The 288,358-nt window shown below is 29.2% G+C and overlaps 5 protein-coding genes across 7 annotated transcripts; 4 read left to right on the top strand and 1 right to left on the bottom strand.

Annotated features, from left to right (window-relative positions):
• Positions 1–44,542: 44,542 nt before the first annotated feature.
• Positions 44,543–45,385, top strand: LOC127282272 (uncharacterized). Its single transcript, XM_051306447.1, has one exon. The coding sequence runs from the start codon at positions 44,543–44,545 to the stop codon at positions 45,383–45,385; it is 843 nt and encodes a 280-aa protein (XP_051162404.1).
• A 58,577-nt stretch (positions 45,386–103,962) lies between these two features.
• On the top strand, positions 103,963–107,464 carry LOC127282271 (uncharacterized protein K02A2.6-like). Its single transcript, XM_051306446.1, has 3 exons — positions 103,963–103,978; positions 105,397–105,926; positions 106,778–107,464. Exons 1-3 carry the CDS (start codon positions 103,963–103,965, stop codon positions 107,462–107,464), a joined length of 1,233 nt encoding a protein of 410 aa, XP_051162403.1.
• A 21,571-nt stretch (positions 107,465–129,035) lies between these two features.
• LOC127282259 (probable ATP-dependent RNA helicase DHX34) lies at positions 129,036–272,180 on the bottom strand. Of its 3 annotated transcripts, none has more exons than XM_051306433.1 (17): positions 272,020–272,180; positions 261,669–261,769; positions 210,918–211,554; positions 210,657–210,823; positions 210,256–210,462; positions 209,404–209,536; positions 193,172–193,320; positions 177,867–178,099; positions 176,241–176,427; positions 174,927–175,121; positions 174,611–174,814; positions 174,160–174,528; positions 173,026–173,201; positions 172,834–172,944; positions 171,594–171,715; positions 170,850–171,108; positions 129,036–129,353 (listed from the first exon to the last, which is right to left on the bottom strand). In XM_051306433.1, exons 3-17 carry the CDS (start codon positions 211,552–211,554, stop codon positions 129,080–129,082), a joined length of 3,423 nt encoding a protein of 1,140 aa, XP_051162390.1. In that variant the 5' UTR covers positions 261,669–261,769; positions 272,020–272,180; the 3' UTR covers positions 129,036–129,079. The 3 variants fall into 3 exon arrangements, with proteins under 3 accessions (XP_051162390.1, XP_051162391.1, XP_051162389.1); XM_051306434.1 differs by lacking the exon at positions 261,669–261,769 and adding an exon at positions 219,551–219,771; XM_051306432.1 differs by lacking the exon at positions 261,669–261,769.
• LOC127282270 (uncharacterized) lies at positions 266,500–268,371 on the top strand. Its single transcript, XM_051306445.1, has one exon. The coding sequence runs from the start codon at positions 266,500–266,502 to the stop codon at positions 268,369–268,371; it is 1,872 nt and encodes a 623-aa protein (XP_051162402.1).
• Positions 272,181–275,634: 3,454 nt separating the features above from the next.
• LOC127282260 (protein HID1) lies at positions 275,635–288,033 on the top strand. Its single transcript, XM_051306435.1, has 12 exons — positions 275,635–275,863; positions 279,450–279,809; positions 280,090–280,143; positions 280,253–280,476; positions 280,955–281,196; positions 281,709–281,939; positions 282,016–282,141; positions 282,286–282,542; positions 282,999–283,242; positions 284,886–285,031; positions 285,747–285,907; positions 287,449–288,033. The coding sequence occupies exons 1-12, from the start codon at positions 275,798–275,800 to the stop codon at positions 287,669–287,671; spliced, it is 2,334 nt and encodes a 777-aa protein (XP_051162392.1). The 5' UTR covers positions 275,635–275,797; the 3' UTR covers positions 287,672–288,033.
• The last annotated feature ends 325 nt before the right edge of the window (positions 288,034–288,358 follow it).

Raw genomic sequence — 288,358 nt, 5'->3', positions numbered from 1 at the left:
CCAAAAACTCAAAATTTGTAGTGGGGACAAACCTTTAAAAACGTATGTTTCCCTAAAATCTTCAGTCACAAAAACATTTACATTTGCTACAATTTAACTCATAAGAGTTCTTTCAAAATTTTACATTCAAAAATCTTTCAAAAATTTACATTCAAAAAATTATTTCAAAAGTTATTCGTACTCAAATCAAATTTTAAAAAGTTATTTTATTCTTAAAAAGTTCAGTGCATTTTCTACATTTATTACTGACTATCAAGGAAGGACAACATTCTAATATTTTTGCATCTTTAGGGAAAATCATTTTTAATAAATAAAAAAAAGTAAGTTTTAAAATTATATTTTTCTTATTTTTTATCTTATCTCTTTTTTTGAAAAACTTCTTTCAATCTTTAAAACTTTTCACAATTTCCCAATTCCAAAGAATACTGCCGTAGTAAAGCTGGCGGTTATTCTTTAAAATTGTATTATTTTTGACCTATGTGTTTCCTTATTATTTTCAACCTTTGATTCCTAAATTTGTTAATGTCACTTTATGTAGTTGTGACTAACAAATTTTAATCCTTATTTTATGTATTCCTTTTTATATTTTTCAATTTCTAAAAGAAAAATTCAATAGATAACCAAAATTAATTCCCCCCTGGCGGATTCGATTTACCTAAAATCGACCCAGCTGGGTCGAATCTAAGTCGAATCTAAGTCGAATTTAGGTAATTATCAAAAAAAAGCTTTAAATTGATGAAAATTTATAAAAATTAGTATTGTGAGGTTAAATGAACATTCATAGAGTTAATTTTTGTAAGAATTTTAATTATTAACGTGATAAATAATAAATAATTACTTGATATGTGCAAGTGGTAACTGTAGATTTTAACTCGTTGTCAGTTTTCATAATATTTTCAGAAATTAGTGTAAAATGTGTGAAAAAATAATTTATATTTAATAGAAATTGCAAATTTTATTAAATTATTTTATTATTTAACAATCACATTTCATAATAATTGCAATTTAATTAAAAAATAACAGTTTTCTTAAAAGTGACAAGAACTCTATTATACCGACCACACACGGAACAGCGGAACGCGCGCCAAGATTTGAAAAGAGTTACAAATTTTAAACATTCATTAAATAGAAAATATGCAATTTTTTTCTTTATTTATAAAAAAAACTTTAGAATTTTGTTAAAATAATAAAAATTAAGCTGATATATTTTTCTTAAATTTTTACTTATAACTTTTTAAAAAATTCTTAAATAAAAGATCAAAAAATTTAGTTAAATTTGTATTTTGCCATCATAATTTTTTAACAAAAATATAATTTTTTAGACATAAAAATAAGAAAAATTTACATTAAAACTTATTTAACAATTACATTTTTTTAACAAAATTCTTTTTTTTTTTTTAAAAAAAAGTTGCAGATTTTTTATTTCATATTCACAATTCTTTAATGAAATTGTTTTTTAATACAAGTTATAAAAAAATTATTCATTTATTTATACTAATGCTAATAATCACTAATTTTAAGTAATAGGATAGCTGGAAATTTGTGCTCCCTGCATGCTGCTGCCATCTAACGGCGTCTGCAACTAATATAGGGCGATAGTTAAAAGTAAAGAAATAGTGATTATTAGTATTAATATAAGTAAATTGGTATAAATAAATGATTAATTCGGCATTTCTGAGAAAATTTTTATAAAATGATTATCTTTTATGGTTAATCAAATATATTTAATTAATGAAATTAAGATAATAATGAAATAGTTGTAATTAACAATTTGAATTTTCCCGCCAGAAGATCATGTGCATTCATATTCGCGCACTTTTACCGTGTGTGGTCGGTATAATAGAGTTCTTGTCACTTTTAAGAAAACTGTTATTTTTTAATTAAATTGCAATTATTATGAAATGTGATTGTTAAATAATAAAATAATTTAATAAAATTTGCAATTTCTATTAAATATAAATTATTTTTTCACACATTTTACACTAATTTCTGAAAATATTATGAAAACTGACAACGAGTTAAAATCTACAGTTACCACTTGCACATATCAAGTAATTATTTATTATTTATCACGTTAATAATTAAAATTCTTACAAAAATTAACTCTATGAATGTTCATTTAACCTCACAATACTAATTTTTATAAATTTTCATCAATTTAAAGCTTTTTTTGATAATTACCTAAATTCGACTTAGATTCGACTTAGATTCAACCCAGCTGGGTCGATTTTAGGTAAATCGAATCCGCCAGGGCCAAGCTATTGGATGAGAATCCAGGCTTAAAATTGTAATTAAATTTTTATAACTATAATTTTAATTTGAAATATAAAATTTTTAATTATTATTATTTGTTATAAAAATTTATAAAATATTATTTATGTTACATTACGTAACATAGATTAAATTTTTGGAGGCCCCGGAGGGATAATTTTGGTTAACTTCTATTGAATTTTCCTTTCTCTCTCTGTAGAATTTTCAAAATTTTTCTGATATTGACTTTTATTTATCATGAATTACGTACCTGTCCAAGTTAATTTAGTCACATGTCCCTATGATAGATCTCATAGAATTTCTAAAGCTAAAGTTATTTCTCATTTTTTAAAGTGTCGTAAAAATTGTAAAGAGGCAAACGAATTAGTTGAATGTCCTTATGATAAAATTCATTCTGTTTATAAAATGGAATTAAATTATCATATGGAATATTGTGGTAAAAATTATTTACATTGATTTGCATATACATTTTCCGCCATTTTGTTCTTTTTCATAGATCAGTACTATTTTTCATTTTAAAATTTTGGTGCGGTATCTCTTAAACGCGAAGTCCCTCGCGATTTTTAATATCATTTTTGAACTTTCCAAAACCCTTTTAGGAAAACCCCTTTAATCTCCCCTTTTCAAAACTTGAATGGAAGTCGTACGATCAAAATTAAAATAAATTCACGCTCGCGTATATTTCAATAGATCGTACGCTAGTGTGACGTCACTGGCTCTCGCTGAACGCGTTGAGCGTAGTAGGAAAGTGGCTCTACAGTAGTATAGCCTTGCGTCTGACGTAAATAGTCAGACATCAACTTAAACTACTGTTGGACAGCAATAGTTGGCGTGTAGCCTTTTACTCCCCACTTTTCCCGCGCAGTGATTAGACCCCGTTCAATTCCTCGCGATTCTCGAGCGTTATCTCGCGAACGCGAAGTCCCTCAGAAAATCTGATATCATTTTTGAACTTTGCAAAACCCTTTTAGGAAAACCCGTTTTATTTACCCTTTTCAAAATTTGAATGGTAATTCTAAGACCATTTTTAAGAATTTTATAATTTTTCTTGAAAAATTGTTTATTTTTCAGAATTTTTTTTTATTATTATAATAAATAATAATAATATTATAAACATTTAATAATAATATTATTTAATTATTCAATTTATCAAATTTTTTTTTTACTTTATTTGAATTTAAAAATTTCGATTTATCAAAGTTCGATATATCCAACTATCGATTGTATATATCGATATATGTTGAATTCGATATATCGAGATTCACCTTAAGGATTGTCTATTTTTCAAATTTGAATACAACCCTAAGGTACCCCTTTTTATCTTTTGCGTGTTATTTTGTGGATATAAAAGTCCTTTACAGATTCAAATATTATTTTTACTTAAACTTTTTTCATTTAATTTATAATTATAAAAATTAAAATAAAATAATTATTTTTTTTTTTATTATTATTATAATAAATAACTATTTCTAAATTAAATAAATATATATCTTTACCTTTTTATTATTAAATAAATGAATGATAGGTTTACCCTTATACCATTCATTTCTACCACCAGTAGTCGGCCATTTTGAATTTTTTTTTTGTGTTTGTTACCCTGAATTCTTATTCTTTTTAAATTCTATTATGGTGTCATTATGAATGTTCAATGCTAGTATCAGATGAAATTCTAAATTTTAAAAATCTCTTTTTGATATATCGAAAATAACGTTAAGGATAATACACAATGAATTATTTTATTTTTTTTTTAAAGGTTTTTCCATAATGGAATCAGAAAGGGAAATTAAAGAAAATCAAAAGGGTTTAACCGGAATTGAATTAGATATTCACTTACTAAAAGATGACAACGAAGATTTGTGGGTGCTTGAATTAGAAAATAGCAAACAAATTGAAATATTAAAAAAGAATTTTACAGAATTATCAGCAATTAGTGATTTAAATTCAGGAAAAATTTATACTGTTGCATTGGAAATTGTAAAATTAATTAATGAAAATAAGCGTATGAACCAAATCATTAGGAGATTAGTCAGTTATTCTACCATGCCTGGTAAACGCGACGTAATAGATGAATTGGATTACGCTTTTTCCCGAATGAAAATATAAAATTCAATTCAATTTTGTAATAAAAATAAAAATTTATTTTCATTTGTATATTCTCTTTTATTCCTTACTACCTTTTTCCCATCTGAAAATATTTAAGAGTAATGGAAATTTTTATTAAGTAATTTTAATTATTTAATACAAATTTTATTGTTCATATGCGCAAATATGTTATAGTTGCTAAAAAGCCTATGTATATTTTGCAGCCTTGAACATCTTTAATTTTTCATTTTAATTGAAAATTCATTTTTGTTATAATTTTATTATAATAAAAATCTATTTTTTGTAAAATTCTTTCTCTCGAATAGAACAAATCTTTTTCTATTTTAGAAGAGTTTGAATAAATTAATTTCTTTTCTTAAATACCTTATTCATGATAAAAGAGATCATACAAAATTTCTTATTATTTAATCCTAAAAACAGGATAAATATTTTTAACAAAAATCTTATGCAACGAAATTTTTAAAATTTTCAAGTTATAAACATATTTTTATTTTATATTCTCAAAGAGGATTTATTGAATTTTATGTATCCCTAATGAGGATATTTTTATTACAATTTCTATTTCTAAAGGATACCATTATTCAAATTTTTATTATATTGAAGCGAAATTTTTATTAAGAATTTTTCATTTTCTTTAAACGAAATTTATTCCCAGAGAGGATTTTAGAATGTTTCATTGAATCAATGATATACAAATTTTTTTTTTAAAATGAAGAATAAAATTATTGTTACTAGTTTTGACAATTTAAATGACACAAACTATTTCTCCTTTTTCTAATTGAAGAGTTATTCCAATAGTCAATGGATTATATTCATTTAAATGCAAGTAAAGAAAAAAATAGAGTATCATTTAATTTCAAAAATATAATGTTATATTTTGGTACAGGTATATATATATACACATGGCTAAAGAAAAATATAAGAAAGAGAAATACTGTTTTCATGAGTACACTTGCACTCAGGAGAATGAGTATATATATATATATGTGTGTGTATATGATTGTCTAAACTATACACTAATATAGAAATCCTAGAAATATAAAAATGCATAGATAAAATAAATTTAATGTTTAAATATTATATCAAATAATTAATAATAAATAAACAAATCACCCTTTTACATTATCTTAAATATTAATAAATAAAATAATAGAAATTATTTTATTTTGCAAAATTATTATAAAAAATTAATTAATTGTTTTAAAAGAAAAAAGTTATAAATTATTAATAAAAATCAAAGAAAAGAAATATTAAGAAATAAATTTAAATCTAGAGAAATAGAATTTCAGAAATAATAGAAAGAGACAGAAGACATTCATAGATAACACCATATAAGAATACATAAGGAAAAATAATAGTAAGAGATGAAAGATATAATTTCGAAAATAGAGAAATTATTAATTTAATTTTAATTTAAATATTTTTTATTAACAATATTAAAAATAAATATAAACTATTATTAAATTAATTAACCATATTTTTCATTTTTTTTACATAAAATAATATAAATTATTTTATTTAATTGCTTAAAATAATAATATTAAAATAAAAATTATATGTTAAATAAAAGTAAAAATTATTTAAAAATTAATGGTAAAGGTAAAATTTTTGTCAAATTATTATTTTTTAAGATATTAAAGATTTAAAGAAATTACAGTAATAATTGAGAAATGATTGACAGCTGAACAATGGCATTGTTCTCTGTATACGTTACAACGGAATTAGAAAGAGAGAAATCGCTCTGTCCTTACCAAAATAATTTAAATATTATTGGCTAAGAAAAAAGGACGCCGCGAAAAATGCGATTAGAGGGAAAATTTGGCGGTAAGAAATATACAGCAAAAGTATACGAAGAAAAGTAGGAAGGGAAAACCGCGGATTGTCAAGCAATCAGCTGTCAGAGTCTCTCTAACACATTTACTAAATTTAAATATACAAGGGATTTAGAGAAATTTGGGGGATGAAGCGTCTTCTCGAGTCAATAAATAGAGAAGGAGACCCAAATTTGGACATTCATTCTCTGAATTTCAATCGGTCTACATATATATCGTTATTATTAGTTTTGACAGATAGTTTTGTGAAATTAATCGGGAATTGGATTTAACAATATAAAGTAAGTTTTGAGAACAAAGAACAAGTGATACATATAGAATCTTTTTATTGTTTAAAATATTAAAATTTTATCGTTCATATTTTTTTCATTATTTATATTTTTTTTTTCTTAAATCTTATATGATATCTGAGAGGCTGGTGTAACAACCGTTCCAACTCAGAATTATATAAGAAGTAAAACATTTTAACAAATAATAATTTTAAACTCAACATTAGGAAAGTAGAAGAAACGAAAAAGTGTATAATCACTTTAATTCAAAACGCATAATCTACAAAGTCACGCCATGGTGAAAGACTTGAGGGGTTTCTGATAACTCGGAGTACCACCTCATTATCTGGATCCTTAAGTGGTATCAAAAGCAAATCGTAAGTCTCTTGAAGATACATATATCTCAAATTCATTGCAATAGGCGATCAATTTGTTAATGTGTAAGATTCAATTGATTATGAATCCCTGTCCTCCCACAAATAGTTAATTTAGGAAATAAATAATTTATTTAAATTACTTATTTAGCAATTTTTCAGAGAAATAAATAAATTTTTCATTTATTTTCTGTCCAACTTAAATCATTTTAATATGTTGTTAAATTAACAACATGTTAAATAAATTTGTGTTTGAGGAAAATATCTGCAAGATTAATTTATTTATAATAGATTATTTAATTTAGGGAATAGGGAATTTGACCTTGATAGCTGTTAGGAATTGTCAAGTTTCTTTTATTTTATTTAAATTTTATTTTATATTTTTTTTATAGATAAGCCTACGAGATTATTTACAATCTCAATAGAGGAAAGATAAGTTTGTTAGAAAGGAGTTTAAATAAAAGGTGAAAAATTTAAGTTAATTAATAAAAAGATTTCATTTAGTTTCATTCAGAACGAACTCACAATAAATTATTTAAACCAAAATAATTAACAAATAATTATATTGAATGATTGATTTTATATTTAATTTTTCTATTAATAATCAATATTTATTTTTTTTGTAAGGTAAAAATATTCAGCTTTGAAACGATAAATGACATTAATTCATTTATAAAAGTAAAAGTGAATAAGAAAATAAACAGCTGATCTACCGAACAATTACAGGAAAGATTCCTCTAATTTGGTAAACAAGCAACAAGTTTTCTAAAAATAAAATAAATATTTTCCTTTTAACATATTTGTAGAAACAATAAATTTAAGGATTAGTCTAATTTAAATTACTCTATTATATCATTACAATCATATCTGTTGATATAGTTGGCACGTGTCTATTGTATCAAATAATTAAATTATAAAATATAATGTCCCTTTAAATTTAGACAATAGCCATTCTTTCTTTTGTATAAAGTTACGTAACGTGGGCGATTGATATATAAACATTTATGTTTATGGTCATTCAACCACATTTTTGAACTTATTAATTTCTCAGAACCGAATCAAATCAGGGCTAAGATAGATAAGAAGGTAAACACAAACACGTATAATAGTATATATCCCCGGTGTGAGAGTTAATAATGCTACAACTGGTACCCCTGGTGTTTTCGTTTTCTGAATGAATTTAAATTGAATGAAATTTTTTTTCTTTCTTTCTTTCTCTTTTTCTTTAAGAATATATAATAAACAAAATAATAGGGAAAAGTAGAATTAAAAGAGTGCACTCAAAGTCATTCACAATTATAAAAATATTGAATAAATAAATATAAAATCGAAATTTTTTTTTTGTTTTTGTTTTAAACATTTAAAATGGATCCCGAACAAAATAAAAACAATGAAGCATCAAAACCTTTTTCAGATCAAGAAAATAAAGATAAAGTAAAGAAAACAGGTACAATAACTAAAAAACAAAGTAAAAATAAAGGATTTTTAGAGATTTTCGATGAAGAAATCACTCAGATTTCTCTTTGTGATAGTGATGAAGAATATGATCTTAATGATGAGGAACAGGAAATATTAAATAAAACTGAAAAAGATTTTGATGATTTCATGAAAGACTTGGGAATAACGGTTACAAAAGTAAAAAAGGGATTAGGTAAATTAAATACTAAACAAAAAGAAAATATGGATTTATGCATAAGGGAAAGATCTAAAATACGTAAAAGAATAGAACAAAATGAGAAAGAAATCGAACAATTAAAAGCTAAATTATATGATAGAGTAGACACCGGTATTGAAATTAACAAAAAAATATGCGAAAATTTAAAATTAAATGTAGAAGAATCACTGGACGAAGTAAATAACAAAATTCATGACATGAATGGCAAAATTAATAACTTACATTTGAGTACTGAGGAAAACACAATTTTAAGTTTAGATAATGAAAATAAAATAAAAACAATTCAAGAAAATCAAGAATATTTTGAACAAAAAATAAGTAGAATAAGAAATAATGATAATTCTAATAAAAATTCATGGATAAGAGAATATACTCCTCCTAAATTTTCTGGGACTACTCAGGAAAGGCCCATGATTTTTTTGAAAGAATTAGAAGATTATATTCAAGTAAATGGTATTTTAAATTCAGAATTCAAATACTTTATTCAAACATGTTTAGAAGGATTTTCTAAAGAATGGTGGAATTTAGTTAAGTCGGAAGATGATAATTTTTTGAGTTTTAGAGAAAAATTAATTAATCGATTTTGGAATGAAAACATTCGTTATAAAATAAGCACAAACTTAGAATTTGGTCAATATAATCCAAGCGGGAAATTATCAAGGTCAGCTTATGCAATTAAAATAATAAACAAAGCCAAAGACTTAATTCCATCACCTTTAGAGAACGAAATAGTTATTAAAATTGCCAGACATTTTAATGAAGACATACATACAGCTGTATTAATGAGAGGAATTAATACAATAAATAATTTATTAGATCTATTAGAAAAATTTGATAGGACTGGTCCAGTAAATTCTCAAAGAAATTTTCAAAATAAAACTAATAATTTTCAAAACAAAAGTAATAATTTTCAAAATAATCCAAAGAATAATTTTGATAATTATAGTCGACAACAATATGATAGTAAAAATCAAAGTAGAACAAATAATTTTAATCGTAACCCTAATTATAGTAATACAAATCAAAATTTTAATCAAGGTAATAATTATCAAAACAAAAGTAGTGAAAATAATAGACAACAAAATTTTCAAAACAATCCAAATTTTAAATTTAATCCAAATTTTCCAAATAAAAATTACCGAGATCAAAATTATGATAGAAACAAATACTCGGGTAATAATTTTAACAATTACAATAATAGACAAAATAATTATCAAAATTATCCTAATCAGCGTCAAAATTATAACAATGGTTATGTAGAAAATGCAAGATATACACCTTATAATGTTAAGCAAGAGGACAAATTTTCACAAAATGTAAATAACCAAAATAATGAAGGTTGTCAACAAGCATGTGTAAATATAACAAAAAAATGCAAAAATCCAAAAAGTGATATAAATGATTGTGGAGAACCTTCATCGACTTCGGAAAACTTATAAACCTCGGGTTTGTAAACACGTGTACGAGGTATACAAATCCGAGGTCAATGACGCTTTTAAATATAAATAACGAAAAAAATACACAAAAACAAAATAAAAAATCAGAAGAAATAATTCCATTAGATTTACGTAGAGAATTATTAAAAAATATAAATTATCGTTTATTAAATCAACTAGGTAGATGTCCTATTGTAGAAATAATTATGTTTAATAAAAAAGTAAAAACACTTATAGATACCGGAAGTCAAGTAACATGTATTTCGGAAGATTTTTATGAGAATAATATAAAAGAAATGGAAAAATGTCTTTCATTACCGGTAGTTGGAATGAGTATTGTAGGTGCAACTGGAGAACGCCCTGTAAAATTAAAACTTCAGCTATTGATACAATTCGAAATGTGTGGTTATAATGCACAATATACATTTATAGTAGTTCCTAAATTAAATTGTGATTGCTTAGTGGGTGCTGATTTCTTAAAAACATTTCAAACTAAAGTAGATTTTGAAAAAGATATTGTTATTGTTATTAGAGAAGAAGAAGCATTAACTATGGAAATGCTTAAAGAAAATATAAATCAAATAAAGATTATTCGTGAAAATGAAAATATTGAAATTAAAGAAATAGAAAATGAATTAGAAAAAGAAATCTTAAAAGAAATTAAAGAAAATAAAATTAATAAAAATCAAAATAATAATAATGATATCAGTAAAATTATTGTTAATCAATTAACGGGAATGGAAATGTTAGAAGATGCCCCAAATGTAATTAAAGATTTAGAAATAAACAAAGACTATGATGACACACAGTTCGAATTTGAAATAACTGAAGATGAAATTAAAAATAAAATTGCGGAATGTACAGTCTTAAACAAAAACGATAAAGAAAGATTCTACAAACTCATTTCACGTTATAAAAATGTTTTTTCTAAAAAACCGGGTAGAATTTCAATTTACGAACACGAAATAAAAGTAGATGATAGCAAACCATTTTTTAAAAAATCATATCCTATTCCGATGAAATTGCGTGATAAAGTCAATAATGAAATAAAAAAATTAATTAAATTAAAAATTCTAAAAAAAATGAACACGCAATATATCAGTCCAATATGTATATCATTAAAAAAGGATGGTACTATTAGATTTTGTTTAGATGCGCGAAAATTAAATTTAATTGTAGTCGATGAATATGAACGTGCGGAAACAACCGAAGTTTTATTTCAAAGATGTACGGGTGTAAAAGTGATGTCTTCTTTAGATCTGGTCAGTAGTTTTTGGCAAATTCCTTTATCGGAAGAATCTAAAAAATATACGGGCTTTATAATAGAAGGAAAATGTTATGTATTTAACGTAGTACCTTTCGGTTTAAAAACAAGTACTAGTGCGTTGGTACGAGCGTTAGATCAGGTACTATGTGGTATAGGCGATTTTGTAATCACTTTTATCGACGACATGCTGTGCACATCACAAAATATTGACGAACATCTCTATCACTTAGAAAAAATTTTTCATCGTTTAGAAAAACATAACATGACAATAAACTTTGAAAAATCTCATTTTTTTCGTCCGGAATTGAAATTTTTAGGACATATCTTAACACCACTCGGAATTAAACCGGATCCTGATAAAATAAAGGCAATACATAATTTTCCGCGACCTAGAAATTTAAAAGAATTAAGAGGTTTTTTAGGACTTATTAACTTTTATACAAAATTTTCTAAAAATCATGCCCAAGAAATAGTCCCTTTACTTGAATTATTAAAAAATAAAAATAAATGGGAATGGAATTCAAAAAAGGATATAGCATTTAAACGGGTTAAAAATCTTTTTTGTGAATTTACAATTCTTAGTTATCCAGACTTATCAAAACCGTTTTATTTACAAACAGACGCGAGCGACGTAGCGATAGGAGCCGTATTGTATCAAATAGACAAGGACGGAGAACACGTACCTATAGCTTTCGCGAGTCGAACGTTGAAAGGAGCCGAGTTGACGTATTTCACGACAGAGAAAGAGCTACTTGCGATAGTATGGAGCTTATTGAAATTTCGATCGTATATACTAGGAACTCATGTAATTATAAAAACGGATCATAAGGCATTAACGTTCATAAAAACGTGTAAATTAATAAGCGGTAGGATAACGAGGTGGATTTTAGCAATTCAGGATTTTAACTTTGACATTGAACATGTTGAAGGTAAAAACAACATAGTTGCAGACGTACTAAGTAGGGCACCATCATATGAAGAATATAAAATTGGTATTAATTCACATGAGGGCAAATTATTTTTGTATAAATTAGTTAAAACACCATCTTCAATGTTGCGAAATAAATTAAAAAATATTTCACAAGAACAAAACCTAGATTCTATTTCGAAACAAAGAATCGCAGAAGTTAAAAGCGGTAAAACAAAGCGTTATTTAATAGAAAAAAATATATTATATTTTAATAGCGGGGATAATAAAAAAAAATTATGTATAACAAAAAGCATTATAAACAATTTAATCGATGAAACTCATGAAATGTATGGACATGTAGGACCACAAAGAGTTTTTCGCATGTTAAATGAATATTTTTACTATCCGCATTTTTCCAAGGTTATTAGGCATAGGATTGCTAGTTGTGACTCATGTCAGAAAAACAAAATTTCCAATCAAACTAATTACGCGGAAATGAGAAATTATGCACCGAAAAAACCGGGAGAAATTTTATCAATCGATTTTTACGGTCCTTTACCAGCAACAAAAGGCGGATTTAAATATATTTTATCAACAATCGATGCGTTTAGTAAATACGTTAAATTATACCCCATAAGAAAAATAACAACAATAGCGCTAATAAACAAAATTTTCAAACACCATATAAAGGAATATGGAAAACCAGAAAAAATTATTTCGGACCACGGAACACAATTTACTTCTGAAGTATGGACTAATAAACTCAAAGAAGAGGGGATACAACCTGTCTTTTCGTCAATACGTCATCCTCAAGGAAATATTGTCGAGAGAATTCATAGGGAGTTATCAAGATTTTTTAGAACTCTTACCAATGGTAGACATAATTCCTGGTGGAATTGGATATCAATTATTGAAGATTGTATCAACGAAACGCACCATGAAACTACCGAGTTTACACCTATAGAACTTCAGCTCAACAAAAAGCCAAGAAGAATGTGGGAAAAATGGTTCGATTTTCCAGATATTCCAAATAATATGGATTATGAAAGAAAATTAGAACTCGCGTATAATAACATCTGTAAAAAAGGTAAAAGAAGATCGGAAAAATTCAATATCACACATAAATTAACTGAATTTAAAGTAGGTGATAAAGTCTTAATTAAATTACTAAATAGGTCTGATAAGGAAAATAAAATAATAGCTAAATTTCTACAAGTCTATGAAGGACCATATGAAATAAAAAAAGTTATAAAAAAAGGTACATATATCATATGGGATAGTAACTTAGGACTGGAAAAAGGAATGTATCATAATCAGGATTTAAAAATATATATTTCAAGAGATAAAGACTCTAATTAAAACAAAGTGATAACATATATAAATAAAAAATAAAAATAATGTTAATAACAAAAATAATAAAAAGTGTAGTGAAGTGTTTTAAATAAACAATATCTATTTATTAATATTTAAATTATTTGAACATTCAATAATAAATAATTAAGAACAATCATATTAATAAATAATAAAAATTTAAAACATAAACAATTTCTACATATAAAAAAAATATTTAAAAAAATATATATAAATAAATAAATAAAAATTTCGTTAAGTGTTTAGTGATTAGTAAGTAATATTTACTTTAAGAAGAAAGAAGAGGATAGATAAAAGTGATATAGACATTAAGTATCTATTCTCCATATAAAAAAAAAAAAAAAAAAAAAAAAATACATACATACATATATACAAATAAAAATATAATAAATACGAAAAAACGAATAAAAAAAAAATGTATAAAAAAAAAATATATAAAAGTTATAATAATAATATTGTTAAGTATAAATAGTAAATAAGTAATATAGAAATAGTCAATATAGAAAAGCCTGCAATGGTTGGATTTCTTTTCATTTTTTTTGGAAACATTTCTCTAAATTTATATTCAATATTATTGGATAAAGTCAAAATTACACAATATTTTCCTTTTACTCTAGAATTTATATTTGAGAATATTGAATTTTAAATGTCATAATTTTAAAATTTTGGTCAGTTCTTATTTGTCAGTGACAAGTGAAGTGTAGTGTCAGTGAAGTGGATCCTGAAAATTGGATTAATCTTTTTAAAAAAGGTATTTATATAAAAATTAGTTAAAAATAAAAATAGTTAAAAAATAAAAATATTGATAAATAAAATAAATAAATAAAAGGGGAATAATAGTAAAAGAGGAATTTCTTTATTTTTTTTTAAAGATGGAAATTACAACGTGTGATCAGGGTAATATGACACGGAAATATAGAGATTGCGATAAATTTAATCTAAAACGGGGATCCACAATCTCCGACACTATCACAGGCATAATAAGAACGAAAAAGATTAATGTAAAAACTAAAAATAAATCAACTCAAACCAGGAAAAATTCGCAATCCAATAAAAAAAATAAAAAAAGCTCTAAGGAAAGGAGGAAAATTAGCAGAAATATCAATAAGATTAATAAAATAAAAATAAAAAAAACTGAAATTGTAAAAATAAATCTGAAAAAACTTTTCGGTCCGAATTATCCGGATTATAAAATCCAGATGCTATTTTCCAAAATAAAAAAAAGTGTAAAAAATTAATAAATTGATTCATTCAAGAACTGAAAATGTACTTTCTTCATATTTTTTTTTTTTCTTTCTTCATTTTTATTTTCTCTTGGTGTTGTGACTGATTTTAAGTGTCACTAAATAGTATATAGCATTTTGTTGTGATTCTCTCTCTGTTCTCTTCTATCTCTTACATTCATTTTTTCTATATTACTATCTCCATAGTGTTTGGTAATAATAAAAAAATAATTAAGTAGCAGAATTTTGTTTTTTTTTTTTAAAGATGGAGGCTAATAACCATGATTTCGATATTGTTCTTTCAATGGAACAATATCCCTCTCACCTACTTCAGGTGAATAAAAAATACTGCGTAAAAGTAGTCAACTCTATTGGACCATCTTTTATAAAAATAAAAGTTGAACAATTTGAACAGCAATTTGAAACACAAATGGCGGAACTAAATGAATTTTATTCATCATATGATGAATCGTATAAATTCATTTTTGAAGGGGAGCTAACAAACTATGCAGGATGGCCTATAGTGGCCAAGACAAGTAACAACGTCTATATAAGAGGAAACCTTATGTTATTTAATACCGGAATTCAAGACACGTTTCTCGTATATGATGTGGATAATGACGTCCACATACATATACCCAGACATAACATCTTCTATCTCATATACAGATTTCTTAATATAAAAAAAAACTTAACAAAAATAGCGCTCACAGATATTCTACCTAACAACAATACGTATTGGGATAAAGATGCAATCGATACATTCGATAATCTAATGCAAAATAGAACATTTCAATTTCACTATAAAGCACGGATTAATGATGTAAATATGGGTTGGGGAATACTCAATAGACTGTGGTCAGTTGATGACAAACTCATAGATTTAAATTTAGCTAAGTTAGCACCCGGTACAATCGAAATATTCCCTAATTACGATGAAGTGATAGAGGATGACGTAGAGGAGGAAGAGAATATCCGTATAAGAGCTGTTGGAGGTTAAATAAAGATATTTTTTTTAAAAAGAACATAAATTTTGATTTTTTTTTTTAAACAAATTAATTTATTACAGGATTTAATAAATTTATTCGTTTAGGGGGGCATTAAGAGGGTAATCAAAAATTTATTTTTTTTTCTTCTCTTTAGATTGCCTATTGAGAATATTTTTCTATTTTATAAACAAATCAATTCTTTTATGCCAAAAGAATATGATTAGTTTAGGGGGGCATTGAAGAGTTATTCCAATAGTCAATGGATTATATTCATTTAAATGCAAGTAAAGAAAAAAATAGAGTATCATTTAATTTCAAAAATATAATGTTATATTTTGGTACAGGTATATATATATACACATGGCTAAAGAAAAATATAAGAAAGAGAAATACTGTTTTCATGAGTACACTTGCACTCAGGAGAATGAGTATATATATATATATGTGTGTATATGATTGTCTAAACTATACACTAATATAGAAATCCTAGAAATATAAAAATGCATAGATAAAATAAATTTAATGTTTAAATATTATATTAAATAATTAATAATAAATAAACAAATCACCCTTTTACATTATCTTAAATATTAATAAATAAAATAATAGAAATTATTTTATTTTGCAAAATTATTATAAAAAATTAATTAATTATTTTAAAAGAAAAAAGTTATAAATTATTAATAAAAATCAAAGAAAAGAAATATTAAGAAATAAATTTAAATCTAGAGAAATAGAATTTCAGAAATAATAGAAAGAGACAGAAGACATTCATAGATAACACCATATAAGAATACATAAGGAAAAATAATAGTAAGAGATGAAAGATATAATTTCGAAAATAGAGAAATTATTAATTTAATTTTAATTTAAATATTTTTTATTAACAATATTAAAAATAAATATAAACTATTATTAAATCAAGTAACCATATTTTTCATTTTTTTTACATAAAATAATATAAATTATTTTATTTAATTGCTTAAAATAATAATATTAAAATAAAAATTATATGTTAAATAAAAGTAAAAATTATTTAAAAATTAATGGTAAAGGTAAAATTTTTGTCAAATTATTATTTTTAAGATATTAAAGATTTAAAGAAATTACAGTAATAATTGAGAAATGATTGACAGCTGAACAATGGCATTGTTCCCTGTATACGTTACAACGGAATTAGAAAGAGAGAAATCGCTCTGTCCTTACCAAAACAATTTAAATATTATTGGCTAAGAAAAAAGGACGCCGCGAAAAATGCGATTAGAGGGAAAATTTGGCGGTAAGAAATATACAGCAAAAGTATACGAAGAAAGGTAGGAAGGGAAAACCGCGGATTGTCAAGCAATCAGCTGTCAGAGTCGCTCTAACACATTTACTAAATTTAAATATACAAGGGATTTAGAGAAATTTGGGGGATGAAGCGTCTTCTCGAGTCAATAAATAGAGAAGGAGACCCAAATTTGGACATTCATTCTCTGAATTTCAATCGGTCTACATATATATCGTGATTATTAGTTTTGACAGATAGTTTTGTGAAATTAATCGGGAATTGGATTTAACAATATAAAGTAAGTTTTGAGAACAAAGAACAAGTGACACATATAGAATCTTTTTATTATTTAAAATATTAAAATTTTATCGTTTATATTTTTTTCATTATTTATATTTTTTTTTCTTAAATCTTATATGATATCTGAGAGGCTGGTGTAACAACCGTTCCAACTCAGAATTATATAAGAAGTAAAACATTTTGACAAATAATAAATTTAAACTCAACATTAGGAAAGTAGAAGAAACGAAAAAGTGTATAATCACTTTAATTCAAAACGCATAATCTACAAAGTCACGCCATGGTGAAAGACTTGAGGGGTTTCTGATAACTCGGAGTACCACCTCATTATCTGGATCCTTAAGTGGTATCAAAAGCAAATCGTAAGTCTCTTGAAGATACATATATCTCAAATTCATTGCAATAGGCGATCAATTTGTTAATGTGTAAGATTCAATTGATTATGAATCCCTGTCCTCCCACAAATAGTTAATTTAGGAAATAAATAATTTATTTAAATTATTTATTTAGCAATTTTTCAGAGAAATAAATAAATTTTTCATTTATTTTCTGTCCAACTTAAATCATTTTAATATGTTGTTAAATTAATAACATGTTAAATAAATTTGTGTTTGAGGAAAATATCTGCAAGATTAATTTATTTATAATAGATTATTTAATTTAGGGAATAGGGAATTTGACCTTGATAGCTGTTAGGAATTGTCAAGTTTCTTTTATTTTATTTAAATTTTATTTTATATTTTTTTTATAGATAAGCCTACGAGATTATTTACAATCTCAATAGAGGAAAGATAAGTTTGTTAGAAAGGAGTTTAAATAAAAGGTGAAAAATTTAAGTTAATTAATAAAAAGATTTCATTTAGTTTCATTCAGAACGAACTCACAATAAATTATTTAAACCAAAATAATTAACAAATAATTATATTGAATGATTGATTTTATATTTAATTTTTCTATTAATAATTAATATTTATTTTTTTTGTAAGGTAAAAATATTCAGCTTTGAAACGATAAATGACATTAATTCATTTATAAAAGTAAAAGTGAATAAGAAAATAAACAGCTGATCTACCGAACAATTACAGGAAAGGTTCCTCTAATTTGGTAAACAAGCAACAAGTTTTCTAAAAATAAAATAAATATTTTCCTTTTAACATATTTGTAGAAACAATAAATTTAAGGATTAGCCTAATTTAAATTACTCTATTATATCATTACAATCATATCTGTTGATAAAGTTGGCACGTGTCTATTGTATCAAATAATTAAATTATAAAATATAATGTCCCTTTAAATTTAGACAATAGCCATTCTTTCTTTTGTATAAAGTTACGTAACGTGGGCGATTGATATATAAACATTTATGTTTATGGTCATTCAACCACATTTTTGAACTTATTAATTTCTCAGAACCGAATCAAATCAGGGCTAAGATAGATAAGAAGGTTAACACAAACACGTATAATAGTATATATCCCCGGTGTGAGAGTTAATAATGCTACATAATGTAGTCACAATCCTTAAAAAAGAAAAAATAACCTTTAAAAAATTAGGGTTTTTCATTTCCTTTTCCCAAATTAATTCTCAAATCAAATCAAAATAAACAGGAAAAGAGGAATTTATTTTTGGTTTATTATTATTTTTTTTTCTCTTGTTTTATTAAGAGAAAATTTATTAAATTTTTCTTTTGTTTTACATAATTTTCGTAAAATTTGAATTACCCAATGTCTAAAATTCCTTCCCATAAAACTTCCTCAAATCGTAGGAAAAGAGGGAATAAGAAATTTATAACAATTCCTATTAGTTCTATTCTTTATAATAATTTAGTAAAGAAACAAATTAAAAGTGTACCAGTAGCGGTAGTAAAACCTATTATTAGACAAACCACAGTAGAGCAGACAAATCCACTAGTAATTAATACAATAGATTTAACTGTAGAAGAAGTAAATGTATTACCTCCTGCAGTAGAAAATTTTTTCAGAAATTTAAACATTGAATTAATAGAAATTGATTAATTTAATTTTTCTTTTTCTTTTAATTTTTTTTTTAGTGTCCGGATATTCAACTATACCTAGAAATTTTTCTCGTAAACAGAGGAAAAGTTTCAACAAAAAATTAAGGGAACAAAAAGCCCTTAATGGGGAAAAGTGGCTTTCTTTAGAGGAATTGCGGGGATTGAGAAAAAACCTTAAAGAAAAAGCAGCCCTGGAAGCAGTAAAATTAAAAAATATTGAAAAATTAAAAAGGAGCAATGATGAAAAAATAATAGATAGTGGTGTTTTTAAAAGCCTAAGTTTAGAAACCAAAATTGCCATTATTCGTAAAAATTTGTGTAAACATATGTTAGTACCAGAACATTGTATTAATTGTATAGAAAAACTCAAAAGAACATTTAAAATACCCAAGTTGAATAAACAATAAATTTTTTTTTGTATATTTATTCTATTTCTTTTTCCTAGAAACTTGTATGAGTAATCAAAGAATAACTAGGGATCAAGCACATAAAGATCCTAAATTGCTTAATGAAGTAGAAGCTTTTAATCCCTTTTGCACCAACCAACAAATTCCAAGAACTCCTCCCAAAAATCCTACACCTGAAAATTCATCAAATAATTCAAATTTTAATAGTTTATCTGAAAGTAGTACAGATTTCGACGATACAATATTACAACCAAATCAACAAACTTCCCTTTCTCCTATATCAGATATTAATAATCAAATTGCACATTCTACTCCTCATAGAAATTTATTGTTGGATTTCACTTTATTAGAAGAATCTACCATTCAATTAGAACATTTTGAAAACGAAATAACTTTACCTAACAAAAACATCATGGCTGTTCCCGCTAATCAGATGGTTGGTTTAGCAGACGCGTTAAAAATAGTACCTGAATTTGATGGGTCAAACATTTCTGTTTATGAATTTTTGCGTGGTTGTTTAGAGGCAAAGTCCATTATTGGGGAAACGGCCGAAGGTAATCTCGTAAAATTAATAAGAACAAAAATTTACGGTGAAGCTAGAGAAACAATATTAGGACAAGAATTTACTACTATAGAAAGTCTGGGAAATTTTCTTAAAGATATTTATTCTTCGACAAAGTCAGTTAAACAATTGTATGGGGAGTTAGGAAATGAATTCCAAAAAGAAAATGAAAATGTTTTAACGTTTGCAAATAGAATTAGAGATATTGGTAGTAGAATTCTTGAAGCACAAAGAGCTTCTGGGGGGGAAGTTAATAATGCCTTTAAAGAAGAAACACAAAATGATATTATAGAGTGTTTTAAAGATGGCCTTTTGCCAGAAATTGAACAAAAATTAACCGTTCAGGACAATATTAATAATTTAATTAGACAAGCTATAAGAATAGAAAAAAAATTAGTGTTACAAAAAAATCGAAGACAATCAAATGACTCCAGAAATTTCAAACGTCGCGACGTGTACACCACTTTGCCATTGGGAAATGATGAGTCTACCCAAAATTTTAATAAACAAAGGTTCTGCATCCATTGCAAAAATGATAATCACAACACCTCTGAATGTCGTCAATCGGGACAAAATAAAACTATCATTTCATGCCAAATTTGCGACCGCCCAGGTCATTCTGCTTTAAATTGTTATAAAATAGCAAAATGCCAAAAATGTCAAAGGACTGGTCATGATGCTAAGTTTTGCAAGGAACCTACGATAAACAAAGTTTTTTGTCAAATGTGCAATAAACCTGGACATGTCGCTAAGACATATTTCCAAAATCCATTGATCAAAAATAATCAAACTCCTATGGAGTCTAGAGCACGCCTAGTATGTCAAATTTGTAATCAAATTGGGCATACTGCGGCCACTTGTAAAACAATGTCAAATCAAACCCCAATTAAAAACACAGTTTGTAATTATTGCAGACGACCTGGTCATTCTATTAATGAATGCAAAAAATTAGCCTATATCAATTCACAAAACAATTCGGGAAATGGTCAGAGTCCCCGTCAACAGGGCGCGAATTCAGGGACTTTACCACCTCAGAGGCGCTCAATCAACGTGATGGAGTCCGAAGACCTGACGTCCGAGTTACTACCGTAAACAAAACTAATGAAGCTTATAGTCCATACATTACTTTGAAAATAGGAAATTCTATCCAAAATATCTCACTTTTATTAGACACGGGCGCGGAAGCTAACTTAATAAAATTAAAAGCCGTACCGGAAAAACACAAAATTAATGACTCAATCATTTACAATCTTAATGGTATAGGTGGTGAATCTTCAGAAACTCTAGGATCCATTAAACTTAAAATATTAACCTATTATGTCGAATTCATTGTAGTCCCAGACTACACTCCAATCCCATATGATGGTCTTTTGGGTACCGAATTCTTTTTCGATACAAAATGTAGAATAAATTTAAAGACACAAAAATTAGAAATTGATAATCACAGAATTCAATTAAAAAGATTGCTTAAAATAAATTCAAATTCTTCCTCTAACATCCATTCTTTAAAAGTCAAAATTAAAGGTAGATTACCTGTTTTAACAATACAGCATGCTTTAAGCAGAAATAAAGAAGACTTTTTAATTGATACAGGAGCAGAATATAGTATAATAAAAAATTGGATGTTAGAAGAAGATGATGAGATTAATTCAAATAAAAAAATAATACTTAGAGGAATAGGGCCTAATATTGCCATCACATTGGGAAACCTTGATTTAGATATTTTTGGAATAGAGTCAGAATTTCAAGTAGTAGAGAATAACCTTAATCTACCTTGTGAAGCCATTCTAGGTTCAGATTATCTTCAAAAAGCTCATGCCATAATTAATTTCAAAGAATTTAATGTTGAAATTCAGGGTCAACGGCACCCGTTTCATTATAAATTTAAAACATATTTAGAAACAGAAATCGATGTCAAAAAGGCCTTAGATGAATTAAAGGATATAGAAAGTCACGCAGAAAAGCATATCTTTTGTGTTTCTGATGTTGAAATGACTGAAGATCTCAACATTGATACATGCGAGAATGATTTTTCACGTGAATCAGAAACTTTTATTTCGGAAGAGGAACCAAAAATAGAAATTAAAAATCCTAAATTAGAAGATTTTTTAAGGTTAAATCATTTAAATGAAAACGAAAAACAACATGTACTAGAAATCGCATTAAAACACAGGGAACATTTCTTTCTACCTGGAGATGAATTGCCAGGTACTAATAGGGTAATGCATAGAATTCCTACTACTGATGACATTCCAGTTTTTTCAAAACAGTACAGATTTCCTCATGCCATGAAACAAGAAATTATGAAACAAGTTCAAGAATTATTAGCTGCAGGTATAATTAAACCTTCAAATTCTCAATATAGTACACCTCTTTGGATAGTTCAGAAAAAACCAGATTCAGAAGGTAAAATTAAATGGAGAGTAGTTCTAGATTTTAGAGCTCTTAATGAAAAAACTATAGGAGACGCTTATCCTTTACCTAATATAACAGAAATTTTTGATCAGGTAGGGGGCGCTAAATACTATTCAGTTTTAGATTTAGCTAAAGGATTTTTACAAATCAAAATGGATCCTAGAGACGCGCATAAAACAGCTTTCAGTACTCCTTTTGGACATTATGAATTTACTAGAATGCCATTTGGACTCAAAACTGCCCCTGCGACATTTCAACGACTAATGGACAATGTACTTAAAGGTTTACAAGGCGAAATATTATTCGTGTATTTAGACGATATAGTAATATATGCGAATTCTATTGAAGAACATGATTATAAATTGAATCTTTTGATGCAAAGATTAGCAGAAGCAGGATTAAAATTACAAGTAGATAAATGTGAATTTTTAAAACAAGAAGTAAATTATTTAGGTCATGTTTTAAATCAAAAAGGTTTAGGTGTAGATAAAAAGAAAATCGAAGCTGTACAAAAATTTCCCATTCCAGAAAAAGTTAAAAACATTCGTGAATTTTTAGGATTGGCTGGTTATTATAGACGATTTATAAAAGATTTTGCTAAAATTGCTAAGCCATTAACTAAATTATTACAAAAAGATGTTCTGTTTGAATGGAATGATAAAGCTAATCAATCTTTTGAAATTTTAAAGAACATGTTATGTAATGCCCCTCTTTTGCAATTTCCTGATCTTAATAAACCCTATAACATAACTACAGATGCTTCAGGTTATGCAATTGGTGGTATTCTATCACAGGGTGAAATTGGAAAAGATAAACCTATAGCTTATTTTTCAAGAGTTCTTAGAGGTCCTGAATTAAATTATGAGGTTTACGAAAAAGAAGCCAAGGCTGTAGTAGATTCTGTTGAAACTTTTCGTTCCTATGTTTACGGAAGAAAAATTACTATTTTTACAGATCATCAACCATTAATATGGTTTAAAACAGCAAGTTTAAATACTAGAATTCAGAAATGGCGATTTAAACTATCTGAATATGATTATGACATAATCTATAAACCCGGTAAAATGAATACTAATGCTGATGCTCTATCTAGGAACCCTTTCGAATCAACAGAAGTAAATGTGGTGACTAGAGCTCAGAAAAAATTATTAAATTCAAATAAAGAATTAGAACCAATCCCTTCTATATCAACTTCTAAATCGAACAATGAACAAGAAATTGAAGAAAACATTAATTCTTCACCAAAAGAAACTTTGAAAATTCAAAATGAATCTTCAAAAACAAATTCCTTACCTGTAGAATCATCAAACCCAAATGATTCTTTAGAAAATCAGAATTCTAAACAAAATGAAACGACAACTCAAAAAGAGATTGTTAAAGTCCCAGATTCCTTTAAAAAAAATATCCTAAATGTAATTTGGAAAAACCAAAACCCGTTTATGTTGAAAGTGACGAAGAAATTATTCAAGAATTAGTTGCGAAAACTAAACCCCTCCCCACCCCCAGAAATGACGCGAGAAAAAGAAGAGATTCACGTGAATACTCGGATCGCGAAAATGAACAATTAAGAATTCGTAAAGACCCCTTTCCAAATCCCGAAAAAACGGCGAAAAAGAGAAAATACTTCCAACAAAATTCAGATGATGAATCAATAAGCAGTAGTGCTTCAGATTTATCAGAAGAATCCTTTAAAATTGAATCGAAAACAAACATTATTAAAACACAAATACCAATTCAGTATAGGCAAGCCAATATTGCGTATTTTGTTTCAACTAATGGGTCACCATGTGATGTAGGTGCCAAAAGGTTAATAGAACATAATAAAATTACTTCCATTCAATCTTTATTATTAGGTGAAGTCCAAGAAACTAAAAGAAAAAATAATAGATATTTAATTTCCTTATGTTTGAAGGACGAAGAACCCCAATCTTTGTTAATAATAAAAGAAAGAATAAAGAAACTTTTAGAGAAACTTAAAAAGAAATTAGAAAGTTTAAATCAAAAAGAAATTTCTATCGCTAAAAGTGAAACTATAGAAAATCTTAGTTGGGAAGAGATTTTAGATTTGATCAAATTAACCTTTTATAACTCAAACATTAATGCTCTAATTTGTTATGGTACTGTTACTTATGTGCCTTTAGAGAAACGCGAAGAAATTTTTTACGAATTCCATAAATGTCCTATAGGGGGACATAAAGGTGTCAGCAAGACATATAATAGAATTCGACAGAAATATTACTGGGAAAGACTAAAAGACGACGTCACAAGACGGATACAACAATGTTTAGACTGTCAATTAAAAAAATTAGTTAGACTCAAAACAAAACAACCTATGGTTATAACTGATACCCCAGGAATAGCTTTAGAAAAAATTGCTATGGACATTGTAGGTCCTTTAAAGAAAACTCAGAAAGGAAATGAATACATTTTAACTATTCAAGATTTATTTTCAAAATTTTGTTTAGCAGTCCCTTTGTCTAATACTCTTTCTAGTACTATTGCTGATGCCTTTATAAAAAAATTCATTTGCGTTTTCGGAAGTCCTAAAATAGTATTAACTGATCAAGGAAGAAATTTTTTAAGCGAACTAATGGTTCGAATTTCTAAACGATTTAGAATAAAGAAAATTAGAACTACCGCATTTCATCCTCAATCCAATGGATCCTTAGAAAGATCACATCATTCATTATCTGAATTTCTTAAACAATACACTGATATTGATAATGAATGGGATGAATGGATTGATATCGCGATGTTGAGTTATAACACTAGCATACATGAAAGTACCAAACATACACCTTATGAAATAATATTTGGTAAATTGGCTCGACTTCCCTCGAACGTTCCTTTAAGAGAGGACGATTTAGTCCCCACTTTTAAAGGTTACGTTTCTGAATTGGTTACTAGACTTAATGGCATCCAGAAAATTGTGTATGACAATCAAAACGTATCTAAAGAAAAATCAAAAGGATATTATGATAAAAATATTAATCCTAAAAATTTTAAATTAGGTGATTATGTATTTTTATTATCTGGACCTTTGCCAGGTAAATTTGGCAATCATTACTCTGGTCCTTTTAAAATTATAGAAGTTTTAAATAAAAATAATATTAAATTACAAATGGGAAAAAATCATAAAATAGTGCATGCAAATAGATTAAGAATTTCCCACATTAATTTAGAAAAATAAGGGTCAATATGATGAAAATGTTTAATGTTTCTTTTTCTTCTTTCTTAAATTTATTATTTTATAAATAAATGACTAATTAGTTGAAAAAGTTTTTGTTACAGAAATGTTGCAGGTTATTTTAACATGTATTTTTCTTATTTCTTCTTCCCAAGCCTTAATTGGTTATGACTGTGGATCTGGTAATTTAAACATTACTACATTATCCTTAAGAGAGGTGGGGGAATGCAATATTCCTGTCACTAATGTAAGTGTACAGGAAAAATATATACAGTTATTACAAATCGATAATTTTAATGAGGTCCTAGTCAAACAGTGTAAAATAGAAATACATAGGTCTATCTATGACTGTGGTATGTTTTCCCATATATCGTTAGTTCAAAACTCTGAAAATGAATATATTACTGAGGTGAGTGAGAGTGCGTGTAGAGAGGTTCATAGCACAGGAATTATTAAAGTAAATGATAATCACTTTGTTAGGGATTTAAAAATTAACACAACATCCAGTCACTCTATAACTTTTGCCGGAACTGTTACTGATAGTAGAAAATGTGAAGGAGGGAAATATTCTGATCCTTATGGCGATTGGGATGACGTATTAGTCCAAGGTTTGATTAGAATTACTTTAACCGAACAAATAGCTATTGTAAACTTAGACGAAAACATTGTAAAATTGAATTCAGGAACAGTATGTCATTTAAATGCAGGAAAATGTATAGATTCAGTAGGCGGTAATTCATATTGGAATACCATCCCAATAGACAGATGTGAATTCGACAGATATAGCATTTTATACGAAGGCCTAGCCAATAAAATTTTTGACAATGAAACCGAATTTGATCAAACGGTGTATTCTTTAAATTCTGACGAATCCACATTTGCCTTCGCTAGTAAAGGACAATATTTGTTGTGCGGGTATAATATAATAAAAACAGAACACCCTAAGTTAGTAATTTTTGAAACACACTATGGTCAAACTTTTGCAACACATTCTAAACTTTCATTAACATATTAGAACACAAATTAAACGATTGTATCATGATATTTTAATTCAAAAATGTAAAATCGAACGCAAAACTTTACAAAACTCGTTGTCAATTGCTGTACGGTCTCCGGATGAATTTGCCTATGATATAATGCACGAAGCTGGATATATGGCCGTAGCCGCAGGAGAGGTTGTTCATATTGTAAAATGTGTACCAGTGGAAGTGCGACTCGAACATGGATCTTTGTGTTATGCAGAATTACAAGTTTCAAGACAAAATAAAACGTATTTCTTACAACCGAGGACTAGAATTCTTAAGGAAACTGGAACCGAAATTATGTGCAACCGTATGCTGCCATCTATGTACCAAATTGATGGAGAATGGATAAAGATTTTACCTCTACCCACACAAACCAATAGTCCAAACATCAGTCAACCGTATACAACTCACAATTTCCATTATCAAAACCCCGGACGTCTGGCCGAAAATGGAATATATTCTTTCAAGGAAATACAAGACTTGAAAGAAAGAATCATGTTTCCAATGGAAAAACCATCCGTTCTCAACAGCATGGCAAGAGAAGTCCAAGGTTATCACATCTCAAGTAACAAAGGTAGTTTGGTCAAACTACTTAGTGGGGAAGCAGTCGACAAATTTCTTGAAACAACCTGGTCAAAGATTTGGAAAAAGTTTATTACTTTCGGAACAATCAGCGCTGGATGTATGACATTTATAATAATTTGTCATTTCATCAAGATTGTTACAGACGTTTTATTACAAGGCTACGCTTTACACTCAGTATATGGTTGGTCCATTCATCTTTTGGGAGCATTGTGGAGTTCAGTGGCACATTTTCTACTTCATATTGCACCAGATTTTACATCAGAGCCAACTACCAAAGAAGAAAGTATTACTCAAAATCAATCTAATTCAGTACCTGTCACAATTCCTGAAGAATCTACAGCTCCTCCAGAAGAGAAAGAAATATTACACTCTGCTATAGCACAAAAGCATTTCTTTAACCTTGCGGTATAAGTTGGATAATTTGAGCATAATCTTCTGTGTCTAAAGACCATGTAACAGTTCGTAAAATCATGCGATTCACATTTTTATAATTTTTATGTATTCAAAATATGGTCATTTTCGTCTTGCATCCTCAACTAACCATTTTACGGTGGGGGTGTTACATCTGGTCATTTTTCAATCTTATTTTTTCTCTATATTTAATTTTTTTTTCTCTCCCACGTTTCTTATCTTCTTAAAGAAAAACAACATCTGTTTATTTAAAAAATCATGTTCTTTTTTGTACTCATCGACTCATAATGTATCTGTTTTTTCTCTTGTTTCCTTTTTAAGTAGATAATGAAACGTGAAACCTTAGTGGTCAACATTTACCAGAATACACTTTTTCCAAAAATCAAAGAAACTGAAACATCCGTAAGCAATAAAATTATAAAATACAACCATAAAAATCTTTTCGAACTCTACAAGTGCATCCTGCAGATGTCGACCGCTGGGGTCCTTTTCCTTTCATTTTCGGTTTTCTCACGACAGGTTTTGTAGTCCCTATCGCCAAAGAACCTTCTGGTTGCAATAAAATTCGTTTTGGTTCCCAATTTATGTATGTACAAGTGCATCAGAAATGCACATGTTCGATATATATATATATATAGTATGAATGAAATATTTTAGACATTATGTATATTTTTAATAACAATTAACTGCAATAATTAATTTCATTATTATTATTATTAACAAATAATTTAAATATTATTTTTCAATCATTATATTAAATTTTATAAAAAAACTAATAATTGTCGAAATTTATAATTAATTATTGTTTTAAATTATTAATATAAATAAAATTAATAATAATAATTATAAAAATATTAAAATGAATAAATAAACAATTAAAATTTAATACAATTTAATAATAATTAAAATAAATTGATATTTTGCAATAAATAATTATAAATAATTAAAATTTTAACTAATTACAACTATAATTCGAATGTTAGGTTAGATTATTATACAAAATTGTTAAAATTAACAATAATTATAAAAAATTATAAATAAATTAAATCTAAGAAATGAATTATTCTTAAAAATCGTCGTAGAACCAAAATTCAAAAAAGGTTATGTAAATTAAATCAAATAATAATTGTTAATAACAAATTATAATAAAAATTATTATTGTTTATAACAAAAATTTAATCTAATTGTAAAAAGATGCAAAATATAAAAGATGTCCCCTTCTTTGAGATTTTATCCCTACTTTTAAAAATCTGTGTCCTTAAAGGAACACCCACAAGTTCCGACCCCCCTAAGGGTTGGGTCAGTGGGGCCCAATAGGGAGAAAATGTAAATGAGTTTTCTCCATTTTTTCTTTCGAGTTTTTACCATTTTCTTTGAGAAACTCCAATAGTAAGTTTTCTCAACTCCCTTTTTCTCTCCGCCTACAAGAAATTTCCCTTTCTACAAAAAATCTCTCCCTTCTTCAAAATCTACCCCAAAAACTCAAAATTTGTAGTGGGGACAAACCTTTAAAAACGTATGTTTCCCTAAAATCTTCAGTCACAAAAACATTTACATTTGCTACAATTTAACTCATAAGAGTTCTTTCAAAATTTTACATTCAAAAATCTTTCAAAAATTTACATTCAAAAAATTATTTCAAAAGTTATTCGTACTCAAATCAAATTTTAAAAAGTTATTTTATTCTTAAAAAGTTCAGTGCATTTTCTACATTTATTACTGACTATCAAGGAAGGACAACATTCTAATATTTTTGCATCTTTAGGGAAAATCATTTTTAATAAATAAAAAAAAGTAAGTTTTAAAATTATATTTTTCTTATTTTTTATCTTATCTCTTTTTTTGAAAAACTTCTTTCAATCTTTAAAACTTTTCACAATTTCCCAATTCCAAAGAATACTGCCGTAGTAAAGCTGGCGGTTATTCTTTAAAATTGTATTATTTTTGACCTATGTGTTTCCTTATTATTTTCAACCTTTGATTCCTAAATTTGTTAATGTCACTTTATGTAGTTGTGACTAACAAATTTTAATCCTTATTTTATGTATTCCTTTTTATATTTTTCAATTTCTAAAAGAAAAATTCAATAGATAACCAAAATTAATTCCCAAGCTATTGGATGAGAATCCAGGCTTAAAATTGTAATTAAATTTTTATAACTATAATTTTAATTTGAAATATAAAATTTTTAATTATTATTATTTGTTATAAAAATTTATAAAATATTATTTATGTTACATTACGTAACACTACCAAGTATCAAATTCTTCAGTAAATCGAGCAATAAATTCTGCTGTGTCAAATCCAAACGCTGCTGAAAGACGAGGAAAAGCTTCTTCTGCAAATCGAACGATTGACATTGCGAGAGAAATCGTAAGAACTTTCATCAAACGCTTCCCAGCATATGAATCGCATTATGGTCGTTCATTTTCGCAAAAAAAATATCTCGCTGTGGATTTAAGTCAAGCCGAAATGTACAGGTTGTACAAACGTCAATGCGAAAAAGAAAACATCACTCCGGTTTCTGAAGCGATATTTCGCGAAATTTTTAACAACGATTTTAATTTGAGTTTCAAGAAACCTCATACAGATTCGTGTAAAACTTGTGACAGCTACAAGGCCCAGATATCCGATAAATCTTTGTCTGCAGAAGGAAAGGAGAGATTAGAAAATCTGAAAAAAGAGCATGATGCTTTGAAGAAAAAGATTGCCGATGAATTCAAGAGCGATGTTACAAATGCATCTGAAAATACCGTCGTTCTAACATTTGATCTGCAAAAAGTATTGCCAACACCTTCACTGACAACAAGCGTGGCATTTTATAAACGACAACTGTCCACTTATAATTTGTGCGTCTACGATGAAATTGAAAGAAAAGGTAACACTTAATATTTTATTTTTTATCTATTATTTATATTTTTAAAGTTACTGATTCGTACTTTTCACTAAAAAAAATCTTTTAAAATCTTATTATTTTAAACGTTTAAAATCATTTTATTTAATTAAAATCAATAAAAATTATTACGATACAACTCTTCTCATGACAGGCTTGAACGTGCCGTGTCGACTCACTGCAAAAAGTGAATTAGTTAAAAAAACTGTTCAAAGTTATCAAAAATTGTGTTAAATTCTACAATAGATTTTCTTTTTTCTTTGCTTTTCTCTTTCTTTCTTTTCTTTCTCTTCTCTCTCTCACTCTCACTCTCTCTCTATTTGCTTCTCTCTTTCTTCTTTCTTTGCTTTTCTCAAAATTGGCACGTTCAACCCCCAATTCTCTTATCCACAGGTGACAAAAAATAAAATTATAAAAATCTCCCATTTTCATAAATCGTTTTTATATTGTTTCAGCGTACATGTACATCTGGTCAGAAAATGTTGCTTCAAGAGGTGGACAAGAGATTGCCTCTTGCTTGCTAAAACATTTGGGAAACAACATTCCGGCATCTACTGACCAAGTGATTTTGTATTCTGATTCCTGCGGTGGACAAAATCGGAACATTAAGATGGCACTAATGTTAAAACATTTCTTAGCCTCTAGTGAGATTGATTTGATCGAGCAAAAATTCTTTTTGCCAGGTCACAGCTATAATAGTTGTGATCGGAATTTTGGTTACATCGAGAAGGAAAGACGAAAGTTTGAGACTGTAAACGACCCCGATCATTCCCAGTCGAAAATCCTACGCTATGTTGAGCTGAACAAAAAGTTGTTTTGAAGTATTGAGATAACCATTAGAGAATTGTGAGACAGTAGATAACTAGCTATAGAAAACTTTCAGGAAGCCTGTTATGGCCGATTTTTCGCTTCCACGGAAAGCTTGAAAATAACAAATTTTGTACATTTTAAACAAAGCATTCAAGTAGCTTTGAGAGAGTTATCAAAGAGTTGCAGGATTTTGCATATATAAAAAGAAAGCGTTCAGGTGGCGAAAATTAAATGAAGCGTCATGGATGTTTCAGGAAACAGCGGAAAAATGACAATGATCAAAAATTAAATTTAACCTTTCTTTCCATCTTTATTTATCTCGTAAAAATATTATGTATTAGATTATTATATTTAAATATTGAAGAATTAAAGAAAAATTATTTACGTCAGACTCGGTATTTTAACTTTTAGTACATTGTTGTCAACCAAAATTTGTAAATAAAAATACGCTGTTAAATTCATTTTCATAAATTATGAAATTCTAAAAGAATAAAGAATATATTATTTATAAAAAATATTCATAAATATCAAGTATAAAAATAATAATCTTTTTTTTTAAATATTAAATATTTTGTCTTTTTTTTAAGAAATTGTATTAATTATTCAATATAAAAAGTTTTCACCGTGTTCGTATTCCTAACCCCAAATTTTGCTCAAGTTATATATAATTTTTTTCGTATATAATTTAAGTGTTTAAAAATAAACGTTTTCTTTGAAAAGTAATTTTTATATAATATATAAAGAATAATTATTAATTGTATAAAACGGATTTACAAATTACTATAGAATTTTTATAATTTTTCGATTTAGTTTAATTTAATGAAATTATTCTAGTTTTCAGGAAGTGTAAAAAAGGTAATTAAATTACATATTAATTTGCAACTTGTGAAAAGCAAATAGAATTGCTTTCTTACATATTAAACCAGGCATTAGGAAAGCATTCACCAAGCAAACTGGTAGACCTTTTACTAGAAGCTGTCCACAGATATTCAACAAGCTGTAGAAAAAGCTTCCCGTTAAGAAGTCAGAAAGCAAATATCACAGAATTTTAGGTCTAATGTATAAATAGTTGCCATGAAGCTTTTGAAACCTTCATAACAGTTACCTGAAGGCCATGTGAACCCTTCAGGGAAACTTACGATTTTCGACTGGGTTGGATTGAAATTATTGAAAATACGAGGAAGCGAGAGCCTAAGTTCATAGTCACAAAAATGGAAGCTGCTGATTTTTTCACATCGCAGGACTTACAAGAACTCATTGTCAACAGGAAACAAGACGTAAATCGAACGAAAATAAATTGGCTTCTCACGAGATCGATAAAACATGACAAAGAGCAACTTTTCGATCTTTATTTGAAATATGACGATGAGAAATTGTATCGGGTTCACATCGGCAAGAAAAATATTACTGAAGGACAATTTCGAGATGCAGAATTATGTCTTTTGTATCCGAGTGGTAAAAGTATCACGAAACAAAAATACAATGATCTCATGTCGCTCATGGAATAGATTCCCAGCAACAAGCGAGAATTTTATCGAACACTGCAAACGAATAATTCCAATAAAGATTACGATTATGCCAGTGGCGATAGCGATGATGAGTCATAAAATTATAAAATACCTGTTACAATTGTATTAAATATTCGACTTGTAGTATGATTGCAGGTATTATTTTGTTACAGCCTTCAATATGTTTACAATTTAATAAATTCTTTAAATTAAATCCGTTTACTTGAATTTATATGACAAAAGTACTTTAAATCTCAAATTTCAGCTTTAATAATTTGTTTAAAATTATTTAAAATTATTTTCTGTCAAATTGAAAATTTGTTTAAATTACTTTTTTTATTTATTTATAGATTAGGGGAGGATGGGGCAAGGATAGTTAAGGGGTAAGGATAGTTAGTTGCTGTTATGTTTAGACGGCTTGCTCAAAATTCGCGTCATTCATGGTATATTTGCGTCTTAACACCAATAGATGATAGTAAAAATTGGAAGTCAATCTGCCACCATTTGCGAAGTCAGGAGTTTATTTTTGTAAAAAGTCTGTTTTGCTAAAATGTCAACGTAGTGTTTATCATACTGTTTTCTATATTAGTGCTTCCGAATATATATTTTCGTAAGTGTTTTCCGGAGTGAAATTTCCTGCTGAACACGAATATCGTATTTATTTTCAAATTAATTAACGTCGTTCCTTAAAATTTAGAAAAAACTGAAATATGGGCTCATGGGGCAAGGATAGTTAGGACTATTACGGCTCGATAAAATCCTGCTAATGCGACTGCAAATTATAAAAAAATGTTTAATTGTTCTTTTTATGTTGATATACATAATGGTACGTAATTATATACGAAAAAAGAAGCTTATTGACCAAGAAATTGGTGATCATCTGAAGAAAATTGGTTAAACCTCAGATTTTAGTTCAGACGAATTTTAATGCAATAATTGATATTCAGAAAATGTTCAAAACATGTTGTTAATACTTGATATATCAATATTAAATAGTCTAAATCCAATAAAATAAAGAAACCGAAAATTTACTGATTTTCTATGACAATTTTAGCATTTGGATTCTTTTCACTATCCTTGCCCCGGTACTGGGGCAAGGATAGTTGAAATTTTTTTTTTACTTTTTCATTCGTATCTCGTAGGGATTGCACTCTACAGCAAAATAATGTATAGCAAAATTATAGCCAAATAACCAGGTTTTCTGAAGATACTATTCGATTGCTGATATATATTTAGGTTTGGCCGCTAGATTTGAAAAGGTCTTACCTAACTATCCTTGCCCCATCCTCCCCTAATAATTAAAAAATTAAAAATTTCTATTGTCTGTATTAAAACTGAAAATATTATTTTTTATAAAATATCGAAAAAAAAAATAAAATTTGAATTATGTTAAAAAATATTTATTATCCGAATATAAAATAAAAACACTATAATTTTGTTTATATAAATAATTTTTTTTATTTAAATATAAGTATAATTTTAATTAAATGAATATAAATATGACATAAACATGTTTTATTTATTTTTTTATAAAATAGAGGTTATTATCTAATTAATAATTTTAAATAATTCGATTTTTCTTTATCTAACCTTTCCGTATAAGAATTAAAAAAAATTATTATCATAAAGAAAGAAATTTATAATTAAAGCAGCATCAAAAATGAATTAAATATTTAATGCGAGCAAAAATGGGACAAATTTCTATCTCATTTTTGCGCCCAATGAAATCTTATTCCGTTTTTGCCCTGACAAATTTTTATTTCATTTTTACTCGTTGCGTCTCATTTGTTTCTTTTTTCCAGATAAAGTTTACTTTAATTTCTTTTTGCTAACAAGATTTTTTTAACGCATTTTTACTATCAGCCCCTCAATTAAACTGGAATATGAAAAACAAAAATGTTAATGTTTCTTGTGCAAAAATATAGGAATAAAATATAGAGTCTAATTGTGTTTATAATTATTTTTTCTTTATTTTATAAAATTCTTTAGCGAATATTAATAACTTAAAAGTAAATACCTTCATCGTAATCGCATAAAAAGTATAAATTATTCCTATATATTTTTCTAAATATAAAAATTTAATATTTTATAAAATATCGGAAAAGTACTCTTTTTTCAAAGCAATTTTATTTCAGTCGGTAACATTATTGATGTCTGTATATTTACTTTCTCCTGCGTTTAAAATACCAGAAAGTGTAACTGTACAGTTCGTGGCAATTTTCCCATCTCGTCTGGAAAATTACATAACCTAAAAATTTTATTCCCATCGACAGTAAAAGTGCCGTTCTGATAGTGGGTAATAATCTTTCCCACTTTCAAAGTGGTAAAATTCCATTAAGACTTTTTACAGTGTTGTTATTATTAACCAAATTGATAAAAATCAAAAATTCAAGTGAATTTATGTTATAGGAGTCATAAGGAATAAGAAAAAATTGTTGTATCTGAGGTTAAAATATTGACATTGAACTTAATTTTAAAACTGTAAGTTAAGCTCCAACACCTCTTTTCCCCATTTATCCCAACTGACCTTATATCATTATTGTCATTATTTTATTTTATAAAATATATAATCTATTATTATTATTATTATCATCAATGTAATATTAATTAATTAATTAATATTATATTGACGATAATAATAATAGATTATATATTTTGTAAAAAAATAATGACAATAATGATATAAATATAATAAAATTATTATTATTTATGTTTATATACTTAAGTACCTTAAGGAAATTAATATTTTTTATTAGAAAACAATATAATTAACAAAAAAATAATAAATTCAATAGTAAAAATGTTTTTTTTACTTTCTAAACATTTTGTTATTATTAAAGCATTTTATATAAACGCGCTTTTTACGACCTATAAGAGAGTTGTAGCGCAAGCGCAGTTGCGTTTAGGTAGGGTTATTGGCAACTCTGGTTTGACAGCTAATTTATTTTGTTATTGTTAATATCGCTATATCGATGTAAAGTACAGGGTTCAAGCTTTAATTTGACTTCTCTGACAAATCTCTAGCAAGCTGGATTTATCCCATAGAAATTTTCAAAAATTGCCAAAAGCGTTATTTTTAAGACTTTTACCCCCACTTTTCTTAAAATCCTGACGTGATGGGAGGTTTTCGTTGCCCAGATTTGAATACAGCGCACCAAAAACTACGGAAAAGGACTTGCCGATCTCTGACAACGGAAATTTTATTTTTTTTGCAGGCTTGTGAAATAATTAGATTTTTCAAAGTATAGAAATTGATAAAACTTTTATCAAACCTTTGATAGAAAATTAGTAGATTTTTCGGATAATAGAATTGGATAGAATTTTTATCAAAACCTTTGAAGCCCTTTCTCCAATAGGTTCCTAAATGTTTGCGTTGCATGACTGACGCGTTAGTTTGCAAGCGCAGTGACGTCATCAAAGCATTGATACCAATCGCGAACAAAAAGTTTAGTTTATGTTCTACTTACCCAAAGTTAATGTTATTCCTGATCGACAGTATGGCTTCCGGAGGGGACAATCCTCGATTGATTGTGTTGCGAATTTAGCAACAGATATACACTTAGGATTTTCCAATAAAAAACATACTATTGCTTTTGTTATCGACATTAAAAGTGCATTTAGTAACGTCTCCCCTCTTGCGATTTGTAACCGACTTCTTGAGATCGGGGCACCATCGAGAATAGTCAATTTTATCTCTTTCTTAAACCATACAAAGAGACTGTCCTTTTCTTCTGATTCAGTCGATTTTAAGCTATCAGGCATTGGGGTGCCACAAGGAGGTGCCCTGTCCCCACTTTTGTTTAACCTTGCTCTTGGTAACATTGGTTCACAAATTCAACAGGATGTTAAATGGCTTATGTTTGCGGATGATTTAATCCTGTATACACAAACAATTAGTACTGAATGGGGCTTAAGGAAACTTCAAGAAACTGCTAATGCACTAATCCCATTGTTGGCTGATTTGGATCTATCTGTATCCTTTAATAAATCTCAATTGATGGCTTTTTCGAGAACAAATCAAAATTTAAGTAATCTAAAGATCGAATTGGGCGAATATAAAATAGGCGTTAGCAACACCTTGAAATATTTGGGGATAGTCATGGACCGTAGGTTGACTTAGTTGTCTCATCTGAAGGAAATAGCCAGCAAAGCGACTAGATCTATTAACATACCCTGTGGGCAAAAAACCTTCATGTCAAAGAACGTTTCATGTCCACCAAATAATGTTCTGGAACATTATTTGAACATCCATTTTCTTAAAATGTTCCAGAACATTATTTGGCGGACATGAAACGTTCTAAGAACGTCCTTAAAACGTTTTTAGAACAAACATGGCTTTTTGCCCACAGGCTAACTCCGGTCTGGAAATAAAAAACAGTCTTAACCCAGATTCGAATTTCGAAGATTTAATAAAAACTAAGTATTCCAACCATCTTTGCATTTACACTGACGGTTCGCATGACTCAACTCGGGGTCTTTCTAGTTCTAGTTATCACATCCCTTCAAAAGAAATTAACTTTGCCGTTAAGTTAAGTGGTATTATGTCTCCTGAATCATGTGAATTACATGCAATTTTGTCTGCCCTGGGGTTCTTAAAGACAGTTGAACCACTTAGTGTGGTAATCATTTCTGATTCTAGACATTCTTTGGTAAACTTAGAAAGTAGATTGAATAACATAAAACCACACCCAATTGTTTTGAAAATAGTTAGGGCTACCATTGAATTGGTTGGTGCAGGACATTGTATTGAATTTTTATGGGTTCTATCACACATGGGAATTAAGGGTAATGAATGTGCAGTTAAATTGGCCAAAGAAGCCCATAGTTACCTTTTGGGCAACTTTAGAGGTGGACCAATGAGTGACTTGCTACCTGTTTTGAGAACAGATTTACAGTTCTTGCGTACTAAGTTGTGGCCTTTCCTGAACTATCCTCCTTCCAACAACACAGCCCGACAAAAAAAAAGTGTCGTGCACGGCAGACCAGACTAGTCATTTCCTATGTATTTTGACGCGCTGAACACGAATCCGAAGTCCGTTTTGCTCCATCACGTCAGGATTTTTTTCTAACCTCCAAAAACCTGTCGGATTTTGAGAGGTAGGCTATTTTTTTAAAAATTGATGGATTTACTTCAAACTTCGTATATAGGGGTTTTTTGGGTCGCTGATGACGAATCTGAAGTTAGATTTTCAAAACTAGAAATGAAAATTCTTATATACATAAGTAAGGTATTCACGTCTTTTTATGGTAGCGCACTCTTTTGTCCTCAAAGGATCTGTGTAATGGTTTTCTTTTCAAATTGGTGCCTCCAGGTACAATATCCCTTTTCAGCATCCAACAGTAGTCGGCCATCATATTTACATCCCATCTTCCTTGATAACGACGCTCAAATTATTTAAGATCTTGATGGAATCGTTCTCCTTGTTCTTCACTGTAATCTCCCAAATTTTCAGGGAATTGATCCCGATGCGAGTCTAAGTAATGCAACTTTATGCTCATTAAGCATCCTAACTTACCAAAGTTTTTAATCATATCACTAACTATTTGCTCCCAATTTTCACTCTTGTGATTACCCAGAAAATTTCCGACAACTGCTTTGAAACTAAGCAATTTTTACAAAATTCGACCGCCATATTGGAGCCGCCATTTTGAATTTTGACAATCTAACTTCAAATTCGTCATCAGCGACCCAAAAAACCCCTAGATACAAAGTTTGAAGTAAATCCATCAGTTTTTTAAAAAAAATAGCTTACCTCTCAAAATCCGACAGGTTTTTGGAGGTTAGAAAAAAATTCTGACGTGATAGAGCAAAACGTATGAATATTATCTAGATTAGAATTCACGTGACGAGAAAGATTTTGAATTCGAAAAGAAAATACTCCAATCTTATGAATCCCTGTTTTAGAACCTAATCGCACCTATCTTTAACGAAGAAAAAGTTGGTCCCCGATGCCGAAAAAAAACTCTTATATTTTTTTAATCTCTGGACACTAAATAAACAAAATTTTTTTATACTTATTAAATGTAAAAATAATAATAATACATAACTATAATTTTTGGGAATAAAAGTTGGATGATCAATATTGTAATCTTAAATCCGCACTGTCAACAAAAATAATAAGACAGTATTTTCCCTAGAACACCGCAGATGCAAACATTAGATTATCCAAATTTTCTATAACTTCTTATTCTTATTAATATACGCAACATTAGTTACTGCTATTGGAATTTATATTTGCATCGTGTAAGAAAATAAATGGTAACAAGTTGGCTAAAATTAGTTAAAAGTTTTGTAGATGTAGTTTATTTATTTTTAATCACGCGTTTTGTCATGATTAAAATAGAAAGTTTGTACCTTACGTGGTAAAAAAATTGTTTGCAAAGACGGTAATTTAAAAACTTTTTTCTTCACAGAAAGTCATAAAAATATCTTCCAAACTTTCATGAATAAAAGTTTTTCTTTAAGTAATTTAAAATTTCCAACGATAGAATTGCCGTTGATAAGTTCAGATAATATTGTTTGACAATTTACACACATGCTCGATACAAAATTTTGAATTATTTAAAGAAAAATTTCTATTCTCATAAGTTTTGATCAGCTTTTCTTGGTTTACTGTGATGAAAAATTTTCTAAATTACCGTCTTTGCACACAATTTTTCTACCACATAAGGCACAAATTTTTTTATATTTTAATCATGACAACAGGCGTGATTTAACTTGTAGTAATGTCATTTTTAAATAGATTAATAATAAATCAACTACATGTACAAAACTTTGAACCAATTTTAGCCAACTTGTTATCATTTATTTTCTTACACGATACAAATACAAATTCTAATAGCAGTAACTAATGTTGCGTATAATAATAAGAATAAGAAGTGATAGAAAATTTGGATAATCTAATGTTTGCATCTGCGGTTTTCTAGGGAAAATACTCTCTTATTATTTTTGTTGACAGTGCGGATTTAAAATTACAATATTGATCATCCAACTTTTATTCCCAAAAATTATAGTTATTTATTATTATTATTATGATTATTATTATTATTACATTTAATAAGTATAAAAAAATTGCACTAGTAATTTCAACTGATCTGAATATCGTAATGAAGCAATTTTTCATTATAATGCATAAAAAAACAATAAATACATAAAAAGTCATGCAGGAGGATTGGTTACGATTTTGAATCTTTGGAATTTTGTTCATTTAGTGTCCAGAGATTCAAAATATATGAGTTTTTTTTCAGCATCGGGGACCAACTTTTTCTTCATTTAAGACAGGTGTGTAATGGATTGACAATTTCTACATCGTTATAGCAGAGTTTAATTCGAACTTCTTGGTTTGACATGATTAAAGTTAAAACTTTAATAATGGAAACGAACTGTAAAGTCTCATAAACATTCTTAGGCACTAAGGTTGTAGATTCATTATCTAGTACATAGTCGATTCGTTGTCCTAATGGTATTTCTTGGGCTTCGATATAATTATAATTACTTTTGAGAGCATTTATTTGTTGACCTAAGCAACGTAGATCGTCAAATGGACTTTTAAAATCAAATTGATTCAACAACTCTTGAGAATCTTCATCATTAAGTATGTTTTTGGCGCTTAAAAATTGTTTTACCTTGGAATGTAAAGATTTTACTGTGTCCATTAAAAGTTCTTCACTTTCATCCATAACGTCTGTTATTATATTTCCCGTCACAGCCGGATTTGCTTGCATTCTAGAGATCATTCTAGTAACTGTGAAGCGATCATGATATCTTTTTGCCATACGCTAATGTAGGTCCGGTTACCTGGGTGATGATTTTTGGTTAACGCGCGAATTTTGATGTGACGTAATATGCATTAGCCTGTCGGTGTCTAAGGGCCATCGAGAAATGTGAAAAGTAGGGAGAAAGACCGGAAAAAATGCTTCTGATTCTGGGAACGATGGCTTGGTATCCTCACTTCGTCATCGTGACTACTATCTGACAGCAGTACCCGTGCCAGCCGCGGACACTGATAGGTGGGCAACATATTTATTTAATTAATTATTCTCGTGTAAATTAATGATTCTTAAAATATTTTGTAATTTCTAAAAATTTTTTATATTTTCTTTTGTATAATATTACTAATAGTGTGGCGAAATTAAATGGTGGACGGATTAAAGGAACCAGCAGTTTTTGTTCATATATATCATATATCTCGATAAAAGTTAACCAAGGATCGTCACTCCTACACAATAAAAAAGGAAAAGTGAATGATTTGGGTCGCTGAAAGTATATGTATATAATTGATGAGAGGTTGGGATCATCCCTGAATCACTGTGTTCCACATCAATATACGACTGCTGTCGGATAAGTATATATTCTATTGTTGACGAAGACATATTTTTATATATCTTTTTTTATTTCATTAGTAATATCTCTTTTTACTATTTTTGGATTCGCGTATGTGTATGTTTAGTAGCATGAATGCGCATACCAATATATGTATGTATAGTCATTGAATTATATTTTGATCAAATTGTTTTTTTTATATTGAAAACTTTATATTTGTATTGCCAAAGAATTATAATTAAGGGACTGCAGCCCGATAACGCGTTATAATATAACAAGATTTAACCAATATTAAAATTTTGAATATTCACTCCATAACAGATTTTTTATTTTATATGTTTAGTTTCACATCATTTTTTTTATTTCTATTATAAATTGTAACATCTTTATTTAAATTGTAAATAGTAATCGAATAATTTTATTGTTCGGTTACAACTGAAAGTCGAAGGTCAAATTCATGATTTACATTATTTTCATTTCTATTTAAATTATCATCGATATCATTGTGAAGACCATCGTCATTAGATTATTCGGATCATGTGCAATGTTGTTTTCTTCATTATTCAAGTTGACCGGAACATTTTCGCAAAAATTCTCGTTCTCTTCGGCTTGAATATTCTGATTTTCTTTTAACTGGACATTAATAAATTTTAAAACGTAATACCAACGTAACCGTATGTTAGTAATAATTGGATTAAATTATTGAGGTGTTAAAAGTCTGGTGAAAGTGCGTCAAATATTAATTTTTTATCAAAATAAGGGAAAGCACTGAAAAGTAAGCATATAGAAGTTGAGTCATCATGAAAAGAATTAAAGAATTTTAAGAGGCGCATGCGTGAATACGCTTTAAAGCAAATTTGTTAGAATCTTGATTTGATAGAATTTTACTCTGTAGAATATTACTGTTTCAGAATATTTAATTATTAGAATGTTACTTTTACAGAATTTCCATTAAATCAATTCTTACAATTTTTATCACGACAAAAATTAATTTGCTATAAATTCAATTTGATCGAATTTAAGTTTGTGTGAAACGTTGTTTCGTAGAATATTAATTTAGCAGAATAGTAATTTTAAAAAATCTTAATTTTGCGGAAAAGAAATTTGTTAGAAATCTATTATAGAAGAATATTTGTTTGTTTGGATTATTTACAATTAATATTTATAGATCTAGTTTTTATATCAGAACTAATATTAAAACATACCTTTGATTTTAATCAGAGTGGTATCGTTTAACACTCCTAACAATTTTTCTATTAATTCTTCCTCGTTCAAATTTTTTAATGAATGCATTTTTTCAAACAATCTAAAATTCATTTAACGAGGTATTAACAACAAAATAAATATTATTAAATAATTTTAATTTAGTGTACTAAAATTGCCAAATTGTTTGAAATTAAAGTATAATTGTTTACTGGTGTCATGTGAAGTATTGTTAAACATAACCTCAAATTTTATTTATATAAAACGTCCTTCATATTTATTACTTTTAAAGTAGAAAACGCAGTGACTTAATTATTTAAATTATTTATTTAAACATAAAGTTAATTTGGTTTTTAAAATAAAATGATATATGTAAAAAATTTTGGCGCGTTATATAGCAATGTCAATCGTCGGCGCCAATACATTAAAAGAAAATTTTGGCATTGTTTTCAAATTCACTCTACACATTTAATTTATTAATAAAATCTTCATATATAATAAAGGTAATACTATTTTCCACTTTTAAAATGAAAATACTGAGCTTTTTCGAACGAAAATTAAATTTGAGGTTAAGTTTGAATGTACTAAGCTCGACATCAGCGATTCAATAGTTGATTATGAAAATTATTGATTGGTACTTACCTAAATCGAATATTAGATATTAATGATTTCCTAAAATTCCCCTCCCTGCTAAAAATAAAATTAGAAATCAGTCTCAAAACGTCAGAAATCCTGACGTTTTGAGACTAATTTGATGTTTTGTGATGCTGCTGACTAATTCTGACATATGAAAATAAGATATTTGGAAGATTCAAGTTTTCAAGATTCTAGACATACAAAAAATTCTATAAATAGTTAAAAATTAAAAAATTGAATAGTTAATTTCTATGAAAATTTTAAATATGTATTTGAAATCTGAGTTGAAATCCTCAGGACAATTTTTTTTATTCCATTCAAACCTCTTATTTACTTTTACCCACTACAATTTACCTTTTGTATATATTCCCTTCTTCCAATAGAAGGGTCCTTTCGAGGGTCCTTCAGGTTTTATGACTTTTTAACGCAAAATAAAAAATTATTTAAATTTGAAAAAATATTTTTTTAAATGTTATATTTGTAATTATTAGATTTTAACGATTCCAATTCCAAATTCCTTGGAAGGAATAAAATAACATAAAAATTGTATGTTATTAATATTGTTTATTGTCACAAAACAAGAAACGACGTTGCGATGACTTGGTTCGTCATCATCTTCAGGTTAAATCTAATGAAAATATTTATAATTTTATTTATAACAACACATTATCTTTTTTTTTAAAATGATAAAGAATAAACAAGTTGTGGCCACTATTTTAAACACCTACCCACACTTACACAAATATTTTCTAATACTCGTATTGCAAATAAAAAATTGTTAAATAAAAAATAACAAATATATTAGATAGCACACAAACATTTATACAACACACACACACATTTAATAATGTTTACTCTTTAGGCTTATTATGTTAAATAAACAAAATTCAGAGTATTCAGAGTTCAGGTAAATGCTGTAGACCCTTTTCACATCTGCCGTTTTTATTACTTTGTTTTTCCCAATTTATGCAAGTCTAGACTTGCAAACCTATTAGGCGTACCTACAGTACATGACTCATTTTTACACCTAAATGTATCCCTTCCTAATTACAATTTAGTCAGTACCTTCTGAGCTTTCGTCCTGAACACAACCTCTTCTCTCAACACATATACATATTGAATAAAAATAAAATTCATCCAGTATTTGGATTTCAATTATTTGTTTTTGCAACCGATCACCAAAGTGGTGACCCCGACGTGATCTATTGCTTATTACGTTAAGTAACGTGTGATTTGTGCATATTTTTTAATTTTTTAATCGTGTTGGAGCAAGATGGTGAACGAAAATGATAATGGTGATGTTTTCCATCCCGCTGTACAAAACGCAAATTTAAACGAGATGCTCCCGGCTTTTCTGTTCGCTGATCCTGAATTGTGGTTCTCATTGGTGGAACAGCGTTTTAGAGGATTGCAATTGACAAATGAAAGTGACAGATATACATGTGTCGCGAACGCGTTGGACCCAAAGGTTGCATTAGAAGTGCGTGATGTAATTGTTTCTACTCCTCCCAATAATCCATATACTATATTAAAAGCGCAAATACTCATGCGGTTAAGTGCATCTCAAGAAGAAAAAACTAGGCGGTTATTAGAATTGGAAGAAATGGGCGACAGAAAACCTTCGCAGTTTTTACGTCATCTCCAAACTCTCGCGGGTACTACTGTACCGGACGCGATGTTACGAACGCTGTGGATGCATCGCCTTCCGAATAGCGCGCAAGCAATTTTGGCCGCCCAACAAGAGCTTCCCTTGGAAAAGATCGCGGAATTAGCAGATTCAATTATTGAAGTCAATGCTCGAAGTCGTCCAGCTGTTGCAGAAGCATCCATAAACACTGCTTCAGTTGATATAATTTTACAAAAATTTGATCAAGTAGTAGCCACGATGACAGCAAATATGGGGGCGATGAAACTTCAGATTGCAGAGTTACAAATGAAAGTTGACAATAACCGATCGGGACATCCAGGTAGATCACATTCTCGGGGACGTTCACAATCTCGCGGAAGAAGTGCATCAAATGGTGTGTGCTGGTATCATAGTCGTTTTCGTGAAAAGGCGACAAAGTGTTTGAGACCGTGTACGTTTAGCGCGGGAAACGAGATGGGCAGTCGTTAATGGCGACAGACGACCTTGGCCCTACAACATCGCGCCGTATTTTTATCAGTGATTCAGAGTCAAATATACAGTTTTTAGTGGATACTGGTGCAGATTTGTGCGTATTTCCTCGCGCGTTACTCCGTCAACCACGAGAAAAGTCATCTTACGAACTTTCCGCGGCAAACGGGTCAACAATCGCGACGGACGGCACCACTAATATTACGCTAAATTTGGTGCTTCGACGAGACTTTCCGTGGAGATTCGTGGTCGCGGACGTAACTAAAGCCAATCATTGGTGTCGATTGCTTAGCATACTACGACTTGTTGGTAGATGTTAAAAATCGAAAATTGATAGACTCTTTGACGAAAATCGCGGCGATAGGAACGGCGGTAAATGGAGAAGTGTGTAAAAGTGATCTCAGGATCTACCGTGTATCATGAATTATTGTCGGAATTTCCGGAGATAACGAGACCAGACGGTAGAGCTACCGTGAAGCACGATACCGTCCATCATATTAAAACGCGAGATGGACCTCCCGTGGTGAACAAACCGCGTCGTTTAGCTCCAGACCGTCAGCGGGCCGCGAAAAAGGAATTTGACATGTACGTAAAGCTCGGTTACGCGAGGGCATCGAAAGCAAAATGGTCATCGCCACTACACATGGTCCCAAAGCCCGGGGAAGAGTGGAGACCATGTGGAGACTACCGTGGCCTGAATGCAATAACAGAACCCGACCGTTATCCAGTGCGACATATACAAGATTTTTCTAACAATCTTGCTGGAAAAACAATATTTTCAGTAATTGACCTTATAAAGGCATTTCACCAAATTCCGGTTGCCGAGGAGGACATTTGTAAAACAGCCATTATAACGCCGTTTGGATTGTTTGAATTCCCTCTTATGACGTTTGGGTTACGGAACGCGGCTCAAACGTTTCAGCGATTCATAGATGAGGTTTTCCGCGCTTTGGATTTTTGTTTCGCATATATTGACGACATTTTAATTGCGTCAGATTCGAAAAAGGAGCATAAAGAACATTTAAAAATACTCTTCGCGCGTTTACGGGAATATGGTGTAATTATCAATCCGTCGAAGTGTATTTTTGGACAAAGTGAAGTGAAGTTCTTAGGATACCTGGTCAGTGGTAGTGGTACTCAACCTTTACCGGAAAAGGTTGAAGCAATTAAAGCATATCCTCGACCAGAGACTGTGAAACAATTGCGTCAGTATTTAGGTATGTTGAATTTCTATAGGCGATTCATACCTAATGCGGCAAAAACGCAAGCACCATTGAACGAACTTTTACAAGGAAATGTCAAGGGGAAAGTTCCTGTAAAATGGACACCGTCAGCTGAGAAAGCATTTGAGGAGAGCAAAAATACTCTAGCTCATGCTACACTGCTCGCGCATCCCAGAGAAAACGCTCCGCTCGCTATATTTTGTGACGCGTCAGATTTTGCAATTGGTGCAGCACTGAATCAACGGATCGGAAATGAATGGGTACCTTTGGCATTTTTCTCCAGAAAATCGAGCACCGCTGAAAGGAATTATTCAGCATATGATCGAGAATTGCTAGCAATTTACGAAGCTGTAAAATACTTTCGTCATATGCTGGAAGGAAGGATATTTACCATCCTTACAGATCACAAGCCAATCTGTTACGTTCCGAACTAGGCGTGGTTTTTAAATAAAATGAATTTTATTTACTTGAATGTAATAAGGCTGATTAATCAGGTTGGTAAAGCCTGATATTTATTTTTATGTAGGATCGTGGTCACTTGTCAAAACTACGGGTTTTGCGTTACAATAACAAGTCAAATATTCCCTTTTATAACATTTATTGATTAAATAATAATTATATAGTAATGATTATACAATAATGATACAAGTTTACAATTCTTTTACTTACTTTTAGCAATGAAGTCGGATAAATCGATGATTATAGCTTAGTCGTTATAAATTGGTTTTGATTTGATTTGAAATAGTTCGTTTTGGTCGCACTTGTGTAACTTTAACGACTTAGATTGTTTTATAACTATTTAAAGAATTACAATATTCTTTATTGTTATTTCTCGTCACTCGCACCTTTGACAGGAATGAATTTTATAGCAGGTGTAAGAGAAGCAACATATACTAAATTGACAAATTTAGAAAAAGAGATAATGCAAGATTTCTTTAGTATTTATAGTTATAAATACGACAGTTATTTCTATTAAATTATTGATTCTAAGTGTTAATTTGCTTCTCTTGAACCTATTGGCTATCAGGAAAGAACTATGTTCTAAGTGAAAAGTCAAATTAACTTGCACCTATTGGCTATCAGGAAAGAATACAATAATTAGGGCGAAAGTAAACTGAAGGGTCGCTCTACGATGTAAGAGATTGCACCTGAACTTCTGACAAGCTTTATGGAAAAAGCTCTTGTTTATATACTAGTCGATTATGCTAATTAGTGGGAGAAATGTCATATTATTGAGGAAGGGGTGATCTATAAATAGAATCACTTTCCTTATATGGTAATGATCTACATCGCATGTATGACATTGAATCTTCTTCTTTCTGAATTCTCTCTTTTATATGCTGACAATGGGCTTTTGAAGATCATATTACACTTGGATCTTCACAACCTTCACATTCTTCACGCGTATAAACAAACAAGCTCGAACTTGCTTCACATTTTGCTTACATATATCCTATTTTTAGCTTTTCAACTTTCTGAACTTTTATGGTGAAAACGAATGTCATATCTCTTTTGAGATCGATTTCGTTTCCACACTCTATCCTATCAATATATACATAAATAAATACATTAAAATAAGACATATAGTTTAAGTATTGTAAAATTATCATAGAATTATATAAAATGTCTTATTTTAATGATAATTTTAAGGAAAATTAGGGAAAATTGTTACCGGGATGTAACAGTCTCCCCCCCTTAGATTTTTCATCGTCCCGATGAAATTAATTCCAGTTGTCGCAGATACATGATTATAAGACTGGAATTTTTGAAATTGAGACTATCTTTTAATAGTCCTTACGCTTACTGACCTACATTCATTGTGACATTGATATCTCTTGAGCTTATCTGTAGTAGTTAATATGAAGACAAAAATGGTGAAGTGACATCAAAATGAATCTACAATGTTGTGATGCGTGTTTGTGTATTCAAAGTGTTATGGCTATCTTCTTGAGGTAGGTATGAATTTCTTCTTTCGTGGTATAGTTAATGACCTTACGATTGTTGTGTGCGTGCATTAGAATTGTTTAAGTCAGCATTTTTCATCCCTTATGATGTAGGAGGTCTGAAGATCTCGTCAGTTTGCTTGCACTTACAATGGAGAGTCAATCGTTGTCTGACAATAGTAAGTAGTTTTCGGAAAAGTGACTTGTGATGTATATTTAAAATAATTAATTGTGAATTATGTTCCCATATTTGCATTTTTGCAGTGTCTAAAAAAAATGCGGATCAAATCTGATCAATTTCTTTTTGACAGTGCAAGGCCTTGCAGCATCCATATTTTACTCTGCCGAAGAGATCGAATTTTTAGAGGAAATGACCCGGACAGGACGTCCTCGTAAGGGAGCAGTAAGGGATACTACTGTGGAAAAAAGGGTCAGGCAGAGGCAGTTAAAAGGGCTAAAGCAGGAGTTAAAGAATAACTCCGAAACTATGACGTCTATGTTTAACTTGCTGTTGTGAGTATACTTATGTAATTTTCTTCGTTTTCATTTCTCTTTTGTTCATTTATTTTATCCTTAACTCATATGCTTAATTCTATTTGGTTTTTCTATTGTTTCAGTCGTGCTGGTCGACCCGTTGGCTGTTTCTGCGGTGAGTGTCAGGAACCTCTTCCTCCTGCCAAAAGGGCGAGAGTATCTTTGGAAACTGGTAAGCCTTTTCCGATTATTATTATTATTATTATTATTACATACAAACACACATATATATATTCTTTCTTTTTTTTTAGCTCAAGAAGAGGGACCTGACACCGTAGAATCAAGGCCAAGAGTTTGGCCCAAGGCGATGGTTTGGCTAAAGGAAGGGGCTGAGGAGGCTATTTCCGCTTGTCCAGGTTCTTCTCGGGAGCCTCAGCCTGGTCCATCCTGGGAATCACAGCCCGGTCTTGTTTCTGAGCCGCAGCCTGGGCCCTCTCGGGAGTCAGATCCATTGGAAATTTTGGTGTCTAATCCTAAACCCCTTTGGAGTCCGTTCGATGACGCTGCTGAAGAAATACAATCTAATTCTTCTAAAGGACTGCAGTCTGGGTCTTCCTGGTATGTAAAACCAGAGCCCGAAGAGGATCCTTTAAAATTAGCCTTGTGTGTGTGTGAAACGTGTTTTTTATAGTGTGTGTGTATTCTTAAACAATTATATTTAAGATTTAAATTTAATTAATTGAATTTACACAATATTTTAGATTTTGAGTGCGTTATAAATTTTTTTTTATGTGTGTGTTGTAGAGCAATTGAGTGAGTGTTTCTTTTGAATAAATATGTTTAATTTTGAAAATTTTATATTGCCGATTTTTTTTGTCTTCCTTTTATGTCACTTTATATATTTTAATCTTTTGATATATTGTTTAATAAAATTTTAATAATTAATAAAATTTTTTATTTTATTATTTTTTTTTTGATTTTTAAATCTATCTATTCCAATAAATAAAAATTTAATCAGAATTATTATTGATATATATATAAATATTTTAGTAATTAATTTAATAATAATGATAATAATTTGATTAATAATATAGTTTATAAATTTTTAATCGTAGATAGTTGTATGCGTAGAAATACATGCATACTCACATACAGAAAGATATATACATACATACAGAATTGCTGTATTAATAATTTCACTATTTATAATTTTCAATATATAGTTTTAGGCATATAGAATTTTGAATAATATTAATAGGTGTTGGATCCATCGATCTATCGATTAAATCGATGAATCCAACGCGAAACATTCGTTTTTAGTGTTAGGGAACTAGAATGCGCACGGAGGTAGGTTCCGCGAGTACGCTATGGCAGCCATACACGGTGCGACAAGATAGCGAGTCTAGCTACTCGGCCGTCCCTTGGCATGAGAAGGAAGGCGTGGGACCCAGCGCGCGGGAGGCTAGCGGGAGGCGTGGGCCTCGCCACTCCTCCGCGCAACTTATACCCTCCTTCGTTCTCATGCTTGCCTGATACTCAAGGCTCAACTCGAAGCCTTTATTTTTGCTTTATTTATAATTGTTTATTAGTTTAAAAATTTTATGTTAATATATTTCAATATGCTAGACTTAGTTTTATTATAATTGAAGCGTTTTAATTATTTTAAAATAAATTTGTTAGCTAATGTTATATATATGATAACTAAAATTAGTTTATTTATTATTATTAATTTATTTGGTTATATTTTCATGCAAACAAGCATATATATACACATATAATAAACAATATAAATGTGCATACATAATTGCATTGTTTTATTGTTTATTTATTAATTAATGGCAATTGTTAATATAATAAAGCACGATATATGTATAACTTATTAATGATTTAGTTTTTATTATTTTATTATAGGTAAAATGTATATATGATTTGTTCTTCATCATTTAATAGCAGTGTGAATTTTAAATTTAAATTTTTTTGCCGCTATTCAATGATGAGTATTATAGGCATACGTGAATAGAAGCTGGAGGTATTGGCAGTGGTGTTAATGGTTTGCATGCATCCAGCAGGCGGCCATCGCTGTGCAACATGCACCTATAAAGGATGCTTCACATTGTTCTTGTTATATTATTGTCTTAAAATTTTCAAAATTTTTCTGATTTTGATAACTGTCTTCCCTCCTTAGATTTCACATTGTCCTCAATGTGTGTTGAGGCCAAAATTGTTTGATATTTTTTGGTCTTTTATATGTTTGGTTGATTTTCTCTCCTTCTTCTTCTCATTGCTATAATTTTATAGCAAAAGTATAGGTTTTTCAGCACTATTATTAATATAATGAATATTAATAGCTTGAATGCTATTGATATTATGTTGTGGCGTCATTTATTATTCCTAGGAATGGAATCTCCATTTGTGAAATAATTTTTTATTTTAGTTATTTTCTTTTATAATTAAATTTTAAAATAAAGAGGAAGGAAAAAGGCGACCGACAAATCCCCTTCCTTCTTTTTCCTTCGTCTTTCTTTTAATTATTAATTTTTTTTTTATATTTTATTTTATGTACAATTAATTATTTATTTTAAAAATATTTTGTTAATTATATGATTATAATTATTATTTATACTAAATATAGGTTTATAATTTATTTTATATAAATAATGAATAAATTTTTTATGTAATTGAATATATATTAATGTTAATGTGATTATATAGTTATTTAATGATATAATTATTAAAATAGTAATCAATAATTAACAAAATATTATGATAGCATACATGTTTAATAATGATAGTGTAATTAGACATAAGATTATTATATAATAGGGATAATTAAATAATATGACTATTATGGAATGATTACATATAAAATAATCAAAGTGATTATTGTTTAATTGTCATATTATTAAATATTATTTAATGCTTTTTTGTAGGGGATGGCAATTCCCAAAAATCATCAATTTCATCATAGTTGTTTTCGTCTGGTTTTTGTATATTATTTAGAAAACGTTTGTTTCGTATTACGCCGTGACATTGCTCTTTTAAATGTCCCCTTGAATAACAAAGTTCGCAGCAATTTTCCCACTTATATAATTTTAATATTATTATTGTTGGTTCTTGTCTTGACATTACATATGTCGAATTGGTGATCATTTTTGGTTTTTCTTTTTCACTAAAGTAGTAATTCTTATTTAAATGTTCTAGAATCTTTCGAGCTGCTGAATGCTCAGAGTCTCTATCTTTGCAACATCCGTCCGCTAATACAATGAAGGTATTATTATTTTTAGAGTCTGTCACAGTACACCTAACTTGCCAGGGTTTTTTATATGAAGGGCCTGTGCCCGATTCTATAATATAAATGGGTTTATTAAGATTATATTCGGCAGTTAGTTCCTCAAGAATTCCTTTAGGGTAAGCAATTGATGAAATATCCCCTTTTGGGAAAATGAAAGCTCCAATTAATTCTCCTTGTAGAGGTGCAGTGAATAGAAATGATTCAGTCATCTAAAACAGGAAAATTATGTTATTAACCTATTCATAAGCAATTTTTAACTTATCTACATGTTTTTGAAACCTTTGTCCATCGTCATTTATTAATATTACATTATTTTTATCCAATATAGCCACAATTCGGTATGGACCATGATAACAAGGATCGAATTTTCTTTTCATTCCTTCTTTTATTACATAAGCTTTATCTCCTACTTTTCCTAAAAATGGTTTCATTAATTTATCATAATTTTCTTTTGATTTTAATTTAGAATTTATTAAATTATTTGCTGCTAAGATTCGAATTTCATTTAATCTGATTATTAATTCTGATAAGTATGAGCCATATGTTTCTAGTTTTTCTTGTTCAGGAAATGAGCTAGGAGTACGGGCTATTTTACCGAAAACTAACTCATATGGAGTGAAATTAGTAGCTTCATGTACTGAAGTATTATATGCAAACATAGCAAAAGGAAGTAATCTATCCCAATCATCATAATCTTTAGCATATTGTTTTATATAATCTGCTAAAACAGCGTGACTTCGTTCTAAAGATCCATTTGTTTGAGGCCTATAACCTGATGTTGTGACTTGTTGTACTTCAAATAATTTTGATAATTTAGACATTAACTTTCCTATAAATGAGGTACCTTTATCAGTTAATATTACTTTTGGTGCTCCATATACTGAAAATAATTCTTTTGCAACAGTATGAGCGATTGTGGTTGCATAAATATCAGGTATTGCAACAGCTATGTAGTATTTAGATAAATGATCTTGCATAGTTAGGATATGACAATTTCCATCTGGGGTTGTTGGTAATTTACCTACAGTGTCAAGAGAAACTTTATCAAAAACGTCTAAAGGAGTATCAGTAATAAGCATTGGTTCTCGGGTTTTAATACGTACAAGTTTTTGAGATTGGCATGTTATACATTTTCTTACAAATTCCGTTATTTCATCTTTCATTCGAGGCCAATAAAATCTTTCTCTTATTCGTCTATATGTTTTTGTAATGCCTTTATGTCCTGCTATTTTGCTTTTGTGGTATTCGCTGATAGTATCGTTTCTAATTTCTTCTTTAGGTACTACAACTTGTCCATGACAAATAGTAATTTTAATGTTACTGTTTTCAAAAATAGAATTGATTATTTGTATTAACTCTCCTCTAGGTAATTCATCGGTAAAGTCTCCATGCCTAGATATTCTTATTTCTTCTTTTTTTCGTGGTAAAGAAGACTTTTTAAATTACGTATTCCTGCAATGATATCTTCTTTTATTAAAGGATCAAAATGATTTTCTTTTAGTATTAAGGTGTAAATTTTGTATTTTCCTCGTGGCGTTACAAATATTTGTCCTTTAATAGGATTTTTAGATTTCATTTCTTTAAGATCTATTACTCCTATATCTATTAAAAGTCTACTTATAGGTGAAATGAATTCGCAATCTGCTGACAAGAAATGAACATAATTACTTCGATTATATGTTAGGTTTTCTCTGCTGCTCGTTATATTAGAATTTCTTTCTTTTATTTTGGAATAATTTATAGGTATTTCTGGAGGAATACTTGATAATGATGTTTTAATTTTCGATTTATTACATGTTTTCTTTGTATCTTCCTTTTCTTCTACTTCTATAATTTCCTCTTCAGAGTCTGTTTCTTTATTTGAATTATAATAAGGTGTAGATACTGCCGTAGGGTTGTTGAATTGCATGGGTGTGTTTATTTCCTGTAAATATGGTTTGAAAATTACTTTCCTTTTTTTAAACTTTCTTTTTCTTCGTTTCAGTGGCGTTTGAAAGTACATCTCTTCTATTATGTCTTCATTATTAATTGAATCTTCATATTCTAAGTCATAAATTTCTAATTCTTCTTGATTCATGTCGTCCTTTTCTGAGTCAGAATTTTGGAATACTTCTCGTTTGTTGTCCTGCCATATGGATTCACCTTTAGCATAATCCCAATAGAAATCTAATTTTTCTGATATCGATTGTTCTAAATTTTCTGCAATTTTGGTTTTAGTTAATTGTAATGCATTTCTTTCTTCTACTTCAGAACTTTCTTGAGTTACACTACCGTCCGAAATTGTGCGAACTCTGCTTTTTCAACAACTATAAAACTGTTCAAATCTTCAAAAATATTAAAACTAAAATTTTTTCCTCTTTATTTTATTAAAGTTAATAAAATTCTGAAAGAAATGACACCTTGAGAAAGAGAATATGTTAATTTTTCAATTAGATATCTAAGAAAAACCCAATTTTCAATGTTTTTACTATTTTTTTTATTTCTCTGGCAAAAATTAATATTTTTCAACGTTCTTATGCTCATTGAAATCGTATTTTGTTATGCAATTCAAATTATATAAAACAATTCATGTACACATTCTTCCCTAGCGTATGCAAACCGTGAAAGTTGGCTCATAAAATGTCAAAAAATTGTGATTAATGTTTACATGACAAAAAATGATCAGTAAAATGTATAAATTTCAAATTTACTTACATAAATCAGAGAAGTTTAGAATGATATATTTACTTGATTTTTAAACATTATATTTTATTGTAGAATTAAATTTAATTTTTTTGACATTTTATGAGCCAACTTTCACGGTTTGCATACGCTAGGGAAGAATGTGTACATTAATTGTTTTATATAATTTGAATTGCATAACAAAATACGATTTCAATGAGCCTAAGAACGTTTAAAAATATTAATTTTTGACAGAGAAATAAAAAAAATAGTAAAAACATTGAAAATTGGCAATTGTGCTTAGGTCTAAAGTTTTTGGAGGTTTTAATATCGATTTTGGCTTAAATGTTTTTAATTCCTTTTCACTTTTACTTCCTGTAGCAACAGATGTTGGAGGTGGTTTTATTTTTGAATTTTGTCCAGTTTTGCTTCTTGTGACAATAGATGTTGGAGATGGTTTTATTTTTGGTTTTGGATTTATTGTTTGTTTGTTCATTAATATTTTGAATTGTGTATGTTCGGTTTCAAGTGGTTTTTCTTCTTTTGTGTAGACATTTCTAGATAAGGCATCTGCGTTAGTGTTTAATTTACCTGATTTATGTTTAAATTCGTATAAATAGTCTCGCAATTTTAATCTCCACCTTATTAATCTTTGTCCTGGGTCTTTAATGGTGTCTATCCATCTTAAAGGTTCATGATCGCTGACCAAAGTGAATTTTTTTCCATATATATACGGTCTAAAATAATGCACAGCATATAGAACTGCTAGACATTCCTTTTCTCTTGTTGAGTAATTTATTTCAGGCGCAGTTAATACTCGAGAAAGATAGGCAATAGGTAGATCAAATCCATCTTTTTCTTGACTTAATACAGCTCCTATAGCGAAATCTGAAGCGTCTGTTGTCAATGTGAAAGGCTTATCGTAATCAGGATATTGTAAAATGGGTGCCTTACACAATGCTGCTCTTAATTCTTTAAAGCTGTTATCTTGTTCTTTGTTCCATTCGAATTTTACATCCTTTTTTAATAAATTAAAAAGAGGTTTTGCCTTTCCTGAAAAGTCTTTTATGAATCTCCTGTAGTATCCTGCTAATCCTAAAAATTGTTTTACATTTCTTGGTGTTTTTGGTATTGGAAAATTTGCTACAGCTTCAATTGTTTTTGGATTAGGTTTTACTTCTTCATTACTAATTATGTGTCCTAAATAAGCAACTTCTTTGAATAAAAACTCACATTTTTCTGGTTGTAAAGATAAATTTGCATCCTTTAATCTTTGCAATAATCTTCGAATCTTTTTACCATGTTCTTCCAAGTCTTTAGCAAAAATCACAATATCATCTAAGTCCCATGGGCATTCTGATATATTCGTAATGTCCATGCGTTGTGGAAAATGCCGTTTTCGACCTATCTTTTGGATCTAACTCAATTTGATGAAATCCACTAGCTAAATCAAAAACTGAAAAGTATTGGGCATTGCCCAAATTTTCGACTATTGAAATAATGCTGGGTAGTGGATAAAAGTCGCCCACAGTCTTCTCATTTAGAGCTCTGAAGTCTATTACTATCCGCCATTTTTTCTTTCCAGTTCCATCTATTTTCTTCGGTGCTATTAACAATGGTGAGTTATATGGAGAGTTTGAAGGTCCTATAGCACCTTCTGTTATCATTCTATTGATTACTTTATCAATTTCTTCTTTCTGCGATGGTGAAAATCTATATTGTTTAGTGTGTATTGGTATTTCATCATTAGTGTGTATTTTGTGTTGTACTAAATGTGTAGGTGTTAACTGTTCACCAGGAAGATGAAAACTTTCTGGAAACTCATTTATGATTTCTATTACGTGTTGTTTTTCTTCGTCATTTAGGTGTTCTAGCCTTAAATTTTCAATTACAGCTGAATTCCCTATTAAAAATTCCGTCATAGTATACTGTGTAGTTTCCGATATATCAAAATACGTCTTTTTTGATATCGTAAACATCGTTAAAATCGGCAAAGAAAACTATATCGGAAACTATGTCTTCAACATAATTGGAAATTGGAATAGTAAAGTATATCGTAAACGTTATAATTTACTACATCGGTTCCGACATCGTTTGCGACTTTACAAAAAAATATTATTTTTTTTATTGTTTTTAAACTATATCGTAAACGTTATAACTTACTATATCGGTTCCGACATCATTTCCGACTTTGCAAAAAAATAAAATACAATACATGTATTTTTTGTACAATCGTAAACTATATCGTAAAAGTTATGGTTTAATACTGCCCTACAACGGAAGAACCCGATTTCTTTACAAGTATAATAGTTATACTCTAGAAGTATAAAGTATTTCTTTACAATATTAATTTAATTTTCATTTCAATTTAATTATCATTATTTATCAGTGAACTATGTAATAATTGTGGTTTTTATAGTTTAAGATCAATTGTGAATAAATTTTTATAATTTGTTAACAATTAACGTAAAATATATTAATTTTAAATAAAAGAAAATAAAATTGCTCTTAAAAGAAACACACTCTTTCTACTATTTTTCACGCTGAAAAATTCTAAAGATCATATTTCCTCTATATAAATTTTAAAGTACTTAAATATGTTTTTTAACTGTCATTCAACGAAGAGTTAAATAGACTAAAAAAGTGGCCGTAACTAATTCTCGATGGTCTTTTGTGTGCCGCTGGAACATACACAACACATAGAAACGACAACCCCTATACAAACAACCATCAAGAAAAATCCGTAATATTTCTTTTAGCATTGTAAAATCTAAAACATTATAGTTTCAAAAAATAACATGTATTAATTGTATAAAATGTTGACTTTATTTTGTGAACTAATAGTAGAATTGTTTAATACAATTTTTAGTGGTATTTTAGGGTCATTGATAAGAACAAAATATAAGGGCATAAATTTTTTAATTAATTTTTTAAAGAAATTAAATGAAATTAAAATAATTTAAAAAATTGTTTATTAACTATAGCTATATAATTATGAATAAAATTATTTACATAAAACTTTCACCGAGAGAATAAAAGTTTAATTACTTGTCTTCGACCGAATGTTATTTTATTTTTATAATTTACTGTGTTTACAGTTTTAAACATAAAAGTTTCATTGTGTATATGAAAATTGTAAAAATATTTCGCAAATGTGTAAAATTTGCGTATGCACGTAATGTGACAACATAAATAAAGGATCCAACTGAGAGTTAAAAGGTAAATTAATTTGTGAATAATTTGTAAATTCTATTAATTAAATTTAAAGTTAAAAAATTATAAGTAAATTTAAGTAAACAAATTTCAATTTAGAAAAAAAATGAGAATGAAAAGTTTCATTCTGGTTCGAATTGGAATTTCCTTCTAGTAAATTCAATTAATTAAATTTAAAGTGAAAAAAATTATAAGTAAATTTAAGTAAACAAATTTCAACTTTAAAAAATGGAAATGAAAAGTTTCATTCCGGTTCGAATTAAAGTTTCCTCCTAACGTCATACAATTTTTCTCTTATGTAACCTGGAACCTTTTTCATGCGCGCATCTCTTTGTCTTCCGGTAACTCTTGATTCGGTAATTTTATTGTAGAGACAGTCTGCAAAAAAACATTAATGTAATTTATAAGTTTTAAAAATTTAATGTTTTAAATAAGAAAAAAAATTTGAATCAATTATATGTATTTAAATTAACAAATGTTATTTAAACTAAAAAGTAAAAAAATGCTCTTTTAATGTTATTTCAATTGTGGAATTTAGTTTATAAATTCTTCAGAAGAGTTAGAGTTATTTCCCTGAAAAAAATATAGTGTTATCAATATTATACAAAATTATCTTACTTCTCAAAATTTGATATTTTTCTGGCGTTAAAGGTATTCTAGGTGCCTCTCCCTCCAAAAGATTTCTATTTGCTCTTATAGGATCTAAACAACGTCGTTGTAGACCTTGAGTTCCCCATATAATAGTCGCCAAATCTTTAGTAAATCGTGAATCTTTCCAAGTCTTCATCGTTTCCCACGTGTCAATATGGACTCTTATATTTTCGGCAAGATGAATCTGAAAGTATTCCCTTTTTGGTAATATCGTCATATAAATTTTAAGAAAAATAAAAAAAAACTCCAAAAAGTAATCAAAAAGCTATTATAAATTAAGCTAACTAAGAATAGCTAGATAAATTAAGCTCTAATTCCTACAACAAATTTACAATCAAAACGATTTACTCACCCAATCCTCCGGTCTCTCTATGCGTCGTGCCGCATCATAAATAACGAGTTCAATTCGAGCAGCTGGATCACGATTATCACGTTCCTGATGAGCAGGAGGTTCAAGATTAACAGGCGGTTCACGATCAGCAGGATTTTCGTGATGAGCAGGCGGTTCACGCTGTACAAGAAGTTGACGATTTACAGGTGGTTCATGCTGAAAAGGCGGTTGATGATGTGCAGGGGGTTCTTGACGAGCAGGAGGTTCGCGATTAACAGGGGGTTCACGTTGTGTAGGCGGTTCACGCTGAATAAGCGGTTCCTGATGAGCAGGAGGTTCACGATTTACAGGTTGTTCAGGATTAACTGACGGTTCACGCTGAACAGGCGGTAGACGATGTGCAGGAGGTTCTTGATGAGCAGGAGATTCGCGAGTAACAGAGGGTTCACTCTGAATAGGCGGTTCACAATCAGCAGGAGGTTCATGATGATTAAGATTTTGACAACGAACAGGAGGTTGATGACGAACAGAAGGTCTAAAAGGAGCAGAGAGTCCAGAGCGAATAATGAGTTCAACTTTTGGAGAATCTCCATAAGAATCAAAGGATCCAGAATAAACTCTAGAGTCACGATGCTTAGAAGTCCCTGGACGAATATGAATTTCAGGAGTTGCAAACGATTGAGAACTTCCAGGACGATGTAAATGCGCAGAATTTTCATCAGCATCGGAGGATGCTGGATGAACTTGAAGTGACTTAAAACTCGAAGGAGATTCAAAATCTTTAGAAGATTCATTACCAACATGAGGTTCAAGACAGAATGCATCATGATGTGTACAGTTTTCAAGAGTACTAGAAGATCCAGAGCAAGAAGTTTCTTGATATGACTCAGGATTTGAAGGACGGTCAGAATGATAAGAAGATTCATCATTTTCTGAAATATTTATTTTTCAATAAATTTCTAATACTTATTTTTCATAAATATATAATTATATTTTATATTGATATGTTCATGTAATTATTTTAAAAATATATTAAATATTGTCTATTCAATATTAAAATAATAAATATCAAAAAAAAATATTTTTAATTATCAATACCAGAATCATTAGAAATCTCTTCTGGGGTGACTAAAATAGTGTCGTCATTTGATTGAAGATCAACAGCATTTGTTTCTATAATTATTTTCTCCCTGTTTTCGACAAGTTTTTCATATTTTTCTAAAATGCTCATTCGTTGATGTTTCTTCGCAACTTCTTTTTCTTTGCGATTATTTTTCCGTTTCCGTTCCTTAGAATTAAAATAACCATGTAAAACTATTAGTTATAAAATCAGAATTAACTATATTAATCGGCGTGTATTTTATTATTTATTTAATAATTAAATAAATAATATTAATATTTTATTTTTTGAAGATGTTTTTTTTAAATATAATATGAAATATTATACAATTAAAGGACAAAAACAGGTCACAAAAAACATCTTTAATTAATTATGTTTTATCTTACAACACTGGGACCTGCACTGCCAGACAGTTTTAACTTTTTTTGTATATCTTTCGGACTGGCTGTAAAAAATTGATTAAATTAAAAATTATAATTTGTTATAAATTTAATAATTTTTAATTTGTGAATGATATTATATATTTTCAAAAGATAATTATTAATATTTATTAATCATGTAAAATCATAACATTTGTAAACAAATATCTAACAAACAAAATTGTAAACAAATATTATCCCAAAATTATTGCATAAAATTTTAATCTCCAAGAAATAATTTTAAAAAATATTGACATTAAAATTTATTTAGAAAAGTAACTTTTTAGAATACTTTCGAAAAAACATATAAAAATTTGAATGTAGGTTATTTATTTTTATTTATTTAATATTTTTTATTTTTAAAAATTGTTATTCAACAGAAATATTTTTAAGAAAGATAATAATTAATAATATTTAAGAGTGACATTACTTACTTCCCAATAAAAAAATATGAGCATTTAAAAGCAGATCGTTTGATTTTTTGGTTCCCTTCAACCAAATTTTATATTTTTTTTGCTTGTCAAAATCTTCCGCGTCCACAGGAGAAAAGTTTACGATTGATGTTAAAGGAACTATTTTTTTGAGATTTTTACTAAAAGATACGTACGCGTGAGAAATCATTTTTGCCTGCAATCGTTTACTTTGACAATGTTTAAAAAACAAACTGACGTTATTATAACAACGCTATGGTGGTAACGTGAGGTTACGTTTTTCAAATTTTTGAAATCCTGATTAGAGTGAAATCGTCTCTTTATAGAATAAAATTCAAAACAATTCGAAACGACAAATGTCAATTCTCAAGGAATTTTAGTTCAATATAATTTAGAATTGGTTATTCTCCTTCGAAATGAATGTACGCAAAAAATATAAAAAATATCTTGAACCTGGTTCTGAGGAAACTATTCCAGTAACCTCAACTTTTAGATATAAAAAATTACGCTTAGCGAAGGTAAGTTGAAAAAAATGTACATTTTTTGTGAATTTAAAAATATATATATTTCAAAAGGCAGTCGATGGTCGACGCGATGATTTTACCGGAGAAGTTGATGCACTGGAAGTGAATGAACATACTGAGACAACAGAAATGTTGATAAATGAAATGTCAATCGACAATTTCGAAATGGATTCAAATTTAGAAAAAATCAACGTTTATCATGAATTCGTAAGTGTAAAGAAAATATAATTTTAATCTTCTCTAGTATGAACTTTCTTAAAAATATTTAAATTATTACGCATTTTGAAATTTTATTTAGATAAAATTGATAATTTTTTCTCTTACATGTAAATGTATTTAAATAATTTTTCCAGGCATTCGAACCTCCAGAAAAAGAAACAAGTGATAAAATTTTTAATGTGATGGAATCATTATCAGAAGACCTCGATTTAATTGAAAATGAAATTTCCGATGTTTTGGTAAATCTTAAAATGATTTTTTATTATAGTCTTTTTTACTATTTCACTTTTAATAGTTTTTTTAAAATTTCATTTATATTTTTTATTTTATTATAATTATTTATAATTTTTTAATATAAAATTTTTTTATAAAAAATGAAAAAATAAATAAAAATGTTTATCAATTTAATAAAATTAATTTAATTTTAATCAAAATTTAATTAAAAAATTCTCGAATTTCCTTGAAACTTATTATTCAGAAATTTTTAAAAGTCTCTGAATAGGTATCCGACATCAGAATTAAAAAATTAAATAATAGAACCATTATGATGTCCGAAAATTTTCAAAATTGCTCACTCATTTTAATTTTTATTAACTTTACAAGGTTATTGAAATTTTTAACCTATAGATATCACATAAAGTTAATTAAATTTATAAAAAAATTTAAAAATTGATTCGAAAAGTATGAATTGGAAAATTGGGAAGTGAAAAGTGGAGAGTAAAAACAAAAGATAAAAATGTGGGAAGTCAAATATAAAGTGGGTGGTAAAGTGAAAATAAAGTGAAAAATGGGAAGCCACAAAAAAAGAATGTGAGTAATCAAAATTGAGGATATTTGGGAACTATGGAAATAGTAAAAAACGTTAAAGAAGGAATGGAAAGTAAAATGTGTAAAAGTGAAAAGTGAAGAATGTAAAGTAAAATGTTGTGTTTCGTAAAAAAAATAAGAAAGTAAAAGTTGAAAGTAGGATGTAGAATATAAGTAAAGTAAATAATAAAAAGTGGAAAGTAGAAAGTGAAAATTGGAAGAACGAAAGTAGTGACAAGTATTAAATAAAAAGGGAAAAAATAGAAAATGGAAAGTGGGGAGTAATAAAAATGAGATGTAAAAAATGGAGGGTTGGAAAATGAAAAATAAGATATGGGACATATTAATATTACGAAATCTATAACCTTCTGCTCAGTTGTTACAAAAATAAAAAAAAAATTATGTGTTATCTAGAAAATATCCCATGTGGGCGGATTTCTGGTAAATTCCCGGAAATGGCTTCCAGAAATCGAATATTTCTGTAAATTTCCCGGAAATCTTTCCACATAGGATTACTATTAAATAATATCGAAATTTGAATCAGCGAAAAATCGTTTATTTTCCTGTCTAAAATATACACTTAATTAAAACAGCATTTATGCGCTGATTAAATAATCTTTATTATTTGGGTTGGACTTTAATTTAGGGAATGTTTGATGATTCATTTAAGAGAAAAAGCAACTTATTTTTTTAGGGTGAATGTGAAAACTCCGATGACATTTTCTTTGACGCAATCGATAATGATCCTGATACTCCTGAACCTGATCCTGAAACTCCAATTGATGAAAATATCGAAAATTCAGGATGTCACTTTACCTCCTTACAAGATGCGATTGACAATGATCTTTTTAAGAAACCTATTAACGTATCCGCTAACAAAACTGTAGGTGAAGTAATAATTATGGTTTTGAAGTTCATTCTTGTGCACGCACTTTCGTTGACTGAAATGGTGGATTTATTTATTTTGATAAATTCTATTTTTGCGGAATCGTTCTTACCCAATACGAGGTATTTAATAGATAAATTGTTTTTTCCAAAAAATACAATGATTTTACATGCAACGTGTTCGAAATGTGGTTCGTATATTGGGAAGTATGATAAGAAAAAGCGATATCTGAAATGTAAAATATGTAAAACGAAAATTCACGTTAAAGACAAATCATACAAGGACTTTTTTGTAATGTTGGACTTCGCTACTCCGATTTCTAAGTTAATAGAAGCCAACAGTGATTATTATAACTACGTGGTAAATGATAGAATTCCTAAAAATGGTCGAATTGGAGATATTTATGACGGTCAGAAATATCGAGAATTTGTAGCTAGTTTAAATGAACTTGAGAGACACAGGTATGCAACTGTAATTTTCAATACTGACGGGGCGCCCTTGTTTGAAAGCTCTACTTGTTCTATTTGGCCTATTTTTTTAATGGTAAATGAAATTCCCTTTCCTGTTAGAACTAAAGAACTGGTTCTTGCCGGTTTGTGGTTTGGGAAGGATAAGCCAGATATGAATGTTTTTCTTGACCCCTATGTTGATAAGATGAATTTTCTGTCTACCAATGGTGTTGATTGTTCACTAAATGGAGAAAAAACTAGCATTAAAGTCTTTCATTTAGTTTCTAGTGTCGATTCAGTGGCTCGTGCGCCAGTACAAGGGCACACTCAATTTAACGGGAAATACGGTTGTGGACAGTGTCTTCACCCGGGTGAATATGTTAAAAATAATCCAAACAACCCACGATCCGGCAATATTAAATATCCTTTAATGTCAAAAATTCCTAAACAAAGAAACATTAAAGACACCATACAACACATGAAACAGGCAAGTCCACTGAAACCTGTTTTTGGGGTGAAACGTCCATCCCCATTAATCAATTTACTGGGTTATGACATAATAAATGGTTGTGTAGTTGAACCACTACATTGTTTGTCAGGAATTGCAAAACAATTTGCTACTGCTTGGTTTGGAACTGCGAAGAAGGCCGGATTATTACCAAAGAGTAAAATTGATGAAATTGATGAGAAGATTACTAAAATTAAAGCTCCTAATCAAATTAGCCGACTCACTAGAGCTTTTTCAGAGAAAGCATTCTGGAAAGCTCGTGAGTGGGAAAATTGGACCCTTTATTATAGTATGATTGTCCTTCAAGACATCTTACCAGATGCTTTGTTAATGCACTGGGCCTTATTTGTAGAAGCCTTTTATATTTTAACACAGCAGGAAATTCGGACTGAAGAAGTAGATTTTGCTGATAAATTACTTTATGAATTTGTTGGTCGTACACAGCTTTTGTATTCTGAAATAGCGATGACATTCAATGTTCATTTATTACTTCATTTAGCGAAAAGTGTTTTATTTTGGGGACCATTATGGTGCCATGACGCTTATGGGTTTGAATCAGGAAATGGAGATTTATTAAAAGTAATACATGCAGCTAAAGGTATACATAGTCAAATATGTAGGCGAATTAGTTTAAAGTATAGCTTTAACATGTTGAGAGATCACATTTATTGTGATTCTTCATTCACAGTGAAAAATTATTGTGATACTCTGGGAAAGAGGATAGCTAAAAAATGTTTTCAAACCACCAATGTTCGATACTTTGGCCCGTCATCTCCAGTTAATTCGTTTTGGAAAGAGCAATTAAATCTACCTGATCGTTCAGCTTCTTACAGGAAGATTGTTAAGAATGGTTGTCTATATATGTCTATGTTAAAAAATAATAATCGTTCTAACAATTCATATGCTCAATTAAAAAACGGTAAATACGTAAAACTGAACTTCTTTATAGTTGATTCTAGATGTGAAATGGAATATTCTATCGTTCAAGTAATTGATACAGAAAATGCTTTTAATGTCGGTAGAATGTTGCAAAAAATAGTACAAATTTCTGGTGAACAATCAGCTGTTTTAACAGATGAAATTGAAAAAGTGTGTGTAATCATAACATTTAATGATTCTGACTATCTGTGCAGTGTTCCAAATTTATGGCACTATTAATAATATTAAAAATAATTTTTTGAATAGTCAGACAGTGCAATCTATTTGATCCTTTCAATATTTAAATTTTTTGTAGTAAGTTAAATCATTTTTAAAAACAAACCGGTTTAAGAAAATCACACATATTTAACTTATACTTTCCAAAACCAAAAATTAAAGTATTAATTTTTTCGCACTTACCTATGTATTTATATGAGTCCTTTACAATTAAATAAATAATTTTAAATATCAATTATGTCAAAATAAGTAAAATTTGATACAATAAGTCATGATCATTAGTATTAATATGTCTAAGATGCTTTTGACATTTCTTTGCATGAGTATAAAATAGGAAATGACATAATAAAATATGCCATCTAAAAGTGTGTAAACAGGTATTTATTTTATAAATATAACAAGGATTTCACCTACAGTTAAAATAAATTGTAGGACTATTCAAGTTTTTAAAATTGTAAAAAATCTTATTTCACAAGAATATAAGTTGTGAAATAGAAGCGTCATTAAAATATTTTACATTTTTTTATACTAAGCTAATTGTAATTTACGATTATTTTGTATTGTGAAAAATATTGTTCAATTTTTATGTTTGTTATAATTAATAAACCTAATTCTTTGAAAAGAATAAATATATATATATATGTATTTGTTTTACAATTTCTGCAGATGATAATGTGAAGTAATATTCTGGTTGAATCAATAAAAAGTAAATATTAACGAAGAAATATAGACACTCAAAAATGATATCATTTTTATATATATTTAAAATTGCCGCCGGTGTTGATTATTGATAAAACAACACAAATTTTATTTCAGTATTTTTTCGTAAAATCAGAAACGAAGTAAGAACCGATATAGTAAATTACAACGTTTACGATATAGTTTACAAACAATAAAAAAAATACTATTTTTTGCAAAGTCGGAAATGATGTCGGAACCGATATAGTAAGTTATAACGTTTACGATATAGTTTACAAACAATAAAAAAAATAATATTTTTTTGTAAAGTCGCAAACGATGTCGGAACCGATGTAGTAAATTATAACGTTTACGATATACTTTACTATTCCAATTTCCAATTATGTTGAAGACATAGTTTCCGATATAGTTTTCTTTGCCGATTTTAACGATGTTTACGATATCAAAAAAGACGTATTTTGATATATCGGAAACTACACAGTATACTATGACGGAATTTTTAATAGGGAAGCTCTATCTTCAGGAGGTATAAACTCATCATCTGTTTCATATTCATCTGAATCTTCGCCCGGTAGTTTGTAGAATTCAAAGGGTATTAATTCTTGTGGAGGTATTTCAACTTCGATATCTTCCGATGTGGTGTTAATTGCAAAAATATGACATGTTCCATCGTTATTTGTTACTATTGCTTCGCCTATTAATAATCCATCTGTAGTTTTTACTAATGGCAGGTATCCTTGAGTAGATATACAGGGGGAGTTGTGGATACAAGATTCGAGTTTTAGGTGTATCCAGAACTCCCCTTGTATATATGTGATTACGTCATGCATTTTTTCCAGTTAGGAATGTTTAATTATTTATTAAGAAAATAATTGCGTCATCTATTTGTTTTATTTTTAAAAATACGTTATTTGATAAATTCATCTAGCACATCTATATTTTTGCAAGTTTGACATGTTAGGAATTTAGTTGCGTAAGAGCGCAGTAAATAAATAAAGGTGTAGTCAAAACTTTTTTTTCAACGTGCATTTCTTTCTATAATAAATAATATTCTTCGGTCTTTAAATAATAAAAATTGTAATTCTATACGTTTGAAATAAATCCCTTTAGTTGATAAGATATAAACAATTGATAAGTTTTGCAATTTGATAGTTTTGTTTATTGCAAATGGTATGTCAAATTTGTTAATGATAAAGGATAAGATATAAACTTTGGATAAGTTATAAAATTTGATACCTGTTAATAGTTTTGTTTATTGCAAGTGGTATGTCAAATTTGTTATTGTTGAAAGGATATTATTGTTACAAGGAATTTTTATTATCAAATTGTGGGGTATAAAAAGGATGTCAAGTTCAGTGTTGTTCATTAGTTTACTCTAAGCCTTACGAGTATACAAAGCAAATGAGCGGTCGTGATCAAAGACAAAATTTTCAACAGTACTTGAATAAATCAATTCAAGATTCTCGAGCGTGTAACGATTTAAAAAAAAGTTTTGAAAAATTAAGTCTTAAAGAACAACCTCGTTCTGAATCTAAAAGTTACAGTGATTTGACGAAGAAGTTTGGAAATCTTAAAATTTAATAAAAAAATGAATTTTCAAAAGTTAAACCAGGCTGGCAAGGGAAACAATTACCTTGAAAAGAAGAAATTGAATGAGCTGGAAGTGAATGCAATCTACTCTATTTCTGATCTTCACCTTGTGATAACCAGATTTGGTTCTCAAATTGTTGCGGATATTGAAAAAAAATTTTCGGTGTTTTTACCCAAAAGAATTTTCAATGTCATCAGTGAGGACGAGCATCTGCTTCCACATTTAAAAGAGTTGGCTGCGAACAATCAATTGGGACTCAAATATCTTGGTGGAACTTACAACCATATAGAGTTTATTGAATTGTAAAAACAACATGTCGTATATGCCAAGAAATCAAATGTTTCTTTCAAGCACATTTAATTTAAACTCTTCGTTTACTAAACAAGTTGCAATAGGTTTGCAATTTAAAAGTAATGGAGAATTGTGCAGTGTTTTAAAGTTTATGTCAAGCCATCCACGAAGCGATATTTCATTCAATTTTCAAGACTGGATTTGTTTTACGTGTCACATGGAAACTATTTCATCTTATTTCGATGGAAATGCAACACCATTGGAAACTATTAAATTTGGAAATTTTCAAATCCGTTTTGGAGTTTTTCTGGGAGAAAATACAATTACCCTCGAAGATAAAAAAAATGGAAAATTGTGTTATCCGTTTATTATGAAGAAAACATCATTTAAAATTTTGGAAAAACTTATTCCTTGTTTCGATGAGCGATTCAATTATTTATCTTCAGTACGTTTGAAAAAAATGTACGGTTTAATTGTGAAATCTCTTGCTGAAATTTTGTGGTATAAAAATCTTTCAAATGAAAAAGAAATCCAAATTTTTATGGAAAAAAATTATAAAATGTTAATAAGAAAACTTGAAAGAAAAATTGATCCTACATTAAATTTAGAATTTAAGATATTATTTGTTGATATTCTTAATTTTAATTTAAAACATTTATCAAAGGAAATTTTTGAACTGATGCCTAAAATTAGTAGTATTGGAATTATTTTAATGTAAACAACTGGTATAAACAAATAAATATGTTTTATTGCAAATAAAAATTATTACACTTCTGATTTATTTATCCAACTATTATGTGTACTGTCAAAACCTAACCATTTTACAAGTACTTTAGATCCTTGTTTTTTAAGTATTTTTTCAATTAAATAAGCATCAGTGTATTTAACTTTAGAAAGTTCTTGCTCGTAAAAGGATCCAGAGATTAAATTTTCCTGATAATCTTTTAAAAGATAAGTTGGTGGATTTGTATTTTTTACACAACTTACAGTAAATATTTCTGTAGTCCAATTTGCAGTATAGCCTTTTTCAAAAATATGTTTATATTTACTTATGCGCACTTTATCTCCAATTTTAAATTTTCTTTTTAGTCTACTTAGAATACAATTTTTTTAAAATACATTTAATAATAAATATCTCGCATTTTGATTATTTACATCTTTTGGTTTCATTTTAATAGTTCGATGTTTAGTATTATTATATAAATTTATTAAGTCACTTAAAATGTCGAGCCACTTAAAATTGCCATGTAAACTAAATTTCATCCACATTTTATTTTTTAGAGTACGATTAAAACGTTCACAAATTGATGCTTTTAAATCACTAAAAGTAGAATACATATTAATTTTATAAAATGACATACACTACCGTCCGAAATTGTGCGAACTCTGCTTTTTCAACAACTATAAAACTGTTCAAATCTTCAAAAATATTAAAACTAAAATTTTTTCCTCTTTATTTTATTAAAGTTAATAAAATTCTGAAAGAAATGACACCCTGACAAAGAGAATATGTTAATTTTTCAATTAGATATCTATGAAAAACCCAATTTTCAATGTTTTTACTATTTTTTTTATTTCTCTGGCAAAAATTAATATTTTTAAACGTTCTTAGGCTCATTGAAGTCGTATTTTGTTATGCAATTCAAATTATATAAAACAATTCATGTATACATTCTTCCCTAGCGTATGCAAACCGTCAAAGTTGGCTCATAAAATGTCAAAAAATTTTAATTTAATTCTACAATAAAATATAATGTTTAAAAATCAAGTAAATATATCATTCTAAAGTTCTCTGATTTATGTAAGTAAATTTAAGATTTATACATTTTACTGATCATTTTTTGTCATATAAATATTAATCACAATTTTTTGACATTTTATGAGCCAACTTTGACGGTTTGCATACGCTAGGGAAGATTATGTACATGAATTGCTTTATATAATTTGAATCGCATAACAAAATACGATTTCAATGAGCCTAAGAACGTTTAAAAATATTAATTTTTGCCAGAGAAATAAAAAAAATAGTAAAAACATTGAAAATTGGGTTTTTCATAGATATCTAATTGAAAAATTAACATATTCTCTTTGTCAAGGTGTCATTTCTTTCAGAATTTTATTAACTTTAATAAAATAAAGAGGAAAAAATTTTATTTTTAATATTTTTGAAGATTTGAACAGTTTTATAGTTGTTGAAAAAGCAGAGTTCGCACAATTTCGGACGGTAGTGTAAGATTTTTAAAATGAGAATTATAAAATTCTTTTCCATTATCCACTTGTAAATTTTTTGGTACGCGTCCTTTGATCAAAACGGACTTCATTGCTGCAGTCACATCTTCACCCTTTTTGGACTTGACGGGAACAGCCCAGGCAAACTTGGAAAATACATCGATGACGGTTAACAAGTACTTGTAGCCTTTATTTTCTCGCGCATAGCGTTGCATTTCCACGAGATCTGCTTGCCAAGTCTCGTCAATGCCTCGAATGTCAACATTTCTTCGTTTATAGTTTCTTCTGGCTGGTTTGTGTAATTCTTTTACGACCTGTAGTTCTTTATTTTCCATTTTCACAAAGGTTGATTTGCTTCAAGTGCTATCAATCTGCTGTCCAGTCGAGAAATGGTCTCTTTCATAGACAACAACTCTATATTTCTTTCAAAATGCGATTTAAGATTTTCGAAAAATCTTGTTGCTGTATCTTCCAATGTGGAAATTCTAACATTATTATCGGCTTTTAATGCTTCTATTACATCATAGATGGCGCTTGCCGTAGTTTCAATAATTTTTTTAACAAGCTTTAAATTTACTGCATCATTTTCGCTTTCAGCATTGGCAATATTGCATAATTTTTTATTTTCCATATTAAAATGTCCATCAGATGTAAATTTAAAACCGAGTCCCGGAGGCCCGCGATTTGGGGTCCCAGCGCTCTTTAACTGACGTCCGAATATGTCGATACTCATGTTGCAAATGAAGTTGAAATTTATAAAACTTGGTTAATAAATAATTTTTGCTTCACGTAATTCTTCAATTATAGAAATGATTTCATTATTATGACTGGGGTTTCCGGCAGCTTGAGACGCCAAAAGTAATCGTAAACGGTCTACTAATTCATTCGGATCATCCCAATAAATATAATCAATATTTGTATTTTCTTGATTAATCATATATTGTGGCACTATGCCTTTTCCTTGTTTCATTTTTTCAGATTTTGGGGATGGAATTTTTTTTGCAATATAATTTTGAAATTTCAAGGTTTTATTCTCACGAATATTTTCATCTGATTTATAATACTTTTTGTGAGCATTAGTTGAAATTACAATATTTGCATAATTTTCACGATCATCAAAACTTATAAAATTTTCTTGGGGTGTTTTTTTAAATAAAAGTTCTAATAAACCCTTTGTTGCATGATAAACTGAATTGTTTATAATAATATTATTTTCTTCAAAAGTTATTGGCGAATCACCAATCATTAACCTTCCTTTGGCTAATTTTTAAACCCCATATGTATTGTCCAGATCCTTTTTCTTTTTATCCAATAAGTGTAAATAATCATTTATAAAATTAGCTTCTAGAGTTGTTGATGAATTTAGAGTTCTTAAATCATCTTGTGCAACACTGTCATCTAAAGCTGCAGTTTTAAATGACATTTCATCATCTTGTTCATTTTTTATTTCCGAACTTGCATAAAAATTATTAAAACCAGGATCAATAATATCCTCTTGTTTAAAATCTTGTTCATTTTTAACTTCTATTTTTTGTGGACGAATATGTTTAATGATTTTAAATTCATCAGCTAATTTTTGAATTGGAGTGACTATTGGTTTAAAAGTAGTATTTAAAGATTGCTCAATTTCTTCTTTGCCCAAATTTATTAATCGATGTTTTCGTCGAATCGCTTCACTTGGTTTAGCAATTTCACCCAGAATATTTTTTTGTTTTTGCAAATTTTTAAACTGTGAAGAAGGCATGTTGTTCATTCAAAGTATAAAAAGGTACTGTCATTTAATTATTTTTAGTCCTCTAATTTTATAAAACAATCAAAACACTTTCTATATCGACCATGATTAATTTCACAATCTTTATCAATAACTAAAAAATCATGATTATTTTTCCAACAGGAATTACAAATTTCTTTAAATTTCGTAAATGGCATATCTGTATTTACATGATCATCATATATATGTTTAAGGTTCATTTCATCTTGCCTAAATATGACTAATAGATTTACATTATCTCGTATCAAATGCTTTGGAATGCGAGCGTACGTCTGGCACAAGTAGAAACAGTCAACCGTCTTGTGTCGACCCATAGCAAAGTACGCTTTAATGTTATCTTGCTTTTCACACGCGACATCATCGAATATAAATATTGAGTTAGGTCGTGCTTCATTGGGAGCCACAACATCTGCATGCTCATTAAATGGAAAATATTCAACGCCATCTATTGGTTGTAAAACATTTTCTAAAAATTTATATTTTGGTTGATTTAAAGATTTTGAAAAAACATAAAGATTTTCAAATCTTAGTCCATTTGGATGAATTAAAAGTGCAAGTAAAGCATTTGTTTTTCCACAGTTAGAAGGACCGCAAAATATTGCTCGCACACTACTTGGTAATAAATTGCCATGACGGTTTTTTTTGTCACTTTTTTGTATAACCGTATGAAAATTAATGACCGGTAATTTTACACGTTGTGTTTCAAACTCCATCTTAACTCAAACTAAATAACAATCTATAAATATGGCACTTATATAAAATATTTAATTAGTCTACTTTTAACTGTCTTAAGAATATGATTGTGCATTCAGATAAGAAACAAGTCAGTTGCAAGCGAACTGTGAAAGGGTTAAGACGTGGGAGAGGTTTTATTAACAAATTTATAAATAATTTGCCAGTAGAGTTACATATTCCTGGGTATCAATATTGTGGTCCAGCAACAAAATTAGGTAAAAGACTCGCCCGTGGAGACAAAGGAATTAATCCTCTAGACTCTGCGTGTAAAGAACACGATATTGCTTATTCTAACAATAGAGAAAATATCGAAGCTAGAAACAAAGCTGATAAAGTACTCGCTGAAAAAGCTTGGAATCGTGTTCTCGCACCAGACGCTGGGGCTGGTGAAAAACTTGCTGCTTACGCAATAACAAACACCATGAAAGTAAAATCTAAATTAGGTATGGGCCTAAATAAAAGCAAAAAAAGACCATCTACTACCTTAAAAAATATTGTATCAGCAGCGAAAAAAACAATGAATCCAAATGATAGTAATGTAAATGCTGTCATTAAATCTGCTCTGCTTGGCGCACGCGTAGCTGTAAAAAAAGCTGGTGGAAAGGGAAAAGTAAAAAAGCCGCGCATTTTACCCGTTTCAAGTAAAGTCGGGGGAGTTTTACCGTTTCTTATTCCCCTTTTTGCGGGCCTAAGTGCTACAGGTGCACTTGCTGGAGGGGCTGCTGGTATCGCAAAAGCAGTAAATGACGCAAGCGCGGCAAAACGTCAACTTGAAGAAAAGAAACGTCATAATGAGTCAATGGAAGCAATTGCTCTGGGGAAAGGACTTTACTTAAAACCTTACAAGGGAGGAGTAGGACTTCATTTAAAACCATACACTCAAGGACGAGGACTAAAAAAAAAGCTCGAAAAAACTTAAAATAAAGCTTCCTCACCGTGCTTTAACTGATGTAGATTTATTGAAATTTGCAAATCAATTAAAAATTCCGCATTTTCGAGGAGTGTTTATGCGCAATGAACTGCCATTAACTGGTCCTAGAAAGAATGAATCGGGAATAATAAATTTAGATGACAAAGACGGACCAGGAACACACTGGTGTGCCTATAAAAAAAATAAAAATAAAATTGTTTATTTCGATAGTTTTGGTAATCTTAGACCACCTTTAGATCTTATTCGTTATTTTGATGTAAATTACGTTATGTATAATTATAAAAATTATCAAAATTTTGACACGTTTGTCTGTGGACATTTATGTATAAAATTTTTATGTAATCAATTACATATATCTGACGTGTATTCTGTGCATATAAATAAATGATATTTTTATTTTTAGAGTCAGTTAATTATTTGAAACTACCATGAACGAGTCAATTATTTTAACGCTGTCTGGAAATTCTTCCATGCTAGAGTCTCAATACTTTCCACCAATCGAGTTGTCTCCTTTTAAAAATTATACTCTTGGTCTTGTTGAATTTTTATCGTTTCATTCTATTCCCAACGTGGATATAGGAAAAAATAAATTTTACGTGGGAAATAAAGAAATTATTATACCTACAGGAAGTTACGAAATTAATGATATTGACCAAGTTTTGCATTTTATTTTAAAAAACAAAGGAATTAATTTCAAAATTAAACCTAATAATAATACTTTAAAATGTACAATTTATTGCGATCAGGAAATTGATTTTGAACCTGCAGACTCTATTGGAAGTTTGCTAGGATTTTCTCCACGAAAATTAAAAGCTCAACAATACCATGAATCTGATCAACCAGTGTCAATTACTAGAATAAATGCATTAAGAGTAGAGTGTAACATAACTACAGGGGCATACATTAATGGCAAAAAAGTACATACAATTCATGAATTTTTTCCTGTTGTACCACCAGGATATAAAATAGTGGAAGTTCCAAATAACGTCATTTATCTGCCAGTCTCCGTCAAGACAATAGATTATATTCAAGTGCGAATTGTTGATCAAGACGGAAATATAGTCAATTTTCGAGGAGAAACTATAACAATCAGATTACACATCAAGTCTCCAGGATAATGGGTATTGTTTTTAATAATAAAAACAAGATTGGTTACGGTTATAAAACTAAACCGACATGTCAAAAACAGCTCAGTCGACGAAAAATTGTGAAGAGATTAACACCTCAAAATCTGCAGCTCCTGAAAAATCTAGGCCTAAAAATTGTAAAACAAAGAGGCTAAAAAGGTTTAAATTGTTTTGCACTTGTGTCTGTGTATTTGTGTTTCGCAGAATTTTTTCTTGTCATGGACGAGGAACTATTAAATATTGAACAACCAATTGTTTTTGATGAGACTATTGCACATTATGAAGTGCATGCGCAGCAGCCGTACACCTCATCAACGTACAATAACAGTGATGAAATTCGGATCACTGTACAAAATCAAGACCACTGTCTACTTCCGAGTAAAAGTTCAATTCATATCAGTGGTAGAGTTGTAAATACCGAAGGAAATGCTGTAGCTCGCACAAATCTTGTTTCTAATGGCGTGTGTCATCTATTCGAAGAAGCAAAATATGAGCTTAATGGTGTTGAAATTGATAAAAATAAAAATTTAGCTCTTACAAGTTTAATAAAAAATTATGTTTCTTTTGATGTTACTCAAAGCGAATTTCTCGAAAATGTTGATTGGTTGGAATTTATTAATGATGCAACATTAATAATGCAGAAGGTTATTTTGATGTTTGTATACCTCTAAACATGATTTTTGGCTTTGCCAAAGATTATCAAAAAGTAATTGTAAACGCTAAACACGAGCTCATTTTCACAAGGTCAATGACAGATTTAAATGCTGTTCTCCAAGTTGCCCCCCTTGAAGAGTTTAGAATTGTAATAGAAAAAGTCGAATGGTTATTGCCGTTGTTACATCCCGAGCGAAAGGCGAGGTTGAATTTAATTTTAATTAATAAAATCAATTTTTAAATTTTGGAGGAATGGTAGGCTGATTAAGTCAAGTTGGTAAGGCTTGACCATTTATTTTTATGTGAGAACGTTTGTTCCTATCGATCCTATGGGGGTCGTCTTTAAGTAATTTACTATTAAATAATTGCCTTTCCACTTATAATTGTTAAGTTGAACATGAATAGTTATGATAAATTTAGGTAAATGAGAAATTAATAAAGAATTTTATTAATTTAAACTTTGTATAATTTATTAATATAAATGAATTGAACTCAAAATATTACAAAGGTGTTTTAGTGTAAAAAGGTTGTTACAAAGAAAATTGTGTTTTATAAATATAGTACTTACAATTACCTCTGTTCAGAGGGCAGAAATGAATATAAAACAAGTTGGCACTTGTCAGCGACGCTGTGAGTTTTTACAACTCCTTAAAAGGAACAGTTGGGACTTCTTCACAGTTTTTAGTTCGTAAACTCCGAAATGCACACACGTCACGTTTGCAAAATCGATAAATGAGAATACACTAATACGACGATTTATTTTAAATTTCAATAATTGACAAGCTCACAAATCTGGCGATGATGATTACTTGCTCAAAAACCGAACAACGAGTAAACATATACTGTTTGAGATGCAAGAGTTACAGTCGTAGAACTTTCAAAATAACCGAAGGGTCAAGCTTCACGATGGTGAATTTACTTTAAGAAAATGAGTTATAGAATGATTCCGGAGCAACTGACGATTGACAATGGATTTGCATGGGTTTTTATACTAGAAAATTACCCTCAGTGGGAGTAAATAAGTTCAAAGATCACCCCATCTCTAAGCTTGACTCTTAGATTTTCATAGAACTGTAACAATTCTCAGAGCTTAGATGAACACCTGCATCCTGTATCGCATAGCACAAGTATCGCTATTACATTGTCTACAAGCATCTCACAATATTGCGACGCTAGAATACTGTGCTTGCGCCTCGCTAACGCTTACATGAGTCATAAGTCCACTCGCTGCTACTGAGTAATATGCGTAGTAGTGTCAAATGGCATAGGTTTAATTTCTAGGAATAGCCTACCAGGCTTTCGATATTCAAGTCAAAGGTTAGCCTATGCGATTTGATACAAGTGAGAAGTAGATCATCGCATAAGACTTTATACTTTATGCAGCTGCAAAAACAATTCCTAAGAATTAGCTGAAGCATTACGTGGGATTCAAATTAGAAAAATTTTATATACTGAACATTATTCATATTTTTGAATAATGGCATTTTAAATGCTTTAATTTTAAAATGTGTAAGATTTATTATTTTAAAGTAATAGATAACTGTATTTTAAATATAATAGCAAAAAGAATTAATTAATTTTGAAGAATTAGGGCGAAAACTAGTGTAGATAGTTTTCGCTCTTGTTCAACAACCACACGCGATTCCTCAGCATAGCCCTTCTGTAGCGGGAGGTCACCTTCGGTGATGCATCTACTCGCTATATCTATATTCACATACCCATGCCTGTACGCACTATATCTATATATATCGCTCGCTCGCGACGAGTCATAACATGCAGGCAGAGATATGCATATATATAGATATAGTCGCGCGTATATGAATATGAATCAATGCTTTTATATAATTTTTGAAATAATTATAGTTTTAAGATATTATTTTTAACTGTTTTAAAGACAAAATAAATTTTATGGTTTATTATTTATATATATATATGTATTGAACGAAGTTTAAAATTTGTTACTGGGATGTAACAGTCCTCCCTCCTTAGAATTGTTCAATGTCCCGATTGAACATGAAATTGTTTTTGGGCTGCCCTTTTCTTTAAAACGTGACGTTTCTCTCTTTTTTTTTTTTTTTACAAAAAATATAAATACTCATTTTCTTACACGCATACTGTAAGGGTGCCAACCGCGAATTTCGATGATTTCATTTACGGTAAGCAAGAACAGTGCATAGATAGGAAGTTATGTGAAAAATTTTTTTTTTTTTTTTTATTAAGCATTTATAGTGTGCAGTGTAATGTGAGTAGTGTTATCGGTGATGTCTTCAGTCTAGTGATCTGTATTTTCTTGAGGATGATTTCATCTTCCTCAGCTGGCCATTGTCTCAATCCCAGGGCAATGATCTTCATCTCGCGATTTTGTCAACATAATCTCATCCTTAGATGTTGGAGTGGGAGTAATTATCCATTAGTAATTAAATTGTCATCATGGAGAGTGGACGCTCATCAGCATCGACGGTCAACTTAGAGGATTACTTGGCAGGTATGCATATTAAAATTTTTTTTAATAATGTGGTATTTATTTAATTGATAAAATAATTTTGTATATTAATATCCTCTTTTTTTTTATTTTCAGGTCGAGTTCCTCCACAATGCCCGGTCTCTTTCAGGGCGTATATGGAGCGAGTCCTGGTGCTGTCGGTGATTTTGAATCACCATTTGGTGTCCTGGCAGCACCTGGATAATGTTCTTAGAACGACTCCAGCGCCTGTACGCCGACGAGGGAGGCCCAGCAGGGAACTCCTTGCCGAGGTCAATGTTAGGTTGGCCCAGGAACGAGAGTGGGAAAGGGCGCAGCGAATCGTTGGGGCCATCACTCAGGATATGTCTTTGGTTTTCCAATTTTTGAGGTTGGTATCCATATTTAGAATTAATTTTGTTTATGAATTTCAGAATAAAAAAAAAATTTTATGTAATTATAAAAATATTTTTTTTTTGTTTTCAGATCTCCAAATCGTCTTCCTGGGTGCTTCTGTGGCAGGTGTCAATTGCGTGTGCCCATTCTTCCTGAAGGTAATTATAAAATTATTAAAACTTTCTTCCTTCTTCTCTTTTTTTTTTTTTTTGATGTAAATTGTTTTTTTTTTTTAATAATTTTTTCTTTTGTTTTATTTTCCAGCAGTTCTCCATGATGTCCAGAGGGTCTCTCCGGAAGTGGTGGACCTGTCACCCGGCCCTTCCAACTACATTCTTCCTTCTCCTGGACCTTCTTCATCTGGGGCTGATTCCGTCGAAGAAGTCGAAATGGACTTCAAGGATGAGGTCATCGATGTGGAGATGCCCTGGTTTGAAGAAGTGACAGTGGAGGAATGTGCGGGATCCTCTGGAGAAACTTTTAATATTAGGGAAAAAGACCCTCTTGAATTGTGCGCGAATGACACTTTTAGTTATAGTGATAGTGATTAAGTGTTTAGATGTAAGTTATGTATATGTATATATATATATATTTAAAAAAAAATTTTTTTTTTTTTTTTTTTTTAATAATATATTTTTATTTTGGAATGCGTCATTGTTTGTAAGTGTGTTTGTGGTGAGAATTGTAGTGTGAATGTGTGTGAGTTTTCAATAAAATATTTTTATATTTTTTTATATAAATTCTTAATTTTAATATTTTTTTTTTTAAACTTCCTTCCTGCATGGTCCTTACGAAAACCATTCTCTTTTTTTTTTTTTTTTTTTTTTTTAAAATATTTATACAAAATTTAATACTAATTTAATATAATATAATTTTGAAATTAACATAGATAATTAAAGTTTCTTCTTCTTTTTTTTTTTTATAAAATATTATATATATAAATTTAAAATTCATTTGATAAAATATAATTAAAACATTTAGATATATGTAAAATGATCATCTCGTTATTAAAAAATTTTTTTTTTTTTTTTTTTATTATATATATATTTTTTTTTTTATTTATTTCAAATAAATTTTTTAATTTTTTTTTTTTTTTTTTAATAAAATCAATATTAATAATTTTTATAAAATATTTCGGTTATTCAAATTTTGTTTAGTGGGCCAAAATTTTGAATAACGTGATGATCACTATAATTTTTATATTAGGGTAACATAAAGAGTGAAGGAGTTCACTCGCATTATACAATGCATCCTTATCTCTTATGTGGCGATGATTGTAGTCCATCACTGTCCATCTTCGCGTATCTTCTCTCTTTCTTTTTACTCATTTTCTGTCGCAATGACAATACACTGGTGCGACAATACTGTAGATGATTCACGATGCATGGTGCTGTATAGCGAAACGCCTGGATATATATATATATAGATATCCATTCTTGCAGAATATATTTTCTTTATTGATCCGCATTTATTTGAAATTAAATGGTCAAAATTTTATGCTCGTTGTCCTCCCTCCTTAAAATTTGCATCGCCCTCGATGCAATCAAGAAAATAGAGAGATATTTTATTGTCCTGCAGTAGCATTTCTTGTTCTTTGGCGTCTCTGGTGCATGGATCTGCAGCAGGTATACATGTATCGAGCCATAATCATAATTATAATAAAGGCTATGACTCTGAAGGCAATAAAAATGTAGTTTTTAACATCGGAAATCCATCCAAATAAGGGCAATTCCATCTGTAGAATAGATATTTTTGTTTTTTAGAATATTATATATATATAAAATAATTTATTATAAAATTTTTTTTTTTTTTTATTTTTATTTTTTATATTTTTTTTTTGTTTTTTTTTTTTTACGAAAAGGATATAATTTTATTACTTAAATAGAGGAAAGGAAGACAAAATTCCTGTCGTCTTTTTAAATATTATTTTTCATTATGTGTAAGGTGCATATAGTTATGATATATATATGTGTAGGTTAATAATAGATAAGCATTGTAATTAATGTTACGTTAGTAATTGTAAATTCAAACATACATTCTTCATTAGGTTAAAAAGGATGATTACTGCGATTAGTGTTTAGTAACCTAAAGTTCTAACTTTATAGTAATAATAATATTGAATATAATGAATGATTGTAACTAAATACTATTAATAATAGGACAAAAGTGTGACAAGTATCAAATATTAATGTAGATCCATTAAGGCATATAATTCATAGTATGTGCTAATAATGTTGATTAAGTAAATATTTATTCCTGAAAAATTATAGATAGTAACCGACTTGGTAAAATAAATTTAAAAAAAATAATTATGATATTATAATCATTATTACTTTTTTTTTTTTTAATACTAAGCACGATAAAATTAATTGATTATATATAGGTAATTAAATGGTAATTCAAAACATGCTAAAAGTGTATTACGAGTATAAAATTAACTTAAGCATAGATGTGGATTATATTAATATAGACGTTACGATTCAATTCGAAAAATTAGTAATAATGTAAAAGTTGATGTTATTTAATAGTTATGAATAGAGTATTAACTTTATATTAATAGATAAATATAGTAGCATAATAAATTGTTTTTTTTTTTTTTTTTTTTTTTTTTATATATATTTTTTTTTAATGAATGACGAAGCTTTATAATTAATAAAAGATAGTTACTAATGTTTATATTAATGTTTTTTTTTTGAAGTAAGATTATATATTGTAATATTATTAATAGTTATTAATATTAACGAATAATAATATTTTGTGCCATTCAGTTGTCTTAAATTTCGTTAAATTTATGTTTTTCTTTTATTTTTTGTAGGGCAGTTTTATATTAAGCTAAACAGTTGACTCTCAAAGCAACATTGTCTGAAAATTATAGGATCTTATATTTTAATTATAAAAAGTGAATAAGTAATGGATAAATACAGTTTGATTAAAATACTTTTAGTAATACTTACTAATATGGTAATATAATATTATAGTGACATTTTGTTTTATAGTAAAACACAATGTTTCTATTTAATTAGATGATAATATCTTATTATTTAAATCATGTCCATTAAAATTATATTTAAAGTAAATAAAATGAAAATATATTTTTTTTTTTTAAATTTTTTTTTTTTTTTTTTTTTTTTTTTTTTTTTTTATTTTTTTAGCGTTACTAGCATGATTAATAAGCAAAGCGTTCTAGAAGCAATCAGTTAGATATTCTTATTTTAAGCGAATATTGTTTTCTATTATAAGTGATATAGGGCATAATTAAGTAAACCAAAAAAAAATTAAATGCGAGAGAAATTATTGTAACTTAAATTACTCTTATAGTACTAATGTTTCATGCATTATTATTCTATAATTATTGAAGCGACACAACAAAGGCAAACAGCAGCATATATATATGGTGTTAGTATTATATTTAAGTTGTTAGTAATTGAAAGAATATGTACACCTTGATTATATTTAAGTTAGTTATATAATTATACCAATACCTTTACTACTACCTTTCTTTCTCCTTTCAATATATATATATTGGCATATATATATTTAAAAATTTTTTTTTTTTATTACCAAATTTCTTCGGTTTTGGCTCCAATCACTTTAGTGTGGAATTTTTTATTCCTTATCACTCCTCGACAGTTATGTTTAACGTGCCCTCTTGCATAACATAATTGACAGGAATTCTCCCATTTGAATAATTTTATTCGCAACATTTTTCTTGTACAATCCAGGCAAAGGACATATGAATCTTCTTTCTCGTGGATAGTGTTTTCTTCTTCTGAAAAATAGTATACTTCTTGCAATTTGGCCAAAATCTTTTTGGCTGCTGAATGCTCCGATTGTTTTTTTGTGGTGCATCCATCCCCGATTTCCACGAATTTATTTTTGTGCACCTTGTCTTCAATTGAGCACTTCATGTAAAATGATTTGGAATTTTTAGATCCGTACTCCTCACGCTCCAAAGTGAATTCGGGTTTGGAGAAATTGTATTCAATGGATAATTCCTCCAATTTACCCTTAGGGAATTCATATTCCTCTATCCTTCCTTTAGGAAGGATATAGGAAGGTTTAATTTCTCCATGTAGAGGTTTAGCTTGATGATATTCAGCCATGGTGATCCTAAATAATTAATGTTATTAATATTATTTATAGATAAGCTAATTTTAGTTTGTCTACGTGTTTTTGAAAGAGTTTTCCTTCTTTGGTCTCTAAAATAATGTTACTCTTATCTAAAATTTTATTAATTTTATAAGGACCGTGATATTGGCTATCTAGTTTTTTATGTAATTTGACCTCTTTTTGAACATAAACCATATCTCCTACTTTCCCCATAAATGGTTTAACCTTTCTGTCGTAATACAATTTTGTATGTTGTTTATCAATTATTAAATTTTCAGCGGCTAATAATTTTAGTTCATTTAACCTAATTATAAGTTCTTGTAAATACGATCCATATGTCTCTAAATTTTCATTTATAGGATAAGATACAGGAGTTCGTGCTGGTTTTCCATATACTAACTCAAAAGGGGTAAATTTAGTTGCCTGATGAATAGAAGTATTATAGCTAAACATTGCAAAAGGTAATAACCTATCCCAATCATCAAAGCTATCCGCGTAAGACCTAATATAATCCATAAGTACCGCATGACTTCTTTCTAATGCTCCATTTGATTGTGGTCTGTACCCTGACGTTGTTACTTGTTTTATCCCAAATATTTTTGTTAATTTTCTGATCAGTGTACCAGTAAAGGCAGTACCTCGATCAGAAAGAATAACTTTTGGAGATCCGAATTGACAAAATAAATTTCTCGTCAATGCATGAGCTATTGTGTTTGCTGTAATATCCGGTATTGGTACAGCTATACAGTATTTTGATAAATTATCCTGTATAGTAAGAATATGTTTATTACCATCTGGAGTAGTTGGTAATTTACCTACAGTATCTATTGATACTTTTTCAAAAGCGTCTAATGGAGTATCCGTAATCAACATAGGTTCATGTGTTTTAGCTCTTACTAATTTTTGTTCTTGACAAGAAATACACTTTCTTACAAATTCGGTAATTTGTCCTTTCATACCTGGCCAAAAATACTTTTCGCGAATTCGTCTATAAGTTTTATTTATACCCTTATGACCACCAAACTTGCTATTATGATTTTCAGCTATAAGTTGTTCTTGAATGTCTGCCTTTGGAATTATAACATTTCCATAACAAACGGTTACGTTAATGCCAAGAGGTGGAAAATACTCAGATAATAAATTTAAAAATTTTCCTTTTGGTAACAAGTCAGTTAAATTACCTTGATTTGAAATTCTAAAAGAAGTGATTTTATCATGACTTAACACCTTAATTAAATTTTTAAAAGCTGTTTCTAAATCTTCTTGTTGTAATTCATCAAAGTATTTTTGTTGTATTATAAGTGTATATATATTATGTTTTCCTCTAGGTGTTACTATTATTTGTCCTATGGAAGGTTTTGACTCTTTAATATTTTGCGGGTCTAGCAGTCCTATCTCTATCAATAACCTACTGATTGGGGTGCTGAACTCGCAATCGGCTGAGAGAAAATGGACATAGTTGTCCTTAATATATGTTAAATTTTCTCTACTACTTTTTAATCTAGCACGTTGCTCGATGATATAAAATGGTAAGGTAGATAACTCTAATGTTGGTTGAGTTACAGAAGTAGGTGTGATTTTATTATTGGTTATTGGTGTAGGTTCATCAGAATCAGATGAAGAATCTTCAGGTAGCTCCCTAAAATTCACTCTCCTTGGGTTTATCCTGTCTTTATTTTCCATGTAAGGAGTAGAATTTGCCCTTGGTTCTTCATGAATTAAAGGAGTTTCTGTTGATAAAATTGTTTTTGTTTCTATTTCTGGATTGAATGTAACACTTTTTCGCGTTTGTGTTGTAACTGGATCATCTTTGATTTCATCTTCTTCGATTTTTTCCTGTAATTCTTTTTGCGACCAATTAATTACTTCTTCTATTCTACGAGAAAATTCATCACTATCTTTAATTTCATATTGTTCTATTGCATTTAATAATTCTTGATTATCTTCACCATCTGACACATTGGTAACTTCAGGGATAATCTTATCTGATACTGAAAAATAATTTTTATTAGGTTTAGGGGTTTGCGAATTTAAGTATTCATCGAATTTTGCAAAAGAATCTTGTAGGTGTTCTCTAGTTACTGGAATTTGTATTTCCTCTATGTTTTCTTCCTCGTCTGAACTCTCACTACTATCAATAGAGGGTGGCTCTATTCTAATCACATGTTCCTCATCTTCCTGTATTTCTTCGCTCTCTTTTATAGATAAATTTTCGTCAACAATTGTAGGAATGATAGGAGGAGCACTCTTAGGTATTGAAGAATCGGGAATTGCAGCTAAAGGTATATTTAGACTGGGTAGAACACTTTTACGCTTTCTTAATATAGGGGGTGGATTTTCAATTTTTTCCTCTTCTTCTTCTATATCGCTATCATGTTCACCATAATCAGGTTGAGCTTTTCCTTGTTCTGTCCTTCTTTTTGATACACGTTGTGCTATTGTACTCTCATCCATTCCTTTATTTATTAAAGAACTTTTAGACTTGGAAGTTGAAGGACCATCTACTACAGCTTTAGCGTAGGATGGTTTTTTGATAGAACTTTTGATTGATGATTTTTTTTGTTCTCTAGTTTTTAGTGTTGAGCTTGGTTTAGGAAATTTATCCTTGGGCCTTTCTTTAGATTCTAATGATTTAGTTTGTTGTCGTGTTTGCATTAACACTTTAGCTGTGGGGATATCTTTATTATTACAATTTTCACTATCTGAATCAACATTTTTCTTCTCAACAGAAGTGATTACAGGATTTCTTGACAAGGCATCGGCGTTCGAGTTAAGTTTTCCAGGTTTATATTTGAATGTATATTCATAGTCTCGTAACTTCAACCTCCAACGTACTAGTCGTTGTCCTGGTTCCTTTACTGAATTTATCCATCGCAATGGTTCATGATCGCTTACTAAGATAAACTTTTGTCCATAGAGAAAAGGTCGAAAATGTTTTACTGAATGCAATACAGCTAAACATTCCTTTTCTGTTGTGGAATAATTTTCTTCAGCGGAAGTCATAACCTGAGAGTAATAAGCAACAGGAAGATCAGCATCTTCTTTTTCTTGACTCAATACAGCACCTATAGCATAATCCGAAGCATCGGTAGTAAGCGTAAATGGCTTATTAAAATCAGGATACTGCAAGATAGGGCTAGTGCATAAGGCTGTTTTTAAATCCTTAAAGCTTTCTTCTTCTCGTTCTCCCCAATTGAAAGGTGTTCCCTTTTTTAAAAGATTTGTCAATGGTTTTGCTCTATTTGAAAAATCCTTGATGAAGCGACGATAATAACCTGCTAATCCTAAAAACTGTTTTATATTTCGAGGAGTTTTTGGCTTGGGAAAATGGCTAACTGCTTCGATTTTCTTGGGGTCTGGTTTCACTCCTTCATTACTAATTATGTGACCTAGGTATTGTACTTCCTTAAAAAGAAATTCACATTTTTCTGGTTGCAATGAAAGGTTGGCATTTCTCAGTTTTGAAAACAATCTTTTTAACTTTTTCCCATGATTTTCCAAATCTGTTGCGAAAACTACGATATCATCTAAATAAACAAAAACTTCACTTCCTTGTAATCCAAGTAATGTTTGATCCATTAATCGTTGAAAAGTTGCTGGTGAATTTTTTAATCCCATGGGCATCCTAACGTATTCATAATGTCCATTTAAACTTGAGAAGGCTGTTTTCTCACGATCCTTTGGAGATAATTCAATCTGATGAAAACCACTAGCCAAGTCAAATATCGAAAAATAAGTAGCTCCGCCCAAATTCTGAAGAATTTCCGAAATACAGGGGAGGGGATAAGCGTCTCCTACCGTTTTTTCGTTTAATAATCGAAAATCAATCACAATTCTCCACTTTCTTTTTCCTGTGCCATCTATTTTTTTTGGAATTATTAACAATGGGGAATTGTATGGTGATTTTGAATTCATTATTGCTCCTTCAGATTTCATCTTAGTTATTACCCGTTCTATTTCTTCATTTTGAGAAGGTGAAAATCTATATTGTCTGGTATGAATAGGTATATCATCGGTTGTATGAATCCTGTGTTGAACCAAAGGGGTTGCTGTTAATGATTCACCTGGTAAATGGAAAATATCCTGATATTCATTCACTATTTCTAAAACGTGGTTTTGTTCTTCCTTGTTTAGATGAGAGAGACGTAAACAATTCACTACTGCTTCATATCTATCAGGATTGGAGCAAACACTTTCGTTATCTGAATCTTCACTAGAACTTTCTCCTGGTAGATTATAATATTCAAAAGGAATAAGTTCCTGTGGGGGTATTGTCAAATTTACATCTTCCTCAGTAGTATTTATTGCATACACGTGGCAATGTCCATTGGAGTTGGTTACAACTGATTCGCCTATAAATACTCCATCTTGAGTTTTTATAAAAGGTAAATATCCTTCCTTAAGATTATCACTTAATATTTTGACAGGTATTACCTGACGTGATCTAGATTTAACTGTTAAAGTTTGAGGCCCTTTCTTTAATTTAGGTGTTAATTTCTTGTTGTTTCTTAGTGATTCTTCATCAATAAATGGAATTGGATTTACAGGATTTGAGCATGTAACTATGGTGTTGTGCCAAAAGGATATCTGAACTTTTTCTTGACGTAAATATTCTCTACCTAAAATACCATCAACATCAATAACTAAATGTGGTGAAACCACATGCATTTGTACTTCAACATCACCTAATGGTATCATAGTGGTTCCTAATGTACGGATTTTGGATTGTGTTATTCCAGTTAGTTCAATAGCATTATCTTCCATTACCATCACGTCGTCTTCTAACGAATTTAATTTAATAATGTTAACGTCCGCTCCTGTATCTATGAGAAAATATCCTTCCTTATTTTTTATAAAAGAAGAAGTAATTTTTATCACTGGTGATTCACTGTTGAATCTTGTTTGTCGGATTCGCGTTTCAACAAAACTCGAACACTTGTTTGACGCTCGGATTTCTCTTCGCTCGTCGTTGCGTCGGGGCGGCGAGCAGTGTTGTAGTTTAAAGTATTGTTTGTCCTAGGTGGTACAGGTGATTGACTTCTAGGAGGTGTAACATGTCCATCTTGTTTAGGGTTAAATCGACTCGAATGTGGAACTTGTTGTTCGCGGGAATAATAATTACTACCCTTTTCTACTGAATCATTAAATTTTATTATTCCTGGTGGATACTGTCTAGGGGAAACATTTCTTGTAGGTAATGAAGTAAATCTCACTTGAGGACTAGGGCTACGATCGCGATAATTTGATTGAGAGTATCTATAATCATAACCTTGAGAATAAATCTGATGTCTAGTTTCATATTTCGTTGCAGCTTGTAAGGCGGCTTCCAAGGTTAAAGGGTTTTGCGCTTCTACTATTCCAGATACGTTATCAGGTAATCCGCGAATAAATGCTTCTAATGCACAATCATTTAAAGGTGTCATCAAATCTGCAGCGTTTTGGTATTTATCTCTTAATGCAGCTTGCGCACCAGATAATAATAAATATATCCGATCATAAAATTCACTAACATTTTCTGTCCTATACATTCGAATTGTAGAAAGTTCATGCAAATACCAAGAATATGTCTTTTTTGTAGCAAAGCGTTGTTTTAAATGCTGCGTTAGTGCGTCTATATTCCGAAATGTTTTACCATAAGTACTATCCCTAGCTATACCCTTTAAACGCGATATTACTGCTTTAATATATTGTTCTTCACAATTTTCGGGTACACTTGTTTTTCCGTTATCTATGTCTTGAACGAAATCTCTAACCGGCATATTTTTCCCGTCAAATATTGGAATATTTAATGTTGCTTGTTGTAGGGCAAAACACTCTGCCATGGAAGTCATCATAGCATCTGTCATTGTTCTATTTATTGTTCCGGAACAACCTGGCCTACTGGATTCGTCTTCAGCCATTTTGAATTAAGATTGATGGAATTTTCAATTATATAAAATATTAATTATTGAAAATTTTATTGATTCGCGAATATTGCACTATCACTAGTAATAGGTAAACGTAATTCCTTTAAAATTGATTTTCCTATTAAGCCAGCAATGCTTGAATTTGGAATGGTACTCACAATGTTAAATTTTATTTCTTTATTTAATATAGGAATTTCTATTACTCCTAATGTTGATATGGAATAATTTTTTATTATAAAAATTTTTGAATAGTCAATTGAAACAAAAGATGTTAATTTATCTTTACTAATCAAATTAATATCTATATTTGTATCATAAATAAAATCCCCTTCCTTATCTATTAAAATATCTGAAGATAATGAAAGAATAATTTTATTTGGTTGATTTAAAATCTTTTGTGACCAATGTTTGCACATACTATAATTACTATTGACTGAATTATTGCCATAAATAAATATATAATAAAAATAAATTTATTGTCATATATATATATATTTTTTTTTATTATATAGAAACTGATTCAAAATGAGATTCTGACGTATAATCAGATCCTAGTACTCCAGAAATTTCAGAGTTATTTTCGTGTGAAATTACTTGAAATTTTACTAATGAATTTCTAATTCGAATTTCAACTTCACCGCTAGTAACTATTGTTGCATTTCTAAGAATATATACTTTAGATTGATCTATTTCTACAGATGCAGCCAATTCACTTTCCCTTATCAAATTAATTGGTAAAGTAGGATCAATAATAAAATTTCCTTGTAAATATTTTAATTGTTGTGATACTATGTAAGAAAAGGAATATGCAAATTTTCGTCTTTCCAAAAATGATAAATAGGGAGACATTTAATGCTTGTTTTAATAATTAATTTAAAATTTTATAAAAGTGATAAGGCAACCATTCAAAAGCATAAAGAAATACAGAATAAATTATTTCAATGTGTCAAACAGGATTTTGTAAGGAATTTAACAATCAAATATATTTATATTACAAATATATTTAAAGTATCATTATATTATACATTTACAATTTATTCTTATTTTCTATAATTTCCGAAGTATTATCTAAGACTTTTTGAAAAAATTCCGAAAATTCTTTATCTGTATTGAAGGTTTTTATTTTTAATTGATCATCAGTTTTAATTTCGTTTATAATTTCCAATTTTAATTTTGGGTTTGTTTCAAATCTTCTTTGGGCCTTAATTCCTCCTCGTCTTTTAATTTTTAAAATTTTAATATCCGGAAAGTCACTCATGTTCTGTAAAGAAAAACATGACTAACTTAGGAAAATAATAATAAAACAAAGAAAAGGATAATTTTGTTTAATAGAATTTTAGTGTTTTATTTTTTAAAAAAGTTTGTCAATAGAATTTTTGTTTGTTGTTTGTAAAATAAAATAATTTTGCTTATATATCTTTAAATAGCTTTCATGTCAGGAAAATAGTAAAATATAAAATAATTGAAATATTATACTACCCCTTTTTTTCTTTTTAATTTTATTTTACTTTAGGATTTTTAGAAAAGTTAGGAAAGAATTTAGAATTCTACCTTGACAGGTGTGCCGTGCGGCACCAAGTGTCAATCACGAATCTGTCATGTGCCGAGCGGCACAAATGATCAGGTTCTAGCAGAATATTTTTTATTAATTTTTAACAATTCAAGAAGGCCCAATTAACAAGTGTGCCGTGCGGCACCAAATGTTAATAACCAGAAATACAATGTGCCGTTAGGCACCAAAGCAGTTCTCGCTTAGCCTTCTTAAACTTGTCAAAATCTTCAAGGATATTTTTAACAAATCAAAGGATATCAGACATGTTTGCCGTACGGCATAAAATGTCAACGTCAAAAACTGTAATGTGCCGGACGGCACTAAAACAGCTCTTGCTAACACCTTAAATTTATTAAAATATGAGGTAAATATTATAACAATTAAAGAAAATCAGACAGATTTGCCGTGCGGCATAAAATGTCAAAATCAAAATAAGTAATGTGCCGGACGGCACTAAAACAGACTTTGATATTTTCTTTAATAAGTTAAAATATATAAGGATATTATAATAATAATTAAAGAGAATTAGACAGATTTGCCGTGCGGCATAAAATTGTCACAATCGGAAAGAGTAATGTGCCGGACGGCACTAAAACAATTTCTGATAATCCCTTTAATATATTATAATAAGAGTTTTTAGATAAGTGGAATACAAAAAAAATAATAAAATAAAAATTTTGTTTTTTTTTTTTTTTTTAAAAAAAAGAAAGGTAACAAATCCCACCGCTGCCACCAAATCAGCTGTTACATCCCGAGCGAAAGGCGAGGTTGAATTTAATTTTAATTAATAAAATCAATTTTTAAATTTTGGAGGAATGGTAGGCTGATTAAGTCAAGTTGGTAAGGCTTGACCATTTATTTTTATGTGAGAACGTTTGTTCCTATCGATCCTATGGGGGTCGTCTTTAAGTAATTTACTATTAAATAATTGCCTTTCCACTTATAATTGTTAAGTTGAACATGAATAGTTATGATAAATTTAGGTAAATGAGAAATTAATAAAGAATTTTATTAATTTAAACTTTGTATAATTTATTAATATAAATGAATTGAACTCAAAATATTACAAAGGTGTTTTAGTGTAAAAAGGTTGTTACAAAGAAAATTGTGTTTTATAAATATAGTACTTACAATTACCTCTGTTCAGAGGGCAGAAATGAATATAAAACAAGTTGGCACTTGTCAGCGACGCTGTGAGTTTTTACAACTCCTTAAAAGGAACAGTTGGGACTTCTTCACAGTTTTTAGTTCGTAAACTCCGAAATGCACACACGTCACGTTTGCAAAATCGATAAATGAGAATACACTAATACGACGATTTATTTTAAATTTCAATAATTGACAAGCTCACAAATCTGGCGATGATGATTACTTGCTCAAAAACCGAACAACGAGTAAACATATACTGTTTGAGATGCAAGAGTTACAGTCGTAGAACTTTCAAAATAACCGAAGGGTCAAGCTTCACGATGGTGAATTTACTTTAAGAAAATGAGTTATAGAATGATTCCGGAGCAACTGACGATTGACAATGGATTTGCATGGGTTTTTATACTAGAAAATTACCCTCAGTGGGAGTAAATAAGTTCAAAGATCACCCCATCTCTAAGCTTGACTCTTAGATTTTCATAGAACTGTAACAATTCTCAGAGCTTAGATGAACACCTGCATCCTGTATCGCATAGCACAAGTATCGCTATTACATTGTCTACAAGCATCTCACAATATTGCGACGCTAGAATACTGTGCTTGCGCCTCGCTAACGCTTACATGAGTCATAAGTCCACTCGCTGCTACTGAGTAATATGCGTAGTAGTGTCAAATGGCATAGGTTTAATTTCTAGGAATAGCCTACCAGGCTTTCGATATTCAAGTCAAAGGTTAGCCTATGCGATTTGATACAAGTGAGAAGTAGATCATCGCATAAGACTTTATACTTTATGCAGCTGCAAAAACAATTCCTAAGAATTAGCTGAAGCATTACGTGGGATTCAAATTAGAAAAATTTTATATACTGAACATTATTCATATTTTTGAATAATGGCATTTTAAATGCTTTAATTTTAAAATGTGTAAGATTTATTATTTTAAAGTAATAGATAACTGTATTTTAAATATAATAGCAAAAAGAATTAATTAATTTTGAAGAATTAGGGCGAAAACTAGTGTAGATAGTTTTCGCTCTTGTTCAACAACCACACGCGATTCCTCAGCATAGCCCTTCTGTAGCGGGAGGTCACCTTCGGTGATGCATCTACTCGCTATATCTATATTCACATATCCATGCCTGTACGCACTATATCTATATATATCGCTCGCTCGCGACGAGTCATAACATGCAGGCAGAGATATGCATATATATAGATATAGTCGCGCGTATATGAATATGAATCAATGCTTTTATATAATTTTTGAAATAATTATAGTTTTAAGATATTATTTTTAACTGTTTTAAAGACAAAATAAATTTTATGGTTTATTATTTATATATATATATGTATTGAACGAAGTTTAAAATTTGTTACTGGGATGTAACACCGTATATAAAATTATCAGACGCTCGAAAATTTAAATTGTTAAAGTATATAGAAAAAGATCCATCGATTCCAATTAGTTTCCGAACTTGGGAATTATATGAATATCCTTTATTACCCTTAACCCAAAAGCATATTTGGAATGTAAAAACGTCAACGCAATTGGAAAAGCCTAGATTTATTGTATTAGGATTTCAAACAGGAAGAAAACATAATACTACCAGAAATTCAAGTCATTGTGATCATTGTAATATATCTGAAGTAAAATTATTTTTAAATTCGCAAAGCTATCCATATGGTAATATGAATCTTAATATTGATAGAAATCAATATTCTACTTTGTATGAAATGTATGTTAATTTTCAATCTATTTATTATGGTAAGGAATCTCAGCCACTTTTAACAAAAAAAGAATTTTTGGAATATGCTCCTTTAATTGTAATTGATTGTTCCAAACAAAATGAGGCACTGAAAAGTGGACCAGTTGATAATAATAAAAAAATAATAATAATAATTAATATTTTTTATTGATTATTATTTACAAGTTTTTCAAACAAAAAAATTATGATTTTCGTAAGTATATAAAATATATTTTTATTTGTAATTTTATTCTTGTTCGTGATTTGTTAATAATGAAATAAGCAAGCAAGAATTTAATCAGTAGCTCTGTTACTCGACCTTGTAAAGAATTTAAGGTAGGTTAGTTTGTAGAAGTCGCTTAGTTGATCTTATATAATGTAGTACACGCAAAAAATCAGGAGTCCGCGCATGAAGTACCAAAATGTACAAGCGAACGAATAAGTCATGAGATAATAGTATATCTATGTGCATAGGCTTAGTTTTAAGATGTACTTTTATTCCAAAGTTAAAAATTAAAAATAATTTTTTAACTCTATTTTTGAATTTTATTTATAAACACAATTTTCCTGCGCAATATTTTATGAATTTTCATTAAATTTTGAAAATTTATATAGTCAATTCTAAAAGTTTCTTAAACTTTAATTAAAAACAATTTTAATAATAGCATTTTTGATAGAATGAATTAAGTGAAAAAATTTTTAAATTAAATAATTTAATTATTGATGATTTTGAACTTTAATTAGAAAGAATTTTAATAAAAATGTTTTAAATAAAACAAATTATTTAAACAGAAGGTTATTAAAAAACTTTTTTCGCTTGAAATTTTTTTTTTTTCACACATTTGTTACATAAAATACTACAAAAAGATTATATCTTTTTTTGATACTACGTAAAATTTTGTATTTGAAAATTTTATTTAATTAAATAAAATGAGACAAATGCTCTCTAATAGCAATGTCAATAATTTCTTCTTCGCTACGTGTGATATCGTTCTCTTGTTCTAAGTCGACAATTTTTATCTCTCGTTCTGCAGTCTTATCTCCTTCTCCTTGCTCAATCGCACCTTCCACAGTCGCATGTTTCTCTGTCTCGCCTTCTACAGTCACGTCTTTCCCTTTCTCACCATCCACAATCGCATCTTTCTCTTTCTCGCCTTCTACAACCGCATCTTTCTCCTTCTCGCCTTCCACAATGGCATCCTTCTCAGTTGCGCCCTGCACTGTATCGTCAGTGACTTCCATTGAAACAGCGCTTTCCCCCTTCTCATTTTCGTCAACTTCCGCGTTCTCATTTTCGTCCACTTCCATTGATTCATCACTGATTTCTTCGCTCGGACTATTTTGGTTGTTCATAAATTCATCGGTCGCCAGTATTAACTTGTTTTCAATTTCCTCTTCTATGACGTTTTGAATAACATCCCTTGTTGCGCACTCTGTAACATCAATCTCCAATTGCTTGAAGTGCATATTGTCTATGGCATCTTCCGGATAATGAATGTGTTCCGGAACTTTTAAATCAGGTCTTCTTTGTAGAATAAACGATACATTGCTCAATTTGGTAACTTCGACGATCAAATCCCGATGACGAAGGTACACCCTATCTAGCATTTCCATTTTATGAAAAAAATCATAGTTTGAAACAGCCACTCCTACTATTAAAACGCTTCGGAGAATTTCAAAATTAGTTTCTGGTGTGACCCATTCAGAAGGAATTGCAATCACCAAATCAAATGAAGCAGTTGATGATCCACGATGCTGTGAAAAAAATATTAATTAATTTTCAAAAATCAATACCTATAATTAATTTATTTAAATATTTTATTGTAAAAATAATATTTATAACTGTTTTTAAAAATCAGTATTATTTTATTTTAAATATTTAAGTATTTTCTATTATTATTTATTTAAAAAATTGCTTTTTTAAATTATTTCTTTAATAATCAGTATTATTTTATTTTAAATATTTAAGTATTTCTAAGATTATTTATTTTTAAAAAATTGCAATTTTAAATTATTGTTTTCAATTGTTTTTTAATAAAGTTGAAAAAATAAAATGTCATGTTTTAATTAAATTTACTTACAGACATATATTTGTTGCAAAACGTTCACATCGTTGAAAAGTATACCCAGAAGGCGTTTCAATAATTTCCGCCTTTACTCCTTTATAATTAATTACTGTGCTCCCCTCGGGATCTAAGGTTTTCCTGATCAAGTCTTTTGCTCGTGTAGCAATAGAGATGATGCATATTTTTTGGAAATCCTCATCATTCATCGTAGCAAAAAGCCATTCTGCTGGTGCCTCAATTTTGATCATAAATCGCGTGAAGGACATTTTATTTATTTTCTGTAAAAATATAAATAAAAATTCTTTTATACTAAAGTTAATAAAAAGTAAAACATTTAACTAAAAATTTAATTTTTAATAAACAGTTTAAATAAAAATAAATAAAACAAATATTTAATAAAAAAAATAATTTTAACCTTTATGGGACTGACAAGGTACCCGGGTACCTTATGTATTTTCAAATTAATTTTTTTCATAATTTTTAAAATCGTATCGACCTAAGGTTTTTTGACATCTTAAATTTATCCATACAAAGTGCTTTAACATTATTTATAATGTACTTTTTTTATTTATTTATTCAGAAATAATAAATAAAGTTTCTTCACCCTTAAAAGGCGGACAAGGCACCCGGGTACTTCTATACTTTTTACGCAGATAAATGTGGAAATTTCTATTAAAAAATTATGAAAAATTATATTCAACAATTTTTATTAATTTTTATAGTAATGCGCATAATTTTTTTTATAAAATATGTAATTTAGTTACTATAGTTAAATAATAATATTCATAAGAAATCGTAAGTTTTTAACTTAACAATTGCCATAAAAATTAAGTTTGAACAGAATTAATTTCTATTAAAAATGTATTTTAAATAATAAAAAATCAATTTCTTACATTTTTACATTTGATTTCATAAAGAAATCTGCCTAGATATGTACCTGTTTTGCAATCTAGAAAATGGTATATACTCGGATACTATTTAATGAAAGATCAATGAAATTGTGAATATATACACAATACTTAATACGTAATGGACAGTTTTTTAATAATCAACTAATAATGATTTATTTATTTATTTATTTATTTAGAACATAACGGGACATGCCCTTTCGTACAAAAGTACTCCTAAATTCTAATAGTTACGTAAGTAACAATACAAAATATAAAATATTAACTAAATCTAGGTAGGCGCTATAATGGCTAAAGTTCATTATAAGTTTATACAGTAAAGAATAACATAAATCAAATTACATTATTATCAAAAGAGAAGATTAATTTTCGATAAATAGAATCTGCTTTACCATTATATCAATTAAATTCAAAAATAATTGTTATTGTTCAATAATACTGATTTTATCTAAATCACAATGTCTACATTTAGTTCTGTATGTATTTCCTTAAATCACTTTCATAGATAGAAATAAAATAAGTTTATCTCAAGGAAGGGACACAACCTTGGGCACCAAGTGGGGAAATCACTATAGATTCTCCTTACACGCATCTATTTGGACTGTAAGAGTGGATGTGCGATTTCTAGGGGGGATTTTAATTATGGTAGGGATTCCACGCCGGTAGACCATTGACACATTCATTTCTCCGTCTAATCGACGGGTCTCTAGTTCCTCCCTCACTCTCTTAATCTCCTCCCTCTGCATAACCGTCCTGTCATTCGACATCCAAAGATCTTCCAACTCCCTTGAACGTGTTGAGTCTCTTTTGACACTTACAAATTTTTTTAGATAATGTTTTATTAGAAAAAAATCTTATTCTAAGATGAATCTTAAAATCAGCGCTAGTAGTATTAATGGAAATTGCATTGCGTAAATTCAGCAAAGCTGCCTTAAAAATGTTGCCTCTTAAAATAAGATCTATTTTCGGTCATTTATATTATGTGATTACTACTTTCATTGAAACGTCCACTACACTTAAAGTTAATGGATCTGCAAATTTTGATATAAAATCTTCAATAATTAAACGTAAGTACCCGGGTACCTCGTCCGCCCATAGAAGGTGTTTTTTTCCTCAGTCCCATAAAGGTTAAATTTGATAAATTATAAGTCTTGAAAAGTTTATCTTTCAAAAGTCAAAATTAAATTAAAATAAAATTATAAATTTTAAATTAAAAATTAATAATTTATTAATTTAAAATAATTTATTTTTGAAAAGTTAAAATCAAATTTTAAAAAATTTAATAAAATTTTTTTAAAAATAATTTATTAAATTTATGAAAATTTTTAATTTAATCTAATTCAAGGACAGTAATAAAAATTTAATTAAAAAAATTTTTTAATCTAGAAAATACTAAAAAGAAATTAACCGATAGTATAGCTCGGGCGGTGAAGCGTCTTGGCTTGCGGTCGCCGAGGTTAAGCACATCCAAGCACGGTTAGTACTTGGATGGGTGACCGCCTCAGTACCCGCTATAGCCCTGGTGTTTTCGCTGCAATCGAGATATACTAAGCGGGAGGTTTGACGTCGAGGATATGTTTGTGCATTTGGATGACTATTTTAATGTACATTCATGACTCGACAGTAAATAAACCGGCTGTATTCAGTAGAGGTTTTCCGTAGTTTCCCTCTTCTCTGATCAAGAAAGGGTCAGGCAAATGCGAATACTTCTAATAAAAGTCGGCTACGGACCGCAATTTGGGGACTTGAGGAATTTGGGATTTTCAAAAAGGTGGGGTTAAAGATGGGGTATACAGAGCGTAAAAACTATAGAAAGGTGTACGCAGGAAATCTAAATAAAAATAAAAAATACTAAAAAGAAATTTTTAAATCAAATTAAAAAAATTTTATAAACGTCTAATTTAACTTATTTTAATAAATTACTCACAGAATTCAAAATCACTAATAAAATCAGCACACACAAAAATTCACTGTATATGGAGCTTGTTCTGATTATTTCAGATGTCACTTGTTTAATGAGCTCCCTTGAATCGAGCTCCTTTTTATATCCGTCATAGTTTAAGAAATTTGAGACGACAAAGATAAAGGCTTGAATTGAATGAAGAAGGTAGAAGGTGATAAGGTTCTCGCTCACATATGGGGTGAGATGGATACTTCTTTTTAATATTGATGAACAAGGACAGTTAAATATGATGTAATTCTCTGTTTTTAATTATTTGTGATTTTTGAAACCCCAGGGTAATTATAATGAAAATCATAACAATATAATTTAGATATATCTAAAATACTAAAGCCAACATAGATTGGTTTATTAAAATTAACTTGTAGTTTTTTGAGCTGAACAATGACCAAATTATTATCGAATATATTACAGCTATGGAAATTGGGTTTAGCTATCAGAGCTTTGGCTCCATATCTACCTTCCCAATTTGAAACTATTCTAACATCTTTATGTTTTCTCACGTTCTCCATTGTTTTTCCGAAAACTGAATTATTCATTAATTTGTAAAAGTTTTTTTCAAATGTATTGGTAGAATTTTTTCTCAATTCTGTATTTAAGTCAATGTATTCTTTTAACCATAGCGATTGCTTAAATTTTAATATTCGATGGATTTCTTTAAATGTCATTCCTAATTTTAAATAATATTTCAAATTTTTATAATGAATAATATATTTTTCTTTTGGAAGTAAATTAGTTATTAATTTCGGTAATTTACTCTCTGAATTTGGAGGTATAAAATGTTCCGGGCATAAAGGCAAATCTTTATGCAAATCATGTAATTTTTCTGGATATTCTAGATCTACTTCTAAGATATATCCATAAGGAGAATCATCCGGAATTTTAGTAACATCAAAGTTTATTAGATTTTTCTCCCATTGAAAATTTGATAACGGTAAAAATTCACTCATTCCAGCACCGTATAGATTATTTACGTCAAAATACATAATATATGATTCTTCTATATTTTTGTCAAAATCTGACCCCATGAATCTATTATTGGCTCTTGCATATCTATTTGAGCATTGGGAAACTCCACCTCTAATACCTTTTTCTAAAAAAAGCACCATATCTATGTCAGTTAATAATTCTAATTCCACTTTTGTCAATTTGAGCATTGCATCAAATGCAAGCCCAGGTGCAGTGTAATAATGTAAAGGGTCTAAATTATAAGCTGATGCACAAGTTTTTCTAAAATTTTTAAATATATCAGCCAAAAGTAAGACATCTGTTTTCAAATACAAGTCTGAATAATCTCCCAAATTTTTTAAATTAAATTGATCCCATACTTGACACGCGTGTATATAATCATCTTTTGAAATATGTGAATCATTTAGTTTAGAATAAAATGCTTCTTTTTGTGGCAATTGATTTTCCTGTAATTTTTCCCAATTATCAATATATTCGTAGGGAAAAACTCCTTTTCTTGTCAATAAATTGAATTCAGTGATATTATTACAAAATTTTGCTGTTATTTTCTTTTCATCATTTTTAAGGAAATTTGCCAATTTATCCAAACTACTGGGCATAAATCTAAAAGAATCTAAAAATCTAAAACAAACCCTTTTTCCCTCTACATATTTAGTAAACGATATATATTTCTCTTTATTTATTGGCAAAAGCTTAACAGAACCTTCAAAACTTGTGCATAATTCTTTTATAAAAAAATGGGCATCATAACCTGTCAAATTGTGAAAAATTACTGGAATTATATGTGAATTTTTGTAATTTATATTACATTCCTGGTGAGCAACACCTCTATATTTTCCTGTAAAATGATTATAATCTCGACATTTAATGTCATTATTTTTAAATGGCTTTTCGCAAATAAAACAATTTTCAGCAGTTTGAAATTGCAATTCTTGTTGATAAGTTAAAGGTTCCATTGGAACTATTCTTTTTAAATAACTGTCAACTAGACTTGCAATTTCGTTTAACTTTTCCATAAACCATGAAATGCAATTTTTTCCTCTATAACTTTCAAATACTGAAATAGATTCATCAAACTCACAATTTAAATAAAATGCGACACTTTGTGGAAAATGTTTTCGATGTGCACCAGAAACTTTATCATGATTATTATTATTATTATTATTATTATTAACAGGTTCTAAAATGCTTTCAGTATCAGCGTATATAACAAATGGAACTTTTTCTTGAAATCTGAAGTTTTTAAATTTTAAAATATTTTCATTTTCATTAATAAAATAACTCTAGACTTGTTCAAACTTGTACAATCTGCTATATGATTTTCTAATGAATTTTCATATTTGAAATGACACAAGCATCTATCACAAATCCAAGTTCGACAATTACTTTTTGTCAATTGTGATTTAATTAATCGAGATAAGTTACGAATCCATGCAAAGTGATAATTGGTCTCGGTCTCATTTTTATCACCAACTGTATTTTTAATCATCAAAAGGTGAATAGTGGGTTTTTCGGAAAAGTGTTCACTTATATAAAAAGGAACTATCTCTTTTTTATTACCTTCAGCATTATCAAGTCCATAAATGTTTATTTTCAAATTATTCATTTTTTCAAATTTAGGTACGTCTGTTAATGCAATAGGAAAATTGATGCCTTCAAATTTTAATATATTTCTAAAATCAGGATAAGAACTCGTAACGCTTGGATTATTTTTAACAGGATGTAAGGCTGATAATATAGACCAAAGAAAGCAAAATTCATTTTTATTTCTAATATTCAAAACTGCATGTTTATCTCATAAATTTTGGTAATTCAGTATATGTACTACAGCCTCCTTGAAGAGGTGCATATCTATTAATATTTACAATTAAATTTATTATTCCTTTTAAAGACCAGCCAGATTCTTTTCCATTAAACTCTTCAATTTTTTGTGAAATTTGTTCAATTACATTATCAAAAATTATATCAATATCTGTAATGGGTAAAATAATTTCATTTTTTGTATTAAAAAATTTCTTTTCTTCAATCATTTCACCATCAGCTATGGTTGAAAAAATTGCTGTAAATATAAAATTTACTTTTAAGCCGCTGTTTTTCTTTAACGCATTTTTTAATCGAGATTTAATTAACGATCTTGAATCAACCAGAAATTCGAATAAATCTTTATGCTTTAAGTTAATAATAACGGCTGTTCTCACTCTATTTTCAAATGCCGATTCTAAATCTTCCCATTTAATTCTATTAGATTTTTTATTTTCATTTATTCCTACACCTTGACCTCTTTTCCGACTTTCTTTTAATTTTCTGTTTATGCCCTTTAAAATTCCTAAAGTGGCTACTATTTTATTTTTTTCACCCACTGATAAATCTTTTTTTACTCTTAAAACTTTATTTATGAGACGAATATTTTGTGTGCTAAATTAACAATTAAAACGATCTCAAAAGGAGCTAAGTAAGCAATGATTTTTATAAACAATTTTCACTTGCTTTTATAGTGTCCGTCATGAACAGGAATGTTAATGAATAATATTTCACTTACCTTTTTTTTTTTTTTGCATAAATAAATTCCTCCATCGTGTTCTTGTAGAACATCACTAGATAACATATCGTTGAATTATAAACAAAATTCCTTTGACGGAAATCGCGCCGCGCGATAAAGAATTACGGTGCAAAGTATTTCAAAACAAAAATGCATCTGCGAAGACATAAAAAACATAATGCAATTAAAAAGATTGATTTCATGAAAATGTCAAAATAAAAAACTAACCTCTGCAATAAGATATTTTTTATTATCTAGTACCTGTAGATAAACACACTTCCGTTTTTAAACGTGTTTTGACTTCTCTTAGCATTCTGAAGACAAGCTAAATGGAAAATAACAACTGACCTACAGCACAGTATCATTTATAATACTTTTATAGCTAAATGGAATATAATTATCAAAAAACGTTTTGTCTGTTCCTTGCATTTTTTATAGCAAAATGAATTATTTAAAAACGGATTTAAAAAATTGATAACGCAATCATTTTTCTTAAAACTAATTTAAAATTCCTAACTGAAAAAATAAATGACGCATTCACAGATATACAGGGGGAGTTTTGGATACGCTAAAAACTCAAAGCCTGTATCCAGAACTCCCCCTATATATCTACTTCCTTGTTTTAAATTAGTATTTAAAACCTTAACAGGTATTATCTGTTTAGTTCTGGCTTTGATTATTAAATTTGGGGTTTTTATGATTTTATTATTAATTAAATTTTCTCTTGCTAGGGATGATTCTGTATCGGTAAATAATATTGGTTTTATAGGATTAGAAGCTGTTACAAGTGTATTATGCCAGAAGGATATTTCTACCTTTTCTTGTCGAAGATATTCCCTTCCTAATATACCATCTGATTCTATAGGAAAATCGGAAGGTACTACTTGAAAAGTAATTAATTTGGAATCTATTTCTATTTTTACGGTTCCTAAAGTAGATGTCTTTATAAGAGTTATTCCAGTTATTTGTATTGCTTCATCCTGTTTGACTTCTAAATCTGGTTGTAGTACACATAATTTAATTAAATTTACATCTGCCCCAGTATCTACTAATAAAAGTGCTGTTGTTTCCAAGAAACTAGGGGAATTTATGGTGATTACTGGGGATTCTCGATTATTTTTGGCGTGCAAGATTGTTCCATTTTTCTCAAAATTCTCACGCTTGTAGGACGCTCCTTTTGTTCCACACTCGTCGTCGCGTCCGTTCGTCGAGGGATGTTGGAGTTTAAATGATCCTTTTCAGAAGGTTTAGGAGATTGCGCACGAGGGGGCGTTCTATTCCCTTCGTATGGTTTATCGTTGTGCATTTGTGGTAATGAAGAATGAGGAAAATAAGGGTAAGGATTATAATGAACATATGCATTTGGAGGATAATGATTTGGGTGTTGAAAGTATGGTTGTTGATGACTGGTAGATGGTTGGTATGGTTGATATGGATTTTTCAATATACCAAAAGGAATAGGAGATTGAGCATGATGTCTCATTGCTTCATTTGGATGAGCAAATCGTACTCTAGGACTAGGGCTTCGTTCTCTGGAACCATAATCACTTGATTGAGAATTTCGTGAATAATGATATGCATTATATTCCGCTTTATGATACTGATGTCGGGTTTCAAATTCCAAAGCAAATTTTAATGCTTCTTCAATGGTTGTAGGATTTCTAGCTTCTAGAATACTAGACATACCATCTGGTAAACCTCGGGTGAATGCTTCTAATGCACATTCAACTAAGGGTTCGATCATAGTGTTTGATCTTTCGACACCATATTTATCTTGAAGAGCAGCCTTAGCTCCTACCATCAAAAGCAATATTTTGTCGTAAAACTCACTAACGTTATCATTTCGGCCCATACGAATTGTAGATATTTCTTGTAGATACCATGTATATGACTTGCGATGAGCAAATCTTTGTTTTAAATGTTGGACTAGTTCGTCTATGGTATTAAAATTCTTACCTTGTATACTATCTCTAGCTACACCTTTTAATCTGGCAAGAATTGCCTTTAAATATTGTTTTTCACAATTAATAGGAATATTAGACTCACTATTTATTATATCTTCTATAAAATCTCTTACAGGAATGTTTTTACCATCATAAAAAGGAATATTCATTATGCCCTGTTGCAACGCAAAACACTCAGCCATTGATGTTATCATGGCATCATTTAAAGTTCTATCAATATTACAGGATAAATTACTTGTTTGTGGTCTATCTGTAGCCATGATTATAAGTTTACTAAAAACGGAAGGAATAATTAAAATATCTCGTTAATTATATCAAATGAAAATGGTAACCCTAAAATTCCAACAATATTAGAATTACTCTCACTATTAATGGTTTAAAATTCTAAAACTGTGTAATTGATGCAAACTTTTGCTTCTCCGATAGTGTTGACTGTACTATCTCCAAAAGAATTTTTGGATATAATTGATTATATTTTTCAATAAAATGAAAGTATGAGTTCATAGGGGAATACGGATAATGGCGGCTTGGAACCGTATAGCCGTATTGCTACTAGGGAGTTTTAGTGTTATCGGACTATTGTCTGTCTGACACAACTCGTCTTGTACTACTTACGGACCAACGCACTTGGTGCCAGACAGTAGTGCGAGAGTATAAATTCAAATTTTCGCGCCTGTTTACAACTGCAACCTCTTATGCTAGTATATTCGACTGATATCTTTTCTCAAGAGGACTTTATTTAAATCTAAATTTCTCCTAAATTTTGGGAATCTAAAATTTTTGTTTTTGTTCTATTGATTAGTTGTATTAAAGAGAATGATTCTATGAAATTTGAATTTTTGTTATTATCAATGTCGAGAATTATATTGACTAATATTGTATATAATATATAGTTTTATGTAAAGTTATAACCGAAATTCACTAGGATCTGTGTTAAGAAAAGATAATCCAAGAACACCTGACAATTCGGGTTGTTGATTGTTAATGTAGGTGTGATATTGATATTACAAATAAATCAAAAATTGAGACTTCTTTTCAATTGTTTGTGTAAATCAAGGGCGTAGACAGAATTCGCCGAACGGCGTAAAACGTCGAGTACAAAGTCAAAATTCGCCGGACGGCGTAAAATTGACCCTGCTAAGACCTCAAAATTCCAAACAATGATATTATCAAAATTTATTAATATGAAAACCTCGCCGGACGGCGTAGACCTCCAATTTTCAAAGCTATAGTTCGCCGGACGGCGTAAAAATAGCTTACTCAATAATATTTTGAATGATTTTATGAATTTATTAAACAGTCGGTTTTAAACACCCTAATTCTCAAGTTCGCCGGACGGCGTAAAATGAAAATATAACAAATTCTGTAATTCGCCGGACGGCGTAAGAACAAAACTGCTAGAGAATTTAAAATGACCGTTTACAAATGTTTATAGTGAAGTATATGAATAAACATTTAATGAAATATGATGTGTTTATAAGGGTGATATAATTGATTTCGAATAAATTTGAACCCTTAAAAATTTTGAAGTTTGCTCTAAATAAAGATGCCGAATTATTTGAGAATTTTCGTAAAATTGTTTTTGCAACAAAACTGACAATCCCACCGCTGCCACCAAATCAGCTGTTACGTTCCGAACTAGGCGTGGTTTTTAAATAAAATGAATTTTATTTACTTGAATGTAATAAGGCTGATTAATCAGGTTGGTAAAGCCTGATATTTATTTTTATGTAGGATCGTGGTCACTTGTCAAAACTACGGGTTTTGCGTTACAATAACAAGTCAAATATTCCCTTTTATAACATTTATTGATTAAATAATAATTATATAGTAATGATTATACAATAATGATACAAGTTTAAAATTCTTTTACTTACTTTTAGCAATGAAGTCGGATAAATCGATGATTATAGCTTAGTCGTTATAAATTGGTTTTGATTTGATTTGAAATAGTTCGTTTTGGCCGCACTTGTGTAACTTTAACGAGTCAAAATGATAACACAGCGTTATACTTGCCGTCGATTAAAAAGGATTCTCGAGAATGGACTCGTAGTTGTGTGGAATGTGAACGTTCAAAAATTACGAAACATGTTATCACCACACCAGGAATTTTCAAACTACCATCTCGGAGGTTTGAACATGTTCACATTGACATTGTGATCATGCCGATGTCGGAAAGATGCGGGTACTGCCTGACGTGTGTTGACAGATTCTCCCGCTGGCCGGAGGCTATTCCAATGGAAGATCAAGAAGCTGAGACGGTCGCCCGGAAATTTTATACTCATTGGGTAGCAAGATTTGGAACGCCATTAAGAATTACATCCGATCAAGGACGACAATTTGAATCACACTTGTTTCGTGAGCTGAATCAACTGACAGGCGCATCCCACTACCGCACTACGGCATATCATCCAGCAGCCAATGGAATGGTGGAAAGATTTCACCGTCAACTAAAAGCAGCAATTACACTACCGTCCGAAATTGTGCGAACTCTGCTTTTTCAACAACTATAAAACTGTTCAAATCTTCAAAAATATTAAAACTAAAATTTTTTCCTCTTTATTTTATTAAAGTTAATAAAATTCTGAAAGAAATGACACCTTGACAAAGAGAATATGTTAATTTTTCAATTAGATATCTAAGAAAAACCCAATTTTCAATGATTTTACTATTTTTTTTATTTCTCTGGCAAAACTTAATATTTTTAAACGTTCTAAGGCTCATTGATATCGTATTTTGTTATGCAATTCAAATTATATAAAACAATTCATGTACACATTCTTCCCTAGCGTATGCAAACCGTGAAACTTGGCTCATAAAATGTCAAAAAATTGTGATTAATATTTATATGACAAAAAATGATCAGTAAAATGTATAAATCTTAAATTTACTTACATAAATCAGAGAAGTTTAGAATGATATATTTACTTGATTTTTAAACATTATATTTTATTGTAGAATTAAATTTAAATTTTTTGACATTTTATGAGCCAACTTTCACGGTTTGCATACGCTAGGGAAGAATGTGTACATGAATTGTTTTATATAATTTGAATTGAATAACTAAATACGATTTCAATGAGCCTAAGAACGTTTAAAAATATTAATTTTTACCAGAGAAATAAAAAAAATAGTAAAAACATTGAAAATTGGGTTTTTCTTAGATATCTAATTGAAAAATTAACATATTCTCTTTGTCAAGGTGTCATTTCTTTCAGAATTTTATTAACTTTAATAAAATAAAGAGGAAAAAATTTTAGTTTTAATATTTTTGAAGATTTGAACAGTTTTATAGTTATTGAAAAAGTAGAGTTCGCACAATTTCGGACGGTAGTGTAAGTGTCATCAACACTCACGATGGACTGAAATCTTACCGACAGTGTTGCTTGGTATTAGAGCAGCATGGAAGGACGATCTCCAGTCAACAGCAGCAGAAATGGTGTATGGGCAAACGCTTAGATTGCCTGGCGAACTTCTGACGTCATCATCACAATCATCTACAGCGACAGCAGAATACGTTCAAACTCTCCGCAACCACATACAACAACTGCGTCCAGTCAACGGAAGCAGACATGGAGAACGGCGAACATTTATTTTCAAAGATCTCGCCACAGCTGAAAGTGTATTTCTTCGACATGACGGACCAAAATCACGACTGCAACTACCGTATGATGGCCCGTTCAAAGTTGTATCAAGATCTGAGAAGGCCTTCAAAATCAACATGAACGGTAGAGAAGTCACGGTCTCTATTGATAGGCTCAAACCAGCCTATGTTATGGAAGACAATGACGACAACTTTGACGATAACAACGAGGAAAGCGACGAAGAGGAGACTGTTGAGATAATTCTCAACCCAAATAATGTTCCTGTACGACGAGTGGCAAATGAGCCACCACCTAGAATCGAAAGAGTGCCAGATCCTGTTCCAGCTGTTCCACAAGCCGTCCTGCACGAAAATATTCGTACCCGTTCAGATAGACGAGTACGATTCACGGATAGGTACCAAGCTGGTTTTTCGTGATGCTATCACTAATAGGGGGGTACTGTGGCCACTATTTTAAACACCTACCCACACTTACACAAATATTTTCTAATACTCGTATAGCAAATAAAAAATTGTTAAATAAAAAATAACAAATATATTAGATAGCACACACACACACATTTAATAATTTTTACTCTTTAGGCTTATTATGTTAAATAAACAAATTATATCGATTTTTAATGGTTGTGTTCAGAAAATAATATAGCTTATTCAATTCTTAAAATTATCTATTGCAGACACTTTTGTACAAATTCAGAGTATTCCGAGTTCAGCCAGTTCAGGTGTTACATATTTAGTTGCTTCACTGCAACCATTTAAAATTCAATTAGTATTCGGCAACACTGCCTCTTATATTTTAATCTCTTTTCATCGACAAGACTCGCTATGAGAAGCAAGACCTTGTTTACGGATACCTGACACCCTGATAAGGAACCGTCGGCAGCTCGCTAATACTCTTTACTTGGCACCCTTATTTCAAATATAAAATATTATAAATTAAGTTTTTAAAATTGTCTCTAGAGGGTAACCTTGTGACAATGTTACGAAGCCAGATAGCGAAAAATATCACTGTCGCAAGGTTGCCTATCTATTTTATCATTGTTACATATGTCTTTTATTATTGGAAACATTGTAACAATGTTGTGAAGCATCATGGCGAAAATCAACATAGTTGCAATATTAGTCATCTACCTCGTTCAAGCACCACGCGTATTTGCTGCAGCAATGTTGCGAAGAAAATGTCGAGATGCAATATTGCGCGAACAAGACTACGTTTTATAAGAAAATGATGTAACGAATACAAAAGGAATTATATTAAAAAAATATATATATATGTAATAGTAAATGCAAAAGACAAAAGAAAAAAAAGAAAATATACATTCGAACATATACAACTCACCGCTTGTGGTATATATGTGGGGGACGACCAGCGCAACACACACGGACACGAAACAGCTGTGCATAAACTACAGTGCGCTCGTGGGTTCTCGGTTACAAGACTCACACCACCATGGGACTCGTCGTGCTACGGGCACTAACACACACGCGCAACGCTTGCCTCTACTCGCTGCCTTAACTGTGCGTAAAACCTTTCCTTCACCCCTCCGGGCCCGCAAGTTATAAACACAGCACCAAAACAAAAGCACGTGCGTTTCCAACAGCTGATCCGGTATTATATGCGAACGCATGTTGCCTTGGAACATTATATGCCCAATTGCAGAAGACTCTTTTATTTAATACACATTTGTTGCAACTTTGTTTCCAACAAATTAACGGAAAACCATGGGTCATAGATATGGATATAGTCACAATTGGATACGCAACCTACTTGCTATCCTCTATATGGGTTGTAATAATTGCAATAAATTATTGCACCATTTATAATGAAATTGGATTATAATTTTGTTAAATAATATTGTAATTTATGTTATTAAATTATAATTTTGTTAAGTAAATTATAATTTAATTTAATTATTTTAAAATAATTTTCAGAAATGTCTCATATTAACAGACCATTTCCGTTCTCACGGAGCCTGCATGGGAATCAAAAAGATCAGCAAAATTGCAACTCCCACCGGGCCCAGGAATTTTCACCTACTTCCATCTAAATTTTTCGTTTTCCCCACCTTGACACTGAAGGCAAGGACTAGAGGCTAGTCCCAAAATCTAATTAAACGCAGTACAACTTCTTGACTCTTCCGAGCAACATCTCCTGGCTCTAGCCTGGTAAGTGTTGCGAGACCTCAAGAACGCCGCGACTTAGCCCGTCTGCGCGTCGGACCCCCGTGTAGAACTTAGATTAAAAGTATAACACGAAAGGCGGACGAAAAATAAAATAGAAGTCTTCTAACCGACGAAGTCCACGTGAGAGCTGTAGCGGGAGAAATTCGATTTAATAAATAAATTTTACTAAATCGAATTTTGTTTAATAAATAACCGGCCAGTCCGTGCGTGTAGCGCTTGCGCCGTTTCGTTACAGTGGCCCCACAACGCAGTGTTAAAAAAAATTTATTCGGGTAAACCAAATAATTTAACCTGTAAAAATTCGAGCAATAGGTTGTAAAGACAACCAAGTTAAGTGTAACTAAAAGCGTTCTTGCCCGACGACAACAAGAATATCTCTAGCTGACGTCGATAGTCGTAAGAAAATTTTGTATCGTTCAACATTAACCACTCTATTTTGTATTAAACTTTTAAATTCACTTGTTAACCACAATATTTTCTTTCCTGAATAAAAGAACAAGTATAAATAAAATTACTAAATTTTACTTACCTTTCAACTGAACCCCTTTTTGCTTTAACACCATAAATAATTGATTTTCAACCAATCATTCAAAGAAAAACAACGAAGCAGAGCGTAACTTTTAAAAGTAGGATAACGTCCCCACAAAATTAAACAAGGTCCTTCAGACCTTGGCAGCTTGGTGCCTCCCCCAAACTAAAATTTAGGGCCATCTCAAAAGCTCGATTTAAATAATAAAATTTAAATAAATAAATTTTTGGTTTGTAACAAGGTAAATGCTGTAGACCCTTTTCACATCTGCCGTTTTTATTACTTTGTTTTTCCCAATTTATGCAAGTCTAGACTTGCAAACCTATTAGGCGTACCAAGAGAGAGTGACAAACAGTGGGACACTTTTTTTCAAAGACATATTAATATGTCAATTTTATATATTTTTGGACACTTTTTGGTATTACCATAAAGTTTGAACTCTTCTACATAATGCATATATTCTATTTAAATTATATTGTGATTAAATACACTGAGAGAATTTAAACACAGATTTCGTACTAAACACACGTTCAGATAGTGTACCTAACCTTTCGAGCAACATCGGTTCTAAATTGTATCGCAGCTGCGCCTTTTGGTGGACAGATACTGTACTAAATCGTTTGTCCCACAAGTTAGGTCAGAATCAGTACTCAATTGGCGCTGCTGCTGTTCGATTTTAGTACTGCGTCTGCACATAATTGTGGTACAATATCTGTCCCTCAAAAAATGCAGATGTTGCGTTAAACTTCTCTCAGTGTAGGAAAATTTCAAGTTTTTGGAACTTGATACATTTTTCTTGTTTTGAAAGTTTGTGTTAAACAGTGGGACACCTATTATTAAATAACACAGCCCCACAAAAAAAAAAAAGTGTCATGTACTTTTGACCGGAATACCCTAACCCTATGTATTTTGACGCGCTGAACACGAATCCGAAGTCCGTTTTGCTCCATCACGTCAGGATTTTTTTCTAACCTCAAAAAACATGTCGGATTTTGAGAAGTAGGCGATTTTTTTAAAAATTGATGTATTAACTTCAAACTTGGTATCTGGGGGTTTTTTGTGTCGCTGATTACGAATCTGAAGTTAGATTTTCAAAATACAAAATGGCGGATCCAATATGGCGGACGAATTTTGAAAAAATTTTAAGATTTACTTCAAACTTGGTATCTGGGGGTTTTTTGGGTCGCTGATTACGAATATGATGTCAGATTTGAAAAATTCAAAATGGCATATCCAACATGGACTTCTATCGGACATATTAGATACGCCATTATCTGTATCTGGGGTTTTTTTGGGTCGCTGATTACGAATATTTTGCGGAAAAACAAAACATACGTGTCAAATTGTTTTTAAAAAACTACAAAACTGCCAAGTTTCAGAAAAATCGTCGTATGGCACTTCCCTAGTGTTACTTGCCAGCAACTTAGAAAACCTGTAGATACCAAATTTCATAATAATCTGACAATTTTTTAAAAACAATTCCTTAATATTGAATCAGACATGTCGAATTTCGGAAATCTGACATCAGATTCGTAATCAGCGACCCAAAAAACCCCTAGATACCAAGTTTGAAGTAAATCTTAAAATTTTTTCAAAATTCGTCCGCCATATTGGATCCGCCATTTTGGATTTTGAAAATCTAACTTCAGATTCGTAATCAGCGACACAAAAAACCCCCAGATACCAAGTTTGAAGTTAATACATCAATTTTTAAAAAAATCGCCTACTTCACAAAATCCGACATGTTTTTTGAGGTTAGAAAAAAATCCTGACGTGATGGAGCAAAACGGACTTCGGATTCGTGTTCAGCGCGTCAAAATACATAGGGTTAGGGTATTCCGGTCAAAAGTACATGACACTTTTTTTTTTGTGGGGCTGTGTAATGAATAATTGTTTCAATAATAATATTTTGCTTCATACTTTGTAAATATATATGTTTTGCATTAAATAACGTTAACAAATGTTGCAAAACAGTCATAATTTAATAATATGTTACATTTTTATAATACGATGTCAAGTTTCATATTAAAAATTTCTATTATTTTTTTTTACGTTTACAGTACTGCTGATTATACGTCATAATTTGGTCAAAACCTAAAAACAATTTGGAGGAAAATTTGAATAGTCGTTCTCTTATCAAGTGTTACTTTTCAAATGTTGCCGAACAATAATTGTAATCATTATAAATTTTGAATTTTTTAATGTTTTTTAGCATAAAAAAATCACATTTTTAGTCGCTATGTAAGTATAAATGCGCATGCGTATAGCTGCAACAACTTATAATTAGTGTTGCCAAAATCCACGTTTCATAAACTTAAATTTTTGCCTGTCCCAGTGTTTAATGCCCCACTGTTTAAATTAAGCTATCGCAAAAAATTATTTAAATAAAAATTGTTTGTAAAATTTTAAAATATTTTAAATTATTGGATATTATACTTAAAAACATGAGTAAACGAAGTAACAATTACACTTTTTTAAAAACTGTCCTATCTATATAAAAATCAGCATTGTATTTCAAGAAAAAATTTACTCCGTAACGTCAAAAACAGTTTTTTTCAATTTTCTTTGTAAATAATGAATCAATGTGGCTAAAGTTTTTGGAGATAGTGTGTTGTCATAAACATGGTTTACATTTAAATTTTGGTCGAGTTTCTATAAGTAGTTTTTCAAACAATTAAAGTGTCCTACTGTTTAAACTGTCTCACTGTTTATCACTCTCCCCTACCTGTATTAGAGCCCCAGAAAATTTAAATAAAAAATTTTTTAAATTATTACCTGGCCCCTCAGAATTAATCTTCATTAACAAAGGCTCTATTATCCAAGGATTGATATTGTTTGTGGTAATTGTTCTGAGGGTCTAATACTGGTACATACATTTTTTTTTATTTTGAAAACAGAAAAAAAGAAGAGTAAGATTTTTAGGCGAAGATATTCTTATGTTATTTTGAATCCTCTAGATAGAGAAATGCAATATTAAATGAAAATGTTTATATGTTATTTTCCTTGATGTGAGAAAGAAAGATATACATTACCTCTTCAGTTTTTGACTTTTATCTTTATATTTCCATGTGATATTACACGGAAAAAATTTCGAGACGTCATACGTGCCGATGTCGTTAATCTTCATTAACACAGGTTATATTGGCCAAGAATTGGTAAATCTTTATTTTTCTATATAATAAATGTGAAAAAAGAAATTATTACCTGGGTCCTCAGAGTTAATCCTCATTAACAAAGGTTCTATAGTCCAATGGTTGGTTTTTTTGTGGTATTTGTTCTGGGGTTTTAATACAGGTATAAATACGTATATATGTTATTTATAATGAACTACATATTACTCATATAAGAGTGTCCTTTTTGCACTTATTGGCTGATCAGTAGTTACTGATTCATAGTTACTCATAGTTCTCTCATTCTTTTGGATATTTGTTAGTTTTATTGGATAAAAGGCAAAATTGGTTATATTGGATTAAAGTAAAAATTGGTTATATTGAATTAAAGGAAAAATTAGTTATATTTAGTAAAAGGTAAAATTACTTGCCACATTTTTTCACATAGAGATCTCAAATTTGGTACACTTATGTATTTTTACGTGAAAATTACAGGAAAAATATAGCGAACATGATTCGGATCGATTTACATAGCGTTGTCAAGGAAAAATCAAAAATTTTGAAAAAAAGCGTTTAATCCTCCTAGCGCACACACTATTTGACCAAGACAGTTAATATTTGGTATACATACGTATTGTTGCGTATAGATTACAGAAAAAAAATAGCGAGCACGATTGGAGTTGATGATCATATTGTTTTTAAGAAAAACTCATATTTTTAGAAAAAATCATGGATTTTTCGAATAAAAAAAGAAGAAAATTTTATCTTAAGGGATTCAAATTTATACATTTTTACGTATTTTTACGTGTAGATTACAAAAAAAATATAGCGAGAACGATTGGAGTTGATTATCATAGCGTTTTCGAGGAAAAACTGATAATTTTCTATAAAAATCATGAATTTTTTTTAAAAAAACGAAGAAAATTTTATCTAAAGGGCTTAAAATTTATACATTTTTAGGTATTTTTACGTGCAGATTACAAGAAAAATATAGTCAGCATGATTGGAGTTGGTAATCATAGCGTTTTCAAGGAAAAACTGATAATTTTCGTTATATGTGACTATGTGTCTATCTATGTGTTTTTATGCTCAAATTACAGGAAAAATTAAGCAAAATTGGAATTTTTCCACCTGCCTTTACACTTTAATCCGCTTAAATTTTAGGTTTAAGGGTACGGAACCCTCGGTTTTAATGCGAGTGTAACTCGCACATGTCCGATTTTTTTCAATATGCAAAGTGCTTTGTATGTACAAATGCTTGATTTTCTTGTCCGTTCTTGTCCCAATTAGAGAAGGTGATAAACATATTCAAATACTTTTTAGCAGTAATAACAATTATGGTCACTGAATTTGTGTCTATTACGATAGAGTAAGACTTTATATTTTTGATAACCTTAATGAGGGGTGTTTAAATGTGCATCAAATAAAATATTTTATTAGATTGTTCCCTTTTAAAAAAAGGGAACCAACAACCTTTTGGTAGTGTTGAGTGTAAAGTATATGCAATAGCATTTGCAACATCTATATTATTTAACGTAATGCCAAACCGTGTAAATTATGAAACTGATAATATCAAAATGAGAAACCATTTTAAGTCAATGTTTGAAAATAATCGCTTAAATCATTTTCCGACAGTAAGAACGTCTCACAATAGGAATTCGATAATAGAGAATGATTAGAACCGTCTTTTCATAAATTGAACTCAGGAACATAAAAATTATATTTTTAGTAATTACACGGAGAATATCTGAAAGCACTGAGTATTTTTTCTCACATCACTGGCTACTGTGGAAACCAAAAAATTAAATTCCAAAACTGAATGTTTTTTGCACAGCACTCAATGCTCTGCAGAAAATAATCACTATTTTTTTTGACAGTTATTAGAATTTCGGTTTATATTAACGGACAACAGAGTTTTCAAAGCTAGGAATATAGCAATAAATTCTTCGCTCGAAGTCGTGACTGCTTTCCTCACAGCTCTGAGTACTGTGTAGAATTATTTTTTAGGATTAAAAAAATAAAAGAACATTTAACCTTTAAGAAAAAATAAATAACAATTTTAAACAAGCGTTCAAGACTATTTTAATCAATTTTAGATGTTTTCTTATATTTTTATGAAAAACAGATTATTTGACTAAAATTATTTATATTTAATTAAATAAGAAGTAATAAATTTTAATAATATTAAACAAATTACTTTTTATTAATAAACGTAAGAAATAATAATTTTCATAACTTCACCAGATAAATATTTAAATTAATAATGTTGAAACTTAATATTTTTTAATCATAATTATCTATAAATTTAGATCAGGTTGTAATTTGATATTAGCTAAGAAATCTTAAAATCTTAAAACTTGTGAAATACAAATAAATATTTAGAATTTACCTATAATAATTCATTTTAAAAATAATTATTTATTATTTCATTATTGTATAATAACTTTATTTGCTACATAACTGAAAAATTAAAAAAAAGCGATAGTTTTCAAAAAGACTTTTTGAAGTCTTCATTTCTTTATATCTATTATTCATTAACTGTTTATAAACATGTCAATTAAAATCAATATTTAAAAAGAAAAAATAACCATGGCTATCTTCTTTTAAATTGACGTTAAACGTTCCTTTGTTTTATAAATTCTAAAAAATAATTCTGCACAGTACTCAGAGCTGTGAGAACAGTCACGACTTCGAGCAAAGAATTTATTGCTACATTTGTAGTTCTGAATAATCTGTTGTCAACTAATATGAAACGAAACTCTGTTTACTGTAAAAAAAAGTTGTGATTATTTTCTGCAGAGCATTTAGTGCTGTGTGGAGAACATTCAGAGTTTTGAAATTTAATTTTTTGGTTTACACAGTAGCCAGTGCTATGAGAAAAAATACTCATTGCTTTCAGATTTTCTCCGTGTGTATTCCCAGTAATAATATTAACAGAGTTCTATTAACACAAGATTTAAAAATTAATCATTCTCTAAATGACACTAGTGAAATGAAAATAATTCGTACAACTGATAATAATGTGAACAAAATTACACCACATGAATATTAAAAATCGGACAAGTGCGAGTTACACTCGCACTGAAATCGAGGGTTCCGTACTCGAAGCGAACTTATTTGGTATAAAAACAAATGTTTAAAAAATATGTGTTGTATGACAACTAATATAAGTGATACAAAAAGGAACAATTTTCTTGAATTTTACAAAATTGTTCCTTTTTGTATCACTTATATTAGTTGTCATACAACACATATTTTTTAAACATTTGTTTTTATACCAAATAAGTTCGCTTCGAGTACGGAACCCTCGATTTCAGTGCGAGTGTAACTCGCACTTGTCCGATTTTATTTTTTAAAAAATATTTTACTAAAAAAATATAAGAAACATAATTTTATTTCAACTCGCAATATTTTTATTGTATTTACATTTTAAAAATATATTGAATATTAAATTTTATCTTTCTAAGTCAAAAAGAGATAAAACTTAAGATATTGATATAAGGCTAGTAGCTGCTTGTCAAGGAAAAATCGAAAGTTATCTAAAAAATAAAATTTGTTTATTAATTCCAGAAAAATCAACTCCAATCATCCTCGCTATATTTTTTTTGTAATCTACACGTAAAAATACGTCAAAATATATAAATTTGAATCACTGTAGAAAAACTTTTTTCGTTTTTTGCGGAAAAATACATTTTTTTCTGAAATTTATCATTTTTCTTCAAAAATTTGATAAAAATTGATCATCAACTCCAATCGCGCTTACATTTTTTCCCTGTATTTTTCACGCAAAAATTGAGTTTTACAGCAAGTATGAACAGTCTGGATTGAATATTGTGTGCGCTAGGGAGAATAAATCATTTTTTTCGAAATTTTTGATTTTTCCTTGACAACGCTATGTAAATTAATCCGAATCAAGTTCGCTATAATTTTCCTGTAATTTTCACGTAAAAATACGTAAGTGTGTCAAATTTGAGCTCTTTATGTCAAAAGATGTGGCCGCTAGGGGGGGGGGTACATACTCATTTTTAGGTATTTTTCGTAAAAATTCATGGTTTTTCCTTGACAACGCTATGATAATCAACTCCAATCATGCTCGCTATATTTTTCTTGTAATCTACACGTAAAAATACGTTAAAATATATAAATTTAATTTCCTTTAAATAAAATTTTGTTCGTTTTTGGTGGAAAAATACATTTTTTTCCTAAAATTGTCATTTTTTCTTGAAAAACTTGATAAAAAGTTAATCATCAACTCTAATCGTGACCGCTTTTTTTCCCCTGTATTTTTCTTGTAAAAATACATTTGTATACTAAATATGATCTGTCTGGGTTGAATATTGTGTGCGCTAGGGAGAATAAATTATTTTTTTCGAAATTTTTGATTTTTCCTTGACAACGCTATGTAAATTGATCCGAATCAAGTTCGCTATAATTTTCCTGTAATTTTCACGTAAAAATACGTAAGTGTGTCAAATTTGAGCTCTTTATGTCAAAAGATGTGGCCGCTAGGGGGGGGGTACATAGTCATTTTTAGGCATTTTTCGTAAAAATTCATGGTTTTTCCTTGACAACGCTATGTTAATCAATTCCAATCAAGTTCGCTATAATTTTCCTGTAATCTACACGCGAAAATACATATGTGTACTAATTTTCAGCCCTCCAGATAAATTTATGTGGCCGCTAGGGGGGGGGTACACGATTTCAAAAAAACCGATATTAATAGGGTTCCGAACCGAGTACGGAACCCTAAAATGAAAAATTTTCTAAGTAAAGAAAATGATAAAAAGATAAATCGAGCAATTAAAGAGAAGGGAAGAAAAAGGAAGGCAAGGTGCGAAGTTACATAGGAGCAGAAAATAATAAGACAGGAGAATGCGAAATTGAGAAAACGTAATCGTAATAAAACAGAAATAAAAAAGAAAGAAGAGCGCAAAAAAAATTTGACATGCAAAAAAAAGAAATTATCTATAAAAACTGAAGATGGAAAGAAAATACGCAAGGATAAAAATTTGGCATGTAGGAAAAGAAAAATATCAATGGAAACTCAAGAGGAAAAGAAAGTGCGTCAAGAAAATAATTTGTCATGTAAGAAGAAAGAATTTTCTACGGCAACGGAAGATGAGAAGAATGTGTGAAGAAAAGAATTTGACATGTAAAAACGATAATCGGAATAAAAAAAGTGCAGGGGTTGCAATAATGTTTTTTGAAGATTTCGATGAAAGTAAAGTTCCACAGAATTATTTAGGTTTAATAAATGTAGAATGTAAGTTTTGTAATGCGTTACATTTTTTGTGTGAAAGACCGTCACATAGATACATCACCGAGGAATGTCCCCGTGAAGAGGACATTATGATATCGCCTGAATGTCACAAAGATATTCCCGGTTGATATCAGCTTGACATTCAAGCAATATTCCGTGCTACTTGGGTGGTAGATCCAATATAAAGAAATTTTTGTTTACATTTCTAATATTAAATTTTTTTGAAAAAAAATGAATAAAAAATATGGTTAATGCACACTAGCAACGTAGTCGGCCGCTTGCGGACGACAAAGTTGCTAGTTTAGTTATAAGAAAGCAACTTATGTTGAAAACCTATTTTTCCCACTGTACTGACTGTATATATATATATATATATATTTTTTTTTTTTTTTGAAAAAATTTAGAAATCGCTTGCTATTTGACATAAAAGTTCATTTTTTTACAACTAGATGAGCAAAAAACTTCTGGTCTCTTGTTAAATAGAATATATGAATTGATCGCTCAATCAATCTCTGAGCGAATTTGATCAAGTTTTCACTCAATATAAGTTTGATTTGAACCAAACATTGGATCTAATTATAGTCCAGTATCCTAAAAAGAGAAATTAAAATTAGTAATTATTTAGTTGATTTGTGGAGGAATTATGTTAAATTGAATGTTAATAATATTATAATTAATATATGCATATTAATTAATTCTCATCATTATAAATAACACTGGGTTACAAAAAAATGGTCAAGTCGTGTTTATTTAAAATTTTTTGTGTTTTTTGAAATTTTTTTTTGAAATATTTGAACGCCATTTTTAATTCGCCAGTTTGAATTTTTTAAATCCAACTTTCGAAACGTCAATAGAAACGTTGAAAACTTCCAAGTAACAAGTTCCAAATAAATTCGGTAATGAAAATCGATTTTTAAAAAGTGCTCTCTATCCCAACTATATTGACTATTTGAGATAGTTATTTCATGTTAAATAAATTTTCTGCGCAATTATCATGCACTTTTCAGTTTTGGGACTCAAAGTTAAAGGTTTTTATCTTGTTGCTTTTTCGTTTTACAACGCTTCAAAAAGTGCTAAAAAAGCGATTTTTTGTCACTTTAATCTCGTTTTTTACGGAACTGACGGAATGAAAATTTTTTTTTGGGTATATTCTTGTTCAGTGACACCTAAACTTTCAATAAACACAGAAAATTTTAAATAAACACGACTTGACCATTTTTTTGTAACCCAGTGTAATTATAATAGTAATGAATGTGCTGAAACTTGAGTGAATAACCTGATAAAATTCGCTCAGATTTTACTTAAGACAATCCGACACTATCTTATTCATCTAGACTATTTAATTTCTATTACACATATTTTTTAAATTTGAATTCAAATAATATTTACATACAAATTTTTTGTTTAATTAAATATTTGCAAATGCAAATTTTATTATTTGAATACATTGATATATGATAATTTGACTAAAAATGTTTTTTGATCAATATAACAATATACCTATTATAACTTTACTTGTTAATGTTTAAAAATTATAAACATTTTTAAAATAATCATAATAATCAACAAAATATGTTGATAAAATTGAAAAAAAGTAATAAGATCTTTTATTTTCATAAAACCGAATTCTGCTTTTACGATCTCAGTTAGGTTAGTTAGCTCACGGGTTAGGTATTCGGTTTGCGTTCGTTAGGTTGTGAGTTCGATTACCTGCGTTTGCGAGATTTTCTTCGATAGGGGTAAATAAATATAATAAATTGTAAAAATAATAATTGAGTATGTGTAACGTAAAGATAAAAAAATGTTGTACGATAAATGATTTTTATTTATTTTTTTAATTAAAAAATAATGATTTTTTTAAATTTTTAAATATTTGTAGTCAGGAATCTTTAAAACTATTTTATAGAAAGAAATGTCATTTAACATCATAAATAGTTACAGGGTTTAATGATTTCTGGTATGGCCAAAAAAAAGGGTCAGCTCCGACCCTCATAAAAAATCTGACTACTATTGACGATTCTCTGACTAAACCTCACTTATTGTGGTGTTCTGTGACTACAATCGTAACAAAAACAGTCTCAAAACGTCAGAGATCCTGACTAATTTTTTGACGTTCTGTGATTTTATTTTTAGCAGGGTAGTATAATGTTAATTTATAACATAAATTAAAAACATATGAGTAACTTATATTATACATTTAAATTAATTCATGTAAAGTTATCCCATATTTATAATTAATTCATTAATTACCCATAAAAAAAGTTTTGATTGGAATTCCTCGAAAGTTGTAACTTAAATGTTTTCATGATCACTGATTACGAATATGATATTGAAGAGATATTCTAATAGTCCGAGTAATAGTCAAAGGATTGTAAATTATAAATGAATATAAAAAGAAATAGAGTTCGTATTTTCACGTGTAGATTACAGGAAAAATATAGCGAGACAGATTGGATTTGATGGCTACAAGCTAGAAAGGAAAGAAATCGGTTTTTTCGAAAAAATTGCAAAAAATGACGTTTTTTCCCTCCCTTAACTTCCACATTTTGGTATATGAAGAACTGCAATTTAGTACACATATGTATTTTCACGTGTAGATTGCAGAAAAAATATAGCGAGAGAGATTGGATTTGTTGGCTACGAGGAAAGAAAAAATTTAGTATTTGTCAAAAAAATTTCACAAAATGACCCTGTCCTCCCCCTTAACCTCCACATTTTGCTACATGAAAAACTGCAATTTAGTGCACATACGCATTTTATTCAGTTTTTACTATTAAAGACGACAATCATAAAAAAATCAAGAAAATTGTTATTATTTAATAATAAATAATAATAAAGTTTTAATTTTGAAAATATGTATATTTCAACCTTTTACTGAAAAAGTTATCGAGGGAATTTTCCTTCTGGAAAAAGTTCTCGTGACAAAGTTTTTCCTTACATATTAAAGAAGTTTTTCCAAAAGTTTGGAATTAATTCTATAAAAAATAAAGAAGTTATAAGGAAAATAGTGAAAAACTATTTTTCCTTATACTGCAGCAGTAGCCATGACACCTCACGGCTTAGTTTCTTCAGGGGCGTTCTTATTATATAATTCGCCCTACACTCGATCATGGAAAAATAATTATTTGTTATAAAAAATATATTTCTTAAATTAAATAATAAATTATTTGGATATACTTCCGAAGTAGGGGTACCTCCGATTTTAATAAAACTTGGTATACTAACGTATTTTGGTGCGCTGATTACGAAAATGATAGTGAAAAGTGGCGCAAATTTGATTATCATGGTAAAAACCATAAAAAACACCATAAAATAATGGTTTTTTACGATTATCTCGTAAAAAACAAAAAATTTCGAAAAAAGTTTTAGACAAAAGTTGTAGATCTCAAAAAAACACATATTTTATGTTTTATGCATTTTTTACCAAAAGTCATTATTTTTCGAGAAAAATCCAAAAAACGAAAAACACCATGATAATGAAAACATATACAGCAGTCATGGTTAGACATATTATTTGACTCGTATATAGTATGGGGTACCTTCGATCTTAATGAAACTTGATATACTAACGTATTTTGGTACGCTGATTACGAAAATGATAGTGAAAATTGGCGCAAATTTGATTATCATGGTAAAAACCATAAAAAACACCATAAAATCATGGTTTTTTACGATTATCTCGTAAAAAACAAAAAATTTCGAAAAAAGTTTTAGACAAAAGTTGTAGATCTCAAAAAAACACACATTTCATGTTTTATGCATTTTTTACCAAAAGTCATTATTTTTCGAGAAAAATGGTCCGAAAGTAATTTGCGGAAATTGTGGGGTGGAGTCTACAGCAGCGGTAAATGCAAAATATTAAACACGGCCTTCGGCCGCGTAAGGTACTGCTCGCTTCTCTTTTTAAGAAATCTTGGCGAGAGGGGGTGGATGTGTCCGAAAGTAATTTGCGGAAATTGTGGGGTGGAGTCCACAGCAGCGGTAAACGCAAAATAGTAAACACGGCCTTCGGCCGCGTAAGGTACTGCTCGCTTTTTTTTTTAAAAAAACCTTGGCGAGAGGGGGTGGATATGGCCGAAAGTATTTTGCGGAATTCGTTAGATCCTGACTAATAGTGAATATGATACTATATACGAGTCAAATAATATGTCTAACCATGACTGCTGTATATGTTTTCATTATCATGGTGTTTTTCGTTTTTTGGATTTTTCTCGAAAAATAATGACTTTTGGTAAAAAATGCATAAAACATAAAATGTGTGTTTTTTTGAGATCTACAACTTTTGTCTAAAACTTTTTTCGAAATTTTTTGTTTTTTACGAGATAATCGTAAAAAACCATTATTTTATGGTGTTTTTTATGGTTTTTACCATGATAATCAAATTTGCGCCAATTTTCACTATCATTTTCGTAATCAGCGCACCAAAATACGTTAGTATACCAAGTTTTATTAAAATCGGAGGTACCCCTACTTCGGAAGTACACCCAATTATTTTTTCATATTGTATAAGAAAATTATTACTTTTCCTATTCGAAATGTATAAATACTGATTTCAAATATAATTATAATTCTTAAAATGTATTGTGGATATATTTTTGTTTATTAACAGAAATAGATTACAAAAATATTTCATTATTAGTAAAATCAAAAATTTGTATGCCAAATTATTTTTTCATAATCGAGTGTAGGGCGAATTATATAATAAGAACGCCCCTGAAAAAAACAAAGCCGTGAGGCGTCATGCATGAAGTAGTATAAGGAGCACTCACTGCTTGTTAAGCATATAGGCCCCTTGCATGAGAATAAATCCGAAATTACATATCTCCGATTATGACGCCTCTATCGGAAAAGCGGTGTACTTAGAAGTTTTCAAAATATGCCTGCGCCTAGTGACAGCTGTTCTAATATAGTAAACAGTGTAAAGTGATATATAATAATTTTAGAAAAAGTGTATAAATTTTTAATCTCAATAAAACTATTTGACTTGACTTGTAAAGAAAGAAAAAAGTTACACACCAAAATTTTAAATAAAACATAAATTTTTTGAAAAAATTTTTTTTTGAAAATATATTTGAAAATCGGTAAGTTTTTGCTAATTTATATACGAATATATAATTTAGATTTTTAAAATATTTGTTTTCAATTATGTTTCATAATGAAATAATAAAGGAATTGCAATAATTTGTTGTAAGTTATAGGGTAAAAGCACCAGTTCTCGCGAATTTAAGACGACGCCTGACTTTGATATTTTTTTTCTCAGCGGTAAATATATATCAAAATTTGATTTTTGTATATTTGGATAAAAAATTTAATAATGTTCAATATTTATTTTTATAAATTAAATTAAATTGATAAATAAAAATTGTAATTAAATGTCAATTGAGCAAAATCACCATTTCTCGATGGTCGCGAACCAATTTCTCGAGGTTCGGTTCCAGTTCTCGAGGGTGACATTTTGTAAACAAATAACCTAACAATTAACCTTTACAAAAACTTAAAAAGTCGAGTGTGTATTTATTTTTAAGATTAAAATATCATAGAAAATTAGGGTCAACCGGGGTAAATCCGAACGCTTTTAGTAAGTTTCAACAATAACATAAGTTTTTTCTTTAAAAAAAAAATACTTCCGGTATTCTGGTGCATGAAGTTGTTACTTTACTTCCATAGAACAATTTTATGGGGTAGCAAAAATTTTTGATAAATTACAATCGCAGGAAACTTAGCGTTCGTATTTACCTCGATACTTTGCAACTTTCCTAAAATACCGGGGTAAATACGAACGCCACTTTATTTCAGAAAAATCTTAGGGAAAATAAATTTAAAGTATTGCAATTGTTAAACTTATATAAAAACTCAAAAAAATACGATAATAAACCTATTATGTAATAATGCATCATATATAAATACAAAAATCATACAGGTTAAAAATTAAAATGCATTACACAATTAAAACCTTCAATAACTTTATCAAATCATAACGGATTTTTGCAAAACTTGGTACAGAAAGTATTTTGGAGTGATTGAATGTAAATACAAAAATAAAAGTCAAATTTTTTAAATTCAATATGGCGGACTTTCCTAAAACTTATTTTAAAAAATGATGAAATTTGCTAACTCCAAATTCGTAATCAGCGACCCTGAAACCCCCCGAGTAACAATTTTCGAGCGAATCCAATGAATTTTTTAATTCTCATCCGCCATTTTGAATTTTGAAAAACTGACTTCAAATTGGTAATTAGCGACCCCAAAAACCGTAGAATACAAAATTTTATTAAGATCCTGAAAAACTTTTTTCAACAAACCATTTGGCAAAAAAATTGAAACACTCCTTCGAGAGAACAGAGATTAAGTTTCTGCTTATTAATTACTAACGAGGATACGTATAGAAAGAAAAACTTTTTTCTATGTACTTTTATAATGTTAAAATAATAGTGTAATGAAATAAAAACAATTTTGTGTGGCTCTGATGTAAAAAAAAATTATTGAAAATACCGTTCGGAATTACCCCGGTTTTCCAATTTTCCTTGGTAAATACGAACGGTCTGATATTATTAATAAAATTTTACAGAAGGCAAAAATCAAAAATAGTTTCTGTTCTAGTATTCATAACAAACAATTATAAATAATAAAATAAATTTTTAGCTTCTTTTTCTTCAAATACGAGACAAAATACTGAAAGAGTGTCATCTTTGATTTTCAATCTTTTTTGCAATACTCGTTATCTTTGTTTGTGCTGTTGCTAATTAACAAACGAAAAATGGGATAATACTTAGAATCTCTTGAAGAGGATCTGAGGTAAAAATTCTCATATCGAACTTATTTTTAAAAATTTTAATTAAGCTAAAATAATTAGCGTTCGGATTTACCCCGGCTGACCCTACCAGGAAAGAAATATATTTTTTAAATTGTAAATGTTTAGTTTAAAATATTAAATTGAAAACTTTTTTTGGTAAACAGTAATAAGTAGAAAATTATTCAAGTTTTTTAAAAAAATTTAAAAATATCTCATTTAATCAAATATGTTAAGCACACACTTTTTATTATAAATCTGACAAATAGAAAAATAAATGTTTCAAAATTAACATGTTTTTTCTAATTTGTAATATAAAAAATAACTTACCTATTAGTATTTTGCATCTCTGATCACTGTTTGACGTTTGATAAACAATAACTTAACCTATTTTTAATTTATTTGTTTTTCTATTTCCAACCATCGAGAACTGGTGCATTAGCTAAAAAACTGAATTCTCGAGCCATTACCTCGAAAAATAGAGAAAACCTAAAATATAGAACCAGATACCGATGATTTGTTTTTAAAAAATATAAAATAATTATTGTAACATATATTTTTACATACAAACTCAATATAGTTTTTCTACAATAATATACAAATATTTTTTCACAGAAAAAATAATTAATAATATAATTAATTTGTATTTCTAAAATTCTATTCTCATCAACCTGAAGTATTAAGAAAATGACGAATCGAGTAAAATTGACAGCAATGCATTTTAATTTTAATTGAATAATTATTTTAGTGGCGTTTATATAAAATTTTATTAAGTGAATCTATAGTTGAAAGTATAAAGAATATTTACAAATTATTTTTGTCTATAAATTTTCAATAAAATACTATTTATAGAAAAAATAAAAATAAAATCATCGAGAACTGGTGCACCCTCGGTAACTGGTAAAAATAAAAAATAAATAAAAATAAAAAAATAATAAAAATATAAATAATTATTTTTCATTGTAGCCGTATATATATCAAACGAAATTTCTTAATTTTTTTTTATTTTTAGGTTATATTTACATGTAAACAAACAAAATTTAATGACAAGTTCAGCAAGTATTTTGTTAACATTCAAATACGTACAAAATAATTTGTATCAAGTAAAGTTGCCTGTGTTAATGCTAATTCATTGATCAATTTTGCAGTCTCATTGTTCACTTTTTTATTTATAATTACACAAAATTAACTCGCATCAAACACATTTCAAAAAAAAATCGCCAACTGACAGTTATACACAAACACTTATATAACAATGTACCATGTGACCTGTAATTCCTCGCTTTTCCGCTAGAGTTGTTAGTATCGGGAATATGTAAAAGCTTCTATTAAATCTGGAAAGGTAGGTCAAGTGTAGGTCTCCGCATAGACTCGAGGTCCTCAATTTACGTATAAAAATCGGATTTTTTTTATTTTATTTATCTATCTCAATGAAAAGCTTGACTAATTTCCTACAAAACATGTAATTTTCAGAGTGGAATCGTTTAAAGTTTTTGAGATATTAATTAATTCATTCATTAATGTTTATAACATATGAAATATTTTACAAACAAATAAAGTTACCGTAATTCTGAATCCAACGAGCCCAATATGAAGTATTTTGGATAAGTAGATTGTTAATAAACATTTGTAATACTAACTACACTGGAATCTCCGAAGAGAGGACAACGGGAGTCTTGGACCTCTCTACGCAATACGCCCTTGACTTCGAAAAGTGTAAACATTCAGGACCGTATATCCAATATCGGAGATGTGGTTTTTAACAAAATACATTTTACTAATATAAATGTTTATAAATTTAAAAAATGTTAATTAAGATTTGAATACGGGCCGTTCTTTAAGTAAAACAAATTATAAACACATGTCAATTGAATAATAATTAAATAAGCAAAAATAGTATTTTTTGGGGTTAAACATTTATTTAAAATTTTTAAATGATTTATAGTTTAATTAATTTTTAATTATAAACATTTATTTATATAATATTTAGTTAATTTAATTTATATAATTTTTAATCTTTATTATTTATTCACTTTTGATTATGTTATAGTACGTATTACGACCAATATTATAATCTTTAAAAATAACATCTTTATCAACGCCAGCCTTTATTTTTTTCAAAATTTCACTTTTTTTCTCTACATCTAGAAATGTTTTTCTTTTTTTTCATTTATTTTACAAAAAATTTAGGAACCAAAACGCTACGCGACAAACGTACACTCAGAACAGACGGTCCTGCGTTCACGTCGCTTTTTCTAGCCCGTCCCTTCTCTCCCCCCTTCATTCCGAACCGCGTCGCGTCCATACTTAGTGCTCTCTTGGGAGATTCCAGTGTAATTGTTTATTAGCAATCTACTTATCCAAAATATTTCATATAGGGTTGGTTGAATTCGGAATTACCACTCCAACCGGGCGTTTCAATTTTGACCGCGGAGCTCTACGCTATTTTTAGAGCGGTCTTGTATTCATACGAACATAATTTCAATAAAGCTTTAATTGTTTCTGATTCTCTTTTGTCCATTAGTCGTATAACTGTCTAAAATTTTAAGTTAACCCGGAATTAGTTTACAAAATACTGGATCGCACATCCCTCAATCGTCAACTCCCGATGATGCCCGAGTTTGATTTCATTTGGGTACCTTCTCACTCTGGCATAAGGGGCAATGATCGTGTGGATCGCATTTGTAAGGAAGTCAACAAATACAAGAACAGAATTTAATTTGGCCCTCCTTTGAGTAATTGCAGGGAAATGGTCTTCGATCCTGATCGTTCGTCGTAGCTAACAAGATTGTGGCCTTTTAATGCCAACGATAAGAGGAGAAGATATTTCGCTGGAATCACATTCAAAACTAGTAGGCCCTGGAACGGCTGACTGACAATGAGTGGTTAAAAGGTTTGGGTCTATCGCAACCTCATACGTGCAATCTTAGATTGGGGTTCCCCTCTTTATTCAGACGCAGCAATCACGACAGTGAAGATGCTGGATCGTGTTCAGTTTGCCTCCTTGAGAATAGCTATGGGATGTATGAGATCCACTCCGACTCCAGTTTTGCTGTCGGAGGCGGATGAACCCCCTCTCTCTTTCCGTAGAATTTTTCTGTCGAACCAGTTTCTCGCGCGTAACTTTAAATGGAAGGATAACCCCCTACTCCACAAATTGAGATTGTTGGATGAGAAATCACATTTTAGAACTTTCCATTTTAACAAGAGCAGATTAACCGTACTTAATACTTATCAACGAATCGTCCCTGTAATTCAGATTTGTGGCAGAACTTCGAGACCTGTATATTTTGATTGGAGATGGACTTCGTTGATTGTTTCTCCTGATTGTGACGTTGTTTCGGGTAACATTATAGCCACTATAGCTGAGTACAATTTCGATGGAACGCGGAGGCGAGTGCGGGACTAGATACGGCCCAATTTTCCTGACTCTTAATTTCCATCCTTAATGGCAATAACTCAATTGAACATCATCCAATAAGGAGCAATTCAAATGTTCACTTAAGCTTAATTCAAAAAACTTACTTGGCGGACTCTGACACACACTGGATGGAGCTTAAAGTTGCACCTGCAACGAGTGCATTTATATATCTGAAACTTTTTAACTCTAAGTTTTTGTTCTGACAGTTGGCCAAGCCTAAAGTCATTTAAGAGGGAAGAAGAAGAAGAAGAAGATGTTCTGACAGTCGGCTACGCCCAAAGTCATAAAAAAGAAAGAAGAATAAGACACTTCTAATAAGAATTGACAAGATTCGCATTTTCAGAACGTTGAACGAAAGAAAAAGGAAACGAGACAAACCTATGCGAGAAGAGAGAAAGACAACCACTTGTCTCATAAAACCTTATCTCTCGCTAGACACTTTATTTCTATATTCATTTTAATTTCCAGGGGAATTCTTGATTTAACGAAACACTTCGTTACAGCAGAAACAAAATCAATGGTAATTGACAATAATATTCCACTGCAGAAACCTTAAAAAGTTCCTTGGATTAATTTTCTTCAACAAAAACTACAATGAATCAGTTTTTGAATCTCGATTCGGTGGAGGAACATTTAGGATTTGTTTAGGGATCATAGGATTATATACAACAATTTTTAATTAGGAATCGTAAACTATATTTTTTAAAATTTTATATTACTTTTATTGATACAAATACATTAATGTTGTCTCTTGTGCTTTAATATTTCTATTGGTCGTAAGTAAAAAGTTTCTTTGCACTGTGGACAATCATAAGCAAGTTTATTAGAGCTTTTAAAATCAGGAACAAATGAATTAACATCCTTTTCTATCAATTCTTGCTTTGAACATAAAACTTGATGTTGTAATCTTTGCATAGCTGTAAAAATACCTGATACACAGCAATTCGAACATTTCCAGGGATTTTCACACATTTCAGCAATTATCTTCTCAGTCCAGTCATTTTCCATCAAACTGCAAAGAAACAAAAAGAATGATTTCCAAATATTCGTTTTTATAATAAATTCACAAAAACAGAACAAAACATTTCCTGAACATTTTCTAAAGATCATATTCAACCCTTATAAATACACTATTACAAAGGATGAAAAAAATAACATTACTTTTAATTAGATGTACCCTAAGTTGCGCAGGAGTACTATAATTCTGATGACAAGTTATAAGCAGCAGAATATATTAATTAAAGTTTATTTTTAGCATCGTGGCACAGTAAGTGTGATTTTAGCACAGTGATTACCTCTATAAGTGAGATTCTGTATGCGAGCAATTTTTTTCTCATGAAACTCTATAACGATAATTACGATATAACGATAAATTTTTTTTTGGGTATTTCTTAAAATCCTTTGGTCAGTTTTGAGATATTAATATGATAAATAAGCCTACTAAATTTTATCTAAATACATTAAAACCTGTTAAAGTTATCTTCTAAACAAAAAGGGATCCACACACACATACATACATACATAAATTTGTTTCCGGCACTTTGAAAATTTTTATAAGCAAAAGGACTACAAAGCTTCCTCCACGAGGAAGCAAAAAAAATTAATTAATTATTTAAAAAAATTATCCGGAGAAAGCAAATCTGTGAATCAAGTTGTTTGTAATCAGTGCACCTAAGATCTGCCAAATCTTTTAAAAGGGTATAATCGAAAATGATATTTTTAATGCAAACAAAACAAATTTAAATGATTTAAACAATTTTTGAAAAAATCATCCGCCATATTGGATCTGACATTTAGAAATTTGTAAATCTGACATTTTATGCTTCTTATTTGTAATCAAGGAACATAAATACATGGAATTTTGTAGGTTTAGAAGTAATTGATGGGTTTTTAAGATTTTTATCGACGATATTATTGAATGATTTTTTATTTTCGGGCATTGTATCTAATGTATAGGGCCGCCATTTTTAAATTTTTTAAATCGCCATTTTGCATTTAAAAGTACTTTTCGGTACGAACATTTTGAGCCCTATAAGACCTTATTCAGTTGCGCTCAATTTTGGGACTGTAAGTGAACCGGTTGACGTGGAATATCCCATATAATATATATATATGTTGACTTCATTTAGTAGAATGTATTGTCTGTGAGTGACGTGTGTTTCCTAGATAAGCTTTAATAGTGTGTATTCTCACTCATACGAATGGAGATTCTCTGTCTATCGGTGTTTCTTGGAAATAGTCGTTCGATTTCGAGAATTACCGATGTAATTCGAGGAAGTTGAGCGAGGTTTCCGAATAAGAAGTGAGAACGGGCAGCTTGCGTGGCTCATGGGGGTTTGCGGGGTGATGAATCAAAATTCGCTGTCATAAAAGCAAATTTCCTGGGTTTTCTCATTCTTATTGCTCGGACTCGTGGTGCACTATATTCACGCCACTCTTGTGCATATCGCCGATGACTCACAAGTAATCTGTTTTGAAGTGTAATAATTTTTATAATTTATAATAAATTTTTAATTGAATATTATTTAAAATTTTGGGTATTTTGTTATTGTTTAATATAAAGGTGTGGCGATTTATTTTAGGTGGGTGATTTATCATAATTGTTGATGGGAACGCGTTCCGGTGTGGAGAGAAAGCCCAGGAAATAAAAGCTAACTAAGTGCTTGCGACAAGTTAGGACAATTGGTCCACATATTGATTGTGCTTATCCTTAGGAAGAGGAAATTTTGTTTCCGTACTATTTTGACGATCCTTTCCCCGCAAGCTTCGCAGGGCCATACTTGCTGTTCGTCCCCAACCAGAGTTGCCAATGACCCTACCTAAACGCTACTGCGCTTGCGCTACAACAACTCTCTTATAGGTCGAAAAAAGCGCGCTTATATAAAATGCTTAATAATAAGAAAACGTTAATAAAGCAAAATAAAAATATTTTCACTATTGAATTTATTTTTTTTTGTAAATTATATTACTTTTTAATAAAAAAAATTTATTTCCTTAATGTACTGAAGAATAATAATAATTTTAATAATAATAATATTCATAATTTTATTATATTTATATCATTATTGTCATTATTTTTTTATAAAATATATAATCTATTATTATTATCATCAATTTAATATTTATTAATTAATTATGTAATATATTATTTATTTTTGTTATTATTATTATTAAATTATTATTAATTAATTATATATGAAATATACATATATATTTTTAGAAAAATTCAGCGAAATTTGTTTGTACTTTTTTATGAGGAAAATTTGAATTGGTAAAAAAGTACAAAAAAATTTCGATTCATTTTTTTGAAATATATAGATGTAATACATTCATAGTTAATTAATAATAATTTATTGAAAATAATGATAATAATAATAATAAATAATATATTAATTAATTAATAAATATTATATTGATGATAATAATAATAGATTATATATTTTATAAAAAAATAATGACAATAATGATATAAATATAATAAAATTATGAATATTATTATTATTAAAATTATTATTATTCTTCAGTACATTAAGGAAATAAATTTTTTTTATTAAAAAGTAATATAATTTACAAAAAAAAATAAATTCAATAGTGAAAATATTTTTATTTTGCTTTATTAACGTTTTCTTATTATTAAGCATTTTATATAAGCGCGCTTTTTTCGACCTATAAGAGAGTTGTTGTAGCGCAAGCGCAGTAGCGTTTAGGTAGGGTCATTGGCAACTCTGTCCCCAACCGACACTACTATCATCTTCTATCACCAACGAGCGATAAGTTTTCTTTTTCTTATGTAATTTTTATTGTTGCGAATATATCAAATTTTACGGTCTTTTGACCTAATATATATATATATATATATATATAATTTTATTATTTTACGTTTATGTATGTTTGTGTGTATGTATGTGTTGAGACGTCTCTAAGAGTTCTTTTTTTGTGTTCTTTAACGAAGTGTTTAATAAAATTATATGACCTCCATTTCATTTAAATTATATATTTTGATTTTATTTAATAATTTTTTTGTGAGACAAAATATTTTTATTACACCATGGAGCACAGTTAAAAACTCGTAATAAATTTTTCCCTAAAATTCATATTTTCCATTGTCCTGAAAAGGACAGATTGTATAGAACTGCAGACGGTTACACAGAAGATTATAAGGTATTAAAATATGCTGCAACGCTTATTATTTTAATCCAATTTTGCTTATTTTAATACCAAAATGGATTAAAATAAGTAAAATTGGATTAAAATAATAAACGTTGCAGCTTATTTTAATGCCTTTTAATTTTCTGTGTAATTTATATAATTTTATGTTTCGAACTTAAATTATTTTCTACGTGCGACATTTTTTTCGGTGTTTGTTTTGAAAAGGACAGATAGTTTATAACGGCTGGCGGTTGGTAATATGGCGTTGAGAGGTTGTCTGGTTCCGCGACAGCTTGACTGGTAAAAGAGTCAGTTGAGGTAACTGACTTGTTGCTCCGTTGAAGATTGGGGCCGACTGAGAGCGAGTCAGGAAAATTGCAGTCTTTATGCGACTCTGCTGCGTCTCATTCGCCGCTTCCTCTTCCCACATGGCAGGAGCCAATCAGCGTGTAAGATACCCCCACCAGCACCGCGCCTGCGCGGTACGATGAAGGAGTCAAGAGTGGAGGTAGGTCTGTCTCTCTTACGCTCTGCATATTAGGGGTTTTTCGGGTCGCTGATTACGAATATGATGTCAGATTTTCAAAATTCAAAATGGCGAATTCAATATAGCGGTCGAAATTTATAAAAATTCATCGAATTCACTTGAAACTTGTTACTTGAAGGTTTTTGGGGTCGCTGATAACGAATATGATGTCAGATTTTAATAATTCAAAATGGCGGATCCAATATGGCGGTCGAAATTTATAAATAGTAATTAGTTTTTATAAAACTTGGTGTCTAGGGGTTTTTGGGGTCGCTGATAATAACATAATAATAATAATAACATAATAACATTTATAAATTTCTACCACCATATTGGATCCGCCATTTTGAATTTTGAAAAGCCGACATCAAATTCGTAATCAGCAACCCCAAAAACCTTCAAGTAACAAGTTTCAAGTGAATTCGACGAACTTTTATAAATTTCGATCGCTATATTGAATCCGCCATTTTGAATTTTGAAAATCTGACATCATATTCGTAATCAGCGACCCCAAAAGCCCCTAAGTAACAACTTTCAAATGAATTGGTGAATTTTTATAAATTTCGACCGCCATATTGGATCCGCCATTTTGAATTTTGAAAATCTGACATCAGATTCGTAATCAGCGACCCGGAAAACCCCGAGATACCAGGTTTCATAAAAAATTATTTTTTTGTACAAGATTTCCTATCACCTTTCATTTAAGGGTTGTTTTTACCCCTAATAGCAAAAAATGACCTGATCTAGCAAAACGGCCAGACACGGGTATCTTTTTTTTGGTCCTAGTTTCTGAAAATCATTGATTTTTTCGTGTGTGAAAAAAAAGTTGAATTTTGTCGGACGGTGTAGTACTTGAACGCTCTGTATCTGTTCTATTGGCATATCGTTGAATTTATTATTACTATTCTATTTTACTATTATTAGGATATTTATCTTATAATTTGGTTATATTTTACATTGTTCGTATTTAATAAATTATTTTCATGAAATATTTAAATAATTTTTATTTTAGTAATTTATTATTATAAAGATATTTAGTTTATGATTTAGTTATATTTTACTGTGTTCAAATTTTTTAAGCTATTTCCGGAAGATATTTTTACTCTAGTGATTTATTATCAGAAGTATATTTTGTTTAGTATATTTAGTTATATTTTACATTGTTTTGATTTTATTAACTATTTTCTAAAAATATTTAAGTGATTTATTACTATTATAAGGATATTTAGTCTATAATTTGGTTATATTTTACAGTGTTCGCATTTTATAAGCTATTTTCGAAAATATTTAAGTGGTTTTTATTCTAGAGATTTACTATTGTCATAAGGTTAGTTAGACTGAAATTTAGTTTTGACATTATGGATACCAGTAAACATAATGGTGAGGAATGTGAAGGGGAAGTTAAGTTTCAAAAAAAAAAATTATTAGCAAAAAAAACTGTATAATGAGAAAAGTAACAAAATTGAAACAGTTATTGCCTATTCCGGAATTTCATGAAGTATTCAATTCTAGTGGTCAAGTTGCTGCAACTCGTCAGAAGTATATAAAAAAATTTCTTCTGCTCTAGACAAGGAAAATGCTATTGCACCAAAGTATATTTATACTATTATTTTACAAAATAGATAGAATGTGTATACTAAATTGACGGAGTTGTTAAACATTGAAGTACCATTTCAAGAAAGTATTATTAGAAATGATAGTACACTTGATTTTGAAAACGAAGTTTCTGAATTTTGTATTAATGTAACTGAAATTTAACAGTCAATGCAACCGCAGTATGAGTTACATAAATTTAAAACGAGAGACCGAACTGTGAGAAAATTAAGGAAAAATTCGTGGACACATGTACTATTCGAAGAAATCCATCATGTTACGAATATTCCTTGAGCCCTGAGTTTTAATTATTCTAAGGTATCCGATTCTGGAATTTTCGTCACAGTAATTGCAGTTTGTTCTGAATGTCCCTGTAAATTCACTGGAAAAATTGCCAATGAACCGGAAGAAGGAGAATTAATTTTCATGGATTGCATAATAGAAAAATTTGATTCAAGTGCAATTCATGTTAAGAAGAGACATCTTCAGGGAAAGCTTCGTTCTGCAGTAGGCAATTTACTTGTGGAAAGAAACCTTTTATCTTCTCAACACAGAAGAAACGAAGCACCGCATTTAAGCAAAAATGATGTGCTTAGTAAAGTGAAGCATGAAGCCCTTAACAAAAAACTGGGTATTTCGACTTCAAAAGCCATGGATGGATTGTACTTTTTAAAATATACTGAGAAGTACAAAGGAGCTATCCGAAATATAGGATTAGATCCTCCTTTCGTATACTACTTAACGAAAGAACAACAATTGCTTTTCGAAAAATTCCCAACAACATTGTATTTGGATGCAACAGGAAGTGTTGTTAAACCCATCAAACTCCCAAATGGTGAACATTGTTCACATATTTATTTGTATCAAGCAATGTGGGACGTAAATGGCAAATCTGTGCCACTATTTCAGATGCTTTCATCATCTCAAAACACTGTTTCCATTTTGTCTTGGCTTTTAGAATTTAGACGAATTGGATGCATTGAAAATAGAAATTACCGTTTTCCAAGAGAAACAATAACAGACATTGACAAAGCATTATTAGGCGCTCTTGCTCGTGCTTACGTACAAGTAAAAAGTTTATCATATTATTTAAACTTGTGCTTTGAAATAATTAAAGGTGCCGATATTGTTATTCCTTATTGTATCTTAAGGTTATATGTCTGTCATTTTACTCAAATAATTGCTCGATGAAAGTGTTATCCAAAAAATCAACCTGGAGTCATAACAATATACTTGCGAGCAATGTGTTTACTTAGGAAACAAGAGGATTTCGTCGAATTTGAGGAGATGGCTCGAGCAATTCTAATTCTTGCTTTGTGTAGAAGCGGAAACAAGGACAGTTTAGCTGATAAAGCTAAACAGTTTTTGAGGTCAAAAATAAAGGGAATAAGTGATGAAATAGTGGAAAATGTTTTAGCCAATTCTGAAAAATTGGAAACGCTTGAAGAAATTAACATGGAATTAGAGACTGAAGAAGAAACGGAATCATCATCGCTTCAGGAATGGGTTCACAATACGTATAATGATATTAAAAAAAAGGCGGATTGTGAAAATGTTGCTGATGATAATGATATCAATGGTTATAATCTTCCAGCTTTTGCTTTGAAGGTTAAACAGCTTCTTTTATATTTCCCAATTGAGGAAAAAACGTAATTTTGGAGCAATTAATCCTACGTCAGCGTGTATAGAATCATATTTTAATGATTTAAAACATCGCTCGTTCAAAATTTACGGACTTCCTCTTCGACTTGACAAATTTATTGCAATACATGTCTTGGAAATAATCAAGAAATTGCTTGAAGCTGCAGCTGGATCTTTAACAATAACAGAAGATGGACAAATTGAAGAAGTTTCAAAATCATCAAAGACTCCAAAACATGAAACTAAAGAAAGAAAACTTAATGATAATAAAGTTATTAAAGAATTTCTGGATGATCTGAACGAATTAAATTTCGAGCATGATTGGCGAAAAAAAATAGTAAAAATCCTTTTATGAAACCTGATGCTAATACTCCTCCAGCTACAAAATCGTTAGAAAATTTTTGTAGTTTTCAAGAGGACGAAAAAGATTTCGTAACAGACGTCGTAGATTCTGAAGATTCTGTGAAGGAAGTTACTGACTTTAAGAATATTCAGAACTCTAAACCAAAAAAAAGAAAAAGGGATAGGGCTCAATATGGTGAAATTTGTCCAGAATTCGAGCCATTGTGTGAAAAATTAACAAATTTGCCGATTTTGCCATACGGAAATCGTTGCAAAAACATCACGGAAGCAACTTCTGTTACAATCGTCACAAATACTTGTGCGTTTGACAGTTTAGTGCACATCCTGAGCATGTTAATTTTAAACAATTCTTTTTATAATGAAAAAATTAACAAAGCTCTTAGCGCAATATTCTCCTTTTCAAAACATTTTATTAACAATACATTATGTGCTTCCGTTTTTAAAGAAAAAGCAAAGATTCTTCGTGAAACAAATGTAATAAAGCCAAGAAATTGTTTTTTAAAATAATAAAAGTAAACGCATTATGCAACGTCACAGATCTCGCTATTCAGCTTTTTGTTGACTCACTAAGCTACAGCATCGAATATATGTGTACAACATGTTCACAATGTTCCTCTGATACATATGTCCTAGCACATTTTCATCTACGTTAAACAGAATTTGTAAAAATTCAAAAAAAAATCCAAGGAATTAATTGGAATTAACAATTGTATCTTAAAAAGAACAATGTTTCAAAATGTATAAAGAAATTCTACAAATTGATGGAAAAACACTTAAATTGATACCAGTCCTAAGCCTGTAAAGTGTGAAGGAAAAATTTTGATTTTTATAAACATTCAATTAGAAATACCGCTGCACCGCTCGACTGACTCTCCCTCTTGAACTCTTCAACGTACCGCGCAGGCGCGGTGCTGGTGGGGCTATCTTACATGCTGATTGGCTCCTGCCATGTGGGAAGAGGAAGCGGCGAATGAGACGCAGCAGAGTCGCATAAAGACTGCAATTTTCCTGACTCGCTCTCAGTCGGCCTCAATATTCAACGGAGCAACAAGTCAGTTACCTCAACTGACTCTCTTACCAGTCAAGCTGTCGCGGAACCAGACAACCTCTCAACGCCATATTACCAACCGCCAGCCGTTATAAACAATCTGTCCTTTTTAGGACAATCACCGCCACAATTATGAATCGTTGGAAATACTTTTAGTTTTAAACCTAAATTAACATACATCAACCGTCTGCCAGTCAATACAATCTGTCCTTTTCAGGACAAATACCGAGAAAATGGCAAACGTAGAAAATACTTTAAGTTCGAAACCTGAATATTGTGCATCAACCGTCTGCCGGTCAATACAATCTGTCCTTTTCAGGACAAACACCGAAAAAAATGTCAAACGTAGAAAATAATTTAAGTTCGAAACATAAAATGATCTGAATTAACCGTCTACAGTTCTATACAATCTGTCCTTTTCAGGACAATGGTAAATATGAATTTTAGGGAAAAGTTTATTAAGATTTTTTTACTGTGCTCGCATAGCACAAGTCAGCACAACTTTTCATTTTATAAAATGTTTATTTTTAAAAATTTTTGAATTGCAAAAATTTAATTTTTAATAAAATTTTTTTTTGTAGCACAATATTCTGTGGTGTTTGATGTGTTCAGCACAACTTTGATTTTTTATTTTTAACAAAATGGCGTTTTTGTGAAAAAAAAATTTTTTTTTGAAAAATTTTTTTCGGCACAGTTGAGCACAAACCTAGCACAATTCAGCACAACTTTTATTTTTTTGAAAAAACAAAATGGCGTTGCCAACTTCTTGGACATTACAAAAATAACAATTAAGAAAGAAAAATTAAGAAAAACTGACAAATACTCAAATTTGCTACTGGTGTTGTAAATAGAAAAACTAATAAATAAGTCAATTTTTAAAATAAATCTATTCAAGTAGGGGTCGTTTGACGCAGGATTTAGTACTCTTGAATATTACAGGAACAAAAAAATGTTTAAATTTAAAATATAATTAAAGCCGTCGACATCAGTTATAGTTAAAAAATTAAGGAAAAAATGACAATTTCTGAACTTTCTTAGAACTTTTCTCTTGTAAATATTATTTGTAACAAAAAAACACTATGTGGGTTGAGAAGCCCTCCTTTTCAGCTTCAAAATAAAAAAAAACTTTTAAATCGGTGGAAGAGTAAAAAATTTGCAAGGGTTTTCATTCATAAACATACGTGAAAACGGTTTTTTGGCTCTAAAATCAAAATTTGGGGGTAATAAAACAGCTTTGAAAATTTAATAAAAAAGAACAGAAATAGTTTAGTTAGAAAATTTTTTTTTATTAATATTTGTTCAAAATAGTCTAATTTACCAATATTCATCGATAATTGTTTAAAAAAGGCCACAATACTAGGTGAAAATTAATATTGAAACTTACCTGTTATCACATTTTATTTAGATTTTCCAAGAAAGTTTATAAATATTATAAAATTTATTACTACCTAATAGTAAGTACTTTCAATGTACTTTCACATGAAATATTGGCTTTTTCATTTTATAATGTAGAAATATGAGAAATTTTACCTTGAATGTTGAACTTTTCATGATTTGATCTGATTTTGAACACTTATATCTTCGCAGGCGATAAATGAAAAAATCTTATTTTGGTCTTAAAATTTAAGTTAAATCTTCTTTATTCATCCTATCAATATTTGGTGATGGAGAACGAGCTAATTTTTATTTTTATTCACATTGAAAAATACACTTTCAAAAACAAATTTGAGGGTTAAAAAACAAGTAGTTTTATAAAACTGAAGTTGGCTTTCTCAATATCGATTTCTCGTTTGAATTTAAATTTTAGTTAATAAATAAGATTCAATCATTAAAATTTATTATCTTTTTAATTATTATTTATTAGATTTGTTGAAATATTTTTCAATTAAATATAATTTTTTAAAAACTTTAACATAAAGAAATTTTTTTATTTATTTTATTTAAACTTTTTGTTTATATTGAAGACTACACGAATGAGATATTTTTTAATTGTTAATAAAGCCAACATTCTTTTCTTTATAAATAACCTTAATGAAATTTATGTCATTCATATAAATTAAATTAAAAAGGATTGAAGTTTAATATTGTTTATAATTTTATATTATTAAAAATGCAGTGTTCGATAGGTGCTTATTTTAAAGACCCCTGCAAAAGTGAGAAAAAACCGTTACAACAAATAATAAAAGATAATTATAGTGTATCTGATGAGTTGATTTTAAAAGTGAGAACCTGTGATGATATTACCACAATTTGTGAAAAACATGAATATAAATATTTTCATCATTATTCACAAAATTTTGGATATAAATGTTGCGACCCTTTTAATATTCATAATTCAGCAATTAAAAAAGGTTTAAGAAAAATAAGTTTAGAAGTTGCAGTTACGAACAAGTTTTTTAAATTGATATCGAGTTTGAGTATTTGTTTAACTTTTAGAGGAAAAGTAGCTGATGTAAAAAATCAACAGGCTGATGAACGCGATAGAATTAATGATCCTTTGTTTGAACTTCCCGAAGGTACACATCACATTTCTATATTAGAAATTTGAATATTTAATATTAAGTTATAATGTCCATTAATTTTTCAATTTATTTTTGTATTGAATTTGCAGAAAGTTCAAGAAGTAATGAAGCTTTATTAATGTTAAGGTTACAACCAAGTAAAATTAGAAAATTAAATTGCGATCAAAGGCAACGCAAAGTCGAAGAAGCTTTAATTGAAACATCAAAATCATTGACCGATAAGCTAAATGAATCTTTTAATTTCGAAATAGAAGCTATAAATTCAGAAGATTATTTATGGGCTGAAAGTTATAAATCATTAATTGAAGAATTAAAGGAAAAAATTAAATGTACTAAAAAGATTGCAGATAAAATTAAAATTTTAAGTTTAGTTCCGAAGTTTTGGACAGTAGAAAAAGTATGTAAAGAATTTAATGTTACTGAATATTTGGTAAAACAGGCTAAAAAGTTGACAGAATCACAGGGAGTGTTACCAGAATTGACTTACAAATGTAGAGACGGTATTGATGATTTATCGAAAAAAGAAGTGATGGATTTTTATGAAAACGACGAAAACAGTAGATTTAGTATTATTTAATATCAGTGAATTATATTCAGTATTTAAAGAAAAAAGACCAAATATAAAATTAGGCTTGTCAAAATTTTTTGAACTAAGGCCCAAGTGGTGCATTTCAGCAGGCCCTAAAAACTCCCACAATGTATGTGTGTGCATGAAGCATGAAAATTTGAAGTTGATGACAATTTTTTGAAACCTCAAGACTCATTAACAAATCTATTAAAAATAGGCACCTGTGATATTGAAAGCGAAGAGTGCATGATGGGAACTTGCGAAAAATGATCTGGATTTGATCAAATAAATGATATTGTTGAAGTAAAAATAGAGGAAGGGTCAACTGTCCATACAAACAATAGGTTCATGTTGATACATCAGACTTAATTGCAGTTACTGAATCTGGAAATAAATATATATTACATAACTGTTGGAAAAATTGCAATCAATGAAAGATCATCATTTCGTTTTTAAAAAACAAGAAGATTATTTTAAAAAATTAAAAGAAAAACTTCCTTCGAATGAAATGATTGTGCTCTTAGATTTCGCCAAAAATTATACATTTGTTATTCAGGATGAAATCCAATCTAGACATTGCATTGGGTCAACGATCAAGCCACCCTCCATCCATTCGTTTTTTATTTTAGAAAACATGAAAAGTTAGAAACGTTAAGTTTTTGTATACTTTCTGATTGTAAAGAACATTCGGGCTCTGCTGTTTATACGTTTCAAATGAAAGTAATTGAAGAAGTAACACTTCTTTTTCCAAATGTAAACCACTTTCATTATTTTTCTGATGGAGCTCCCCAACAATACAAAAATAAAAAAAACTTGATTAACTTAACCCATCATTTCAATGACTTTGGAATATCAGCGTCGTGGAATTTTTTCGCTACAGCTCATGGGAAAAGTCCCTGCGATGGCATAGGTGGCACAGTGAAGCGCCTTGTTAGAGCAGCAAGTTTAAAAGCAATTAATGGAAATTCAACTATTGTAAATGTCAGTGAAATGTTTGAATTTTGTAAAACGCATATTATGGGAAACCAGTTCATAAAAGTCGATGGAAGCGAAGTAAACAAAATTAAAAGACATCTGAGTCGTCAATATAATTCTATTAAAACTGTACCAGGAAAACGTAGTAATCACTGCTACATTCCACTCTCAGAATCAAAACTAAGAATGAAAAAAATCTCTCAATCAGAAGAATTCGAAAATGTTTCTTTCCTAGATTTATAAATATTTAATATTTGATTTAGAGGCACGTTAAAGTTCTGTAAAATAAGAAGAAACAGTTAATTTCAATTTTTTAATATTATAAAAATAATAAGCCATGTTAGTTTTGAAAAAAATTGCGTAAAAACATAATGAAACTTAAAATATAAAATTGATCTATTTGTTCTGGTCATCTTGATATGATCTATTTTTATACTCAAACTACAAATTTCTTACGTCAGTAATTAATTTGATAATTTATTATTAATTAATGTTAACCTAAATAGGATGATTTTCTAACAAATATATTTGAAAATTATTAAATAAATTTGTTTATATTTATAAATATATTTGTTTATATCTTTATGTTAAGGTTTTTAAAAAATTATATTTAATTGAAAAATATTTCAACAAATCTAATAAATAATAATTAAAAAGATAATAAATTTTAATGATTGAATCTTATTTATTAACTAAAATTTAAATTCAAACAAGAAATCGATATTGAGAAAGCCAACTTCAGTTTTATAAAACTATTTGTTTTTTAACCCTCAAATTTGTTTTTGAAAGTGTATTTTTCAAAGTGAATAAAAATAAAAATTAGCTTGTTCTCCATCACCAAATATTGATAGTGAAGGCGATTAATTATATTATTTTTTAATTCAAATTTATTACGCGGGGTTTCATAGCGCTAGAGTTCCAGAAATTAGGGAGAGGATAAAAAATAGTGCTGGTGAGGCCAGTCTCTCTTGAGAAACCATAGTGTACACACGAATTTTCATTTAACAATTATAATATTCAGTTAATAAACATTTATATTTGTAATGCCGCTGAGTTCTTAATTTCTATTATGCCAGTGTGTCTTCAATAGGATGAATAAAGAAGATTTAACTTAAATTTTAAGACCAAAATGGGATTTTTTCATTTACCGCCTGCGAAGATATAAGTGTTCAATCATGAAAAGTTCAACATTCAAGGTAAAACTTCTCATATTTCTACATTATAAAATGAAAAAGGCAATATTTTTAGAACTAATAATTGGTGAAGATAAATGGTTCAAATTTTTGAAAAATTTTATTTAGGTAAATACAATTATTTTACAAAAATTATTCTTCAAAACTAAAAAAGGGCTATATTGTTCCTGTCTACAAGAGTGGTAAAGCTAACAATGTCGCTAATTATCGACCAGTAACCATTTTAAGTGCAATTGCTAAAGTCTTTCAAAGTATCATTTCTGATGTTATTTATCTATCAGTGAAAAATTTATTTATAGAGGAGCAGCATGGGTTTGTAAGGGGAAGATCGACAGCTACAAACCTAAGTATTTACACTGACTATTTATTTAACAGTCTTGAAAATAAATTACAGGTAGATTCCATTTACACAGACTTTGCTAAAGCTTTTGATAGAGTTGACCACAATATACTTTTAGCTAAACTGAAAGCAATGGGTTTTTCTGAAATTTTGATTACCTTTCTTAAAAGTTACCTCACGAATAGATATAACTCTGTTCGTATTAAAAACGTATATTCTAGAGCATTTCCGGCGACGTCTGGTGTACCTCAGGGCTCGCATCTGGGTCCTTTACTTTTTTTGTTATATATTAATGATGTTAAAGATTTTATTAAATTCTCTCTTATTCTTCTCTTTGCTGACGATTTAAAACTTTATAAAATAATACGTTCTGAGGATGATTCCCATCTTCTTCAGCGTGATTTAAATGGACTCACTGAATGGTGTAGAATCAATCACTTGGATCTTAATGTCAATAAATGTTGTATCATTTCTTTTAGTAAATCTAATACCATTCAAAGATATTCATACTTTGTTGGCAATGGGGAGCTTAATAGAGTAAACCAGGTGCGGGATCTTGGGATAACACTTGATGACTCGTTATCTTTTAGTTATCACATTTCCAATATCGTTAACTGTGCTCTCAAGTCACTAGGATTTGTTATTAGAAATGCTTTAGCATTCCATAACCCACGAACTCTGAAATCGCTTTACTTTTCATTTGTTAGATCACAAATTGAACACTGTTCTGTGTCATGGAGACCATATTATGCTCATTATCTTGTTAGAATCGAACGAGTTCAAAATCGTTTCCTTCGGTTCTTTGCTAGACAAACTAATGTTCGTTTTGATAGATTTTCACATGAATATGACAGTTTACGTTCATTGGCGAACATACCCAGACTTACATATAGATTTGACTATTTTGATTTACTTTTCTTTTTTAAAATTTTAAAGGGATACATTGATTGTCCCCCCTTACTATCACTAATTAAATTTTCTATTTCAAAACGTCATTTCAGACATTATGTACTGTTTCAAATACCATACCATCGTACAAATTACGGAATTAATTCTGTTATTAACAGATTATCTATAAAGGCTAATACGGTTGCTAATGACATTGACTTTTTTAATATTAAGTTAGAAGCATTTAATACAGCACTGCGTAATCTATTATTTAGTAATTAGTTTCTTTATTTTATAAATAGCAACGTTATACATATGTATTATACAATTTGTATTTAAAGGGCACTTTACTTTTGAAGTCCCGTAAATAAATAAATAAATAAATAAAATGTTGACAAATTTCCTTGACATTTATTATTATTATTTATTTTGTTTTTATTGTTTTATGCCGCAAAACAACAGAAAAATACTGACAAAGCGCTTTTGAGCGGTATCTATTGAGGAACGTGGATCTTTTTTTTCATTCACAAAATAGAATAAATCATGACATGTAAATACACTAGACTTTAAATACATTAATTATTTAATAATAAAAGCTTAATAACCAAAAATATTATACAGATCAACTAAAAAATCATTCATTTATATTGTCCAATATTTTAACTATTTTTTGTAATATATTGCCTCAAACCCAACCGAAGTGAAACTTGACCGAGCTCAGACAACTTCTCAGTTTTCACAATCTGACAGAGTTCAGATTCTTAATTCAACCCAATATGTTTTTCTTAAAATAATGAATTTTAGCAAAAAATAAGCGTTCTTGTACCACTATTGGCCTATGGAAAGCACACATATTCGTCGAAAAGGGTTAACCAGTAACCCTACGACAATTTTTCTGTCATCAGGTCTTTACCTAAAAGTGTAGTCTCTAAAATCATACTTATGATGCCATGTTCTACAAAACAATAGTATAAAAATTTTATTTGTTTTATTTAAAAGGTGCCGTTCATAAAATACGTAACACCATTTGGGAGAGGAGGGGGGGTGCAACTGATTTTTACAAAACACTTCTGCTTTTCATCTCATGTGCAACCTCGTGAAATGATTAAAGTAAATTTGAATTACGCGCTGGTTTTTTGGTAAGTTGCGCCATCAATTCCGGTAGCGCTGTGCTAAATACAGCCTATTCAAAACCATTCGATTTATGGTTATACTTTTATACTTTCTGTGGTTTCCAGAAGAATTATTTCGAATGTTTCCTTAAGTTACAATGAAGTGATAAAATGTGAAGTTTTTATAATTTTTAAGTATATCTTTTTAGTTATTTAATATATCATCGAAGCAAGGCAATTTGTATAAAAAAATTTTGACGCATACAAGCAATTTCATTAAGAAATATTGCCGCAAGAAGCACAACGTCAAAGAAACGAAAAGTGGAAAGAGGTTAAAGCGAAATTTTCAAAGTTCGAAGAACTAGAATTTCATATAAATGGACTAATTAAACAATAACGAAAAAAATTAACAAAGTTAAAGGCTTCGCGAACTCTCCAGTTTTTTAAGATAAGGGTAAAATAATACTTAAATTGTTAATCACTTTAACATGTGATGTATCTTGAAGAAAGGTATATATATATATATATATATATATATATATAATTCTTTATTAGACAATAAGTCCATACATATATAAAGAGTCCGAATTGGGACGTATAACAAGTGTCATACAAATCTTGCTACCAATTCTTTACGCATTTCTCACAGTCAACATCGCAAAAAACATTTTAGTAAAATTCTTGATCACAGGTACCTCGTGAGACTCCAAAATATTTATCCAGTACGATTCGTGGTCGATTATATCTTTTAAGTCTGGAAAGTATTCTAATTTTAACACTGAATTTTTCGGGCACAAAGCTAAAAAGTGATGCAAATCTTCCCGTAGGGAATCACAAAACATGCAGGGTTCCGAGGAAGGAAGAACTAATTTAGTTTTTTTAAAATATATAAACTTAGAGTAATTATTTAAAAGGCGAATCTGGGAGAAGGATCTCTTGGATTCCAAGCTGAGTTTGGTTGTGAGGTAGAATTGCACCCCATTATTAAGCTCTAAGTGGGGCCAAACTCGGAGACTGCTCGATTGACTCCTGGCGGATATCCCTGTCTATTAGGTAGTTCTCGTAGGAATCCAGGATCAACCCCGAACTGGCTGAGAGGTCTTCTAGGCTAGCGAGGGACCATAACTCTCCCAACTTACACACATCAAAAAAATATTTTATTCTGCCAAACCAATTCAGAGAGGAACGATCCCGCCTCATCCTAGCCTCCTCCATTAGACGAAGAAGACAAAGCTTAGGGTACCGAGATTCCCCCATGTTTAGAATTTTATTTATCCAAGCCAAAGTTCTCTTCAAAATCACGTATGAATGAGCGAGTGTGCCTGTCTCAAGTCGGACGGCATACGCGGGTGTATTTTGCGGTAAGAAAAGTAAGCCCTTAAAATAGGCTTGTAAAACCTTCTCAATATCCTCCGCATATCCGACCCCCCAGATCTGAATTGCGTAAAACAGAGCGCTCTCGAACAAACCCGTGAAAAATTTTGTATAGGTCGACCAGGAATTGGACTTGGTGCCGTAAATAATGCTCATAGTCGCTCCAATCGCGGAGTTTGCCGCACTGACAAAACACTGCGATGCTTCCCTAAATGAACAATTGTTTGAAAACTTAACTCCAAGATGAACATAACTGTTAACAACTTCAATGTAACTGTCCTCTACTGTAAATGACTTAAAACGCTTAAACGAATTGTTCCCGCCTTTATGAATTTATTATTATTATTATTATTATTCTTACAATAGAGCCACAACGCATTTAAGGGGTTTCCTAAATTTTTTTGCCCTAAAATAGAAGGTTTTTAAAAGATCGTGTACTCATAAGTTTTAAAATATAATTGATCAAAAGTTTTTACATGTTACTATATACGTCAAGAACTATTTAAAAAAAATTGCGATCTTAAAAAATATTATTATGCTCCTTCTACAGAGGTCGCTATGTACACTGGTCAAAATCAAGGTCCTTTACGGTAACCACTGTAGCTCATCGCAGAATCATCTAAAATAAAAAAATCAAACGTGATTTTAAAGTTTAAGACCTAATACAGGTCCTAAACCTCGAGATATTAAAAAAATCAAAAATTAAAAAAATGGCAAGCTTTGGAACCCAAAAAACTGAAAAACACCATTTTTTTGACAATCAATCACTCATAAAAACCTGATTATTGAATATTTTAAATATATTAGAGGTTTAGGACCTGCAAAAACTTCCACTGAATCGAATGCAACTTGAATTTTTGAAATCGGTCAAACGGTTTTTGAGTTCTACTGGTTACCATTTTTAAATATAGTGTTTTGAGAAAAAAGCGTTTAAAGTTTTGATATCAAAAGGTTATAATGAGTCAAGCAGAAGTAACTAAATCAGCTTGAAAATTCTTACTCAGGGGTTTTTGGGGTCGCTGATTACGAATATGATGTCAGATTTTAAAAATTCAAAATGGCGGATCCAATATGGCGGACATGAAAGTTAAAAATCAATTGCATTTACTCGAAACTTGGTACTCGGGGGTTTTTGGGGTCGCTGATTACGAATATGATGTCAGAATTTAAAAATTCAAAATGGCGGATCCAATATGGCGGACGAAAAATTTTAAAACTAATCTGATTTGCTCGAAAATGATGAAATGATATGAATATGACGAATTGTCCGCATTGGGTCCATGACCATGTCGGGTTTATTATCAGCAAACCAAAAAACCTTTTTTATATTTGAATTTTCGAATTCTGTCATCATATTCGTAATCAGCGACCCCATAAACCCTGTAAGTAAGAATTTTGAGCCATTCCAAGCATTTTTTAAAATTTATCCGCCATCTTGGATCCGCCATTTTGAATTTTTAAAATCTGACATTAAATTCGTAATCAGAGACCCCAATGACCCCCGAGTAACGAATTTCAAGCAAATCCATTCCCTCGGTTTATCGTGGGCACGAAAGGGTTAATTACACTACCGTCCGAAATTGTGCGAACTCTGCTTTTTCAACAACTATAAAACTGTTCAAATCTTCAAAAATATTAAAACTAAAATTTTTTCCTCTTTATTTTATTAAAGTTAATAAAATTCTGAAAAAAATGACACCTTGACAAAGAGAATATGTTAATTTTTCATTTAGATATCTAAGAAAAACCCAATTTTCAATGTTTTTACTATTTTTTTTATTTCTCTGGCAAAAATTAATATTTTTAAACGTTCTTAGGCTCATTGAAATCGTATTTTGTTATGAAATTCAAATTATATAAAACAATTCATGTACACATTCTTCCCTAACGTATGCAAACCGTGAAAGTTGGCTCATAAAATGTCAAAAAATTTAAATTTAATTCTACAATAAAATATAATGTTTAAAAATCAAGTAAATATATCATTCTAAACTTCTCTGATTTATGTAAGTAAATTAAAAATTTATACATTTTACTGATCATTTTTTGTCATATAAATATTAATCACAATTTTTTGACATTTTATGAGCCAACTTTCACGGTTTGCATACGCTAGGGAAGAATGTGTACATGAATTGTTTTATATAATTTAAATTGCATAACAAAATACGATTTCAATGAGCCTAAGAACGTTACAAAATATTAATTTTTGCCAGAGAAATAAAAAAAATAGTAAAAACATTGAAAATTGGGTTTTTCTTAGATATCTAAATGAAAAATTAACATATTCTCTTTGTCAAGGTGTCATTTTTTTCAGAATTTTATTAACTTTAATAAAATAAAGAGGAAAAAATTTTAGTTTTAATATTTTTGAAGATTTGAACAGTTTTATAGTTGTTGAAAAAGCAGAGTTCGCACAATTTCGGACGGTAGTGTATACGATCTGTAGACGCATATATATATATGTATTTTGTTAAATAACTTAAGATTATGAGCGAATTACGATCTAATGATTTAACCACACATTCTTAACATACTTTCCTATCAAAAAATGAAAAAAAAAATTCGATTTTTTTGACCAAAAAAATTTAGGAAACCCCTTAATTTTCTAGAGAGTTCAGTCGGGGTATCTGACAACAAGACTAAGTCGTCGGCATAAGCTAGCACTAAAATTTTCAAAAAAACTGAAACGCTCGGGGTCGATAATTAAAAATGAAAAAAAGTTGGACGTAGGACTTCGCCTTGCAAAACGCCTTTAATAACGTTAACAAATTCTGTAAACTCACCATCATTTCTTACACTTGCGAACGCTTTGCAATAAGAATCTTTCATTACATTGATTAATTTACTGCTAACACCGAGTTTACTCATTTTATGCCATAAAAGATCGTGGGAGACTGACGGAAATGCTGACTTAAAATCTATTAATGCAGCGTAGACAGCCCTTCTTGGGTGCCTGAGATGCAATTCAATCACTGCTTGGTACTACTTTGTTTGTTAAAATTTTATTAAAGAAATCTTCGACAGAGATTAACCAGTTCTCCGGTAAACATTTAAAAAGACTGTAATCAACCCCATCAAATCCCGCAGCTTTCGAAGATTTACATTTTTTTAAACTACGCAGCAATTCCTCCCGCAAAATATAACAGATCAACCAAGGGTTGAGAGAATTCGGGAGCAAATGGTTTTGTGAAGTTACACGAGGAAAACAATCCGTGAGATAAACGTATTATGCATGGGTGTCAATTGCGTTATTATTAAATGTTTTTTTTCGAAATCTACCTACAATGCTCCAGAAATTTTTCGAATCATTTTAATTAGACAGTTCGTTTACAATTCGCGTTTCATAACATTTTTTTTCTCTTTAAGTAGTTTTTTGTAAGAACTTAATTGAACTCTATAAGAATCCTTATCTGGGACAGCAAAGTTGTTCAATTTTAATCTATGGTAGCAAATTTTAAGACTCTTTTTCGCAAGGTAACAATCCGTATCAAACCAGGGTTTCCCTCTCTCTATGATGCCCGTTCTAATGTAATTGGTTTTTTTAAAATTTAAATCATGAGCGGCATTTTTAATTGCTGAGATTAAATTATCATTTAAAAGGTCAACATTTAGTGTCTCCAATACGATTTCATCCCTCCATCTCATAGGATGTTTAAACATCTCAATTCTATCTAAATTAAAAACAAGTTTAGTGTCGCGTTTAACTTTAGGGTTATTAGAGGCTACCGGGTTGACCCCCCGAAGAGAAATATACATTGGCAAATGATCGGACAAAGTCGACAGAGGGTAACCCCAAAATCCAATATTAAATCAGCACAACCCAAAGAACACCAAACCAAATCGATCACACTTTTCCCATTTGGACCATTATGAGTAAAATTCGCCGGAGAATCCGATGTTGATCTGCCATTACAAACAAAAAAATCGTTCTGTTCCGTAAAACTCACCAGTTGACGACCTTTACTACTACAAACTTTATCTTGTGAAATTCTTAAATTTGATAGGTTCACCTTATTATTAAAATATTAACATCCAATTTATTAAAATCTCCTATCCTACAATTAAAATTCCCTCCTATAAAAAATGGCAGATGAGGATATGTTGCGCGGGTCGAAGATAAGATTGGACCAAAAGTACATAAAAATTGCGTCATGTCCATTGACGGGGTGAGATAAACTAGACAAACTAAGAAGGATAAAAATTGAAATTTTAAATTTACTATAATTAACTCACTTGAGCTGAACAAAACTTTCGCAGAATAATGTTTTCAATTTATAACCACAGCCAGGCCACCACTAGCTCTGCCCCTTGCAGAGCTTTTTACGCCCTTGGAGTGAAAAATGATAAAGTCCTTCAAAAAGAATGCGTTGAGCGCGTGTACAGACGTTGACCATGTTTCGCAGATGCAAAGGATGTCTCCGTGCTTACAATGATCCTTAATGTCAACGATGTTAAAACGGCCATGTACATTCCAGAAGAAAACCATAGTAACATCCCAGTCCTTTCTCTGAAGATTTATCGTAATTGAAGCCAGGCGGCCTAAAGTGGATAATGACGGGAATACTACCTGCGAAATCACATGCTATGCCTTTGACGTTTCCTGTGTTGAGCGAGTGAGTGACGAAGCACGAGGTGTATCCCCACTCAGCAGAAATTCGTCCAAGCCTTTACCTCTCTTACTATTTCTCGAATCCAGTTCCAATTTGGTAGGTCGGCCTCTCTTGCCTTTTCTCGTTGCTGGAGAGATGAAACGCTCGAGATTTTTAACCATTTGAGCGTCATGGCGTTCCAACTGGCGTCGTGCGTGGCAGTGACAGAAGCGTCAAAAATGCATAAATGGCGTTCCTACTTGAATTCAATTTGTAAAGTCTGTAGACATAATTAACTAACTATAACTTACTTTTTATATTTTTTGAGATTAAGCAAGACGTATGTGACACGAAAAAATTATTTTTTTAAACATTCAAACAGTTTTTTCGAAATTTAAAGTCGACAATTTTTGGTACTTTTTGCGAATGGCGTTCTAACATTTACTCAATAAAATTATATTTCTGCTTCCAAAAACTGTGCAAACCACTCAAATCTTGTTACTCGGGAATTTTCGGGATCGCTGAACACGAATTTGATGCCAAATTGACAATTTGACAGTTGACAGCTGTCAATTCAACTGTCAACTTCTATAAAAAACAATTATTTTTTATGAAAATAACTGTATAAGGGTTTTCGGGGTCGCTGATTACGAATATGAGATCAAATTGACAATTTGACAGTTGACAGCTGTCAATTCAACTGTCAACTTCTATAAAAGACAATTATTTTTTATGAAAATAACTGTATAAAGGTTTTTGGGGTCGCTGATTACGAATATGAGATCAAATTGACAATTTGACAGTTGACAGCTGTCAATTCAACTGTTAACTTCTATAAAAAACAATTATTTTTTATGAAAATGACTGTATAAGGCTTTTCGGGGTCTCTGATTACGAATATGAGATCAAATTGACAATTTGACAGTTGACCACATATTCGTATTCAGCGACCTCGAAAACCCTTATACTATTATTTTCATTAAAATTAATCACTTTTTATAAATTTGACAGTTGATTTGACAGCTGTCGAATTGTCAATTTGATCTCATATTCGTAATCAGCGACCCCGAAAACCCTTATACAGTCATTTTCATAAAAAATAATTTTTTTTATAGAAGTTGACAGTTGAATTGACAGCTGTCAACTGTCAAATTGTCAATTTGATCTCATATTCGTAATCAGCGACCCCAAAAACCTTTATACAGTTATTTTCATAAAAAATAATTGTCTTTTATAGAAGTTGACAGTTGAATTGACAGCTGTCAACTGTCAAATTGTCAATTTGATCTCATATTCGTAATCAGCGACCCCGAAAACACTTATACAGTTATTTTCATAAAAAATAATTGTTTTTTATAGAAGTTGACAGTTGAATTGACAGCTGTCAACTGTCAAATTCAGCGATCCCGAAAATCCCTGAGTAACAAGACTTGGGTGGTTTGCACAGTTTTTGGAAGCAGAAATATAATTTTATTGAGTAAATGTTAGAACGACACTCGCAAAAAGTACCAAAAATTGTCGACTTTAAATTTCGAAAAAACTGTTTGAATGTTTAAAAAAATAATTTTTTATCTTAATCTTTTATGCTTAATCTCAAAAAATATAAAAAGTAAGTTATAGTTAGTTAATTATGTCTAGAGACTTTACAAATTGAATTCAAGTAGGAACGCCATTTATGCATTTTTGACGCTTCTGTCACTGCCACGCACGACGCCACAGTGGGAAAAAAATGACCCTCTGTGGACAAAAATCTACCGACAACACAAATCTTAACCGATTTTAATACTTATTTTTTCTAAATACTCGGAGACGTTTTTCCTGTAACGCACAACTGCGATAAATTTGATTTATTTCAAAATAACCTTAAAAATGATACCTATATATGAAATTACGTTATTAGGATGGTTTAAAAAATGGAAAAATGATTAATTTTGATACAGCAGAGAGTATTGTGAACCCTTTTTGATCACTGAATGCGAATTTGACATTAAAAATGCAAAATTTTTAAATTCAAAATGGCGGATGCAATATGGCAGGCAATGTTTTATAAAAGTCACCAAATTCACTCGAAAGTTGTTATTCAGGGGTTTTTAAGGTCGCTGGTTAAGAATCTGAAGTCAAATTTCAAAAATTCAAAATGGCGGATCCAATATGGCGGATAAGAAAATCAAAAACTAATTGGATTTGCTTGAAAGTTGTTACACGGGGGTTTTTTGGGTCGCTGATTACGAATCCGATGTCACATTTCCAAAATTCAAAATGGTGGATCCAATATGGCGACCAAAAAAAATTTGAAATTCACTAGATTTGCTTAAAACTTGTTACTCGGGGGTTTTCGGAGTCGCTGATGACGAATCTGATGTTAAATTGTCAAAATTCAAAATAGCGGATATAAAATAAAAAATTAATAACTTTTTAAAAATTTGATCGCCATATTGGATCCGCCATTTTGAATTTTTGAAATTTGACTTCAGATTCGTAATCAGCGACCCTAATAACCTCCAAGTAACAACTTTCATGCAAATTCAATGAGTTTTTAATTTTTTAATCCGCCATATTGGATCCGCAATTTTGAATTTTTGAAATCAGACTTCAGATTCGTAACCAGCGACCTTAAAAACCCCTGAATAACAACTTTCGAGTGAATTTGGTGACTTTTATAAAACATTGCCTGCCATATTGCACCCGCCATTTTGAATTTTAAAATTTTGCAATTTTAATGTCAAATTCGCATTCAGTGATCAAAAAGGGTTCACAATACTCTCTGCTATATCAAAATTAATCATTTTTTTATTTTTTAAACCATCATAATAACGTAATTTTATATATAGGTATCATTTTTAAGGTTAGTTTGAAATAAATCAAATTTATCGCAGTTGTGCGTTACAGGAAAAACCTCTCCGAGTATTTAAAAAAAAAAAATATTAAAATCGGTTAAGATTTGTGTTGTCGGTAGATTTTTGTCCACAGAGGGTCATTTTTTTCCCACTGTGCGACGCCAGTTGGAAGGCCATGACGCTCAAGTGGAATTGACTATTTCGTCATTCACTAATAAAAAATCATTCTTTAATTTAACCTCAAAGCCTTTTTCTCTCAAAGTCTTTGCATAAACGAGAAGCTCTTTTCTAATCTTTCTCTCCTGTGGTGAGCGATCGTTGGAACCGATCAGACCAATATTGTAAAATTCTTTAATTTTTGAAAATACCACTTTAACCCACCGTGGCGCGATGAATTTCAACATTATCGGTATTGCTTCCAAGTCGGGAAAATTGTAATTTTTTTGAAAGTTCGAAAAAAATGAAAATTACAATTTTCCCGACTTGGAAGCAATCTTTATGTTTTTTAAAGGCTTCTAGCATTGAAAAAAATAATTATCAAACGAGAAAAATTGCTTCCGAGGCGAAGAAATATTGAATTAACGTTGATAACTTGGAATTTGTTTAAGCTGTATCAAGAAAATTTTTACTTGTTGCTGTATAAGAATAATGTTAATAATAATAATAATAATAATAATAATACCAGTCAAGTTACAGTGAGGGGCACTGTAACTTGACTGGTATTATAACGTACGTTCAAACGCAATGCGAGTTCTTTTCCTGCCTCTTCAATTGATAGCCTACCTTTCTCTCTTGACGCGATTATTAAGAAAATGCCAACTCACATTTTTAAACACGCCAGCAATATTCACTACAAATTATTATTAAGTTTTGAATATTACTGCCAGTCCTCAGCCTGGATATCTAAGTACGAAGGGAAATGTGACTTCGAATGACATATATATTACAACAAACACGGTATGCAACTCGAAAGGTCCCGGCTGCTTGGCGGCATGCAACTCGAAATATACCTGTGTCTTTTCCAATGCTACTCGTACAACGACATGCAACTCATGTGCAGCCGATTAGCCCTAGGGGTGAGTAATTTAACCACGAAGTATTTTTAAGTTCTTCCAAAAACTGTCGGAGAGAGAGGGGGTTGAATTTTTTTGAAAAATTCAAACAGTGAATTTTTGAAAACTTGTATCTTTTAAACAGAAAGAAGAAAAAAAATTTGTCCTATATCTTTTCGAAAGGTTATTTTTTGCTCTTTCAAATAGTGCAACAAAATTTTCAAAAAATTCAAATTTTGAATCTTTTTTTGAAAATTAAACTTTTTTTGAATTTTTTTTTTAGTTCGGTCCTTTTTATTTTATTTATTTTTTTTAAAAGCTAAAAATGTACATTTTTAGTTAAAAAAATTTTCAGATGTCTTTTTTTGTTATTTTCGAGATATTCATTAATTAATTAATGTTAATAAAAATTTATATATCTTATAAACGAATAAAGGTATCGTAATTTGGACGTTACTAAATGAAAGTTGACAAAATTCCGCATCCAACGAGCCCTATATGAAGTACTTTGGGTTAGTGGATTGTTAATAAACAATTGGCTAACATGGCAATTGTTTATAAAAAATCCTCTAATCCAAAGTAGTCCATATAGGGCTCGTTGGAGGCGGAAATACGTCAGCTTTCAATTGGTACCTTCAGGATTGCAATAACTTTATTTATTTGTGAAATATTTAATTTTTTTTTTCATTAATTAATTAATTAATATCTCGAAAATAACAAAAAAGGACATTTCAAAATTTTTTGTGGTGAAAATACACACTTTTAACTTTCAAAATAAATAAATAAAAAAATAAAAAGGACCGAACTTAAAAAAGGGTCAAAATTTGAATTGTTTGAAAATTTTGTTGCACCATTCGAAAAAGCAGGAAAAAACCTTTCGAAAACATACAGGACAAATTTTTCTTCTTCTTTCTGTTTAAAAGTTACAAATCTTCAAATATTCACTGTTTAAATTTTTCAAAAAAATTCGCTGTAGATTGGTTAGACGAAAGTGATGTTGAAACTGATTAGCTTGAAATAAATCAAATTTTACCAACTAGTGAGCAAATAGGATTGCCTGTTATAAATTCTATTACAAAATGGATTTCGAATGAATGGGAAGAAGATGTTGAACCAAAGTCTAAATTAATCTTAATAGTACCTGGTAAAAGATAAAATAACAAATAAACACGTTTACTTATATGTTAAAAAATAATATATAATTTTTATGTGTTAAATTTTTATAAATCTTGTTCCGTAAAGTTTTTTTTATATTTTCTGAAAATACAGTAGTCTTTAAAAGTACAAAAGAAATAAAATTTTTAACAATTCAAAATAATATGAAAATTTAAATGATTATTTCTGTACATGTTATAAAGCGGGGTCAGGCAAATGTGACTTAATTTTTAGGGGGGGTTGACAAATATGTGACAAGTTGGGACAAGGAGGAGGGGGGGTTGAAAATAGGGGAAAAAATCTGCTCGCTCCCCCTTCAGGGTAGCGGACACATTCTCATCTGGGCGAGGGGGATCGCTGCGCTCGTGATTTTGAGCGCGCCTCGGGGCGCGCGAAGTATACCCCATCGCGCTACGCGCTACGAATGTTATGCTGACTCTACACTTAATATTTATAATATATTATAATGTATTTATATAATATTTATATTATTATTATATAAGATTAATTTTCTTAAAGTTCTTCGACTTAAAGGATAACATTCTCATCATAGCACTCAAGCTTCGCGCTCAAAAGTATGATGCGGAATTAGAACTATTTTTGAGTATTTGAATTTTTCAAACAATTGAAACATTTGAGCAAACGAATACATTTACGGGGTTAGTATTACAACTTCATTATTTTTTTCAAATAGTTTTTTTAATTAAAAAATTTATTTTATTAACTTCAAACATGTTATACATAAAAGAAAGGGTTATATATTATTCCCAGTTAAAAAATCTTGTACCAGATCGTATACATTTTCGTGTATAACATCGTGTACATGCACATTCGCGTGATCTTGTACAAGAGCAGCAAACGAACCTGTAAAAGGAATTGGAAAAAAGAACATGTACAGGTACATGCAAGTGTACTTGTTTGCGTCAATTTTGGATTCAAGAACTTGTAAATGAACATGTACATATTTTTTTATAAATTACTTTTATTTGTTCATATTTACGTACACGATATTGCAAATTCTTCACAGGCTGCACAGTAGTTTTCTTTAAGTTTTAAAGCTTCGCAATATTTTTTGGTATGTACAGACTGTCCTTATGTTTGTAGGTTAAACTTTTTTTAAATTTTAGACTTAAAAATAAATATTTTTTGTACACGCATGGACCGCCGTGGCGGCCTCGGCATCATAATAGGGCGTCCGTAGGTTACCGCGTGTCGTAAGAGGCGACTAAAGGGTACCCCCTGCTGGAACAAGAGCGGAGATCCAGATAGGGCGCTGGCAGTGCAGAGACGTTCATGCAAGTAAAATATTTGTTCGTCCGCCCTCAATGCGATCCGTGCGAGTCGGATAATTGAGAATGCGTCCCAAAAGCCACGGTGATGACTGTGAACTCCCGTAATGGTAATGGTAAAGGACGGTGGTCTGTGTTATACTTGCAACTGTTATTGTCTGAGGAGGTTTGCCTAAGAGTTTTTCTGGCATCAATCTCGCCGCGGCTAACAATTAACAAACCTGTGTAGCATTAGTCAATAAGCATCCAAAAATGCCGAATGGTTCAATCGTGATGTTCCAACAGGCTAATGGTAAAGGATGGTGGCATCGGCACATGTGCTGCTTGCCTTGACCTGAAGTAGTTCCAAGTTTTTCGGAAATCACTACCTTCCGGTTGGTCTTATTGTATAGAAAACTTGTTGTAACATATCAGCTTTAATTAAAAAAAAAGAACGTTGAAATATATTTAATACTTTTATTTTTATACCACTTTATTTGAAGCTGTGCAAAGCGCGCCAAGCAACCCCGGCCCGGGGTTTCGTGGCACAGGAGTGAAATTAATTAAATTATATGATTTAAAGTTTAAATATTATAATATAAGACTTAAAAAAATAAGTCTTGTACTGTAATTTTACAATAAAATTATTTTAAATTTAAAAATTAGAAAATTTCATTTAAAATAAACGAAATCGTAAAATTACCAAAAAATATATATTTTTTTTTGATAATAACGCTGTGAATCTTTAAAAACCATTATTCGGTTAAGTTTTTTGAATAGGATTGTTATTGGTGCTTATTAATGTGTAAATTTCTTATAATCAACTTCATTTTATTAATATTTGACGAAATTTTCAGATAACCGCGCCACCTAACCCCGAATGTACTTTTGAAATATTTATTAATTTTTTATAAAAACTGTTAATATAAATCAAAAAATTTTTTTTGTTTCTTAATAACAAATGTATAGAGCTCAAAACTTAATATTTGAGCTCTTCTAAAATTAATTTTTTTTAAAGAGATATCACAAAAAAATGAAGAGGTTAAAAAATTACTTTGGAGTGCCAAAATCAGTTATTTTAATCTATACTCCACAATAATTAATGAATATTAATGAAATTTTGTACAAACTTACAGTTCATCAAGTACTTTAAGCAGAATAAAGAGAAAAATTAATGTAACTTAACACTTTTGAATAAACTCAAGTGCGCCAAGCAACCCCTGCGCTAAACAGCCCCGGTCTCCCCTACTGTATTCGTTATTTTTAAAATTTAATTTAGGATTTCAAAACATAAACAAAACTGATTTACATAATTATAAACTATTTTAGATATTGCATCTGAAAATCAAGTTCGAGGAACTACAATTGAACGCAATTATCCCACACCCGCTCAACATTCATTTGCAACGAAAATTTCCGTGATAGAGAGTCAACTCAACACTGCCTTATTAACAAGAAATGCTGGTTCCGTTGATTCTCAATCTGAAAAAAATATTTTACAGTTAAAGAAAAGTTTATCGGAGAAGAGGAAATCACTTGCCTCAATTAAGAAGAATGCAAGTCGTCAACAAAAATTCCGAAGAAATTTTAAATTGAAAGTTAAGCGCTTGTGCGATGAAACTCCTGAAGCAGCTAAAGAACTGAAAATTGGTTCTGAAAGTAAACCAGGTAGACCGCGAATTGAAGAAGATCAGGAAGAATTTCTTCGTGTGATATCTGAAATTGCTGTATCAACAGATACACGAAGTTGAACAGCAAATTTCAGAAGTTGTAGGACTCTTGAAAGTTTGCACAAGGAATTATTGGAAATAGGATTTAAGTGTTCTAAAACAGAAACTTATTACAGATTGCTACCAAAAAATCGAAATATAATTGAGGGTTAGCGTAATGTCGTCACCTTTCCAGTTAAATTATGTCGAGCTCAGACTGATGTTCACAAGGAACACCCCGATCAACAATTTTGTGTCGCTACAATCAGGTCGCTTGAAACTTTGTCATCTATACTTGGTTCAGAGGAAACATTATTTCTTTCTCAAGATAACAAAGCGCGAGATCTAATTGGAATTGCAGCTGCGAACAAACAAACGCCATTTCTTATGAATATGGAATATCGAGTTCGACTCCCAGATAATGATTGGGTTGATGTTGGTCAACATAAATTAATCCCCTCTGTGTACGCTATTATTAATGTGTCGAAAAATTCGATAGGCAAACCTGAAGCTGTTTCTTTTTCTGGCCTTACATATGTGGCCATCAGAGGTGGAAAGAATTCTTCTTCCACAGCCACTTCACATGTAGAAGATTTCGATAGACTTCTGGAGAACGATCCTTTCTCTCCTTTTACGAGAACATCTCACGGACTTGTAAAGCCAGTCGTTATTATTGCAACAGACGGAGGTCCTGACGAGAATCCTCGTTATCGAAAAGTGATTTCTTCAGCAATTAATCATTCCGCATGATCATTTTGGATCACATTTAGATTCAAAACGTAATACTATTGACGAAAATCTGAAAAAATTTTTTTTGAATTTTGTTGGCAGAAATATTCAGCCAAGTTGTTCTCGATTCATATCCTGTACACGCAGACTATGTTCCTCCGGATGAAGAAGATGATGATGAATTAGAAGAGGAGAAAGAAGAAGATTGGCCGCCTAATCAATCATGGTACTCAAAGCATGTCCGAGAAAGCCAATACATCCTTCAAGTAATTAATTATATATAAATATAGTTTATTATTATTGCTTTAATTTTGTCAATTTTTTAATTAATCAAATTATTTTTAGATTACAAAGTGCAATGATCTATCCTGTTGTCGTCCTTTTCAGAGTTCACTTTGCTTAACTCTTATATCAGGATTTATTCCGCCACCTTATCCTATTCTGCATCAGCCTAAAGTAACAATGCCTTTGCCAAAATATGCTCTTCAATTGAAACCTGCTTCACTTTTAACTCGCCTAAGTATGAAATTTAAGCCTGTTAGTGAAGAATTTCGAAAGATTCATTATGACTTTTATAGTCCAACACTACAAGATGTTCTTCGTGATCGAGTTTGTAAAGATTGCAGTTTGTATTTTGCTTCAAAGGCAAGGTTAGAAGAAAACGAAGAAACTTTGCATAAGAAAGTAAAGTCTTCGTTGCTCTAAAATCGCACATTTAACTATTATGACAAGAAGACGCAGGGAACTCTTATGCATTATTGAACGGAATTATCCTAGAGGAACATTTTCAGAGTAGTAGAATGAGTGTGACGTAGAAGTGGCTCAGAGTTCTATTGAAGATTCACCTACTCAATCCACACCAGTGATTGATAACATTCCTGAATGGTTAACGTCAAAATTTGAAATAAAGTCAGCAAAAAAATTACGGTCCGTTACGAGGGGTGACGGAGGGGTCAAAATTGTTTTAAAAAAGTGTTACGTATTTTGTGAACGGCCCCAAAGTACTCTAAAATGTTCCGTATTTCGGCAATGTTTTACCGCTCAAAGGTAATTCTAGGATAGCTATATTTGTCTAAGCTACAAAATAATTGTATTTACATTACATAAAGTTTTTAGAGATTCTTGTAGAAATTCGCAGGTTCGAATGTTCTTCCTTTCAGTACAAATTCTTTCATTAAAAAATTCTAAAATAATACATTTTTTATGTATTTGAAATTTTTTTTAATAAAAATAAGGGTTCTCATGCTTATAAATAAAGAAAATAGTATAGCTGGGATATTTTTATGTGTAGCTCAAACAAATGTAGTTTACACAAAATCTTTTTTGGGTGGGAATGAAACGTTGCTGAAGTAAGGAATATTTTTAAATATTTTCGAATAAAACATAGAAGAGATAGAAGAATGGGTTAAAAATTTAAAACATAAATTCTGTTTTTCAATTTTATATATAATATAATATGGGGTCGTCCATAAATTCCGTCACACTTTAAGGTGTTGGGAGGTCAGTCAATTTGTGATAACCAGCAGAAAAAATAGCGCTAATTTACGCAACAGTGTGACACGGGAGAGGAAAAAAAGGTAAGAAATGTGTAACGTAATTTATCGAAGACCCCTATATTATTAATTTAATACAATACCATATTAAGAGGTTACACCACTTTGAAATTTTAAAAAAATCAAAAAAATTTTTTTCCTTAAGTACACCTTAGAGGCATAGAAATGATATGATTTATGGACCCGGCGTAACTGATTACAGGTAATTTTTAATTTAATCATTCTTAATCAGGACCAAACTGTTAAGAAAACTTTAAACGTGTTTTTCTCAAAACTACATTTGAAAAATCGGTGGGCACTCTAGCTGCCACAATTTTCAATCGATCCTCTTAGTTTTTTTATTTTGTTTATGATATAATTTTCTAGCGAAATACGTTCAGATTTTTTGAAATATTAATATTTAAATTTTCTAGACAGCTATAAGTAACGAAATTTAGGCAAAAATAAGCACTTTTTCCTTCAAATCGATGCCATTTTACGAAAAATGTATTTTTTACATTCTCATCATAATGAGAAGGTATTACATTTGGGCGATTTTGAGCATTCTCTAATTCCAGTGAATCTCGACGTTTTGAGACTTTCTGATGCCGAAAAAATGGGTCTTAAAAAAATGTTTGTCTGTATGTATGTCTGTATGTATGTATGTCTGTAGAAAAATTTTGTCCGACGATATCTTGAACAAATTTTAATGAATCGACTTCAAATTTGGTACACACTTTAAGTGTACCAAAATCTCGCCTGAGTTCGTTGGCCAAATGATTTCGTCAAAAATCAACAAAATTATTCAAATTTTGAGTTTTTAAAAGTTTCAAAAATTCGCATTTTTAAAAAAAAAATTTTTTTCAATTTTTTTTCGAAAAATATAAGTAAAAATAAACACTTTTTTCCTTTGACAATTTTTAATAGCGATTAAAACAAAAAAGTTATACCTCCTTTTTTAAAAAAAGGACAAAAAAAGACAATAAAGGATGAAAAATGGGTAAAATGCTGGACAAAATTACTTTATTTTGAGAAAATATGAGCAACTATGTATTATCTCTGTTTAAACCACCTTAAATTAACACAAATAACAGTGACTTCCTCATAAAATTCCAATTTTTTTTTTTTTTTTTTTATAAGTCCAACTATTGTTTTCCATTTCTAAACATTGCAATTGTTTTCAAATAATACTCTATTTTAAAATAATTTATATTGCGCTGTTTATACCAGAATTTCGAATTTTTCCGATTATTTACTTTTGAATTGGTTTAAATTCATGTATTTGTAGATTTTTTAAATTCTCATCATAAGTGAGAAAGTATTCGTTTTAGTCGATTTTAACTTGTTTCAAATATTAGTGAATCTGTACGTTTTGAGACCTCTTGATGCCAAAAAAGTATGTTTTGAAAACCTGTCAGTTTGTTTGTCGTCTGTAGTCTGTCTGTAGACTCATTTTGGCCCCACGATAACTTGAACATATCGTAACGAATCGCTTTGATATTTGGTATACGCTTTCAACATGTAAAAATGAAGCCTTAGTTCGTTGGACAGACTAATCCGCCTAAAAATTCAAAAATTATTTAAATTTTTAAATAATTCAATTCTTCTTGAAAATTTTTTTTTTCAATTTTCTCTTAAAATACTCCCAAAAGTAAACTTTTTTTTCTTTAACACTTTTCGATACAGATTAAAACAAAAAAGTTAAAAATGTTATGTTCTATAACGTTTAAGGTAACAAAAATTTTAAATTATTTTCGATGTTTTATTTTACTCATTAATTTTTTGCGGCACAGTTTTAAACTATTTTGCCACCTTTTCTTTTAGCAACTTTCCTCTCTAGATTTAAAGTTTTTGAAGCAGTATTCATAAAACATTTTTTCCACTATAACGAAAGCATTGTGAAGTGAAACAAAAATAATAAGTGTAACAGGCAAAATTATAAAGAATTATAAATTAACTAAGTACCAACATTGCTATTTTTGAAGAGAAAATTCATTTTTCAACAATCTTTTTAGCAAATTTAAATAAATCTTTCTACTCCTTGGTTTTTTAGGTCGCTCATTACGATTCTGAAGTCAGTTTTTAAAAATTCAAAATGGCGTATTGAAACATTTTTGACGCGATATTTTTAGCATTTAAAGGTATTCTGAAGGGATAAGATTTGAAAAAATTAAAAAAACTGAACAAAAATTCAAAAAAAATCTTTTTTTTACTGCTTGTAAATTGTTTATTTAAAAATGTTCGGTTCTTTTAGTACACTATTTGTGTTTCACTTATATAAATTGTACAAAAAAATTTTTATGATTAAAAATATGAGGGCAAAACCTCATAATTATAATAAATTTGTTGATTTAAAAATGCATTTACTTTAAAGTTTTTTTTAATGTTTTTAAATTTTCAATTAATTTTTTCTTTTACTCAATTGAAATTAGTTCGAAGCGGAATATCTTATTTTAGTAAATAATTTGGTTTGTCGATTTTCGTTAATTACAAAGACCTGGCCAATCCACGGCGCAAAATTAAGGAACTAAGATTGAACAGCTGCAGTGCCGCTATTCTCTTTTTTTTTGCTCGATAAAAAATTTATTCTAATACCTTTAAAACATACCTATTTATATAATTTAATTTATTGCATTTTAATAAAGACTACGAGTTGTTTCTAATAAATTTTTCAAAACAAGTCGATTATATGAAGCTCCCCTTTTAAAATAACTACTTTTGTACATATTTTAATTCTGTGTGTAATTAATTTTACTCTTTTTAATAAAATTAATAAAAATAATTTCTTTCTTCTTGACATTTTACTTCAAAATTAATTAAATCAACTACAAAGTCTGAAAAAACTACAAAATCTCATTCTACCAAATGGATTCTTGGGTCATTCAACTACTTTCTGGTAGTATAATTAATACAATTTTTGAATGTAATTGAAAAATTTTTGAATTACACATTGTAGTTAAAAAGTAATTAATGCTACTAGGTTTTGAATTGTAATAAACAAACAAAGCGCGATGCCTAAACAATGCGCGCGAAGCGCGTATCAATATCAAACCGTGAAGCGGGACGATCATCCTTCGCGCACCCCGGGGCGCGCTCAAGCTAGCGAGCCCCTACGCGCGAAGCGCGTGATGAGAATGTGGCCGCCCCCCGCAGGGGGCTGTCGGATTTTTTAAACGGATACGTATTTCGCTAGATTTTGAGCTTCAGAAACTAATGCTTTTTTTATTTTGATCTAGCTCAAATCTGGACCGAGTTATAGTGCCTACCGCACGGCGATACATTTTTGAAGCTCTCCGCCATATCATCGGTCAGACCGACATTTTTGAAAATAAATATTTTTTTCCAGTTCAAGAGTAACATAATACCCTCACAGTAAAAACCTTGAATCAAAATGATCCGGCTACCGCGATCATTTTGATAGGCAGCAAAAATTAACCGAATCAGGATCATTCTGAGTTTGAATCAAAATGATCCTGATCCGGATCATTTTGATTCAAAGACAAAATGACAATTATTATCGAATAACAAGTAATTATTCATAAAAAATGTGAATTAAAATGATTGTTTCTAATAAGCGAACACACTGCACTTGGAAAAACTTTAATATTTATTGCCGAGTTTGTTGTATTTAATAAATTAAGTAAACTAGATTTTTAGGTTAGGAACTGTCATGAGTGACAACGTTCACACCGTTTACAAATAACGTAAACAAAATATTAACGGCGCTACTGTCTAAAAACCAAAGATAATGGCTCGAAATTCAAAAGATGAAAAAATATAAATATTTTATAAAATTAGTTAAAAATATCTTACAAAAAGAAAAAGACATAAACTAATGTCAAAATTAAAATTTTTTTACTTTAATCGTAATAATTACTTTTTTGAATCATTATTAATTTTATTAAAATTTTGAAAATAATTGAGTTATACGAAGAGTCACAATTAAAGTTATTTACAAATAAACAAATATAAAATTTTTTCTGTGTTATCTTCTTAACTTTAACTTGAATCGAAATATTAATTCTTTTAAAAGTTTATTTAAAACCTTAAAAACCGTTGTAAAGGCCATACATTTTTTTAAAGCAGCTAAACACACTAAAAATTTTAATTTGACTTTTTACATAAAAAATATTCTTTTTTTTAGTGATGCATAACGATACGATCAATTCTCGTTATCGTTCGTTGTAATTATGTTATCGTTGACAAAATCGATCCGATAAATTCATTTGTTTTGTTCGTTTAATTTAATGTCAAAAGCAAACGATTTTCTCGTTCAAGAATATAATTTGATTTAAGAATCTTTTAAATGTCAAATACGGATAATTCACTTCGGAAAAGAAAAAATTCCGAAGATTTGGAGACACTAGTAATCAGGTTTACCAATAACCTTTATTTAATTTTTTTAACTTTTTGATGTAAATGGATTGATCACTCTTTCCAATATAAGAAATTTTATTTCACTTAAAAATAATTTTAACAGTCGACTAAATTCATATGTTGAACATTATTTATTAATATTTTTCTTAAAATTAAAAAATTTAGAAAGTTCAATTTGTTTACGTATAATTAAGATAATAATAAATTCTTTAATGTAGTATCGAAAAAGATAAAAGTGATGGCGGTAACCTCGAAAAATTCCGATCAAAACGGAGAAAACACAATGCGTTACCATTCATCGAATCTTTTGAATTTTTCCGTGAGGATTCATGTAAAATGGCGAAATGTAAATTGTGTCCTCCAGATGCCAGTCTTGATACAAATGATAAAAAAATTAAAATGAAAGATGGCAATACAACTGGCTTGAAGCGTCATCTTTTGAAATTCCATCCTGATCAATATGAATTGACTTATCCAAACCAAAATCCTACTACATCAAAAGAGGTAATTGTTAGATATATAAAATGAGCATTTATTCGCAACATCGAAAGAAACATTTTATTTCTTTCTCAAAACGTAAAATTATAATAATTCTGTTTTCTAACTAGTCTAAAATTTAAATCAATATACTTTGTTGTACACTGTCTTTAATTCTTATTTATTCTAAAAATATTGTTAAATATTTTTTACTATTTAATTACTTATAATAGCATATTTTTTCAAAATAACTTGTAATAAAATTTTATGAAAATATTTTTTCAAACATCTGGCTTGATTTTAATTTTATTGAAAATAAGATGAAATTTGTAACCTTGTAAATTTAGGAAAAAGTACTAAAAAATTAAGTAATAAAAATAAATATAATAGTATTAAAAAACAAAAAATAAAATACTAAGAAATACGTTTTAAATTGATTAATATTTTGCATAATTTTTTTTAAATATTACAAATATTTTAAATTTTTCTAATAGAATTTTAAACAAGAAACTTTTAACAAGATAGTAGTGGATTGGATAGCTCTGAAGTATTTGCCATATACTTTTTTTGATGACAATGAAACACAACAATTGATGCACTATTTAAATCCAAAAGCTGATATACCATTGCGAAACGAGCTAAAAGCACTGATGTTAGCTAGATATTTTGAAATGGAAAAAATTGTAATGGAAATTTTACAAAATAACCGATCAAAAATTTCTTTTACTTGCGATGGTTGGACGTCAGTTGCACACCGATCGTATTTTGGAGTTACAGCCCATTTCATAAATGATGATTGGGAGTTACATTCGTTGACAGTTTTCTTCATCCCTTCGAATGGCAAACATACCGGTCGAGAAATCGCAGAAACTTTCCATTCTGCACTTGTCAATTCCGAGCTGACAAACAAAGTTCAGGGAATTACTTTAGACAACGCGGCAGCAAATACTGTTTTCATGCGAGAATTATCTAATTTGATGTTGTTTGATTCAAAGGATCAGCACTTCCTCTGTTATGCTCATATTTTTAATTTAAGTGTGCAAGATTTATTAAGTAAATTAAAGATCGATTCAATGCATCTTGGAGATAACGAAGATGACTACGATGGAGATATTGAAAACGAGGAAGCTGGAGAAATTGAAGTAGCGGAAGACGAAGGAAACGATAATTTCGAAGGTAAAAATTTTTCGGCTGATGATAACATATCAGATTCCGAAGAGTTTCCTTTACTGAAACTGAGGAAACTTTTTAAACGATTGAATGTATCAGAACAAATGCGTAAAAAACTGGAAAGCTGTTGCAATTTAAGTGGTGAAAAGATGCTTTTGCCAAAAATGGATGTTTCCACCCGATGGAATTCTACATTTGAGATGATTAAGACTGGAACGTGCATGCAACGAGCTTTGACTTTCTTGTGCAAGATGAATCCAACTTTGGAAAAATATCTGATATCAGATAATGAATGGCTTTTGATGACAAAGATTATGAAGATTCTTCAACACTTCAAAACGCTGACTGAAGCTCTTAGCAGTGACAAGAATGTGACTTTGCCTCTAGTTGTCATAGGATTCAACATGCTTGTCGACAAAATAGATACATTAGTATCTAATTTGGAGCATTCGGCTGATCATTGTAATGTAGACAAGTGTATTTTGGAAGCATTGGTAGAAGCAAAGAAAAAGTTAATGAAGCACTATGACAGGAGCAATTGGGTCTATTGTGCAGCTTTAATTTTGGATCCCCGTTTCAAACTTGAGACGTTTTATCAAACACCTTGGGGAAAAGAAATTGCTGCTTACTCTTTAAGAAAATTTGAATCAATGTACAAGACTATGTATTTCAAAGTAGAGGTAATATAATAATAATTATTCAATTAAAATTTAATAAAATTAAAAACCATAAATTTTATATTATAAATAAAAATAAATAAAAAAAATAAAATAAATAAAATAAATAAAATAAATAAAATAAATAAAATAAATAAAATAAATAAAATAAATAAAATAAATAAAATAAATAAAATAAATAAAATAAATAAAATAAATAAAATAAATAAAATAAATAAAATAAATAAAATAAATAAAATAAATAAAATAAATAAAATAAATAAAATAAATAAAATAAATAAAATAAATAAAATAAATAAAATAAATAAAATATATAAAATAAAAAAAAATAAATAAATAAATTAAAAAAATTTTTAATTTAAATTTAACTAAATTGAAAGTTTCAGTTGGTTAATAATAAAACAGATTTTTTAAATATATATTCATTGTATTATATATCATCTTTTATTTTAAAAAATTTATGTTTTTTATGTCCAATATCGATAATCTCAGTCCAAAGACCCAATAATTTATATTATGTTGTATTATGGCAGCAAGAAGTACCAGAAATTGCTTCAACTTCTACCACTGATTCACAAAATTTGGAAGATGACGAAGATGGACTCGAAAAAATTGATTTACTTTCGTTATTTAAAAACCGAAAAGCACAAAAAAGCGGAAAACGCAGTAAAGCTACAAAAAATAATTGGCGATTAGAATTGGACCTATACTTGTCTCAAGAGCTTGCTGATGCCAATGAGGATATTTTGAAATGGTGGAAGCAAAATGAGAAAGTGTATCCCACTCTATCTTTAATGGCCAGGGATATTTTGAGTGTGCAAGCTACATCTGTACCGGCCGAAAGACTCTTTTCGCGAGGGTCTTTAACGATTAGAAAACATCGAAATCGTTTAAGCAATGATTCGATCAAATATTTAATGTGCCTTAATAGTTGGGCCACTTGCTCCTTAAAGTCAAAAATACAGTCTGCATTGTCTGTCAAATAATAAATTTATAATTTTGTGTTTTGTATATTGTTTTATGATAATGCTGAAAAATAAATAAGATTTATACATAGATTCAAAACGTCTTATTTTTGGATAATTTTTTTATTAATTACATTGCCAAGCAAAAAAAAATTTCCGAGACACTGCCTTGTATTTTTTCCCGAATCGGAATCCGAAGTCAGAATTGCTAAATTGGCTCAAATATTTTAGACAATTCCAAAACACTTATCAGAAAAGCAGTTTTTTGAGATTATTTCCAAAATTTGAACCAAGCAGACAATTTTTACATCGGATTCAGATTCAACGGAAAAATACCAGGGAATACAATAGTGTAGTTTTTCGGACAAAAAAACTTTTTGTGTACCTGTGTTATTTTAAATAACCTTATTTTTTAAATTAGAAAAAAATTTCTCGGTTCGATCGAGTTACCGAGATTCTCGATTTCTCGAGACGACCCGAACGAGAATACTTACATAATTAACGATCATTCGAATTGTTTTTAAGGATTTCTCGATCGGATCGATCGTTATGCATCACTACTTTTTTTAACACCCCTTTAAGTTGTTTCATCGAGATCAGAGAAAAAGACGAAATTCTGTTTGGAAATCAGAGAAAAGTCAGCGAAAAATAAAATCTTGTGTCAGCGCAGATTAAATTATATTAAGATTTAATATGATTTCATTTTATTGAAATGAATTGAATAAACAAGTTTGTAATTAACTAATTAATTTAATTAAAAATAAGTAATTGTTAAAATTTTAAATAATTTAATAAACAAAATTATTTTTAAATCAATGAAATTAAGGAACAATCAAAATCTAAAAAATTCTTATTCTTAAATATTTGTAATTGTTATATAACAAAAGTAGTAATAATGGTAAATTATTTTCATTTAATTTTTAATTAATTATTATTGTTTATTTTTAATTTACTAAAAAAAATGATAACTATTATCATTAATTTTTTGACAAATATGATAAATTTAAAAATTTTAATATTATTTAATATTATTGTTTAATAATTATTAAAATTAAATTAATATTATAAATAATAATTTTTTAATAATTAATATAATTAAAATAATTAGGTATTTAATAATTTTTAAGATTAAATTATTATTTAATATTTTAATTTTAGTTTGAATCGAAATATTAATTCTTTCAAATATAGAAATAGTAGTAATTGACAAACCAGTTCACTTAATTTTTAAACTTAAATTTTCATCGGAATAAATATCTTTAATAATAACATAATGTTTATTGACTTTTATTATTATACACTTGTTTTCATTGTTTCAATTGTCATTTATAAATAAATTGTCAATGCTGTTAAATTAAATTCTGATATTAAATTTGAACTGCTTTGTTTCTTAATCACCAGATGGCGCCCTATTTCTTAGACCAACTTAATAATCATAATCTTGACTTGACGAGAATCATTTTGATTCACTTGAAGTTTGCCAATGAATCATTTTGATCCGGAACTCAGAATGATATGCAGCAAAAATGAACCCAGGTTTTTACAGTGCTACTGTGTATTAATTTTCTTAAAAAAATGTCTATTCTTCAATAAAAATTGTTGAAAAAGAGTATTTTTTGGTCGGGTCAAAGTGGTGTAACCCCTTAAGTGAAATTTACCAAATATGTTTATCTTACCAATTATATATTATACGATTCGTTAACTGACATCCACCCTTAACTCCATTTGGAATACAGTGAAAATCAGATTGAAATGGATTTGGTTCTATAATGTCAATGTTATTTCCTTTGCCAACATATAGCGTCTTTAAACTAGCCGGAAGAAGCCGTTTTATCGTATATGGTACAGTAGTATGCATGTATTCTACAAGTTCCTTTACTAGTATAGTTTCAGTTACATTAGTAAGCTGTAATCCATCACTAACGTTCGGAGACTCTGTAACGTAAAATACATACAATTTAAGAAGATAATCCTTAAAAAGTTCTATATTTAATAGATTCGTCAAAGTAATTTTTAAAAACCCGTCCTATTTTCAAGTATTTAGGGCAGTGTAACTTCTTAATTAAGGGGGTCACCCTGTGTGATGGGTTCAAAAAATCGATTTTTTTTCTTTTGCATAAATTTCATTTATAACATATGTAGAATATGTGGGTAAAGCGATTTTTTGATACACAACGTCCTTAAAAAGTTATAGCAATCTCCAGTATACTACATACTGTAATAAGGAAAGGAAAAAAATTCATAGTAGACGTATTGTAATTCAACCAGTTGACTTATAATTCATCATATAAAATGGTATACCATATCATACTTTCCGAGGAATCTTTTTATATGGTCTACTTCCGTTGTTAGTAAAATATTGTTAAAAGAATAAAAAATCACTTACAGTTTAAAAGAATTTATAGGAACTGGTATCTCACCTTGTAAACTCTGATTTATCAAATAGTCCCATTGTTGTCGCAATTTGCTAGCTTTTAGGAGCAACAGCTGACCAGTTTCAGGAACAGGAAATTCTAAAGTTAACCACGAGTCACACACAAACCTAAAAAATATCAAAAAGAAATATATCATATCACTATATACTTGTTACTCGGGGGTTTTCGGGGTTGCTGATTCTGAATATGAAGTTAGATTTTCAAGATTCAAAATGGCGGACAACGTTTTGAAAATTGAACGCAATCGGCTTGACACTTGTTACTCGGTGGTTTTTACGGTCGCTGATTTCGAATTTGAAGTCTAATTTTCAAAATTCAAAATGGCCGATTCAAAATGACTGAAATTTAAAAAAGACTTTAAAGGAAACCCACAAACCCCCTAGTAAAAAATGTCAAGCCGATTGCGTTCGATTTTCACAATTTTTGTTATATTGGATTCGCCATTTTGAATAATAAAATATTCGAAATCAGCAACCCTGAAAACTTCCGAGTAACAAGTTTAGTCGATATTTGTCTATTCCTTTAATAGTGGGACTGAAAGATTCATTTTAGACATTTTGGCGGCCATTTTGAATTTTGAAAAAATAAAAAATTTTTATAATCACCAAATGAAAGGGTAGATTTTGCAAGAGGACTAAAAATAAATAAGTAACATTGCCAATTTTTTTTAGTCTATGAATTTTGAGAATGGCGAGAGCAAACGTGGAGGAAAAAAACGGACTTCTCAGACGAAGTAGGTTAAAATTTAGTTGAGATTTGAATTTTGATTCAAGAAAAAACTGGCGCCCTCTTGTGTAAGAAAAATTTGACAATAGAATGTAGAGATATTTTCTTGTTCGAATTTTTATTTCTAAAATAGAATCAGTCACGATTTTCGGTTTTGAAAATTTTTAATCCTGGAGCAATTCCTCACAATTTTGCAGAAAAGTCGAATTGTTCCTTTTTTTATCAAACTTGCCCCTGCTTGAGATTTGTTAACCTTCATTGTTAACCTTGAACAATTATACACTTATTCACAATTATAAGTTTTTTGCAATGTCAATTTATATTTTTAAATATATTTTACCTTTTATATTGTAATTATTTAGTCTTTATAAGAGAAAAAATCTTGTTCGGAAAACGGCGACTAACAAAAATTTAACATCAAATTTAATAAACAAGAAAGGTCATTTTTTATCTTGAATAAAATAAGAATAATTAATATTATTATTAAAATTTTCCTTACATTGAAAATACGGAATTCGTGTCAATTACACGAGAAAAAAGTAACAGTGTTTGAGCAGCTGGCATTCTGAATGTATTTACAAGATATGGCTTGGTAGTTTCTAAAAGAGACCTGTTAAAAAACAGTACAAAATATTTTATTCATCAATTTACAGTAACATTGTAAAATTTACGAGATTTTTAAAAAACTTACAGATATATAAGCAATTGATGCTTAGAACTAACAGGCGAAGAAGTTTTTAATCCAGGAATAAATGTAATATCTGACTCATTGGGCTGTAAAATTTGTGGATTATTTCCAAAATAACTTAATGGATGGAGTCCGACATAAGGTTTTACTTTCGTGTGATATAGTTGCTCACTTATAGACTGTAACATAATAATTATCTTTAATGTTGTTTGTCCAAATGTTGGAGTAATAAGAAGTGAATAATCACAGTAAACTTGGTTGTCTCTTTTTCTATTGCAACGTTTTGATGCACATAAGTTATATCAAAAAGAGATCGTTTTGTGTATCATTTTTAGAAATGATACACGAAACGGTTTCATTTTTTGATGCAAAAAATTTAATCAATTTATATCAATCATGGCTGAATTGAATCGACTCAAAATTGAACGAATTTTTTTCAGATATTTTGGTAATAGTACAATTGCGGAGACCATTGCACTATTTAATTTGAATATGAAAAAAAAGAAAATCAAAGACAATGTGCAATTCGATAATTAAAAAGTGACAGCTTATAAACATAACCTAAAATGCATGAGAAAAAATTTGTCGATAAAATCAATATAGTCGAGCTTTTTAGAAGGTCGATGGCAGTTTTGCTTTTTATAAAAACAATTCAGAAAAAATTTAAAGAAAGAAAATAGATGAGTGCTGCCATCTACCTTCTAAAAAGCTCGGCTATATTGATTTTATCGACAAATTTTTTCTCATGCATTTTAGGTTATGTTTATAAGCTGTCACTTTTTAATTATCGAATTGCACATTGTCTTTGATTTTCTGTTATTTTCATTTTCAAATTAAATAGTGAAATGGTCTCCGCAATTGTACTATTACCAAAATATCTGAAAAAAATTCGTTTAATTTTGAGTCGATTCAATTCGGCCATGATTGATATAAATTGATTAAATTTTTTGCATCAAAAAATGAGACCGTTTCGTGTATCATTTCTAAAAATGATACACAAATAGATCTCTTTTTGATATAACTTATGTGCATCAAAACGTTGCAAAGATTTGATGCAATTTTTGGTCTCAATTTGAGACTTTTAGGAAAACTGTGATAATAATATAAAATATTATTTTAAAAAACGCGATATTGTACCTTACAGTAATTATATTCATCTGCACAAGCAAATTGAGGATATAAACCACTACATAAGATTAATTTTAACATCGTAAGATCTTTGTAACTGCAAGCTGTTGTTGCTGTTACTAAATTTTGAACTTGTGACAGATCATTCTTCATTCTAAATTCTATATCTTTTATATCGATTTCATCAGTTTCGCAACAATCATTTTCCATTTCGTCTACATAAGACGATTCAAATTTCAATTGTTTACGATTTCTATGTTCATTTTGTTTATATGTTCGCTTTATTTGTTTTAAAAGTTTCAATTCTCCATGTCGTAAAACTCTTTCCTGACTTGTCAAATTAGTGTTTTCTGACAAATTCTTTTGTAAATTGCAATCCTAAAATTTTTCAACAAATATTAGTAATATACAATTATAGTTACATTATAAATATTACCCATTAAATATATCAATGCTACACCTGAAGTAAATCCTTAAATTGGGCTCTTAACTTTGTCATTTCGTAAAATCTTTGTTCTTCAAGTCCTCGTCTTTTACACCATATTTTGCTTTTATTGTTTCCATATTTCACTCCACTTTCTTCCTTGATTTCCAACCAAGCTCTATAGGCATTTAAAATCGTTATAGGATCGCCGTGATCAGATTCTAAAGTTTTTCTGGATGTCTTAAAAAATAATAATCAAAGATAATTAAATTTTTCAATTTTCAATGCTATAAATAAATATAATGGTGATAATTTTAACGCAGTAAATCATGAGCACAACTTTATTACTAACCTCGCATTCCACATCTCTGTAAGCTCTATTGGTAAATGGATTTTGAACGCTTAAAGCAGCAGCAAGAGACAAAACTGGATCAACTTGATGAAAAATTGATCCCATAATTAACATCTTTCCGATACATAAATCAACAGGTAATCGAGCTAGTGTTTTTCCAACACTTGTTAATTTTTCGTTTTCCAATAAAGCATCCTAAATTATTTTGTTATATGGTTTAGAATTATATACGTCACAATATTAGCATCTATTTTGAAAATTGAGAACTATCCAATTAAAAACTAAAATCGTACATAAAGAAAGGAATGTTCATTTTTTACATAAGACCCGTTCTTTTATTTTTTTAATGAAAATAAAACAAACATACAATATTCCTAAAATCTCGAATAATAGAAGGCGTTCGTACAGTATAAAACGTGTCAATTGGTTGATTGGAAAAAATATAAAAAAAGTATAAATTTTTAGAAAGAAACATAGGTATAGGTATACCGTCAGTCCCTCTCTTAGTCCATTGTCGTATCAATAAAATCTAGTGTGGGCAACCACTACTTATAAATATTTCTGCTACTACTGTACATATTATAAACATTATAATATACAAATAATTTCGTTATTATTATTTTATTTCAATGGTTCATATTATATTATGTTATATAATATATTAGTAATATTTATAGTACATAATAATATGCCCCAAATTATGATGTATGCGCGCTGTTAGTCAACCGGCGGTAACTGGGTTCTCCGGTCCCGAACATCTGGCGGTAAGAGGGGTTCTACTGTATACAAACTTTGAATTTGAAATTTTTAATATTTTTCGAGATATTTAAAATAACAAATTTGAGCAATATTTTTTTGCTTTACTTATAACTTTTTCCCTACTAAAAATAGAGAAAAAATGTGATAATGTTTATTATGCAGAAGACCTTAAACTTTTTTAAAAATTTTTTTCATTTTTATTTTTTTTCTTGGATTATGTCTTAAACTTTTTTGTTTGCATAAAATTTATTTTTAAATATCAACTATGACAATGATAAAAAAGATCTAGACACGCGCCTTAAAATGTACCGTAGCAGCCCAAAAATGTACCGCTGCAGCCTAAACGTATAGTCTCGTAGCTTACCAACAGAATGCTCCGCAGCCGCCTGTCGAAAGTCGGCTACGGTGCAATAGGTCTCTCAGTGTATAATTTAAAGTTTTCTTTATTGAAAAAATAATGGTTAAATAAAGGAAATATTATCAATGTGGATAAAAATAATTATTTAACAATATTACAAACATTTTAAATAGATGTATGCAAATATTTATACGTACTTGTTCTTTCAATGAAATTATTGAATTTTCTATACTTTTCAATGGAGGTGATTCTATAAATGGAAACTTTCGTGGATCTGGTAGTCCCATTGCAACCATTTGCAAAAGAAGGGAATCAAGAGAAACTCTTTGGATTTCAGGAGTTGAAAATTTTTCTAAAGCTGTATACTCTTCTTCAGAATACAATCTAAAATTATTATTAATTTATAGTATTGATAAAAAACCTACCCAAATATTGCTGAAAACAGGATATTTAAGTATTGATGCAATAATGCAGTAATATTTCTGCAGTGTTAAAATAATTTTTTATGCCTTTGGATCGAAGTTAAAAATAAATTTTAAATTATAATCCAATGAATTATATTTTGAAATACCTACATTTAAAGTAAGTGTGTAAAATAAAAAGCTGCTTTATTAAGGAAATGCATTAATTAAATATTTTAATTGTTAATAAATAAATAAGTTATTTTAATATATAAAAATAAAAAAACAATTGAACTTTTTTAATTTCTAAATTCATATTCAACCAACTTTCTTTTCTGGAACCTAACATTGCGAAGACAATGTTGAAAACCCAAAAACCCCCGAATAACAAGTTTCAATCAAAGTTGATTATTTTTGCAAAAGTCCTCTGCCATATTAGATCCACCATTTTGAATTTTGACAATCTGACCTCAAAATCGTAATCAGCGACCCCAAAAACCGCCAAGGGATAAGTTTCAAGTGAATCTAATCAATCTTTGCCATTTTGAAATAAACTAAAATAAATACTCGTATGTTGAAGCTTGACAATTTTTGTCACGATATACGTATCAACAAAAAATATTCCTTTACGTTAAAGTGCCCAAAAAAATTCATAAATAAAAAAAAACTAAAAAAATCGTGTTTTTTATTTAAAAACTGTCTGCAATTTGTTTATTTATTAACATACGTTAATTTTCATTACGGAATTTAAAAGAGGGATTCTTAAACTATAAGAAGTAGGTATTGCAAAATTTTTCTCTTTGCCTTTTATCATAAAAAACAAGAGTCAAACTTCATGGACAAATTTTGTACATTTGGTCAGTAATGGGTTAAAACATTATTTAGATAATAAAAAGTCAAAACTAAAAGTCAATTATAAAAAAATTCAGTTAAATAAAATTTCAAATAATTATTATAAAGTCAATCAGTGAAAACAAAAAAAAGAAAAAAAATAAAGAAGAGGATAACATAATTATTATCCAAAAAACGGGAATTCCGATTCAAATAATTAAATCCAGAGGTCTAATCAACTACTATCCTTAATTCATCAATCTTCGAGTATAATAAAAAGTAAGTCAAATTTATATGACTATCTAAATTTTTTCTTCTTTTTAAACCTAAACTTATCCCTGAAAGTATTGATACTTCAATGGTTGAATTAATACTTTTATTACCAAATTGTTAGGACCTATTTCCAAATTCTAATGATTCAATTTATCGGATAAATAAATTTTCTTAGAAAATTCAAAAATTCAACAAAAATTATCAAGAAAAAATGCAATGAAAAAACTGTTTAAAGCATCTAAAGAAGCAAAAAAAATTTGATATAAGAATCACTTATATTTGACAAATATCCATCAAATAGTAAAAACTTTATCTTACCTGAAGCAAACTCCGGGTCCTGTTCTGCCTGCCCTACCTTTTCTTTGTTCCGCACTGGCTTTACTGATCCAGAATTCCTTTAATCGTTGCATTTTACACAAAGGATCATAACTCATTTCTTTAACTTTGCCACTATCAGCAACAAATCTAATTCCATCTATTGTAATTGATGTTTCTGCAATATTTGTTGATACTATACATTTTCGGACTCCTTCAGGCAAGTAACCAAAAACCTTAAACACAGTAATGTTCACGATATTAAGAGATTTAATTGTAATTGATAGGACATAATTATTTAACTAATTGAGGGGCTATGCTCGGCAATAATTAGAAAAAATTTTAATTTTTCAAAAGCACTACCTTATAGAAGATTAAAAAACGCAACCTTTCTTCTTTAAAGTTTTTTTTCTAAGTTGAATATTTTTTATAGTAAAAGCAAAAAAGAAGAAAAATTTTTATCCCAAAATTAAATTGAATTTTAAAACATAAATAATGGTATCTTCGTTAAATAGTAATGGATTTTTTTGTAACTTAGTAATAACTTAGTAAACATACTCATCTAGATCTATTGAATCTATTAACACTAGAACTACCGAAAATCCTGCATACCTAGAACTACAACCGGGACATTTTGTCCCATGATTCATTTATGTTTTTTTTTATTAATATTTACAAGTTAGAAAAATAAAATGATACATGATTTTCATGGGTTTTTTCACGTAGATTCACGGAGAGAAAAATCTGCCTTTTATAGTATAGAAAGGTTTACATTTAATGCACAGAAATTTTCTATGCTATATAGACATGAAATTTGAGTAATTATAGTACAATCGTATGTCTTTTTAGCATGAAACTTGTCTATGCTAATAAAGTTTGTCATATAGCCTCTTATTACATACTTATTATACTTTTAATCCAACGGCGCCATGCGAAGATCGCACATAACATCATCCTACTATGTTTGCATAAGTTCTATGCTTTTTCGGGGATAGACTCTTGCAACTGGCGATTAGGGCAGTTCCAATTCAGTAAAGGTGGGCGTGGCCTAATCGCCAGTTGCAAGAGTCTATCCCCGAAAAAGCATAGAACTTATGCAAACATAGTAGGATGATGTTATGTGCGATCTTCGCATGGCGTTGTTGCTATTAAACTACATGTTTTGTACTATAGAAGCATATATACTATGCTTTTTTAGTACGGACAAATACTATCCTAAAAATTCTCAAATCTTTGCTCTATTAGTATGAAAAGTTTAAAGAAAAATAGCAGCAATCTATTTCATACTATAAAAGGCAGATTTTTCTCTCCGTGTTTAGAATCGAAAGTCGGAAATACTCTAGCATTTTACTTTTTCACTAAAAAAATAGGTTTAAATGATAAAAAACGGCCTTTTTTATGCGTTAATTTTCAGGCAATATAGAAAATTATCCCGATAAGTTGCAAACTTCCGGTAGGCTTTAAAATAATAAATAAACCTTCAACAATAAATTATGTATAACGAAAACCCAAAAGTTTATGTTAAAAAAACTTTTCGTGAGACATTTGTTCATTACTATTTCAGGAAGTATTTTAAAAATTTCCAAATCGATTCTTTAAAAAATTCTTGAAAAAATTAATTGTTTAGAAAATACGGATAGCGCGTCTCGCCAAATCTGAGTAACCTAATCGGCAGAAAATTCTTTTAATTGAAGGAACCTTATTTGGTCCTAGAATAGCTGATTAGACGTAAGTTTAAAAAAACAAACATTACATACGATTTTTTCTTCGTCAAACTTTTAACGCGTTTTTCTCTTAACACCTTATTAGCTCGCGGGGCACGATTCACCTTCAACGGCTGAACCGATTTCGACGTTTGAAGGTTGAAATTAAAGCATATTCAATTTAGAAGGCCATAAGGTTGCGTTTTTTCAAAAAAAAATTTTTGTTATTGTTTTTTTTACGTTAAAGCAAAAAAAGGGAATAAACAAGTTTTTCTTTTTCAAATGACCCGCATTTTTTTTAAAAGGTTTTTTAAAAATCGGAAATTCATATGGACCCTCAAATTTTATCTAGTTTAAGAATATTTTTGTTTTTTCATTTCAGATTTTTAATTATTTTTCCTTAAAAAAATTTTGTAAAATTTTTCAAATATATATTAATAAATAGTGTTTTAAGTCGGTTATATTACCGAGAGAATATTACCGAGAACGAGAATATTACCAAGAATATAACCAACGTTTAAATTCTCTGAGAATTTATGAGAATTTTCCTTTTTTAAATAAGACAAATTAAAATGCAGATAATATATAATAATTTTTAAATTTTTTCATATATTGCTTAACTAATTCAAATTTTCTAATTTACTAAATTCAGAGCATCCATTCATACATACAATTAGAATGGAGGCAAAATAGAAATAAATAAAAACACAACATAACCTCACTTTCCTTTAGGCTTTGGCACGTGCGTTAGTCGGTTCTGTTTAGCATTATCCATATTATACTTTCACAATTATTTTTATTGATTAATGACTATATATTTATTTATTTTTCAAAAATGACAAAACCTAAAAGTGCAGTTTGGAAATACTTTAAAAGTATTGAGGATAAAAACACGAAAACAATTAAGTTTTTGTGTAAATTTTGTGATCAAGAGTATGCAAAAAATGCAACTAGGCAAACAAAACATCTTCTAAAATGCGGTCAGTGTCCTCCAAGTGTTAAAAAATTGTTCCAGGATAATGATGACAAAACATCAAGTTCATCTTTAAATAATTATGTTGATGAGGGACCTGGTAAGTATTTATATAAGTTTGTAAGGTTATATGTTTTTAAAAAAAGTCTTTTCAATTTTTAGTTGAATTTTAAAATTGAATAATTTTTTATCAAAATAGGAAAAGCTTCCAGACCAGAACCTATCAACATAAATGAGCGAAGTAACACGATGGTTGATAATAACGACAATCTGGAAAATGACAAGGAGGTCAATAGAAATGAGAAAACTGTAATGAACCTCAAACAATCCAAGTTAAAAGTATCATCAATTGGAAACTTTATTGACCACATGAGTGCGGATCAAAAAGTAAATTTTTATTACATATATGCTATTTTAATTTTTTAATTTTTAATATTTTGATAAATATATAAATTATATTCTTTTACGTGTATAAATAGTGTTTCGAGTGATAGAATTTCTGATTGCAACTCTTATAATTTCTCAATTACAACAATTTTATAGATGAAAATTTTTAAATCAATGTACCAAGTTTTTCTAAAATTGCATGTTTATATTTATAGTGGTCACTTTATTTTGATTTTATTATTAAAAATATTGTTTTCCATAGGTAAGAATCGATGAAAAATTTGCAAGAGCTATTTATGCAACAAATTCTGCTTTATCATTTTTTGACAACGAATATTGGATTGATTTTTTCAAGGAGTTGAGACCAACATGGAAAATGCCGAGCGCATTCAAAATAAGTAATACTTTTCTAGATGCGGAATTTGACACTGTTAGTAACAAAGTTAATGATAAAATATTAAACTCCACAATTCTTGGACTTCAATGCGATGGTTGGACTAACAAAAAGTAATCATGTTTTATAAAATTTAAAAGAATTACATTGTTTTATGTATAAATTAATGGTTTAAAAAAATATTAAACAATTTTTTCCAGAAATGAAGGCATTATAAATTTTCTCATCACAACACCTGAGCCAGTGTTTTATAAATCATTTGCTACAGAGGAACACCGCCATACAGGTGAATTTTTATCGGAATTGATGGAAAACGTCATTGAAGAAATTGGAGGTGAAAATTTTTTAGGTGTTATAACCGATAACGCTGCTGCTATGATAAAAGCCAGAGACCTGATTCAAGAAAAATTTCAGCATATGTGACCTGGACAGTTAAAAGGGACCTCTTGTCCGAAAAAATTAATTTTTTATTAATTGGTGATTGTGATAGAAAAAAGTTTTCTCTATCAGAATCACCAATCAATAAAAAATTAATTTTTTCGGACAAAAGGTCCCTTTTTACTGTCCAGGTCACATATTTATGTTTACAGTTGTGCTGATCATTGCTTGAATTTATTGATTGAAGATCTTGCTGAAATTGAAATATTCGATCAGCTTATACGAGATGCTAATGCGGTAGTGAAAGAAATAAATAACCGACAGGTTTTAAGAGCTGCATTTAAACGAATTCAGAAACAAGTAGTCCTAGAAGGATCAAATACAAAAGCTCTTTCTTTAAAATTACCAGGAAAACAGATGTTTCTGCAAATATCCTCTCCGAGAATTTCTGGTGTGGTCTCAAAATAACGCATCAATATTTTTCACCGATTGTCAAGTAGATTACGCTTCTCGAAAGTGACACAATTCGTTTAAGCTCAGTTGTGATTGCCTTTGCTGAAATTGAAAATTCTTTTCAAGAATTATTAAATGATTCTGTGCTCTCCGACGAGGAAGACGAACAAATCATAGACATTTTTGAAAGCCGCAGAAAGTTTACACTTAGACCAATCCATTTGGCTGCAAATCTACTGGACCCAAAATGTAATAGCAAGTATTTAAGGGCAGACGAATTCGCTATTGCAGTTGAATTTATTCACGATCTAGCCTGCTATTTACACGGGGAAGAATCGCAAAATGTAATAGACATCATGACCGACCTGGCGTTGTATCGAAACAACGAAAATGTTTACGGTAAACCATACATTAGAAAGACTGTTCAAACTCTGGATTCTATCACTTGGTGGAAAGTTAATTTTATGGGAACATTATTAAGCTCAATTGCAGTTGATATTTTAGGAATGCCTTCAAGTACAGCAGCCACCGAGAGAAGTTTTAGCACATTTGGTAATGTGTGCACTGTTAAGCGTAACCGATTGTTATATAAAAGAAGTGGTAAACTGACATTTATTTCGCACAATTTGAAATTACTATCTTCGGAGCCAAAGCTTAGAAGAAAAGAAAAAAGATCTCAGTTTTCGCCTGAATGGTACGATTTTTCGGGAACCTCAGATAATTCGTTTGAAAATGATATCGATGAAATCGAATATGAACTGAAAAAGTAGATTAAGAAACAAAAGTATTATATATATATATATATATATATATATATATATATATATATATATATAAGAAAAAAATTAAAACGATATCGTTAAAATGATTTTATAATAACTGAGAACAGTATTTATAGAAAAGTAGGAAAATACTTGTGATTTTAAAAAACCAAATATTTAAACATTTACAACTTAATTAAACTTAACAAAAAAATGTTTTATTTAATGTTAACTCATGCTGCGATTTCATGAGGAAAAAGAATATAAATAAAATAAATTTAATAAATTAATAAGGTCGTAATATGATATAATTAAATATAAGACTTATCTTTATTCCAAATTTAATTAAATTTATTCGCATACTAAATTTTTATTCATACTAAATGAGGGCAATTTAATCAATGTTCATAAACATAAGTTTTTAATTTAAAAAATATATGATATTATTTTGATTCTATTACTCGGTAAATTTAATAATCAAAAAGAGTTTTTAGATAAAAGCAATTATCTTAATTATCCTAAAATACATGTCTTATATTAATAAAAACAATAAATATACATTATTTACGTAAATAAACTTAAATTCTCAATATTCTCTTAAATTCTGTTAAAAAAATTAAATTACCGTAATTTTCCTGGTAATATAACCCCAGCTTAAATTCTCGAGAATTTAAGAACACTATTAATAAATACCATAAAAAGTTTTTACAAAAAATTATTGCTTTCGCTCAAAAAATACGTTAATCCAGTGTCAGTTTTTGAAATTCAAAATGGCGGATCCTTGTTTTTCTTACTCAAAAAACACCTATTAATCGGAAAAAAATGTTTCGTTCGATTGTCAGAAAAAAGTTTTAAATTTTTAAACCTGTAGTAATTTAGTGGTAAAACACATTAAAACCCAGCAAATACACAAAGGAGATATTTTTATTGTAATAGACTGATTAGAAAACAAGAGAGCTTGTGATTTGTACAAAGGTTACAAATGAACTGAACTGAACACATGTTAGTGTCCTTGAGTTACTAGAGACATCTATATAAAAACAGTTTGATTCGTGTAAGGCTTTAATTCAAAATCCCGACACTTCCCCTCGAAATAAACTCTAAATGATTTGATTGATATTCCGCACACAATTCACATTTTGTAGTCCCATAGCTTGAATAGACTGTTGATGACGCGGTTTCGTTAAAAATTTCGTGAGGACGTCCGCCAACATGTCTCCCAAACTCACGTGCTTCAAGGTCACTTGACCCGACTCGACCACTTCACGGATAAAATGATGTCGCACATCGATGTGTTTAGACCTTGAGTGGTGGACAGGATTCGCTGCCAATTTTTACGCACTCATGTTGTCCACATGTAGTTCGATTGACTCAGCCTCAGACACACCGAGCTCCAGAAGAAGTCGTCGAAGGTGAATAATTTCTTTGTTCGCCTCTGCCATGGCCATGTACTCAGCTTCGGTCGTGGATAGGGCAACGCACAGTGGGGCCAAAAACACGTCCGTGGACAAATTAACTTAGAGCCTACAAATTTCAACCGATTTTGACGTTCTTTGAATTGACTTAAAGGTAATAAAATTCCACACAGCGCTGTCGTTTTTGTTTTTTGAAAAAAAAATTTTTTCTATTGTTTATTTATTTTTAAAGTTGAAAAATTTTTTTTTTCTTCTCTAAAAACTACATAAGTTTTTCAAAAAGGACGGTATTACATCAACAAAGCCTAAAATTGTTAAAGCAATGATTTGAGAACATTTTCTGAGATTTAATAATTGTTTAAAAAATTTTTGTAATTGTTATTAACAAATTAGCGGACTAAAGACGATTTAATTGTTTTTTTTACTTTTAGCAATTGAAATGCATGTAATATTTTGTATTTAAGGGCCAAAAGTAATTAACATTGAAAATAATTATTATAAACTAATTATTGTTATTTTTTAAACAATTTTTATAAACAATTTTCTTTATCTTAGTTCTTTGTAACTAAATTATTTAAATATTGTGTTTAGTCTACTATATTATTACTCAAGATGAACAAATATTGCTAAATATCGACAATTTTCAACTTAGCTTTGTTTAAACAACTCTTAATTAACAAATACACAGTGACGTTGTTTTTAGTTGTTTCAAATTCGTTTTTTTTCAAGACTCCTTAATTTTTAAATATTTTTATATTATTTAACAAAAATAGTTATTATTTAAATATTTTTAATAATTTTTATGTTTTTTAAAACAATTTTTTTAACAAAATATGTTAATTTTTTTTATTATTATGATTTTTATTTATTTCTGTTTTTGAAACTGGTTTGTTGTATCAAAACGTATTGATTATAAATATGGTTAAAATTTAACAAAGCTGATTTTTATCTCAATGTACGATTAATTAGGATTGTTTATGAGTTTCACCGAACAACGTATGCACTCTTTTTTGTATTTTGTCTTCTTGATTAGTATTAAAATATAATCACAACTTAAAATTGAAATATTAAAATTTTAAATTTAGCGTCAATGTGAAGTAGTCGCTTAGTCGTCCGGTAGGGTGCCATTGTGATGCATGTCGAACAAATAGATGTCATTTGTTTTTTGGTCTCCTTTCATTAAAGAAGTGAGATGAAACTATAAAATTCAATTGTTTTAATTGTTATTTTGACGATATTCTCGAGTTTGGCGACAATTTGTCGATCGATAATCGTTCGACATGCAACACTAGGGTGCCAAATTGTCAGTTAATCTCACAATTGAGTTGTGAAGGAAAGTGAATAAGAATTGAATCCAAGTAGTGGAAAGCATTTTTACTTATAGTAAAATTACTTATGCTCATGCAATATTTTCTCTTTAACATTTATTGACTTTATATTTAAGGAGTTATTTTTCATAAATTTTAGCATTTTTCGTATTGTTTCTGATTTTTCTGTCTTATTTTAAGTATTTTAAATATTTAGGTGTAAGATAAGTGTTCTGATTTTTTGCAAAGAACTTTTTTATATTGTTTCTTATTTTTAGGTTTTAGTATTTAAGTATTCCAAATATTTAGGTGTAAGTAAGTGTTTTGTTGTTTGAAGGAATTTTTCTCGTATTATTTAAGTATTATTTAAGTTTGTCTGCAATTTTCTGTTTAATATATTGCACATTGATTTGAATTGTAGACATTTTTTCGTCTAAACATGGCTTGTATCGATATTAAGTACAGTGAGCTAAGCAACGTACTTCTATCTTCAGAAGTAAAAACCGTAGATGTACTTTTAAATTATTTTAAAATAAAGTACAATCCTTCTGAAGATTTACAAAACTCGTTTCGTCTTAAAGTATCCCGATATTATATGCCGTCTTTCACCATAAAATGGTTTAAAGTTGCAGCATTAAAAAGAAATAAAATTGAAAAGTTTTTAGAAGACAACAAAAATTGGCTTAATTCAAAATTATCAATGTCTGAAGAGCCTTCTTCAAGGACACTGCGAAAGACAAAAAGTTTTGACCAGAGCTCTGATAAAACTAAAAAAAGAAGGGTTAAAATTTTGAAACAATCTTTGGATAATGATGAAGTTGATTTACTAAGCAGCTTACAATTAGTAGGCACTAAAACAGCTGTTGATATAGTCAAAAAAGGTGTTTCAATTGATTCTGAAGAACAAGAAATGGGCCCTTCGCCTTCGAAAGAGGCTGATCCAGTCGTTTTTACTGATGAAGAAGCTCTTGCTTTATATTTAGACTTGTCATGGACAAAGAGAAAATATTGTCTTTTAAGAGAGCTATTGCAGAAAAAAAATGTGAACGTATTGCCTGCCTACAAACGAATTACAGATGCAAAAAGTAAGTGCTATCCAATTAGTTCAGCAATAGAAATTACTGAAACTAAAGCATCGATTAAACTGCAAGAGCTTCTTAATCATACAACAACTAGATTATTAAGTACAGAAGAAGTGAAGCCTCCATTAGATGCTAAAAAGTTAAAAATGGTATCAAAATATGGCGGAGATGGCACATCAGGATTTAATAATTATAAACAAAAATTTGAAAATTCTGAAGACTCTGATTCAAGTCTTTTCTTAATGTCTTTGGTGCCTCTTCGTCTTGAATATGAAATTGGTAATACTTGTTCCACTATTTGGGAAAATCCACGACCATGTTCACCTAGAAATTGCTTGCCAATTATGTTTGAATATGCAAAAGAAACAAAAGAAAAAATATTGACAGAGTTTGGAAATATCAAAAAAGAAATAAAGCAATTAAAACCAACTAAAATTACAATTGATAGTAAAATATATCAAATTGATCATGTTTTATTGAGTACAATGATAGATGGCAAAGTATGCCAACATTTGACAGGAATCTCGTCTGCGGCAAACTGTGTAATCTGTGGCGCAAAACCGAGCGAAATGAATGACTTAAAATCAGTTTTGAAAAGAGAAGAAAATATAGAAGCTTTCGCTTTCGGATTGCAAGTCTTACATTTGTGGATTCGAATAATGGAATGTGTACTAAACATTAGTTACAAATTACCGTTAAAAAATGGGCTTGCAAAACTAAGGAAGACAAAGCTATTCGCGACGAAAGAAAAACGAAAATTAAAAAAGAAATCAAAGACCGACTTGGTTTAATAGTTGACACACCAAAACCAGGTGGTGCTGGGTCATCTAATGATGGCAATACAGCTCGCAGATTTCTCGAGAACTATGAAATCATTTCAGATATTACCGGGTTCAATAAAGTTCTTTTAAAAAAATTCTACATAATGTTGCAAACATTATCCTCTGGAAAACCTATTTGTACAGACGCTTTTCGTAAGTTTACATTCAAAACCGCAGAATTATATGTAGAACTATATTATTGGTACTATATGCCATCATCTTTGCACAAACCTCTGATGCACGGTTACAAAATTATCAAATCTCAGATTGTCCCCATTGGTCAATTATCTGAGGAAGCTCAAGAAGCTAAAAATAAAGATTTTAAAAGATGGAGAGAAAATAATACCCGAAAAACTAGCCGAGTTGACACAAACACTGATTTGATTCACTATCTATTAGTTTCAGCTGATTTGTATATATCAAGCTTGCGAAAAGAGTTTCCAAAATCACAAAAACCTTTGTTACCTGAGGCAACAGCTTTACTTCTTAAGGAGTAAAATAAATTTTACTTAAAAAAATTTAATAAGATTTTTTATTTGACGTTTTAATTATAAACAATAAACATTTGTTTTAATATTGATAAAATTATCATTAAGTAACTCGAATGTGCGACTTCGATTAAAGATGCGGCAAATAATAATAAATACAAACAAGAACTATAAAAGAATATATGGGGGATTTAACGTGAAGTGATGCAGGCCTCATGCGCTTACACGACATGTAAATCTTAAAAATCAGCGCGCAAGAGCACGGCGCGTTATTGTTATTATATACGACAGTAAAAAATATTTTGTTAACAAAATTGTTTTAAAACACATAAAAATTATTAAATATTTAATAAATTTAATAAATTAAAAAATCGGCCTTTTTCAAGGCCACAAAATCATTTGACACATGGAAAATAGTACCAATCGGCCTTTTTAAAGGCCACAAATTCATTTACACTTGAAAAATAGTATCAATCGGCCTTTTTTAAAGCCACAAACTAAAGTGTAAATCTTAAAAATCAGTGCGCAAGAGCGCAGCGCGTTATTATTATTATATACAATAGTAAAAACTATTTTGTTAAAAAAATTGTTTTAAAAAACATAAAAATTATTAAAAATATTTAAATAATAACTATTTTTGTTAAATGATATAAAAATATTTAAAAATTAAGGAGTCTTGAAAAAAAACGAATTTGAAACAACTAAAAACAACGTCACTGTGTATTTGTTAATTAAGAGTTGTTTAAACAAAGCTAAGTTGAAAATTGTCAAAATTTAGCAATATTTGTTCATCTTGAGTAATAATATAGTAGACTAAACACAATATTTAAATAATTTAGTTACAAAGAACTAAGATAAAGAAAATTGTTTAAAAAATAACAATAATTAGTTTATAATAATTATTTTCAATGTTAATTACTTTTGGCCCTTAAATACAAAAGATTACATGCATTTCAATTGCTAAAAGTAAAAAAAACAATTAAATCGTCTTTAGTCCGCTAATTTGTTAATAACAATTACAAAAAATTTATAAACAATTATTAAATCTCAGAAAATGTTCTTAAATCATTGCTTTAACAATTTTAGGCTTTGTTGATGTAATACCGTCCTTTTTGAAAAACTTATGTAGTTTTGAGAGAAGAAAAAAAAATTTTCAACTTTAACAATAAATAATCAATAGAAAAAATTTTTTTTTCAAAAAACAAAAACGACAGCGCTGTGTGGAATTTTATTACCTTTAAGTCAATTCAAAGAACGTCAAAATCGGTTGAAATTTGTAGGCTCTAAGTTAATTTGTCCACGGACGTGTTTTTGGCCCCACTGTGCAACGATCGGCTGCTTCCTGGAATCCCATACAATGGCCCCTCCGCTAAGAAGAAACACGTACCCAGTGTACGATTTCCTGTTGATAATTGAACTTCCCCAATCGGCATCCACGTAACCGGTAACATCGTCGCCACCGTGCTTGTAGATAATTCCTTGATCAGCTGTACCTTTCAGGTATCTTAATACCCGTTTTGCTGCATTCCAATGCGTTTTTCCGAAACAGTTATTAAACTGACTGAGAACGCATGCGGCATGGGACAAATCTGGGCAGGTTGAAACTGACAAGTAGAGTAATGATCCCACTAGTTCGCGGTAAGGTGGGACTTCTCCGTCGGATTCTACCCAAACTTTGTCCTTGGTTAGTTGTGTACCCGGATCAAGAGGTGTTGAAACCGGGTTGCACTCGGTCATTCCAAATCGCCGAAGAACATTGGAGATGTACGTCCTGTGACTAATGGATATTCCCTCCTCATCCGTGTAGAAATCCATTCCTAGACAGCGTTTTACGTCACCGATGTCCCTCATTTCGAATGATTTTGACAAACTGCGACCGAATTTCGTGATTTTCTCGTCGTCCTGACACATGATTAATAAATCGTCCACGTAAATCACGATGATAATCAGTTTTCCGTCTTCGAATTTTAAATAAACACAGGGGTCTAATTTTGTTGGTTGAGCCCCCAATTTTCGAAGTTCTCTGTCTAGATGTCTATGCCAGACTCGAGCTGCCTGTTTCAGACCGTATAAGGCCTTTTTCATCCGGCAAACGACATTTTTCGATTTTAAAGTATCTAACATTTTTCCGGCTTTGATCACCCATTCGCCATCTTCTTTCATCTCACTGACAATGAACGTGAGTACCTTCTCCAGCCACTTCGGTACCTCCATGAAAACCTCTTCGTCCAGCTGTCCATTGAGGTAGGCCGATGTGACATCGTACTACCTTATTTTCATGCCCTTCTGAGCTGCGATGGTTTTGTAAATAAACTTACGTCCTCGGTGACACTAGCAAATTGTTTTGATGAATTTTTCTCGCTTGGACAGTTTCTTGCTCGGTGTCCTATCTTCCCGCACTTGAAACATTTCATTTTAGAATCGTTTCTTGTCACATTATCCTTTTTGTTTTGCTTATATTTGTTACTAAATCCACTTTTATTTTCCGATTTCGTAACAACCATCGCGTTTTGTGCGAACCTTTGATTTGTCTCCTTCCGCGCTTCTGATTCTTCTGTGACTTTAATTCGAAGTGTCTCCAATGATGGCAGCTCGTCCCTCGATGACATGGCGCATCGGAAATTTTCGTAGTCCTCCGGCAAACTTCGAAGAAACATGATGGCCAACAGATCTTTATTGATAGTGATATCCAGTTCTGCCAACACAGCCACACAAAAAAAAAAAGTACTTGGGCCGGGAAATGAGACCATCATTTTTTGATGTATTTTGATGCGCTGAACACGAATCTGAAGTCCGTTTAGCTCCATCACGTCAGGATTTTGACATAACCTCAAAAAACATAGCTGATTTTAAATGACAGGAGAAATTTTTAAATAATGGCAGATTTGCTTGAATCTTGTTACTCGGGGGTTTTTGGGGTCGCTGATTACGAATTTAACGTCAGATTTAATAAATTCAAAATGGCGGATCCAATATGGCGGACGAATTTTTAAAAAGTAGTTGGATTTTTACGAAAATTGGTATCTAGGGGTTTTGGGAGTCGCTGATTACTTTATCGTCAGATTATTCAAATTCAAAATGGCGGATCCAATATGGCGGACGAGTTTTTAAAAAATAGTTGAATTTTTATGTAACTTGGCCGATACTGGGGTTCCGAGTCCCTGCATCGTAATACGTTTCCTACGTGTGTCTGCCATGACGGCATCAAAGCCATTATCCAGGGACTTAGCCGGATAGCGGACAAACTCCGTTGCCCACCGTCACCGCGTGGAGGTACCCTGGATGCAGACACATGTAGAAACATAAAGATATTTGACCACCGTACTATATCTGCCATTTTACATTTGAATAATCTGACGTTAAATTCGTAATCAGCGACTCCAAAAAACCCCATGATACCAATTTTTGTAAAAATCCAACTACTTTTTAAAAATTTGTCCGCCATATTGGATCCGCCATTTTGAATTTGAATAATCTGACGATAAATTTGTAATCAGCGACTCCCAAAACCCCTAGATACCAATTTTCGTAAAAATCCAACTACTTTTTAAAAATTCGTCCGCCATATTGGATCCGCCATTTTGAATTTATTAAATCTGACGTTAAATTCGTAATCAGCGACCCCAAAAACCCCCGAGTAACAAGATTCAAGCAAATCTGCCATTATTTAAAAAATTTCTCCTGTCATTTAAAATCAGCTATGTTTTTTGAGGTTATGTCAAAATCCTGACGTGATGGAGCTAAACGGACTTCAGATTCGTGTTCAGCGCATCAAAATACATCAAGAAATGATGGTCTCATTTCCCGGCCCGGGTACTTTTTTTTTTTGTTTGGCTGTGCAATTTATCAACGACATCTAAGAAGGACCGTGAATGTTGCCGAACGTCTTCGCCATTTTTCATTTTTAGGGACATTAGCTGATTGAGAAATGCCGCTTTTCTCGCAGGTCCTTTGGATTGATAGGTGTTTTCCAATTTGACCCATATCTCTCGCGCTGTAGTGCAATCTTTAATAAGCTTAATCTCCGATGGGCTAATAGCGAGCACAATATCCGATTGTGCTTTTAGATCGGCATTTGTCCATTTATTTGCAGCTTCTTGTGTCGTTGCATCACCCGCTTGGACCTCGGGTTTGTTCTCTGTACCACTCGTGTACCCCCATGCATCGTTTTTTATTAGGAGAGCACGCATCTGGAGTTTCCAGGTGTCATAATTGTCTTTTGTAAGGACTTCGAATCGTACACCAGTTGCACTCATTTTACCGATCGTTAGAGAAAACAAAAAGGAACACGCTAACCTCAAAAGTTCGACCACGCGGTTACCGTTTTGCAATTCTCGAATTTAATCGCGTACGCACAAGGTTAATGCCACACCTGGGCCCATAACCTGTAGTAATTTAGTGGTGAAACACATTAAAACCCAGCAAATACACAAAGGAGATATTTATTGTAATTGACTGATTAGAAAACAAGAGAGCTTGTGATTTATACAAAGGTTACAAATGAACTGAACTGAACACATGTTAGTGTCCTTGAGTTACTAGAGACATCTATATGAAAAGAGTTTGATTAGTGTAAAGCTTTAAATTCAAAATCCCGACAAAACCTGTGCAGGGTGTCTACTAAAAATCTGAATTAAAATTCCAGAACTTTTCCAGACCAAATTTCTTATTTTTCCAGTACATTAAATTGGATGACCTTAAGGAATAAAAAATTTTTTACTTTAACTATTGTTTTCAGAAATTTAATTAAAAAAACAATTTTAATAAATATTACAGAAACATTAATAAACATTACATTACGTAACTTAAGTAAATTATCATTTTACTTATTTAATTAATTTTTTTAACTTGATTGACAAAATTATAAATTTCTGAAAATTTAAAAGCAAAATATAAAAAATTCAAGGACAAAAATTAAAATTCCAGGATTTTCAAGGACATTCCAGGACATTTTTTCAAATTCCAGGACCTCCAGGACTAGTAGACACCCTGCTGTGTTATAATAAAAATGTGTGAGAAAAAAATAGTAAAGCGATTTGCCAAGTTTTTGCGTTCTGAAACGGATATCTGTTTTAAATCGATATTTTAATCAAAAATTATAATATTGTAAATATTTTTTTAAACTATAGTATGCTTTGAAACTTACTTTATCTTGTTCTGATATAGATAGTGTACTATGTAGAGACAAAACAATCCAGTTTTTTTCCTTCATACTGTATTCTTTAGCCGCTTCAACTACGGCTGTGATTTCACTCATTCCACTTAAGAATATGAGTAAATCACCTTTTTCACTATCTACAAAACAGAAAAAACTTCTATTAATAACGATTCACATTAAAGAAATCTAATAATCATTTTCCATAAAAGATTCAATTAACCCCTTCGTGCCCAGGCAAAACTGAGCATATAAAAAAACGAAACTAAAGTGGTTCCTATAGTTTTTGGGGTCGCTGATTACGAATCTGGTGTTAGTTTTTGAAAATTCAAAATGGCGGATTCAATATGGCGGACGAAAAAATTAAAATTGTTCGGATTTGCTTGAAAATTGTCACTCGGGGGTTTTCGGGGTCGCTGATTACGAATCCGATACTAGTTTTTCAAAATTCAAAATGGCGGATCCAATATGGCGGACGAAAAATCAAAATTGTTCGGATTCGCTTGAAAATGGTCACTCGGGGGTTTTCGGGGTCGCTGATTACGAATCCGATATTAGTTTCTCAAAATTCGAAATGGCGGATCCAATATGGCGGACGAAAAATCAAAATTGTTCGGATTCGTTTGAAAATGGTCACTGGGGGGTTTTCGGGGTCGCTGATTACGAATTTGGTATTAGTTTTCAAAAATTGAGTCTTAAATCCAATGTTGCAGATCAATTTTTAATAATCGTTAACAATCGATTGAAACTAATTTAAATTAAACAAATTAAAATAAGTTGAAAGTATAACAGTAATAGAAGTTTATTTTTTTATGTCTGTAACGGCCTTCCACACCACCCTTGAGGTTCCGCAAGAAGTGCGTTGGATTTTTTTTGTTAATAACTTTTAAAAATACGTCCATCACATTGCATCCGTCATTTTGAAAAACTAATATCGGATTCGTAATCAGCGACCCCGAAAACCCCCGAGTAACCATTTTCATGCGAATCCAAACAATTTTCATTTTTCATCCGCCATATTGGATCCGCCATTTTGAATTTTGAGAAACTAATACCAAATTCGTAATCAGCGACCCCGAAAACCTCCCAGTGACCATTTTCAAGCGAATCCGAACAATTTTGATTTTTCGTCCGCCATATTGGATCCGCCATTTTGAATTTTGAGAAACTAATATCGGATTCGTAATCAGCGACCCCGAAAACCCCCGAGTGACCATTTTCAAGCGAATCCGAACAATTTTGATTTTTCGTCCGCCATATTGGATCCGCCATTTTGAATTTTCAAAAACTAACACCGGATTCGTATTCAGCGACCCCAAAAACCCCCGAGTAACCAGTTTCAAGCGAATCTAAAATGTTTTAAAAATTCGTCATTTTTCATAATTATTTATATTTTTTTCTGAACAATATAAATTTTTAAACAAAATGTGAGTTCCATTTTTTGAAAGCTCTATCCTTCCTGAAAAAAATGCACCAAGTTTGAATAAAAAATATTTAATCTGTTTAGAGTTCTGGAGGTTTTTGTAGGTGGGACATATATGTCCCATGGGCACGAAAGGGTTAATAATAAGTGCACTATTAAATAAATTGAACCAACGGATCGTAGAAGGGCATATACGCAATGTATTTAGCATGGCCTATATGCCCTTCTACGATCCGTCGGTTCAATTATATTTAAGGGGAAATATCACCCAGACCACCTACTTATCACCCCTATTTTATTACCCCACTCTATTTATAATTTTTTTTATACATTTTATTTTTTTTCATTTTTATTTTTTTTCTTGGATTATGTCTTAAACTTTTTTGTTTGCATAAAATTTATTTTTAAATATCAACTATGACAATGATAAAAAAGATTTTTAAATGAAAAATCACATGTCAAAACGAATTTTCTTTGATCGTCTTTGATGAGTTTGACCAAGATCGTCTCGCTTAAGACACCAGCAGTAGTCGGCTAACATTTTAGCATCCCACCTTCCCTGATATCTCCTCTCCATCTCGTTGATGGCTTGGTGAAATCTTTTACAATAGATTTGTACTTCGGAGCCTTGTTGTTTCCTAAAAAGTTATTAATGACGTCATTTAACGCGTCCAATGCCTCTTTCACTACAGGAATCATGGTCTTCTCAAACTCTTTGTCTTTCATTTGCAATCTTATTTGTGGCCCAATGAAAATCCCTTCTTTAATTTTCGCTTCACTCAAGTGAGGAAACTTAATGCAGAGATATTTGAAACAATTTCCTTCTTTGTTTAAAGCCTTTACAAATTACTTCATGAGTCCCAGTTTAAGGGGGAGTGACACCTTTGACCCGAAAAAAATCGATTTTTTTTGTTTCATAAACGTTACTTTATGATGTGTAGAATAGAAATTATATCAGCAAAAGCGATTTCGAATTTATTTTATGTGAAAAAATCGAAATCTGCGGAAGGTGTCCAAGATCGCTTCGAGTGCTTTATAGCGCTATCGGCTATTTTCTCTTTTACTGTGGTAACAATTGCGTTCTTTTACGCTCACAACCGCTGGAAAGACTGAAGATGAAGCCAATATTAATGTAGAAGGCCAATTATACGGTGCAGGCATCGTTGATTAACGTTGATTTCATGTTTTTATATGTTTTCATATGTCAAAACTTTAAACGCGTTTTTATTGAAATGACATTTTTCAAAACGGTGGGCAGTCTAGATCGAACAGTTTTGATCGGATTGACTTCAGCCAAAGTTTTTTTTGATCGTTATTTACTAATGCTTTACGTGGCGGATTTTTTATTGGTTTTTTTGGCAATAGATTTTTTGAAAAAACTTCGCCTTAAAAATCGATTTTTTCCTTTAAGGGTGATTCTCTCAAAAAGGACAAATTACGCTTTTAAGATATTTTGTTAAAAAATATGAAAATTAATTGAAATTATTTAAAATTCTGTCAGCCATACGTTAGGATTTAACAATTTTCAATCGGACCACTAAAGAAAATTTTAAAAAAAGGTAAAATAACTGAAATATTGAATAAAAACTGATGTTACGGAATGGAGTTACGGAATGGAGTTACGGAATGGAGTTTTAACACTAGTTTTCATTCAATAATTCAGTTGTTTGCCATTTTTTTGAAATTTTCTTTAGTGATTCCATAAAAATTTGTTGAATTTTATCGTATGGCTGGGAGAATGTTTATTAATTGAAATTAATGTTATTATTTTTTAACAAAAACCTCGTCCAAAATTGTGCACAAATAATTTGTTCTTTCTGAGAGAATCAACCTTAAATAGCTGCCAAATCCACAAAAATTAATATTTTTAAAATATCCTACGTACTCTAAAGTTAAATCTATCACAGATTCAGAAAAAATTTGAATTTTTGTTTTATATTAAACGGTCTAACCGGAATCTTGCTCACCGATTTGCCCTGCAGAGAAACGAGACCAACTTTAGCGGCATCTATAGTCAACAAATTGAAACTTTTTTGAAATAAAAATATATTTTTGTAAACTTAAAAAGTTAACAAATAAAGTCCTCGAAACAAAATTTTGTTTACTTTATTCCTGTGACTTAAAAAAATTCATGAAAAACAGGTTCAAAAGAGACCTCAAAGGTGTCACTCCCCCTTAATATGAAGCGGAGGTAGCAATATTTTATCAGGATCGACGAGAAAATCACGAATCATATTTTTTTCCCCACCTATAAACGTGGTTCTAGGTGTACACTTTTTATTTGTCCAATGAAGATGTCTAGATCTACTGTCCCACTCGCACAAAAAACATGGATATTTGGTATAACCTGATTGTTGACCTAGAAACATGCACCAAATTTTTAGATTACCACACATCATCCATTCACATGCCTTATAATCAATTGCTTATAAAACTGTTACCAAGTTTTCGTACGTTTCTTTGAAATATACCAAGTGGGCAATTGGGACCGACGCGAATTTATTCCCATTATGAAGAAGAACAACTTTAAGACTTCTTTTTGAAAAGTCAATAAAGAGTCTTCATTCATTTGACAAATATCTAGGTCCCAAATCATTGATTAAAACTGGTATGTTGTTATAAAAAACTAGAGAACCTTCTTTAAAAAAATATGGAAGAAATTCTTGTTCACGATGCCTGTACCAAGCAAATGTTGTTTTATCATCCAACATATTTCGTTCTTGCAGTCTTGATCCAAGAATTTCTGAGTCCTGTTTTGTAAGTCCTAAGTCTCTTACTAAATCGTTTACAGCATTTTCTGTAAAAGGTTTTTTTTTGTCGTTAGATGAAGAATCTACATAATCATCGCAATCTTTATCATCAGAATCATTCTCTTCATCGAGAATATTCTCATCATCAATAACAATCTGATAGACAATATTTTTATTTAACGTGGATGAAACAGTACGAGTAGGTTATTTAGGATTCAAAGGATAAAATTTATACAAAACAGGTAGTGTAACAGATGAGACATTAGGGTAGCAAATGCTTCCTTTATTGTTAGTATTGAACCCCACTACAGTGAACTTGAAAAAAAACAATCTTCTGCGTGATTGGTAGGTTCACGCCAAATCATTGGGCTAGCAAATTTATATCTATCTTTACTGCTACTTTCCATCCCCGTACTGATTCCAAATAACTTTTACAAATTTTATGTGGCACCCAAGATTTTTCCTGATGACAAATATTTATTTTAAAATATTCAAAATACGCTTCGCGTACGAATTTAGAAATCGGTTTTCTCAGTCTAAGAAAGGTATATCTGCCACACATATAACAAAATTTCTCAGGGTCATTTTTACAATGTCGTGAAGACATTTTCAGAAACTAGATGACTTATACAAAACTGCCTAAAAATCGTTCACCTCAAATCGAACGTACGTATAAGTAAAAAATTTTTTAGAAGTTACGTAAATTAAATGTTCTGTTTAAAATGTACTAATTTGTGAGACTTTTTCGGAAGTTAACTAACTTTTATGAGCAGTGCAGAATGTACGTATCTCGTATACTCCGGATCAAAACTACTTAAGTTTGAGGTTAGGTTTAGAACTTATGTAGCTGAAGTATGAGACGTCCACGAAGTAAGAATAAGGAGTCTTCACTCAATGCGCGGATTGCAGGTAAAATGTCCCCATTCGTTACAACGTCGATCCGGAAAACTCGAATAGGCAGAGCTGGCGCCTCTAACGGGAAAACTCTTGAAACTTTCAAATTTAAAAATACCTTAATGTCAAATGTGTTTACATTTATATATTATAGTGAATTATAAATACGCGAGGATGGTTTTGTTTACTCGTGTTTAGTTTATAATTTATCTGCGTTGGAGAATTGTGTTCCAGAAAATATATTAAGTGTAATTAAATACAGTGTATTTTTTAACTGTTTTTAAAATAAAATATACATATATTATATTATTATGTACTAGCAAAATAAAACGCGCGCCAGCGCGCCAAATTAAGTATTTAATTGTTTGTTATAAAGAAATTAAAGATTAATATTATCAATAATAATTTAATTTATTAGAATATTATTACATATTAAATAATAATAATGAAAATTATATGTTTACAGGCCTCGGATTATACGACTTTTTCCGACTTTTTTCAAAAATACGACTTTTATCGACTTATTTTAATTAAAAGCGACATTTTTTTTACATTTGAAAAAAAATGTAAATTAAATACATTTTTTTAGTATAAAATGTAGATCTTCTTCAGATCTTCTTCAATTCAATTATTTAACAAATTTTGAACTAAAAGGATTCTTCACTAAATTAATTATTTTTAATAATTTTAATGAAATACATCACAAATTCAATTATATCAAAATTATTTTTCAATTAAAATTTTTATGAAATTTAACAATTGTTTATAATTAAAAAAAAATATCACAATAAAATTGAATTATTTTTTAAAAATTTCAATTCAAAATAAACTAAAATTCAATTATTACCCGAAATTTTAATTCAAAATCAATTAAAAATCCAATAATTATCCAAAATTTTCAATTTAAAATTTAATTATTTACCAAGTTTTCAATTTAAAATGAAATAAAATTCAATTATTTTCTAAAATTTCTATTCAAAATTAATTATCTAAATTTTCAATCCAAAATGAACTTAAATTAAATTATTATCCAAAATTTCAATTAAAATTCAATTATTTCCCAAAATTTGCAATTCAAAATGAACTGAAATGTAATTATTTTCCAAATTTAAAATCAAATAAAATTTCATTATTCTCAAAAATTTGAATTCAAAATTAATTGAATTTTCAATAATTTGAATTTAAAAGCATCTAAAATTTAATTAATTCTAAAATTTTCCATCGAAAATGTTTTTTTTGAAATTTAATAATTTCGATTATAACTCTAAGGAAATTCAATTATTTTTAACTATTTTAATAATATTCTTTGAAAATTCAACTATCTGAAAACATTTTTCAATTAAAAATGATTTTCAAATTATTGTATTTTGTCCGCATTTTCTAATAAATTTTTAGTGAAATCATCTAAAATTTTAATTACAAAACACTTAAAGTTTCAATTAATTTCAAAAACCTCAATTTTAAATCTTTGAAAATTCAATTAAATTTAAAAAATGTTTTCCAAAAATTGTTTGATAAATTATTTTTATTTCTGTAAAATTTAATTGTTTGAAAATTAACAATATCTTTTGAAATTTAATAATTTCTAAAAATTTCAACTTTAACCCTTCGAAAAGGATTATTATTTAAAAAAAAATTTTTATTTAAAAATCTGTAAAATGTTTTTGTTAAAATAAAAAACAAATTGTAGGATGGATAGGGCATGAAATAATTGGGAGAGGCTCGTTATATTTTCAAAAATCGTGTTTATTAGGTAAAGGTTATTTAAGTACTGACTATACTTTGGGGGTAGAAGGTTTACAAAATCTTACCTGTACCCCTCTACTTTGCATTCGTGCAATTGGTGATTCATCCTGGCGAAGGCCAGGTACATTAAGGGTACATACAACTAAGCCGTAAATGAACAATTTAAACATTGTTGACTACAGATCGGTCATTCTGACAATTTGGTCGTCCCGAACAACCGTAATAATCGTAAAAGACTTAAACACACATTTATTTTATATTTTGTTTATACACATGGCGTCTCAAGCATAGAAAATACGCATTTTTTCTATTTCATTGTTACAATGGTCGGACCCAATGTTTTATTTGGTCGGGTCCCACGGTTCCGGTATAAGGCAATTGTGTCAATTGAAAGCCTTCGATGTCGGTCACAATATACCTATCGTGGTCTAACACTTTTTTTACGACGTAAGGCCCTTTGAAGGAAGGGATAAGCTTTTTATTGACACCCGGAGTACAGTCAAAATTTTTTATCATCACATAATCTCCTACGCTATACACAGTTGGGTTTTTCCTCTTTTCATTGTAGGCGCGCTCATTATTTTCTTGGCTTTTTTCTATTCTTTCGGAGGCGGCCTGTCGCATATTTTCTAAAGAATTTTCGCTTTCGTCATATAATTCTAATTCTAATCTGATTTTGTCATTTACTTGACCCGATTGATTAACGCCAAATAATAATCGGCTGGGCGTTTCGCCAGTAGATCGACAAATGGTATTGTTAATCGAATACTCAACATTTTCAAGAATGAGATCCCATTTTTCGGGACTGTCGGACATTTTCGCTAGCATGGGAGTTAAGTCGCGATTGAATCTTTCCACTTGACCGTTGGCGCGTGGCGTACCTACGGCTATGAACACCTGCTTAATCGATTTTTCTTCCAGTAAATCAAGAAACGCCTTAGAGGTAAAGCATGTACCTCTATCGCTAATTATTCTTTTCGGAACGCTGTAATTCCTAAAATACTCGTTCAAATGAGCTATAGTTTCTTCCGATTTTGTCGATTTACAAGCATACAATTTAACCCTTTCGTGCCCATGGGACATATATGTCCCACCTACAAAAACCTCCAGAACTCTAAACAGATTAAATATTTTTTATTCAAACTTGGTGCATTTTTTTCAGGAAGGATAGAGCTTTCAAAAAATGGAACTCACATTTTGTTTAAAAATTTATATTGTTCAGAAAAAAATATAAATAATTATGAAAAATGACGAATTTTTAAAACATTTTAGATTCGCTTGAAACTGGTTACTCGGGGGTTTTTGGGGTCGCTGAATACGAATCCGGTGTTAGTTTTTGAAAATTCAAAATGGCGGATCCAATATGGCGGACGAAAAAATTAAAATTGTTCGGATTTGCTTGAAAATTGTCACTCGGGGGTTTTCGGGGTCGCTGATTACGAATCCGATACTAGTTTTTCAAAATTCAAAATGGCGGATCCAATATGGCGGACGAAAAATCAAAATTGTTCGGATTCGCTTGAAAATGGTCACTCGGGGGTTTTCGGGGTCGCTGATTACGAATCCGATATTAGTTACTCAAAATTCGAAATGGCGGATCCAATATGGCGGACGAAAAATCAAAATTGTTCGGATTCGTTTGAAAATGGTCACTGGGGGGTTTTCGGGGTCGCTGATTACGAATTTGGTATTAGTTTTCAAAAATTGAGTCTTAAATCCAATGTTGCAGATCAATTTTTAATAATCGTTAACAATCGATTGAAACTAATTTAAATTAAACAAATTAAAATAAGTTAAAAGTATAAAAGCAATAGAAGTTTATTTTTTTATGTCTGTAACGGCCTTCGACACCACCCTTGAGGTTCCGCAAGAAGTGCGTTGGATTTTTTTTGTTAATAACTTTTAAAAATACGTCCATCACATTGCATCCGTCATTTTGAAAAACTAATATCGGATTCGTAATCAGCGACCCCGAAAACCCCCGAGTAACCATTTTCATACGAATCCAAACAATTTTGATTTTTCATCCGCCATATTGGATCCGCCATTTTGAATTTTGAGAAACTAATACCAAATTCGTAATCAGCGACCCCGAAAACCCCCCAGTGACCATTTTCAAGCGAATCCGAACAATTTTAATTTTTTCGTCCGCCATATTGGATCCGCCATTTTGAATTTTGAGAAACTAATATCGGATTCGTAATCAGCGACCCCGAAAACCCCCGAGTGACCATTTTTAAGCGAATCCGAACAATTTTGATATTTCGTCCGCCATATTGGATCCGCCATTTTGAATTTTGAGAAACTAATATCGGATTCGTAATCAGCGACCCCGAAAACCCGCGTGTAACCATTTTCAAGCGAATCCAAACAATTTTGATTTTTCGTCCGCCATATTGGATCCGCCATTTTGAATTTTGAAAAACTATAATCGGATTAGTAATCAGCGACCCCGAAAACCCCCGAGTGACAATTTTCAAGCGAATCCGAACAATTTTTATTTTTTCGTCCGCCATATTGAATCTGCCATTTTGAATTTTCAAAAACTAACACCAGATTCGTAATCAGCGACCCCAAAAACTATAGGAACCACTTTAGTTTCGTTTTTTTTTATGCTCAGTTTTGCCTGGGCACGAAGGGGTTAATAAATTTTGTGAAACTGTCAATCACGGAAAACACATATTTGTTCCCCTTCTTTGTTTTTTCTAAAGGACCATAATGGTCAACGTGAATTGTGTCGAATGGAACGCTTTTCTTTGGGATACTGTGCAAGTATCCTTCCACTTTGCCGCTCTTAGGCGAAAACTCGATACATTTTAAACAATTTTCGATGTACAATTTGACTTTTTGTCTTAAACTCGGAAACCAGTAAACGGACATCAATTTATCGACAACTTTATCTACTCCTATATGTCCTAAATCGTCATGACACGTGCGGATGACATTATAAACAAGGGATTGTGGTACGAAAAATAAGACCTTACCGTTCTTACATTTCCTATAAACAAGGCCGTCGCGTAATTCATAAAATTTGTCTTCTGCTCTTTCGAGTTTCTCACGGATTGATACAATTTCAGGATCTTGATTTTGTCTGATTATTAAAACACGTTCAAAAGTATTTGCTTCTAATATCAAGATACTGTGACAGCGACTAAGTGCATCCACGTGTCCTATTTTTGACCCAGGCCTATGTTGAATTTCATAATCGTAATTTTGTAGGAACATGGCCCACCGAGCAATTCGCGGATTAACTTGTTGTTTTTTAAGAGTGAGGTTAAAGCTATCGCAATCAGTCACAATTCTAAACTTTTGTCCAAAAAGGTACACATGGAAGCGCTTAATTGCATAGATTGCGGCTAAACATTCAAGCTCAAAACTATGGTATTTAGACTCGGCTGGCGTTGTGCGATGGCTAAAAAACGAAACTGGTTGGAAGAATCCGTTCTTTTGTTTTTGGACCAGAATTGCGCCGAAACCACTCGCGCTAGCATCGCAATGTAATTCTGTTTCTAAATGTGGTGAATACACAGCCAAAAGCGGATCAGACATTAATTTATGTTTTAAATAATCAAACGCGTGATTTTCTTCTGGGCCAAAGCGAAAAGAACTATCCTTTTTTATTAGATCATAAAGAGGTTTCGCAATAACAGAAAAATTAGGCACAAATCGCCTAAAATAACTTGCTATACCAATAAATCGATGTACTTCTTTCGTATTCCTTGGATAAGGATAATTAAGAATCGCTTTAACATTTTCGGGGCTAGGCATTATTCCTTTCTCACTTATTAAATAGCCTAAATAGATTATTTCTTTGTATAAAAAGGAACATTTGTCTAGTCTAAATTCTAAGCTATTTCTATTAGCGATTTCGAAAACTTCCTGTAAAGTACTTAAATGTTCTTCAATTGTTTCGGTTGCTATTAGTATATCGTCGAGGTATAACAAAATCTTCCCTGACCTAATTAATGAGTCAAAAACATTACTTACGTAACGCTGAAAAACTCGCGGTGCGTTTGTTAAGCCGAAAGGCATTTTTAGATATTCATATTGGCCAAAGGGTGTAACGAACGATGTATATTTAACTGAACAATCTGACATTTTTATGTGATGGAAACCATTTTTTAAATCTAATTTACTGAAGAACTTTTTATCTTTTAATTGATCCAAGTGATCTTCAATAAGAGGCGTCGGAAAATTATCTTTGACGGTGATTTTATTTAATTCACGATAATCTATACATACGCGAATTTCTCCGTTCTTTTTTCTAATTAACACAATAGGAAACGCGTATGATGAATTACTCGGGCGGATCGTTTTATTTGCAAGTAATTCGTCTAAAAGGACACGTAATTTTTCTTTATCCGCGAAAGATAATCTTCTTGGCCGAAAACTAATAGGTTGATTATGCTTCAGGTTAATAATCATAACCGGTGGATCGATTTCCATTTCACAATTTTGCTTCGACAAATAAGCCGATTCATAAATTTCGGAAAGCTTTTTCGAAATATCGTATGGGATTTCTTGACTAATGTCTAGAAGTTCATTTGTTTTAAGCGAAGAATTTACATAATTAATCGACATAAATGAATTCATCACACTACTTTCTGTTTCCTCATTCGATTCTAAATTCATTGCTTTTATTACTAATTTTTTGGCTTCACAGCGTGACGTAAAATCACGACCCAACAACGCAGCATGGGTCATTGTCTCATCAGGCACCACTAGAAAACGAGTCTTTAATATAGATCCATTAATTTTTACATTTGTTTCAAAACGACCTAAGATATTCAAACGAGAGCCATTAATACCGAACAAATTATAATCTTGTGATAATTGTGTTCGTAAATTGACAGGAACATGTTTGCTTTTAATTAAACTAATCGGGGAGCCTGAATCAACAATTGCCATTATTAACAATTGACGAAACGTTGGAGAATCCCTGTCTTTCAATGAGAATTCTAACGATAATTCATAAGGTGGAACCAAATTAATTTCATTATCAGAACATAACTTATCTTTTTTTCCGTTGTCGTTGGATTCACCTTGAACCAGATGTGTCGTTTTCTCGTCACTCCTTGGTCGTCGCCTTGGACAATCGGCGATTTGATGTGTAGTACCTCCGCACTCATAACAGGATCCCTTTTCTCTTTTCGGCATTCTGATGCAAGATGACCCGGTTTGTTACAGTTGTAACATCGCGTAGAGCTCCTCTTCTCCTTAGTCGTCAACATCGTCCCTTCCGCTTTCGGTTTGGTTGATTTGACTTCCGTTAATGAGCTCTTTGTCTCATACTTTTTCTGCAAGGATATTTTCTCGAAACCTTTCAAAAGATCAGCTGTAGAATCAAACCCGTACATCTGAGCTTGTGTTCTTATATTTGTGTCCGGTATTCCTTCAATAATATAATCAATTAGTTCGTCTTCGGGTATCAACGCGCGGTTACCAAGAATAACTTTATCATGGTGATAATCACTAAACGGTTCCGCCGGTGACCAAAGACGTTTCTCGAACTCGCGGCGCAGCGCTAATTTATTGGGCCGCTGATCAAACATAACCTCCATTTGACGTTTCAATTCGTCGACACTTAAAGAAAAATGTTCCGGTTTTGAGTGAAACCATTCTAGCGCGCGACCTTTCAACTTTGAGCTAATTAAAATTTTTGTTGCCTGGTCATCCAGATTGTAACTTTGGCGAATTAATTCCAATCTCTTACTCCACGCATCGAATGTTTTTTCGGAACCCGTAAAATCATTCAGCAATTCACCTAGTGCTTTTAATCCAACGTTCGGTAATGACGGTCGTACCCCGAGAACATTGTTTTCATCAATCTGAACTCTTGACGAACGTAACCCCTGCACTTCGCGTTCTAAAACTGCTTTTTCCCGTTCCAATACTTCCCTTTCACGACGCAACAAATCTAATTCGCGCCTTAAGATCGACGCTTCGGATGTTTCTAAATTATTCGCGACCGAAACAATAGATGCCACGGACGTCGATAGAAGTTGTGGAGAAGGAGTGGGTGCCATCGTTGTCAATTGAGATTCTTGACCATTAACTTGCGAATTAGATTCTTCGGTGTTCGACTCTCCTCCTGAAGATAAACCCGACGCGTTTTGCCAAATTGATGGATCAAAATCACTTAATTCTTTAATTGACGAAATTTTAATATATGACGAAAATGGCATTAGTTTATCATCAATATAAACTTTTACCTTCTTATTATGAAAAACTGCAACCCTTTTTCGGATGTCAAAATTATTCTCAACTCTTTGAAAACCAAAAAAGGTATCATTCCCTCTCGTGAAACACCACTTATCACAAGGCAGAGTAACATAGTTCAAACTATTTCTCAATTCAGGAAAAGTTATTTCTTTTTCTACATTGATAACGACAGTTTCATTTAAATTAATGAATGATGAGTTAACCTAAGTTAAAGAGAACATATAATTGTGTTAAATATGTTTTTCATTATTTGTTAATATTAACAAAAACTAATTTAATTTTCAATGTACAGGATTATGTATTTTTATACATATTTATAGGTTATAATATTCATTTTCACAATTATAAAATAATACTACTTACTGTGATAATGTTAGGGTTCATGGTTGATATTATCTTCTTACAAAACAAACGTTTTTATTATTATGCTTAAAATTATTAAAATATTTACAACTGGGTTAAGTAAATAAATGAATATTATGACATTTCCACGACATTTCACAACACTGGCAATAGCTTGCTGTCTATAGTAGCAGATGACTTTTTAAAGGAAAATCGACAGTTTCGAGAGTTTTCCCGTTAGAGGCGCCAGCTCTGCCTATTAGAGTTTTCCGGAACGACGTTGTAACGAATGGGGACATTTTAGATTTCAAAGTGAAGACTCCTTATTCTTACTTCGTGGAGACGTCACAATTCGTCTCACAAAACGCTCACAGCGCCACGCAAGCAGTAATGCATAGGCGTCGCAAGTGAGCAAAAATTCAAATACTAATGTTATTGTATTCGATAAGTCAAAGTAAATTTATGATAATTTAAACATTTTAATACAAAAAAAGTAACAACATACCAAGTCTTACGTATAAAAAAAGTAAAACATAAATTATGACATTTATTTTTAAAATATAAATAGTGTTAAATTTAAGGTTATTATCCGCGACGATTTTGAAGAACTAAAAATTTAACATTTATGCATAAATAATAACAATTAAATTGCTTCGACCAAAAATTTTATTTTTCCTACTCATTTGCACATTAAATATAAACAAATAAATGCAATACAAGTTTAAAAAAAGTTCTTGGATATCAATTAATTTTCATAAAAACTATAATGGCGCTACGATTTTGAACTAAAAACTGAACACATAAATAATAACAATTAAATTGCTTCGACCAAAAATTTTATTTTCCCTACTCATTTACACATTAAATATGAACAAATAAATGCAATAAAAGTTTAAAAAAAGTTCCAGGATACCAATTAATTTGATTTGATTATATTTAATGTATAAAACAAATAGAAAAAACAATACTTTTGATCATAGTAATTAATTAATTAGAGTAATTAATTTCTTCATAAATATTCAATTTTTAGTTCAAAACCATAGTTTTTATGAAAATTAATTGATATCCTAGAACTATTTTTTAAACTTTTATTGCATTTATTTGTTTATATTTAATGTGAAAACCAGTAGGAAAAATAAAATTTTTGGTCGAAGCAATTTAATTGTTATTATTTATGCATAAATATTCAATTTTTAGTTCAAAATTGTCGCGCCGCGAAATGTTTTTTTAAAAACAATTAATATCCTGGAACTTTTTTTATTTTTTATTGCATAAATATGTTCTTACTTAATGTGGAAATAAGTAGGAAAAATAAAATTTTTGGTTGTCACAATTTAATTGTTATTATTTATGCATAAATTTTCAATTTTTTGATCAAAATAGTTGCGCCAAAACAGTTTTTATAAGAATTAAGTGATATTCTAGAATTGCATAAATTTTTTATTATTTAATGTAAAAATTAGTAGAAAAAATAAAATTTTTTGTTAAAATTACGTAAGTATTAATTATGCATAAATGTTAAATTTTAATTTTACTATAGTTACGCATAATATAATCTTAAATATAACCCCCTTACTAATTCAAAAATAAATGTCATAAATTATGTTTTACTTTTTTTATAGATAAAAGTTGGTATATTGTTAGCTTTTATGTGTTAAAATGTTTAAATAATCATATATTTAATGATTTATCGAATATAATTACATTAGTGTTTGGATTATTGCCCGCTTGCGATGCCTATGCAATATTGCTTGCATGGCGCTGTGAGCGTTTTGTGAGACGAATTGTGACGTCTCATACTTCAGCTACATTTAGAACTTGCCTGTGACAGTTTACCTACATGATTTTTCAACAGAAGAAATACAACATTGAAACGTTATTAAATATAGAAACATTTTATCAAAAATAGAAGTGATGTAATCGAGAGATTAATTAATATTTTATTATTATTTATATTTTTCTCGAAACTCACAAAAGTAGACTTAAATAAGTTCTAAAAGTAACCTCAAATTTAAGTTAACTATAGTTAACTATAGTTTTGATCCGGAGTATGCGAGATAAGTACATTCTGCACTATATATGAAAGTTAGTTAACTTCTAAAACATTTTTTACTTATACATACGTTTGACTTGGGGTGAACGAAATGTAATCGTATTATTCAACTAACAATAAATTAAAATACATCTCTATAATAACGTTTCTCAAAATGATATTTTTCAAATTTGCGGAACGTCTAAATAAAACAATTATTTACCAATCACTATGAAAATTGGTAGTTTTATTCTTTATAAAATTACGAAATATATGAACCAACATTTCAGGAGATATCACGATGTTAAGGGCTTCTTTTGCATAATTATTGAAAAAAATGATAAAAATTGCAATAAATTTTTCAAACACCTTCACAATTTTCAATATTTTCACCTGAATCGAGCTTAATATTCTTAGAAAATAAGTTAAAAATGTAAAAAAAATTTTGGTATTAGATAAAAATTAAAATTGCAACATGTCCCGAAAGTTGAGAAAAAATATCAGGAAAATCAGCAATTACCACTTATTTCTTGACAAAATTAGTCAAAAAAATGTAGAAAGATTGTTCAAAAGCATAATAAAACGATGACCAAATGTCACTGAATTTTAATTGATTCTCCCCACAAAAAAAATCCATAAAAATGAGCCTCCTAATGTGGTTTGCCCCTTAAACTCCCGGTCAAAAAAAAAAGTTTAAGAATGTTTCAAGGGACTATACTGATCGAAAAATGACTATTATTATAAACTATCAAAGACAGGTGGAACAATTATTCAATAATAATAAATATATTTTATACTAAATATAAGAAATTACTTGAATACTTTTGATCAATCAGTTGAAGAATTTGCACGTAAGGACTTGGATTAAACCGATCATTTTTAAAATGTCGGTCTTCAGCACTCATAGGTCTATATAATAGTTGTATTGGATATAATCTACCAGGTACCTATTACAACAATAAGAATAATATAACAGATATATGATGTATAATATTTTTATATGGGGTAAAATTCCTGTAGCGTATAATAAGTGAAAAAAGTTGGTCAGATGAGGCTGTAATTTGCAACCCTTTTTTAAATCAAAAATTTTTTTGACTTTTTTCAAAATCAGTAAGTTTTGTTTTGTTTTTGAAATTTCTTTTATAAAGTTTAAAATGTTTACTTTCAATACAAAAAATATGAAAATTTCCTTCTTTTTTGTTTTCGAGATAAGCCATCAATCAAAAGCTGTCGTAATTCCGCCTCCAACAAACCTAATATGATTAATTTTCGATAAGTCGGTTTTTTATAATCAATTAATTGTCATTAGGATTGTTTATAAAAAATCTATTGAACAGAAATATATCATATTGTACTCGTTGGATACAGAATTTTGTTAACTTTCATTTGGTAACGTCAGAAATGCAGTAACTTTATTTGTTTATAATTATAATATATTTAATTTCTTTTATTTACATAAATAATTAATTAATTAATATCTGGGATATTACCAAAAAACGAACAGGTCAACATTTTTTTCATCTTATTGTTTAAAAGTCATAACTCTTAAAATTCACTGTTCACATTTTTCAAAAAAATTCAATCCCTAACTCACTCGATCCGACCAACTTTTTTCACCTAGTACGCTACACGAATTTTATCTGTATATAGTTATAGTTATACTTACTTGAATGATTTTTACATTTTCTTTTGCAAAGTAATCAGAAAAAAGTTGAATATTAATTGTAGCAGACATCAAAACTAATTTCAGATTTGATCTTTGATGAATGAGACACTTCGTAATGCCCAATAAGAAATCTCCGTACAAGTGACGTTCATGTATTTCATCCAAGACAATAACGTCATATTGTGATAATCCTGTTTCGGCTGATATCTATTTTAAATTATAAGATTCATTTTATCCAAAGTAAATTCTTATTAAAAAATAAATCTAAATATATTTATAATTTAGCTATAGCTAAATTATAAATAAATTTAATATCTTTTAAGCAATGTATATATCAATATAATTATTATTTATGTATATTTTAATTAATAACTGAACATATATTGCAAAGGCGTACAAACCTGCCTTAAAAGAAGCCCTTCTGTTATGAAAGTAATTTTGGTTTGTTGATTTCTTTGCTTTTCAAATCGAATTTGATAACCCACTTCATTATAGTTCTCTGACAAAGTTTCAAAAGCAACACGTTTGGATAAAGATATACACGCAATTCTGCGAGGTTGTGTACATGCTGTTAAGATAAAGTAAACTTTTAATGTATCTTATAAAACATGACAATGGATATAAATGTTGCAAAATATATATGAAACTAATAAAGAACTTGCCTATTTTTCCAAAGCCATTCATAGATAAATATTGAGGAATTTGAGTTGATTTACCACAACCCGTATCTCCAGCTATTATTATAACTCTTTCGGATTCGATAACATCAATAATTTTTTGTCGATATTTAGCAACAGGTAAATTTTCTTGTTCGTGTCGCAACTTTTTAAGTTTTGAAAATTTTTCTTTCTGTTTAAAACCCAAATACATAAGAACAATATTTATAAATTTACATAGCCGGTTATCTGTTAAAACATCAGAACTTCCAACTCTGTCCAACAATTGTTTTTCGCAAACAAGTGAAAAATTTAAACTGTATGTAATATTGTAAGATAAAGGAATGTGAAGTTTATTAGAAGCACTTGAATCTGCCATTTGATTCATTCCATCTTTTTTTTCTTCCAAAGCTTCATATTTTTGGACAAATTTCCAAAAATCATCATTATTATTTATTAGATTTTCATTCACACGGAGTAAATTATTTAATTCATGTCGATATTTTAGAAAAGAAAAAAGGGCATCTTCTTTTTTATACTTTTTTCCATCCTTTTGTGCTTTGAAACGTTTCTTTTCACGATAAGATAAATTATCTTCATCATTTGATGTCCTACGATGAGTTTTCCTATGTGATGAACGCATCTAAAATTTTTTTAATATTTTGTGTAAACAAATTATGTTTTTTTAAAGTAAAAACATAAATAAAGTTACACTACCATTGGATATTGTCGGTACGTTTGACGTGCGAGATGTGAAAATTTGATGCTGACTTTTAAAAGAAAAAGAAAAAAGTTAGAGACTTTTAACTTAGATGGTTGGAAAGCTGGTAAAAATCTGAAAAAAAAAATTTCTACTTTTTTTTAGCATTTATAACACCGAAAATATTTTAAGAAAAAATTATGCAATTTTCCTACTTTCGTACTAATGTTTTTGACTCCTGACATAAACTAGAATAATGTATGGAAAAATTTGACAATTTTACAATATAATCTTTAAGGTAATTTTAGCTTTAATTTGCATTCGTCAAAATTAAAAAATGTTTTGTGGTTCCTGAAATATGTTAAATGTTTGAGCATGTTTTTCTACCCAGACGCAGATTTTTATCAGCTTTCCAACCACGTCAGCCGTACCGATAAAATAGAAACAATTAAAAATCAAAAATTATTTTTTAAGAATGTAGCAAAACTAAAAAAAACCTCTTAATATACATAGGGAAAGTGAGGTACAGCCTACGGCCTCCTAAAATTTTTATGCCAAAAAACTTTTTGTTATTGTTATTAATAATTTTATTTTTATGTAATCTGAAATAAAATTTTTTTTCTCGAGTTCCAATTGACCGTAGAGAAAATTAAAAAAAAATGTTTGATAGTATTTAGTTCAATTTCGTAGCTGTAGATAGTGCTTTTAAAAAGGTACTTTTTTAGTGTACTTGATTCCGGACAACCCGTAATATATTAATTCAAAAGGGCATCTCTTCATAAGGGTTTATTCTAGACAATTAACCTAAAAAAATTTTAAAATGTTTTTTTATTTTTTATGTACATTTTTCTCAAAAAATCGCAAAAACGCCGCGTTTTTGGGGCAATTTACTTCTGTTTAAAAAAACAGGGGGCAGAAATATGATATTTTAAATTGTATTTTAAATGGTACATTTTAGAAGGTAATTCCCATCAAGATAAAGTGACCAACCAAAATTTAAACAATGTGAACTCAGTGGTTAAACCTCCACAATACAAGGATACCAATAACAAACAAAATTGTCCTATATTCATACAAATGAACAATAACTCTCTAGAAGCTGATAAAGATCTTCACAGCATGTGCGTTGGAAAAATTTTACATAGTTTATATCTAGGTAAGGTAGTGAAAATTAAATCCAGTGGTCGCGGAAAAGTTAAAGTTGTATTAAATTCGGAAAAAGCTGCTAACAATCTTGTTACAAATGGCATTCTAAAATCGAAAGATCTTATTGCTGTCATTCCTGACAGTTTCGTAACTTGCCAAGGTGTGATCATCGATACTTCGAAGACTCCAGTCGAGGAAATCCTCCAAAATATTGAAACTTTGGGTCCTCATAAAACGAATATCAAAATTACTAATGCCATTCGATTTAATCGGAGAACAACAGATGAACCAGAAAGTTCCAAGACTTGACAGATGTTCCGACACCTTCAAACCCATTCATCCCAGAACAAACTCTTAAACAAAGCTCCTATTCCACCACACTCTCTACATCCAAAAAACAACGGACTTAACCTTCATACCGTACATCTCGACCACATATTTCTTCAAGCTCCAACTTTTACGCAATTCAATGTAGTAACGATAAATCTCCGAGTCACCTCCCAAACGGCTTTGCCTTATCAACCACACTAACTGATCAATCATCCTTTTCAAGTGTTTCCTCTCCATAAACGTTTAGTGATCCTCTGAAGTAAATTTTATCAATGCTATCAAATCTAATGATCTATCATCCAACTATACCCCTGAAAAACTCAAAAAAGACCATGATACTCTCCAACAAATTTTTAATATCATTTCCTCCCTTTTGGATTCCTTAACCACAAATAATGGCTATAAACTCACTAAACATCTTGCAATGTGATGTTCATGACGTCTCAAACAAGACACATGACATTCAAAAATAACATGAAAAAATCTATTTAACTTTTGGCCATTTCTCTATATTCATTGGCGGAGATTTTGACTGTCATCACACTCTTTGGAACAATTTGTATATATGCAGCAATAATATTCTCTATCCGAATAATATGTCAGAACACATTTTTTTTAAATTTTTGTGCTCGATAAAAGTTAGTACCTTATTTGATTGAAATATTAATTACAATTTCATGTTTTTTTGTGTTAATCTACAGAACTATTTTAATAATGTTATAGAACTTTAAAACTATTATTATCCTACTCAGAACTCACAATCAGTATACACGGAAAGAAATCTTGTTAGAATATTTAATATTTTGACACTCATATTTAGAATATTAAATTCAATTCAATTATTTTTGTAGACCAATTATATACATAAGTGTTTATTTCATGTTTTGAAATTTGTGGCCTTAGGTCTTTATTAAGAGAATTACGTTATTTTCAATATGTCAAAAATTTTGTTAAATTATTTATTTTCAAATTTTTTTTTGTCTATGTATTTCACCATGAACATGGATCTTCAGGACTAGAATTACAAAAACAATTTTTTATGTCATTATAATCAAACACAAAGTCTCATCTATAATTTTAGTACGTACCGCATATAATTTTGAATAAGTTATATTTAGAATAAGAACGAAGTTTTTAGAATAAAAATCTGTAAAAACAATTATGTTATTAACTCAGTATATGTTCCTAGACATATTCCATATATGAAACAATTTAATTTGTTTAAAAAAATATATAGCAGCCAGACTTTGTTATAAAAATTCGATTTTTTTTACAAAAAAAGTTGATTTAAAAAATATTAAGAGGGTAGAAAACGTCTATATTTTGGGGGGGGGCCGTGAAATATGTCCCCAAATATATTCGAAACATTGAACAATTTAATTTGTTTAAAAAAATAATAAGCAGCCAGACTTTATTCTAAAAAATTAGATTTTTTCCCAAAAAAAGTTTATTTAAAAAAAATCTAGGGGGGAAGAAAACGTCTATATTTGTGAGGGGCACTCAGTATATGTTCTTAGACATGTTCCATATCACTGTAAACTTGTTGTATCATTTTGGAATGCAACGTTTTGATTCGATATAAGGTATCAAATTGATCCAAATATTTGGATCATTTTCAAGAAATGATCCAGAATATGGGATCATTTTTTGATACCTGAATTGGTATCAAAGTATAACTGTCATGGCTGGCATTCTCTTATTGACAAGTTTATTAATTAATTTATTCACTACACTGAATATTAAGATATTAAAAATACTTTTATTATGAATTTTAAGAAAGAGAGAAGCGAAAACTTATAAATTGGGAGCAATTAAATAAGAAAAAATTTATTTCGAAATAAAACGAAATACACTAACCTTTATTTATGTTTATCACATAAGATTTAAGTTAAGTTCACAACACTTGAAAATTTTTAATTATTTTTGTGGTTAAAATAATTATCAATGATTTATTTATTATAAATAAACAAAATTTAAGTCATGCACGCTTGATAAATATTTCTAATCCGTTGTCAATTAATGCAATTAATAATTTCTTATTACACAATATCATAATCGACATATATGACATTTGTAAACAAACAAGGTTGGGAAACAAGAGCCCAAAATATGTTCGTCCATAATTAGTTCGATGGAAATTGACATAAAATGTAGAATAATTCCTAGTAGGTCTTGAAGGAACACAAAATTTTATTAATGAAAGTATCGCAGGACAGTTCATGAAACCATTGAGAATTTTAAATAAAAAAAGCAAATCATTGTATCTAAATCTAGATTCAACCTTAGGAAGACCTAAGTTAGATCGCAGGTCATCGTAGTTATGTGAGAAAAAATCAAAGCTGATACCGAGCAGTCTAGCCGCGAAACGTAAAAAACGATTTTGAACTCTTTCAAGCCTAATGATGTGAATGAAATAATAGGGAAACCAAACAACAGATGCAAATTCGAGAATGGATAATACATAAGAGAAGTAAAGTACCTTAAGAGATATTAAACTCTTGAATTCTGACGCATTTCTCAAACCCAAGGATCGAAGGGCCTTATTTACTGTAAAAGATATGTGCTCCGTAAAAGTTAAATCAAAACTTAGTATGACACCCAGATCTCGAATTTTTGTTACACGATTGAATACAGAATTGTCAATAGCATAATTATGATGTATTATAACTTTTTTTTTGAAAATGTGATTACTGAACACTTATTTATATTTAGAAAAAATTTGTTTTTTGAACACCAATTTTAAAGACAATCTATATAAGTTTGAAAATCAGAATAATCCTTGTGTGAATTAATAATTATATAAAGTTTCAAGTCATCTGCAAAGAGAAGAAATTGAGAAAATTTGAAAGTATGCTTGGTATCAATAATATATAAAAGAAATAAAAGAGGACCTAAGGTCGATCCTTGGAGAACACCAGATGTAGCAGTGATCGTACACGGAGAAAATAGGGTAATAAAAACAAAGTAAAAAATGATAGGGAGTTTGGTATAATTCTTTGACAGCATGGGAAAAATACTCGAATTCTATGCAAAAAGGAAATTTTGTATATAAAAAGAGTTACATAGTAGAAACTCTAACTTTGAAAATTTACTTGACGTTTATATTACAATTTGTGTTACACTTGGAGAAATTTAAAATGCTTGATGTGATTTTGTGCTTCTTAAATTTAACAATTTTAATTATACATACTTTCGTATAAAATGCGGTTTACAAACAATAAAATATTATAGAAAATAAAGCAAACAGTCCCAAATAAAGAGGAAAAAGTCAAATCCATAATGCTACAAAATGCATGTAGTATAGACAATTATTTCCAAAGTAAGTAAATGAAGATTTGCAGTGCATTGCTTGAGAAAGTGCTTTGCAGCATAAGAATATTTGCTCGTCAGGTAGGCGCTTATCCCCCATGTTTTTGAAGTAAGTTTTCCTCGATAGGTCTATCAAAAAATGTCTTTATATTATGTACTTTGTGTGAAATCAAACATAGTGAAAATAATTTTTCTCTTAGCAATTTTGACGATTATGAAAAGGATTAAATGTACTTCCGAAAGTATATTTCACATGTTGTATAAAGCAGTAAATATTTTAATTTAACTGTGTATTTTTACAAAAAGAATATAAATATATACTTATTCTGAACTTATTTTTACCCAAAAATTTCTTGAAAAATCATTATGAAATAGGGAAAATTCAATATGTTTAAATAAAAACGTTTTGTGCATCGTGTAACGACGCAGGGTCCATGATGTGTCAACTAGTTGTGATCGACATCTCAATTATATTTCAATATAATTCCAAACAAGTTTATTTTAATATTTTCGAGAAATCTCGATACCGTCGCTTTGCTTAATTCTCCCTGTGACAATAAAAGCGTCTTAACCATTGATGCAGGGTTGGCTTCAGGCCAAATAGTAAAATTCAAAGCCTTAAAACTTGCCCTGTTGACCGTTTCTCTTTTCCGTCCTTGTCTAACTCAAATGCTTCTATAAAGCAACGTAAACTGTAGAGAAGGACGAAATTATTTTATAATAATTTTAATATTTATGCAAGGTATTTACTTAAATACTTTGTAAATATATCAGAAAAAATTAGTGAAAATTAAAGAATTTTCAATATGGAAGTAGAATTACTTTTTTGTCAAGAATATGAATTGAAATGATTCAAAGATTAATTTTTCAAAAGTTATGTTAAAAAAACTGATTCGCTCCATTGACTTCAATGCGTTGCATGTCTTCCGACAAGCCGCCATTTGGAAAAGTGACGTCACGCTACGTCACAAGTTGGACTTCCTTATAGTAGATGAAATATATGAAAAAGTTCATTGATGCAATCGTAAAGTATAAGATTTAAGAAATATTCACTTTATTACTCCTACCATTTCGGATAACACAGTAACTGCATGCTTTAAGTTATTTGTGTAGACACTTTTAAGATACATGAAACATCTTATTCTTATAGACATTTGAAATACCTCACTGGTTGCGTGAATGGTAACTGCGCATGACACTATTGTTAATTTCATTTACTAAAATCCTTTCATAAAAATAAATTATTGAAAATAAATAAATATATATTTGAGTTGAATTTGAATTCAATAACATAATTGTAATGAGTCAAATAACTCTAACGTACGTCAAAGAATCAAATATTTGAGTGCGGAATAAATAATAGTTCTCTAATAATCATTTTTAAAAGTTGTCGCATCTTGAAGAATTTTTCATTAAAAATATACTTTTAAGAATATGTTGAAAATTAGTACGTATATTCATTGTCTGCATTATTCATTAATTTTGGAAACTCAAAACGATTTTTATTAGGGTAGTTTAGAGTAAAAATAATAAAAAAATTTCATTTTGATTATTGCATAAAATAACAATATCTTCGGTTGTACAATATGCCTTACTTCACAAAACTTTTTTGTCAACATGATACCGACCTTCATTAAGCAGGCAGTAACTGCCCATCCAAGTTAGCCCTTTGAGGGGAAGCAGTATACCCCCACTCTACCGGCCGGGACCGAACTAATGCATTGAGCAGTGTTCTCGGGCCTAATTACATTTTATATTTATGGCCCCTAATGAGTTTTTCATGAAAATTATAAAATTTTTTAATATTAACAATTTTTAATTTTTTTAACATATTCACATTCCATAATTTCACGATTACGAGCATGTGTTGTCCCAATTAAAAATGTTAATATTTAAAATGTTTATAATTTTTATTAAATTATGTCGCCTGAATCCCCCAGTATCGATATAGTCATGATCCCGAATAACTTTTTTAATAAAAATTAAATATTTTCAAATATCAACATTTTTTCCCCTCATTTTTTTGCGATTTAGACATAATTTTTTTTTTAAATGTTGAAATTTAAAAAGTTTTAATTTTTTTTAATCACAATTTTTCTAGGCTTAGGACACACACCAGTCCTAAGCCTGGAAAAATTGTGATTAAAAAAAATTAAAACTTTTTAAATTTCAACATTTTTTTAAAAAAAAATTATGCCTGAATCGCAAAAAAAATGAGGGGAAAAATGTTGATATTTGAAAATATTTAATTTTTATTAAAAAAGTTATTCGGGATCATGACTAGATCGATACTGGGGGATTCAGGCGACATAATTCGAAATCACCTCAGGTTGTTACCTGAGGTGATGAGGGTAGTTGATTCTACCCCTGAGACAGGTAAATTGTTATCTGATGATATATTTAGACATAAATATGTCTAAACAATCCTGAGCCAGACAGTTGCTTCAGACACTTATACAATTGCCCAAAGCTAAATAGTTCCGTACGGTAATGTTGCATGCTTATTCCTCGGATAAACTCAGTTACCTGAAGAGGTAACGATGACGATTTTGTGGAAAGTTGTCAGTATCGTATTGTACTTGCCTGAAGAAGTACACCTCATCGGAACGTCTAATTCCAGTATCAAGTTTTTTGCCTTTTGATTTCCTTACTATTTTTGTGCATTAAAAAAGTGAAGTTTCCATTTTAGACAAAAGTGTACTTAGTGTATGTTTTTTTAATTAACACTACTGTCAATTAAGGAAGAATGTGCTAGGACTAAATATACTTTTATTTTCTAAATACAATAATATATAACTAGTATAGAACCTTTTAATCTAAAAATTATTATTGCATTTTTGATAATTGTTCATAATATTTTTTGTATTTATCGTGGGATTTTAAAGTTTGAGTTTTGTTGAAATTATTTTGAGAACTATGGCTTCGAATGATTCATTGGGTGAGATATTGGTTGAGAGCCAAAGAATTATCGATGATGGCTTGCCATATAATAGACAAAGATCAACATTTGACAATTGTCAAATACTACTATCAAATAGTGATACAGCAATACCTTCAACTTCAAATGTTGATCCACTTAATAGCAATCGTATCGATCCAGCACAAACTTTTCCAGTTCGGCTTTGCTTAATAATAGCACTGATAATAGATTTACTTTCAATCCTCAAACTTCTACGCATTTGATTGTCAATAATTCGACCAAGACAGTATTATCAGGATCCACTGTTCCAGTTTCTTCTATCTGTAGTATTAGTCCTCAAATTTCTACGCATTCGATTGGCAACAATTCGACTACGACAGTTTCATCAGAATCCACTGTTCCAGTTTTATCTCTCTCTGGTATTGACAGAATTGTTTCCAGAGTAGAAAAAGCTACTGGCGAGGGGCTGTTCACTGAAAATCCAATTGAACAATATTGGAGAATTCATTAAAGATTTTTAGGACTCGTACGTATTCGGCTTCGGATTCGAATGGAATCGCACGGACTCGTTGATATTCACAGTATTTTCACAAATTCCTTCTTTGCGCTGCTTCGTGTTGCAGACTAGATAATAATAATAATAATAATAATAATAATAATAATAATAATCGGCTGCCGCCGAATTCGCTCGTATTTCTCCGTAACCATTCGTGACTCGCAACAATTCTTACTGCATGACTTAGGATTTTACTGTAATCGACGAGATTTGTTGGATTCGCATAGTATTCGACAAATTCGAACGTCCTTTTCAGTAATCGCCGGTAATCTCCACTTAAAATACAATTTATTCAGAATCAAGAAATTTATATTTTCTTATGTTAATTGATGAATATTCGGAAGATACCTAGTATATTCTCTACATTACAAATCGGGTATTTGAGAGTGAACAGCCCCTCGGCTACTGGTATAAAAATGTATAAAATTAAATTTAAAACAATAATTTATTTCGAGAAATTGAAACAAATGACAGTTAATTTTAAAATAAAAAACTTATAATAATTTATTTCGTAACCAATGTTTTTATAATCGAAACGTTCAGTTCTTAATTAAACTTGTACATAATTAAGTGATTTGAAGATTTTAGTAAACCATCATACTCTATAACCAAAGTGAAAAGCAACTTTAGTTACGTGCTGCTTATTTAATCCATCCATTTAAATATTTAATAATAATTTAATTGAAATTTCAAATTTACAGCTGATTGAGTACTTGAAAAATAACCCCATTACTATTTTAAGTCATTTTGAAAAGAATGGTAACTTGTCTAATGCCATGAAATCAAAATTAGTGAGAACTATTTTAGACAGAGAAAAAAACCGAGTTTTGGGAGCAAATAACTTTCAACCTTTAGACAAATTTTGGTACGAATTATTTACATTGTTTATAGCATTAATCGGAAGCAGTTTTTGCAGTGGGCAGAGCAATTAGGTCGACTGTTTGGAGACAATTCTGAAATTTATTTTGTGCCACACAGAAGTGTAAATAAAATTAAGTTGAATGCAACTGGAAAGTTGTGGGAAAATTTCAACCATATTAAGAATGTTTTACGTAAGGAAGGTCTTTTAAAAACCAAGAGGGAGTCGGAAAATGATGTTTCCGAAACTGAAAATAAGCTATTAATATTATTTTAGGAAAAAATTAAAAAGAAATTTCAGATAAACTATAAAAAATAGAATCGTTTGATGCGCAGTAAACGCTGCGCTGCGCAAGTTAAGTGTATATGTATGAGTAAAACACTGCGTCACGAAACTAACCTGATCCAACCGGCAAACGGAAACAACAATGCCGTGAGTGCCATGTGTGGTTTTGTATTCTACTTGATATTGGCTTTTAATTTAATATATCTTCGTTGTTTTATAAATTATAAATCTGATAAAGTGGTTTTATTCCTGATCGTAAACCTCTGCTACGTAAGTATATTTCTTTTTATCCTTTAAGCAATATTAGCATGTGAATCACACAAGTGCGCGAATTAATAGATTACTTCGAAGTCATAATTAATTGATTGGATTTGTAGTGTATACGAGTTAATAAGAAGATCATAGTTGGAGTCTTTTTTTAAAAAAATAATAAATTTAAAAAATTCGTATGTTCATAATTCAAATCTAGCCGCACACGTATTGTAAACGTATCCGCATAGTGAGGTTAAGGTTGTATCTAATATTTTATCGGTTGCAAGTGTTTATTTGTCTACAGATCATGGAATTGTTTCAATATAAGGTAAAAAGTGTTAATTTTTAAAAACGGATGTCGTTTTAAATATATATTACCTAATCAGTTTATAATGGCAAGTTATTAGGCCTAAGTTATGTGTCAAAGTTTATGGTTTTTTCCTTTATTAAATTATTCTGTAAAAACATATCCCCCGTTGAATTATTGAATAATTTTTACTTTCTTTTACTTTTATAGGATCAGTTTACACAAAGCTTCCTATTCAATCAACCTATTCCTCACAGAGTAATAGAATCTGAGTTTCACACTGTTGTGAATAACCACGAAATATGGAGAGAGGAAAATAGACCCTCTTTACTCGATTTAACTTTTTCATCGAACACCAGCAATAATGTAGCAGAATCTTCTGCTTCTGTAGAGGTAATTAAAACAGTTTTTACTAAAATTTTTAATCAAAAAATATTTTTTTAAAAACAATTTCTAGAGTGCTATACAAAAAAGTAGTTTTCAATTTTATTCAGTGCTGAGTGTCTCTGGATTTCTGGAAGTTCAAATGAACACAATTTTTTTCTCTTTACTAGGTTTTTTTAAAAATAAATTTCGACCGATTGCCTTGAAATTTTTTGATTGATTTATAATCTATATTCATTTTACCTGGATTTATAAAAAATTATTATTTATTTTTAAGTTTATCAGAATTTAAATTTATTTATTGTTTCTTATGGCGAAATATAATTAATAATAATATTAATAATAATAATAACATAAAAATTGAAATGTACGAACATAAAATTTGAAAATATTTTTTAATATTGTTTTTTTTAAATTAAAGCAAAGACAAGAATTTCAAAATTTTCAAAATGAAGTTCAATTTCGGATCCCACCAATTGAAAATCAAACTTCAGTTCAACCATCTGAGGAGCCAACTGTAAATCAAAATCTACCTCAACAAACTTCAAGAGATCAATTGAATTGTGAAAAAGAATCACGTCTCAGAGTATGTAAAAACGTTTTAGTACATTCATATATAGTTTCATATAATGATTACAGTTTTATAATTTATATAAAATATGTTTAATATAAAAAAATATAAATATTATTTTTATAATTTATAAACATGAAATTTATAGCAAATACTTTTTTGTTTAGAAATTAACAAACTTACTAGGGTCAGAAGGTGATTCAAAGATTATTATAAAAGCTTATGATGATCATGGTTTTCTGTCCGAAAGAGCAAGACAGCTTATAGTACGGGGTTATTTTCGCAAAAAGGAGTCTCAGTTTATGAAAAATTATCATGGCCAGCCGCTGGACTGTTGGGTGTAAGTGTCTTATTGATATTGAATTAGAAAATTAAAAAATTTATTCTACGTAATTTTATTTTCTTAATTAGTACTTATTTACGAAGTATAGTCTTATACCTTGTGTGCTGATGTCTTATTATGTATATAACATTTTCTAATTGTTTAAATAGAATTTAAAATGAAGAGTTGAAAAGGGTGGCTTCAACAATTAAACATTTATTTCCCACTAAATGTGCAGCCGCATATTTTACTGAATTTCGTATGGAAAATGGAATAAGATTTCCAGGAACTGTCAAGCTTCGTAATTTATTTGAATATTTAAAAGGACATTTAAGGGCACAAGGCATTTTCAAATCAGTTAAATCTCACTTAAAGGAACAGAACACAGCTGTTAATACTACAATACTCTCTAATAAATTATATATTACGTTTATTCTAAACAAATAAATTTAATTAATGCTTATTTTCAGATTCTATGACAGAAAGAATTAATTACTTAGAAATCCATTCTGACGTTCCGGAGACTATAAAACTCTACTGGACAGAAACTTTTCAAATCAGGCAAAATTTATTAAAAATTGAAAATGTAACTGTTGATGATTATCTTGAAAGATTCAAACCTTTACGAGTACAGCTGGGACAAGAATTGGTAAAGCTTTTAATAATTTATTTATTTAAACCATTGAGTTATTAAATCCGGTTATACTTGACTGTGCATTATATTTGCTGTTACAGATTGAAGTAGATTTTAATTTATTACCTCCGAATAAGGAAAAAATTTTTCTTGAGAAGTGGCCGATATTAAAAAAATATTTTTTAACACATTTAAATTCAGTGAAATTGTTAGCAGCGGAGAAAAATTTTCTAGAATTGTTGCCGACTTTAGAAGAAAGTAAAAAACGCCTCATTACCTATAATAAAATTTAACTTTGTTTACTTTACATATGTCCAAATATATATAATTATTTTTGTAAAATTTGTAGACAGCCAAAATGCAGTTATCTTTTACTTGATACGAAAAATTATTCCATGCGCTAAAGGGAAAAGGAAGCGGAAACGGATCAGTGGCGAACAGGGAGATGATGATGAACATTCTAACGAGAACACAAATTTAGTTGCGGATATTGGAGCAGTGGAAGACTCTTTTCGAAATTCTAATAAAGATATTTATAGAAGTTCGTATATGTTGCAAGTACCAGTAAGTATATAAAACAAATTTAATTTATTAAATATTTTCTCTCTATTATCAAAACATTACACCTTTCTCAATATATTTTTACATCTTTGCAGTAAATATTTTTGCATTTGAACATTAAAAAATTTATTTTTATTTTTTCAAAAAGGAAAGTATTTTAATTAACACACAATGCCTTAAATTTAGATGTTATGTATATATTAGAATATTCTAAAATTATTCCAATTCATAAAGTAATTATTTATTTGACACTTTGTTGTAGACTCCAAATGAAGAGGATGCAACATTCGAAAAATTAAAAGATGTTTTCTATAAAGAAAAATTAACAGTGCAGCCCCTTACTGTTGTGGTCGGATCAATAGTAAACGTTCAACACACCTACGTTGTTATTAATAATGTGTGGTATAAAACAGAATCGTTTTTAAATTCAATTGCTCTAACATTCAAAGCATTTTGTGCTTTTGACTGTGCATATCCCAAAAAGTCAAAGAACCTTTGGCAGTTTTTACAAATTGCAGCTTTTGAAGTTACATTTCCTAATGAAAAAATTGCTATTGCAGTAAAAACTCATACTAAGCAATTTAATTTGAGACCCACGAATGAAAGTTAACTTTAAATATCTTATTTAAAGTATTTATTTATTGTTTCAAAATTATTTTTACAGTCTAAAAAGTAGATGTCTTTAAACGTTTCCAAAACTAAAATACAATTAAGATTTTTTAAGATTACTTTTCCTTTTGCAGTGTACTTGTCGTTAGTCAATATGATTCAGTGTTTTACATGTGAATTCTCTTGTTCTGACAATGAATCTCTCATTCTTCATGTAGAGTTGTGACATAAATCATTAAGAGAATTTTTTTGTGAAGAAAATAATTGCTGTCGAACTTACCATTATTTTGACTCATACAAAAAACATGGCCTGGCTAAGCATGCAGGTGATCTATCTTCTTGCAAAAATAAATATAATTTAAATATTGCGAGAGAAGTAGCTTCTGATGTTGCGAAATAAGAAGCTTCTGATATGGTGAAAGAAGTAGCTTCTAACAATCCTAAAACTTTGATTTACGATATCAACGAGGAATTTTTCTACTCAGATTCTGATAGTTCGTCTGATGAGGAAGATGAGGATTTTTATGATTGCGACGAATCACCGGAATTGGATTTCAAATACATTTACACAAGAAGCACGACTGTTTACCGCAAAATTAAGTAAATTTCCTGATGTTTCTCGAACAAGAACTAATGAAATAATATTAGACGTTAACTCCATTTTCGAAAAAAACTAGAAAAATCTTCAAAATACTTAAATGATGTTGATAAACATTTGTGTTTAATTAGAAATATAGTTCAGGGACCTCTTTGGAAAAAAAAATTAAATCATATTCGGGTAAAATAGTTCTTCCTGGAATAATTTATTTCGATGATTATGAAACCAACAATCCCCTCGGCAGTCACAAAGGGATTTCTAAGTGCGGTGCAATTTACTTCAGCGTTCAACACGATCTTTTGAAGGGTATATTGCGTTACGATTTGGCACTAATTTTGTATTACCTGATATATATTATAAAACGTTTTACCCTTACTAAACTGAATTTGAGACTTTCTGGCTTTAATTATGGATCTGATGGTAACATTAACAAGCCTCAACCTATTAAGGAAAACCATATTAAAAATGGATATTTGATAATGTCCTCAGCCGAAATGCTTAACTTTGTAAGATGTTTACCGTTAATAGTAGGACCGTTTGTGCTCATCGATGATATCCATTGGAAATTATTGATTAATCTGAGAAGAATAGTAGAAATAGTTTTCTGTAAAGTCGTACACAAAACAACATATAAATTGTTGGACGTTGAAATCACAGAATACCTCACGCTCCTGTCATCTAAATATCCGAAACATTTGAAGCCAAAACATCACATTTTGATTCATTACCCGCGAGTAATGAAGTCTGTTGGTCCTTTAGTTAATCTGACTTGTATGCGTTTCGAAAGCAAACATAGGGACGGAAAAATAACATCTCGTTCAGCAATTTGTCGGAAAAATGTATGTAGCACGATTGCTATAAAAATCCAATTAATGTTAAATTATAGATTTTTAACTCATGGCAGTAATTTTTCTTCATTTGAAACGGGACCTACGAAATTGTTTAAATTTTGCGAATTGAATAATGTACAAGAGTTTTTACATTTACTGCCACAGAATGATTTTCAAAGTAAAGAAATTATGTCCTCATTAAATAGGATAGAATATCTGGGCCAAAAAATACAAAAAAACTGCATTATAACAATCTTTGCAGAAGAGGGTCCACAATTTCATAAAAGTAGAGCACTTACATTCTTATAAAATATTTAACGATAAAATGTACAATTATTGTATTTTAAAAGAAAAAGATATTGCATCTAATGCAGTTATCACTGTGGAAAATAAATTAGGTGACGGTTATAATTATATATCCAAGTTATGGATGTAACTTTAAAGCTCTTTTTTAATTTAAAAATCGTTGACCCGAGCCCTGAGACTGCTATTTTTGGGCAAGATATAAGTATTATTAATTTTTATATCAAAATATATATAGGCAAAAATATCATCGTTTAAAATCACTTTCAAAAAGAAATTGATTGACAGTTAAAATTACGTGTAAAAATTAAAAAGGTATTATTATTAAATTAAATTTTTAAATTTTGTTACAACTTAAAAACATTTTACTTAAAAACAAGATAAATTTTAAAGCAAAATTTGGATTTTATTTCTTAATTCTGACAATAATTAAATTTTTGAATTTTACGAAAAGCCACAATTAAAGATATTCATCCATTTTTTAGGATTAACAGCATTATCAAAAAATTCACATTGCATCTAAAAATAATTGAAGTTTTGAAGATTTTTATTTAAATAGGTATTTAAAAAAATTGACATTCTTAAAAATTTTAATTTAATTTTTTAAGGTAATAAAATTTTCGAAAATAATATATTGAACAATTTTTACATAATTAAAATTTTATTAATTTTTTTAAAGCACTCTAAAAATTTTAATTCGCCTTTTTACATCAAAATTATTATTTTTTTATAACTAAACTAAAAATCAAGATCAGGGAAAAACTAAAATTCTGCCTGGAAATCAGGAAAAAACAAAATCAAATTTTTGTGTCAATCCTAATAAAGTATTAATATTCATTAAATTTATAGAATAATTTTTTGGGGAAATTTTCCTTTATGACCGGAAAAAATAATTCATGACCGGGAATTTTTTTCGTGAAAAAACGGCCACCCTGAAAAAGAAATAATATAAGAAGAAATATAAGTATATATGTCGTAGGGAAATAGAAGAATCCGGGAGTAAGTCTACTTCCTAGGCAGTAGGCTTACTGCTGGCAATTAGAGGAATTCACGTAGAAATCATTCACATTCATCTATTTGCGTAGGGAGTAATAGCTTACTGCTGGGCAGTAGGCTTACTGCCCGATAAAGATTCGGCATTTAGACAACTTACATCGTCATCCGTGTATTTATTTATGAATCAACCCAAAGTCGCAATTCAAAACAATGAATTTAATTAGATACTAATGACTCCTAGATTTTCCTCGTCTAATATTCATAGTGTAAGACTTCATAGGTAGTGAAAAATTTGTTTTATTTGTTTTTTTATTGTTTTTTTTATTTGTTTAAATTTTATTCATTTTTAATTTCTATCGTTTTAATATTTTTTATATAAATTAATTACAATTATTAATAATGGAAGTTAATTCGGTGAATCGCTGTGAATTTGACAAAATATTTAAAACGAAAGTGGAGGCTCAAACAGGAAATACATCCGTGTGGAGTAAACAGCAATATGAAGCAGTGAAATCAATTTTGATTAATGGAAGTGAAAAAAAGTCAAAAAAATTCTATCATTACTCCAAAATGTATGAAATTCTGCAGATTGGTTCGGAGTGCAGTATAACGCGATGTACACACGATGTAAGTTGTCTAAATGCCGAATCTTTATCGGGCAGTAAGCCGTCATGGGACTGAGGCCTTAAACCAGTTTGCAAATGGGCGCCAGCTGGACCATACCAAAGCTTCCCACTTTTAGAATATTACTACAAAATAAAATAAATTCTTTTATTGCATTATTATACAATCAAATTAATATAAAACTTTACAAAATAAACTAATCTTTTTTATTGCTGTATTATGAAATCAAATTATTTTAATTCTATTTTCTACTATAAGATTTTATTTTATATATTTTCATAAACCTTATTATTAATTTTACATATTATTATTGTAAATTATAATTATTATAATTTAATTAAGTAATTATTAAAACTTTATTTAGAAATTTACTTTTAATAAAAATTATAAATCTTAATGGAAAAGTCCGAAAATTGTTGCTTCGTAATTTGTTAGACACCTTGCATAATAAAATACTTATTAATTTTCCTAGTTTTTTTAATTATATTTTTTTAGATGATAACTAATCAGAGAAATAGGAACCTCAAAAAAGAAATAAAAAAACTCCTCGCAGAAAACAAATGGAAACATATGAAGATAATTAAACAAATTTAAGATACTTGTAGAATATAATCCAATAATGTCTTCCACGGACAAATATGTTACACCCATATGTTGTCATAGCAACGTATGAATGTAATACGTTTGTCCAAGGAAAGTATTATTGGATTCAACTGTACACCTATTTAGCAGCCTGTTTGCGCGCTTTTTTAAAATAATGTGCATTTAATAATTTTTAAATTTATATTTTAGAGCTCAAGAATCTCATAAAATAGAGGAATGATACAATCGAGATTCTCCAGGAGACAGCGAAGGAGATAAATGAATATAAAAAAATCGGACAAGTGCGAGTTACACTCGCACTGAAATCGAGGGTTTTGTACTCGAAGCGAACTTTTTTGGTATAAAAACAAATGTTTAAAAAATATGTGTTATGTATTAAATAATATATGTGATACAAAAATGAACAATTTTTAAAAAAAAATTTAAGAAAATTGTTCCTCCTTTGGTATAAAAACAAAAAAAAATTTTAAATTTGTTTTGTATTTCAAATAATATGTTTTTTTTTTTTTTTTTTTTTTTCTTCAAAAATTTGATAAAAATTGATCATCAACTCCAAGCGTGCTTACATTTTTTCCCTGTATTTTTCACGCAAAAATACAGTTTTACAGCAAATGTGAACAATTTGGGTTGAATATTGTGTGCGCTAGGGAGAATAAATAATTTTTTTCGAAATTTTTTATTTTTCCTTGACAACGCTATGTAAATTGACCGAAATCAAGTTCGCTATATTTTTCCTTTAATTTTCACGTAAAAATACGTAAGTGTACCAAATTTGAGCTCTTTATGTCAAAAGATGTGGCTGCTAGGGGGGGGGGTACATAGTCATTTTTAGGTATTTTTCGTAAAAATTCATGGTTTTTCCTTGACAACGCTATGATAATCAACTCCAATCATGCTCGCTATATTTTTTCTGTAATCTACACGCGAAAATACATATGTGTACTAATTTTCAGCCCTCCAGATAAATTTGTGTGGCCGCTAGGGGGGGGGTACACGATTTCAAAAAAACCGATATTAATAGGGTTCCGAACCGAGTACGGAACCCTAAAAATAGATATTTTGTATCTAAAAAAAATTATGGGAGGAGGGACAAAAATTAAAAAAATATCAGATATTAAAAAAAATATAAAAATAATTTTGTCAAATAAAAAAATTTTTCATAAAAAATGACAAATTAATGAGCTTTTGCATGCAATAATCAAACGAGAACTAAGAAACAACAGAATATACGTCTGACTACTCGAAAGGTTATTACATTCAGAAGCTTAATTATTACTTTTTAATTTAACAACATTCAAATTCTTCAATAACCTGTTTTTCAATATAAACAATTAGGCATAATGTATTATTTTCTATTTTCCAGAGAACTATTGCTCGTTGTATAAAATTTTCTCAGAAATGCGATGTCTTTGTCACATTTGTAATATTTTTTATTTTACAAAAGTTACAGTTAAAAATAAAGGCGGTGTTCCAAAAATTTTTTCCAAATCTTTTATTTTTGCAAAAAAATCAATAAAAAATTTTATATGTGTTTTTTGGAAAGCTAAAAAGTTGATCTTGAAGACAGCGTTAGCCTTTTTGCAATTAATTCCAAAAAATATATTTTTTTTAAAGATTGAAAGTACCCCTTTCTTAAAGAAGCAAAAAAAGTCAGGCAACAAGTTTATCACAAATTTCGTAAAAAAAATTTGTTTATATGGCATAAAACATTTGTTGTTGATAAAATTCATGAATGTAACATAAACCAATAACAGAAATGTTTAACCCTCAGGGTACTGATTATAAAAAAGTTACAAACGCCACTGTCTGGGTTAGCCTAACCCCGTAACTTTGATCGACTGTATTTTGGATTCAAGTTAAGCAATGAAAATATTTTATTTTAAATCGATCAGAAAATTTCTGAGAAAAGTGATGGTATTGTCACATTTTTTTAATTACTAAAGTTACAGTGGAAAATATACACGGTATTCCAAAAATTTAAAAAAAATAAATTTTTTCAAAGTAAAGTATTGTATTTTTGTCAATAAAAAATGAGAAAACATTTTACATGAGGTGTTTAGAAAGCTGTAAAGTTGTTCTTGAAGGTATCCTTAGCCGTTTTTTGATTTATTCTAAAAAATGTATTTTTTTGATATTTGAAATTTTTTTTCTTTTTAATGAAGCAAAAAAATTATATCAACAAATTTATCACAAATTTCGAAAATAAAATTTGTTTATATCGCAGAAAACATTTCTCAGATATCAAATTGAAAAATTAACGTATTCTCTTTATTAAGATACCATTGCTTTCAACAATTTATTAGCTTTTAGAAAATAAAAACATTGTAGACTTATTATTCTATAACATTTAAACGGTAGTTTATGCAGCAGTACTTGATTTCTATAGGATTCCTTTAAATATACACTTTTTTAGACGTTAAACAAATTATGTGTGAAGTTTATAAGTTTACAAAAAATTTATTTTTCCACCCGACTTGCCTTTTCCGACATGGGCCACTGACTGGGTAAAGTTTACCCGATAGCAAGTTTCAAGGAAGAACAACTCGAACAGGAAACATCAGCTGATTCTTGCAAAAGAGACACTTACAGTTGGCACCTCAAATTTTTTTCCCCCCAGTCCGGACCGGAAATGGCAAAACTTTCAAATTTCACCTGGGTTACGCTAACCCAGTCAGTACCCTGAGGGTTAAGAATATCTTTGCCCCATAACAGAGATATAGAGTGGGGGTCAATTATTTTGGGGGGTCCGAAATTCCTAAATTTTTTTTCAATTTTATTGATTAAAAAGAAACAAATTTTTCCTCTACAATTTTTAATATAAAGCTGTTCTTATTAAATAATTAATTAGTTGAATGTTATTTCTTTACACATTCTTGGTTATGTTTTATGTCTGTTTAGATATGTTAATTTTTTGTTTTTCCTATTGTTATCTTTTAATAATGTTGTAATCAGTATTATTTAGTAAATAAAAATGTTTATACATATATTTATTTCATTTTAGCTTGATTTTAGGTCGATCATATTATGCACACACCTATCTTTAACGAAGAAAATGTTGGTCCCCGATGCCGAAAAAAAACTTATATATTTTGAATCTCTGGACACTAAATAAACAAAATTTCAAAGATTCAAAATCGTAACCGATCCTCCTGCATGACTTTTTATGTATTTATTGTTTTTTATGCATTATAATGAAAAATTGCTTCATTACGATGTGCAGATTTTTAATTAAAATTAAAAAACTTTTATAAAGCCTCAAACATTGTTTCGGGTGAGTACTTTTGAAATTGAAGGTTTTTTTTTAAAATAAAGATGGCGTTTTCTTGAAAAACTCTACAAAACTAGAGATAAATATTCATTGGTGTCAATACATTTTTTTAAGTTATGGTCAAAAAACGTTTTTCTTTTATTTTTAAAAAGTCAATAACTTTGGATAAAATATCAGTATAATTTTCGCTAACAGCTCAAAGGATGCGTCTTAAAAAACTCTACAAAATTAAAGAAAAATATTCATAGGTGTCGTAACATTTTTTTAAAGTTATGGACAAAAAACAATTTTTCAAAAATTTTAAAATACCAAAAAATAATAGTTAATCTTTACTAATATGTCTCAAAGTACTCTCATTCTTTGTCCGTCAGTGAGACCTACAATTTTAAAAAAATGTATCCCTTCAGCTCTTATAGTATTCGAGATATTTAAGAAAATGTAGTGTATACACACACACACACGCGGAACGACATTTTTTAAAAATGTTATTTGTGGATTCCTGAAATCGAAAAACATAAAGATACATAAAAAATCAATTTCGGATAATTTCGGTATTACAATGCTTCCTCCATGAGAAAGCAATTATTTAGATTCGCTTGAAACTTATTACTTGGGGTTTTCGGGGTAACTAATTACGAATCTGGTGTTAATTTTTCAAAATCGTTTTATGGGGGATCCAATATGGTGCACGAAAAATTATTTAGATTTGCTTCAAATTTGTTACTCGAGGGTTTTTGGGGTCGTTGATGAGGAATGTGATGTTACTTTTTAAAAAATTTAAATGGCATATCGAATATAGTGGAAAAAAATTTAAAATCCATTGTATTTGTCGAAATTTTGATATTTGAAGATTTTTAAGGTTACTAATAAATGATTTTTTCAAGAGATTTAGTTTTTTTTATTCGGGAAGTATTTTTCCTTTAGAATCATTTGAGTATCTTTTATCAACAATTTACCTTTAGGGGAGGTTCCAATGATTTTGATGTTTTTTTCAAAGATTTTTTTTTATAGTAAAAAAAATATTTGTTACTTAAAATTTTTTTTATCTAAAAATAAATGTCTTAAGATAATCGAAAATTATTATTATTTTTTTTCAAAATGGCGTCTTAGAAAATGGCTGCCAAAAATGGTCCTCTCTAGAAGTGGTTCACACTTTTTCTCTGGAACGGTTAATCTAAAATGAAAAAAGTAAATAGTTTCTTAATCTGTACCATTTTGGCTATCGTGTTGACTAGAATCAGAATTTTTTATTAAAAAATAACCGAATGACAGACTTTTGAATTTTTTTACCATAATTTTGCAACTTAAATTGTTTATAACTTTTTTAAATATTAATGAATTTTCAAAATCCTAGTCCACACGAAAACTACACATTCAAGGAACATGCTGTCCAAAAATCAAGTTAATTGGTTAAATATTGTTAATATGGGAGTGTGAACCAGTTGAAAATATGTGGTTTCGAGAAAAACGCGTTTAAAGTTTTTATATAAAAATTTTGGATAATATTTTTCAAGTTGACAAAAACTCAATGAATTCACTTGAATTTTGTTACTCGGGGGTTTTTGGGGTCGCTGATTACGAATTTAATGTTACTTTTTAGAAATTCAAAATGGCGGATCCAATATGGCGAACGAGTTTTACAAAAATTCATCGCATTTACTTGAAAGTCGTCAATTGGGGGTTTTTGGGGTCGCTGATCACGAATTTAATGTTACTTTTTAAAAATTGTCCAATATATCTGGAACATGGTATTTAGGAGTTTTTATAGTCAATGATTAGGAATTTGATGTCATATTATCAAGATTTATGAAAATAAAAATGGAGGATCGACTATGGTGAAAGAATTCTTGAAAAATGGCTTCAGAATCGAAATCAGCGACCCCAGAAACCCCTAGATACCATGATTCAGATAAATTTGACAATTTTTAAAAACATTTGTCCGCCATATTGGATCCGCCATTTTGAATTATTTAAATCGGTCTTCAGATTCGTAATCAGCGACCCCAAAAACCCCCGAGTAACAAATTTCAAGCCAGTTTGCCCATTTTTTGAATTTTTTTAATGTATCCGCTATATTGGAACTGCCATTTTGAATTTTGAAAATCTGATGTCAAATTCTTATTTAACGACCCTAAAAACCCCCAAATAAAAATTTTCCACCGTAATTGGTCACTTTAAACTTTTTTTAAAAACTTTTTAACGCCATATTGGATCCGCCATTTTTTAATTTCATAGTCGCGGCAGCTTATTTTTAAAAGAAAATCTTCATGATAGTTTTACAAAAAGATGTATTAAAATCGGTTAACATTTGCCGCTTCGATAGAATTTCAAAACAAAAATTGCACTTTTATACCACTGTACCTCGCTTCGCATGAAGGGGGTAGAGTTTTCGCTGTCTTAAGTACTCTTAAGGGCGAGTTTTGTGCATTAGACTATTTTTACCGTATTCTTAAGTATGTATACTAAACAAAAATGAAAAAAAAAGTTTTTTCGATTTAAAAAAAAAACCAGTGGAACCTCCCCTTAAGGCAACACAACAAATGAATGGGTTTTTTGAATTTTAGGAATTAGCGCACGCTGCTTTGAATATAGCTTTCAAAATTTTTTTTATTATTTGTTACTTTACTATAGAAAAGGACTGAGATGTTGAAGAATTTATTTTGTCCCATAAAGTGCAGTAGCGGTTAGTATAGCCACTGTAGGTTTAGCCAAAAGACTTTCACGTGCTGCTTCTCTTTTAAAAACTGCACCTACTCCGTCACAAGCGTTTTTTCCATGAGCTGTGACATGACAATTCCATTCAGCGGCAATATTAAAATCTTTTTCGTGATGCATAAAATTGCTGATTTGGTAGCGATTTTTAAAGTGTTGTTTCGCTCCATCACTATAGTAAATAATTTTCACATTTTTGAGGTGTTTTTTTTATTTCTGTCAGCAATAATTGTTGGATGGTGTAAACCGCTGCTGTATCATGGCCAGTGCTATCTGACAGAAAGACTAGACTTCTATGTTTTAATTCAGAATTCTCCAACAGTAAATACAGTGCATTGATCGTTAAAAAAGTTGAAAGCTTGCAATGCGTCTTGTACTACATATTTTTAGTTCTCGGAAAAATAAAACGTTACAAGAACTGCACTATCCTTGAGGTATGTAGCTGAAGTATGAGACGTCTCAATTCGTCTCACAAAACAATCGCAGGGCCACGCAAGCTGTTTTGCATAGGCGTCGCAAGTGGTGAATAGCCCAAATGATAGTAGATATATAATTCAATAAAATACATTAACAATAAAGTTATTTGTACATTTTAACATAAAAAACATACCAACTCATATATAAAAAAACTAGTATATATATTAAAACTTTAATTTTTTTAATTAGTAAAGGTGTTATGTTTCAGATTATAATGAATATATAAATTAAAATTTCCAGTAAATTTAACCTTAATATAAATAATCTGTTAATTTCAATTATTAAATTTTAGGAAGTTAATATTAAAAATTAACATTAAAGACAAAAAAAGTTGTAGGAAATAAAGTAAAACTGATAATAGATAGAGACTAGAAATAATTTTTCATTAAACAATCAAATATTACTACAACAATTAATAACAAATAAAATACACTAATAAAAATTATTATTTTTTCTATTTGTTTTTAAACTAATTATAACCATTTTTAAGAAATAAAAGTTAAAACAAATTTCTAGGAAATTAAATAGTTATTGAAGAAACCATTCTGGCGAAACCTTTTTTGAATAAAAATTCATATTTTATGCAATATCCATAACAATTAAGTTGCTTTGATCAAAAATTTTATTTTTCCTACTTATTTCTATATTAAATATGAACAAATTTCATCAAAGAAAGTTAAATAAAAGTTCTCGGATAATAAATAATTTTCCAAAAAACTATAGCGACAAAAATATTTTATGTAAAAATTCAACTTTAGGTCATTGTTAATAACAATTAAGTTGCTTTGATCAAAAATTTTATTTTTCCTACTTTTTTGTATATTAAATGTGAACAAATTTTTGCAAAGAAGTTTTCAATAATTTATTTAAACAATAATAATTTTTTATTGTTGTTTTTTTATATGAAGATGGCGGTAAAAAAAATTTTTTTTTTAAAGAAATTTAATTTAAGAAATTTAAATACATTTTATATTGCGTTAATAATAAAATTATGAATTTTGGTTAAAACACATACTCATTGATATTAAAAATTATAACTATTTGATTCTTAATTAAAATATAAATATAACCCACTTATATATTCTTTAAGAAAAAAGAAATTTCTACAGGGGAAAAAAAACGCGACAAAAAAGTCTACCGGTCGGGTGGTGCGGAAATGAGTATTAATGTTTATAAAAAGTAAAAAATAGTGATGAAAATATTGCATAAGGAAACGTAAATATTAATGTATATTTTTAATTTTCAAGATATAATTGGTTTGTATTGGTGATTTAAGTAATCGGCTGGCGCTGCGGAGCAAGCTGCGCCATAAAAAATTATTGTTTAAATAAATTATTGACAAATTAACTTTTCTTAATTTTAAAAATAATATTGTTAAATTTCAATGTTTTCCCTACAACTTTTATTCAGAAAGTTTTTTCTTCGATTAATAGTTTGCGAGATAAAAATTTCTGAAAAAAGTGACCAAATTGTTTAATTGCAAATATCTTGCAAAATATTAAAAATTTTGAAAAACCTTTTGTCATACTTATTTAGCACCTCAAACACAACAAAATCAATTTTTCGCTAGTTCCATGAAAAGGAACGCCCCATAGTTAATTATGTGAAGTGAGTTTTATGTCAAATTCTATATTTTTAATAAAATAAATTTTGATTTTAATCATGTAAGTATATTTTTTTGGTTTAAATATTTTTATCATTTTTTTTATTTTATTATTTTTCAAAGAACAATCTTTTTGGCATTTACAAAATGCAATGTTTTCTTTTAATTAAAAAAACTATATCAATTCATTAAAATTAATTAGCAAAAAATAAAAAAATAAATTTTATACATTTTTCAAAAACATTTTCTTTACACTTTTTTTAAGCGGACTGTCAACCTTACCCCTTCCTAAATATTTTCTCAAAATTAAGTGTGGTGGAATGTTGATTGGTCAGTTGATGATCAACTCTAACCTACCCAACATTTTTTCATAAAATTGAGGGTGGGGGGTATGCTGATGGGTCAGTGGAAGGGCTTTTTGAGGTACATATTCACTCTTTTTTTGCTTTTCGTCCATTACGGTCCTATTTGGTTTTCTTTAGATTTTTGTGAAATCTGAATGCAAAAGTTTTGCGGTCGTGTGTGCTACTTTTAAATTTTTTACCAAAATTAAAAAGTTTCCGGTCGTTTTTGCTTTTGTGAAATTTTTTCGAATCTTGAAAAGTGAATTATTGTAGCCGTGTGTGATTTTTCAAATTTATTTTGAAACTTGAAAAGTGAAGTTTGAGTGCTCATAATGAAGAAAGTGTAAATTAGTATTGTGAAATTGAGTCAATCTATCTCTAAATACATCAATACACTGGAGGAGGTGGACTTTAGGAAGTCCACCGTGGACTCATTATTTGTTAAGGTAAGTGTTAAATTTTTTTTTAATTTAAATTATTTTATTTATAACTAGATAAATTTTCATTTATCCTAATTATTATACTTCAAATTGTCATTAAATAGATTTTTTTATTATAAAACTTTTTTATAAATAAAGATTTTTATTTGATCTAATTTCCATTTTATAAAATTGTCATATTACTTAATTTTTATTATGAAAAATGCAATTGTGTACAATTTTTTTATAATAATTTTAATTTGTTTTAATTATCATTTCATAGAATTTTAATGTAACCAATTTTTCATAATACATCATTTTTACTTAAACGAAAACTCATTTAACATAATTGTTATTTGATTAAATTTTCATTTGTCCTGAATTGCAATTATCATAACAAACAATTGACAGAAAGATTACGGCGCTGATTTTTAAATAAATAAAAAATTATCCAATTTTTGTTTTAAGACATTTGCAATTAAGGAGAAATTATAATTTTTCAAATTAGAAATTCTGTTAAACATCTTTTGTATTTAAATAAAACTTATTTATTATTAGAAATTTGTTTAATAGAAATTATATCAAAAAATAATTATAACAAATGATAATTTATTTTAAAAAAAATTCTATATTATTAAATTTTACGTAATAACAATTAATTTAAATTGATATTATTTTAATTAAAAATTATACCAAAAAAATTGATAAATTATAACGTTGCATACAAAAGGTCAAAGCAGAATATATTTTTGAACGAGAACGCAATCGTAAAAGAAAACTTAAGAACGATTGAAAGAAGAATAAAAACATTTACTATTCTTCTCTCACTGATTCTTACGTTCTCTTTCTAGAACCTATTCTGTTTAGGGCCTAGACTCAGGCCCCATACTACTACCGTGTGCTGGTGGTAACTTATTTTTCCTGATGTGAATAAATTTGTATCGCCCGGAAATTTCTTCGAGCGCGATTAGAATATTACTTTTATTATTTTAACAACATGTGATTGTTATTTCTTTGGGGAATTAATGGTTTTGTCCAACATTTTTCTTATTTTTTAATTATTAGTCTTTTAGGTCTTAAATAATAATGGTAGTTCTATTTTGTAACTCTTAATAATTTTTTTCATCAAGATAATAAAAATGTTTAAATATGTATTATCATTTTTCTATTCCTTAAATCATATTATTATTCTTCCAAAATTTCACAATTACTAGCATATTTTTTTCCAATTAAAAATATTAATATTTAAAACTTTTGTTTTAATTAGGGCGCATGAACCGCCTATTCTCGCCCAATCATTATCCCGAATAACTTTCTAAAGAAAACATAATTTTTACTTTAAAAAATGTTTAAATTTTAAAAGTTTACAATTTTATTAAATCGCAATTTTCACTTCAAAATAATTTTATCTAGATATTAATTTTTTTTATAAATAATAGTTTGTAATAAATAAAAAATTTATGGGATATTTTATTGTAAAATAATTCCCCTATGAAAAAATTAAAAATTTTTAAAATGTATGTTTTTAATTTATATTAACTACTGACTCTACATTTTTTGTGCAAACGTGTACGTGAAAGCGTGACGTCACCCATTTGAATAACATTGTGACGTCAGCACGTTTGAGTCAACATCAAGTGGGTGACGTCACACGTTTACATACAAATATTCTCATTTACTTATAGTCAGCATCACAGTCGAGTCACTTCCATACATTATTTTGGCCACGAAAAAGAGCGCCATCTGCAATTGGACTCTAAGTACTAACGCCCCCACTTTGTTAATTTCTCCTCCGTTCCTCCTTTCGTTTGGGCATAGAAGGAGGAGGGGGAGGAGGAAATTGACAAAATGGGGGTATTAGTTTTTGGGGTCCAGCTGTAGATGGCGTTTTTTATCGTGGCCAAAATAATGTATGGGATTGACTCGACTGCGGTCAGCATGGTGCTGATTCTACACGCAAGTAAATCTGCGCAAACGGTCTGCTTTTCCGTGACGCCTCCTATATTTCCTATTAAAACGGAAGAACTTGGTAAGTGTAGAATCAGCATGAAGCAGCGACTTTGCAGGAGTCATTTTTAAAAATTGATAAATAATTTAATATTTAAGCTCTATAAATTTTCTTTTTTGATAGACATTAACATTTTTTTTCTATGAATTTTTGAAATAACATTAAAATTATCGTTTTTAACGTAGAATTTTAGATCAATATTAATATATAATTTAAAGTTTAAGTTCCATCAATTTTTAAAAAATTTTATTAAAATTAGGTATTCAAAAAAATTTTATTTTAACAAAGAATTTTAATTAAAAATTAATTAACTTATTAATTTTTGTTGAACTTATTTAAAAAATTTTTTTTATTATTAATCTTTTGCCACAAATTTTGCATTAACAGGGTGTCTGGCGGTCAGGGAAGTTTTGGAAATGTCAGGGAAATTTTTAAAAATTAACATTGTTACGAATTTTCAAAAAATTTTTTTTTTTTTATTAAAATTCAATATACTTTATATTAAAGTTCCAACTTAAAATCTTTTTTCAAATATTAATAATTATTGTAGAAAGAACGTAAAAAGATTACCATTATTTGAAAATATTATATTAAATTTCTATTATGAACTTTCAAAAACTCATCGAGTTGTTGCATTATATGGAATGTAGCGTTCTAATATTTGTAAAACTTTATACGAAAAATTCAGAATGTCGGAAGAAAAGGGAAAAAAAGCGGAAACTGTCGGACGTTTCCGTTAATTCTCGGGAGGAAGAGGAGTGAGACTAGGAACAACACATTCACACTTACGATACAGGTTAATACACATACTAATGAACACGCACGTTCATTTCGCTTATACATAGACATTACACGGTAGCAACGAAACCTACACTTACAATTCTATACGCATAACGATAAATTTCGCTGGGGGTCGGCATATATCGTTTTCTTATATACTAACTACTGAATATTTTTACCACTTGCGAGAAAGAAGTTTACTTATAATAACTTAATAATAAAAAATAGTTTACTAGTGCCAATGGTGTAATTTTATAGAGGTTACGCTGGGTTCATTTTTATTATTAATTGTTTACATAGATTTTTCTTTTTTTTCAGATTAAAAATTATGATTGTTATAAAAATTTTTATTGCAAATAAAAATTAAATAATTGTAAAGATGACATCAAAAAATAAAAATTAATAAAAATAATAATAAATTTAATAATTAATAATAAATTTATTATTATTAAATAACTTTAATAAAACATTTTTTATAAATTGAAAATAAATTTAAATTAAAAAGAATTTAAAACACTATAAACATTTGAACCACGTGTGTTGACAGTTGATAGGTACGTTCTGCTGGTTAACAACACTTTCGAAAATCGGATCAAGTCGTAGATGTTGGAGTAGGACACGAAGCCGCAAACAGACAGAACTTCGGTTAAATTCGTAGTCTCTCGGGAAAATCCGTGACTTTTAATATAAAGTTTTACAAAATGTGAAATAAGTATACGGATATATGTTATTTTTCTTACTATTTTGTGAAATTATTTATTATAATATTTCGTATTCTGTGAATTCATAAAGAAAATACTAATTTTTAAAATAAATATACTAATTCTTATTTCTTAAAATAATAGTTACTCTTAAATTCATTATATATTTTCATAAAAACTGTAATAGTAATCAATATAGGTGCACTTTTTCCCTAAATTGTAACATTTATATTAAACTCTAATATGAGTTTAATACTTAGTAGTATGAATTTTCTTTCAGTGTATGTATTTCTTAAAATTAAAAAAAAATGATAATTGAAAATAGTATATTTCGATACAAGGGGCCAAGCGAGCGTTTTGCTCATTACACGAGTAATGGGCATACGCTCGCGAGGCAACGAGTATTGAACCATATTTTTCTTTATAAGTGCAGGCATAACCTCGTTTGACAGCTACTTGCAGCTATTCAAAATGGCCGACTCCCTCATTGTGCGCGCGGACGATGAGCAAAATGTTTTGGCCACCGCTTAACGGTGAGCAAAATACTTTGCTCATCGTCCGCGCGTACGGTGAGGGATTCGACTATTTTGGATAGCTGAAAGTGGTTGCCAAACGAGGTTTTTGCATGCACGTATAAAGAAAAGGTTACATTTGTAGAATAACTGCTTGGATTTCTTTGAGCTATACCAATAAAAATAAAAATATTAATTTAAAAACAAAAAAAAATACTTTTGCAGATAGGGTTAAAAAATTCTTCAGTCATCAGAGACTGCAGTGCCAAAAAGTTTTAAATGGAAAGTGTCCCTCTTTGAGAAAACTTTTTGCATTAAATTTCAATTTTTTAGTTGCTTCCGTTATAGGTACGTTATTTTTGAACCCATATTTGAAAAATTTGAAAAAATGTGAATAAATTTCATATACTGTATAATTTTTATTTCATTAGTGCAATCTATAAAAAAAAATGTTTCAAACATAAACTGCCTTTGATAACGTTACATTTTAAAAAATCGTAACTTCCTTCATTTTTATCAATTAAAAAAATACGAATTTTCTTATTTTTTATTTAAATTAAAAAAGAGAGAGAGAAAGATTGAATTCCCCCCCCCCCTCCACCCCCCTCTCTCGCGCTCTCTTTCTATTATTTCAACCATTGACAGTGCAGGCAGCCGATAAGTGTAACTTAGTTAAAAGTCATTTGGTATAATTTATAAATTTCAAATTGCAAGCCACATGAAAATTTTTTTATATTGATGTATTATAATTTTAATATACTTCCATCTACACTACCGTCCGAAATTGTGCGAACTCTGCTTTTAAAACAACTATAAAACTGTTCAAATCTTCAAAAATATTAAAACTGAAATTTTTTCCTCTTTATTTTATTAAAGCTAATAAAATTCTGAAAGAAATGACACCTTCACAAAGAGAATATGTTAATTTTTCAATTAGATATCTAAGAAAAACCCAATTTTCAATGTTTTTACTATTTTTTTTTATTTCTCTGGCAAAAATTAATATATTTAAACGTTCTTAGGCTCATTGAAATCGTATTTTGTTATGCAATTCAAATTATATAAAACAATTCATGTACACATTCTTCCCTAGCGTATGCAAACCGTGAAAGTTGGCTCATAAAATGTCAAAAAATTGTGATTAATGTTTATATGACAAAAAATGATCAGTAAAATGTATAAATTTCAAATTTACTTACATAAATCAGAGAAGTTTAGAATGATATACCTATTTACTTGATTTTTAAACATTATATTTTATTGTAGAATTAAATTTAAATTTTTTGACATTTTATGAGCCAACTTTCACGGTTTGCATACGCTAGGGAAGAATGTGTACATGAATTGTTTTATATAATTTGAATTGCATAACAAAATACGATTTCAATGAGCCTAAGAATGTTTAAAAATATTAATTTTTGCCAGAGAAATAAAAAAATAGTAAAAACATTGAAAATTGGGTTTTTCTTAGATATCTAATTGAAAAATTAACATATTGAATGTTTAAAAAAACATAAAGAATGTGTACATGAATTGTTTTATATAATTTGAATTGCATAACAAAATACGATTTCAATGAGCCTAAGAACGTTTAAAAATATTACTTTTTGCCAGAGAAATAAAAAAAATAGTAAAAACATTGAAAATTGGGTTTTTCTTAGATATCTAATTGAAAAATTAACATATTCTGTTTGTCAAGGTGTCATTTCTTTCAGAATTTTATTAACTTTAATAAAATAAAGAGAAAAAAATTTCAGTTTTAATATTTTTGAAAATTTGAACAGTTTTATTGTTGTTGAAAAAGCAGAGTTCGCACAATTTCGGACGGTAGTGTATATTTTATTTATTATTTTTAATCAATAAAATTAATTTTTTACAAATTTTAATTATTAAAATATGTATTTATATAACTTAACCCTCTGTCTGTTCTGGGTTATCCCTACCAGAGTTGCCAATAACGTTACATAAACGCTACTGCGCTTGCGCTACGGCAAATATTTTATAGGTCGAAAAAAACGCGATCATATAAAATGCTTAATAATAAGAACACGATAATAAATCAATATAAAAATATTTTCACTACCCGTGTGGAAAAAGCCACGATCTTGCCCTCAAGAGTTCGGGGCCCCCGGCGGGGGCCCATGAGGGCTGATCCATATGGCGAATCCATGAGGGGCCCCGCATGGATCGCCCTCATGATGATGATCGATTAGCAAAATTTTCTAAGTACAAAAATCAAATATTTTTTTATCAACAAAAAATGAATGTTTCCAATGATTCAAAACAACGAAAAACGCGTTTTTAATAAAAATATATTTACACTTTTTTGAAAATTCACCTGAGATGATTCATGATAATAATCATAAAGCATATAATTAATTATATTTTATAAATTGCATTTGATTGGAAAATATAATTTAATATCTTAACTTTAACTAAATGATGTTAAGCACTTTTCTTTGTTAGGTATTTTTGAAGTTTAAATAGCATCAAGAAGTTAGCATTCGTTTTGAAGTAGCGTGCGTAGCGTAGTTGGTAAAGCGTTAGACTCATAGTCCGTAGGTCGTAGGTTCCATTCCCCCCATGCGTTAGATTTATTTATTTCTCAGGTTTGCGTTTAATCATTAATTCTATGTATGAATTAATTGAAAAATGAAAATATCCGTTAATAGTATGCATAAATTACATATTTTTTAATTTTTTAATTAATTAATTTATTATTACTTTTAATTATATCCGACAGTTAATTAATTAGAACGTTAATTAATAAATTCAATTTGAGTAAGAATTTAATTTTGAATAATTATTAAATAAATATGTTATTTATTCATAACTTAAGCTTATTTATTATTAATTAACTTTTATTATTAATATTATTGATTAAAAACATTATGGCAAACTTGAGGGCAAACGTGAGGGCCCATAAGGGCGCCCGTAGGGGCACCCTCATGGATCGCCCATGCGGGCGCCCTCATCGATGAGCATGTCGTTTCCATGAGGGGCCCCTATGGATCATCCATATGCGGCCCTCATGGCATGAGGGCGATCCATAAGGGCCCCCGCTGGGGGCCCACATCACTTTTCCACACGGGTATTTTTATTTTGTTAATTATATTGCTTTCTAATAAAATATATTAATTTCCTTAATAAACTTAAATAATAATATAAAAAAATAATAGTATTAATATTTTGATATCATTATTGTCTTTTCTTATATAATATATAATCTATTATTATTATTATTATTATCAATATAATATTTATTAATTAATTAATATTTTTGGTTTATTATCATTATTTTCATTAAATTATTATTAATTAATTATCTATGAATATATTACATCTATAATTATATACCATATATATTTCAAACAAATGCATAAAATTATTAATATTATTATTATTATAATTATTATTATTCTTCGGTACATTAAGGAAATATTTTTTTTTTATTAGAAAGCAATATAATTAACAGAAGAAAAATAAATTCAATAGTAAAAATATGTTTATATAAGTGCGCTTTTTTCGACCTTTAAGAGAGTTGCCGTAGCGCAAGCGCAGTAGCGTTCAGGTCATCGTCGCGACGATTTTGCTTCCATGTAGAACCGCTATTACTGGGTAGGCAGAAGGTGCTTGCACGCCTCCCACCACACAGAAAACGTACAAGAGTGAAAGAGAGAAAATTCAAATTTAAATATACTGACTCTTTAAGGGGTAAGGCCACTATGTGCGTCACAAAAACAGTGGCCAATTTCGGGAATTTTTTTTTTTAAATATATGAACAGTTATCAAATTTTCCTTTTCGGTACTGTATTATTTATGTTAAAAGGAACAAAAATATATATTTGAAATTTTTTTTCCATAAAATTACCCCCTCCAGCATCCGCTTCAACTAATGTCTTTTTTAAAAGTACGATACGGGCGGAATGGCTGCACCTGCAACTTTGAACTTAAAATAAAAATCCATATATTTTCCATTAATATAGGTCATAAACTAGTCGACGACGTAGGGGATTTTAAAAATATTGATTTTTCGAAAAATGGCGAGTATTTTAACCAAAAATACACTTTTTTCATTCAAATTTAATTACTTAATAGTTTATAAAAAAAAGTTTGCAACATATCGAAAAACCCCTACGTGGTCGACTAGATTACATATGTATAAAGATATCCTCAAAATTTAAAGGTAATCGATAAAGAATTGTAGCCACTATCGTTCCGCCCGTTTTTAAAAATGATGTTTTGAGGAAAATGCGTTTAACGTTTTAACCCTGTGAGTAATTCCATGGGATGTGATAACAAGAATTTTTGATAATTGGAGCAATTTTATTGAAACCTTGTGAATATGTTTCTTTATATGTACAGAATGAAAGCCCACAAACAATTTTTCAAAATTTTTTGAGATATCTCTAACTCAAAATTTATGTCATTTTTTTTAAAAAACCATGTGACTTTTTTTCTTGTTCATTCACTGGGTTCAAGTGTTCATTCACGGTTGATTTCATCAATATTTTATTTTTTTATTAAATATTAATTTCTGGATATTTTATGTAAAAAAAATATTATCAATAAATTACAGAACCTATTATAGAATATAGAACTATATTTTTTAGCTGCATTTAAAATACTATTTAAAAATAAAAAATAGTCAAAGTTGAGAAAATCACTAATTGTAAGTGTTCATTCACTGGTACATAAATCCTATATAGTGGACGTGAAAACTAGGATGCGCGCGTTCATATAAAGGAACATATTCACAAGGTTTCAATAAAATTGCTCCAATCATAAAAAATTCTTGTGACCACATCCCATGGAATTGCTCCTTTAACACACAACAAAGTGAAGCCAAATTGTTTGAAAATGGTTAAAATTGGCTGAAACATCTTACTCGGGGGTTTTTGGGGTCGCCGATTACGAATCCGAGGTTGACGTTCTTTTCTTCTTCATCTTTTCTATCCGATCTAGTAGCTACATCAAAATCCGAACGCGTGGTGATACCCCAATATGCATATGACGTGGCGCGGAGCGTCTAGACTTATTGCCTTAAATAATCCTTTCGGAATGTTTTTTGCATGCAAGACATTTTTTTCTCATTTTTAGAGGTTAAAATAAAAAAAACCAATTTTTTGAACCTAACATGGTGGCCTTACCCCTTAATTGGCTCTTGTGCAGGGGGTCGTTCAAGAATTACGTAAGCATGTTATGGGGAGGGGGGGTTCACGATTTACTTATGTTTTCTTACGCTGGGGGAGGGGGGGGGTTCCCTTGAATCTTACGTAAGATTTTTAAATATGGTGAATTTTTATATACTAAATAATAAATTTTTGGAAAATGTGAGGGTCTAAAAAAAATTCTTTCGTAAAATAGAGGAGAGGGGTTACAAAAATCTTACGAGTGCTTATTTGGGGGAGGGGGGGGTCAAAAAACTCTAAAAAAATATGCTTACGTAATACTTGAATAGCCCCCAGGCAGCCGGAGGTGTGCAAGCGCATAGAGGGTTAAACGATTTTTTACCGCAATTTTTATTCGTAATATTCCAAATTAGGTCACAACATAGTTAGATTAAATAAAAATTTGATTTTTTAATTATTCTCAATGAAAAAATGAGAAGGAAATATTTATTTAAAAAATTTTTTAATAATTAATCATTTTAAGTGATAAAAATTATATTAAGTTAGCATTTTAATCAAATAATTTTCATGACGGGTATTTTAAAAATGTGATAAGTGTATTTTCAGGGTGTCCAGCGGTCAAGGAAAAGTCAGAGAAATTTTTTAGTCATTGAAAAGTCATGGAATATCCGGGAATTTAATTAAAAGTCAGGGAACTTTTTAAAAATTTGCCAAAATTGAACATTTTTATGAATTTAAAAATTTTTTTGGTGCAAGAAATAATTTATAATACTAATAAATAAAATTTTTTTTTACCTATCTTCAAAATTCTTTAATATTTAATTTTCATTTTTTAATATTAAATATTTCTTAAATAAAAATTGGAAAAATATTAGGAAAAAGTCAGGGAACTTTTTTTGTACTTCTTGCTGGACACCCTGATTTTGTTATTTGAGAACATTGTTATGCAATTTTTATATAAGAGTAACATGTCGTGTCACATTAACTAAAAACCATCCCTCTTAATCCTTTGAGCATGACGTTATATGTAAATATTCCCTAATTATGAAAAGATAAAATTCTTTTATATTGCACTATCTGACAAGAATAAAACTTTTTATCTGAGATTTTTCTGGGTAAAAAAAAGGTTTACGTACTTTAAAATTATTAAATTTGTGAATTATCACCAAAATACAAAAAATTTTCATTTTCTCATCAAATTAAAAAAAATGTTAATGATAAATTTGTTTTAAAATTTTTTTTAGAAAAAAAAATATTTTTTGTAAATTAATTAAATTTTGGCGTAATTTTTTTATTTTTATACACATGAAAATAATAAGAAAACTTTGTAACAAGTATTAAAATCGTCCTGATGTTCCTTTTGTTTATATAATTTGTTTAAAAAAAATTGAAATTTTTTTCGTTTTTTTTTCAAAATTAAAAGTGTTTTGGGTACTAGCATATTTTAGTAAACTAATAGAAAAGCAAATTAAAATACATTTTATTTTGAATGGTTCAAAAAAATTTACAAAAAAAGACCTACTTTAAAAATTATTACAAAATTTTCTTATTATTTTCATGTGTGTAAAAATAAAGAAAATAAAAAAAGTCTCTCCAAAATTTAATAAAATTTAATTTTTTTATAAAAAAACAATGTTTTTTCGAAAGAGATTTAAAAAAATTTTCATTAACATTTTTTTTTACATAAATTAAAAACTGAAACGTACGGTATACATTAATTAAATTTATTTAAAATAAATTTATTCAAATTGTTGATTTGCAACAATTTGAAATAAAATGAACTTTTTACTAAACTTCGTTTTTACAGATATGCCGTGATTTAAAAATGAAAAAAGAAAATTCAACAAGAACAAGGCATGAGAGCAGTACGTCATCAAAGGTAGAATTCAAAAATAATATTATTTGTAGTAGTATTGCACTTCATATAAATGATTCTGAACCGTTAACTTTTCCATTTTCTTCGAAAGATGAAATAAACCCATTTATTAACTCTAATATCACGGTGGTCCTTAACTCACTGTAACCCAAAAGTTTCTTCAATGTAAAATTTCTTCCATATCTTGAATCTGGACACTTTTCTGAGTATTTTGCAAAAAAATTCAAAATCTTTTATCTTGCCGTTTTTGAGAAAATCGATTTTTAGGTTAAAAAACAAAATTTTTAATTTTCATGAGGAACAGTGTCTAAAATCGCGGAAAATATTAACATAAAACCAAATTACATTGCTGTATTTAAAACAAGCTACACAGATTTGGGTATTAATATTACTCATAAAGTCCATGCAGTAATCTTTCATGTAGAAGAATTTTGCAAAAACAATCAAGTAGGTTTAGGAAGCTTTAGTGAGCAAGCTATGGAAGCCGTGCATCACGACTTCCAAAGTGTGTGGGAAAAATGTAAAGTTTCTGTTAATCATCCGAATTATTCACAAAAACTTTTGCAAGCAGTATGTGCATATAACGGTGGGCACATTTAATGTTCTTCGCCCAATTTTTTTATTCTTTGTGTTCCAAAATGTTTAAAGAAATTCTGTAAAAAAGTTAAATAAACTACTCTTCTCAACAAAAATTTTTAATTTAGTATAAAGTTATTAAATTACATAAATTTTTATCCTGATATTACACAATTTTTCTCATAAAACAAAAAATTCAATTTCTTAACCTAAAAATCGATTTTCTCAAAAACGGCAAGATAAAAGATTTTGAATTTTTTTGCAAAATACTTAGAAAAGTGTCCAGATTCAAGATATGGAAGAAATTTTACAGTGAAGAAACTTTTGGGTTAAAGTGAGTTAAGGACCACCGTGATATACTTCATGCCAGTAGTGTAGAATTCAATTCAGACAATTGCAGTAATGTTGCACATTTAAAGAATTTTGACAATAAAGGTTTTTTAATTAAAGAAAATATTAAAAACTCATATTCAATTTTTTCTTCAAAAAATAAAAAATTATTAAATGATTTTAAACCTGAATCACAGTTACATGATTTCAGAGGAGGTGAAGTGAAAGAATGTAACAATGATTCAAGTGTTCAAAACGACGTTTTTGATTATTTAACAGATGATACAGACGATAGAAGTGATTTAGAAAATATAAGTGACGAAGATTCACAAGACGAATATAATTTTCATACAGATAAACAAGATTCTTTAAATAAAACAGAAATTAAAAGACCTTTTATGTCAAAGAAAATGGAAGCTATTTTTCCAGAAGACCGCGGTCAATTTTATTTAAAACCAAACTTTTACGACGAGAATGGAAAAGTTGATCTGAATTTACTTCGTTATTATTTGAAGGACGCATTAATGATTGTCTGCAATGTAACATGTGTTATTAAGTTTCATGGTTTCAGAAAAAATAAAGAAAGTTACGTATTATATGCAAAATGTCGATATAATTCACACGCTCAAAGATTCAAGTTTGACATTCCTTTAAAACATGATGTAGTTTTTTTTATGGTACTAAAAGTAAAAAAGTAATTTATAACGGTCCAAAATTATATTACCAATTAGCAGGAAAAGAACGTATTGAAGTAATGTCAAAACTTGAATTTGAAAAACCGCGAAGTTTACATTATAAAGAGTCCGATAATAATAACGAAGAATTCGCACAAGACGGAAACATGCAGCATCTGAAAATGTTATCTACGTACCAGAAAGCAAGTTGAGATGGTAAATGTAAATATGATTTAACATTATTATCTAGAGATATGTCAGATATAATGCAGCAGCGTAAAAATGATTCTGATGAAAGTGATCCGTACATTAGATCTGTTAGGGATCCACTTAATAGTACAGCCAGGATCAGTTATTGTATTGAATTTTGATGCAACTGGTAGTGTTGTTAGAAACCCATTAAATTATGATTTTAATCACATTCTTTATTATGCTCTCGTTGCAAAATTTAATAATTCTATTGTAGCATTAGCGGAAATGGTATCGTCAAATCATGACACCTTAACAATTAGCACACTTTTAAAACATTACAGAGCTTTCGTTCAAGTAGAGGGTTATTAATGGCCTACATTTGCAGTTGTTGTCGTTGATTGGACTTGGGCTTATATTCACAGTTTGATGTGTGAATGGAATGATACAGATATTTATGCATACTTAAAAGTATGTTATAAATGTTCAACTACACACATTCCATTTCCAAGTCAATTCATATATGTGCAAACTTGTTGTTCTCATTTCATGAAAAGCGAAATGTATAGATGATAATTTTCCAGATTTTTTTGGTCGTGAAATTGTAATGAATTGTATTGGTTTTATAGTAACTTGTAAAAAAATTGAAGATGTTGATAAAATTTTTAAAAGTTTAATGATCATTTTATTGTCACCGGATGAAATGAACGCATCTTGCGAAATAGACAAGTTGGCACGAGTAATTGAATGTGAATATAAGCATCCAAGTAAAGAAGATGTAAAAAATTTCTCATATCAAGAAAATTACTGAAAATGAAAACCCAGCTCATAAAATGTTTAACCCTCTTTTAGCAGAACGGATTACGCGACATTTTATGCCTTTTTTATGTATGTGGTCAGGGATAATTATAGATTTAGTATTACCAAATGTTTCTAGATTAAGTAACGCGTATGTAGAATCTTTTTTTAGAGTTATAAAAGAAGTAGTTTTAAATCGCGAAACTCATCTTCCTGTAGCGCGTTTTGTAAGAAAAACAAAAAAACATGCGAGGGATGTAGTAAAGCAGGAAAAATTAAATACCCCATTATTAACACGTAAAGAATCGAAACTTCTATACCCTATTGACATAGAGATGTCAAATGATATTGATAACATTATTCCAGAACCATTACATGCGTCTGCGAATGGATCATGGAATAAGAAACGTAGAATAAGGTAGCGTAGGAGATTTACTCATTTAGACGCTTTCAGATTAAAATCTAGAAGTAGTAATAATATAATTAAGAAGTATAACAAACGTAAAATTTCTTTAACACAATCCATGCAGCAAAAAATTAAGAAATAATCTGTTACAACAATGTTAAATTTGAATTTGAAAAAAATGTAACAGATTGTAATGGAAAAGAAGTAGAATTAGAAAAAAGAAGCGATGCATTTTTGAATTATGATTTAATGAAACAAGAATCCATCGTTTCTCTCGTAAAATAACATGTTTCCGAAACGTGATCAAATGCAGGATCATCATTATTAGATCAAAGTGAAAATTCTATGCATGAAATGGAAATCGGTAATGGATTATTTCCTGATATTTCTTATTATCACACCTGTCTTAAATAAAGAAAAAGTTGGCCCCCGATGCCGAAAAAAATCTCTTATATATTTTGAATCTCTGGACACTAAATGAACAAAATTTCAAAGATTCAAAATCGTAACCGATCCTCCTGCATGACTTTTTATGTATTTATTGTTTTTTATGCATTATAATGAAAAATTGCTTCATTACGATGTGCAGATCAGTTGAAATTACTAGTGCAATTTTTTTATACTTATTAAATATAAAAATAATAATAATAATACATAACTATAATTTTTGGAAATAAAAGTGGGATGATCAATATTGTAATTTTAAATCCGCACTGTCAACAAAAATAATAAGAGAGTATTTTCCCTAGAACACCGCAGATGCAAACATTAGATTATCCAAATTTTCTATCACTTCTTATTCTTATTAATATACGCAACATTAGTTACTGCTATTGGAATTTGTATTTGTATCGTGTAAGAAAATAAATAATAACAAGTTGGCTAAAATCAGTTCAAAGTTTTGTAGATGTAGTTGATTTATTTTTAATCTATTTAAAAATGACTTATTACTACAAGTTAAATCACGCCTGTTGTCATGATTGAAATATAAAAAAATTTGTGCCTTGTGTGGTAGAAAAATTGTTTGCAAAGACGGTAATTTAGAAACTTTTTTCATCACAGTAAACCAAGAAAAGCTGATCAAAACTTATGAGAATAGAAATTTTTCTTGAAATAATTCAAAATTTTGTATCGAGCATGTGTGTAAATTTTCAAACAATATTATCTGAACTTATCAACGGCAATTCCATCGTTGGAAATTTCAAATTACTTAAAGAATAACTTTTATTCATAAAAGTTTGAAAGATCTTTTTATGACTTTCTGTGAAGAAAAAAGTTTATAAATTACCGTCTTTGCAAACAATTTTTTTACCACATAAGGTACAAACTTTCTATTTTAATCATGACAAAACGCGTGATTAAAAATAAATCAACTACAAAACTCTACAAAACTTTTAACTAATTTTAGCCAACTTGTTATCATTTATTTTCTTACACGATACAAATACAAATTCCAATAGCAGTAACTAATGTTGCGTATATTAATAAGAATAAGAAATGATAGAAAATTTGGATAATCTAATGTTTGCATCTGCGGTGTTCTAGGGAAAATACTCTCTTATTATTTTTGTTGACAGTGCGGACTTAAAATTACAATATTGATCATCCAATTTTTATTTCCAAAAATTATAGTTATGTATTATTATTATTATTATTACATTTAATAAGTATAAAAAAATTGCACTTGTAATTTCAACTGATCTGCACATCGTAATGAAGCAATTTTTCATTATAATGCATAAAAAACAATAAATACATAAAAAGTTATGCAGGAGGATCGGTTACGATTTTGAATCTTTGAAATTTTGTTTATTTAGTGTCCAGAGATTCAAAATATATAAGAGTTTTTTTTCGGCATCGGGGACCAACTTTTTCTTCGTTAAAGATAGGTGTGTTATTTGAATGCTAAAATTGATAGAGAATTTACTATAGGATGTTATAAGCCTAATAAAACTATTACCGTTCTCCCTCATGCATATGATATTCATTTATATCTAGATCAATATCAAACTTTGAATGACACAAAGTGGATAGATGGAACAGTAATCGATTTCTATTCCATAAAAATGATGCAAAACAATAGTGAATATAGTTATTTTACAACATACGGAACAAGTTTTATTTTCAGTGGAAGAAGTACTAGATTTATAAAAGGCGAAAATTCTTTATTTTCATCCAGAATAACGGTTTCTGGTAAAATTTTATGACTTTGGACAAATAGAAATTTAACTGAAAGAGTTATGTTATGCGATGGTAATGATTATTATTTTGATGATTCTTTTGCACGATTCGAGCTTTATAGGATAATAACAGAATGTTTTAAGATTAACTATCGTTTAAGTTTTTATAGTGGAATCAGACCGAACAATAACAACAGTTATGTTGCTTATGCAATGTGTACTTATAAGAGTTATGGTGCAAAATTCAAGTTTAACATGTTTGAGATAGATGAAAATGTAATGGAAGTCCACATTTGCTTTAATAAAGAGTTAGTTACACATCAAGGTATTAATAGTAAAGATTTACATCTTTTTCCAACAAGAGGTCGAAAGCGAAAAGAGTTGAGAAAACTACTAAAGTACAGATCAACTAGAATGGCTCATTTGGAAAGAAACAAAAATGTTGACGTACAACTAGCACATGAAGGAAACCCACAAGAAGCAAAACGTTTAAATGTATTGCATCAAATTGAATCAAAAGATCGTTGTAAACCCAGACTGCAGTTAAAATCAAGAGATATTGGAGACATTATGCAATTATACTTAGACAGACAAAAAACTGATTATCCAAAAATTCAAGAAGTGCCTTTGCCCTTATGAATTGTATTATATTCAGAAAAGGAATTCGAAATTTTAAGAGAAGTATCACCGAAAATCGTTTATATAGATTCAACAGGAGCTAAATATATAATTCCACAATTTTTAAAATGTAAATCAGTATATCATTATGCATGCGTTTTTAGAGGACATGACTCGATAATAGTATTGTTTCAATTTATAACATCTGAACATGATACTTGTTCCATTAAAATTGTTTTCAAAAAATATAAAACATTTGTAGCTGGAATAACAAAAAAGTGGTCGCTTCTTAAACCAGTTGTTACAGATTGGAGCTGGGTACTTATGAACAGTGTACTAATGGAATGGAATGATGGAATAAAAATTTTAACTTATTTGAAGCTTGCTTAGGACTATTTAATGGAAAACAAACCGTTCACAAATAATACTATTATTATATTATCATGTGATGCACATTTGTTACAAAAGGTGACAAGATGCATAAAAGAAGACACGCCAGATCTTGAAGGAATTAAGACGTTTTTGTTAGAGTGCGTAGCCCTCATAGTCATTTGTAGGAATATGGATGAGATAATTCAATTAATGATGGATATTTTTAATATCTTTTATACAAAAAATGCACTCAATATTAACATACAGTTACAAATAGTAGGAGCACGCAAAGTTAAATATACAGAAAAAATAAAAGAAATGAAAATGACAATGAAAACGACGCTGAAATAAAGAAGACTTTATAGATGCGCATACTGATATGAAAGCGATTTATGAAAAAAGTTTTTTTTACAAATATTTTTGGATGCAATGGCACAAAGTTAAAGCATCCTGTACTTCAAATAATATTGAATGTTAAGCAAATTGTTATTATGCAATAGTACTTGAAGACGATGGTACAGAGAAATATGATTTTGGAGCATATTTAAAAAAACATTTTAGCATTTGCTCCGATAATTTTATGTTTGATGTTAGATTTAGTTGATGATAATGTTTCACGTGTTAGTAATGCGTATTCTAAAAAACCATACAAAAATATATAAAAATATATATATATAAATACTATATTATCTGGGAAAGACAATGTTACTGTAGGTGATGCTACACGTGTGTAACGTCCGGTGACGTTATCATTTTGAAAATATTAAATTATATTATTTTATTATATATATATATTTTTTTTTCTCCTTTTAAAAGATTATAAGAAAAATTTATGAAGATATATTGGACTTTCTTAAATCTTAAGAATTAAAATCAATATTTATATCTTTAGCTCAAAAATCAACAAACTCCAAGTTTAAAGAAATAAAATCATAAAATTCAAAAGTAAGAAAGTCCAATATATATACAATGATTGTTTCGAAAAATCACCTGGAGAGATCATATCTCGTGGTGATTATGGGACTCTGAAACCCATTAAGCGGCCCCTTTTATGATCTCTATTGTGCTGATTCCTTTTAAATTTAGAATATAAATTCCTTTATATATTATATATAGTTTTCTTCTCGGTATAGATAGAAAAATAATATTAATATTTACAATTTAAAAATTAACAACAATAATTTTTGTAAATAAAATATTATTTTCAACCTTACATTAATAAAATATTAATAAATAATGTAAAACTATTTGAAAAATATTAAATTTTTTAAAGTTAAAATTCAATTATTTTTCTTTTTATAAAAATAATTGTACATTATAAAATATATTGTTTATAATAATTTTTCCTTATTTTTTTTTTTTTTTTTTTTTTTTTTTTTCAATTTATACTCCTGTCCTATTGGCCTAACGCTCTCGACAAGAGTCCCCGAGGAATACTTTTTGATTGGAAGCATAACCCTGAAAATTATTCTAAATTATTAACCTAGTGCGCCTACAGTACGACTTTCGACGATAGGAGTACTCGCATTTGCCTGGACCACCCGTAATGGGTTTTCTCGCCAGAGGAGTAGGAAAACTGTAGAAAACCTCTCCTGAGTACAACCGGCTTATTGACAACCGAGTTCCAGCGGTGTGAATCGGACAATTAATCGACAATCCACACCGTTGTACCTCGGCGTCAAGCCTACGCTCGGTATGTCTTCACGTGGTGAAAACACATCCGGTCACTGCGTTCACAAAGGGTAACCCATCTTTGCACTAACCGTGCTCAGAAGTGCTTAACCTCATCGAACGCAGACCAAGTGTTCTCACCACCAAGCCATTACCGGCGGTAATTTTTCCTTATTATTTATAATTAAAATAACTTTTACATTATTTATAAATAAAATAATATAAGAAAATAGTTTACATTTAATAAATTATAAATGTATAACTTTTTAAAATTAATAATTCAAATTTTTAAAAATCAATTAATTAAATATATCGAATATCGATAATCGATTATCGATTATTAATCGATATATTTCTTATACGTAACAAATTTAAATAACTTTTAGTTAAAATAGATATTAATTATAAAAAATGATATATAGGGAATTTTATACATCATTGTTAATAATTTATTATAAAAATAATCTAAAATTAATAAATAAATAATAGAAATAACTTTTATTAATAAATGATGTGTAAAATTTTATATATAACTAAAAATTAGATTTTTTTTAATAAAACTTATAATTAAATTTATAGGGAAATTAATTGTATTACTTAATATTAACATAAACAATTATTGTTAATTAATTAAAAGTATAAAAATATGAAAATTGTAGAAAATAAGAAAATTGTCCAAGAAAAATTATAATTTCGCCATCTTTACGGAAATGTCGAGTTAAGCCCCCTCTTCAAGGGCAAGTTATCTCACTCAAGACACGCCCTTGAAACTTCCCTATTTTCGAGGGCTGGGACTTAAAGACCCAATCCTGACCTAAGACAATAATGCTTTTTCTTCATTTTCTTTTAGTAAAACCAATCATTAGATTTTTCCAACCTCTTTTTCCACCACTTGAAAATTTTTATTTCCAACCCTGAATTTTGAAGAAGGGACAATTCTTTAAAAACAAGAATTCTTTATAGAAAAATTCAGTTCAATCAGTTCAAGCAATTCAACTAGTTCTTTCAAATCTTATTTCTTTTCTTAAAAACAATTCTTAAAAGTTCGTGAAAGTTTTCTGAGTTTTATTTTCTTTTATATCAAATTTTAAGTGTTCTAAATTTAAAAATTTTTAAATTCTTTAAAAATTTAAATTCAAATATTCAAGTGTTGCCGCCATATTTTTTTTTTCTGGAAAAGTTGCAGTTTTTCTTGGACAAATTTTTAAAACATATTTCAAATAAAAGTAAGTAGAAAAGAATAAAATTATGATTTATAAATTCTTTTCACTTCTTAACCTTTCTATCAATTCCGACAAATTCTGGGGCAAAATGTGCCTCGTTATTTTGTCAAACCATTTTTAACAATTTTTTAAATTTACCTTTCCGAGAAAATTAAGGTGCAAAAATTTGTGCATCAAAATTTTTCTCACGTCCTTTTAAATTCAATTCCTTATTTTTCAACAAAAATTATTACTGAAAATTCCCGAGTTAGTAGACGAGAGTCTAGACTCAAAAATTTAAATTATATAGGATTTTTTTAAATAAAATCTTATATAAAAAAAAGGAATTATTTGTGTTATATCTTCGGACGTAACACGTGCATTAATTCATTATGATGAGTTATTACAAGCTGAACACAAATTGAACATAAGTGGGAAAAAAAATTTAGAATAGATAAGAAACCTCATTATCCTGATGTAGCTACGAATGGTCTTGAAACAGAAAAATGGGGAAAAACAAGGAAGGAAATAGAAGCGTTAAATGTTATAGAGAAAAAACGGCATACTGTTTTTAGTGGCAAAAAATTAAAAAGTTTGGACGTGACATTGAAAACACAAAAAAAATGAAAATGAAGAACAATACCATATGACTAAATTTCAACAAAAGATATTAAATGTAGGTAATTCAAACAAAAAAGAAACGGAAAATATTAACAATAAGAAACGTAAACCTCGGAAATTACAAATAAAAGGACTAAACATACAAAATTCTCAAATATTATTAAAAATGAAGTATCTAACATGAAAAGAAATGATGAAGTGAATCTTCTGAAACAGTTAGATAACAATATTGAAATTACAAATGTTATAGGTAACTCACTTTCTGAAAATGGAGGTGCCATATGTGAAAAAGAAAATAAAATAATAGTTAAAGAAAAAATAAGTAATGTAGAAAAATTTAAGATATTACTTAATGGATTAATATTGAATCCAATCTATTATACACTGTCACGTGCAGGTTCTGTTAAAATAGGAATTTATCGAGCTAAGAAAGATTTATCTTTATTACATAATGAATTTCAATTGACTGCACATGAGTTTAGTGACATCCTTCCTGAGACAGCTTGGTTTAACTCTGTAGTAATAATAGACTGCTCTAGTACTACACATATGAATAACTGGGATGAAACATCTTATATGCCCTTAGATATTTCAGGTAAAGCAATTGGACATTTTTCAGAGAGTATGACATCAGAAATATTAAATATTCGTACACCATTAAAGACCAAATGACTAATACCAAATTGTTATGGTGGACATTATTCACGCATAATAATAAATAAAAATGACAGAAATTTTACATTATTATATCCAAAACGTAAATCTTACGATAATGATAGGGTATATGAAGCTTTCTTAAAATTCATAGACAGAGTAAAAGAATCAAGTTCTTTACATGAATTGAAAGGAATAACTTGGAAAAGATTAGAAATTTTAAAAAAACCATATCAGGAAGAAAATGATAGCAGCAACTGTGGACCGATTGTTTCTTACTATTCAGAATGTATAGGAAAAAATATTGATTTCGATATAAATTTTGATCCAGTTCAGTATAGATTAAATATAGCTCACTCACTAGTATTGCATTCAGAGAATATACAAAGTTTTTGTATGTATTGCTTTAGACAACATAAAAAAGCGTATGCTGAAAAAATATGTGAATTTTGTAAACGCTGGACGCACATAACATGTATTATAAGCAACGAAGATACTAGTGACGAAGAAAGGTGTCGGTATTCACAGCCCTTAAGAAATAGAACATTCTATTTTTAATGATTTTAGGAAAGATTGGAAAAGAGGATTATTAATCGAATGAAAAATCACAAAAATGCGGAGAGGAAATTACAGAGACAACAGTGGCAGATAATGATTTGCATTTACTCATCCAAGAAGAGTGGCAGAAATTGGATGTCGATAAAGGTCGAATAAAACAACTGTTATCACAGACGTGACAACAAAGGAAACTAGAAGTTCAAAAATTATCTGCTTCGCAAATGCTGCAAAAATATCCGGCCCTAAACGATAAAGATATTGTAAATTTAACGTTTATAGCACTCTATTGTTTAAACATGGTGTCCAGCGGTCAGGGAAGTCAGGGAAAAGTGAAGAAATTTAATTAAATGTCAGAGAATTTTATCAGTATTGTCTAAAGATTAAAATTTTTTATGCATTTTTTTTTAATTGCAAATTTAATTATTCAAAATTATAATCAATTTAACTTAAAAGTTATTTCATATACATTCCAACTAACTAAAAAATCATTTATTTGTAATTTTAATCTATTTAAATTAACAATTCACTTATTCCAAACTTTATGTATACATTTAAAATTTTAAGAAATTCAAATTTTATCCAAATTAAAATGCAATTTTAAATTTTAATTAATTAAAAATTGAACGATCAGTACGCTTTTAGGGATAAAATAAAAAATGAATTATTCCAAATTGCAATAAATCGATTAAATCAATTAATCGACATTCCATTCAATTTAAAAATTTAATTATTCCAAATTGCAATTAATTAAAATTTTAGTCAATTAAGAATTTAATTATGTAAATTGAAATGAATTAAAAATTTATCATTTTACATTTTTATTCATAAGAAATTAAATTATTTCAAATTTTAGTCAATGAACTAAAAATTTTCTTTCAAGATAGGGTGTAGATATTTTCTAGGGGCAAATTTAGATATTGGTGGTAACTGGGGTGGGGGTTTAGTTGTCAAGGGTTCTATGTCGGAGATTTTCAGTACATCAATCATGGGTGGTGACTTATTTGGAGGATTCGTGAGCTAGTTTCAGTTGTTGTTGTAATGCTTCAATAAATAATTTCTGAGAAGCGATAGTTTGATATAGCAGATATACTGTGTCTTGTACACTAATTATTGTCATTTGTTGCAGGAAATAGGATTCATCAAAATCTCCTGCTATAGGTGGGAGTTGAGATTGATCTTCGGGTGGAGTCTGAGGTTGATCATCTTGCGGAGGTGGTGACTCTTCTCCAAGTGGGGGTTGTGATTCTTTATCGAGTGGAGGTTGCTGTTCGTTCGTTTTAATTGGAATTTAAATCGATTCAAATTTCACAGTAATTACTAATTACGTTTGGGGTTGATTAAAAATATAATAAATAGAAATTTAGGTCATTTAAAATATGAATGAATTAAATTAAAAATTTTACAAATAAATTTAATAAAAATTAGGAATAATTAAAGTTTAGATTATAATTGATACATAAATCAAATAGAAATATTGCATACATTTAAGTTTGCAACGATTGTTAATGTGAAGTTGATCGAAATTAAAAGAAATTAAATTGTTTATCAAGAAAATTTTGCTGAGTTCAATTATTATTGAAATATTAATGTTTATATGACATCTGACATTAATGGTTAATAAAAAATTGCTTTGCTAATCAATTTTTAAATGTCAATAGTTCAGAAAAGGAAGATCTTCGAAAATTTAGGGAATTTTTTTTAGGTCTTGCTGGACACCCTGTTAAAATTTATATATTTTTTTATTAACATAAATTTTGATGAAATCAAAAATAACATTATTTATTTTTTAATTTTGAACATTTATTTTAATGATAACGCTTAAAACAAGAGGAATTTAATACACATGTTTTTTAAACGTTTAAATTGTAAATTTTATAATGCTGGATACTGATAAATATTAATAGTTGAGGACATATATTAATTTTTGAAAAACGTTAAAAATTTTTGTAGCGTTACTTTCTTTTTTAAAGGAGTTTTAAATGCAAAATAAATTGCTGTGAATTCTAGCTGTTCTCCCTTTAGTCTTAATAAAATGAAATAATAATAATTATTAATTTCTATTCTTTTGTTTTTCTATTTCTAAAGTCTACTTTATTTTTCATTTAAGAACGTTACAAAAGATCGAAAATTAAAAAAATATTTTTTTATCATATTTTTTTATAGTGGTTTTAAAAATTTTTTAAATCAAATAGAAGCTAATATTTTTGTTACAATGTAAATGAAGTTTGAATAATTTAATTAGTAATATTTAAGTTATACAATACGAGTAAAAAAATCCATCTATATTGACCTCGATATTAACTTTGTTAAGTATCTAAAAATTCTCTTCCTATTAAATGAAAACAAAGTATTTTAATAATTTACTTTATAAAGTTACTTTGTAAAAACTGAGTGGAGTCTTTGCCTACTGTTTATTTTTTTTGAGACGTAACCTATCTAACGCCGTGCCTATGTTGTGTGACATGTTAACCAAAAAGCCTGAAAAAGAAGAAAAAACTCTTTTAATTCACTTGTTACAAAATGTATCTTATACCAGCCAAATAGCGATATCTTTCAGTAATTAACCTTTTGGAAAAAGCTGGAATCTAATGAACGATAAAAATAATCTATTTGCAGAAACGATGCTAAAGTCCACAACGTTTATGATCATCGATTTTGAAAAAAATATTTCGTCCAATTTATGAGAGACATTTTTTCAGATAAAGCCTCGTCTTGCATAATACAAATTTTTAAGCATATTTATTTTGTTCAAATAACATAATAATGATTTACGTGTTCTCAATTATTATTTTCATTCGTATTTATAAAAATAACTATAACAATAAAATATTTATGGTTAGTATATGTTAAGAAATGACCTTGTCAGCACCAATACTTGTATTTCATTTTTTTCAAATTATTTGTCAAGGTTAGACTATAGTAACAATCGTTAACCCTCGGAGCACACACCTCTTTTTTCGAACAAGTAGCACAGTCTGGGTCGCTGTGACCCTCTTTACTTTACAAAACTCCCCCATTTTTGAACTATTGGACTGATCAACACAAAAAAAATATTTTTTTATTTATTGAACCTTGTAAAATAAAAATATGCAGTTTAGAAATATTATTAAATTATTTGCATATTGAAAAAAAATTCGTGAAGTTAACTAATTAAAAAGAAAAAATTGAATTTAAAAAAAAATGTAACTTTTGTAATTTTTAATATTTTAAGCTAAAAATTGGGATTTATATTCTCGAAGTGTGTTAGAATAAGGGAAAAAATACCACCTTATTTTATTTTTTAAAAAAGGTATTTATTTTGTAGTTTAACGAAGGTAACTTTTAAGACGATAAAAATGTGATTTTCGACACAACTTTTTAAAACTATACTTTTTTAATAACATATTTACTAGTATTTTATTATTTTCTTTGGATTATCATGTTACTTATTATTCCTTATTAGTTAGTTACCACTATATGGCCTGAGGTTCGTGTTGTATTGCCGACTTTTCAAATTATACTTCATTGAAATTAATGACAGGGTCTGTGTGACCCAGTATGTGCTCTGAGGGTTAACCTGATGATATAAGGGTAACGGGTACATTAACCGACACCCATGGTATAAACATTTCATAATTACAATCTATTTATTGAACAATTTAAATTAAAAATGTCCAGGAAAAATCCAGGAATATAAAATCGGTCATCGAAAGTATGAGAGAGGTCGAGTAGTGGAGGGTGCATGGATCCTTGGAATGATCCACAGAGGACACTCTTCCAACTATCGGTTGGAAATCTGTCCCGACAACAAACGAGACAAGGATACTTTAATAAGTTTGATTAAAAAACAATTTTGTTGTCAGAACAGAGATCCACACTGATTGTTGGAAGGGCTACATTGATTTAGAACAGTGTGGCTATGTTCACAAAACTGTGAATCATTCTGAGGAATTCGTAGACTCCACTACTGGTGCCCATACTCAAAATATTGAATCGTTTTGGAGATGGATGCGACGATCTCTTAGCAAAGGAGGTGTTCGCAAGAATAATCTTGCAGATCACATTTGTGAGTTTTTGTGGGGCGAAGAGTTCGCAAATTAAATGCTGATGCATTTTCACAATTAATTTCGGAGATCAAGCATTGTTACCCTGGCCACAAAAAACTTTAAAAAATTGGCACTTTTCTCAATCGGCCTTTTTCAAGGCCCCAAAACGTTGTACTTTGCAACATAATATCAATCGGCCTTCTTAAAGGCCACCAAACAGTTGTATTTTGCAACATAATATCAATCGGCCTTTTTCAAGGCCACCAAATCCTTTTTTCTGCTTATGTCGGAAAATATTCATTACATAAAAAAATGTATAGTACATAAAATATGTACTTTAATGAGATCTGTAACTTTAATACAAACTTTTTAAAAAATTTAGCATATTTTAAAAGATAAACACAAAAAACCATGATTTTATGCTGTTTTTGATCATATTTTGGATTTTTCTCGAAAAATAATGACTTCTGGGAAAAAATGCATAAAACATAAAATGTGTGTTTTTTGAGATCTACAACTTTTGTCTAAAACTTTTTTCGAAATTTTTTGTTTTTTACGAGATAATCGCAAAAAACCATGATTTTATGGTGTTTTTTATGGTTTTTACCATGATAATCAAATTTGCGCCAATTTTCACTATCATTTTCGTAATCAGCGCACCAAAATACGTTAGTATACCAAGTTTCATTAAGATCGGAAGTACCCCTACTTCGGAAGTATATTTTTTTACGCAGAAAACCTTAAACTTTTAGATAAAAATTATTTTTTAAAAAATATTAATTTTTGAACAATTTGTTTAAAAAATAAAATTTGTTTATAACTTTCAAACATGTTCTCCTTCATTTTGAAGCGCGAAAAAAATCATGAATATTGTTTAAGTCAGAATAAATCGATGGTTAAATTTTTGAGATGGCATTATTTTTTGGTTTCGAGATATTAATCAGAGTGTCTACTATTTTTCAGTCTTTAAATTCCCGAATTTTTTCCGGTTTAAGATATAAAAATTTTTCTCACTACAAGTATATTATGAAGCAAATAATATCTTTAATATTAATGTATAACTGATAATAATTTAATAATAATGTTAATAAATAAGTTTAAAACAAAATTTTAAAGAAACTAAAATTTTTTTTTGTTTTTAAAATAACACAGTTATATTGTCAGAAAATAATTGTACTTGTGAAATACACAGGACTTTACATTATAATTTATTTAATTTTAATACCATATACTGTATCGATTCAACCAACCACTTTTTTGTATTTCACATTAACTCTGAGAGTGTACGATATACTGATCTATGGTACAGTTCACGGAGAAAAATAGTTAGCTATTTAGCTAAAATTTAGTTACCTTAGCTAACCCCAATTGCTAGTAAGGGGGAAAATAGGTGTAGGACGGCGTTTTTGCAGACTTTCATGAATTTTTTTAACACATAAGGAATTTATATAATTCATTGCTATTGTGAGGTTACTTTATACACCTATTTAAAAGTATATTCTGTTAATTTTCAAATATTTTTTCACCAAAAATTAATAATAATATCTGCTGCCGCACATTGCAGGTCGCGCATCCTCTCAGAGGTTGGGACATCTAAATTTTTATCTGAAATTAATTATACAAAGAATATACTTTTTTATGTATGTATTTTCTATGTGAACCTCAATTCCATAAAAAAAAATCATTACTAATTTTTGGAGAGGTGTGAACAAAAAACATGGTTTTTTTACCATTTTTTATACTTTTTTTTATAACAAAAACCAAAATTAAACAAAGATATTGTCTAGGATTGAGGTTTACATAGAGCTTATTTATATAACGAAACTACATGCCAAATTTCAGAATGATTGACTAAAAACATTTTGAGCTAGAGTGTACACAATTTCGAAAAAAATCATTTCGAGAAAAACGTGTTTGAAAAAAAGTGTCAGAAAAAGTAACCCCTTGAATCACGCAATTCGGAAATAATCAAAATGATTCAAACAGTACAGTATACTAGGTCGGTAATCCTGGAAGTACCACATCAACAAAAAAAGGTTTTTACATATGCTAACATTAAAGGCACAATTAGGGCGAATTTAGTACCACATGCAAAAATTTAGGACCCTTTACTTATTTAAAATAACTTTTGGTACTACTAGTTTGAAGTCAAGCTGGAAGTACCACACTATAGAACCTAAATATTTTTCAAAATTTCTTTCATAGGAATTTAAGGCTCTCAACTGGGACAATTTAAAAAATTTTAAAACCACAAAAAACTACCCTCAACTAGTTAAAACTCAATATTTTCAAAAACAAACACATACGCATTTAAAGCTAATTTAGGGCTCTAAACTATAATTAAATTGGTTATTCAAAAATGATACACCAACTTCAGAAACTACTGCGGAGTAGTTCAAACTTATTTTTTTCAGTAACATATACTTAGAAAGGGTATAGGGGGTTAAGGATACAAAAAGTGCCGTTGCAGGTATTCTGTTCAAATTGACACCATATATTGGTACCCCTATGAATACAAAATTCTGCAAGTATGAACCCATAATTCGAATTTTTGGGGGAGTTATGGTGGGGGAAAGGAAAATAAAGAAATCCATTTTTCTCGAAAACTACTGAACCGATTTTAATGAGCTTTAAATATGTTATACATGTCGCTAAGACAATTCTAAAAAAAAAATCTCAAAATTTTTTTTTGAAAAAAAGTCAAAAAAAATTAATTTTGAAATTTTCAAAAATTTTTTTTGGGGTGATTTTTTGAAGTGACCACTTTAATTTTTTTTAAAAAGTTACCTTATAATATCACCTTTAACATATATTTTTTTCAGATTTTTAAAAAATGTAGTTTTTGAATAATTTAACGAAAACCATCGTCGCGCTACATGACGCAGCGCGCACAGTGTGCTGATGCAGTATATTAATATGAGGTCTTGTCATATTTCGTTATAGTTTTATTAGCGGCCGGGCTTAGGCAAAATATTACGCTACATGAAAATTTTATGTATAATAATATAAAAAATATCATTCAATTTTTACAACAATCTTTTATTGTTGTCATTATGATAATTCACTTTCTGTTTTTACGGTCAGGCGAACATTTGATTATCAAGTAATTCGTCTTATAACACTATCTTTGTTGTTCTGAAACAAATCATATTTTTCATATTCCCATTGTATCATATTTTGAAAATGAATCAATCATTTACAATAAGAGAAAAGTGTCCTGGTTGCGACTGTCTTTTAATTCACAGTTCAGGCAGAAAAAAACAAATAGAAAATGCACAGGAAGCAAATAATTATTCCATTTCATTGCAGCGAGCAATTTTTGTTGATGATATTATTTGTCAAAAATGTAGACTTTCTATTTATAGAAAAAAGAAACCTGAACAGAGCTTTGACTTAAATACCGAAATTGATGTCCCTGAGTCAATGGACAGTGATCCCACCTTTGAAATAGTCGAATCAAATGTATCAACTTCTGAAATTGAACGTGTAGAAGTTTTAGTTCAGAGAACGATTTCCGCACATAATTATTGTTGTTTTTGTAGTTCTAAAAAAGATCTACGTGTCATTCCTGAGGAAACTCGAATTCAATGTTATATTAAAACTCAAATTTACATTCCATCTGGGAATCGATGTTGCCGTGCGCACTTTTTAAAAAATAGAATTTATGAAGAAGATCTTGTTCTCCTGATAGCTTATTCTAACACTACCAGTCTTACTGCATCAGAATTATCAAAGATAATGGGGACTCTTTCTGTTAGGTGTGATTCGACGTTACTTGACAAAGTGGGTGAATACACTCTTTCCGAAAAACAACTCAAAGTTTTCACAGGTTTAAACTGGGAACAACTTAATGAGTTGAAAGATATGTTGACTTCATTGCGAAACAGTCAATCCCGTTCTGTGATTCAGGCTCTTGTTGTCTTTTTGTTAAAATTAAGATCAGGAAACTCTAATGCAATGATTGCTTCTATTTTGCAATTGAAAAATGAGCATGATGTTTCCGATTATTCGAACAGCGTAATGAAATCCTTTGAAAATGATGTTTTGCCATTCCGTTTTGGTATAAATTCTGTCAGTAGGGATGAACTCATCCAAAACCATACAACGGAAATAGCAAAGCTACTATTCGATGCTCATGACAAATTGTTTTTGATCTGCGACGGCACATATGCTAGGCACCAAAAAAGTACCAATAATGAGTACCAAAGGAAATCGTTCTCTGGTCAGAAGAAAGTCCCTCTTTGTAAGCCGTTTACAATTTGTACGACAGACAGAATTGTTGTAGATATGCTTGGACCATATCTTGCTAACCAAAATGATGCCCAGATTTTAGAGTCCATAATTGACGATCATGAAAGTTTGCCTAAGATCCTTAATGAAGGTGACATTTTTGTTCTTGACCGCGGTTTCCGTGACATAAAAGGAAAACTTGAAGAAAAAAAATTCCAGGTTTTGATGCCTGCTTTAAAAGGAAAAAGGAAACAGCTAACAGCTGAAGAATCTAATGACTCTCGGTTTGTCACCAAAATTCGATGGCCTGTAGAGTCAGTTCATGGTGTCATCAAGCAAAAGTATACTCTTCTCGATCATAAAATCGATAATAAGTTACTGCCAAAGGTAGGACTGTACTTTAGAATTGCTTGCTTCCTGAATAATACATTTGGCAAAAGATTGCAATCTGACGTAGATTCATTCAATGACATACTTCAAAGGATGCAAAGTCAAAAAATTGTGAAGTTTACTTTGCCTGATGAAGTAGAAAAAAATGGATGGCTGCGCAAGAAACTGCCTTTTGGAACCATCACGTCAAATGATCTCACAGATTTTCCAGAATTAACGGAAAATGAGTTAAAAATTCTATTCACAGGGACCTACCAACTTTCTCAGGCCGTTTCTTATTTAGCAGAAATGCTTGACAAAGATGGCAATCTGAGAATGGAATTTGTTAAAGACAATTCTAGTGTTTTAAAGATTAGAGTTCAATCCCGTCATATTTCTCGCCAAACATATAGGTGTTTTATAAAATATGCACCAAACAGTATCGGAATTTCTTGAGTAAGAGAATACACATGTGAATGTGCCAATGGAAGGAGAACTGTCGGCTGTTGTTCCCACATTGCTGCAATTGTTTATTTTTTATCACATGCACGTTATTTGGCCAGAATTATCAAACCAGCTGAAATTTTAACTGATATGTTCACAAAAACAAAAGTAATTCCAGTAATTGAATCTGACAGTGACGAAGATTAAGAAAATATTTTTAGAATTAGTAATTAGTTAAGTGAGAGGCGAGGGAACTCACACCCAAAAACTCCAGAAAAAGTTTTAAACTACAAATGATTTTTTGTAAATATTTTTGTAAATAGTAGGATTAGTTTAGTGAGAGGCAAGGGAACTCACCCTAAAGAAACTCCCGAAAAAGAAGTTTAAAACTAGAAATGTTTTTTATATATACTTTTTGTAAATAATAGAATTAGATTAGTGAGAGGCAAGGGAACTCACCCTAAAAAACTCCCGATAATGGAGTTCAAAATCGTACTGCAACCTCCACGTGGTGAACTCTGTAAACTATTTTTTAGGCTAACTGCAGACGTCTCCACTATAAATAAATATATTATAATATGCAATATAAACAATGTGACATTGTTCATATTTCACCATGTATCCGCAGCAATATAACTTTTCTCCTAATGGAGTTCATTATTATATGTATACTGCATCAGCACACTGTGCGCGCTGCGTCATGTAGCGCGACGATGGTTTTCGTTAAATTATTCAAAAACTACATTTTTTAAAAATCTGAAAAAAATATATGTTAAAGGTGATATTATAAGGTAACTTTTAAAAAAAAATTAAAGTGGTCACTTCAAAAAATCACCCCAAAAAAAATTTTTGAAAATTTCAAAATTAATTTTTTTCTACTTTTTTTCAAAAAAAAATTTTGAGATTTTTTTTTTAGAATTGTCTTAGCGACATGTATAACATATTTAAAGCTCATTAAAATCGGTTCAGTAGTTTTCGAGAAAAATGGATTTCTTTATTTTCCTTTCCCCCACCATAACTCCCCCAAAAATTTGAATTATGGGTTCATACTTGCAGAATTTTGTATTCATAGGGGTACCAATATATGGTGTCAATTTGAACAGAATACCTGCAACGGCACTTTTTGTATCCTTAACCCCCTATACCCTTTCTAAGTATATGTTACTGAAAAAAATAAGTTTGAACTACTCCGCAGTAGTTTCTGAAGTTGGTGTATCATTTTTGAATAACCAATTTAATTATAGTTTAGAGTCCTAAATTAGCTTTAAATGCGTATGTGCTTGTTTTTGAAAATATTGAGTTTTCACTAGTTCAGGGTAGTTTTTTGTGGTTGACTATCTATCACTTACTTGGCTGGGGTGGTTGGCGTGCACTTTTAAAAAGTCAATTTAGTGCTACACATTGAGGAACCCTAATTTAGCTCTTCATTCCTATATGATTATTGTTTGATTAAATTGAGTTTAAATAATTGGGGATGTTTTTTTGTACGTAGGGGTGGTTTTTAAAAATTTTAAATAGTCCCAGTTGTGAGCCCTAAATTCCTATGAAAGAAATTTTGAAAAATATTTAGGTTCTTTAGTGTGGTACTTCCAGCTTGACTTTAAGCTAATACTATCAATGGTTATTTTAAATAGGTAAAGGGCCCTAAATTTTTGCATATGGTACTAAATTAGCCCTAATTGAGCCCTAAATGTTGGCATATGTACGATTCCAGGTGAGATTTTGACTTTTTCGGAGTAGGTTAACCGATTGCAATGAAACTTTGGAATTTTGTTATACATAGTAAAACTAATCTTTAACGTAAATTTCAGCTTAAAATATTTGTTAGTTTACGAGATTTGCAATAAAAACAAAAAATTTTAAACTGCTATATCTTCCGTTCTAATAATCGGATTGAGGTCTACTTTTTTTTAAATGCCAAGGAAAATGAGAGGAATAAATCTCTTTCAGAACAATTTTTTATAATTTTACAACTAAAAAAATCATTAAATAATAATTGAATAAATTTCATTCGTGGACAAAATTGGCTACGTGAGAATTCTGCGTGCACAATGTCGTCTGCACGTCAACTAGCAGAAATCGCAATTATTTATATTCGTAAATTATTATAATTAAATAAGTTAAACTTGCATTTACAATTGGATTCCTTTGGAACATTAAAGAAAACACTGGTAAGATCATTTTAGCGTTTAAGTGATTGAATTTTAGATTGTCGCGTGAAATTTATTCAATTATTATTTAATAATTTTTTTAGTTGTAAAATTATAAAAAATTGTTCTGAAAGAGATTTATTCCTCTCATTTTCCTTGACATTTTTTAAAAAAAAGTAAGTAGACCTCAATTCGATTATTAGAACGGAAGATATAGCAGTATAAAATGTTTTGTTATTATTGCAAATCTCGTAAACTAAAAAATATTTTAAGCTGAAATTTACGTTAAAGATTAGTCTTACTATATATAACAATATTCCAAAGTTTCATTGCAATCGGTTAACCTACTCCGAAAAAGTCAAAATCTCACCTGGAATCGCACATATATAAAAACTTTTTTTGTGGAAGTGGTACTTCCAGGATTACCGACCTCAGTATACTATGTTTTCGGGGTCACTGATTACGAATCTGAGGTCAGTTTTTAAAAATTCAAAACGCCGAATGCAATATGGCATGTTTTTTGCCCTAGCGCGCTCTGACCCATTATAGGACACTCACTTAATTGTTTATAACTTTTAAACGGCTCGATATTTTCGTTTGAAATTTTCAGAATATATTTTTCAGTAGTTTTACAATCAATTTATGAAAAGAAAAAAAATTTAATTTTTTGAAGCTCTATACCTATTTCCCCCCATAAAAGGATTGAAATTATTGTTAGCTAATACAGCTATTAATTAGCTTCCATAGCTAACATGTTTTGATATGGAAGCTAAATATTAGTTACCAGAACTAAAAATTCGCTATCCATTTAATAGCAAACTCATTTTTCTCCGTTTTCTTACATAGCACACGATTTGATAAAAATTTTATTAAATTTATCATTTTAGGTATTTTATTTCTTGACTATTTCCCGGTTTGTTTTTCGTTTCCCGGTTAGTTCCCGGTTCGTAGACACTCTCTTAATTAATTAACTAAGAAAAGTTAATAAAAAATGAAATATTTTACGAACAAATAAAATTAGAATAGTTTTAAAAACCCCACTCTAATGCATATCGAAATCCGCATCCAACGAGCCCTATATGAACTATTTCGGATAAACGGGTGTTGAATTAATAATTACTAATAAAAATTATTTAAATAATTAATAACATTTGAAGGAATGAAGATAGGGACGCATGAATATGTTCTAAAAATCATTAGTTAGAATTTTCATTTTATGGAATTTCATTTGTCAATACTTTAGGCCCCTTTTTGAAGGTTATGTATTTCTAAATGTAATTTAATTATATGCATGTGATTTAATTACTAAGTTAAGAGATATATATTCTGAAATTGTAAATAAAAATATTTTTCAAAAAATCGTAGCAAATGACATACTCAACATATTTAACTATGAATTTTATGATATTGAAATAACATACTTCAGTTATAGGGAAATATTCAAAATATAATACATTACTCATTAATAACTATATATTTAAAGTAGATAAAAAAATTGATAGCAAAATACCTTTCTTTTTCTGTTAGTTTTTCTTGATGCAAACTGTCAAAACTACATAATAAACAAACAAAAAAACATATCAACTACATTTGTTTATCACCATTTGTTTACATTCAGAAACACAAAAAAAATCTTCGCTCACATGGTACACCCCAGGGCTGAGAACAAACACTATAAGCTGCTTCTACAACATCTTTCTTTTTGTTGATAATTCTTAAACGGAACGTATCGCAATCGTAACGGACAAATGAGTTAGAGAAGGATGAAGATATATGCTGTCGTTCTCTATCTCTAAAGGCCTTTCTCCAATAGGAACCTAAACTTTTGCGTTGCGTGACTGACGCGTTGATTTTAGAATTGGTTGCCAATAGCAACCGACGCAATGCATACGCAACGCAAGAGTTTAGGATCCTATTGGAGAAAGGCCTTAAGGCCCTTTCCAGAATGGAGCTAAACGCAACGCATCGCAATGCTAAGGTCCATTCCACAATAGCTAAACGCAAAGTTAAAGCGCACGTAAAGATGACGCGCGCGTTGGTTCTAACCAACCAAACCAACGAGCGCGTCATCTTTGCGTGCGCTTTAACTTTGCGTTTAGCTATTGTGGAATGGACCTAACCAACCAAACCAACGCGCGCGTCATCTTTGCGTGTGCTTAAACTTTGCGTTTAGCTATTGTGGAATGGACCTAAGGCTGCAGTCGCATGGCAGCGTTTTGCGTTGCGTTTTGTCACTAGACCCTGAGTGTAAACATAGCAAACATATATCTGCATCTCTTTTACACTCATGGTCTAGTGACAAAACGCAAAACATATATCTGCATCTCTTTTACACTCAGGGTCTAGTGACAAAAAGCAACGCAAAACGCTGCCATGGGACTGCAGCCTAAGCAAATGGGGATGCGTCGCGTTTGCGTTTAGCTCCATTCTGGAGAGGGCCTTAGAGCCTGTCCAGAATAGACCAAAAACGTGAACGTAACGTATCCATTTAATACGGAAGCTTCTATGCGCCACCTCGTAACGAGGCGAAACCAACTTAGGTCGGAGTTACATGTTTATGTAAATGCAGAATGCAAAACCGAAAATAATGAGAGAGGATAGTGATATATCCCTGTCCTTTTCACTCTCATTATTTTCGGTTTTGCATTCTGCATTTACATCAACATGTAAATCCAACCTAAGTTGGTTTCGCTTCGAGGTGGCGCATAGAAGCTTCCGTTTAATAGTGTGTCTCCAATTAGGCTGTGTCAGTTCATCGAGATATTTCGAGTTCAAGAAATGACGTAAGAGGCCTGGAAGGACACAATGTTATTCTTATGGGGAAGAAAATTTGTTTCCACTTTCACCAATTTTATTCATACTTTAAACATGGAAAACGCTTGTTGACATTATAATAAAATTAAAATGTGTGTTGATAATTAATTTTGTTATATATTTGATTCAATTGCATTGATAGATTCTCTCAATTCGTGATAAAATATAAATTTTGAGGTTAAGGGTGTTTGTTTACTAATCACATTTTACATTTTAACAACATTATTAAACAATATCCAGTATGCATGTTATTAAAAAGATATAAAATATATATTTTAAGTGGGAATTACCACAGCAGTAAAAGATTTCAAGTTAGTAAACAAACACCCTTAACCTCAAAATTTATATTTTATCACGAATTGAGAGAATCTATCAATGCAATTGAATCAAATATATAACAAAATTAATTATCAACACACATTTTAATTTTATTATAATGTCAACAAGCGTTTTCCATGTTTAAAGTGTAAATAAAATTGGTGAAAGTGGAAACAAATTTTCTTCCCCATAAGAATAACACTGTGTCGTCTGTTTGTTGTCCCTCCAGGCCTCTGACGTCATATCTTGAACTCGAAATATCTCGATGAACTGACACAGCCAAATGAAGTTGAATTTTTTTAATATCTCGCTTAAATGAAATTTGAACCTAAGTGTATTAGGATTTTAGTTTCTGTTTTTAATAACCTATTTAATACAATAATAAAAAACGATTTTATTTATTAATAAATTTTATTATTGCATTAAATAGGTAATTAAAAATGGAAACTAAAATCCTATCCAGTAAAAAAAAAAGAATTGGGAGTATGCGATAAGAATTGGTGGTAACTTAAGCTGAATTCGATTTGGCGAAAAAACCGAATTGGAACGTTACGGTGAATTATTTTTTTCTTACCGTGAATTCTTTTTTCTTAAACATTTGAATTGACGTTCGTTTATTCGAGTTTGCATTATAAATGAATAAAATAAATGCTTCGAAGTCTAAAAAAGCCGATTTGAAATAAGAAATATATAATTTAAAAAAAATAAATGAAAGCGAAGTGTGACAGATTCACCGACGATTTTATCAAGTGAGTAGTGTTCATATGATAAATTTACCATATAAGTAGTACTCACATGGTAAAATTGTCGGTAAATCTATCACATTTCACTTTTATTTTTTTTTTTAAATTATATATTTCTTATTCCTAATCGGCTTTTTTAGACTTCGAAACATTTATTCTTATTCATTTATAATGCAAACTCGAATAAACCAACGTCAATTCAAATGTTTAAGAGAAAAGAATTCACGGTAAGAAAAAAATAATTCACAGTAACGTTCCAATTCGGTTTTTTCGCCAAACCGCATTCAACTTAAGTTACCACCAATTCTTTTCGCTTACTCCTAATTCTTTTTTTTACTGGGTAATACACTTAGGTTCCAAAATTTCATTTAAGCGAAATATTAAAAAAATTCGACTTCATCCCGTACATTTCTTATGTTTGTTTGCAGTGATGGGTACGTATAATACGTGGTTTTCTACGTGTATAATACTACGTAAATTACGTGCCAAGTTTTCTACACGATGTATATTACATTTGATCACGTGATTTAAGAGCGGAAATTTTAAATTCTTCATTAAAATACATCATTCATTACTTTACACTATTGAAAGAGAAAGTTGTTAAGATAAACAAAATTTAGGTAATTATTAATTATTTTAACAATTATAAAACAAAATTTTTAATTATTGAAATGTTTTTATATCGGTTGTATTTCTAAGTTGGTTTCACAGATAAGAGTGAGCACCGGACCACGTGCATAATAACATAACCTATATTCTAAGTATTATATTGTCAGTCTAGTCGTTTGGTATCTCCCAAAATAAACAATTTTTAAATAAAAACTTTATAAACAATAACAAACAATAATAATACGCTTATATCCAGTGTTTTTCATAATGTTTTGACAAATTAAACATTTAGCAACATTTTTATCAGTGCCTAGCTCTTTCATCCGCTCAAATTCCATTTTTTCCCAGGGCAAACCCTCTTTAAAAGATTTTCTTTTACTTTTTCTGACCATTTCTATTTTATTTTAAGACTTTAATTTAAATAGAATGATAAGAAAAATTCGTTATGGCAAAAATCAGAGGATCATATAGATGTCAAAATGTCAGTGTTTTTTTATACATTTTATACGTATATTACGTCGAAAACGTATTATACGTACAAAACTTCGTGTGACGCGTCACAACCCATCACTGTTTGTTTGTACACCGCTTAATCGCCATTTTGGATTTCCTCCCACCCAACTTGAATAACCTGATTTCTCTACGCTTTTCTATACAAATGTCAGCTGTCAATATCCACTGTTTGGTGTAAATACGGTGTAGTTTATAAGAAATTGAAAAATTTTACTGTTAACAATTTTAAAAAACTTTGTGCATTTTAAAATTCATTAAATTAGTGATTTTTTTAATAATTATTTTTATACAATGGGCAATGCTGATACTAAATTAAATTTTCGAAAAGCTGTTGTTCAACTTACATCTAAGTCACAGGTAATAAATGAAATTAAATAGAAAAATACAGCACATATTTTTTTATTAAATATTATTTTCCGTATTTTATTAGTTATCAAATAATTTTGTCTATTTACAATAAATTTAAATAGGAAATCGAATAAACAATAAAGAACATTTTTTTATTTATAATGAAGTATGAATAAGAAAATTTACTTAATCTTCAATGTATCTTATTGCTTTTGTATTATTTTATCTAAATAAATTAAATTTTTTAAAATCAATGTTTTTCATTCAAATTCAGTATGTAGAATTCATCTTAACCTTAAAAATGAAACCTTTCTGCATTCTGTTTCTTAGATACCTTTGAGACTATATTTTTTTAAGTCTGTTAATAAAATAATAATGAAATTTATCAGAATTATTAATCACTATTCTCAATCTACGTTTTCATTAATAATCAGATTAAATATTAATTTCATAATTATTTAATTTACAAATTAAGGCAAATGACACTTTTTTCGTCATACTTATATGTGAAATAATAATAATAATATAACTTCATGAAAATAAATAGCTTGTAAACTATTCAAACTTAGACATATGGAAAGTATAAATCTTTTTTAAAATGCTTCCAGAAAATATTATTGTGTTCGGAATTTCTAAACAGTGTTTGTTAAATAGAAATTTGTCAGAAATTTTATTAAAAATACGTCTTTACAATGATTTCTCGTTTTTTTTTTATTAAATTCTTTTTTTTAATAATTTCTAAAATTATTTATTTTTACAAAAAAAAAGAATAATCAATATTTTCTTCAAATTCTCGTTTTTTTATTAATTTTTCAACCAATTTTTGAAATTATTAAAATTATCTATTTTTTTTCTTTTCTAAGATTTTCTATTTCCTTATTTATTTATTTATTTTTCTATTTTCCATTATCTTTTAATTTTTGAAATTGTTGCGTTTTTAATTTTTCCTTTTAATTCTTTTTTGAAATTTGTGTGGGAAAAAATTTTTGATTACAAATATTTTAAAAAAAATTATAAAAAGTAGTGGAAGTGAAAGTTTTGACGTTTTAAGTGACATTGGCATTTTCAAAATCACATAACAATCTCAAAATTTTATGAATTTTAATTTTCAAACAGGAAAATTTGAAACATTTTTCATGAACTTTTTAATAAAAAAAAATTGTTTTTCAAAAAAATTTATAACTCTTTTTTTCAAAATTAAGTCTTACTTGCCTTAAAAAAATCGAATTTAAAAAAAAAATTTTAATTTATTTTAGAAAGTTAACTATAAAAATCATTTAGAGTCAATTGAGGTAAATGGGGATAAAATCTCTATTTTTCACAAATTACGTAAGTTTTTTCTTTTAAAAGGTAATATTTTCGGGTTTATTTTTTTTAAAGTTATTTACATTCCCAGAATTAATTTTATGCAATAGAAAAAAATTTAGATAAGCTTTAAATGCATGAAACTGACTGTCCTCATTTACCCCAAGATTTAGAAAATTTTATAAAATTGAGGGATGAGCATGAGGCACAGCATAGTTTCTAGAAAAGGTTTAAGAAAAAAGTTTCCTTAAATATATATATATTAACCAATTGAATTTTTTTTTATTTTTTTTTTATTTCAGTATTTTGTCTCGCATTTAAAAAAAACAGACTTAAAAATCATACAAAAATTATTTCTTATTCCTTATGACTCCTATAACAGAAATTCACTTGAATTTTTGATTTTTGTCAATTTGGTTAATAATAACAGGCTGTTTCCATTTACCCCAAAAATTTGAAAACTGAGGGTAAATGGAAACAGCTTGTTATTATTAACCAAATTGACAAAAATTAAAAATTCAAGTGAGTTTCTGTTATAGGAGTCATAAGGAATAAGAAATAATTTTTGTATGATTTTTAAGTCTGTTTTTTTTCAAATGCGAGACAAAATACTGAAACAGTTTGACTTTGATTTTAAAGTTTTTATGCATTGAGCGATAACTTGAATTATCTTGCTGCCAATTGTCAAGATAAAAGCTTGACAATACTCCGAACCTCTTACAGGTGATCTGAGTTTAAAATATTGACGTTGAACTTAATTTTAAAACTGTAAATTGAGCTCCAACACCTCTTGTCCCCAAATTTTATTAGATATCATTATTTTCTAGGCAAATTTTTATTTTTCGAATTAGCATTTAAAAGAATTTTTTATAAATAAATTTTTACTTAACAGAATTTTTAAGTACCGAATTTTTATTTGTCAGAATTTATAATTCACATAATTTCTATTTATCCAACTTTTTATTGAAAATAATTCTATAATATGTTGGGCAGTCTAGCTCGAACAGTTTTGATCGGATTGACTTCAGCCAAAGTTTTTTTTGATCGTTATTTACTAACTAATGCTTTAGAGTACGTAGCGGATTTTTTATTAATTTGTTTGGTTTTTTTGGCAATAGATTTTTTGAAAAAATTTCGCCCTAAAAATCGACTTTTTCCTTTAAATAGCTGCCAAACCCACAAAAATTAATATTTTTAAAATATCCTACGTACTCTAAAGCTAAATCTATCACAGATTTAGAAAAAATTTGAATTTTTGTTTTATATTAAACGGTCTAACCGGAATCTTGCCCACCGATTTGCCCTGCAGAGAAACGAGACCAACTTTAGCGGCATCTATAGTCAAAAAGTTAACAAATAAAGTTCTCTAAACCAAATTTTGATTACTTTATTCCTGTGACTTAAAAAAATTCATGAAAAACAGATTCAAAAGAGACCTCAAAGGTGTCACTCCCCCTTAAGTGAAAGAGATCCTAGTGGCCAAAAAAATTTTATTATGAAAAATAAAAAAAGCAAAAATTTTGCTTTTAAACAAATTATATAAACAAAAAGCACTATCAGGCCCACTCCGAAATTTATTACAAAATTTTCTTATTATTATCATGTAGGTACGTAAAAATAAAAAATTATAAAATGTTTATAAAAAACTCAAATTTTTTTTCGTTAACATATTTTAAAAGTTGATGAAAAAATTGAATTTTTTTGTATTTTGGCCATTATTCCTAAATTCAAAACTTTTAGAGTTAGATGTCATTGAAGTTGAAAACTCGACAAACCAGATTTTAAAAAATTCATAACCCGTAAAGAGCACTTATAAAAAAATTCGTTAACGGATTTTTTCTATAATGAACGAAAAAAAATATATTTACCTTATCGCTCATATGTTACATAAGTCATATGACATATCTTTGAATATTTATTATTTTGAAAGGTCTCATTCATTAGTTGATAAAAAAACAAACAAAACTATGTAAATTAAAAAAAAACGTATGAAAATTAATATTCTTTTCATTCATTTTTTGAAAAATAAAAACAAAAATTAAAATTAATTAGTATTGAAAAACACGTCTACTCTCTACTACAAAGAAACATAAAAAGTCCCGAAGAGTTAATACTTTTTTTGTAGTTTTTGTAGTCACTGACTATTCCTGCCCCGGTCTTCCCTTTATGTTAATTGTTAAATATGGAGTGGTAATTTAATTTTTTATTATAATAGAATTATATTGAAGAAATGTTCATCTGTCAGCATCGCAAGTTTATAATGATGTAAATATTTGTAATTTCGTTTCAGGAAATTGATGCAAATGATGATACTTTTTGGGATCAGTTCTGGTGTGAAAATGTTTCGAGTGTTCAAGATATTTTTACATTAATACCAGCTCCTGAAATTCGAATACTGCGAGAGGAAGCGCCTTTAAATTTAGGAAATTTATGTTACAAAGCAGTAGAAAAATTAGTAAAGGCCGTTGATTGTAGTTGTCGTACACAAGGAGAGCATCAAACAGTTTTAAATTGTTGTCGTTTATTAACGCGTTTATTACCTTATATATTTGAAGATTTAGAATGGAAAGGATTCTTTTGGGAGAGCTTACCAGGCAAAGAAGAAGAACAAAGTATGCCTTTGGCGCATTCTTTACTTAATGCACTCTGCGTATGTTATTTATCAGTTCAAGATTATAAAAATAAATTACAATTGACAAAATAATATAATGTAGTAAATTGGGTTTAATTAATTACGGACATTTTGAAATTTTTATTCAATTCATGCAGATTTTTTTCCAATTATCATAAAATGTGTAATTATAACCAGAGATAGGAACATTAAAATAAATATTAAAAACGTGCCGTGAATTATATTTTGAAGTGTCCCAAATTATTTTAACTCAAAATTACATCATATTTAAAGGAAGTAAACTGTTTTTTAATTTTAGGATCTACTTTTTTGTCCGGATTTTACAGTGTTCTCGAGCAAAAAATCAGGCCCTGTAAGTATGTTAATATATCATATACTATTAATAAAAGTTCTTATTATTTTTAAATAGTTTTACTTTTAATGTTTACTAAAAATTTAAGAAAATTTCTTACACCTTGCAGGATAAAGCTGAGGAATTACAATCTGTAGATAGTTGTGAATATATTTGGGAAGCTGGTGTAGGATTTGCACATTCGCCACCTAGACATCCGTTACTTGATGCTAATAGAACGGAATTATTAAAATTACTTTTAACATGTTTCAGCGAAACTATGTACAGTCCACCTATAGATCTATCTGAATCTCCAAACAAATGGATTCAATATTTAACAAGTGGAGAAAATAGGTACATATTTATTAAATCCATTTCAACAGAAAATGTATTAAAAAAATTAAATGAAACGGGTTGTCCTAACATTGAAAAAAATCGCAAGGTCCGAATTTTAGAATTCAAAGAATTTTAATTAAAAAATATGTAAATAATTGAATTGTATATGAAAATATTGAAGAATCATGTTTATTTAGGTTTAAAAATATTAATTGCTACTAATAGTTAAAGGTGGACATTAAAAGGCCTTGAATTTTTTTCGTTAACGAATGTATAAAAGTTTAATTAACTTTTGCCAAATTAATCGTACATACGAAATGTATATTCTATTTATTATATGAAGATTAATTCAATTTTTCGAATTGAAAATGTTTCTTAATTTTTAATCGATGCATATTGGGATGCATAAAGTACTTCTTAATTTATTTTAATACATTCTTTTTGTTGAATCGTTAAAAAATGAAAAATTAGATATAATAATATGACTTTGTTATAGGCATGCTTTGCCTATGTTTACATCTTTATTGAATACAGTCTGCGCTTATGATCCAGTAGGACTGGGAGTTCCATACAATCATCTCATATTTACGGATTCTTTAGAGCCTTTAGTAGATGTTGCTTTACAAATTTTGATAGTAACCCTTGATCATGACACAAGTAGTGGAATCTCTATTGAAGAAGGTGCAGTTGGTGATAATCTCTTCATAAATTATTTAAGTCGTATTCATCGAGATGAAGGTAATAATTTTAACAAAGTATTTATTCTTTCTAAAAGAAGTACATTTAATCAAAAGTCTAAATAAATCGAAAACTCGAATGAGGTGCATTGTATGATTGGTCGAAGTAAAATAGCGCGCGCTTATTTGAAATAATATAAATTCAAATAATTGCAAAGAAAAAATCGTCTAAAAAAATAATTATATCTAAAAAAAAATTTTTTAAATTGAAAATTCTAACTATTTATTTTTATGGATTAATTTACTTATTTATTTAAAAAAGAAGAATTTCCTAAGGCTTTATCTTCATCAATAATCATGTGCCCCTTAATATTATTTTTAAAAAAATATAGTATCAATAAGAAAAAAACAAAGGGAAATTAAATGATAAATAACAGTGAATAGGAAAGCAAAAGACTTTTCCATAAAGTCATCGACTGCGCTATTAGAATAAAAGAAATTAGATCTTTTTTTAATGTCTGGAACTTCTTAATTAACTTTTATATGTTACTTTTATATATTTTGCTTTTCTAGATTTCCAGTTTATTTTAAAAGGAATTACAAGGCTACTAAATAATCCACTTTTGCAAACTTATTTGCCAAACTCAACAAAGAAGGTTCACTTTCATCAAGAATTATTAGTTCTTTTCTGGAAAATGTGTGATTATAATAAAAAATTTTTGTACTATGTACTTAAAAGTTCCGACGTTTTGGAAGTTCTAGTTCCAATTTTATATCATTTAAATGACTCAAGGGCTGACCAATGTAAGTTGAATAGTTTAAAAAAATTTCCGTATTTTTTTAATTATGTTACATTTATTAAATTTGTATTTATTAACAGCTCGCGTTGGATTAATGCATATTGGTGTTTTTATTCTGCTACTTCTAAGTGGAGAACGTAATTTTGGTGTTCGATTAAATAAGCCATACACAGCAACTGTTCCCATGGATATTCCGGTTTTTACTGGTAATAATTTGCGTCTTATATTAAAATAATAATTCAACTTTTTTTTAACAGTTAAGTAGAATGTGTAAAATAAACGTACTGCAACGATTGATAAGAATTCTTATATAAAGAGTTAATATTGATATTAACATAAATATTTTTTAGGTACACATGCTGACCTTTTAATCACAGTCTTTCATAAAATAATCACTACCGGTCATCAAAGACTACAACCTTTATTTGACTGTTTACTGACGATACTAGTTAATGTTTCACCTTATTTGAAAACATTATCGATGGTAGCTAGTACAAAATTGCTGCATTTATTAGAGGCATTTAGTACTCCTTGGTTTCTTTTTTCAGCACCTTCGAATCATCATTTAATATTTTTTTTACTTGAAATTTTTAATAACATTATACAGGTAAGTTTAAGAATTAAAAACAAAGTTCTTATCTGTATTTACGAATATTTTTCAGTGCATTAGAAGCTACTATCAAAATTATTTCATATTCATATTTTAAAGTATAAAAAAAATGTTTAACACTCATTTTTATTTATATTTTATAGAACTAATTGTATATATCTTATAATTTTTATTTCAAAAATATTGAACACTTGGTTGGTTGCCATATGAATGTGTTAAAATTATTTTAACACTCCATTTCAACTTTTTAAAAATAAAACTTCAATTTGTTCCGAATGAAGCACCTGTGTTATATGCTGATTATTTAATTAATAGAAGTGAAGGCTATAATTAAACAATAGTTAATTTGGAATTTAATAGACTTAAATTGAACATTTCTGAGTCTCTCGTCAACTCATTTGACAGTAGTGAATTAGTTTTATATTGATTTAATATATGAAATTTAATTTTCAGTATCAATTTGATGGTAACAGCAATTTGGTATACACAATAATTCGAAAGCGACAAGTTTTTCATGCTTTAGCTAATCTTCCAACCGATTGTAATACTATTGCTAAATCTCTCAATAAAAGACAAAGAAGATATGCTGGTAACAATTCATCAAATGAAAGTATTAGCGAAGCTGCAATGGAAGGTTCCCGTCCTGCTCAACCTGCAGAACCTGGCACTTTAAAAGCAACTTTATTAGAAACACCTGGTATGTTTATTTATTTGTAATCTCTAAAATTATTTAATTTAGACCATTTTTGCCAAGAAAAAAAGGTTTTATTTTTTCTTCGACTACTGAATAGTCAGAGAAGTCAGGAAATTTTAAAAAATGTGCTGGAAAAATTATAAGATGTCAAAAATGTTCATGCGTTAAAAATCAGTCTCCAGCGACCCTTAAAAACATTGAATTATCCTTGAATTTATTTTTTATACCTTGAAAATATTTAAATCACTTTGAAGTTTAAAACAATATAATAATAATATAATAATAATATAATAATAATATAACAATAATAACCTTGAATTATTAAAATTTTATAAAATAATATTTATAGTTTAAAACACTATACACACAGTCACAGTCATTCAAATTCATACCCCAAATTTTTTGACTGAAAAAATTTTCAAAATCGAATCAATATTTAAAAATTAAATAATTACATAATAATTTCATCCTTTCATGATGTAGAATAAATTGATTTATGTTTCTAGTAAATAATAATATCTAATATTTTATAGTTTTTGTATAATAACGTTTCCAAAAAAGTGCAACATTTAAGAAATAAACGAAATCACAACGTGAACCTCATACTTTTAATAAATTATAATTTAAAACGAAAATAAATTTACACAATAATATTTTGGCCAATAAACTTAGAAATTCACCTATCACATAAAAGTTTTTAGGCGAGCTGCTGTACCTAGCAGTAGGGCTGCTTCACGAAATGAGAGAATGCTTACGTCCAATAGTTTGTTCACTTTTTCTCAAATTTTTCAAATACGTGCTCAAAAATAAGGTACCTATAACGGAAGCAACAAAAAATCGCATAATTACCAAAAGTTGAAATTAAAGTTAAAAAGTGAGTTTTCTCAAAGATGGACACTTTTGAATTTTAATTTTTTTTTGCACTGCAATCTCTGATGACTGAAGAATTTTTTCCCCTATCTGCAAAAGTGGTTTTTTTTGTTTTTAAATTATTATTTTTAGTTTTATCAGTACAGCTCACAGAATTTCAAGCAGTTATTCTTCAAATATAACCTTTTTCCATTATTAATCATTTGTTTTTTTTTTTAATTTTTAAAAATACATACTATTCAATCTTTACGTCTAGCTTAAAAATTGTAAATAGTAATATAAAAACTAGAAACACCACTTTTGCAGATAAGGAAAAAAATTCTTCAGTCATTAAAGATTGCAGTGCAAAAAAAGTTAAAAATCGAAAGTGTCCATCTTTGAGAAAACTCATTTTTTAATTTAATTTCAACTTTTGGTAATTATGCTATTTTTTGTTGCTTCGGTTATAGGTACCTTATTTTTGAGCACATACTTGAAAAATTTGAGAAACATTTTGTCTAAAATACACTGCTTTTGATGACGTTAAATTTAAAAAAATCATAATTTACTTCATTTTTATCGAATAAAAAATTTCAAAAATACGTTTTTTCTTATCTTTCATGTAGATTTCGAAAAAAATGTTTCGGACAAAAAAATTTTGAATGAAAATTACTCGTGGAATGCCCCATATATACTTGATAATACTAACATGATTTTGCAAAAAGTTCCAAACTGGGCATAATGAGTTTGATGATTTTTAATTAATTTCTATGTATTATTAAAAAAAATTGTTTTAGGAATTGAAAAAATGACGGAAAAAGAATCTGCACATCCCTTGAGCCTTTCGACAGATGCTATTAAATTAAAAGATGACGAAAGCATGGAATTAGAAAATTTATCTGAAGAATCAGCTAACATTGGCCGAGCAAACTCTATTGTGTCGGTATGTTAAGATTTATTTTATGCTTCTGCAGTGGGGAGAGACCGATTGCCCAATCATTTTTTAAGTCTAAAAATTTTATTTTAAAATTTATACATATATCTAAAAATCGTAAGTATTATTTGAAAGCTTAAATCTTTAGTTTTAATTTTGCTACGTACTGTTTTACTGTAAGTCGCTTCTGCCTTGAGTTATAACAATTCTTCAAAATCCTGTTTATGGACATTAGTTTTTGTAATTAAATATGATCAGTTTTTAAACACCTTAGCATTGTTTACTTAAGTTATTGTACACGAATCTAAGAATTTGTATAAAAACAATTTTAAGAGTTCTTCTGATTACTTTGGTTACATGCAATTTGAGTTTAAGACATATTTCTTCTCTGAATTTTTTGTACCTTTTAGTCTCTGAAATTATACTACTCATTTCGAATCCCTTAAATTTCCAATACACGGTTTTAAATTGGAGAATTTGTTGATTTTTCAGCTCTTCATTCGAGAATATTTGATATTTATTGTTATTGATTTTTGGTCTTAAAAAATATTTTAATTTTCCATTAAATCTTTCTCTTTCAAGAAATATAGTGGTAATTCTCAGAAAAAGGAATTTAGATAAATTTAATCTAAATTTTTTGCGCCCTTGCCACGTAAATAATTATTCTTTTATAGAAAATTAATGCTTTTTAGTATTTCATATAAAACGTATCATTTGTCCACAGAGAGGAGGAATCAGAGTTGGAGAGCATATAACTCCTGATGTAAATCAATGGACACCTTCAGTCGAATGGGTGTGCCAGTGGAAAAACAAGCTACCTCTTCAAACAATCATGCGATTGTTGCAAGTTCTTGTACCACAAGTGGAAAAAATTTGCATTGACAAGTAATTATTTTATTAATGTATTGTTTATAGTGAACATTTTGCTGGAAAAATCTATTGCGAATTGACATGAAGATGTGGCCTAATCTATTGGCGACGAAAAGATTCCATAAAAAAACGTGATATTTCAAATTAATGTGAAAATGTTGAGAAAACATTTTCACTTAGATCAACAGTAGTTCTTTCTACAGAAATATTTTAGACATTTTTAATAATTTTTTGTAGAGTATGAATTTTTTTTTTAATTTCAGGCTTTGCACTTATCTACTAAAAGCAACTATTTGCTACTTTTTTTATATTATTTGCTACTATTGGGTTACTTTCTTCAACCTTGCGCTACTAAAAAAGATACTTTTTTAAAATTTTTTAAATTTTTAAAATTTATTTACAATAACATTTCTTTAATTTAGTATAAATAGAATTTGTTATTGATTTTAATAAATGAAAGGATTAAACATTTAAATTATTATTGATTTGCATTTAAATTAAAATAACAACTTCCATCTATATTATAGCATTCATAGACTTAAATTATTTTCTAATTTTAAAAAATAATATTATGGCTTAAATTTTCTTTTTTTTTGTATGACATTAATAATCAAAAGTAAGAGGTTCGGGGCCTTATTTTTTAACCTTAAATTATTATGTACTTTTTGTTCCAAGAGTATTTAATATTCGATACTGAAACTTACCAAAAGTAGAAATTTCTTGATTCTGTACTGAAAAATGATAAAATTGGTGAAGAAATATTCTTCTTTGAAATAATATTCGTATATGAAATTTTTCAGAGCTTGTAACTTTTTTTGGGACCTCCTAACAATTTGAGGTTTTGCAGATATTTTAATATTTATAATATTTAGTTTCTATTAAAACTTGACGTACGTGTTTTATACTTTTTCTTCTAGATATTTAATTTACAAATTTTTACATAGAAAGATTAATATTTTATTGTTTAGGTATCATTTGAAGTTAATAAATTAATATTTCTTTCCTGTAATTGATTTACTAGACATTAACCTTTTCAAAAACAACATTTAATTTTATATTTCTAAAACGAAGCAAAACACCTACGTCAAGTTTTAAAAGAAACTAAAATAAATATAAAAATATCTGCAAAAACTTCAAATTTTTAGGAGTTTCCAAAAAAAGTTACAAACTCTAAAAAATTTCAAAAATTCATCATGAAAAAAATTTCAAATTTTATTTGCCTTTAAAAACGATTTAATTTTAGTAAAAACACAGGATTATACTGGATTAAAATCAAAATTTTAATCAAATTTTTTTGATTTTTTAAAATAAAATTTACATATAGCTGAATAAAACTAAACTTTATGAGATTTAATTTTAATTAAAATAAAATTTGAATTAAATTAATTTCATTCATTTCGTAATTGTATTATATGTATTTCAAAATTTCATACATAAAAAATCTGATTTATAAAAGTTGAGTTAAGAAAAAAATCTACTAAATGAGAATTTAGTTAGATGTATTTTTATTTTAGATGATTAATAAAATTTTACAAATGATACTTAAATTTTTGCAGAGGATTAACGGATGAAAGTGAAATTTTAAAATTTCTTCAACATGGAACACTCGTTGGTTTATTACCAGTGCCTCATCCAATACTTATTCGGAGATATCAAGCAAACACAGGAACGACGGCATGGTTTAGGACATACATGTGGGGCGTTATTTATTTAAGAAATGTAGAACCACCAATATGGTATGACACAGATGTAAAATTATTCGAGATACAAAGAGTTTAAAAGTCATGTCTGTTGAAAACACCATGAATCATATTATATGTATTATTTCTGTTGCAAAAACAATCTTCGGATAAAATTCATGTATATTATAATGATTTAAAATACTGTTTTAACAATTGTAAAATGTCATTCTTAGTCCTAAGGAATATTATTTCCTTCTTCTCACGTTAATGTGATATTCATTTGCATTTTACTTTTTACTGACACTATTCATCATATCTAATATGTAATAAGAAATTGTATCGTAAAAATGTATATGAAACAAACAAAAAAAATTATTTCAGAAAATTATTTTCACAGAACAGTATTTAAGTATAAAATAACAGTTTCTGTATTGTGTGCAATAAATAATGTTTTATTTATTTTTTTTGAATTTCACTTTTACTTTATCTCATATATTTATTTTTTGCAATTTTGCGTTTTTTACGAGTTAATCCCAAAAAACCATGATTTTATGGTGTTTTTATGGTTTTCACCATGATAATAAAATCACCAATTTTCACTATCATTTTCGTAATCAGCGCACCAAAATACGTTAGTATACCCAGTTTTATTAAAATCGGCGAGAGACGCTTACGGAACTATATAATCGGAATCATAATATATTCTGTTAAAATAAAGTGTTAAAACTGTTTTTTAATTATCTTATAAAAGGCGATCAGGTAAGATTTCGGTTAAAAATTATAC

Source organism: Leptopilina boulardi, unplaced genomic scaffold (genome assembly GCF_019393585.1).
Source record: "Leptopilina boulardi isolate dan_hultmark-lab unplaced genomic scaffold, ZJU_Lbou_2.1 LbouV2_292, whole genome shotgun sequence".
Lineage (NCBI taxonomy): Eukaryota > Metazoa > Arthropoda > Insecta > Hymenoptera > Figitidae > Leptopilina > Leptopilina boulardi.
This window is presented reverse-complemented; position numbering and strand designations above follow the sequence as displayed.

Bases quoted from the DNA above. Each gene is read 5' to 3' on its own strand.
- LOC127282271 (XM_051306446.1), top strand. The intron at 105,927-106,777 runs GTGCGAACTCTG...TTCGGACGGTAG, and splicing joins TTACACTACCGTCCGAAATT to TGTAAGTGTCATCAACACTC.
- LOC127282259 (XM_051306433.1), bottom strand. From the start codon at position 211,554: ATGCGTTCATCACATAGGAAAACTCATCGTAGGACATCAAATGATGAA. The intron at 210,824-210,917 runs GCAAGTTCTTTA...TTATCTTAACAG, and splicing joins GAATGGCTTTGGAAAAATAG to CATGTACACAACCTCGCAGA. The intron at 209,537-210,255 runs GTAAGTATAACT...TTGTTGTAATAG, and splicing joins AAAATGTAAAAATCATTCAA to GTACCTGGTAGATTATATCC.
- LOC127282272 (XM_051306447.1), top strand. From the start codon at position 44,543: ATGGTGAACGAAAATGATAATGGTGATGTTTTCCATCCCGCTGTACAA.
- LOC127282260 (XM_051306435.1), top strand. From the start codon at position 275,798: ATGGGCAATGCTGATACTAAATTAAATTTTCGAAAAGCTGTTGTTCAA. The intron at 279,810-280,089 runs GTATGTTATTTA...TTTTAATTTTAG, and splicing joins CTTTACTTAATGCACTCTGC to GATCTACTTTTTTGTCCGGA. The intron at 281,940-282,015 runs GTAAGTTGAATA...ATTTATTAACAG, and splicing joins TGACTCAAGGGCTGACCAAT to CTCGCGTTGGATTAATGCAT.
- LOC127282270 (XM_051306445.1), top strand. From the start codon at position 266,500: ATGAATCAATCATTTACAATAAGAGAAAAGTGTCCTGGTTGCGACTGT.